Raw genomic sequence first — 271,407 nt, forward strand, 5'->3', positions numbered from 1 at the left:
CTTCCTCCCTAGCTCATGTTGCCAGCTACACAAAAATTCTGACCTGACTAAAAATCTGAGGGAGTCCAGTATATGATACTTCAACCATGGGTCCTATTAAGAAGAGCATGAATAGAGAAAAAGTAAGGAGAAGACTTGATCAAGGCTAGGATCACGGTCGCAGTGTCCAAAAACGCGAGGGATTTATCCTCCTCAGTGGTAAATTCAGTGGTAAATTTTATGTCAGGGTCCAGCGAGTTGAGATGATCTGCAAATTCCTGCGCGTGTTCTTTCTTGAGTTTGTTTGTGTGTCGTCGACGTAACGATACCACAACTCCGGGGGTGGGGTGCTGTGGTAATGGCTATTTGTTCTAAATGTTCCATGTAAAGCTTACACACAATCGGCGAAACGGGTGAGCCCATAGCAGCTCCATGGATTTGCTGGTAATACAGGGTTCAAAAGAAATACCCCCCTAAAATTACAAAACATTTCTTTGCATAACTTGACATACATTTGATTGATTTGAAAAATTTAAAAACCTGTGAATAGAGGAATCTTTGCGCTACCCTCCCAATTTACTTCGTTTTGAAAATCATTTTTTGTTGGTAAAAATTATCACATTTTCCAAAAATCATGCTTGCAGAAAAAGTTGCACTTTTCAACATCCTATACATGTAATGGGCTATTCCAGAAAATAGATGCACACCCCCTATAGAGGAGTTCGGATATCCGGACTTTTTGTCCAGTCGTGACTGTTGGAAATCCAGACTTTTAAAGTGCCCAAAGGCAAAAAAATCCGGCAGAAAAATAGTTTTAAATCAAAAATCCTCAATATGAGAGCTAACTTTCAACATTTCCGTGATTTTTCCTTCATTTGATTGGATTTCCAAGCTTTTTCCAGTAACATTGGCAACTGGAAATCCAGTTGTTTTCAGAAAGCAAATTTGGAAATCCGGACATTTCTTTGATTGAAAATTTACTCCTCTATAGGGGGTGTGCACCTATTTTCTGGAATAGCCCATTATGTACAAAAACGTTCTCGATATCAACGTGATCAATGTAAATTGTTAGTTAAGTTGTCTTAAATTTTATGTATCCGATTACTCAGACACCCATGCAATCATCTTTCAGTATAAAACAATGATTCATTGACATGAATTTTGACATGAATAGGGTTTTCAGTCGGTGTTTCAAAAATGGTAAAATCACTATAGGAGTAGAAATAAGCTTTGCAGTGTAATGCGTATTTCTTCCGTTGGCTAGAAGAGATGAAAAATTTACTTGCAAATTGTAGACTGAAACAGATGCAAAGATCTATAGCAACGGCTCTCTTGAATAATGGCGTACATGACAAAGAAGAAATCGCCAACAAAGATTGGAGGTTGGAAGTCAGCATTCAGCCAATTTAACTGCATGCAGCCAATCTCTTGTGGCCACATCATGAGTGTTACACCTTTATCCAAGAAAGCCATCATTTTAAATCAAAATGCAAGATGCTTCAACTGACCCAATACAGGTAAATGTTCACCCTTTTGGTCAAAATTATGCGTGGAGAGCTCATTTCTCCGTCCTAATGATTTTATCATTTTGAAACAACTGGTGACTGATAAAAACGTCAAAGAAAATCTCATTTTATGCCGAAATTATGTTCAACAAATCTTTGTTTTGCACTGAATGATGGTTGCATGGGTGCCTGAAGGATCGGAGACAGAAAGGTGTGAAGGAAAAACCCAAGAATTAAATCAACCTTAACATTAATATCAAGAATATTTTGTACATAATGTGGTAAAGTTGGAAAATGTGATTATATTTGACCAAAAATATTGTTTTTGCAAATGAAACAACTTTGGGAGGATTGAAAAACGATTCCTCTATTCACAGCTTTTTGAATTTTTCAAATCAACAAAATATATGTCAAGTTATGCAAGAAATGTTTTGTAATTTTAGTGGGGAGTTATTTCTTTTGAACCCTGTAAATGCCATTGTACATGTACACAAAGTACGTACAACGAAGACAAACGTCAAGGAGTTTTACCACATGGGCCGCAGACAACTGTTGTTACATCATACGAACGAAGCTCTTCATCATCCTCAACGCAGGCGGCGGATGACATGATCGAGCCGGCAACTTGTGAAACCGCCCGGCCGTATGGCATTTTCCAATATAGTCGGTTAGTTTTGTGGGGTTCATTATCGAACCCCAACGGTTTTAGCTTGTATTTATATTATTTATCAACATAGGCCTATTTGTTTGTGATATTTCAAGCGTTTTAAAATGTCAAAATAATCCCATTCAACATGTTCAATTACACGGTTGACGATGAAAATTTACTGAATTTAGAGAATGCAATGCGGCCACCACCTGCCTCAACGAGTCCATTTTTAATACAGTCAGCGAAATGTTGCGAATTGGTAAATGTGGTGTTTTGTCTTACAAACCAACGGAGATAAGATAACCACAAAATGTCTGGCACAGTTGTACGTTATCATGGTTATGGTACCAACACTACTAACAATAGGTCTCAGTGGAATGTCAGGTTTGTGTAACTTTGGTAAACCATAAATCTTGGGTGGGGACTCAGTCGTAGGGTAAAGCTTACGATATTCAATCCTATTAATCCCCTTCTCGTTCTCCAAATCACTGATACTAGTTCTTCAAATTTACCACTGAAGGAGAGGAGGACAAATCCCTCGCGTTTTTGGACACTTCGCGATTCGACCGTGGTCCAAGCTGACGGCAGCTTAGAAATCAAAATATACTGTAAGCCAACGCACACGGATCAATATTTGCATTTTTCGTCCAACCACCCATTAGAACATGAGAGCATCTCAGACCTATCGAATTGCATTCTGAATACGAAGCATGTCTTTCTGATATCAAATAATTTTCATTCTTTAAAAATCACAATATAATACAAATTTTATGACAAATTATAAAATTTGATATTTTTCAAATTTTGATATATAACAGTCCTCGAAGTAAATTATATAAATCTAATGATATATTCTTAAAGTGTATGTAGCAGGGAGGAAAAGCCGACAGTCAATTGAAAATTTTGACCTTTCATATTGAAGATATGGATTTTTTCCCAAAAGACCCAATTTTTTGGTGTTTTGGGAAAGAAAATCCATATCTTCAATACGAAAGGTCAAAATTTTCAATTGATCGTCGGCTTTTCATCCCACCTACATACACTTTAAGTATAAATCATCAGATTTATAAAGTTTACTTCAAGTACTGTTAAATATCAAAAATATCAATTTTAATGATTTGCCATAAAATGTGTATTAAATTGCGAATTTCAAAAATCAAAATTATTTGATATCAGAATGACATTCTTCGTATTCAGAATGCAATTCGATATGTTTGATGTGCTCTAATGTCCCAAAATAAATACTGTCCAAACGTTCATACCCCAGCCCTTAAACCAACGCAGACACTTCGCCAATTTTTAGTAGCGCCGAAAGACAAAACTGAGAAAAAGGACGTAACTGGTCCAGTGTACATGATCACATGCTAGGGGCAGACTACAAGAGGCACCTGCAAAGAATCGTACATTGGAGAGACTGAACGTTCTCTCAAGACCAGGTTTCTAGAACACAGACGTCCTAGCACAACTTCGTCTGAGGTTTCCAAACATATCCACATAGAGTCACCGCGACCGGGCCATCACGTCGATCTAGACAAAGTTCAAATCTTGGATAGGGAACCTCGTTGGTTTGAGAGAGGAGTCAAGGAGGCCAGCCACATCAGGGCCAACCAACCATACAAGTTACCAAAGGTCTATGACCCGGTCATTACGTCACACTTTAAGAGTGCACGATCGGGTCATTCTGCTGACGAAGGCTGTAGTAGCAACAGCTGAAAATTATGTTACGGAGGTAAATATATTTGTATTGAGATCAAGAGTTTTCTTTCTATAAACTTGAATTATCTTCAATACATAATACACATAGATGTGATGGAGCACTGTGCTCCTAGGACAATAAATTTATAGTGTTCCTGGAGCATAAACTATTTTAACACCATGGAGCGCATCTCAGGTGCGTGGATTTATGGATGATACTGGAAATACAAGGCTCAGTTAATCATAAAGCTCACGGAGCACTAACCCTATGCTTTAAACATAACCCTAAACATATAATAACCAGTGTCAAATTCTGGAGCACTGGTGCGTAATATTGCTTCTTGAGCACTATTTGTTGACGATAAATCAAATTATCTGAATAACAATGAAGATATTGAATTTTATGGTTTATATAAACGGGTTTTTTCATAGTTCTTCTTCTACTCCATGAGATAACAATAAGAATCATTGAATACTGTTTTTAAGTATACTGCAAAAACTCGAGTATTAAAAGTAGCACCGGTTTGAGTCAATAGAGGACCGCACGCACCAGTGTTATTTTTAACACTTTTGGATGTTATTGTTACACTCTTGGTGTAATATTTAACATCTGGAATGTATAACAATAACACCAGAAGTGTTAAAAAGCAACTCACCTGGGCGTGGTCCTCTATTGACTCCAACCGGTGTTACTTTTAACACCCGAGTTTTTGCAGTGAATAACGGTAGAACCAGCAAACATAAAAATGTTCCAACGTTTTAAAAACATTTATAAATGTCAGGTTATATAAAGGTCATGAATATGTTTTTAAAACGTCAGTGTAAAATATGCTGGGCAAACATTTTTGCAAAATAATTTGTCAATAACAATTAAATAACATTCTGTTAGAATGTTAGAATATTGCATCACCTTTTCAAAAATATTTATGAATGTTATTAATACGTTTGTATACCCTACATATAACCCGACATAAACCTTTTCTGTAAACGGTGTGTGTTTGCTGGGGTGCAATATTGAAATACATCACTTTGATAACTAATTTTACTTAAGTTACAGGCATAAAACAAGAATGAATATGCTGAATCAGTTTTAGTTTTCGCAAAGCTTAAAATATAGTTCAAATTATATATATATTGATATGAAACATGATAATTATGAACATGTCACAAATAATCTGAGATATGGATGCTTGAAAAAACTTTCCAAACTTGTGTTGAGGAGTTTATTTTTTACATAGTTTGAAAAGTATTGATCATTACTACGAGCATAACGTATTTTGTTAACTTCATTACCGAGACAAAAGAGCGTATTTGTTTTCATTTCTGCAAACATTAATTCAGATATTAATTCAGGTACTGGAATTTACTTAACTTTAATACAGACACAAAACAACAATAATTACTGTTCATCAATAATATTGTTTTAACTACTTTTACATAGTTTGAATAAATATTGATCATTACTACGAATATAACGTATTTTGTTAACTTCTTTACCGAGATGAAAGAGGGTGTTACAAGTATTAATTGATATATTAATTAAGGTACAGGACATTAATTAACTTACAGACACAAAACAACAATGCAAATATTTAGTCAATATTGTTACCGTAAAGCGGGGTGACTTTGGACAATGGGGTGACTTTGGACACGCATATAGGACAGGTTTGCTCAATTTAAATCAACATTTTTTTTTTCTAAAAAATCATTGATTTAAATTTAAATTCATGATTTTTTTGAAAAAAATTGTGATTTAAATCAAGCAACCCTGTCATACATGCGTGTCCAAAGTCACCCCGCTTTACGGTACTTACTTTTTATATAGTTTGCAGGCTTTATCAAATGATACCCATCAATTTTGATGTTTATTGAAAAGCCTGCCTCTTCCAAATGCAACATTGGAAACTCTTGAAATGTCCTGAACGCATAGTCTATGACTATGGCAATGTATAGTTTATGACTATTGACTATGACAAATTAAAATAATCCACCTTATTTGGATCTCATGTTGAATATTGATGTGTCAGACTCTTCCATTAACTGATGGGTATTCCAATACCTGTACCATCATTTTGATAAAGCTTTTATAACGTATTTTGGTTAACTTCTATAATTATGTATTACTCCAGATATTTATTAAGGTACATGATATTACTTCAACTACAAATACAAAACAACAATGATAATGTTGAATCTACTTTTTACTTTGAATACAATGTACGTATTGAACATTACTACGAGTATAACGGTACAACTATGGGCATTGAATTTGTATAATATAAACTGGGCTCAAAAAGACACCTATATTTCACAATATTTCACAAGGTCATATCTCAAAATCTCAAAATCCTGTCCATAAAAATGAACCAAAATTACACACAGGATTACTTCAATACTCTACATAAACACATGTCAGTAATTACCAAGCAGTTTTCCAACGGACACCACAGCAAAATGCACTGATACGGAACATCTTTGACCACATTCACAGGCGAAACAATGGCACCCAGCAAAAGAAATATGCGAGAATGCATACAATATCCTTACACAGGTGATAATTTCCAAAGAGTAATTGGAATAGTGTGGGCTGCTTCTGTTTTTCACACATTTTCTTCAAGAAACATTTCTTTTTCCACGCTATTCCACTTACTCAAAGATTTCTTGTGTTGGGTGCTAATTATTGGGCTGTGAATGTGCTCCAGGAAGCTGTTCCATGGCAGTGCAATTTGCTGTCGTGTCAGTTGGACAACTGTTTGGTTACTGACCAGTGTTTAGAGTAGAGTATTGAAGTAATCATGCGTGCAAATTTCGGTTCATTTTTATGGACGGGATTTTAAGATACTTATGACCTTGTGAAAAATTATAAGTTTCTTTTTGAGCCCAGTTTAGTATTAGTGTTTTAAGTTACCTATACAAAACACTTTTAAGTGTGTTTGTCTAGTTTGTTTAGTGTTTTTGTGTTTAAGTGTTTTTGTATAGTGTTTTTTGTAGAATTGTTATTTAGGAAAGTGAGGGCTTTTTCGACAATTATGAGCTCCTGGTTCTTTGTACCAGGGGTATTCCTCATACTAACGGACTATAGATAACTATATAGCATCCTTTTTATATAATAATGACTGTAGAAGAAGTATTGAACATTGCTACGAGTATAACTTTTACAACTTCTACAATGAAAATATTGAATCAATTATAAACTACCTTTTACTTAAGTTACAGACATAAATAAACAACAAATATAATTATTATTGAATCAATTGTTTTTAATATTGATCGAGTATAACGGTACAACAATGAATGCGAGTTTGTGTAAGATAGTAGGGCATTAAGTTACCAAGACCTTCATGTCTACAAGAATTAATCAGATATTAATTAAGGTACGAGAAATTACTTAAGTTAAAAGCTTTAAAGACACAAAACAACAATGACAATATTGAATAAATTTTTACAAAGTAGTCTATTTTGATTAAATATTTTTAAGAAGTTGAAGATAGTTTCAAGTATTTCTACGCTACGAGTATTAATTCAGATATCACTTAAGGTAAAGATAATTACTTAAGTTACACACACAAAACAACCATAAATATTGTGAATCATAATATTGTTTTAACTCCTTTTTACATAATTTGAGTAAGTATTGATCATTTCTACGAATATAGCGTATTTTGTTAATTTCGTTACCGAGACAACAGAGAGGTTTGTTTCTTCACTCTGCCTGTATTAATCCATATTTGATATTAAGTTACAGACACAAAACAACAATGTGAGATATTGAATAAATTGATCATTTCTACGAATATAGCGTATTTTGTTAACTTATCTTACCAAGACAAAAGAGAGGGATTTTCTTCATTTCTGCCTGTATTATTCCATATAATAAAGTTACCAAGACCTTCACGTCTACAAATATTGATCAGATATTAATTAAGGTACAGGAAATTACTTAAAGTTAAAGACACAAAACAACAATGACGATATTGAATCAATTGTTAACTACTTTATTTCCTTATTAATTCATTATTCATTAAATTCACGAGCAGTCCTCTAGATACTTCAACCCAGGCGGCGGATGACATGATAGAGAGAGAGAGAGAGAGAGAGAGAGAGAGAGAGAGAGACGGCAAAACTGCTCAGCCGTATGGCACTTTCCATTCAATCGGAACACGGAAGTAAATCGGCTCTGAATTTCGCAGCTGCTGTGATCACTGGTACGCGCCGTTTAATTTGCACACTGAGTGATCGGAGCCTAACCAACACGGCAAATTTCGGCGACTCTCACCAAGTAATAATCAAATTTTACTGTATTTAATTTCATTATCGAACCCCAACGGTTTAGCTTGTATTAATATTATTTATTAACATAGGCCTACTTGTTTGTGATATTTTAAGCGTTTTAAATATCAAAATAATCCCATTCAATTACACGGCTGACAAAGGAAATTTACTGAATTTAGAGAATGCATTGCGCTCACCACCTGCTTCAGCCATAAAGTTTGTCTTTGTAACAGGCAGGGACATATCACGTGAAACACACATTCTGAGGTGGAAGTGCTGAGGTATCCTGAATCCTTCGAATCCACGAATTGCGCCGTGTTTATATTACTTATAATTCTTTTCATTCCCCTATTCGATGACCTTACGTAGATGGTGAAGGACTGGAGAATTAAGTCTAGTGATGAAAAGCCAAGTAGCAGAGACCGGTAGTTTCCAACATTGTGTCTGGACGAGATCGTCGAGAACTCGAGATGGTACCATCATGGTAGTGCTTGCCCAGAGTGCTTGCTGATCATGCTGATTAGGGACTAGTACTATTTATTTGCCCTTAAGACGCTTGTTGATAATGTCTGCGAGAGTGTACAGGTACGGGTTGATCGCAGAGTTTATAGGTAAAATAATTGTAACAGACCAAGCAAATACTGAAGGAGGAAGTGTCAATCCCCCAACTTGAACTAAAACCCCAAGCACAACAATCGGCGCCCAACAGAAGAAATCTGTCAGAACTATGGCTGCAACTTTAGTGGTCATTCGAATCTGTTTTTCATTTCTAGTGGTTTTCCAGCTCGTTTCGATGACTTGAGAACATTACGGACAATATCTATATAACAGAGCAATATAAGAAAATAACAGATCCCGTTAAGACATAGGAATACCGCTATTGAGTAATACAAACCCGGAACGTTACCAAGAGATTCGGATTTGATATTGTACTCAGCGTAACGATAAAAGCCATTCGGTGAACTAATATACGTTTTTGAGATTTCCTTTATAAACCTTTCAATTTGAGCTAAAGGAAGGCCAATGCAAACGTGAGAATTTTCATAAAATTGATAATTGAACCCAGTCATAGCAGATGGAACAATCCCTAGGGTCAGAGATATCAGCCAAAGTATTGCAACAGCCACAGCTGATGACGTTTTGTTTAACTTGTAACTTAGAGATAATGGGTATCGAATGTTCATGAATCTGTCAAAACTTATCAATGTCACAAAGAAAACAGACGCTTCACTGGATATTATTGACATTGCTCCAGCAATTCTGCAAGTAAGACTAGATCTCCAGGTTTCAGATTGCATAGGAAAATGTGTACCGAAATAGATGTCAGCAGATGCAATAATTAGCATATAAATGCCCATAATTAAATCAGATAATGCTAGGTTTTTAAGCAAGATGGATTGGACTTTGTTATATTCTTTATCCTTTAGCCCTAAAACAAACAGATTTCCAAATACAGCATTCAAACCAATAAGCCACATCATAACCATCAACACTCTATCTGACAATAATCTATCGCATGTTAAATACGGGGAACGCACATCTAAAGCACTACACCGAGTATAGCTTGGTGCATAGCATTCACATACTTCTGTCTGGTTAACAATTATTTCGGTCTGCTTTGGTAGGCCAATAAATGTAGATGTATCTATCATAGTCAATCCGTTATTCATTAAGGAGATTGTGGCAAGTTGCGGTAAATATGTTACATTTGGAATATTATCAAACTTGTTCCCGGACAATTCTAGGAAACGAAAGTTTATCAGGCCTTTAAATATATCAATATCTAATGCATAAAGTTGATTATTTTCCAAATACAAATATTGCAAGTTTTTTAACCCATTAAATATTGTTTTATTTAATGTTGCTAGATAGTTGTCACCCAAATCAAGATCCGTCAATTCTCCAAGTTTCCAAAATAGATCGTAACTTAGTTCCACAAACCGATTTTGATCCAATTTAATTCCGTGTAAGCTAGGTAAGTCTAGAAACAATGATCTGTTCAATGATGTAAATTCATTTCCATGCAGATGTAATTCTCTAAGGTTGTGCAGTCCAAAGAACAATTGCTTTGGAAGAGATTGCAATTTACTGAAATACAATTCCAATGTTATCAAGTTAGTAGTATTTCTGAACAAATCTCCATCTAACATATCAAATTGATTGTCATTGAGGTACAACGTTTGAAGGTTTATCAACCCTCTAAATAAACCTTTCGGCAAAACGGTCAGGCTGTTGTTAGCGAGATTCAGTATACGCAACTTACTAGTGTTAATGAACAGATCCTCATCTAATGTAAAAGTGGTTACTATGGAGAGTCAACCTGTTAAGGTTTGACAATCCTCTAAATATCCCTCTTGGCAAACTTGTCAGCTTGCTTTCAGCCAGATCCAGAAAGGACAACTTACTGGTCTCATTAAACAAATCCCTATTCAATGAGCCTAATTGATTGCCATTAAGATACAAAACGTCAAGGTTCACCATCGATCTGAATAAACCTCTTGGCAAAACTGTCAGACGGTTGCCGTTAAGGGTCAATCGGACCATCTTACTAGTGTGAATGAACAGATCCTCATCTAACGAACTGATCTGGTTGTTAGTGAGGAACAAGCGATATAGATTTAACAAAGCTCTGAACAATTCTCTAGGTAAACCTGTCAAGTTGTTGCCAGACAGATCTAGATCAGTCAGCTTACTGCTCTCATTAAACAAATTTCCATCTAACGAGCCTAACTGATTGCCATGAATGTACAATACTTCCAGGTTTATCAACCGTTTGATTAAACCTCTTGGCAAAACTGTCAGGTTGTTGTTATCAAGGTCCAGGAGAACCATTTTACTAGTCTGGTTGAACATATCCTCATCGAATGAACTTATTTGGTTGCTCGTTAGAATCAACATGCCCAGGTTTGACAACTCTCTGAATAACCCTCTTGGCAAACTGGTCAGGTTGTTGCTAGTCAGATTCAGATAAACCAACTTACTGGTCTCATTAAATAAATCCCCATCCAACGAGCCTAACTGATTGTCACCAAGGTACAAATTCTCCAGGTTTATCAACAATTTGAATAAACCTCTGGGCAAAACTGTAAGGCTGTTATTGGTGAGTTCTAATCGAACCATCTTACTGGTCTTAATATTGAACACATCCGCATCTATTGAACTGATCTGGTTGCTTTTGAGAAACAACTTTTCAAGGTTTGACAATTCTCTGAACAACCCTTTTGTCAAACCTGCCAGGTTGTTGTCAGTCAGATTCAGATAAACCAAATTTCTGGTCTCGTTAAACAAATCCCCATCCAACGAGCCTAACTGATTGTCACCAAGATACAACTCTTCCAGGTTTATCAACAATTTGAATAAACCTCTGGGCAAAACTATAAGGTTGTTATCGGTGAGTTCCAATAGAACCATCTTACTAGTCTGAATATTGAACACATTCTCATCTAATGAACCTATCTGGTTGCTTTTGAGAATCAACTTTTCAAGGTTTATCAACCCTTTGAATAAACCTCCTGGCAAACTTGTAAGATTGTTGTTATAGAGATTCAATTCAATCAACTTACTAGTCTGAATATTGAACACATTCTCATCTATTGAACTGATCTGGCTGCTATTGAGAATCAACTTTTCAAGGTTTGATAACTCTCTGAACAACCCTGCTGGCAAACTGGTCAGGTTATTGCCATCCATTTGCAGATAAACCAACTTTATAGTCTCATTAAACAAATCCCCACCAATTGAACTTAATTTATTGCCTTGAAGATACAACTCTTCTAGCTTTTTCAATCCTTTCAACAACTCATTTGGCAAACTCGTCAATTTATTATAAGCAAGATGTAAGTAACTAAGCCTTACAAGATCATGGAATACGTGTGCATCTAATGTATTTAACTGATTATTATTAAGATCCATCTGTACGAGGTTGTTCAAAGTTGCAAAAGCTTGAGCATGTATAGCAGACAATATGTTACGACTGATATCGAGCTTCACTAAACCAGGAAAACCTTTTGAAATGAGAAAGGCATTTTCCTTTATTTCTACTATGTTCTGGTGTGATATGTCTAGTATGAAAATGTCATCTGGATAGATCATCAGAGCTGTATAGCTAAAATCGTGACAGGTGAACTCTGTATATCTGTTACCAAGAGTAGCATTACAATCAGATGGAAACACCACAGAACAAAAATGACTATAGAAAGCGAAACAGGAAACAGAGCTATTGAATTCATTTGTGGGGCAATTCATTGACTTATCTACAGATAGGTGAATCGGTAAACCACTGATGGCGATATTGATATTACCTTGTAGAGATAGCTGAAGCTTTGTATGCGAAAATACAATAAAACATGGTTCATCTCCTGTTATAACTACATATTCATTTTGCCAATTCAGTAGATCATCTCGCTTTTCTACATAAATGAACATATCAAGAGGCATACGGTCAGGTATTTTCAATAAAATTCCTGTTTCTGGTGATGTTGTTATTTGAATACTGCAAGTTGTAACTTGATGCCCAGTAAAAGTGGTCGTATTTTGTCCGTCTATAACATTGGTAATGAGATGGCAAGGTTGAGAGCTGGTTTCCACACTCCACAGAAGAACAACTTGTACATCTGCACTGACATGAAACTGGCGATTGTAAAGGCCAAGTGAAAATGCCAAAATAATTGTTAGAAGATTGATTTGGCGGCAAATCAATTCCATGTTAAGGACATTTGTGGCCTTGTAACAAATCAATTAAATCATGAGATTCCTTATCTGAAAAGTTAAAAGATTTGCAAAGGGTAGTGTTCTTTTAAGGGCTAATTTCACCAAACTCGTGTCTATGGTTTAAAAGGAATTACACCATTACAAAAAGTATCTATGATTATACAATGTATTTATGATATAATCATCTATGATATACTATTATGTATCTATGATATACTATACTTTGATATACTATCTATGATACATATATCTTTAATACTTTAATACTTGCTACTACAAATAGATTTACTTGAATACGGTTAATCCTCAAGCGTGTTTAAGGCACTCTTTCTTTAAGCGTCCGGCCTTTTCCTTAAACAGTAAGACCCAATGTTTCCGTATAATGTCCGGTATATACATGTAATGTATATTATAGAATTCGATTTCGAAGGTTGAACGGATTATTCTTGGCAAAATGTTATTTACGTATGGGAAAATAGTTTGAAATTACTCTTCGAAGATAGCAGTAGATCGTGCTCTGATGCGGAATAAAATACTCCCCTGCTGGTTGTGTATCAGGATCAGCTGGTTAAGACTCAACTGCTTTCAAAGGCCACCCTGTTGCACAAAAACACAAAATGATAATAGTTCGCTTATGACTCTCATTTAAGTGATCGGCGGGCCTTACAACATCGTGGATTAATATCAATATATTTTATTTCGAGAATTGTCTCGCCAGAAGCATCACGATTTATTAATTAAAGTCCTACACTTTATACAAACACAACACAATAAGAAAGATCTCACTTATGTAACCGTCATAAATTAAAACGAGACGATTTGATTGACACGGTCGTGTGCAGCATCTTTTACCGTATTTGCTACCGAAACCTCTTATTGACAAAAATAAAAATAAAATAAATAAAAGTGATACCAGTACCAGTATAATGTTATTCCAGATATGAAATTTGGTACTTTTGTAAAAGTTGCAAATTAAAAAAGGAGCACGCAGAGCTGTAGATCATGAGATGTGAATTGCAGAGCGTGATCATTGACAAAGCCCGAAACAACCGCTAGGTCATATCAATAGCATCCTGCCCCAACTTTTGCACCAAATTTCACATCCATCTTCATCAATGTAGCGCTTTTGGTAGCAAATCCGGTATCGAATTGGAGCTAACAAGATGCCGCACACGGCCATGCAAATTGCCATAGTAAAAAATGAATATGAAAGAACAAATATCCTCTGATCCATATTATGGTAGACAGATTTGGAAAACCATAATAGACATCTGTACCATAAACTAATCAATGGCTATATAGTTGCAGTAATAATAAAAAGACAAACAGTAAAAGTCCCAAGCTTATATACGTCCAAATAAAGGAGAAATTCTTAATTCCTTACGACGATCAGCGGTCAGTTTGCAATCCATGGTGGCTGCCATATTGATACCCGATGTATTTTCTATTACGCTGTAACGGTACCCCGATTTTTGAGACCAGCGAAATCCGTGCCACAAGCCTCGTCGCTCGTGAACTTTGGTAACACGAAGCGAATACTACCAAAGTTCAGATTCAACATTCGTTCAAACGAAAACGCGACAATTTTTCCCCCATAAAACTACAGAAGAACATAAAAAAATTATTTTATGTAATATTTAAGATCAACAATGTCTTTTGAGAACGAAACGTGTAAAAACAGCACTAAAAACCAAAATTCGCTGTGGGGGTCACGAATGCCACACAGCAACACACGATTGATTTGCCCGCCAACGAACCCCAGGGGGGTGTGAAAGGTTACACTACCGCTTTTGGCAGAAAGGAGTCGCAAGCAGCTATCATGGCGGCTTCCTTGAATTGCAGAAACGAAGGATTACAAGGGATATAACTATATTAGCCATTAATTAGTTTATGGTACAGATTTCCTTTAAGAAAACTACCTTGATGTATACGGTCAATTCCAGCCAAACCGGGACAAAATTCTCTCTGGGGGCCATTTTGAAAATGTTTTCCTTTTCAATTCTAGACTTATCAAATGAGACGATCATATCTAGTGAATCATCAGGTGGAAGTGCCATCGGATTGAAAAATAACGTTTCTTGCCAGACCAAATAAAGTGTTAAATGCGCATATGCATGTTACTCACGAATTCAAGCCTTTTTCACCTGTTGTACGCCATAAAATTTCACTTTCTTTAACCCTAACCCCTAAGGGCTTTTCGGCGACGGAAGGGAAGAAGGAAAGAATAAAGAGAGAAAAGAAGGAAAGAAGTTGTTTGCTCTGGGTGGGATTCGAACCGAGACCCCTCGCATGCCAAGCACTCGGTCGGCGACACTTTGCCACGGGTCTTGGGCTTCACTGGCCAGCGAAACCGTGCCTATATATCACTTAGGGCGATTGCGTCATCACACCACGTGGGATGCATGCACGAACAGCGCATATATCAAGTAGTATTTTGTAGTATTCAGGCGGGTTAGGGTTAATATCTTTCAATGTTTTATGTGTGGCTCATATACACTAGAAATCGATGAAGACTTTGAACGTAAAATAGAATTTTATTACATATATCTACAAAGAAATATTTTGGTTATTACAAATTTTAAGAAAGAACCAGGTGTACAGTTAAGATTGTGTCAATTCTTCGAACTCTTTCCAAAGTGGCTGTCATTTAACATTACTGTATTATTTCGAAAGATTAGAATAAATGCTTCATATAAATATAAAGTTAGATTTTGTATCTCGTCGCAGGATGAGGATCTCGGATGGATTCGTGGGTAACAGCGTCTGAAAATAGCAATTCCTATTAATTTTTTTAATAAAAAAAAAAAAATACTTTTCCGTATGTCAATAATTCAGGCTGCAATGGCACTAAAATGAATTTTAATCAAAATACAAACTACATGGAATATTTAGAATGGATCATTATGGCATTTTGGGTATAAAAATTTTGAGAATAATGAAGTTGCCAAATTCAAATAGACAGAGCAAACAGTTTTATATTATTATTTTAGTAAAATAATTCCATATTTTCATGCAGCAATATTCTATTAACTCGTGTTTGACAGTTCCTATGAACTAAAACACTATCAATACATTGTTAACTATAATTTAAGTAGGGATTCGTGGGTAACCAAAATGTTCGTTGGTAACACATATTTGAAGGTATGTATTGGTAAGCGGCAAAATAGAAAATATTACAGAAGGTTGGAAACCATCATGCAGTTATTCCTCCATTGTGTTTCAATGATTCCCGTTTCTCTAACCAATTGCATTTACCCAAAAATGGTAATTTAGGATAATCAATCAAAACTTCATGATACAGCTTCAGTATACCTTCAAGAGGACGCTATTAAACAGGACTGTTTTGGAACCTATTTCGCATGTTTTCAAAATGTTACGATGCATAAGAAACATATAATTTACGAGTAAATTCTTGGATTCGTGGGTAACGCCGAATTCGTGGGTAAAGCTATAAGTACTGTAGTACCGTTTGGGGTTTGCGTTTCTTAGGTGCATAAACTGTAAGTACTGTAAAAATTATAGCATACCCATATGGCTTGAATATGTGTTGATTTAAACTTAAAATAAACAATCTCCTTGTTTTTCAAGGTTAGCATCTATTCGGGATTCGTGGGTAACAAAAGTTTAAACCGTCGTAGATTCTTTTTAAAGCGGTGAACTTATTTTTACGATTTACAATTTTAAGTGCTGGTCAAACTAAATTCAGTGTCCAAAGTCATTAAATGTTAATTTAAGTTATGACAATTATATTTGCTGGACTCGTGGGTAACAGTTGATACGTGGGTAACGTCAAATTTGATTTTATGGGTAAAACGTATTTGCATAAAATAATCACTTGGACCTCAGAATTATAGAACGAAACTTCGTTTCATGATATAGTCATTTATGGCATATTCACTTAACATTTTTCAGAACGATCATTTTATTTTTGATACGCGGGTAACAAAATTATTAGCCAAATTGACTTAATGGCCTCTAGAGTCCACACACTTTGGTGGAATTCAATCGTTTTACATATAATGAGAGATCATACAAACATCTTTCTAACGGTAATAATTTCATTTTGATTGAAGGACATTCAATAACATATATGGTGCTTTATCTTTGAATTCGTGGGTAACGCCAATTCATTTAAGCCATCACAACTTGTCCCCTGGTATGACTTGCTAGTAAAGGCCTATATGCACAAAGAGAGCACATTGGACGTGACATGATATGCTCCATCAATAACGTGATTTCCTTTATTAATGGCATTTTAAAGTGGAAAGTTAACATAGCGAGAATTTTGTCCCGCTTTCGCTGGAATTTACCATACGTAATGATTATGTTCTATAACATCAAATAATAAGGCAATATTATACAGTTATTCAGTGATAGGACTGGTGTGCTGGGCGGTGGAGCACATCCTCTGCTCCTCACTTGTATTTACCAATATAATTCGTTGCGATCACGTCATATTGCCGAATAGAATCCAAGTATAAATCGTATTCAAGGCAAAAATGGCTTTAGAAACGATACACTCGGCGAATTGCATACGGCACTATATACAATGGTGTAGTGGCACGTGTTAGATATATAGGGACGGTTTATAGTAAACTGTAATTCGTCGCTCTGTAGAATTCATAACGCTATAAAAGCTACGAAATTACTGTCTGTTCAATTAGCTTAGATTCTTGAATTTTTAAGATATTTGAAAAAATAAATAATTGTGGCCAAAGTCATCAAAGAAAAGTGTTAGCACAGCCTTAGACCTAACGTGGTTTATACTTTTCAAATTCCAAAGTTCAATTTAAAACCCCATTTCTTTTCAATTTTGCCTCATTTTAGGCAGTTACTTGGGTCCACCATAAGGGTTCGCGACCTTTTACAAATCGAGTGGGACGGTCCATTCTCAACTTAGGGCATAGACCCTATCCAATTTGGCAAAACAATCTGTCCACCAATCTGTCCTGCCATTCCAATTCTCGCTATTCGCAATAAGGGCGCCGCCAGCGGTTTGCGATGTATCATGGGAAAAATCGTGATGTATCATGGGAAAAGGTCGACATCCAAGTCCGCGCAATACGAATATTACCATGCTATTACATAGGAACACGTGACAATATTTTTTAGTTTGTCAAAATAAAGGTGTTACACGCGAATCGATACTCAATAATACTTATAATAATGTGATTTGAAATGTGCACAATTAATTTTTTCTCTATCGATTTGCGTGTAATACCGTTATATTGACAAACTAAAAAATATTGTCACGTGTTCCTATGTAATAGCATGGTAATATTCGTATTGCGCGGACTTGGATGTCGACCTTTTCCCATGATACATCACGATTTTTCCCATGATACATCGCAAACCGCTGGCGGCGCCCTTATTGCGAATAGCGAGAATTGTTATATCGTTCCGGTTATTGGATAGGTTCTATAGGTGATGATGGTCCACCGGTTTTTGTTACACGAAACTATAATTATGGCGCGATTACGTTTTATGCATAACATTATTCTGAGCATTATTTTTTCCTAAACAATGACATTAAAATTATGGATTTCGTTCTTATTTCAACTGGTTTACAATGTAACTTGAGTTTTGTTTAATACCATCATTCTTTCCCAAGAATATCAGCTTTCGCTTGACAATTTCAGATACAGTGATTTTACAAGAATTGTTTTCTGTAACCTGATTGTTTTAAATAAAATTTTCTGATGCAAAAATTCTTTTGTTTCCAAATGTCCTTCTCATACTAAAAAAAAAAAACCGGAATAACAAATTGAAAATAAATGTGTAATTTTATAGTAGGCCTATAGGCCTATACCTTCTCAGACCAATTCGTAAAAAAAAAATAAATAAATAAATAAATAAATAAATAAATAAATAAATAAATAAATAAATAAATAAATAAATACACAAGGAATGTATTTATATATATAAGCTGGGCATATTTTAGAACAGCTTAGTTCATAAATAATAACGTAATGTTTAACAGTAGGGTTTCAACGCAAATTAGGCATACTGGCTAATATATAGCTATTTTGATGTACAATACTTCCTGATAAGGATGGTCGAATAAATACTATCTCAGCGCATTATGACATTCGTCCCCATTGCTCTAAATGGATTGATTCAAAAAAGTTTATGGTACCCGACGTTCTACGGCTTTTTATAAAAATATCGCGGAAAAGACCAAAATTGAAAAGAAATGAGGTTCTAAACTGAACTTAAGAATTTGAAAAGTAAAAATCATGTTAGGTCTAAGGCTGTGCTAACACTTTTCTTTGATGACTTTGACCACAATTTTCTATTTTTTCAAATATCTTAAAAATTCAAGAATCTAAGCTAATTGAACAGACAGTAGATTTAATCGTGTGCACAAGGCAAAAGTGTCATTTCTATATCTGTAAAAATGGGGGTGGGGATGATAGATTGATTTTGATAATTATAACTCTATTGGGAGGATAACTTTCATCTTCACAATTTCCATTATACAGTCAATTAAATCGTTTGAATATTTTGCTATCCTCTTATCAAGTTAATCAATTTTAGTAATGAGGTATCAAGACAATTTGCTGCTTGATTAACAGCTATCAAATAGTTGAAGTTTGTTAATGAAACCAATATTTTTAGGATCTTTGATGAAACCCTTGGGTTCAATGATCAGTAGTTCAGTTCGACGTGAGAGCGGAGTTGGTGTCTAGATTAAGTGGATCATTACTTGTCTGTAAGGGACGCGCCATTTGCTATTATCGGGGGGCTAGGGAGTTAGAATCAGGCAGATTTTTTCCCCCGAAGGCGGCGGAATTCTTTTTAGCGCTGCCTTTGGTTTGCACAAACAACTAGACACCAACTCCGCTCTCACTTAGACTGCACTGAACTACTGATCATTGAACCCAAGAGTTTCATTAACACTTCGACTCCGGGCTTCGACTGCACAGAACTACTGATCATTGAACCCAAGGGTTTCATTAACACCAAGTTGTACAAACAACTAGACACCAACTCCGCTCTCACTTAGACTGCACTGAACTACTGATCATTGAACCCAAGAGTTTCATTAACACTTCAACTTCGGCGGCGAAGTTGTCTTTTTTTTTTTTTAAATTTTAATGTAATGCATTTATACAATGTTGGGTAGAGAATTTTATTTTACTCATCAGTGAAGCAAAGTTTGTTTTGCCGTCTCACTAGTGGAAGAAGTTTTTTTCTTCAAAAAACTCCCTAGACCCCCCGATAATATCTAATGGTGCGTCCCTAAACAGATAAGCTCTTCCAAAATGAATACCTGAATACAACAATGACCCAGGTAGATATTGGAAATTTGTCTTCGTCATTTGATACGAAACCATAAATCAAACCACTAGGATTACTAGACTCGATCCAGAGGAAGGCCCTTCGAATCATAGGCGTGAGCGAAGAGGAATCAAGTACAGCGCTGAACATCACATCTCTCCATCAAATACGTCAAGTGGCTGCAGCAACAGTCCTCTACAAAATGCACACCAGTTTATGCCCAGATCTGAAGGCACTGCTACCAAAGCCATTTGTAGTCAGAAGAGCTACACGCTCCAGCTTTTCCATGCCTTGCCATGCTCTCACAGTACCAGTTTCTGGAACCATATCTACTGGCAGGACCTTCATTCACACTGCAGTTCACATTTGTAATAGCCTACCCGATGGAGTAGTCGGCGCCATATCTGACAACAACGCACAATCCTTCAAGAGAAGAGTGCATAAGCATCTTATTTCATGTGTCTAATGCTTTACTGTACCCCTCACTCTTGTTGTTCCTAAGCTGCTGTGAACCACTGGTTGGTCCATGTGGTTGTCTTTTATAGTGCCTTTGTGCCTATATAAGTTCTTGACCTGTGTCACTAATCATGGGCTATTGTTCACTCTAGCATTTTATGAAAAAAAATATCATACCCAAATATCTGATTATGATATTCTAGTAGCTTCTTTTAGAAGAAACGTCATCTTCCGTTTCATTTGAGACGACACAGCCAAATGTCTAAAATGGAACAGGACTTGTTCATTGTTGTATACAGGTATTCGATTAAAAGGAGCTACACCATGGAGCTATTTTAAACATACAACATAATACAACATAATACTGAATTCGCTCATTTTGGGAATGTCGTTTCATTTAAAAACAAATATTTTTTGTGCAAAATGTAATGACAAAATTGTGTGTTTTTTTCGTATTATAAGGCGCATTTTCACAAACTGAAAACGTATTTTTGGGTAAAAATATGGGGTAAAAATAGTGTAATTTTATGATTTTGTTCAAGAACTGTAGATTAAAAAAAATATCATATTGGGTTCCTCGACTCATGTATAGTTATATATGGACATAAATAATGAAGTCAAAAAAAGTCCATATTCTCTGCCCTTAAGATCGACTTCGCGTGCGTGTTTTCACGTGTGTTTCAATGGGACGCTATATTGGTGATGTGCCCCCCTTACTCGCAAGATTTGCATCGCGTAACATGGCACAAACCTGCGTGTATGTCCAACGCAGTCAAGTCGTATTCGGGTTGTTGTCAACGCCAGCAATCATGTGTCAACAAATCAACAATGTGATAACATAAAATGTGCAGTATCTTTAAATCAGTATATTATGTAGTCCTACAGGGTGTCCCAGAATGATTTATACCGGGAAAGATTGAATTTTTTAGGTATGAACGGCATTTCTACATGTATTGGTCATATTGTTTTGCATTTTAAGTTTTACATATATTTAGCTTTCTCAGATTTTTTAGATTTTAAAAATTGTTTCTAGTAGAAGTTAGAGAGGATTGCGTAAAAATGGTGAATTCCTAGTTTTGACAAAGCAACCTATTTTGCAAATCTGTAAAATTACTAACCGTTCAGCACAAAGTTATTTGGAAAATGTCATGCAGTATATTTGTTGTGTCCTGTTCTTACTTATAGTCGATATCTATCGTTTATTTATGATGTTACGAAGCAATCCTTGTACGACAGAAAGGATTTGCTACACTTGGGTGACGTTAAACTACTCTTTCTTTGGCGGCAGTTTTGAAGCCAATTATTGCGGTGTGTAGAGTTTCATCATTTATAGAGAGTATAAGGTATAAAGTATAGAGAAGGTTCGTCCTTAGTGCAACAGCATGCATTTATGTCCACACTATATTGGCAAACCCACAGCTACGTGACAAAGAAGATTAACATTTACTGCGGAGGATCCTTAAGGAAGTTATATCCTCTGTAATAATGACATTTTTGGGTAAAAGTTGGGGTAAAAATCACATAAAAAGTATGTTTTTCAACCTAAATATCTGATGTCATATTGACATGTTTCACTTAATCTCATATCAAGAATTATTTAGCATTGTAAGCTCTACAATCTCCATCTGTGCCAAATTTGGTGTATTTCATTTAAAAGAATGTAGGATTTTTCCAATATACGCACAGTGCGGCTGAACGATGGTGATAAAGGATTCATGTGTTAATGGACAATTTTCGTCCATTCTCAGTAATAGCCAATGCCACGCAAAAAAGTTATTTCCATGAAAGTCACAGAATAAGTAGGAGACATATATGGCATTGTATTGCACTTATTAAGATTAGATACACTGTTGACTATATATTTTTGATATTTTGTTCAAACACGGTATAAATCATTCTGGGACACCTTGTATATGCTAAACAAATTTATAACGGTTTTAAATTGTTATTTTTGCCATGTTTGCAGAGTTTGGTGGTCACCCATGGGTCAAAACCGTTAAATCGGCAGTACTTGGAAAAAATCGTGTCACACACATTGAATTATAATTTTCACGAATGCTTTAACTTCCATTGTTAATTTCTTTTGAATAATAAAAAAAAAAGACTACACTCAGAAAAATGGTAATGTTTTTGAATCTTGCATTATTTCTTTTTATAAACCATGTAAACCATGGCGAATGTTTGAGGGATTTATGGTCAAAACACTGTGTCGCAGGTGAAATATTTTTGATATTTAATGTTGCTCATTCTTAAGCAGACGTGCATTCAGTTGAAATGATACAAAGCAGCGAAAATTTAAATGCAATGGCCTACTTTGAGTTTTAAAAATATATATACCATCGAAATACGTCGCAAGGTTTTGTGAAACCTACGTTACCCCAATATGTTAACACGTACCTTAGTCGTTGCAAACACTGAAATTGAACCAAAGTGTCCTTAAATATACGGTTTATCATGCAAGTTAGGGGTGGTGCAATAATTATATGTACCCCGGGGGTGAATTATAGGGGGGGCAAAGATTTTTGGCAGGCCAAAGGGGGGGCAAGCATTTTTGGCAGGTCGAAAGGGGGGTCAAGCGATTTTGGCAGGTCGAAAGGGGGGGCAAGCAATTTTGGCACAGATATTTTGGGCACCGTTTCTATATTACGCCCTAAAAGGCGTAGGAAAACGTTACGAACACGTTCAAATATGCAAAATTTCCTGCTCGCTGCGCTCGCATTATATGTTAAGACAATTTAAGGTTTTAAATTCGGGTTCCCAAAATCTTGCATGTGTAAGGGGGGCAAAGATTTTTGGCACGTCAAAAGGGGGGCAAAGGTTTTTTGGCACGTCAACAGAAGGGGGGTATTTTTTTGGCACGGTCAAAGGGGGGGGGTGAAGCGATTTTTTGCAGACCATTTTGAGAATCACCCCCCCCCCCCGGGGGGACACATAATTATTGCACCACCCCTTATATGATAGTAATGTTTTCAGGTCCACATGATTTATGTATTTGAGAAAGAAATCCTAGGATTCAGACCGTAGTGCAGAATTAAAACAAAAAGTGACTATAAACTGATGGGCAAAGTATAGTCACAGGTGTACGTGTACTTGATCAACTTTATTATAGCCGCAGGTGTACTTCATAAACTTTATTGATATTATTTCATTAACGCATTTCCAAAATACTAGTACTTGTCGGGCATTTTGAAGTTCAAATGTAACCTACGTGACAGAAACATACGTTACCATTAATTTTAACACCCTATTAAAACTCACTAAAACTGCGCCTGAATACCCGTATATTGTTTTCTTATAACGCCACCATGCATTATACGTACTTAGGAAAGGGCATTACAGAAAATAGGCTCAATGAAAAGTATCCTAATTGTAACTAAGTTTCATCTAAATTTCAATTCTCTCTTTTTTTGAGGCAATCAATTCCCATTTAACAAAAATTTCTTTTTGAACTAAAAGGGGGCACTGCATTGTTTTATGCCAAAACAATTAGTGTTTGCATTGTCAACAAAAGAGCTTGCAGTATTCCTTTCAATCTAATGGTAACGTATGTTTCCCTTAGTAACGTAAGATACTCATAGAAAACACATGGGCATTATTGAAATTGATGTAAAAAATAAAAGTTCAAAAGATTTAATCGTCATATTTTCCATAATGAAAGGACTGCCTTTGATTTATGAATAAAAAGGAGTAGTTTAGAGATACTTTATTTTTGCCGATTTTTCGATTCCAAGTACTGCCGATTTATCGGTTTTGACCCCTTGCATACTCTACAGATTGTTAAATGATATCGCCAACCCATGACACCCAATGATGCACTCTCCTCATTCATTTTGATATTCCCGTGTTGGTGTTAATTCTTCCCGCTTTTCAATTTTCATTTTACTATGGCGAAATTAATGCAGACCATCGCGTAAATACGCGCAAAAACCAATGCAACTGGCTGTCATCGCGTAAATACACACGCAAACAACGATGCTTAGATAAACGCGATAGCTTAGCAACCGTACAGTATTTTTTGGACCCTGGATAATGTATTTTAGGCTGTTTTTGGTCATTTCTGGACTTTAATCACTAAAGAGGTATAACTCGGTAAAACTTGATAACGCAGAATATTGGTATGGTGATTCGGTTATCATGTTATTATAAAGCTGATAATAGATAGAAAAACAACTTACCAATACCAACTGACTATTATGAATATGCCATTCTTGGAATACACACGGAAGCTGCGTCTCTTACTCTTTCGTATTTATTCTCTTGTCAGTTGTCACGATCTTTCTCACTTGCTTTGTCCTTGATGCAATTATTTAAGACATTGCAAACATGTAGGTACGACCCAACCCCGTGGACCTAACGCGAGTGTGTAGAGTAGAATTCCTCAAATCACTCCAAATGAGGACACGGTTAACCGACTCCTACGCTATTAAGTGCTATACTTGATACTTAAGTCAAGTATCTGACGTGGATGATGACTTTGGACAACAAGTTATGAGTGGATTGAATGAGATGAGTATATAAAGTCAGTAACCCATAGTCTACAAGTTTGACACTGATCGACACGGTTAGTGCTGAACTTCGAGTGATTTTCAACGATGAAATGGTTCTCTTTACGATAGGAATAAAGTTCATGGAACAATTCAATAGGAGACCATTGAAACACACGCACATAGGTATGGCAGAATTCCCTCGACGATGTATAATACGATAAGCAAATCCAGTCGAGGGCAATTCTTAAGATAAAATCTGTTGGGGCGGTGCAATAAGCAGACGCTTTGATTGGTCAACGCCAATACAAATATTTAAAAAAGAAAATTGGGAACGTATAGGGTGAACGGCTGAACGCAATTGACCTTTTCGGTAAATCCCATAATCCTTTACGGATTGTGATGTCGTCACGCCGATGCGCATCATTACTGCGCACTTCACTGCTTTGAAATGCGCAGTAACGGCGTCCGCTAAAACGATGTTCACATCGGTATGACGTAAAATGACGACATCTTCATTCATTCATTCATTCATTCATATTTTATTTCCATAAAAATCAAAGGCATTACATCTCAGGTCTAGCCGCAATGGCTTATGGGATTTACCGAAAAGGTTCATTATCATGGATGAAAAAGATAACAGACCGCGTACAAGCAGTCAGCATCACCCGATAATGAGGACGCTCTATCGCGCATACAATACACGCCACGATCGAACAATCGACCCTCATGAATATGAGAGAATTCAAAGCATACAATGCACGGGGACTTTTCGTGGCGTCATGGCGTTGCTTGGCGTGATTGCTTTCAACTCCGGTCGTTATTACTTCAGCAGTCAGAGGGCTATCCCATCATGCGCGTTTTCCGTTAAAGGTCAAATTATTAACGTACGCGACCTTTGCAAAATGACCGTCGCCTTAGATTATTAATACACAGATTGGAATTGTCCATGCCTGTGCCCTCTAAGCGTACTCGAATTCAGCTGACGCCGGTACAGCCCCAGACAAACAAGAACCTAGACCTATAACTTTGGTTTGCGTAGTGAAGTCAACACTGCTTAGCAACGATTTTGACAAGGTCGCAACCCGGACGCAAACAAGCAGACATGTTCGCGTCTACAGAACACGTTGCATTTGACGCGGGCGATAACGGCGCAGCAATCACGCAAACGATCGCGTTTTTTCGTTCCAGACATGAACGCTTATTTCTCCGCGTCCGACCACCCGACCAAAATCACCTTGGATACGTGGCTTCACCTACTGCCACGGTTAGGGATGAGCAGTTACAGGTCTAGGTGGTATGTCTATGGGTACAGCCCCAGACAAACAAAGCGATAATGGCGTAACTATCACGCAAACGAGCGCGTCTTTCTCTCCAGACATGAACGCTTATTTCTCCGCGTCCGACCACCCGACCAAAATCACCTTGGATACGTGGCTTCACCTACTGCCACGGTCAGGGATGGGCAGTCATAGGTCTAGGTGGTATGTCTATGGGTACAGCGGACAGACCTGGCGACATCGCTTATCTTACGCGCAAAGTTTCTTTTGTGTACGCTCGCGCTGTTTGCGCTATTTTTGAGTTTGCTCACGCGGTACCTGACTTAGCGTCGATCCCCTGAGGCAACATGTCATGTTTCCACGGTATGACCGTCGCACTCTTGGGTATGCTTTTTTACCTTTCCCGCGGAAAATCTTGATTTGAAATGTATCGTATTGTGTGTAGCCAATCATCTTGGGCAATTTAGAAATAAATAATTATTAGATAGGAAATATCTTTACAATTTTCTATTTGATTTCCATTTTGTCTACTCTTGTTATAATTCATGATTTTTGCGATTTTTTGCTAAGGATTTCTAACCCAGATATTTTATGTCTTTACGCTTTAGTCATTCTAATTTTTAGCCAGACAAGTAATTTTAACCTTCATCTATCGATTAGTCTTTGTCCTAAATAGTGAACTTAAAATTCGAAGTTTTAATAATGGTTTTAAAATGGTTACCCAGATTCGGCCCATCGACGAAAATTAAGTAAACACCTTCATAACAATACCGCGTGACTTGACACCATGAACGAGTACACGCGCGCAACTTTGTTGCGCTCAAGTGCGCCGTTCATCTGCGTTCAGTGCAATACTCGAGGGCAGTTTTACACTGGCTCGCATGAACCTTCTCAATGTTGTTATCGCATGGACTACTGTTTACTGGTGTTTTTCCGTCTTGCAAAATACCCTTTTCACCCCGGCAGGTTTTTGTCTTAACCACAGAATTAGAGGAGAATCGGGACTCGATCGCAATCTTGATATGGAGAAAATTGGGGTTATTCGGTATCCCTCGAAATGCACTCGAGGCATTCGTTATCATCAAACCAAGCAAATTTGAATTTTCGCTGTGTGCGTATTCATAGCGTACAGTTTATATAATAGCGCGTCAAAGTTGAATGGCCCTCCGACTGCTTCTTCACGAAATAACCTCAACATGCTTGCTAATGAGGATGTCTGATTTCTTCACAATTTCCGGCAAAATCAATATAATCGTTTAAGTATTCATCTATTCTTTGTTAAATTTCATCGACTTTCTATTACACCAGTGGTATTCCTATTTGCTGCATGAACAAAGTCGTCGTAAGTTTTGACATTCTTAATCAAATCCCTGGTGTGTAGTGAGTTCAATGGTCATCAGTTCAGAACCATAAAAAGCCAATACAACAAAAAGTAATATTAGTGAATTACTCAGCTTTAATTTCATCATATTTGTTCATATGAAATAGAAGCATACAAAACAAACGAATAGAAAAGAACAAACAACCAATAGACCGTATTGAATACTACGTCACTCGTCCTCATTAGAATAAACTTCTGCCCTCCGTAAGGTGCCACGGTGCAATTCGCATGATAATACAATAAAACAGGTAATAGGTATGAATGGTTGTGGAATCGAACTAGAGATCTGTCCCCCTGTCACTTAGAACTTAGAACCAACATGTCTGCCATTTCATTGAGTTTATTCGATAGGATTTATACAGCTGAAGCCATTTCTGAACATGGCGTGACATGACAGAAACCTGAATCTCGATCTACTCACTTAAATCTTTTATCACAAAATGAATACGGAATAAATCGCAAATATGTAGAGGACTAGCTCGAGATGGAGGCTATTGTCGTGACATGCCATGCAGGCAGACTATCTCACCTTTCACTCTTTTATTATTATTATTATTATTATTATTATTATTATTATTATTATTATTATTATTATTATTATTATTATTATTATTATTATTATTATTATTATTATTATTATTATTATTATTATTATTATTATTTATACATCATAAGCTTTAAAATGGTATATCATTTTTGACTTCAAACGATATCTAGAATGGTTATGGTTTATGGTTTGTTAAACTTTGCTCCTTCAACAAAATGGTAGCTTTTTTCGTTTCTACGTGTGTCTCCTTTTCCACATTGCTGGCAATAAATATCAAACAGTCATAATTGGCGGTCATTTCAAATCATCACCAAGTCAACGAGGTTCAAGAAAGTTCTCTCATTGTTAATTGTTGGTTATACATACCTATACAAAATACAATGCCTGGTAATCCACCACTTGAACAGGATTTAGCCAAAGCAAACAAAGACCAGAGCTAATAAAAATTCTATAGCCATCTAAGGTAGAAGCTTATTATCCACTTCATCAATAGGATTATTGATTGGAGTTTGACTATCAAAATGAGATAGATGTCGCGCCAGCTTGAGTTACCGATGAATACGATCTTCATACACATTTTACACTGTAACTCAGAATACAATTTAGTGAATTTGCGGCTCATTTGTGCTGTACGGTCACATATAGTAAGAGGTTGCGATTGTCAAACGCCGTTTATCGTACGCCCGTCTATCTATCTATTTAAAATCACTTTCCTGTATCGAAGTGAGGTCGCGTATTAAGCCAGATTTGAAGATTTTGCACGTACGAAATGAACGACGTGGATACAACGTTGAAAATGTACAAAATTTGTCCATTTAAGGGGGTACTACACCCCTGGCCAATTTTGTGCCTATTTTTGCATTTTTCTCAAAAATTATAGCGCATTGGTGACAGGTAAGATATGTATATTATAGGGGCAAAAACTACAACTACTGCACTGAAAATTCAGCAACTCAAGGCAAGTAGTTATTGATTTATTGATCAAATATTGGTTTTCCCCCATTTTTGACTGTAACTCCACAACTGTGGTCTGTGCTGAAATAAAATTTCCAGTGCAATAGTTGTAGTCCTTGCCCCTATAATATACATATGCATATCTTACTTGTCCTCAATGCGCTATAATTTTTGAGAAAAATGCAAAAATAGGCACAAAATTTGGCAGGGGTGTAGTACCCCCTTAACAATATATTAAAGACTGTCAAGGACAATCCAGCATGGAACCAAGGGGGTGACACTAACTTCACGGTTGTTCTATTATCAACGCAAACCTATGACAAATCCCGCTGGTTTGCTAGTTAGAAAATGAGGCCAGTTATCGATCGGTTATGAATAATTAATTTCGATCCCTTTTAGGGTTGGCAAATAACGACGCCGTTAGTTTTGCGAACTCTGCCTGTTCAATGCGAGTAGCAAGCTTGAAAGTGCGCCAGCTAGCAGAGCAGGGAGCAATCCGGTGATGGCGCACTAGTATTTCCCATCAGGCACCAGTGATTTGTTTTTACAGAAAGTCTAATAATTTGATAATGGAATAACCTTTCGCAATAGTAATGTCGAAATTAGGAATTGGTGTCAATAATACGACGGTAGTGTATCACTTGAATTTGATACGATATTCAGCCAGCGATTTAGCGATAAAAAAACCTTTGACCACTGACCTGACCTGAAGCACGTGAGGCGCCATATTCGTTTGTTTTTATTTCCTCGTGTGATAATAAAAATCATTCAAACTATAGTTGTCGGCCGTGAACGTAGTTTATTACTGGCCTAAGAAGTTTGTTTTTAAAAACAAGTAAATAATCATCACTCACCGTTTTATTTGATCTTGTGGATTTCCCAACACGTAATAAATTGAAACGCCACTACCGGATTGCTCTCAGGTAGTAAAGCGGGCGCACTTTCAACCTTCGAAGCATGCTACTCACTACCGGTAGTAATATTAATTAAGTGATGTCACTGATGTGCAGCGTTTCTGGAATAGCACTTGCATCGTGCATGTATAATTTGAATGTAGCTTGCTGTATTTAATATGTGCATGCATATTACAGGAGTTTAGGCCCATCGAAAAAACAATTGAATAATTTAGGAGATTATCAGGGGCTGTGAATAATTATGAGTCCTGAGGCGGGTAAAATTGGGGTGAGAGGGGTGCGATTTGGACCTTAAAACGCTTTAAAAGGCTTAGGATAACCAGGGGGCGGGTACTTGGATTATTTTTCGACGGAGATGTGCGGCCCGAGCTTCCGAACCCATAACCATTTCTAAGGGTCACGATTTTACCGAAAATAGGTAGGCCCCCTACCCATATCTAAGGATTGTCAGGAAAGTAAGCACCCATATCTAAGGATTTGAGCTTGAAAATAGTAAAAGACATAGCACGGAAAATCTAAAAGGGAGACCCATGTCTAAGGATTTTTCGTGGAAAACCTTGTACGTGAGTACCCCCCTGGGGGGAGGGAGAGGATAATAGTAAAGGTCCGGAAACGCTTATGATATGGAAATTTTATTTTGAACAAAAATTCTTTAATCACTATTGACGGTTTCGCCTACCATGGTCAATAATGAGTAAAATATCGGTTTAGTTTTTAAAAAAAAAAGTTTTTTAACTGTAGGCCTACATCTACAAATCTGATGTATTTAATCATTATTTGGGATCCCAATAATTTGAATGTCCAACAGGGGGGGGTGGTCACAATATTTTTGGCAGGCTGAGAGGGGAAAGCGATTTATTTATTTATTTATTTATTTATTTATTTATTTATTTATTATAATTATTAAGGCTTGTTCAAGTAACTCACCTCTAACATTTCACGCACTCACTTGCACCGGCTCTACATATCAATCAATCAGTTAATTAATCAATCAATTCACAAACAATGAATATGAATAAATTATATGATATTCAATTTCGATCAATAGACAAACAATGAATAAATGAACTGATCGACCAAGAGCCCTTTTTTCTAAAGAGTGTGAGTGAGTGATTAAACAAAATAAATACATGCATAATTATTTACATAAATAAACAAATAAACAAATAAAAAAATAAAAAAAGAAATAAATAAATAAGAAAAATTTGAACAAATGGTATCGTAGCATTGCATTCACAAAAACAAACATTGCTGACAGGAGGACTCGAACCAACACTCTTTGCATCACCAGTCTGATGCTCTACCACTGTGCTACGACGTCGCCTAGCGGTGAGGATCTAGTTTTTAGCCTATACAGTGTTCGTCTGTGACAATGCCGCCTCGTGAAATGAATTTAAAGTTATTTTGATATCATTCTTTTTTTTTCAATAGAGCCGTAACATTTTGTTTAAAGATCTCAATTTTTATTTTCTTTAGAGCAGAGACAAATATTTCCCCTTTTCTACAATTTGAGCCCAAAATAAGAATGTACTTCTTTTATTACTGATTTAATGTTACACGTCTCACAACAGATATTTAGCTGGCTTAGTGGTTTTGCACTGTGCTTTTAACCGGGAGGTACCGAGATCGATTCCCACCTCTGCCTGTAATTTTTTTTTTTCAAGCCTGGGAAATAATAAGTGTATTTGGCTTCACAACGCTAAATTATTCATGACTTGCCCAACCTGGTGGTGTAAAGTGCTCCCCATAACATATGAATATTAAGCAATAACACAATGGCTAATTTAAATAAGAAAGCGTCACATGCAAATGAGGCATTGCCCTCTCCAGGAATTGCTTCATGATGGAACCGAGACTAGCAATATGTACGCATGTTTTGAACGCTGTATAAACGCAAATGGGGAGTTTGGCAAAGCTGCACTACTACTAGAGATAGTTTGCATCATGTGGTTCACAAAAAAGCATAATAGCAATTGAACCGGACTAGCTTTTGACGGGCAAAGGTCATCACACTTTACACATACCAATGTGTTTCTCTGGTCACAAGGATTCAGAAAATGAAAAGTTTAGAATCTAGAATGTACCGTTCTTGAGTTATTACCGAAAAGGTCAAAGGTCACATTTTGGCTCTATGTGGGTCGAAAATATAAAAAAATGTTCCGATTTTGACAAAAAGAGTTTTAAAAGTGTTCATTTTGGTACAACAATTCAAATAAAGATAGGATTGCACAATCTAGGATGTTTCGTTACCTTGGCAGGGGCTATTTTAACGTGCCTTCTGGCACGTTCGTGCAGTGATGTCAAAAATACGTGCAGTGAGAATTAAAAATCCGTGCTTAAAATATTGTGTCTGTTTGTGTAAGATTTTTGATTTTACAGGCCTGACTGAACTTCACCCGTGAACTTCTTTTGTGTGTGCGTGTGTGTCACTTTTTGTGTGTCACTTGTTCGTACATAAACATTATATAGCCAGAGGTTTCCAGTGGTATAAAAGTGTCAACTTTTTTTGAGAAAAGTGGAAAATGAGGCTGTGCATCACTAAATGCCCCTGTAAGGTTCTGTGTACTTCGGTAAAAGAAAAATAATCATCACTATGCTGAGAATGATGATTTTCTGTGGCTTACAAGCCACAGAAAAAAAAATGGAAAGAGGAAGTGTAAAGTTTTCTTACAGTTACGATAATGCCAACTTACAGACTTGACATTTAGTATGGAATATGTTTCGCAAAATTCCATGACTGGTCTGGAAGGGGTCTGAATAAACCGCATGGGCTAAATATTAATTGGGGTGTGTCGAGAGATGGTGTAAAATATTTATTTGATAGAAAATGTCCTTTCCACGGGTTTATATTATGGTGTGTATATTGTAGCGAATTTACCTAAAATGGTGGATTTAGGGAGGCTGAATTTGAGCTTTGCAAAAAGAGGAACTGAAATATGATAAATTAGAAACCTTCTTAATGATTCTGGTCACTTTTACAAGTGAAGTCCTGAGCGCAAGAAGACCGTAAGTCCACCTGGCCCCTCAACATGTATAACTAAAGGTAAGTATAAAGTTCAAAACCAAAGTGAAAGATAATATTATTCTTAATTACATTTAGTATTTTATCTAATTTCCTTGTACGGCTTAAAGTAATTTAATTGTGTATCGTATTATCTGTAATATAGTTAATGTAGTATTGAATTTATCTCGGTAATTTCTTGCATATTCTTGATCACAAAACAGGCTCTTTTGGTTTTTGTTAGGGTAAATGGGGGGGGGGTGTTTTTGACATTTTGCGGTATATCTTGTTGTTGTCGTTATTTTGAAACTTTTTTGTTGTTGTTAGGACAGGGGGTTCTTAATACAGGCCATCCGGCCTTCCGCGAACCTCCTCATTCAATGTATGTGTTTAATTGTTGTGCTGTTATATTTTATATTTGAATGAAATAAAGATGAATGAATGTATAGTTTCTTAGGGTTTTATAATGTTTAATGCATGTTCCAGGGTGAAAACATCATGCAAAGTTGTGAAAGATTCGTTTTGGCCCCTGAACATGTATAAAACATTACCAAACTATACGAAACTATACGCAACTTGAGTGTATACATGTTGAGGGGCCAAGTGGACTTATACGATCTTCTTGCGCTCATGTCTTCAAGTGAAAACAAAATAATTCTCAGTCACTCTGAGAATAACGGTTTTCTATAAATAGCTTCCATCAACATAAAAGCTCAAAGTTATTTATTGTAGAAAGAGGAACTGAAATATGATAAAATAAAAGAGGAACTGAAATATGATAAAACTAGCGGGATACCCGCGCTTCGCGCGGGTCCCCGCTAGATGAGTAAATGGGAGCGATCACTAAAACAGGAGGAATTACTGAAAAGGTAGAATCATTGAAAAGGTAAATTTTATTTTTCTAAACCTGTTCCTTCTTGCATTTCCATTTAGCTTCTTTCTTTCTTTCTTTTCAGTTTCTTCTACATGGGTCTAGTTTGTTCCCATTAAAAAATTGCTATTTAGCTTGGGATTTTCCGTTTCCATGTTATTTATTTATTTAGGCCTAACCGCATTCCCATTATTTTCTAAATCTGTCCTTTCTTACGTGTCCCTTTTAGCTTCTTTTTTATGCTGCTTAGCTTGTGATTTCCCGTTATTTATGTTAATATATTTAATTCCGTTTTCATTATTTTGGCTGCTTCATTTTTCTTATATTTTCTGATTAGTTTTTAATTTTAGCTTTTTTTTCTTACGTTTCCTGATTAGTTTCTTTCTTTCCTTCTTTATTTTGCTCCCGTTTCATTTAGTAACCTGTATAATACCCGTATCTTTTTTTCTTCCCTTTCTTTTCCTTTTTATTCATTTTATTCTTTCTTTCTTTTCAGTTTCTTCTACATAAATCTATTTTGTTCCAATAGATATATGCTGCTTAGCTTGTGATTTTCCGTTCCCATGTTATTTATTTATTGAACCCCGTTCATATGCATTATTTTATAAATCTACCCTTACTTAGATTTGTCCTTTTTGGTTTAAGTTTTTTTTCTATTATTTTGTTCCCATTTTTCTTATTTCCTGCTTATAAGTTATAGCTTGTGATTTCCCGTTTGTATTTAATTCTGTTCTCATTATTTTAGCTTCCTTTTTTCATGAATTATTTATTTATTTATTTATTTATTCTTTCATTTTTTTTCCTTCCTGCCTCCCGTATCCTTACGATTTTTATCATTTTGGTAATCTCTTAACCAAACCCATTACCCCTTTTTGTCCTACTTTCTTTTCTTTTCTGGCACGGAAAGTTGGCCTATGCATATGCGTCTTCCTTTTATTTATATAGATTTATTTATTTATTTACTCTAATCCACAACCCTGTACCCATAACCCATCCATAGTAGGCCTACCTTTTCAGTTTTGTCCTACTTTCTTTTCTTTTCTATTTCTCTGGCACGGAAAGTTGGCCTATGCATATGCGACCCGTGCGTGCGAGTCACATCCCTTGTACGCCAACGCACTAACACCAACGCGCTGCCAGTTAGTTACGGTACGCGCTACCACTGAGTTTTGACAATAAAAAGGCCCGGGAAAAAAATTCCGGTTTTAACCATATTTGTGCATTTCCCGTATATATTCCTCAATCTCCGGACGATTCATAGGCCTAGAATAAATAATGAAATTGTACACTGACTGTCTGCACCCCGGGTCTCCACGCAGGCACTATCACCACTCTAGACTATACCAGACCACTGTTTCCTACGTTACCTTAGTGATGACGCAAAGACCTGATTCACGCGTCGTAGCCTTAATTTCTTGGCTGCCAACCTTGATGCAGTGGCGGTAAATGGGGCGCGTAGATCTGCGTAGGGACGAAAAGCTCGTAAGATCATTATTAAATTATGCGCTGTTGTGCATCTAGATAGCCTGAATCATTTCTTGGCCACCTCGCAGTTGGCAGAAAACGGGGCAATGTTGCTCTGCGTATGGTTTTTAATGGAAATATTATTACGCGGTTCACACTGTCCTTATTACCCACAATGCCACTGCGATCGATTTTGCATAGCAACACGACAGTTTTTATGTTATTCTCTTAGTTACCACCAATTTTTGCAAAATGAACCTCAGATGGTTTAATGGCAATATGTACCCGATCAATGTACCAATAAATCAGAGCTGAAAGTGAAATCATCTCTGAGTCTATTCGCGCACAAGATTTAGCGACTTCCTTTTATTTATATAGATAAAAGAGGAACTGGAATATGTTAAAATACAAGAGGAACTGAAATATGATAAAATAAAAGAGGAACTGAAATATGATAAAATAAAAGAGGAACTGAAATATGATAAAATAAAAGAGGAACTGAAATATCTATATAAATAAAAGGAAGTCGCTAAATCTTGTGCGCGAATAGACTCAGAGATGATTTCACTTTCAGCTCTGATTTATTCGTACATTGATCGGGTACATATTGCCATTAAACCATCTGAGGTTCATTTTGCAAAAATTGATGGTAACTAAGAGAATAACATAAAAAACTGTCGTGTTGCTATGCAAAATCGCATGCAGTGACATTGTGGGTAATAAGGACAGTGTGAACCGCGTAATAATATTTCCATTAAAAAACCATACGCAGAGCAACATTGCCCTGGCAATATACCGGGAACGCATTGCACTTTATTTGGTTGAAAACTGTCAAGACCAAGAATTGGCCTCAAAATCAGTGAAAATATGGTTAAAACCGGGTTTTTTTTCCCGGGTATTTTTTGTTGTCAAAACTCAGTGGTAGCGCGTACCGTAACTAACTGGCAGCAGCGCGTTGGCGTTAGTACGTCGGCGTACTCATAGACATACCACCTCTCGTTTGTCTGGGGGCGTACTGAGCAATGTGACGCCCACGTACGGGGTGCATAAATTGCACAGACCAACTTTCCGTGCCAGAGAAATAGAAAAGAAAAGAAAGGAAGACAAAACTGAAAAGGTAGGCCTATGGATGGGTCGGGTTGTGGATTATATGCATGGTACTGGATTCGATTAAGAGATTACCCGCCAAGATGATAAAAAAATCGTGAGGATACGAGAGGAAAGATAAATAAATAAATAAATAACTCATGTAAAAAAACTAAAATAATGAGAATAGAATTAAATAGATAAAATTCAAACGGGAAATCACAAGCTAAGCAGGAAATATGAAAAATGGGAATAAAACGTAGAAAAAAGCCAAAACTAAAAGGAGAAATGTAAGAAATTGTAGATTTATAAAATAATGCATGGAAACGGGGCTCAATAAATGAATAACATGGAAACGGAAATCACAAGCTAAGCAGCATGGGAACAAAATAGACCTATGCAAAAGAAACTGAAGAGAAAGAAAGGAGATAAATGAATTAAAAAAAAAGAAAAAAAAGAAGAAGACAAAAAAGATACGGGTAGGCCTATTATACGGGTTATGGTTACAGTAACTAAATGAAACGGGAGCAAACTATTAAGAGGGAAAGAAAGAAACTAATCAGGAAAATTAAGGGGAAAAAAAGAAGCTAAAATTAGAAACCAATCAGGAAAAATAAGAAACATAAATAACAACTGAAGGAAACGGGAAATCACAAGCTAGAAGCAGCTAATAAAAATGAAGCTATAAAGGAAACGTATAAGAAAGGATAGATTTAGAAAATAATGGGAATGGGGTTAGGCCTAGATAGATAAATAACATGGAAACGGAAAATCACAAGCTAAATAGCATTTTGTTTTAATGGAAACAAACTAGGCCCGTGCAGAAGAAACTGAAAAGAAAATGGAAATGCAAGAAGGGAAGGGTTTAGAAAAATAAAATTTACCTTTCAATGATTCTACCTTTTCAGTAATTCCTCCTGTTTTAGTGATCGCTCCCATTTACTCATCTAACGGGGACCCGCGCGAAGCGCGGGTATCCCGCTGGTGATAAAATAAAATATAGTACACGATATCTTTATAGGCGCATAAATAGGCTATATACATAACTATCGCTAATTAAAACTTAAGTGTCAGGTTTGGAAAAGAACATCGCATACGGTACAGGGTGTCCCAGAAATAGCAAACTAGTCGTGTTATTGTATAATCATCACAGGAACAAACAAATCAAAATAAAATTTGAGTCGCAAACTCTTCACAATTCGCAAACCTTAACCTTAAAAGAGTATAAAAATATGCAAATAATGTCATTAAATATGAGAAAATAATAATGAACAAAACTATAGAACAGACAAGGTGATCATATTGTCATCCCAAGTTTGAAGTTCAGCAATTACTGCATATAAGCTATACAGAGTGGGTTAATAGGATTTAAGGCGGTGCATGCAAATACGCTCATTAATGTTCATAAATATGCAAATAACCTGACACAAAACTATACATTACAAGAGGTTGCAGAGTGAATTAAAGGGATTACCGGCAAAATATGCAAATAACCTCATCAATATCCATAAATATGTAAATAACCAGACACAAAACTATACAGCACAAGAGGTGATCATCCTACCAATTTTGATATAAAATTGGACGGATTGAGTGTGATACCTGAATTTATCGGTCTTATCCGTCCAATTTTATCATTATTATGTCTTCAGAATCTTTTTTGGTCAAAAACATGATTTTTGGTCAAAATGCAACTCTTGGTCAAAAATGATTTTTGACGTGATTTTTGGTCAAAATGTGATTTTCGGTCAAAAATGTGACTTTTGGTCAACAATGTGATTTTTGGTCAAAAATGTGATTTTTGGTCAAAAATGTGTTTTTTGGTCAAAAGTGTGTTTTTTGGTCAAAAATGTGATTTTTGGTCATAGCTTGTCACATTTTCAAACAAAAAAATCACACCAAAAGAGACTTTTACACATAAAGTATAAGAACTATGCACTCTATGAAGTGGCTACAGATATGAAAAAACCCTGTAGCTCCAGGTGACCGATACACAAATTTATCGGACAGCCAGGTTATGTACAAAGGTATATGATGCAAGATTCTGAAGACATAATAATGAAGTTAATCGGTTATTGCGTGTAGGAAGCAGATTGGATTAAAATTTCCACCCGGCGAAAGAACCAGCTAACCGGACTGACAGACAAGCAACCTTCTGCACCATACGGCATAACATTTAGGCTATAAGCCCCACACAACAATTGTGTTGTGGGGCTAAAAGATAGAAGTAGTTGTATCTTAGAGCGTCAAACTCCCCAAACGCTTTTTACAAGGTCTGGAAAATATCCCTTTGCCAACGTGCAGTGACAATTTCGTCCTAAAATAGCCGCTGTACCTTGGTAACACAGCAAAGTTGGGGGAGTAGAGGCCTCCACTGCGACAGCTCTTAACTGGCCCGAACAGATCGAGGACCGGACAGAAAGCGATCAAAATCACGGCGTGTATCCCTTTTGACCTGATTAATCTTCAAAATCTACTTTAGTTATGGGCCAAAAACATTGTTGCGAGCAATCGATACAGTATTTTTGCAGCAGGTCAATGTAATGGGAAGATTGTACATGACTTCGCCATAATATACATCATGCAGTTATTGTTGCCTACATGTATGCACACAACACAGGGGCACTCACAATAGGCTATTGACCCCTACTTGTAGCGCTGTGTTGTAGATATAGGAGATGAACTAGTTAGCGTCATATATCAAAAAGTATAAAAGCTATGATTTTAGTACTTGCTCTATGTTTCAATTACCTATTCTTTTCAAAATATCTGAATTTTCAACCCGGTACAAGCTTTAATAAGGGGGGACCATACATTTGTATGAGAAAGAAATCTTACCGTTATATCCAAACTCCCATGTTATTCCAATGCACATTTTGCTTCACCGGGCCGCCCTGGCTTGGTCGTATTTGGAAGAGGGATGTCACGAAACCGTAATCGGGTACAAATTTAGCACTTTCTGTCAATCAATTATGGTTTATTTTCTACATGTCATTCTTTAAATCATTAGCATAGTCCTTATAATAACGGGGGACCGCCTTGATGAGTAAATGACAGCAAACCATTGAAAAATTCCCCCCAAAACTCGGTCAGTGGAGTTCCGCCCGTACATGTCAATAGCGTCATTAATGATTGGATTAGTCGACCGTAGCGGACAATTTGATAGCTCTTTGGATGAATATTATCACGTGGTAATAAATTTGCATTGGACAATCGATTACTGAAATGGTTTAGTACTGCATATCTCGGTTTAATCTTCACTAAGCGGGTTTATGGCTTCAACGGTCACGGTGAATTTGCCGTGGACATAACTGCACTATGACTTAGTATTAATTTTGGTCTGTACATATACGCCACTGCACATATCATTGTCACCATTGCCCCCTCCACCCACAACTGCCCCGGATTCGCCACTCACTGGGCACATCGTCCACGCCAGGTAAAAATTATTTTGTATAGGCATCAAAGCACCTATCTTTATAAACTGCCAGCCGCGCTGAGATTAGCATCTATTACAAAATAAGCTTATACTCCGCGCTCGGTGAGCGATGGTTTAAAGCCAATCATTGGCTAAAAACCAATCGCTAATAGCTCAGCGATGCAGCAGTCAGTCGTGAGCACGCTCAAACGCTGCTCTGTGTGAAAGTAAATATGCATAACAACCAGTGCGCGTAATGCTCCGTGGCCAATTATGCATACTAATTAGCTCATGACATTCCCCTGTTTGAAGAGCTATCATTTCTTTGTTTTAACACGAAAAATTACGAAACTTTCAAATTATCATGCCAACCCAATGAACTTGCAAGTTGCGAAAAAAGAAGTAGATCCAAGTTTATTTGGATGAATAAATAGCGTGAGTTTTGAACTAACACATTTCAGTACAAATGACGGAAAAAACACAGTATTAAATTCCATTTTTCTGCGGTAATTGAAATAACACATTCGTATAATTCAAAAATCTGACCGATACAAAGGTTTTGAATACAAATACCTCGAAAAATCCGTACGAATTGGCGTAAATCGACCAGGAGGTAGACACTTTTTTGGAAATGTAAAATGAGGTACGAGAACAATCAGCCCATGACATATCCCTGTTTGAAGAGCTCTAATTTCTTTATTTTAACACGAAAAATTATCACTCTCTCAAATTAGCATTCCAAACTAGTGAACTTGCCTGTCACAAAAAAAGAAGGAAATCAAAGATTATTTAGTTGAAAAATAAACGTGTGTTTTGAACTAAACAATTTCAGTAAAAAGTTGGGAAAAAAGCATCATACTTAAACGTAATTTTGTATTTGTAATTTAAATAACACAATCGTAAAAATCACAAAATGTTGTACAAATTGACGTAAATCACCCGGGAGGTAGACAGTTATCGGCGAAGATGAAATGAGCTTTGAAAATATTCAGGTTTTTTAAAACTTTTTGTTTACTTATTTATGCTGTGGCGAACTTAAACGCGTATCACACTGTACACCACTTGCATAGCGCGAGCGTCACGCAAAGTTAACCGCGCGCCGGCGCGGTATTTGTGTCAGGGCGCGTACAACCCGAATGTTGATTGATAGGTGACGCAAAAAATACCACGAGAAAGGCCTGCAATTCGGTAAAATTTGCATTTTTCCATCATTTTTGAAGAATAATTTAGACACTTAATCTAAATAACACATAAATATACCAAACGAAGCGGAATTATGTGAACTACGTGAAAATGAAGTCAAAAAAGTTCATGATTAGGTAAATCGGAGGGGAGGTAGACGAATGTCGCCTAAGGTTTTCAATTTGGAAAAATGAACAAAAAGTTAGTGTCATTTAAATGATCAAAAACAACAAAAATAAAGCAAACTTCGTCTCGTTTTTTGTCACAGAATTAAATGTACATGTTTCCTTAGCAATTTGGAAGCAATTTTTAAATGTTTTTCAAAAAACAGATGCCAGTATACACGTTATCTTTCAGGTCAGCCAGTGCTCAGCGTGATTTTATCCAAATTATTGTACACGGATTGCGAGCGAGAAACCATGAGATTCTTCGAGATCCTCATTTCACAACTAGCCGATTCAGCTCATTAGCGACCGTGCTCACGACTGACTGATGCAGCTATGAGTTTTCTTTCAAACATACAGGCTAAACCTATAATATTGTTGTGTCGTGTCTTTAAATGGCCTGTATTCGCCATCGAAGTGACGTAATAAATCGGATTAACTACCATAGCAATGGGGTAAAACAATTTTTGAAATACGGCGCTGCACTGGTACGTTCACGCGGTACCTCTGCATTGAACCATATCAAGCTGATCACTCGCACCTGTAAGATTAGTATATTTGAAAGGAGCGGTATTGCATTCAATCTGTGATTGCAGACATACACAGGTGATGAGTACAACCTGCTTGTAGTGCAGCGCGATACATTCAAAAATTGTTTACCACATTGCTATGGTAGTTAATCCGATTATTACGTCACTTCGACAGCGAATTCGCCGTAATCGGATTCCCTACCATAGCAATAGAGGAATACAATTTTCACTATATCGCCCTGCACTACAACGTTCACGCGGTACCGATGTATTGAACCATAGATGTCAAAGAAAATGTTAATTACTCGCACCTGTAAGATTAGTATCTTTGAAAAGAGTGGTATTGTATTTAACATATGATTGCACACATACAGAGGTGATGAGTGCAACCTGCCTGTAGTGCATGTCGATCTATTCAAAACTTGTATTCCCCTATTGCTATAGTAGTTAATCAGATTATGGCGTCACTTCTACGGCGAATAGAATAGTAAACTCAGGGACAATAAGATCACATTCCTCTGTTGCATATTGAGATGAATTGATTTTATTCCCAGCTATAATAGACTAGACCGGGTGATATGATGGTGTAGATTCTCTTGATATGATTATATTCTCAAACAGTTGAATATATCACATTATTTTTTATAATATTTTATATAATTAAAAACCTATCAGTGGAATTGCAGTTTGATTGTTTAAGCATGGGAGAAATGGGTTACCCTGAAAATAGGGATTCAAAATTTTATGATTTGTCTTATAACTATAGAACTATTAGGTGTACGACCCTCATGTTTTTTTATTGTATTCTCATTTACTTGGCACCATCCTGTGGGTCATATTAGACGCCATTGACCGACCATACAATAATATTATAGCAATAACTGTCAGGAAGGTTTTTGTCCATTTTAAGATGAAGTAAAGGTAAAGGTAAGGAAAAGAACCCTCTCTGGTTCATTTGTCCGTTTAATGTGGAGTTCTATGGCGGACTTTATGGTCTGAATTATGACATTGCTCTGGGTGACTTGACAAACATAACGAAATTGGCTGATTCCATTTAGTTGGGTCAAGTGCAAAACATTACAAATATGCAAAATAAAAATCAGGTTTGATAAATCAAGCAATTTCATATTTGTGACGTGTCATGTCAAAAGGAGACACTTTTGGACAAGTTATGAATTTTGAGGATATTACATATCTTAAATATAGAGATATTTTGCTTCACAACGCCGTTTTCTCCAATGAAAGCGGACATTCCTAAGCGAAGATATTGAGTTAGGTAGTTATGGTATTATAAAATTGGAAATTGAGGTATCGGCCTTTAAAAATAGTATTGACAATGTTGAGAGTAGGAATTAACTTGAAAAATGTCTCAAAAAATACAAGATGCCAGTTATATTCCGATCTGAAACTATCAGAAAATATTTTTAACATTAATAACATCACAAATTTGCAACAAACCCAAATTGTGAAAAAGTCACCCACAGGCAGATTTTTGGCTATTCCTCCATTTTACGATCCTGCCCAAAAGTGTCTCCTTTTGAGATGACACGTCACATTTGAAGATCGTACATTATGGCTTTAAATCGCATTTTGAAAAACAAGTCGGATTATAGGTATCGTCCAAACATAAAACAAGAACCGTTGCAATTATAATTGTTCCTATCAACACACTGGTCAAATCTAATCCAAGCGCCCAATATGCTGATTTGATGGCTCCGTTTATGTCACCGGCATCTTTTCTCTTCTGCATCTGTGGTTTATAGATAAACAATTTTAATACATTACTTTAAAATTAACTAAATATGATGACAAAATCTGATCTCAGCAACGAAAGGAGATGTACACATCATGCAGCAGGGGCACACCAGATCGACAATGGTCAAAAACAGTTGAATTTCGACCGTCATTTTTAACTTTTATTTTTAAATATGGCCCCGTATTCAGGGGCGTGTGTCAATTATTCTGTAATTCGCTAAGAGGGTTGGGAAATAATTGTACTCCTAATTTTGGGGAAAGTTTTCAGGAAGTTGGTGAAAAGAAATTAGAAAAAATTATCAATGAATTGATAATGATTAATTACTAATTTATAGCCAATTGGTGCAACTTGCTTTCATTTCTTGTACCATATTTTTGTGTGTAAAGGTCCTTGACCCGATCGACAGCCTCTTCACCCAAATTAGAGATATTGGTAGCCTATCAGAAGAAAACCCATATTTTCCTCATTTAGTGCCCGAGATATTTTTCGTTTAAACGGTGTGAACAAAAACGTAGTGATTTGTGGTAACCACACCGGAAGTGCATACTATCCCATGGGGCATAATGTGTTATACACTTTTGCATTCGTTGGCAAGGTGGGCTGTCTTAGGTTGTCAACGGTCGTATGTTTAAATATTGTCAAACAAATGGCGTTGTACATAAAAACATTTGGTTTTAGGTTGCTAGCGCCTATTATCCTTTTCTTTTTTCTCTCTTCACTTTTTAAAAAATTGTGGGCAACTTTTCGGGCTGTTGCAGGGGGCGGCAATTTGGAATCCTTGCCCCAGGCGCCACAACTCCTACAGCTATTATGCCACTGCACAAGCAAGCCGAGAGTCGATAACATTCTAAAGCAATTTGTTATCATAATTATTGTCCCCGCCGACGAGGAACGGTCCGGAAGGGGCTTGAAATGACCATCTTCCGTCCGTCTTTCTGTACATCTTTTGATTTCTCCCACATGCTTTGATGTATTTCAGTGAGACTTGGACAAATGACCCTTGGGTACATGTGTGATGTCAATAGATGTGAGCTTAAAGCAGGGAGGTAGATAACAAGACGGACATTTTGCTCACCCAGTAAATTAAACTTGCCCATTGCCCAAAAATATCCACCCAGTAAATTATTGTGTCCACAAAAATTGGGCACTATATTATAAAACAAGTATAATCTGATCATATGAATCAACTTTGGCTAATTCAAAGGTGATATATTTTTTTTCTTAACATTTGCCAACTTATTCAGTTACAATTTCGGAGCAGGAATACATATCACACAGTACACAATGGTATATGAAGCTATAAATTAGTAAAATTATTTTGAGCAAAGATAATTACATTTTCTCATCTTTGAGTGATGTGTATGTGTCTATGATATAAAGAAGTTACACAGAAAATGTTCAAAACATTATTTCACAACCAAATTAAAAACATCCTATGTTTAAAAGAATATAATTATGAATATCAACTGTACATCATATAACGATTTGTGATACTCAATCGAGGCACAATTGTTCTGGTTTAGAAGGCAGACTATAGTCATTTTAAGTTTATGCAGCCCAAATTTGTGGTTGAATTGAGTGAAAATGAAGACTGAAAAGATGATGAAAATTCTATGTAAAAATTACATAGAACCACGCTAAAGATTACTGTTTCGTTTTTATAGGAATCTAATCTTCTCTTGAAACAGATTCATCAGATCGTTCATAGTTCAATAAAGCAGAAAAAGGTTCTTTTTCAGATCTAATTATTCTGGTACTTACTCGGAAATATTTCAATTCCTATCAGGAATCTTGATCACTCTATTGTGGTGTTTTTAGATGTTTGATGAAACGGCAAACTGCATCCCAAGGATAAACGCGGCCCATTGCAGACAGTCGAGGCTATTTATGAAACACCGTGCCAAAACTGTCCCAAAACATACATTGGTGAAACTTGTTGATTGTTCAGTACAAGACTTTCAGAACATAAAACAGAAACTGAGAAAGTGAGTGCAAAAAGCTTTCCCAGGACTCAAAGAAAAGTCTCAATATCAGAAATTCATAAATCAGCAATAGCAGAACATGTAGCAGCAAAATATCACCTAATTGGGTGGGAGGAGGCACAGATCATTGACCAAGAAGCAGACAAAACAACACACGTTGGCTGAAGGAGGCAATCTGGATAAGAAGTAGGGGGCATGGCCGGCATAACACCATGAACAAAGACGAGGAGGCTTACAAACTAGATAAGATCTACGATCAACGCATCAATAAAACGACAACCAGGAAGTTTGGAAACGTCATCAAGACCAAACAGTGTTGCCGTTTCATCAAACATCTAGAAACACCACATCAGAGTGATCAAGATTCCTGATAGGAATTAAAATATTTCTGAGTAAGCACCAGAATAATTGGATCTGAAAAATAACCTTTTCTACTTTACCTAATCTTCTATTTTCTTAAATTAACTTTGTGGTTCTATGCGGATACTTTGTTGCATCTTTCCACATTACTCCTCGACAAAAATCGGAGATCAGACTTTCTCGAAGCACCAATGCGTAGTCTCGCGCCCAGACTGCATTGTCTGTTACGAACGACGAATGTTAGGACCGACAGAAATCGGCTGTGAATGAAACTAGCCAATTCTATCATGTCTATGATAAGTAGTAAACTCTTTTGTAATGACGGTCAAACTGATTTCTATTCAACTAAGTCTCTTATTGTTGAAGGGACAATACGCTATAGAATTATGTAACATACGGAAATGAAAACCGAAACTGCTTTCTACCAGTTTTAAGTTTCTAACAAAAGGTACAGACAAAGGTATCGGTAATGACGTCAGTTAAGAGCTTAGGCAGGATAATAGGAAACCACGTGACCAAAATCAAAATCAATCCTGAAACTCATAACGACCAAATGCTTTTATTGAAGGCCCCTTTTTCCACTTTCATGTTATTACTTTGTCATATGGGAAAACTCATATGTTTCCAAGAATATGAACATGATATGAAGATTTAAAAGTTTGTTGTGTATTATTTGAGGAGTGGGCTGGCAGCTTTTTAAAAGTTATTGGTTTGAATCGACTGAAACTAAATTGATAATTATTACCCTTTAGCGTTCCCTTACAACTTGGAACATTATATATTTTAAAACTCAGTGTAGGCATACTTACCAATGCAACAAATATTTCAGAATAATAATTGCCTATCGAATTTGTTAAGGTGAGTCATAGAGGTACCTGAGCTAACGGTGTTTGCGCACAAATATTGAGAAAAATAAAGCCCACACTCAAAAGGGAAGGTATGGGTTCAATGCGTGAGATCCCTGGGCTCATTGTATCATTGTAATGGATTATTATTTTTCCACATGTGCATGATTTTCACTGGGAGGGGAGAAATTGCGAAAAAAAATTGTTTTAACCTATAATGAAAGACAAAGATAAAGATAATTTATCGCGTCTGACGTCACCTGTCAATCAAACTCGAGCACGGTTTGTTTACAAGTGTTGTGATGATGACTTGCTGAACACGGATTTATAACTGGGCGCCTTATTGTTAATTTTGCACCTTTCGACATGCAAACCATCTCAAAAGTTAGGTCTTTATAGTTGGAAACTTTCTTTGGTGAAGGCACCATGTCCACAATGTCTAGAAAAGCTGCTTTTTGCCTTGTAAAAGTACTAAATGTTTCGCCATTTGCTGCTATTCCTTTTCTCCGATCAGCACCAGATAGATCGGTCTTCCTTTTACGCGCTGATTAACCTGTGTAAACCAATCGAGGATCGTAATTGACAGTGACATCAGACGCGATAAATTCTTTTTATCTCGGTCTTTAATTATATTATTTGTCAATAACTGGATTATGGAAATGTAAATATGACCAGTGGCTTCCTTGACTCATTTCCTATAAGATCAACATACTACTACTCTGCAGAAATGGTTCATCATCTTACTAGTTTTATGATAAGCATGTGGTGCCCATTTTGGGGGCAAAATAATGTACTTGGGTGTGCAATGGGCAAGTTGAATTTACTGTGTGGGCAAAATAATCTGGTGGGCAATGCCCACCCAGTTACCCAGCAAACACAAAACGTTTTACATGTTATATTTTGGTTTTGGTAAAAACGTTTTAATAACATTAAGTGTCGCTCTATATAAAGATCATGGCCCACCCAGTTACCCAGCAAACACAAAACGTTTTACATGTTATATTTTGGTTTTGGTAAAAACGTTTTAATAACATTAAGTGTCGCTCTATATAAAGATCATGAAAACGTTTTCAAAACGTTTGGTATGAAAACATACTATATAACAAAATGTTTAAAATGTTGTAAAAATATTATAATTGTAAAATATTTTTGCAAACATTTTTGCCAAACATTTTGTCAACACTTAAATAACATTATGTTAGAATACTTTGCAAAAAAATGCTTTTGAAGGTTATATGAAAACGTTTTATACCCATTATACCCATATAATCCGACATTTAAACGTTTTGTGTTTGCTAGGTACATGTTATTTACTCTCCTGGGAGACACGTTTTACGCATCATATAATTGACTAATCTACTTCTGATTGATATCGTTGAATAAATTTATTTATGATCATACCTGTTTTAATTTAATGCATGCCAGTATTCCAATAGGGGGAAACAAAATCAGTCCAGCCAACGTTATGTACCAAACTATCCAGTTCTCATAGATCGGCGGGATGGAGCACATCATGTTTTGATTGGAAACCTTGCATAAAGATAAAGATAAATTATAACAATGTTACCATGGTTACTAACATAGAAAAACAGTGCAATGATGATGATCGATGGGATAAAATATAACAATAAACATAATCATTCACTATGCAGGTTAACATTGTGGAAATGTGTAGTGTTACTAACATTTACTATAGCTATATTAAAATACTTGGTACTCATTAGTTTTGATGTTAATTGATATACAAATTTAACATTGATTCCGCTGGAGATTATCACAATTTATAGCTTTGTGATTTAAACAGAACTTACCGGACTCACTGATGTAGGTTTATTCTGACTAGCATCATGTACAGAGGAGTATGGTGGGGGTTTTCCCGATGCACATGTATCGGTATCGCCATCATAATTACAGTTGTCGAATACTTCATAGCCTTTATTTGAAAGAAAAGCACATAGGACAAAAATTAAAATTAAAGCGCCGTATCGTAAGCTTACCAAAGTGGTCAATATTTGCAGCATGTAAATGTTTTAATCTCTATATATTCAATTTTTTTACAATGAGACAAAACTACATTCATTGTTTTATTGTCTAAAATCATTATGATAGAAGATTTTCGTTTCAAAAACAGTCATGGAAACAAACAAACCAATATAAAACACATATTCGTTACCTATTTCCATTGCCATTATCGTAGTAATACTTCAGTATACGTGAAAGCAACATCTAATCATGAAGCTACTAGCTTCATGATCTATTTCATGAGCACTCTCAAATTAGTATTGTAGTATGTAAAATAGCGGTGAATGATTTTAATACCAAACAAGAAGAGGCTTTAAAAAGGACAAGCTTCCATGCAGATTGTATAAGGATGGCCAATAATTGAGGACACGATACAGAAGAACTAATATTATTTAACTCAGAGGTCAAAGGTCATGGGTGCACTTGGGGGCCAAATGTAAATATCTTCTTTTCTGTATATAAAATTCTTTATTGCTTTCGCCTTTTACGACACAATAAATCATTGGCAATAAATAACCCATAATTCGAAAACCATACATGCGAATTAAATATACTTGGCTATGTTCAGAATCTTATTTGGTATTGAATAAAAAACTAATAACACTTGTTCTAATTCTTTATTGCTGTCTTCGTTTCCAACACAATAAATCATAAATAAAACTGAACCCCTATTTTGGGACGCAACATCCCTCTATCTCTAAGGACCCTGCACAAAAGTGAAATCACTTTACGGCAGTTTAATTGACACATCGGCAGTTTGAGTGACAGTTGCTAGGCTTTTTCAGTACACCTAGTAACCCCCTGGTAACGCTCAGGCACCTTAGCCTAAATTTTACGCATATTCGCACAACAACGTTGTGCGTACTTCTGCCACAGTGGAACAGACTTATCCCGTATTAAATTGACAAGTTCGTATAATCGTATTTGATTGACAGTTGCTGGGCATTTTCAGTGCACCAAATTGATCCAAGATGGCGGACGTCGAGTGCTATTTTACGTACTCTTTCCAGGAAAAATACAGCTGATTTAGCCAAAGTCAACATGCGGGTCATCGCAGATAATATTTTCCTAGCATATTGAGCTAACTTCTCAGCTACTTGTTTTTTTAAAATATGATAGTAATGGAAAACAAACAACCAAATGTTCGTCGGGTTTCGCAATTTTTTTTTTTGAAACGATGACGTAAACATGCATCACTTCTTCCACAGATCAACCTCTTACACAGCGCAAGCCATCACATTCATGAACGCGCATTGAAGTGTGTGACTGACTTCTTTTGCGCAAACGTGTGGCTTATCCTATAGTATATTAGTACTCGAGAATCATTGGGACCGCTATCTCTAAGGTTCGCAATCTCTAAGGTTCACTATCACTAATGTGTAAAGCCTTAGAAATACTGAACCTTATTTCAAATTAGTGATATCGAACCTTAGGTATAGTGGACCTTTTTTTGTAATTAGTGATAGCGAATCTTAGAGATAGCGAACCTTAGAGATAGCGGTCCTTAGAGATAGCGGTCCTTAGAGATACATGTAGCGAACCGGCGCCTTTGGGGAAACAAACCATAAGAATCAAATATGCAAGGCTATATGTTCTAAATAGAAAAGTTCTGCTTGAAACAACGTCAAAAATAATAGCATTGGCAAATTATAATAACCAAATTAGAACTTGTATTTGCAACCAATCGTTTTGCATTAACACTTTTCCCAGTGCCATAGATATGCCTTACATTTTACAATCTTTCATTGTTTACTAACATCATATCCAAACGTCCAAAGTTTACCACTTAGAGTGACCCTGTTGTGACATTTTGAACATTTCTTTAAAATCATTTGATTAATTAGTTGAAGTGAAATTAAGGTAAATTAGAGAATAAATTGGTTCTTAGTCCCAATTGGGTTAAAGCCATATTGTAACATTTCCATAAGAAATAGAATAGTATTTTTTTTCACAAAGTTCGCTGATATGTCCCCTTTTAATTTTGACCCAAACAGATGATGCATGGCAATTCAAAGAATGCGAGCCACTCCGTCGAATGCTACTTAGTCGGACCTTTTAATGTGCTATGACCTTCCCGCACGCTAGTGTACGTACAGTGTTATGAACATCGCCTGCGTTTTCGACTAATATTTCGATCGTGATAATTTTACGAAGTACTCCGTCGTTTTTATTCAAAACTACAGCACCTAACTTAATACATCGTTAAAATCGTACTAGAGAATTTTGAAAAATAGGCGTCCTCCTTAGCAAATATTACAATAATGGCTTTGCATTACGCTAAGGGTGTATAAGAATTTTGCCAAACAGTATCCATCTTGATTAAAGAGTTTAACTTCAACACTACACTATTTTTCGTTCACCTGGAACGTTTTCACTAGTTCGACTAGCGTCTTCAGCAGATGGTGATGCTGTGATTATATCTTGTCTACAATCGGGATATCTCTCACTGATGACGTCATATGATTGACAGGATGACGTCATAGGATGTTACGATGTTATATGTCATATGACGTCATCAGTGAGAGATATCCCGATTGTAGACAAGATATCATCACAGCATCACCATCTGCTGAAGACGCTAGTCGAACTAGTGAAAACGTTCCAGGTGAGCGAAAAATAGTGTAGTGTTGAAGTTAAACTCTTTAATCATTTTATCTACCACTACGTATGAATATCCACTCGTATAGTATCCATCTTATTTGGCGATACAAAGTAAAAAGGACAATAGATTCATCATTCAGTGAATAAAATACATTTTAATTTTAGTGCAAACACAGTTTTCACAAGCATGGTAGGCCTATTTTTATGTTTTTGATTGAATAACATGCAAACTTGAATTATCTTCAACACATAATACACATGGAGCACCAGAGATGTTATGGAGCACTGTGCTCCTGGAGCAATGAAGTTATAGTGTTCTTGGAGCACAAACTGTAGAGCACTAACCCTATGCATTAAACATAATCATAACCAAAACCAGTGTCAAATTCTGGAGCGCTAGTGCTTAATTGCTTCTTGAGCACTATTTGTTGACGATAAATCAAATAATCTGAATAACAACGAGGATATGGAATTTACGGTTTATATAAACGGTTTTTTCATAGTTCTTCTACTCCATTAGATAACAATGAGGATATTGAATACTGTTTACATAGTTCTTCGTTTACAAATACACTGCAAAAACTCGTGTGTAAAAAGTAACACCGGTTGGAGTCAATAAAGAATGCACGCACGCTCCCAAGGGTGTTATTTTGTAACACTTTTGGGTATTATTTTTACTCTTGTTGTCATTGTTGACACCTGGAAGGTATTACAATAACACCAGAAGTGTTACCCGAGTTTTTGCAGTGAATAACAGTTGACCCAGCAAACACAAAAGAGTTCTTAAAACGTTTATGCAAAACGTTTATTCAAAACGTTTATTCAAAGCGTTTTAATAACATTTATAAATGTTGGGTTATATAAAGGTCATGAATATGTTTTTAAAACGTCAGTGTAAAATATGTTGGGCAAACATTTTTGCAAAATATTTTGTCAACAGTTAAATAATATTCTGCTAGAATGTTTTGCATCACGTTTTCAAAAATGTTTTATGAATGTTTTTAACACGTTTTTATACCATATAAGCTGTATATATTCCGACATAAACCTTTTATGTAAAACGGTGTGTGTTTGCTGGGGAGCAATATTGAAATACAAGAAATCACTTTGAAGTATAGTTAATGACAAGATACCAATGAATACATATCATTTAGCTTTTTCAATAACTTGAATCTTAAGTATAAAGGCTCAGTAATGTTGTGCAGGATATTACTTTGAACATAGACCATTTATGAAGAATAATTATTGAATTGGTTTATTAGAACCAGAGAAGATGAGAATATTCTCATCTTCTCTGTTAGAACCTATATGGTTATTTCTATAGGTGCGAGCGTTATGGTGGAGCAATTAGGTACGTGAAGTCACTTTGAAGTTAAAGCGAATTAGTCCGAATTTGTATGTGTTTTATATCTTACAATCGGATATTCCAGTTTAAATCCATACATCCCCTATGGGAGACATGACCTAAATCTCCCTATCTCACAAAGAAGACTCACAGGGGTGTATATTATCAATGGAGTCACCCATTCAGGTAACCCCATTTGAAATTCACACTTCCTGTGTGGGAGATTAAGGTCATGTCTTCCACAGGGGGTGTATGTATTTTGACTGGAATAGCCCAATTGGACCCCCCCTATCACCAAAACAATCTGATTTCAAATAAGGAGTTAATTAAAATTACTCCCAGCGGTTTGGAAGTAAAAACGTGTATCACTATTAGTCGGATAGAACTTGTTTATGAGTGTAAAGTTGATATTAATATTGATATCTGAGGTATATTGGGCACCCTTGAGCATTCCGACAAAAATTCAGGTTCAAAGTTTACACAGGGGTCAAAACTCAAAATTGCTCCGATTTTGTTTAAGGATTCAGAAAATATGGTGGGCTGGGGGAGGACACGTCCACATGCCCCCCCCCCCCCCGATTGACGTCATGCTTTTCGCATAGTCTACTTTGATTAAATACTTTTAACAACTTGAAGATAGTCTTAAACATTTCTACAAGTATTAATTCAGATATTAATAAAGGTAAAGGAAATTACTTACGTTATAGACACAAAACAACAATAAATATAATATTGAATCAATAATATTGTTGTAACTACATTTTACATAATTTGAATAAGTATTGACCATTACTATAAGAATATAGCGTATTTTGTTACCGAGACAAAAGAGCGGGTTTTTTTTTTTTTTTTTTTCATTTCTACAAATATTAATACATATAATTATTAAGATCCTGGAAATTACTCAAGTTACAGACACAAAACCACAATGGAAATATTGAATACATTGATTCTAATTTTTACTTAAGTTACAGACATAAAACGGAATGAATATGCTGAATCAATTATACTTTTCGCATAGTTTCAAAAATTTCTGCCATGTATTGATTCAGATATGATATTAATTAAGGTAAAGGACATTACTTAAGTTACAGACACAACACAACAATAAATATATTGATTAAATTATTGATAATTAATTTTTACTTAAGTTACAGACATAACAGGAATGAATGCGCTGAATCAATTTTACTTTTCGAATAGTTTCAAGCAATTCTGCAAAGTATTGATTCAGATATGATATCGATTAAGGTAAAGCACATTACTTAAGTTAGAAACACAAAACAACAATAAATATATTGATTAAATTGATAATTAAGTTACAGACAAAAAACAATAAGTATATTGAATTCAATATTGAATTGTTATCTATATTTTACATATAGTTTGAATAAGTATTGATCATTTTTACAAGTAAAACATATTTTGTTAACTTTGTTACCGAGACAAAAGAGCGTATTAATTCAGATATTAATTAAGGTACTGGACTTTATTTAACAACAATGGAAATACTGAATACATTGATACTACTTAGACATAAAACAACAATGAATATACTGAATCAATTTTATTTTTCGCATAGTTTCAAGCATTTCTGCCATGTATTTCGTGATCCACAGCCTCATCCCCCCTAATTTTCTAAAAAAAGTTGAGATTTTTATACCACTGGAAACCTCTGGCTACATAATGTTTATGTACCAGATTGCAGATTAATTCGTTTAGGAAAAATATCGTCAAATTTGAATTTCGTTCTGGTATACCAGAACGAAATTACAACACATTGTCTATGGAGCAGTGAAAATAGAGAGATTGCGATGTTCCAAACGCAGCACGTGGAACGTATGTTTTCACTTACGTTTTTACGTACGTTAATACGGTGTTAAAAAAGAAAAAAAAAAGACTATAATATTTGATTTAATCTAATCTAGGTCGATAGAGGGCATAGTGATTGACAAAATAACAGTAAGCTGGGTCTCTGCCTAATTCAAACAGGCCGCTTTTGATTTTGACTAAAATTTTGACCTACATGCTGATTAAACTTAATTGTTTTTTGTGCTCCCCAAATATTATAGTTGCCCAAAACATATATTTTGGTAGATTAAAGATCACTACATCCATACATCATGACTTTACTTTCAAAATGAGACTTTTTCGTCCTGAAAATTTGGCGCGTTGCATGGACTTAAATGAGGTAAAATCAGCATATTTCAACGTAGCATCTGCGTTTTATTCTACGTTGGAATCCAAAATGGAAATCGCAATGTCATTTTTTGTACGCAAAGTATCACACACATTTCAATGGGCAATCTCTGCGTATGAATATTGCGTTTCAATTTAGTCCATTTTTAACACATCGCTGTACCTTTATTATAATGATTTGTTACAAACAAAAAGGATCATATTCATAATTAGACTTTTCTTCGTATGTTCATTATCTTTGACTGTCTTAAACATATTGTGAATTGGACACATTTTGTGCATTTTCAACGATGTATCTACATCGATTTCGCACGTGGAATATCTTCAAAAATAGCTAAATACGTTCGATACAGGAGATTGGTTTTGAATAGATCAACGTACGTTCGATATCTACGTTTGGAAATCGCAATGTCTCTAATCATGCATAACTCACAAACGCAAAATCGGAATCAACTGAAATTTTGGGAGTAAGCTTTTTTTGTGGATATCTACTGAAAAATGTCATAAAAAGAGGATGCTAGGATCACGAAATCCTCCTTTACGTTACATACACAAACCAACAGTAAATACTGTTCATCAATAATATTGTTTTAACTACTTTTACATAGTATTGATCATTACTACGAATATTACGTATTTTGTCAACTTCGTTACCGAGACAAAAAAGGTTTTTTTTTCAATTCTACATTTATCATTTAAGATATTAATTAAGGTACAGGACATTACTTAACTTACAGACACAAACTAACAATGCAAATATTGAATCAATATTGTTACTTACTTTTTACATTGTTTGCAGAAGTATTAAACGTTACCATGGTAACTACGAGTATACCTCAGGCTGTATCAAAATGATTAGTACCCATCAATTTTGATGTTTATTGAGAAGCCTGCTTCTTCCAAATGCAACATTGGAAACTCTTGATATATCCAGAATGTATAGTTTATGACTTACTTTGGCAAATAATCCACACATTATTTGGATCTCATGTTGAATTTTGATGTGTCAGACTCTTTCATTAACTGATGGTTACCAATAGATACCAGTACTAATCATTTTGATACATTGTATAACGTATACTTCTACAAGTATTACTCCAGATATTAATTAAGGTACATGATATTACTTTTACAATTACAATTACAATTACAATTACAAATTCAAGACAACAATGATTATTTTGAATCTATTTTTACGTTGAATATGTATTGAACATTACTACAAGTATAACGGTGCAACTATGGGCATTGAATTAGTGTAATATATTAGTAGTGTTTTAGGTTACCGATACAAAAACATTCAATTGTTATTTAGGGAAAGTGAGAGCTTTTTCGGCAATAAGACCTCCTGGTTCTTTGCACCGGGGGTATTCATCATACTAACGAACTATAGATAGATAACTATACCATCCTTATGACTGTAGAAGGCGACGCATTATCGATGTGTCTTTTAGTGATACATCGTTTTTACACAAACCAATTAAAGACACAAAACAATAAAACTATGACTCAATATTGCTAAAACTACTTTTGCATAATTTGAAGAAGTATTGAACATTACTACGAGTATAACGTATTCTTTTAACTTCTACAAGTAATAAGGTACGAGTACATGAAATTACTTGTTACAGACACAGAACAACAATGGAAATATTGAATCAATTGTAAACTACCTTTTACTTAAGTTACAGACATAAAACAACAACAAATATGTGATGCGATCAAGCAAAATCAGTCGGAACTCGAAAATATTGATTTTGAGATACAGTGCCAAACAAAGGAAATATTTCATTTTTGTTTCCTGTTGTTTTGGAAACTTTTTTAATTGCTTATATCTTTGGAACTGGTTTTTCAATTTCAATGGGGTTTTATGCAAAATGCAGCTTTTTAATTGTTTTTTACTATCCTATACGAAACTGAAAATTTAATATTTCCGAGTTCAGACTGATTTTGCTTGATCGCATCACATAAACTGGCCTCAAAAAGAAACTTATAATTTTTCACAAAGGTCATATCTTAAAATCCTCTCCATAAAAAGGAACAAAAATTGCACACAGGATTACTTCAATACTCTACTCTAAACACTGGTCAGAACCAAGCAGTTGTCCAACTGACACAACAGCAAAATGCACTGACACGGAACAGCTTCCGGGACCACATTCACAGGCGAATAATTGGTACCCAGCAAAAAAAATCTGTTGGGCTGTGAATGTGGTCCAGGAAGGTGTTCCATGTCAGTGGCAGTGCATTTTGCTGTTGTGTCAGTTGGAGAACTGCTTGGTTACTGACATGTGTTTAGAGTAGAGCATTAAAGTAATCATGTGTGTAATTTTTGTTCATTTTTATTATAGACAGGATTTTAAGATATGACCTTGTGAAAAATTATAAGTTTCTTTTTGAGGCCAGTTTATATTGAATCATTTGTTTTAGTATTGATCGAGTATATTAACGGTATAACAATGAATGCAACTTTGTGTAGATAATTCAATATATTAGGGCATTAAGTTACCACGACCTTCATGTCTACAAGTATTAATCAGATATTCATTAATATACAGGAAATTACTTAAGTTAAAGACACAAAACAAAAATGACAATATTGAATACATTGTTAACTACTTTTTACAAAGTTTGACCTGAATCTGTTCATCTGGACATTATTACGTCACATCCAAGAAGTATCATCAGGCTGACTGATCAGGCAATAAACTATTTATTGACCTGTGATACAGTTGATTTATACGCACATTCTGAGGTGGAAGTTGCATCTTTTACTAAGGTAGCCTGAATGCTTCGAATCTCCGAATTGCGTCGTTTTATATTACTTAAAATTCTTTTCGTTACCCTATTCGATGACTTTGCGTAAATGTTGAAGGTCTGGATGATTCAGTCTAGTGATGAATTGTCAAGTAGCAGAGACCTGTAATTTCCAACATTGTGCTTGGACAAGTTCGTCGAGATTGTAGCGCTTGCTGATTAAGGGCTGGTACTATTTATTTGCCTTTAAGACGCTTGTTGAAAATGTCTGCGAGAGTGTACAGGTACGGGTTGATCGCAGAATTTATAGGTAAAATAATTGTAACAGACCAAGCAAATACTGAAGGAGGTAGAGTCAACACCCCTACTTGAACTAAAACTCCTAGCACAACAATCGGCGCCCAACAGAAGAAATCTGTCAGAACTATGGCTGCAACTTTGGTGGTCATTCGAATCTGTTTTTTCATTTCTAGTTGTTTTCCCGCTTGTTTCGATGACTTGATAACATTACGGAAAATATCTATATAACAGAGCAATATAAGAAAATAACAGATCCCGTTAAGACATAGGAATACCGCTATTGAGTAATACAAACCCGGAACATTACCGAGAGATTCGGATTTGGTATTGTACTCAGTGTGAAGATAAAAGCCATTCGGTGATCTAATATACGTTGTTGAGATTTCCTTTATAAACCTTTCAATTCGAGCCAAAGGAAGGCCAATGCAAACGTGAGAATTTTCATAAAATTTATAATTGATCCCAGTCATAGCAGATGGAACAATGCCTAACGTCAGAGATATCAGCCAAAGTATTGCAACAGCCACAGCTGATGACGTTTTGTTTAACTTGTTAAAAGTGAACGGGTATCGGATGTTAATGAATCTGTCAATACTGATCAATGTCACAAAGAAAACAGACGCTTCACTGGATATTATTGACATTGCTCCTGCAATTCTGCAAGTAAGACTAGATCTCCAGGTTTCAGATTGCATAGGAAAATGTGTACCGAAATAGATGTCAGCAGATGCAATAATTAGCATATAAATGCCCATAATTAAATCAGATAATGCTAGGTTTTTAAGCAAGAGGGATTGGACTTTGTTATTCTCTGTATCCTTTAGCCCTAAAACAAACAGATTTCCAAATACAGCATTCAAACCAATAATCCACATCATAACCATCAGCACTCTATCGGACAATAATCTATCGCATGTCAAATACGCGGAACGCACATCTGTAGCGCTACACCGAGTATAGTTTGGTGTATAACATTCACATACTTCTGTCTGGTTAACAATTATTTCGGTCTGCTTTGGTAGGCCAGTGAATGTAGACTTATCTATCATAGTCAATCCGTTATTCATTAAGGAGATTGTGGCAAGTTGCGGTAAATATGTTACATTTGGAATATTATCAAACTTGTTCCCAGACAATTCTAGGAAACGCAAGTTTATCAGGCCTTTAAATATGTCAATATCTAATGCATAAAGTTGATTATTTTCCAAATACAAAAATTGCAAGTTTTTTAACCCATTAAATATTGTTTTATTTAATGTGGCTAGATAGTTGTCACCCAAATCAAGATCCGTCAATTCTTCAAGTTTCCAAAACAGATCGTAACTTAGTTCCACAAACCGATTTTGATCCAATTTAATTCCGTGCAAGCTAGGTAAGTCTAGAAACAATGATCTGTTCAACGATGTAAATTCATTGCCATTCAGGTGTAATTCTCTAAGGTTGTGCAGTCCAAAGAACAATTGCTTTGGAAGAGATTGTAATTTACTGAAATACAAATCCAATGTTATCAAGTTAGTAGTATTTTTGAACAAATCTCCATCTAACATACCAAATTGATTGTCATTGAGGTACAACTTTTGAAGGTTTATCAACCCTCTAAATAAACCTTTTGGTAAAACGGTCAGGCTGTTGTTAGCGAGATTCAATATACGCAACTTACTAATATTAATGAACAGATCCTCATCTAATGAAAAAAAGTGGTTACTATGGAGACTCAACCTGTTTAGTTTTGACAAGCCTCTAAATAGCCCTATTGGCAAACTTGTCAGATTGCTGCCACCCAGATGCAGAAAAGACAACTTACTGGTCTCATTAAACAAATCCCTATTCAACGAGCCTAATTGATTGCCACCAAGATACAACACGTCAAGGTTCACCATCCATGTGAATAAATCTCTTGGCAAAACTGTCAGACGGCTGCCTTCAAGGTTCAATAGAACCATCTTACTTTTGTGAATGAACATATTCTCATCTAACGAACTTATCTGGTTGCCTTTGAGGTATAATTGATACAGCTTTGACAAAGCTCTGAACAATTCTCTAGGTAAACCTGTCAAGTTGTTGCCAGACAGATCTAGATCAGTCAGCTTACTGCTCTCATTAAACAAATGTTCATCTAACGAGCCTAACTGATTGCCAAGAATGTACAACACTCTAAGGTTTATCAACCATTTGAATAAACCTCTTGGCAAAATTGTCAGGGCGTTGTTATCAAGTTCCAAGTAAACCATTTTACTAGTCTGGTTGAACACATCCTCATCTAATGAACTTATCTGGTTGCTCTTTAGAATCAACGTGGCCAGATTTGACAACTCTCTTAATAACCCTCTTGGCAAACCTGTCAGGTTGTTGCCAGTCAGATCCAGATAAACCAAATTTCTGGTCTCGCTAAACAAATCCCCATCTAACGAGACTAACTGATTGGCACCAAGATACAGCACTTCTAGGTTCGTCAACCATTTGAATAAACTTCTTGGCAAAACTGTCAGGCTGTTATCGGTGAGTTCCAATCGAACCATCTCACTAGTTTGAATATTGAACACGTCCTCGTCTAATGAACTTATCTGGTTGCTTTTGAGAATCAACTTTTCAAGGTTTGACAATTCTCTGAACAACCCATTTGCCAAACCTGTTAGGTTGTTGCCAGCCAGATGCAGATAAACCAAATTGCTGGTCTCATTAAACAAATCCGCATCTAACGAGACTAACTGATTGTCACCAAGGTACAACACTTCTAGATTCGTCAACCATTTGAATAAACTTCTTGGCAAAACTGTCAGGTTGTTGTCGGTGAGTTCCAATCGAACCATCTTATTAGTCTGATTGAACACATCCTCATCTAATGAACTTATGTGGTTGCTGTTGAGAATCAACTTTTCAAGGTTTAACAACTCTCTGAACAACCCTCTTGGAAAACCGGTCAATGTATTGTCATCCATTTGCAGATAAACCAACTTACTGGTCTCATTAAACAAATCCCCATCAATTGAACGTAAATGATTGCCTTGAAGATACAACATTTCCAATTTGTTCAATCCTTTCAATAACTCATTTGGTAAACTCGTCAATTTATTGTAAGCAAGATGTAATAAACTAAGACTTACAAGATCATCGAATACGTGTGCATCTAATGTATTTAACTGATTATTACTAAGATCCATTTCTTTGAGTTTGTTCAAATTTGCAAAAGCTTGAGCATGTAGAGCAGACAATATGTTATGACTGATATCGAGCTTCAATAAACGTTTTAAAGTGAGAATGGCATTTTCCTTTATTTCTACTATGTTCTGGTTTGATAGGTCTAGTATGAAAATGTCACCTGGATAGATCATCAGAGATGTATAGCTAAAATTGTGACAAGTGAACTCTGTATATCTATTACCAAGAGTAGCATTACAGTCAGATGGAAACTCCACAGAACAAATATGATCAGAGAAAGCGAAACAGGAAGCATTGCGATTGAATTCAATTGTGGGGCAATGCATTGACTTATCTACTGATAGGTGAATCGGTATACCACTGATGGCGATATTGATATTACCTTGTAGAGATAGCTGGAGCTTTGTATGCGAAAATACAATAAAACATGGTTCATCTCCTGTTATAACTACATATTCATTTTGCCAATTCAGTAGATCACCTCGCTTTTCTACATAAATGAACACATCAAGAGGCATACGGTCAGGTATTTTCAATAAAATTCCTGTTTCTGGTGATGTTGTTAATTGTATACTGCAAGTTGTAACTTGATGCCCAGTAAAAGTGGTCGTATTTTGTCCGCCTATAACATTGGTAATGAGATGACAAGGTTGAGTATCTGAGTGAGAGCTGGTTTCAACCCTCCACAGAGGAACAATTTGTACATCTGCACTGACATGAAACTGGCGATTGTAAAGGCCAAGTGAAAATGCCAAAATAATTGTTAGAAGATTGATTTGGCGGCAAATCAATTCCATGTTAAGGAAATTTGAGGCTTTGTAACATGACTTTGAAAACATGAGCTTCTTTATCTGAAAAGTTACAAGATTTGTAAATGGCAGTGTTCTTAAGGGCTTATTTCACCAAACTTGTGTCTGTTGTTTAAAAGGAATTACACCATGTATCTATGATATAATTATCTATGATATACTATATGTATCTATAATATACTATACTATATATATCTATATATATCTATGATACATCTATCTTACTTGCAACTAAAAATGGATTTACTTGAATACGGTTAATCCTCGAGCGTGTTTAAAGCAGTCTTTCTTCAAGCGTCCGGCCTTTTCTTTTGTAATTAGTCATCCTTAAGTAGTAAGACACAATGTTTCGATCGTACTATGATGCGGAATAAATACTCCCTTGCTGGTTGTGTATCAGAATAAGCTGGTTAAGACTCAACTGCTTTCAAAGGCCACCCTGTTGCACAAAAACACAAAATGAAAGTAGTTCGCTTATGACTCTCATTTTATCGCCCGCCGATCACTTAAAAGTGATCGGCGGGCGTGGATTAATATCAATATATTTTATTTCGAGAATTGTCTTGTAACATCTCGCCAGAAGCATCACGATTTATTAATTCAAGTCCTACACTTTATATAAACAAACAATCTCACTAATGTAACCGTTATAAATTAAAACCTGTTTATGTTGAGACGATTTGATTGATACAGTCGCGTGAAATTTGGTCCCTAAGTTTCAAATTAAAGCTGTAGAAGTGAATTGCAGAGCGCGACCATTGACATAGCCCGAAACAACCGCTAGGTCATATCAATCACATCATGCCCAAGGTGGTAATCAGTATTAGCATTGTATTTACACAATTTATCCATGTGTTTTAAATTAACAAATGAATAACCCAGGCATTTGGAATAGTCGACAGCGGCTGGTCGCGGATAAGCGAGCTAGAATTTAAACTGCATGATCATTTTGATTTTCAACTTTTTAAAATGCACCAAATTTCAAATAGGGGTAATAATCTTCATCAAATTAGAGCTTTTGGTAGCATCGAATTGGAGCTAACAAGATGCTGCATACGACCGTGCAAATTGTCACAACAAAAAAATGAACAGGTTTAGATTTCCGACGGATTATTTGTTGGGTAGAACTTTCTTCTTTTTGTGCTGTGTTTGCTTTCTTTAATACGCATTATTGTCAAATACAGTCTGTCTCAAAAATAAATTGTGCAAGTGAAAAGCGCCCTCTTTGGCAATTAGAAAAAACTGTTGTGACATTATGCTTACATTAACGTCAAGGGCGCAGACGGTCTTAGCTCTCAAATGACGTTTGTTCTATTCACTTTGCTTGTTGCAATCTCGAGATATGTTTATTTAACAACGAAAGGGTCAAATCACAATTGTGCCACTTTTACTAGGGAAGAGAGCTGTCTCGAGAGCTGTACATGTAAAATCAATGATATAGCTGATGCGTCTAATGCACTCTCCCTTCGGGGCTCGTGCATTAGACGCATTATTCGCATCAACATCAGCGCGCGTGTATTATTTTGTCTAATTTCTCTCCAAACAAGTAATATAAAATAAGGTCCGTATGAACAAAACAGTTAGACCCGGTCTAAAGTTAGACCTGATCTAAGTGGAATTTAGTACCATGACTGAGAAAGGACATTTTCCCTTTACATTTGCCTAGAACTCTACAAAGTTATTTTGTATTATTTTTGAACGTTGCATTAAAATCTTCAGAATTTGCTAGCTACTCTAGGAAGGAAATAAGAGTAAATTAAGGACCATTCCCGGTGGAACTTAATTCCAGTTAGACCAGGTCTAACTTTAGACCCTCTCTAACTCTTTTGTGCATATGGACCTTAGTGTGCAATATTTGTTTGTGTTTTAACATGTCTTGAGTGACTAAGAGAACTGTATTTACCATGATAAAATCGTATTTAATTGTACAGCAGAATGTGAAATATTTATTTATCTTTTCTGTGGAAAAAGAGAATCATTATTCCTGCATCATGATAAAATAGTAAAAACAGTAAAAAAAAATTGTATTGTGTAATTGACGCATTCTTTTTCACGAAGGAACTCTTGATAAACTTGATGCTATCGCTGATTTACATGCAAAGCTCTCTTCCCTAGTAAAAGTGGCACAATTGTGATTTTACCCTTTCGTCGTTAAATAAACATTTCTCGAGATTAAAACAAGCAAATTGAACAGAACAAACGGTATTTGAGAGCTAAGACTACGCCCATGACGTTGATGTAAGCATCATGTCACAACGGTATTTTCTAATTTCCAAAGAGGGCGCTTTTCACTTGCACAACTTTTTTTGAGACAGGCTGTATATCACGCTTGACATGGGTCTTAGAGCAAATTCTTGGGTGATGTGAAAAAGTGGATCGAGGATTTAGGTTAACATCAATCTAAATTGGAAAGAAGATCATTAGCTTTTTGGTTATACGTTGGTGTAGATTTCACATGAAAATGAGATAACAAAAATTCGTAAATGTAATGATTATGTTCTATAATATCTAATAATAATGTAATATTATACAGTTATTCAGTGATAGGACTGGTGTGCTGGGCGGTGGGGCACGTCCTCTGCTCCCCACTTGTATTTACCTGTATAATTCGTTGCGATCAAGTCATATTGCCGAATAGAATCCAAGTATAAATCGTCTTCAATTGCATGCAGCACTATATGCAATGGTATAGTGGAACGTGCAAGATATATAGGGACGGTTTATAGTAATCTGTAATTCGTCGTTCTGTCGAATTCATAACTCTATAAAAGCTACGAAATTAAGATTTAACAAACGCCTGTCATGTCAATATTGGTAAAAACCGGGGGATAATAAAATATTGATTTTGATAACTACAACCAATTACAAGTTTTATCTTCATAATTTTCACCATAAATCTGAAATCAAATCGTAAAATATTTTGCTATCCTCTTATCAAGAGGTGTCAGGGCAATTTGCTGCTTGATTAACGGCTGTCAAATAGTTCGTAGTTTGTTAATTAAACCCTTGGGTTCAATGATCAATAGTTCAGTGCAGCTGAAGTGAGAGCGGAGTCGGTGTCTAGCACCAAGTGGATCATTACTTCTCTCTAAACAGATAAGCTCTTCCAAATTGAATACCTGAATACAACAATGACCCAGGTTCATTTAGGGAAATTGGTCTTCGTCATTTGAAACGAAATCAAAGATGACGATTCTTTTAAAGCAAACCACTGGTCAGCATATCATAACCAAATATCTGATTATGATATTCTAGTAGTTTTTTTTAGAAGAAACATCATCTTCCGTTTCATTTGAGACGACAACGATTATGTAATGCGATCAAACAAAATCAGTCAGAACTCGGAAATATTAAATTTTCAGTTTCTTACACATGTATAGGATAGTGAAAAGCATTTACAAAGCTGCATTTTACATAAAACCACATTGAAATTGAAAAAGCTGTTCCAAAGATATGAGCAAATAAAGAGTTTCCAAAACAACACTTAACAAAAGGAAATTAGCTTTGTTTGGCTGTATCTCAAAAGTAATTTTGCTTGTTCGCATCACATATGTCCAAAATGTACTTCGGTCATTGTTGTATTCAGGAAATCAATTAAAAGGAGCTTCACCATGGAGCTATTTTGTAAACATACAACATGATCTTATACTGAATTCGCTCTTTTCCAGGCATCCAATGTAAGCCCGGCAACAACTAAAAATTAAACGCGCAGCCTTTTTCCGCAGACCCTGTAAAGGGCAGAGTGAGGGCAGAAACACATTTGTCCGCACCAGACTATGAGATTTATTGATACCTTTAAACACTTGAAACTGATAGAATGAAACATTTGAAAATGTCTCGCCATTTTTTGCTTTTTTCTTTGCTTTTTTCGCATTTTTTTTTATTATTTCGTAAAATGAAGCGAATTTCCACAATAATAATAAAGACCACAATTTAATGTCTCTACTTTATGAAAAACCAACTGAAAGACCTATTTTGTTATGTTGTCGCTATAAATTTGGAGTAAAAAAGTGTAATTTTTTAATTTGGTTCAAAAACTGTAGATTTAAAGAATACATCTCATATTGGATTCCTCGACATAAAGTTCCGTCCCAAAAATATATAGTTTTATATACTTTGGACATAAACTTTAAAGGTGGTACTACAACCCCTGATAAATTTTGTGACTAATTTGGTATCTTTTTCAAAAAATAACCACACGCCGTTGACAAAAGTTATGTATATTATTATTTGGGCAAGGAATCCACTTACTTCACCGAAATTTCAGTGATTCAAGACAAGTGGTTTATTATACATTATTAAGAAACGAGGTACATTCTAGCGGTACCTCTTTTCTTATCATAAATAACGTACCGCATGTCACTGAAATTCAAGTGTAGTAACTTGATTCCTTGCCCCTATAATGTACATAACTTTTGTTACTTTTGAGAAAAATGCAAAAATAATCACAAATTTATCAAGGAGTGTAGTACCACCTTAATGAAGTCAGAACTGCCCTTAAGATCGAATTTACGTACGCACAGCAACAGAGAGTTTGCGTAACCAAAGTACGAGAGGATCCAGAGGATGATTCAAGGAAGCCCTATCATGCACTGCAAACGTGTTATCACTAGAGTTTCAACTGCCACTTTACTTTTCAAATCCCATTGAATTCTGTGCAAAAGATGTTGTTTAAGAATTGTGCGTGTGTCATTATTACTTATAATACGTATGCATAAAGGATAATTCACACCTTCTGTAAGTAACATAAAATGTGAAATCGACTAGCATTTTGAATGCGTTTTTATTGTAAATATATCAGTCCAAATTCAAATTTAACCATGCCCGTCAATGCAATGTGCGAGCAGTGGTGTCATGTTCACAGCTGTGCTAACCGCAAGTCAACACAGTGGCGTGATGGGAAGTGCTTAAATCATCCTCTGGAGAGGACCAGCCCACAGACAGAGTTGTATCACGCACCACGGAAGTGGAACATTACACTAGTGGAACATTACATTTCATACTATTTTAGCACAAAATGAAGGTGAGTTTTGCTATATAAAGGGCTAGTTCGCGCGCAAAACTTTGTCATTTTACCATATTTGGCCCAAAACATGATGTATTTTGATATAAGAAGGAAGATGCACAGAGCAATTTGGGACCCCAAATTTTAGGGGCCCTGGGCGCGGGCCCATTTGGCCCGATGGTAAATCCGGCCCTGCAGATCATGTTAAGATTTTGGTGTGGTGATTCGGTTAGACTAAAATATTAAGCTGATAATAGAAAAGAAAACAACTTACCAACTGACTATTATGACTATGCCATCCTTGGAATACGTACGGAAGTTGCGTCTCTCCCTCTTTCGTATTTATTCTCTTCTCACGATCTTACTCCCTCGCTTTGCCCTTGATGCAATGATTTTATACTTTTTCAAACATGTAGGCATGACCCAACGCGAATGTGTAGAGTAGAATCCCTCAAATGGCTCCAAATGAGGAACACGGTTGACCGACGCATACGAAATTAATAATGCTATATTTGATACTTAAGTCAAGTATCTGTAGTGGATGATGACTTTGGACAACAAGTTATGAGTGGATTGAATGAGATGAGTATAATAAAGTCAATAAGTTGAGGAAATCCGACACGTTTAATGCTGTATCTTCGAGTTATTTTCCATGATGAATTGGTTTTCTTAATGATAGGAATAAAGTTCAAGGAACAATTCAATAGGAGACCATTGACACACGTACACTAAAACACTTAAGAAAGTATAGGTATTCCCTCGATGATGTATAATACGACTAATAAATCCAATCGAGAGCAATTCTTATTATAAAATATACCATTAGCAGGCGCACACAAGGGAGAGGCTGTAGGGGCGGAGCGATAAGCAGACGGTTTGATTGGTCAACGCCAAAATAAATATTAAAACAAATTTTGGGGACGTGTAGGGTGAACGCAATTGACCTTTTCGGATTGTGATGTCGTCCGATGCGCACATTGATACTGCGCACTTCACGGCTTTGAAATGCGCAGTAACGGTGTCCGCTAAAACGATGTGCACATCGGTATGACGTAAAATGACGATATATCAGATCTAGCCACAAAGGCTTATGGATTTACCGAAAAGGTTCATTATCATGGACGAAAAAGATTACAGACCGCGTACAAGCAATCAAAGTTTCCGCATCACCCTATAATGATGAGGGCCGATTGTTCCATGAAATGCGACAGGCAAACCTGCTACGCACTTACGGCGTATTTTTACGGTCTATCGCGTAATCGAGAAGGCACGCAACGCTCTATCGCGTATACAATACATGGCACGATCGAACAATCGGCCCTCATGAATATGCGAGAATTCAAAGCATACAATGCACGGGGACCTTTCGTGGCGTCGTGGCGTTGCTTGGCGTGATCGCTTTAAACACCGGTCGTTGTTACTTCCGTCGGAGGGCCATCATGCGTGTTTTCTGTTGAAGGTCAATTTATTATTAACGTACGCGACCTTTACAAAAATGACCGTCGCACTCTTGGGTATGCTTTTTTACCTTTGCCGCGGAAAGTATTGATTTGAAATGTAGTGTATTATGTGAAGCCAATCATCTTGGGCAATTTACAAATAAATTGGATTGAAAATATCTTTACAATTTTCTATTTTATTTCCATTTTGTCTACTCTTGTCGTTAGAATTCATGATTGTTTTGCGTTTGCTATACCTTCAAATTGCTAAAGATTTCTAACCCGGATATTTTCTGTCTTTTTTAGCCAGACAAGTAATTTACCCCAACCTTTATCTATCGATTAGTCTTTGTCCCAAATAGTAAACTTAAAATTCAAAGTTTTAATAATGGTTTTAAAATGGTTACCCAGATTCGGCCCATCGACGAAAGTAAACACCTTCATAACAATATAGCGTGACTTGACACCATGAACGAGTACACGCGCGTGACTTTGTTGCGCTCAAGCGCGCCGTTCATCTCCGTTTAGTGCAATACTCGCGGGCAGTGTAACACTGGCTCGCATGAACCTTCTCAATGTTGTTGTCGAATGGCCTACTGTTTACTGGTATTTTTTCCGTCTTGTAAAATACCTTTTTAATCCCGGCAGGTTTTTGTCTTAACCACAGAATTAGAGGAGAATCGGCACTCGATCGCCATCTTGATACAGGCATGGAGCAAAAATTGGGGTTATTCGGTTTCCCTCGAAATGCGCTCGAGGCATTCGTTATCATGCAAGCGCGACATGAATGTTAGGCGCATTTGAGAACCGCGCTTGATGCGACCTGCACGAGAGCATCAAGACGCTTCAGATGAGATGCAGAATTGTTTTCGTTCGTATCTGCGCACCGTCGGCAAGGACCCGAATACCCCCAATTTTCTCCCCATAGCTGACGACACGATTAAACGTGGCGGTATAGGGAGTCCCAGTTCTCATTCTCTAATTCTGTGGTCTTAACCAACCTAAAATCTTGAATTTGTAATATGAGGACAATAAACCATGTTTCTAATCATTATGCAAATTCCTGATTCATGACATCGCGCCAGTTTTAAAATTAATATTGTAGTTTTTGTTACTTTTATTTTATCTCAATTCATGACAAAAATTTGTGTTTATGTGCACATATCATATTCCTTGCAAAGTTGCGGAATGTTGAAAGTCTTTCTTGTAGTTATTTATAAAATATATAGCTATTAGGAGTTGTAGAGAGAAATTTGGAAGCCAAACCAAGCAAATTTGAATTTTCGCTGTGCGTATGCATACCGTACAGTTTAATAATAGCGCGTCAAAGTTGCATGGCCCTCCGACTACTTCTTCACGAACTAACCTCAAGATGCTTGCTAATCATAATGGCCTTATGAGGATGCCTGATTTCTTCACAATTTCCGGTAAAATCAATATAATCGTTTAAGTATTCATCTATTCTTTGTTAAATTTCATCGACTTTCTATCAAACCAGTGCTATTCCTATTTGCTGCATGAACAAGGTGGTCGAAAATAAGTTTTGAAATTCTTAATCAAATCCCTGGTGTGTAGTGAGTTCAATGGTCATCAGTTCAGAACCATAAAACGCCAATACAACAAAAAGCAATATTAGTGAATTATTCAGTTTTAATTTCATCATATTTATTCATAAAGTAGATGCATACAAAACAGAAGAATAGAAAAGAACAAACAACCAATAGACCGTATTGAATACTCGTTACTCACTCGCTACGTCACTCGTCCTCATTAAAATAAAATTCTGCCCTCCGTATACAATAAAACAGGTGACAGGTATGAATGGTTGTGGTATCGAACTAGAGACCTGTCCCCCTGTATCTTAGAACTTAGAACCAACATGTCTGCCATTTCAATTGTTATACCGTTCCGGTTAAAGTTTATTCGATAGGGCACAGTGTCGACACCCAGTGTTATAAATACAAACTTAATACTCCGTTGGAAAAGAAAAGGAGGCCTATCTGATTGGCTAGAAATCGATCGCTTGATCGCTCAGTAGTGTAGTACACACTCAAAATGGAGACATGTATTCAATTCGATTGAAATCGATATTCTATTATTGACGCAGATAAAGAAAGTCGATAATATACATTGTATTATAGATACAGCACCTGGATCTTACACGGGTTCCTTTATATAATTCGTTTCTCAAACAGTTGAATATATCACAATTTTAACTTTTGATTTCAAAATCGTTACTTATAAAATGCAGTAAAACATATCAACAGCAAAATACCGGTCCCCGCTAATTAGTATATTTAATTTCCAGTTAGTGTATTAAAAATAAAACTTTTTCTTGTAATAGAAATACCATATGGGATACTGATCATGTACTATATCATACTGAAAACATAGAATAGAAACTGTGTGGCAGGCTCTGTGGAATCTCATATCTGTAAATGGTATGCTTAGCCTGAGTCGCTCGGCCTATCTCGAACAAAATCGCCATGCGTAGCTGTTGAAAAACGAGAGGATTCATGCATCGTACTTTCACGGCAATTTTTTACACGAAGATATCTTAAGATTGCATTTTCTGGACATCTGTAAGAAGTACGGGACTCAAACGCGGTGACAACAAACCTCATGACCAGGGGAACATTTTTGGAACATTTTGCAGGAGTCAGATACCTCTACAACACCAACACGCCCCACCTAGGTTTGTGGTCTATAACCGCCATTTGCCACTAGTTGTAGGGTAGGTGCAGGTATATGGGACAGCAGGTAATATGGGACACCTGTTTTCATTTTAACAAAAGTAGCTTAGAGAAGGTAAACACTTTAAGTTGATTTGTTAAGTGTTTAGAGACATCAATTGTGCTTCTAGAAATGCAGTTTTGGAGTCTGTGTATCAAACTCTTGGAAATCAATGCCCAAAAGAGTGAAATTGCCCAAAAAATTATGTCGTTTTTTTGGCCTGATATAAAATCAATGACGTCACATTTTATGATTGTGTATCCAAAAACTCTGGTACTGAGGGGGCATTTGTCATTTTTTGTGATCTTTAGGTGATGGGTTAAGCTTATCAGCAGGTAAAATTCCACTGACAAGTGGCACTTTCCTTTATAAATGATTATTTTCTCTGATTTTCAACTGAATGGGTGCAGGTAATATGGGACACATAGGAAATTGTGTGCATTGTCAATGCGAAAAGCAAAACTATTTAGAAAATTGAATTTTCTTGTAGTAATTTGCATTTAACATTCAAAATCATGTAACAAAAATGTTTTTAGAACAAAAGAGTGATTTTCTGAACTTTTTGATTTTCACCATAGAGATAACACAGTGTCCCATATTACCTGCACATGCAGGTAATATGGGACACTTGACGATGACGTCATTTTGACGTCATAGCGTCCAAACAAACATAAAAACAAGGTAACATTGCCTGTTTTATTAATCTTAAAGGATAGGTTGTTCATCATAACAATCTCTTGTGGGCATATCTTCTTTAGTTTTTATGCAAATAAGCTAAACGTCCTTAATGGTCCCATATTACCTGCAGGTACCCTATTTTTAATTCGTTATTGATTATTGATTTGATTAAGTTCCCTTGAACCAACTTAGAAAAGGATACAACGATTATAACTTCCAGTGTCCATGTCAATTCACCGTTATGTATCCTTCTACGTTGCCTACTATCCAAGTTATAGCAGAAAATGCAGAAACTTGATGAAAATGGCGGCCATTTTGGAATTCAACATGACAGCAAAACCATACCAGTTAAAACTTCAGTAACAGTCAATTTGGGTTCCTCTGCATCATAAACATGAATATTGCCACCATTTTTAACCTCCTATGCTGTTTAAAATTCAAGTTATTATCAAAAATATGTAGAAAATGACGGCCAATTTGGTTTTTTGAATTTTAAGGGCTAAGACTCCAACACTGAACTGGTTAAACAGCATTTCTCCAGTAAGCACAAATTCTCAAATTGTGACCTGTCTAAATTTGAAAGTGGCATTTTGCTCCTAAATTAAGTTTCTTTGAACAACTTTCACGTAAAGTGCAGACAATTGGGCAATTCCAATGCCAATTTGAAGCTAAAATGATCAAGTATGCATATGAACCGTTGAAGTGAACAACTGCGTCCGATAGTTAGATGGCGACATTATTTCTTTAATCCGTTTGTAGTATATACAATACAAAAAAAGGAGAAAGCAGTTTCTTAGGGTTTTATAGGGGCATCCATGGTACCATGGTACGTGTACGTTTTTGATGTATTTAGGCTAAATTTAGATTTGATATAGAGGGTTTATTTTTTGGATGGATCACAAAAACAATAAGTTCCCTTAATATCCCTAACAATATACTCCCGGATACGCCCCTGACAGGTTGGCTTATCACCTGAAGAATATATTTCATCCCTGTTGCAAGAACTCGTCACATTGTGATATACGCCCGTATATCATGAAAGTTTCGTACTGTAAGATAATTCTCCATGTAACTGTAATTAAAACACAATCGCTACTAGTATCTGGTAATCCCTCATTACATTCCATTTCAAATACTTGAAGCGGCTAGAAAATACAATTCTTATTTCTGTCATCATCCACATTGTAGTTAATTATTGAATCGCTTCGCTTTAATAAATTGCTTAGTATCACAAACATGAACACCAAATGGGTCAGTCCATGTCGAAACAGATTGAGTGTACACCCACCCTCTTGGATTTTGCTCTCCTTTGGCTCAGGGGTACCTTTCATGGATCCCTAGGTGAGGTCACAAAAAAAAATTCAAATTCCATTTCGTTTGCGAATGGCGGGCAATCAAAGTTTGGCGACCTCGACCAAAATTGTGAATTTAAGGGGTCCAAATGACAAAGTGCTCTCTTTGAGGGCACTTTCTTCTTAATGAATCAGTTGTGATCCTCTTTTTGAATGTGGTCACTCACTGGCTGTGTCTGAAATACCTAATGCCACAAAAGATAGATTTCGGAATTTCGTTGGGATTTCAGAGGGGTCAAAATCAGCACTTCGTACTGTTCAATCAAATTATCTTGATTTTGAAGGACCCATGATAATGTCACAGTGCACTTATAGGTCCTAATTATGTTCAGAATGGATTAACCATATGCCAATGTCTATGAGCAATTAAAAAAAAAGAGAAATTTCTAGACCCCTACATAATTTTAGGCCACCCCTAAAGTGGTTCAGCCACAAATGGCACTCAAAGTCAGCAAATTTTGACCCCTAATAACTTTAGGTGTACACCAGATATGAATTTCTAGTCTTTTGCATCTGAAAGAATGTAGTTTAATGTTACTAGGAACATAAGATTTGTTTTGTATTTTTGTGTTTTAGTATTAAGTTGACGCTTTCAAAAATAGTCATTTTGCCTAACATACCATTCTTACAGGATACGGTACAAAATGCCAATTTTAGTATGATATTTTTTATATTTTGATCACTTTATAGCCATTTGTATTATTTATCCTGATATTTCAAGTTGCTCTTGAGTCAAGTAATAAGAAAAAACTACTTTCTAATCCTCTGTATGGATTTTTAAGGGGGTTAAAAATGCACTTCCTGGCAACGATGCACATGCAAAGTACAGGTTATGGGGGTCAAATTTTCAGAATACTCCATTATGTCAAGTAATATATCAAATTACTCGTATGGTCATGAGGATTCCAAAATGTATAGTTTGTTATGTGTCAGACCTTTCAGGAGGGCGCTATGACCAAAAATGTTCATAGGTCAACGACCTTTTTGAAAGTATCAAAACACAAAAAATACAAAACAAATCTTATGTTCCTAGTAACATTAGACTACATTCTTTCAGATGCAAAAGACTAGAAATTCATATCTGGTGTACACCTAAAGTTATTAGGTGTCAAAATTTGCCGATTTTAAGCGCCATTTGTGGCTGAACCACTTTAGGGGGCCTAAAATTCTGTAGGGGGTCTAGAAATGTCTCTTTTTTTGAATTGCTCATAGACATTGGCACATGGTTAATCCATTTTGAACATAATTAGGACCTATAAGTGCACTGTGGCATTATCATGGGTCCTTCAAAATCAAAGATAATTTGATTGAACAGTATGAAGTGCTGATTTTGACCCCTCTGAAATCCCAACGAAATTCCGAAATCAATCTTTTTGGCATTAGGCATTTCAGACACAGCCAGTGAGTGACCACATTCAAAAGAGGGTCACAACTGATTTAATTAAGAAGAAAATGCCTCTCAAAGAGAGCGCTTTGTCATTTGGACACCTTAAATTCCCAATTTTGGTCACGGTCGCCAAACTTAGATGGCCCGCCATTCGGAAACGAAATTGAATTTGAATTTTTTTCTTGTGACCTCACCTAGGGGTCCATGAAAGGTACCCCTGAGCCAAAGGAGAGCATAATCCAAGAGGGTGGGTGTACACTCAGTCTGTTTTGACATGGACTGAGCCAAATAAGAGTCGCTGCAATAATTATACTTGCTCCTATTAACACATTGGCACAACTCAATCCATACGCCCAATATGCTGATTTGGTCGCTCCTCCATGTCTCTGGCAGCTCTTCTATTCTCCATCTGTGGTTAACAGTTTAATGATAAAAACTAGTGATCACATCGCTTTAAGGGATCTAGAATGAGCGTTTATTGCGTTTCGACAGTATTTTTGTGGGACATGAGAGCACCTCAGACCTATCGAATTGCATTCTGAATACGAAGCATGTCTTTCTGATATCAAATAATTTTCATTTTTGAAAATCACAATATAATACAAATTTTATGACAAATTATAAAAATTTGATATTTTTCAAATTTTTGATATATAACAGTCCTCGAAGTAAATTATATAAATCTAATGATATATTCTTAAAGTGTATGTAGCTGGGAGGAAAAGCCGACGGTCAATTGAAAATGTTGACCTTTCATTTTGAAGATATGGTTTTTTCCCCAAAAAGACCTCTTTTTTTTGGTGTTTTTGGAAAAAAAATCCATAATTATATTCAATACGAAAGGTCACAATTTTCAATTGATCGTCGGCTTTTCATCCCACCTACATACACTTTAAGTATAAATCATCAGATTTATAAAGTTTACTTCGAGTACTGTTAAATATCAAAAATATCAATTTTAATGATTTGCCATAAAATGTGTATTAAATTGCGAATTTCAAGAAATCTAAATTATTTGATATCAGAAGGACATTCTTCGTATTCAGAATGCAATTCGATATGTCTGATGTGCTCTAATGTCCCAAAATAAATACTGTCCAAACGTTCATACCCCAGCCCTTAAAGGAATACATTAAACTGAAGTTCAGAACTTGAATTGAACTTGAAGTACAGTAAATGATCATGCAGGGCGGATAATAATATAAAAGCACTGGACAAAAAATTTAATGTTATAAAAAGACATAAAAAAATATATGTTTAACTATTAGAAATAATGCATTGAGCAAATTGTACCAAGACCTTTCATCTGTGGCATTGTAAATGACAAAAGAGGCAATGATGGACAATTTGAAAACTTTGTCGTGGAAATCCTTGAAACCAGTTGGACAGTGACTTAATGAAATGAGGTATTTGAGCCTGTCGCATCATCTAGAGAAATGGGCCGCTCGATACGACTTCTACAGGAATTAAAGTAACATCGAAATCATTTTCTTGAATATCAGAAATACCAGAGGCATACTTTAAAAGAACTGATCACTTTTTATGGGCAGTGATGAGCTTTACGAAGTTGATGAATTCGGACTGCTTGGAGTTACTTTCAGTAAGGACCTTTACTTTGACTCTCATATTAGTAATGTCGCTAATAAGATTTCTAAACTTTCTGGTTTCATAGTTAGATGTACCATAAATATGACTTCTGATGCTTTACTCAATCTTTAAAAATCTCTTATTTTGCCTCATATTGTTTATTGTGTTTGTGTCTGGTCTCCATTTCAAAGGATCCATATTGATAGGTTAGAAAGAATCCAGAGGAAAATCACTCGTAAAATGAGTGAATGTTCTTAGTCATCCAGTAGTTTCAAACAGAGTTTTGGAATTAAATCTAATACTGGAACTTACTTTTTGCAACTATTGCGACGTTGCGTCTGGAACCACCAGACTTCATCAGGCAACTGACCCGTTGGACTGATGCGACTTAAGTTGACAATTTAGTATTTTGGACGCGCAATGATTCTTAAATCAAGAAACAATGGAGAGACATTTTCGATTGTTTCATTTTATCAGTTTCAAGTGAATTAATATATCTCAGTGAAGTGTCAATAAATCACACAGTCGGGTACGGCCGAATGTGTATCTGCCCTCACTCTGCCCTTTAAGCATTTACAGGGTCTGCGGAAAAAGGCTGCGCGTTTAATTTTTAGCTGTGCATCCCTCTGCCGGCTTGTTGCAGGAATTACATTGGATCCCTGGAAAAGCGAATTCAGTATAAGATCATGTTGTATGTTTACAAAATATCTCCATGGTAAAGCTCCTTTTAATTGATTTCCTGAATACAACAATGACAACAAATACAACAATTTGGACATAATCTTTGTCGTCTCAAGTGAAACTGAAGATGATGTTTCTTCTAAAAAAACCTACCTAATCAGATATTTGGTTATGATATACTAGTGGTTTGCTTTTAAAGAATCATCATCTTTGGTTTCGTTTCAAATGACGAAGACCAATTTCCCAAAATGGACTTGGGTCGTTGTTATATTCAGGTATTCATTTTGGAAGAGCTTATCTGTTTACAGAGAAGTAATGGTGCTAGACCAACTCCGCTCTCATTTCGACTGCGCTGAACTACTGATCGTTGAACCCAAGGTTTTTTTTAACAAACTACGAACTATTTGACAGCCGTTAATCAAGCAGCAAATTGCTCTGAAACCTCATTACTAAAATTGATAAACTTGATAAGAGGATAGAAAAAATATTTTACGATTTGATTTCAGATTTATGGTGAAAATTCTGAAGATAAAAGTTGTAATATTGGTTGTAGTTATCAAAATCAATATATTATTAACCCCCAGTTTTTACCAATATTGACATGACAGAAGTTTGTTAAATCTTAATTTCGTAGCTTTTATAGCGTTATGAATTCGACAGAGCGACGAATTACAGTTTACTAAAAATCGTCCCTATAGCGAATAGCGATCAAGCTTTTTGTATCGTTTCTAAAGCCATTATTGCCTTGAAGACAATTTATACCTGGATTTTATTCGGCAATATGCCGTGAACAAATTATATTGGTAAATACAAGGGAGGAGCAGAGGATGTGCCCACCGCCGAGCACTCCAGTCCTATTACCCGGTCCTATCACTGAATAACTGTATAATATTGCATTATTATTATATATTATAGAATATAATCATTACATATACGTCAGGTAATTTTCTAAACTACACTGAGCTCAAAAAGAAACTTATAATTTTTACAACTTAGAATCACAAGGTCATATCTTAAAATACTGTCAATCAAAATGAACCAAAATTACACACAGGATTACCTTAATACTCTACTCAAAACACATGTCAGTAACCAAGCAGTTGTCCAACTGACACAACAGCAAAATGCACTGACATGGAACAGCTTCCTGGACTTCCTCCACTTTCACAGCCCAACATTTGGCACCCAGCACAAAAAATCTGTGAGAATGCACACAAGATCCTTGCACAGATGATAAAACGGTGCTGCTTTCTGCTATTCATACACTTTTTCATGAAACAGGGCTGGGCTGTGAATGTGGTCCAGGAAGCTGTTCCATGTCAGTGCATTTTGCTGTTGTGTCAGTTGGATAACTGCTTGGTTACTGACATGTGTCAAGAGTAGAGTAAACCTTGTGTAATTTTGGTTCAATTTGATGGACGGGATTTCAAGATATGACCTTGTGAAAAATTATAAGTTTCTTTTTGAGCTCAGTTTATTATGGTTTTCCAAATCTATCTGGAAAATACGAATTTTTGTTGGCTCATTTTCATATGAAAATATATACATCAACGTATAACCAAAAAGCAAATGATCTTCTTTCCAATTTAGATTGATGTTAACCTTGTCCTCGATCCACTTTTTCACATTATCCAAGAATTTGCTATAAGACCCATTTCAAGAGTGATATATTTGACAATATTGTGCGTATTAAAAAGAGAGTTCTAACCTACAAATGAAGAGCTTTGTTGCAAAACCCCTTACATCCACTTTTGACTTTTTGAGAAAAACAGCTTTTTTTAATTATGCAAGCATCACTTGTTCGATTTGATTCAATTTTGGACTGGATAAAGTGTTGATGAATAGAAACTAAAAGAATAGGTTTGGGACAATTTTCAAGGCTTCCTATTTATTTTATTATTTCTTTTATATTGCACCTTTTGTGGATGTAAGGGGTTTTGCAACAAAATAAATTTAGCCCTTTTCTAGAAACCACCTTTGCAATCAAATTTGAGCCCATTTGTTTGCACTACATTCTGTAACTTGACTAATGCTTTGAAAATCAAAAGAAAAATTGAAATATCTTATTTACTTTTTTAATTATGAATTTTAATTAAATTCGGGAAAATGGCATTTTGGGGTATTTCCGAAGCTACACCTTTTGTTAATTAAAATGATTTTTTCAAACATAGTGACCCAAAAACAGTCCCTTTTGGTTTTAATAGGTAAAGAACACTCCAGGCTACCATTATACATCAAAAATTTAAAACAAAACAATTCTATATTCATTTTAAGTTCAGATTTCCGGAAATTCCTAAGATTTCCCAAACGGGAAAAATGCGATAACTCCGGAAGGGAAGGTAGTATGAAGGTCAAACAACCACCAAAATGTGTATTTTTACCCACACTATAATGTTATGCCAATAACTCAATTTGGCCAAAAGTGGATGTAAGGGGTTTTGAAACAAAGCTCTTCAAATAATCCGTCAGAAATCTAAACCTATTCATTTTTGTTATGACAATTTGCACGGGGGTACGCAGCATCTTGTTAGCTCTAATTCGATACGTGCTTTACTGGTTACTATCTTGTGCATGATGCGATTGATATGACCTAGCGGTTGTTTGGGGCTATGTCAATGGTCGCGCTCTGCAATTCACCTCTACAGCTTTAATTTGAAACTTTTACAAATTTCACGCGACTGTATCAATCAAATCGTCTCAACATAAACAGGTTTTAATTTATAACGGTTACATTAGTGAGATTGTTTGTTTATATAAAATGTAGGACTTAAATTAAAGGACTTAATAAATACAAGACATTATTCTCGAAATAAAATATATTGATATTAATCCACGCCCGCCGATCACTTAAATGAGAGTCATAAGCGACTTATATTTATGAGATGGGGTGGCTAAATTCATGAGGAAGTTTGTAATATTTCGCTTTGAAGTTTTTTTGTTTTGCTTTGAAGGTGGTAATACCTCTTATAATAATAATAATATTAATAATAAGAATAATAATAATAATAATAATAATAATAATAATAATAATAATAAAAATAATAATAATAATAATAATAATAATAATAATAATAATATAATAATAATAATAACCCGCTTATATAGCGCTTTCAGTCCGAAGACCTCAAAGCGTTTTACAAAACAACAAAATATCAAAAACATATTAAGTACGCACAAAAAGGTGAATAACATCGTACAGGGGGAGGTAAGAGGGCTATGACTTCTCACGGGGCTTCGCAGATGCTCTCTTGCCCAGTGGCGGCGCTACGGGGAGGGAGCAAGGGGGATTTTTTCTTGCCCTCCCAGTTTGTCACCCGACTTATGAGGCAAACCCCCCAAAACTACGTAAATCTCCACTTTTTGCGGCATTTTTACACAAAATATGTCAATTTTGCCCCCCGAAACTCACTTTGTCCCCGTTCCCCAGTGCCCCCCCGAAAAAAAATCCTGGTGTCGCCACTGCTCTTGCCCCCTGGCCGCTGGGACCATGTCAATACCATGCTCAAAGGGAAGGGTCAGTTCAACGATGACAAGTTTCCTTTTGTGCAGCGTCCATCTGTTTTTCTTCTCAATAATATTCAGAAAATAATTTTTATGCTACTTTCATTCCTGTTGAAGTCGGATCTAGAGGCTTCATTTCTTAAGATAATATTAGTTCACTACTGAAATTTGTACAAAATGTATCCAGCACATTTTCAGAGGGTGTGCAAAGGAGGGGTACAATATTCAAGGGGGACGAAATTGGTCAAAACAAAAATGCTTAAAATCTTAAATAATAGGGTGGACAGTATCCCACTTTGGGAGGCAAGGGGAAGACATCTCACAGGCTACGCCAATGGGACCCTGTCAATACCATGCTCGAAGGGAAAGGGTAATTTCAACGATCAGAAGTTTCATGAGATTCTTCCAAAGAAGGTTTGAGGTTGGTTGGAGAACATATTTAGTAGGGATCGATGGTAGTAGCACCGGCAAAACCAGCTTTGTATGGTACACTATTTTCCCGACTATTTTGGCCGGTGATCGATGTGAAAATGGCTTTATTGGGACAATGTGTGCGCGTAGCACGGACAAATGTAGTATTTTGCTCAATTTTAGCCCATGATCGGAATGAACTTTGGCTCCTTGCCTTTTTCCTTTTTTTGCCTTCCCGATTTTCTCTATAGTTTTTTTGCCACTTTGCCCCCTAACCCCACGCCCCACCCAGCTGGCTACGCTACTGCTTAACGATCATACCTGATTTAATTTGATGCATGCAACTATTCCTAGCGGAGGAACATAATCAATCCAATTATTGCGAAGTACCAAAGTCTCCAGCTCTCATATATCGGCGTACCATGGTGGACATGCACGATAGTGACGTTGTCATCAGAAACCTTCGACAAAGATGAATTTAACTACGATTTAGAAAAAAAACTTTTTCAAACTCGCTAAAAATGACAGATGACTAGTCTTTTTTTGGGTTGAAACAGCGTATTTCGTAAACGAATTAGTGCATTTACATCATGTAATGAACGGACTGTTAAAAAGTGTTACAATATAATGTAATAACACTTATTGTATTACGGTAGGCCTACTATACATACTATAAGATAAATAGCCAAATTAAAAAGTCGCCACTAGTTCCATCCCCATTTAATCAGAGTCTGATGAGTTAGCTCAATCGTTACGGCGTTTGACTATGGTGCGAGAGGTTGCAGGATCGAACCCTGGCGGTGCCTAGTATGCTCTTTTGGAAAATTGAGTTAGCTTGAAATTCCCCTGGACAAGGAACTTACTGCGAATTGTCTCGTTGTAACCCGTACGAAACTCGGGGAGCTGATCCTGGTTGCGATGGTTATTTATGGAATGTCTAGGGTGTGCGCTCTTGTAGCAGCAAAGTCCCTGATTTATTGTTAAATGGTTTATGGAATGATGTGGGCCGTAGTGGTCAGCGACAACCTGTAAAGTGTGCTGAGGCTTGTGGATCAACGTCTACATGTAGGCGTTGTGCCTGTGCGTAGCGCACTATAAATCACTGCGCTTTTTTATGAGTTTATGGCAAAATAATTTATATAATAATTTTCTATACAATTTCCTTCGAAGGTTGATACCAAATTTGATATCAAAAGTTTAATCATCGTGAGCATAGGAACCGTTGTTTGGAAATTCATGCAATTTTAATAATGTCAAATTACGAATTGACCACGGACAAGCCAATGCATTTAACCAGCTTATTATGTGGCCCGAAGCAATTACCCGTACAGGGATCATTGTACACTTGCCTGCTCACAATTAAATTTTGACATGCATGTAAACCTTTAATGACAATGAAATGAGCCCTCTCAAATGCGTGTACAACTCCGTATGTCATTTTTTAAATTGCACGAATTTCCAAACAACGGTTCCTATGCTCACGATGATTAAACTTTTGATATCAAATTTGGTATCAACCTTGTGTATAGAAAATTATCATATAAAGTATTTTGCCATAAACTCAGCAGATTCTGATTAAATGGGGATCGAACCAGTGGCGACCTTTTAATTTGGCTGTATTTATTAGCATATTTGGTACCCATTACTTTTGATGTTAATTGAAAATGCCTGCTTTTCCATAGGCAAAATTGGATCCTCTCTAAGGAATTTATAGCTTTGTGATTTAAACGAAACTTACGGGAGGAGGAGGGCTCACTGATGTAGGTTTATCCTGGGTGTCATGTACAGATGAATATGGTGGGGGATTCCCAGATGAATATGTGTCACTGTCATCATATTTACAGTTATCGAATACGTTATCATGGTTATTGCCGTTACCTTTATTGTGAAAGAAAACGCAGGACAAAGGTTACAATTAATTGCATGTAATTGAAATTAAATATCACGTTCGATGTTAGCTTTCTGGAAGTGTTTTATCTCAAAAAAATATTTGTTTACATTTAGACTAATATGCTGCATTGTGTAATACTTTTTGACAGACTTCGTTCTTAATAATGCGATATATTATTAGATAATACTCGGTTTTTTTTAAATCATTTTATGCATTGATGATGCTTTGACAAATATAGTAAAGAATTATAGGACATTATAAACTAATATAAAACACAGGATCGACTCCTTTACCTTTTATAAAACACAAATTATTTACCTATTTCCACAGTCATTATCGCAGTTATTGTTCAGTATTCCTCTCCGAAAGCAACATTTGATCCACGAACACAAAAATGACAAAAAGATACTCTTCGGCAGTAAAAATATGTTGAAATATGATGCAATTTCAATATAAAAAAAGGGGAACAAAATCAAGCAGATGTTGTATGTACCTTGCCCCGGAACCCTGGGCCGGAACTTCTGTATACATAGCTGTTAATTTTGTCTTTCTTTATACTTTATTATAGCTATGTTGCCTGTGTCAATCTAAAATATCAGATAATATACACGCTTATCAACAATATTGACGTATGCCAATCCATAGCAAACATATGGTCGAATCCAACCAAAAGTGTACACGTGCCCTTTTTGAATGTCCATTACTAATCGTGAAAAAAGTAAATCCAGGACGTGCGATAGTTAATGTGACATCATAACCCAATGTTACCTACGAATACTACAAGGATGCTTTCACTACCACCATGACCACAAAACTAATCAATCTAAAACAAATGTTATATTTCTATTAATGCTTTTTTTTCGTGTAGTGGAAGGCCACATGGTGTCAGGAAAAAGCTAGCTCAACCAGAAAATATTTTATTTCAATTTTATAACGCAAACAATATACCCGGGATCGATACACATGTATGTGATATGCAAGATTTGATATTCAGACGATAAATCTTTGGATACCGGGATAGAAAATGATGAAAATCTCCCGTATTTTTTTATTATTCTAAGGAAGCCGATTTCAAGGCTTGCACTTGAATATATGTGTTGAAAGAATACGATAGTCGTTAGCTTGTGTATTGAGAACGAACCGTGCGTTTTGAACTCAAAAACTGACAAAAATTCTGATTTTATATGTGCCGAACAAAAGAAGGGAGCTGCACTCATTCGTAACCACTCGATACACGGTACTATAGGGCAGCGTAGGACACTGGTGGAGGCAGTCTAAAATTAGATGACGTCATGACGTATACCAGGCTCACTGACATCTACAGAGGTCTCGTCACCAGGCTATTGTCAATAGCCTTAGTCGGATGTCCCTCGGCCTATTATGCGTCTCAAAACTATTAATCAGGTCGGAACAAAATGGCCATGCGTGGCTGTGGGTTCAACCTACCATGGCGATTTCTACCATGAAGATATCGGGGCGATGACACTGTACACCGTTGCCCAATATTTATTTTGTTATACATGCCAGGTAGAGTTCAATGGGTAAATATTTTCGACGCAAAAAAAAAAAATAATAACCCCTAGATTTTTTTTAAATATAAAAGCACTAGCACAAAGTTTTGGAGGTGAATGTTTGGAGTGGGTCTCTACAAATCTTTGACTAGATCAGTCACGGTCGATCGACATCAAGAAGAACATGATTTACGCAAATGTCGTACAACTGTTTTGTAATTCTGAATAAGCTGCAAAGAACATAGAACGGAATTACAAATTACAAAAATCAAGGTCCGTTCATACTACGCCGCAATTGCGGTGCGGTGCGTTGCCGATATATCGATTACTTTTTGCCGCAACTCATCGCATTTCCGAATTAAAATGTATTTAACTTTATTGCGATGCCGCAATGCAGTATTTTGCAGTATGACGCAGTGCGGCAACGCACCGCATCGCAGAGCAATTGCAGCGTAGTATGAACGATCGTTTATAGCTTCAGAAAAGATGAGAAAAGACGTTTTTATTGTGACGTCGTCTGCCAACTAAAGGCAGCGTGAATGACGCCATTCTCCAAATGGCCAAGAGTCACCTTTTAGAATGGCCGCGATAAGCTCTTACACAAGGTCCCGAGCTCACACTGTCCTCACTTTTGAGATCGAAGTAGCACCTCTCCTATTTTAGTAATCTCAGAATCAAGTAATATCTAAACAAAAATTAAATCAAACACATGATTCTTACTGATGTTTCAGATGTTTTGCTGGCATCCACTATACGTGCTATTGAATGGTTGGTACTTAATTATAACCGTTAATTTTATTTTAATAGTACTAAGTAAAGCTCTGTAATGCTAATTTTAAGTGATGACTTTCTGGATCATAGGTAATTTTAGCTTACTTTGGATTGTTATGCGTTATGCCTGTGTGTTTCCTTTGTATGTACTTGTATATAATTATGCCTTGTTGACGAACAAAGGCTTTCGACATCTAAAATGTCTTCTTCAGCTCTTATTTGAAGAGGGCTGTGTGTACAAAAGTCTTAATAGTCACTGTTACATCTCATTTATAAAACTCTATATGGTCAATTCCAGCGAAAATTCTCTCTATGTTAACTTTCCACTTTAAAATGTCATTAATAAAGGAAATCACGTTATTGATGGAGCATATCATGTCACGTCCAATGTGCTCTCTTTGTGCATATAGGCCTTTACTAGCAAGTCATACCAGGGGACAAGTTATGATAGCTTAAATGATTTGGCGTTACCCACGAATTCAAAGATAAAGCACCATATATGTCATTGAATGTCCTTCAATCAAAATGAAATTATTACCGTTAGAAAGACGTTTGCATGATCTCTCATCATATGTAAAACGATTGAATTCCACCAAAGTTTGTGGACTCTAGAGGCCATTAAGTCAATTTGGCTAATAATTTTGTTACCCGCGTATCAAAAATAAAATGATCGTTCTGAAAATGTTAAGTGAATATGCCATAAATGACTATATCATGAAACGAAGTTTCGTTCTATAATTCTGAGGTCCAAGTGATTATTTTATGCAAATACGTTTTACCCATAAAATTCCATAAAATCAAATTTGACGTTACCCACGTATCAACTGTTACCCACGAGTCCAGCAAATATAATCGCCATAACTTAAATTAACATTTAATAACTTTGGACACTGAATTTAGTTTGACAAGCGCTTAAAATTGTAAATCGTAAAAATACGTTCACTGCTTTAAAAAAGAATCTACGACGGTTTAAACTTTTGTTACCCACGAATCCCGAATAGATGCTAACCTTGAAAAATAAGGAGATTGTTTAAATCAGCACATATTCAAGCCATGGGTATGCTATAATTTTGACAGTACTTACAGTTTATACACCTAAGAAACGCAAACCCCAAACGGTACTATAGTACTTATAGCTTTACCCACGAATTCGGCGTTACCCACGAATCCAAGGATTTACTCGTAAAATATATGTTTCTTATGCATCTTAACATTTTGAAAACATGCGAAATATGTTCCAAAACAGTCCTGTTTAATAGCGTCCTCTTGAAGGCATACTGAAGCTGCATCATGAAGTTTTGATTGATTATCCTAAATTACCATTTTTTGGGTAAATGCAATTAGTTAGAGAAACAGGAATCATTGAAACACAATGGAGGAATAACCGCATGGTGGTTTCCAACCTTCTGTAATAGTTTCTATTTTGCCGCTTACCAAAACATACCTTCAAATATGTGTTACCCACGAGCATTTTGGTTACCCACGAATCCCTACTTAAATTATAGTTAACAATGTATTGATAGTGTTTTAGTTCATAGGAACTGTCAAACACGAGTTAATAGAATATTGCTGCATGAAATATGAAATGATTTTACTAAAATAATAATATAAAACTGTTTGATCTGTCTATTTGAATTTGGCAACTTCATTATTCTCAAAACTTTTATACCCAAAATGCCATTCTAAATATTCCATGTAGTCTGTATTTTGATTAAAATTCATTTTAGTGCCATTGCAGCCTGAATTATTGACATACGGAAAAGTATTTTTTATTTTTATTTAAAAAAATTAATAGGAATTGCTATTTTCCAGACGCTGTTACCCACGAATCCATCCGATATCCTCATCCTGCGACGAGATACAAAATCTAACTTTATATTTATATGAAGCATTTATTCTAATCTTTCGAAATAATACAGTAATGTTAAATGACAGCCACTTTGGAAAGAGTTCGAAGAATTGACACAATCTTAACTGTACACCTGGTTCTTTCTTAAAATTTGTAATAACCAAAATATTTCTTTGTAGATATATGTAATACAATTCTATTTTACGTTCAAAGTCTTCACCGGTTTCTAGTGTATATGAGTCACACGTAAAATATTGAAAGATATTAAAGAAAGTGAAATTTTATGGCGTACAACAGGTGAAAAATGCTTGAATTCGTGGGTAACATGCATATGCGCATTTAACACTTTATTTGGTCTAGCAAGAAAAGTTATTTTTCAATCCGATGGCACTTCCACCTGATGATTCACTAGACATGATCGTCTCATTTGATAAGTCTAGAATTGAAAAGGAAAACATTTTCAAAACGGCCCACAGAGAGAATTTTGGCCCGCTTTGGCTGGAATTGACCATGTATATACATTTTTATTGATGAGATTCATCAGGATCGTTCAAAGTCAAATTAAATAAATGAGTTCTGGTACAGATCCAATAAAAATGAAAGTACTTACTAGATATATTTCAGTTCCTATCAGGAACCTTGTTCACTCTGCAATGACTGTAGTGTTTCTAGATGTCGGCAGTCCTTGGTGGCAGTGATGGTGTTGCCACATTTGTAGGTTGCCGTTTTGAGATGATCTGGTCATAGATTCTGTCCAAAAAGAAGGAAATAAATCCCCTTTATCGTCGAGCTCTGGTGTTGTGGATTTAAGTGGAAGTCAGCTGAAGCGATGGGTCGTCAATCTATCCAAACACAAGGTAACTAATGCACAAAATAAAGCTCTTAGTCGTGGGCTTAATTTTGCCGTTTCTCCCGACAATGTAAACCAAACATCAATTACTAATGAGTATATCATTGCCTGTGAAAAGGCGTGTTGGAAGCTACCGGCCGGAGAGGCAGCGCAGCTTAGAGCGGAAGTAGTAGGTACTCTCAAATCGGCCAAACCTCCCAAATCTAATGTTGATAAGGATGAGAGAGTCGCCATAAAACAGCTCAAAAAAGAAACATCAATTAAAATATTGGGAGCTGACAAAGGTAGAGCAACAGTTCTCATGGACACCACAGAATACGAGGAGAAGTTGGCCAACATGTTAAACGACACCAACACGTACATGAAGTTGGACAAGGATCCTACGCCCCGGTACAAGAAACAACTTGTCGGAATCCTAAGCCGTTTGGAAAAAGAAGGAAAGATTAGACCAGAGGACAAGACATTTTTGTACCCGACGGCAGAGATCATTCCCCGCATCTATGGCAGCCCACAAATACACAAGAAGGAGAATCGTTGCGCCCTAGTATAGACTATACAGGCTCCATCGGCTACAATGTGTCTCGTTCTCTCGCTGACATTATCAGTCCATTAGTTGGAACCACAAGCCATCACGTGTTGAATTCCAAACAGTTAGCTGAGGATTTACAAGACATAACAATAGAGGATGACGAGTGCCTGATTTCTCACGATGTTGTCTCTCTTTTCACTAATACACCCATAGAGTTAACCCTGGACATAATCCGGAAGAAATTGGAACAAGATCTTAATCTTCATCAAAGAACAAAACTGACAGTTGACGACATCATGGAATTGGTCAAGTTCATCCTAACTACCACTTATTTCACTTCCAAAGGTATCATCTATCAACAAAAGAAAGGCGCAGCCATGGGCAGCCCCCTGAGTCCAATCGCTGTCGACTTGTTTATGGAATGGTTGGAAGTTCAAGCCATAGCCACTGCACCAGCTGGTTGTAAGTCAAAGCTTTGGAAGCGTTACGTAGATGATGTTCTTTAAATTATCAAACGGGGTGAAACAAAGAACTTGACAGACCACCTCAACCAAATAGACCCTACTGGCAGCATCAAGTTCACGTATGAAGAGGAGATTGATGGCAGCATCCCTTTCTTAGACACTCAAATCACCAGGAAACCAGACGGCACTACCAAATTATCTATCTACAGAAAACCCACACACACCAATCAATATTTGCAATTCCAGTCCCACCACCCATTGCACCAGAAGTTGGGAGTTGTAAGAACCCTTTTAGACAGAAAAGATGCTATTGTCACTGAGGAGGCAGATAAAGAAGAGGAGGAAAAGAAGATCAATGAAGCGCTGACGCAATGTGGTTACCCGAGTTGGGCCATCGACAAGGTAAAGGAGCAGACACAAAAACCAAAAACCAGCAAAAATAGGGAGACGAAAGACACGAAAGACAAAACAAAGGGCTCTGTCGTCGTTCCCTATGTCGAGGGTCTCTCTGAGAGGATGTCGAGAGTGTTCAAAAAACATGGTTTCTCGACAGCCATGAAGCCCCACAGCACCCTTCGCAATATGCTCGTGCACCCCAAAGACAAGCGGGACCCCTCCAAACAGCTGAATCAATTTATGAAATACCTTGCAAGAGCTGTCCGAAGACCTACATTGGAGAGACAGGCCGTCTTTTCAAAACTAGACTATCTGAACACAAAACTGAAGCCGAAAAAATAAGTTCCAAAAAATGTTACCAGATCACAAAGAAAGTCATCCACATCCCAAATTCATAAATCGGCAATAACTGAGCACGTCGCAGCCAGCAACCATGTTATCAACTGGGACGAGGCAGCAATCATACATTATGGGGCAGACAAAACCACGCGTTGGCTAAAAGAAGCCATATGGATCAGGAGCAGGGGCAAAAACACTATGAACAAGGACGAGGGGGCATACAAATTGGACAGAATCTATGACCAGATCATCTCAAAACGGCAACCTACGAATGTGACAACACCATCACTGAGACCAAGGACTGCCGACATCTAGAAACACTACAATCATTGCGTAGTGAACAAGGTTCCTGATAGGAACTGAAATATATCTAGTGAGTACTTTCATTTTTATTGGATCTGTACCAGAACTCATTTATTTAATCTATATACATTTGATGCGTCATTGACTATGCAATGTTGTATCCAAGCGTTATGAATTATATTTTCAGAAGTAATCTTCATCTCTTTCAGATAGGTGTAGCCCCACAAGCTTGACGTTGTCTGCCTTTTTCTTCTTCCTGTAAAATTAATAATAATTATATTATTTTATCGGTCATTAGCATTTATTTCAAATATAATGGAACCCGCAGTTAAACCTTTATGTTCGCAGCAGAATTGGTGACCTGAACATTGATTGTGACGCATAAGTTTGGTTTGTTTTATCTTTATATTCATTGCATGAATTGTTGTTTACAATAAAATAAACATTACAGAACAACTCCGGGCGTCAACTTAGAGTATTAACTTCTATTAAGTAATGATACGTAGTATCAAATTAAGTAGTAAATACCTTCAGTATGCAGTAATTTGCATCATATTTAAAACAAAAACAACAACAAAAAAAAACGTAAAAAATTCTCATTTAAATTGCTTTCCTCCAGGTGAACAACCTTATTTGTCTCCTGGTGACAACAATTCAAATAAGATGTAATTCAATTGTGTAAACGTAAAATACCACCCGATCAGTTATAAAATCGCCGTGACCAATTTAGGGATAGTCTGTTACCAAAGTCAAGATGATAGATTAGTGATGTTGTGGCTTTTCTAGATCCTAGATACGCACCTAATGTACAACTGTAGCAATAGTATGCAGATGATTAATATCACAACCGATAGAGACATCACCAAGGCTGCGTAAGACACACCGGACCCTTCATACGTAACTCTCGAATTTATAAATTGCTCCTGATCTCCAACATCTAGTGTATATTCTTTAAGAAAAATAAGAAGAATTATTTTACTATTGTAGCTTTGATTGAAATCGTTTATACTATAAATACTACTCGACAATTTAATTTTTTTAAACTACAGATAGCGCTATACGGAATAAACTGAATAACAACATATGGCGCTATAACTGCACTAATGTTCGCAATTGTAGCACTTTAGTAGAGAGACTGGGTTGAAATAAGAGTTGCTCATAATGCCACGATAAAATCATACAATTTCTTACCATTTTCAATCACAGTTACTGTGAAATTACAAAATTGTTTGTATCCATCCAAATCTTCAAATGTGTACACGACGAGAGTCGAACCAATAGGAAATGATTCGCTTGGTTTATGAGTACTCGATATCTTTGTAGCTGCAGACAGATTGATGGCATAAGGCTCAATCCAAGTTACAGTGGTTGTATCTCTTCCTGGTTCAATTCCTGCCACAATATTTATTGGACAGTTAAAAATCATCGAAGATGATTCAGCAGCTGTAACCGTCACTGAAAAGGAACATTTCGCCATGTTGTTCGCATTGTCACGGAAAATATATGAGACCATTGTTGTTCCAATCGCAAAAAACGTTCCAGGTGCATGAGTCTGTACAAGAAGCATTACATAACCAGAGGTATCTTCTGCCATTGGTGCGTCCCAATTCACGATGGCTCCGAACGATCCTATGTCTATCTTTACTGTTTCGTTATTCGGGCAGGAGATGATGGAAGGTGCACGAGTATCAGCTAAAAAGAATATGATTAGATATTTAAGAACAAATGAGCCACTGCAATATCTTATCCAGCTGTAACGAAACAGCTGTTAGCTACAAGTGTTCCTTTTTCTGCCGTGCCAGAGATATTATATCCTAGAGCTGGAGATGTATGCACGCGTATAGCAGGAAAGGGTGTTCCTTTTTCTGCCGTGCCAGAGATATTATATCCTAGAGCTGGAGATGTATGCACGCGTATAGCAGGAAAGGGTGTTCCTTTTTCTGCCGTGCCAGAGATATTATATCCTAGAGCTGGAGATGTATGCATGCGTATAGCAGGAAAGGGTGTTCCTTTTTCTGCCGTGCCAGAGATATTATATCCTAGAGCTGGAGATGTATGCATGCGTATAGCAGGAAAGGGTGTTCCTTTGATGTTTGTTTTTATTAAAGATCACAAATGATATGTGTTTATGCCAACTAACCATGTTGGGAAACAGGACTGGTGTCATCAAACAGGTGTCACCTTAATATTAAAATCAACATTGATTTTACATTTCTATGTCAAATCCATTTTGATATACTTACATTCAGAAATATGTATTTCAAATTCGCACGTCGCTCTGTTATTCGAACCGTCGGCATAAATGTAAGACACAAGAGTTGAACCCACGTCAAACATTTCATCCGGTGCATGTGTGGCGGTGAGTATCTCAATATGTCCCGACTTGTCACTAGCAATGGGTTCTTTCCAAGAAACATGTACAGGCGATGTGCCAATTTCAACGGTTTTGTAAATGTCCAATGGACAAGAAGCAATTTCAGGTGCCACTGTGTCTTCTGTGTAAAATACATTTTGTAAAAGTTGATTAACAATTAATATTCACACCTTCTATTCCAAAAATAAAAATTCCCGAAAATGTTCGTTCACTGAATTATGGTAAAACAGTACTTGCATGTTTCAAGGCCTTTACATGTATTATGAAAAGATCATGAAATTAGCATACCCTGGTTAACGGTCACTGAAAAGATACAAGATGCCTGGTTATCTGCCTCATCCCCAAATATATATGACACCTGTGTCACATTATTAGCTGCAAACAGTTGTCCAGGTACGTGTGACCTACGAAGAACTGAAGTCCGACCTGCTTCATCGATGCCAAAAGGTTCAATCCAAAATACGGCAACTTGACCAATGCCGACTTCAGCTGAGGCGTTGATACCAGAAGGGCAGTTCAGTATTTTCGGCGGTAATGTGTCAACTGCAATATATCAGACTAGCTATTGAAAGTAATTTCTCGTGAACTTGATGTACACATTGATGTTCTATGATAACCAAACTTTTAATTTCTTATAATAGGTTTCCCGGATTTCTGCTTACAAAGAATTCTTTGCTGCGGCTCTCATATTCAGAGCTTAACTGTACTTCTTATTTGCTTGTAGTTTTTTTCTTTTCTTTTCTCAATTGATCAATTTTCCATTATTTTGATATAGCACTATGATCGTATTATTTTCATTGAAAAGGGGAAACATTGCATCCAATTTACTTACTAAGATCTACTCTGACAGAAAATGTACAATATGCCATATTGTTAGAAGGGTCTGCAAAAATATACATAACATTACTGGTGCCAATCCCAAATTTCTCTCCTGGTTGATGCGTCTTCACTAACAATGTAACATTGCCTGATGCATCCGTAGCTGAAGGATCTTTCCATTGTACAGAAGTCGACATTGATCCTTCAACTTTATCAACCACATCAGATGGGCAGTCTATGACGATAGGTGCTATAGTGTCCTCTGTAGACAGGTTAAAAACGAATTAAAGGTAATTTAAAAACAACGTAATGAGGAAATTCTTCTACCACAAAACGAATGGAATATCCAACGGAGAAATATTCTCTCCAACCTATTGTAGGCAACGTAAGATATAAAGATTAGCATAATTAGGGTAAATAAAAAAAAAGTAAAATGAAATGAAACTAATCGACGAAACATTCATTTCCAAACTTCTTATCTGATCTAACACAATTGGCATGTAAGACGCGCGTAATTTTTGAGAAATGTTATCACATTTCTCGTGTGACTGACTAACAAAACATTCGTTGTCTGTTTGCAAAGTTCCATACGCCATTGATTGACCACAATCTTAGTCTCCTAGCTTACTTTCATATATAAAATACGCAGGAAATACTCTACCGAGTTTGCTTTACAAGTCTCATGAATCCAATGATCCAGTGTGATAAAACAACATCTTATTGTTTCGATAAATATGATAAATGTTCTCACCAGTGTTAACAGCTACACTAAAATTGCACCAGACTGCGTTTTCAGTCGCATCCATGAACAAATAACTGATCCCCGTCATGCCTAGGGGGAAATCATCTCCAGAATGATGACTCTGGCTCGTCAGTGTCACATGTCCAGAATTATCAGAAGCTAATGGTTCCATCCAATACACTGCCTTGCGCGTGTTTCCGAGCTCAATGGTTACGCTGATGTCACTAGGACAAACGTCTATTTTAGGAGGAGTTGTGTCAACTTCAAAATTTCAAAAAGACGTATGGTTAAAAAAAAGAGAGAAACAAATCATGATAAATATGCATGTACCACTTTCATTCAAGGTGCAAAAGTTTCAAAATATGAAACTGTTAGTTACCCCCGTCAGATAGGTTCATATTTAATTTTGACCCGAACATATTAGGCAAAACAAAGAAAACCGCTATTGAATACCAGCGCATTATGTCGCCAATGCGCGTTACTCCATTGTAACTGAGGTCGGTTCTTTTGATGTGTTATGATCTTCCAGCATGCCATGTACGTATAGTGTTATATGAGTACCACGTATGCATTCGACTTATATTTCGATCACAATAATAAACAACGGAATACGACAGTTTATTATTTAAACTCAGATTTTGTCATAAATACAACATATTAAATTTAAATTTTTGAAGGTTCATCAAGTACATTAAAAATTTATATTTTTAGGAAAATTTAGTTCGGGCTCGTGAACATTTTTTTTACAATAATATGGCTTGAATATGTGATTTATTTTAAATAGCCTGGACACAATTCGAAAGGAAAAGCTGCAATATGTTTGAAAAGTAATCGCATCTATTTAATATAATTTTTATTTCAAATGAACTTACCACTTCTAGTCATGATGCGAAAAGTACAAGCTGCAATATTATTGGATGGGTCGACATACAAATATGTAACAGTAGTTGTTCCGACTCCAAACTGCTTACCAGGTAGATGCGTTTGGGTAAGAAGTGTAACGTTTCCCGACTCGTCAGTGACTGAAGGTTCTGTCCATGACACAGAAGCTCCCATTGATCCAACTTCAAGGTCAGTCACAATATCAAAAGGACAGGATTGGATGTTGGGTTTCCTGGTGTCAACTGAAAGTTATGTTACAAAAAATTAATTCTTATCAGATTTCTTAAAGAACAGAAAATAGGCACTTGACATTATTATATTTGTCAAGTTAAAGCATTGAGCATTTTAATTGAGCCATGTAGTATAAAGTGTCATTTTGTAAGTGCTTTTGATTGTTTTGATGTTAATCTAATCTTAGATAGATCCAGAGCTTTCAATATTCCGACCCGAGAACGTTCATTAGAAAATGACTTGTCAAGAATAGTTACTGGATGAAAATAATCATCAACTAAAAAAGGAGAATAATAATTATTGCTTACCCAAATTCAGGTTTATTTCAAAGTTGCATGATGCTGAATTGCCACCCTCGTCCGCGAACGTGTATATGATTTCTGTTTTACCCGGCTTAAAATTATCACCAGAAGAATGGCTTTGAGATAACAAGGATACATTGCCAGAGATGTCAGATGCTCTTGGTTCAACCCACGATATACTTCTATCCTCCTCACCAACCTCGATAGTGTCTCTGATATCATTGGGGCAAAATTCTACTTCTGGCGGAGTGCTATCAACTATCATGAAAAAGAGTATAAAACGGATAACGGAACGACGGCATTATCCGGATATATTACGTATTCTTTTAAAGTGTAGCCTCTGTTACTTTCAACATCAACACTTCACATTCAAAGTTGCGTTCCGTATCATGTTGCCATAATGTTATAACTGTTTTATGGCACAACATCTTATTTGGTCCTATAGCGGCAGTAGCGTAACCAACAGGGGGACGGAGTGGGGGGGGCGGAGGTTAGAGTGCCACCCCTGACAAAAATGAAAGAAAATAGTGCCCCTCTGACAAGAGAAAATCTGGAGGGCAAAGGAAAAGTAAAAAGGGCAAGGAACCCCCTTTTCACCAAAACTCAACCAGATCATGGGCCAAAATAGTGTAAAATCCAAATTTTTGCGCGATGCGCACGCACAATGCCACAGCAAAACCCCTTTCATCCCAATCATGGGCGAAAACAGTGTAAAATACAAACATGTTGTACACATCGTCCCCGTAAAGTCTTTTTGGAAGCTCCAAGACATGTACGTACAGTCTCTAAAAAACAAAACCGGTTATATATGTTGCAATATTTTCCCACCCCTGACCAAGAAAGCTGGCTACGCCCCTGGATATCGGTGCCCTGATAGGTACCGATGGCTCTTTCTATCGTACCCTGAACATTTGCAAATTGCTTTCGTTTTTTATTCAAATGAAAAACCATAACACTATGCAAATGTTAATTATTATGCTTGGTACAATATATTACTTCATTTCCCAGGGTATGATAAAAAGAGTCATCGTTACCTATCCAGACACCGATAGAAATGCAGGATCAAACTGGACGTTGGGCCTTAACATTTGTTCCATATTAAGCACTGTTAAGCGTAAAAATAAACGGGGTTTTCTTTATTTAGATCATACAAACTGACTTCAAACATGTCAAACAAGCCGCCTTCAAACACTAACCACTATTTCCTATGACCTGGAATGTGCAAGTTGCCACATTGTTTGATGAATCCATAAAGAAGTAATTGACAGTAGTTGTTCCAGCACCAACCCGTACACCAGGAGAATGGGTCTTAGCAATCAACGTGACGCTTCCAGATTCATCGTTAGCAGAAGGTTCTATCCAGTCCACAGCTGTCCCGATTGATCCAATTTCAACGTCAGTGACGATATTTGATGGGCAGTTCCCTATTTCGGGCCTCGTGGTATCCACTGGACAGGCAAGGTGATATTATAATATAAGCAATTGTTAATCAAAGTGTTTCAAATAGCCATTATCGAAGTCATACGTCTAAATGTCTTTGGCAACTGTGATCTTAATCAGGTGTGTTCTGTTGACTGCACTTCGCAGTAATTTTAAGAATGGAAATGAAGTTTTATAGATTGATATCTGATCATTGGTATAAATTCGGATAAATCAGTATTATGAATTTTTGACAGACACTGGCCACAAGACAGCCTGTAATTGCAACTGCATCGAGATAGACCAGTATGTGATGCGTCTAAAGTCACGTCACCGTTCGCGAAATCGAAGTAGCCCCCAAGGTAGTCCAGTATGAAATGTACTTTAAATACGATATCGGGAAATTAACTATTTCACATACAGAACTTTAACTTTAGTGTAGTTTTAAGCAATATTACATACGTAAATATAATTCAAGAGTCCACTTAAATAAACCTGTTAAGTATATGCTTTAATTTAAAAATCACTTTCGTGAAAATCCATTATCTAATTAAGTTATAAAAAGGTTAACGTAATACGAAGATTTTCAATTACGATTTATAGAAATACGTGTTTTTTGAGATATGATGCGTCCGACGAATTATATTCTAACTAGCTATCCTAAGCTTACCTATGGTGAGAGTAACATCAAAGCTACACGATACGGAATTCCCATCACTATCAGAGAACACGTATGCTATCCTAGTCTTGCCGGGCTTAAAGAAATCACCAGACAAATATGTTTGCGATGTCAGTAGTACATTGCCTGAGACATCAGATGCGCTCGGTTCACTCCAAGATATACTCTTATTCTTATCACCGATCTGAATCGTCTCGCTGATATCATCGGGACATGAGATTATCTCAGGTGGTGTCGTGTCAACTGAAATAAAGGGAAAACAATAACACCGTTGGTCATGAATGCTATAATATTAAAATGACACTCGCATAAAGGATTTCAGTGTCTTTATAGAATATTTGTATCGCTCTATAAATTCGTACAAAATAGTGATTAAAGATTACACTAAGAATGAAATTTAAACTTAGTATAATATAGGTACTAGTATCACAAGGTAATATTCATGGCAAGCTTAATTGTTATTCCGTCCTCTGGAGTATTACATAGAGACATGGTGACATGTTTCGAAACATGGAATGGTAAAAATCGTTCTATACTATAAAACGCATTAATTGACATTAGTAGACTAAACTTAAAAATAAATAGATATGAATGATGACATGTTGCCGTAAATATCATCACCTTTACCATAAAATTTGTACTACATCCCGAATTTCACAAAAATCAAATTTCTTGAAATCAGAAGCACATTCCTCGAATTCAGAATGCAATTTGATGTATCTGATGTGATCTGTCTCACAAAAATACTGTGCTAACGTTCCCTTAACCTCCTTGGCTTATTATGGGGTAGCGTGGTTGATGAAACTTAGATGTTTGAGGCCTATTCATTTTTGCTTTTACAAAGTATAAAAAGTGATATTCACTTTCGTTTTAGCCCAAAAGATGGTGAATTTAGTGAGGGCGCACTTACATTATGACGTAGAAGCGACATTACTTGTTTTGGTATCACTGGATAGAGGACAGCACATCTACCCATTTGTGCTAAATAGAACAGCATAGGGGTTTTATAGAAAATTCAAGAAGGGGGTTGTATCTCCTCCCTGGTAAAGCGTGCCAAACCACTAAATACATTGGTAAGCACCGGGTAAGCATGGTAAGGCAAAGGTTAATGCAGTAAACAAGTCTTACTTTTACTTAAGAGCGAATAACTATATATACCTGTTGAAACAATAACGGAGAAAATGCAGAATGCCACATTTCCAGATTCATCTTTAAAAACATATGAAACCTCTGTTGACGATTCAGCTGCAAACATCGCACCCGGCCTGTGAGTAGCATTCTGTAATACCGCAGATCCTTTCAGATCCACAGCAGAAGGTTCCAACCAAGACACGACTAATTGTAAGGTGCCCAGCTCGATGGATTCATGGATATCCGAAGGGCAATTAATGATAGTAGGAGGAGTTGTATCCGTGTATATAAATGAACTGTTACCATGGTTACCTAAAAAGACTGATCAAATATAACACATCAACATACAAGCAGATAATTAACATGATTAATACTTTTTTGAAAAATATAAATTCAGATTTTAATGTTATGCTTTGGCCAAATACATGAAATATGAGTGATCTTTAAATACTATCTGAAAGGCAACTTATCATACGATAAATTCAAAATCAATAATACACATGTAAGAGCTGTTTTTGTTTTCCTTGTTCGGACCCTGTAAAGATTTCGCGAGATTCATTTCAGATTTCAATCCCGATTGTACTCTTACAATAATATTACTCATGTGCTTGTACCGCGATCGTATAACAAAGACTGTCTAACACAAACACCCAAATATAAATGTACAATAAACGCAACAGCAATTATTTAAAATGTAGAGTAGATCAAATTGGAATCGACCAATGTGTCACGCGAAATATGGAAAGAAAGAACTCTGACCTTCACTGTACAGCAGTATGTGATACACATTAGCATTGACCTTTTCGGTAAATCCCATAATCCATTGCGGGTTAGACCCCAGATGTCGTCATTTGACTTCATATTCTGAGGCCTTACGTCATTTGGTGACTTAAGTTAATGTTTATTTTGTTGTTTGAACTGAAATCCAATGTACATGGACTGCTGAATCAAATTAACCATGCTGCCAATTTTTCTGAAGGGCTTAAGGGGTTCAAATCCAAGATGGCGGCTTAGTTAAATAAAAAAATCAACATGGTCCGATCACGTTGTAAAATACCTCAAATTCATCAAAACCATAAGGAACAAAAAAGTAAATGGTCGCACACCTCTAGGATGACATAAGAAACAAAAATGTTATAGTGTTTCATATTTAAAATGTATATATGGTTATAAAATTGCAAGTCAAAGGACAAGCTGTACCTTCTCGTAAGTTCACATAAAATGAACAGTGTGCCTCATTGTCGCTCCCATCTGTAAACGTGTATACAACATTGGTTTTCCCAGGTGTAAATGAATCTCCAGGAAGATGACTTTGAGATAGGAGTGAGACGTTGCCTGACACATCAGTCGCCGATGGTGGGATCCAAGAAACAGGTGTGGTTGGTCTGCCAGGTTCAATGTCAAGATTCATGTCGGATGGACAGGATTGGATTGCTGGTGGCGTGGTATCAACTAGCAAGAAATAAAAATGGTATATTATACTTTGTACACTACCGTAAAAATTCGGAAATAAGCATAATGCCTTTTAACGAGTTGTTCGCAAAAGGAACGAAGTTTAAGGTTGCAATACAAACTACCGTTAAAATTCGTCTTGTCCAGGCAACTCGTTGATAGGTACATATGCTTATTTACGGTATAAGATTACGCTACAAGTCCTTCTTAGCTTTCACCAACTGTTCCTGACAGTTTTTGTTTAAAAACATACTTCCCTGTCCCTGACATGACCAGTTTACCAGTTTACCATACAGCCAAGTAATGGCAATATACGGGTTATCATTTTACATCAGATAATCTTGATCAGTCCTGCTTTCCAGAAAGTGACTTCCGACTGAGGCAATTGACCTTTTCGGTAAATCCCATATGCCTATGCGAGTACACATGAGAACACGTCATTTGACGTCACGCCGAAAAGGTCAATTAAGTGTCAGAGTTGAATGAGTTATTACCCCTTTTACCCCTTTTAAAGAATTGAAGGCATGTTAACATGCAAAACCATATACCGATTTAAAAAATATTAGTTCTCATCTATGTGCAGCATGGGTGTCGGAACTGGGGGTTGTCAACAATTTAATTCAATTTAATGATCAATTTGAGCTGAATGCAACATTATTGGTAAATAGTTTTTCACGCAACAATTAATCAATAAAAAAAGCACAAAAACCAAATTCTAAAGTCGCCTCTCAGAAATTAACTTACATAAATATTTGTAAAGAACAAAATTCACTTTAATTTATAATAAACGGTCCATAAGCCGTCAAAATTGTGACCAATTACCTTCCTGTACTACGACTGAAAAGTTACAATATGCCACATTGTAAGAATCATCGGCAAAAAAGTACATCACCGAAGTCGTTCCGACGGGGAATCTATCACCAGAAGTGTGTGTCGCATGGATTAACATTACACGCCCAAAATCGTCGGTACCTGACGGTTGAGCCCAGAATGCTGATTGGTCGGTTTCACCAATTTCACTAAATACTGTTATGTTATCCACACAGTTATTAATCACAGGAGGAGTAGTATCATCTGCAGTAACGAGAATGTATGTGGTGTTTTGGCATATTTTTAATGTTTACACATGTCAGAATTTATACCTAAATGGAATAAGCCATAAATGGAATCAACCATTTTGTTGTGTTTTTCAGGTCAACAGAGCAATAATATTCTGACATTATTGTCTTAATTCACACATTAAGCCTCCCCTCATAGAACTCCATGTTAAATGACAAGTGGGATTTCTTTCATGTATAAAGTTGATATTTTCATATTTTGACTTAAAATGGACAGACACATTTCCTGGTAATTATTACTAATAATATTTCACTATTTTGAGTAAATTATAACAAAATTAAAATTTGATGGAAACCATACATTATGTCTTTAATACGTACAAACGATGTTAATAGTGAAATTGCAGGCGGCTGTATTCCCTGAAGGATCCGTAAATGTGTAGGCTACTTGCTTCTGGTCAGCTACGAATATCCCTGGCCAATGAGATTTGACTATAGTAACATTTTGTGACAGATCAAATACGTCCGGTTCTCTCCACGTGACATGTCTCCCACTTACAGTATCAATATCAGATGGACATCGAGTGACCGTTGGGGGAGTCCTATCAACTGCAATAACAAAGGGATCATGTTTTAATGATTCTTATTTTATATCGCGCAATCAAATATATATCTTCAACAATTTTCAAAACCTGATTTAAGCAACCTCTTTACCCAAAGTCGACTTTTTCTTTTTTTCATTTTTTAAATACGATTTAATATTACTCGAAACTTTGGCAATCGTCAACGTTCGAATCTTTTTACTGAAAACCTTGACAGGGTTGCTATGTTATCGAACTAAAACGTGACGAAATGTGACGATAATGATATTTTTTAATGATATGTAAATAATTATTGTTTCCATTGCTGAGATAGGTAGTTGATAATGTCAATGAATTTAATTGGTTTATTTTAATAACACCATCAGAATTTGTCGTACAACTATGTAATATATTTAGCCCAACTCCGTTATTCAAACATAAACCTACATCAAAATTGTAAATTAAGCTAACCTGTTTCCACCATAACTGAGAAGGAACAATTGGCCGTATTATTAGAGGAATCCATGAACTCGTATGTAACCAACGTTACTCCTACAGGAAATGTCGCATTTGACATATGCGATTGCATTATCTCTGGAGTTCCTGAAATATCTGTAGCATTTGGTTCGTTCCAGAATACTGTTGACCCGTTTGATCCAATCCCCGCTTCTGTCTCTGTTTTGATGTCATCAGGACAATTATAAATTGTAGGGCTAGTTGTATCAGCTGATGAAATAAAACAAAAGCGCTTCATTATCATTAAATATGTTTAAACTAAAACACAACATAAAAAGAAAGACCGCACTGTAACCCGTCCCGCACCAAAACCTGATCTTGTTGTGACAATTTGATTGTTAAGGGCGTGTGCAGAATGTTATTAGCTCCAATTTGATACCAAATTGGCAACCAAACACACCAAAGTGACAAAGATTGATACCAGTATGTGAAATTGGGTGCATTTTCAAAAGTTGCAAATCAAAACGATGCACGCGGTCGAAATTGATAAGAGTCGTGAAGCTTGCGTGCCCGCGATGGGCCCCTGCCAACTATCCCGAGGGGGGACAATGCAACTTTAAAGTGGCATAATATTTACCAAAATTGTCAAAATCGGGCTTAAAATTACATAAAAGAGCTTAAAATCTTAAAATACCAGTGAAGGCAGCATCGGGGGGATAAGGGCAAAGACCTCACACAAACCCCTTGCACACCCACTCCTTGGCTAAGCCACTGGTTATATGTGAAGTTTTATCTAGGCAGTGGATGTTCAATGTGGATGACGTCCTGTTAATCAACAACGGACCTTTCCTGAAGACTATGGCGTATACAATGATAATGGTTATAATTAGGCCCAAAAATAAGCGCAGCAGAAACACGTTATTTAATGTTTCTACATGAATGAGCTTTATCAAAGTATAAAAATCAAAAACGGAATTGAAATCGGTCAATGCTCATAAATGGAATTAAAACCTGCCACAAATGGCTATAATGACAAAATTGGCACATTTCGAGATTTTGAAGGTTTATTTGGACCCTTGCTTGAAAAAGCAGTGTTAATTTAAGTATCACAGGTTAAATGCGTATCTTTCCGTACTTCGTTAAAGAAAACAAAATTTAAAAATCTATCATTGAATAATTATAATAAATTAACCAAATATACTATTTTAGCTATTTCAGCCAATCTGCAGACAAATTAAAGGTGAAAAAATGACTAAGTTCAGATAATTAAAAATTGATGCCAATAGAAAACCGTACATGAAATCAGGGTGCGTTTTTTTGCACACATATTATGTATACAAAGTTATTTCAATTGATAACAAAAAATACACAAAAAGTAATTAATTATGCAAATTAGCTAATTACAGCTTATTATGTATTCATGATATTATTATGTAAATTAGGCATGAGTAATGTTGGGTTTTTTCAATATTTAATGAAAGTCTATTCATTCACCATAAATTTGTCAAGTATGAACCTGTTATGATATTGAATAAAGAAACTGCAGTTAATTACTTAAATATAATACAAAAAATACAAAGTTTGACATTTTGACGATGTCTGGAATAGAATTTTCATTTTTTTCTGTAAACATGGTATGTGTCACCATTGCTCAAAACTAAATCCGAAAAGTAAAAATAATAATTCATTTGCAATAAGACTTTAAATTAACATTTTGTTATCTGGATTAACATGGGAAGACAAATGGTAAAAGGAACAGCCATTCTACTGTATCACGTATACAAAAATAGTATGGCCTTGGACACACACAATGGCTTAGAGCTATTGTGGTTTGGAAAATTACTCCCTAAAAATTTCTTTGATAATGTTTTGTTTTTAATTAGTTTTACTCAAGGCAAGGCAAGTGTTTCATTCGTTGTCGACGGAAATAATTTACATGCTAAGAAAGATTAATATTTCAGCTAAATGGTGTTAGGTCCCTTTATTTCAATAGGCCTATATTTACTGATTTATGAGCGATCTTCAAAAATCCATAAAAACAGGCAGTAGCTCTTTTAATTATCTTTTTTTTTGTTATCTTTTAAAAACAAAACAATATTTAATTTTTGCGGACCCGATGGTAGCCTCGGAAGGCCTTCACACACCATATATTAAAAATTCAAACAATTTGGATAAATGAAGCATTTGAGGAAATTCATTTTTTGACATAGATGTTTTCTAAAATTGGTCAACTTTGAAGCGCGCGCTTTTCAATTCACTGTTATGCTTGCATGCACAGTGTGGCAGAAGTATTGTGCAGCCACTGTGACATACCTATTATAATGAGCTACACAACGTTCAAATGGATCATGTAATCATGCTAATGTTGAAAACAAAACTGTTTTAATTGTGTACGAAGTTAACCAGATTTTACCTACAGTGCCTCTGGTGATTAAACGCTCCGCATGACTTTCCATCTTCCAGTAAAACGAACTACGCCACTTATCGTATTCACCGCATTTGTTTTTCTTCATTATATGAATATATTATATTACTCATCATCAATGAGTTTGCTCGGGAAGTCAGGAAGCCTAGAATTTGCTCACCGATAGCTTCACATTCTATCGTGAGCATTCGAAGCTAGAGTTCTCGAGTAACAATGAGTATCACATTAAAAAACCAGACATCAGACATGAGAGTGCGACAATCAATGCATATTTCTGTACAACAATATTTAGATGCCTTGGGCTTGTAACATATGTGAGTGGACGCGGCGAATCAGCCGTAAACTCGGCAAATTGTATTCTGAGTTAAAGTGTAAAATGTATGTGAAGGTCGTATTCATAGGTGTATCAATTCGTTGCGACAAGTATCTTATCAAACGCTGTTTAAATCAATCAATAATACTACTGCTGAAGAGGATAATAAGCTTCTACCTATTTCTATAGAATAGTTCTTGTCTTTGTTTGCTTTGGCTAAATCCTGTTCAAGTGGTAGATAACAAAACATTGTATTTTGTCTAGGTATATATAATCAACAATGAACAATGAGAGGATATTTCTGAACCTCGTTGACTTGGGGATGATTTGAAATGACCGCCAATTATGACTGTTGGATATTTATTACCAGAAATGTAGAAAAAGAGACACATGTAGAACCGATAAAAAATACAATTTTGTCGAAGGAACAAAGTTCAACAAATCATAACCCCGCTTTTGGATATCGTTTGAAGTCAAATGATATACCATTTTAAAGCTTATTGTATATATTTTCTAAACACGAAATAAAACAAAATTGACCGGGGCCGACTTTACGGCTGATTCGCCGCGTCCAGTCACATATAGGCCTGCATTGTATATTATACAATTATAAATAATCATGTCACTATAACAATAACTTCCGATATATTAAGAACCTTACCTCCTCTGACAGTGACGGAAAAATAACATGTTGCCACGTTGCCACTTCGGTCTCTGAAGATGTAAGCTACACCGGTTTTACCGATAAAGAATGCTTGTGATGGCGGGTGCGAACTGATGACCTCGACATTACTAGTCTCGTCCGTTGCGATGGGTTCGGTCCAATTCACAATAACGCCACCAATATCTCCTAATTCCAGTATTGCGTCAATGTCGGCGGGACACCCGCTTACAACCGGTGCTGTAGTATCTGGTACGGTTGATACTGTAAAAAAACAATTAGAAATAAGTACCCGACTTGAGATCTGTTTATAAGCGACAGACTGTGTATGTCAGTAGTTAAAGCACCGGACGCACTATCCGAAGGTCTGGGGTTCATGTTCCCGCACAGGTATGTGTGATCGGAGTTTTTTCTTTGGCTTATCTGTCTATGCATGTTATTTTTCCATTGTATTTTCATATTAAAATGTACTAGTGTGCAATGCGTGGTTCTTCTTTCGCCTGCATAATTAGAAATACATCGATATTAGTCTTAATGTTTAAATATCAGAGTTCCATCCGTCCATCCATCTGCAGATAGTAGTACATTTCCAAGTAATTGGGGGAGGGAACAAAGGGCAATTGCTTCCCCTGGTCATGTAATGGTAATTGCTTTAACTACAGTAACATTTAAGAGCTTTTATAATATACCCGGGTTGGCACCGATTGAAATATACATAGTGATGGTTGCGTGAATCTATCAGCCTGTTTGGGAGCAGATATACGGTACATTGGCGTATAATTTCTATCCAGTCAAAAATTATCCGCAAACTTGCTCACTATAAACACTAGCCATATTTATGTACCGTACATCGATATCCTTCTCAACCGACGGATAATGGTGCGAAATATTTACTTTTTTACACATATGATGATAAATTGTGTGCTGTATTACCGGAAGTAGCAGCTTCTAAATGATGCGTTGGATGTTCGCCGCAATGATCACACTGTTGAACGGACTGTTTATAGCTCGCGCCACAATATTTACACATCCCCCTTGTGACCTCTGGGTCATTGCAAATGTACGGTAATGTTAATTGGTACATGATTTGTGCGGTACCTGTGTCTCACTATAAACAGCAAGAGTTTCGGTATACTGTTACGAGCCGTAATGACTCATGGCCAAAATCACCTTTTTACCCGAATTCACACGAATGCATAACAAAAATACACTGTTTGATTAAGTTAACAAATGTGTAAGACTTTAATTAAAAGTAAAATATGATTGGTTCATGAATAACAAATGCACATGCAATAAAATCAAACTTTCAAATTATCACTACTTACCCAGCAAACACAAAACGTTTTCGTTTTCGACATTATTCGCAAAAGGTTATAAAAGATTGTCAGAAAACGTTTAAATGTCGGGTTATATAAAGGGTATATTAAGGGTATAAAACGTTTCATAACATTAAAAAACATTTTATGATAATATACTGCCCAGCAAACACAAAATGTTTCACAGAAAACGTTTAAATGTCGGGTTATATAAAGGGTATAAAAACGTTTTCATAACATTCCAAAAACATTTTTGAAAACTTGATACAAAACATTCTAAACAGAATGTTATTTTGGGGTTGAAAAAATGTTTTGCGAAAAATGTTTCACCAAAATATTTGCAATAACGTTTTAAAAATGTTTCCATGACCTTTATATAACCCGACATTTAAATGTTATTAAAACGTTTTGAAAATAACATCTTAAGAACATTTCTGTGTTTGCTGGGTGCAAATATTTTAACATTATGTTATTTAAGTGTTGACAAAATATTAGGCAAAACATGTTTGCAAAAATAGTTTACAATATCATTTTGAAAACATTTAAAAAATATTGTTGTAGTGTGTTTTCATACAAAACGTTTTAAAACGTTATCATGACCTTTATATAACCCGACATTTTAATGTTATTAAAACATTTTTACCTACACCAAAAGCCAAAATATTACTTATTTAAAACGTTTTTAAAACGTTTTTGTGTTTGCTGGGTATCCAGCAGTCTTCTTCTTGGCTGGCTGATGTGTATATCCCTTATTGCTTATCCTGCGAAAATCACTGTTCAGTGAAGTTCATTGTACACTTGCATATATTCTTTGCATATAAATTCCTCGCACAGAAATGGTGCTGCTTTCTCCAAACACTGAACTCCTCGTGAATTTCTCCAAACTCCTTGCGTAGTTCTCCAAACACTTAACTCCTTGGGCAGTTCTCCGAACATTTAACTCCTTGCGCAGATGACAATCCAAAAAATATATTTCTTTCACCACTCACTCTCTTTCTTCAGGAAACAGGCTTCTTTCTGCACTGCTCCACTTCACAGATCTGTTGCTTTATAAACCAGACTCCAGCAAGTCGACAGAAGAACTTTATTCCTTTGGGGAGGAAGAGTATCTTCATATACTTAAAATCTCCTTCGTTACTGTTTTAAAATAGCACACTATTGGCTATGCAAACTGGTTCAAGCTTTTGAAGCACAATGACGACCAACATACATAATTATATAGAGAGTCTTATAATCTCTCTTCATATTCTGCAAAGAGCAAACTAAATTGTTTCACCTTTATACTAACATTCTGTCACATTCAGCTTATTTTAGAAATGGGAATTTCCAACTAGCATTAGGTAATGCACTTAGATAAGCAATCTGGGAATTCGCAATATTAATTTAGTGGCCACTAAAAATATACAAACAAGTAGATCATTACCAAAGATCTTGTGGTTGCATACTAGTAGTATATTCTACATAATATACTGGTGCTTTTAACACAGAGAAACACAAAACCAAATATGATTGCTTACCACAATTAGGAAGACCGATGTCATCTAGAGAAATATCTCCTTCATAGCTAGTTCCACGACCTCCTTCATACACAATCTACAATAAAAACGGAAATAAATTGAAGGGAAGTATAAAGATCTTACCCAATGCTACCCAATCTAACATCATAGCATCACATTGAACCTTCACCACACGGGTGTAGATAGCAGACAACATGTTTCAAATTTCTTTAAAGATTATAAACAATTTAGAATTGTACATTTTTATGACCATATTTAGAATCAGCATAAAAATACATTAAAATGAGTAGGCTACAAACAAGCCTAGTATTTGTTCAGTGGTTTTGAGATTTTGACAGATTGTGTTTTTTTTTATAGAAGCCTACATGTATGGCTAGCATGCAGAGCATTAAGCAGCCGATATCTTTCCCGTTATATGCGGTCAAAACATTTCAATTCCAACCACATGTCCCAGCAACCTTGGCTTTGACAATGTGCTATTCCAGTTGAAATTCATACACCCCTATGGAAGTCATGACCTTAATCTTCCACATACGGGGTGTGGATTTCAAATGGAGTCATTCTTTAAGGTAACCCCATTTGAAATTAACACTCCCTGTGTGTGAGATGAAAGTCATGTTGCCCATAGGGGGTGTATGGATTTTAACTGGAACAGGCCAATACTTGTCTAGCAATAGAGACGTCCTGGATTCAGCTTGTCTCCACAGCAGCCAGTTTATTTCCGAACCCTCCACACAAACAGTCTGCCAATGATAACGTATGCGTTCTTTTTGATTGGCTAACACTTTGCCCATGACGCCATCCACCGCGTGCTGTTCGCCATGCCATCTGATTATTCAGCCAGGAGTTCAACTCACTGGCAATCAAGTTCCCGGATGGATCGTTCCTGATTACATTCTAATAGATTCTGCATTGTCGCCCTCTTAGCCAACCAGAAACGGCATATACGTGGTCATTGGCAGACTGTTTGTGTGGAGGGCACCAAACTGGCTGTGGAGGAGACTAGGGTTCAATCATCTCTTAATTTCACCCACTGATTGGAAGTCATACTTCCGTCACGCCTTCACATAAAAGAATTAATCATACCCGAAAATCTAGACGATTTGTCCACGGAAATTGAATATCCGCCAAGATCCAAGATGTTCCTTGATTTCCACTAATTGACCAAATCACATTTGTACTTCCTGATGCTACTGCCTTAGTGGACACTTCAAGTGTTTCAATGCTAATTCCGTACATATGATACCAAAACTGCAGCGTACATTCGTAATCCTGACTAGGTTGAATGCTAACTATTGGGCTCAATAGACGGGCTTTCGACCAATCACTTTTGCTCGTTACTTCTGTATAAACGTAGTATCCACCTGAATTTAAAAAGATTAAGCAGTTCATAATTCAAAGACGAAATTTAATTTTACAAAAAGGCACTTCCAAATTTTATGGACGAATTCAAAATTAACGGGATATTAAATACAGTAAGCCAAAAATTAAGGTACCAGTGGTGTTCACCCCTGTATATCCTAAATAAAGACAAGTATGTTAAAATTAAAACAAGCAGCCAATACCTGTACTCTTTAGCTCTGATTTAAGACCTTATTTGTTGAAATTGGTTGTTCGCGAATGCTTTGTGTACAAATCAATAGGGCTTGTAATATGACAAACTGCAACTTTTAAATTGGCATCTTCCTGGGATATTTGGATCGTCGTGATTTTATTTCTAGAACAATTTCAACAAATGAGGTCTTAAATTCGAGCTAAAAGATGCAGCTATTGGCTGCTGGTTCCAATAATGATATATCTGTCTTTGTTTAGGATATACAGGGGGCAAACATAACTGGTACCTTAATTGTTTGGCTTACTGTATAACAAAAATGTGTTAAATTAAATGAGAAATCCTATATTAATAACGAATTATTTTGTTCAGACAACGATGCAGCGTTACTTCCGCCACACAATTTCTGGGCATAATCGTAGAACTATAATTTGCGCTCATTTTATAGCGAAACATTCATTTATGCGGTGAGAAACGGATCAGTATCAGATCTTAACATGTTTTGCTATGTCCAAATTTTATTTAATTCTGAATTTGTTTATATGTGTCATTGGAGAATGAATTTGGATAAAACCTTCTGATAATTACAAACACTCGCTGAGCAACAAGACCTTCCCTCTAAGCTTTTAATCCGATAAGCTGATTATCTATTTGTTTTCATGAAAACCCAGCCCAGCCAAATTTGTTCAGTACCCTTCAAGCATGCCAAAAGCACTTTCAAACCTTCGTTCCAAAGATTTGGTCACGTTACATTAGCATTCTTCTCGTACTATGGTGTGGTGGTTGACCTATTAATTCTTTGAACCTTCTAATTAGCATACTTTTGGATACCGCCATATTTGGTATTACCTAATTAATTATTAAAACCGCTACGTTGTTTACATAGTGACGTCATTAGAAATGGTCGTTTTGTCAAAGATCCGACAAACAAACATTTCCACTTTTCATTCCATTCATGTTATATTGTGAAATACCATATACTGACGTGTTAGTCCAATATGTTACGAAAATATTTCTGGCGATGACCCCATGTTCACATTGGCTAAATAAGCTGTATTTTCGCTGGAAAGGGGCCGGGACTTGTCGGCCATTTTGTTTGCAAAAGGCATGTTCTTCCTCCTGCGTTACCCGGAAGTGACAGCACCAGAACAAATGACGTCATTTCTGGATTTCAGCCAAGACGGTTACGTTCAGGGCCATGCATCAGTATACGCATAAACGTATCTAGGTTTTACTAAAGTAAAACATCTTTGTAAATAACTTAACATACATACTCAGTGTCCCAGTCGTATGGTCACCACTCGATGGACCGGTAGAATCTGATGGGGTACCTGCACTTATACGCGTCCAGTCAAAATCGTCATAAGCGTCCTGTTGATATCCACACATGTCGGTTTCAAAAGTACAAACAGAACCTGCTAAATAAAAAGAACGTGTTTAATCCTGTTATTATTATTAATAAATGCACATAAAAAAAGACGATGGCGCTCTTTAGATCCCAGAGTGGTAAATGTGAGAAATATGCATTCACAAAGAAAATGTCATAATAATTATTCTCATCTAGGAATTTGATAGAGTGCCATTTGCAGTGGCGTTAAATGTAATTAAGCTAATTACAGGAAGGGGAAGAGCAAACAGAAGTTTAAAATTTTTGTCAAAAATAGTGGGTTTTCCATGATTTCTGTTTCATGGTGGATCAGAGGATGATTTAAGGAAGCCCCATCATGCACTGCAAAAGTGTTATCACTAGAGTTGCAACTGCCACTTTACTTTTCAAATCCCATTGAACTCTGTGCAAAACATGTTGTTTTAGAATTGTGCGTGTGTCATTATTACTTGGTCGATTTCAGAACAAAAGCGATGTGTGTTTAAAGGATAATTCACACCTTCTGTAGATAACATAAAATGTGAAATCGACTAGCATCTTCACAGCGTTTTTTATGTAAATATAACTGTACACATTCAAATTAAACCATGCACGTGCAGTACGTCTATATGCAGTGGGCGAGTAGTGGTGCCATGTTCGCTCACACAGCTATGCTAACCGCATGTAACATAGTGGAATGTTGGGAAGTGCTTAAATCATCCTCTGATGGTGGATTATTTTGGTGAATGCTGAAGTCGGAACTTATTACTTATCATAGTCATACTGTGACAATACCTAAATCATACAAAATAAGTATGACCGAAACATATCAGCCCCCTCTGGAAGCAAAATCTTCAGAGGTTATTTTAAGCCAAACAAACACATACAAATTGCCTATTCAGAAGTCAGTACATGTATGAATTCCTTAACTGGACTTTAAGATATCTTTTGAATAATCTACTAATTAAAGCCATATTATAACATTTGCTGAGGAAGACGCCCTCACTGAATTTTTAAAATTCCTTCTTTTACACGATTACATTGTACTTTATTAAACCAATATACCCTGCAAAAATCAAGACTCTAGGTGCTGTAGTTTTGTCAAAATCCGAGATTGTTACGATGGAATTATTAGTCGAACGCATACACGATGTTGTTTATAACACACAGTACGTACACGGTGAGCGGGACGGTGATATACACAACAAAGGGTCGTACCACAACATGACCGAAGGAGTGGTACGTATTGGCGACATGTGCGCTGGTAGTAAATTCCAATTTCCTTTGCTCAAAAATAAAAGGGGATATATCTGACAGTAAAAGCTAACATTTTATAGCAAAGAAATGCTAATCTATTTTGTTTGAAAATGTTATAATATGGCTTTAACTTGAAAAAATGTGCTTGGTAATTCGGTATCCTTAAACCAATTTCCTTTCAGAAATGTCGACAACATTATTATTATTAAAACTGAAATATTACGATCGTATTGAATTCTTTATACCCAGCACAAAGAACCAAGGTTGGTCTTTCATGGCATACAAACCGCAGTGTCTACAACTTCTTCATTACCATGACATTAGTAAATATTCTGAAAATGCAAAGCAATATGATATGCGCAGTGGTGGCGGGAGCATTAAAAATTTTATTTTTGGGCCGAGCAGATTTTGTGCCAGCTGTTCTGGGACATGTGAGAAGCGCGCAAAAATTTGACGAATTCAGACAATTTTAGCCCAAAATGAGGGTGAATGTAGGTATGGATATTTCGCGCGAATCGTGTAAAATATTGCAATTAGGTTTACCTTATTTGGCCCAAAACACGGTGCTAATAATGAAGTTCACAGAGCAATATTGTTGATTTATTTTTTCTTCTTTTAGGATATTTAGGGGGACGTCCCCCATATGGGGGTGGGGAGGGGATGGTCTGAGTCCCACGGCACCCCTTCCGCCGCCTATTTGTGGGGAATAGTGCAATTTGGGAATAGCAAATCTCTTTAATGTTAACAAAATACCTTGAGCTTCAATTTGTTTGAAGAAGCAGAACAGAAAAAGTCCAACACAGCAGGTAAAAATGAATGAATCCATTTCGACTGAGCCAATTACGGTACTGTTACCGTGGCTGATATGACGTTATACCAATCTTCCGGATCACTGCGTATAATGTCCCTGGTTTCCGGTTATTCCAACTGCAAGGAATTGTAATGATTTACTACTATTACTGCTTCAATAAGGAACAATTGGTGGTACACAGCGACGACGCCGGGTAAATAATTATATTGTACAGACAGGGAAACTAAATCAATACCCGGAATAAATACAAGTGCTATGCACGATTTGATATTCAGAAGATAAATCTTTGGGTACCGGGGTAGAAACATGTGTATTGATCCTGGGTTCCCTGTCTGTACAATATAATTATTTACCCGGCGTTATCGCTGTGTACCATCAATCCTTATTTATACTCGATCGCTTTTGCAGAAAAGCGATTGTCATGCATGCTCAGTGTTTACCTATATTTCCAGAGCGTCGAGCCGATCAATCGTTTCAATTCGCTGAGGCAAAAACGACGTCGCTTTTACAAGTTGAAGAAATTTCAACTTCCCAGCGGTATCGCCTGACACGTGAATGCGTCAACCAAGCATATACAACCAACTGGATCTATTATTTTGCTAATAATTATTAAGCAATAATTATTGACAGCAACTGATGTTTTAAAAATGTATTTTGTGGCATTTAGAATATTTTAATTGTCGTCTGCAATCGCTATTGCCGTGATAAGTATAAATGCAAAAGCGACGAGCGATGCATCGCAGAATTCGGCGATTGCCCATCGCTTTCCAAAAGCGTTCAATCGCAATCGCTCGGCGATCGAGTATAAATTCAGCTTTAGGGTTAGGGTTAGGTTATGGTTAGGATTAGTGGTATTGCGCCCTAAAACTGAGTGAATTTAGAGTAAAAGTCATTCTTAAAAGTTGTGAACAATAAGTGCATAGCAATTTGCGCTTAGAAGAGTTAAATTTCATTACATTCCTGGGATCGATGTAGGCACTCCATAAAACATGATAAAAGAGTGAATATTTACTCTTTTACATTAGAATGATTAGTGAGTATATAGGTCAGGTTTGGTCACAGCCCTATAGATTTATTTTAAAATACCACTTACCTTTGTAAAAATATGATTATGATCCAAAGATTTGACAAATTGATGCGAAAATTTGTCAATAACATCTAATGATATTTTGATTTTACAATGTTTACATAATATTTCGAAACACATTGAACCCAGCAGACGGAAGATATTCACAAGTTCTTCCTTTCTACTTTTCCGGATTTGCAACACTGGCATAATAACAAAAATAGTTACCGCGACAATGTATTCATCAGGTAAATAGCATGCAAAAAGGAAAAAAATCCCAAGGACGTGCTGATCACGAGGTTGTCATATTGCAGGAAAATGTCATCCCAACTAAGCAAACACAGAAGCGAAAATCAAAACAATTTTTGTTTTCATTTCATTTTTAAATACATTTTGATATTCGTTTATAACATAGGGTCCCACGGTCTGTGTGAGTTGAAACCATATTCCTTTATATGACGTTTCAGCATATTATCAGCTCAGCTGGTTCAATGGCCTTGGCGCGTGACGGTACGAGTTCGAGCCCCCCCCTGTCATATTTCTGTTCTCCTTGATAAATTGAGCTAGCTTGAAATTCCCCTGGGTATGGAACTTATTTATCTACTACCTAGTAAGTGTAGGTAGTAGATAAATACTACTAGGTCCTGATTAACATATCGTGATGGTCTGTCTTAATGAGACATCTGCAATGCTAATTATCCCGGTCTGTCAGTACATGGAAATAGTAGATGAGAAGGAACCACAACTAACCATATCGATTTTCGATCGCCTGTGACTAATCCCTCTTATCTATTCTTCATTACAAAGGAAGAGGACTCAACAAATTCCCTTTTGAGGACACTCATATTGCCGCCATCAGCGTGATTTGGTAGCAGAACTGGAAATTCATAGTGATTAATCTTTGCGAACAAGCAAATTTTGAACCGGATGTTGTGACCTTGGTTGATAAAGCGCACTTTTAACGTTTATTTAGACTGGATTCTATAACATTTGCAACAAGTTTCTGCATTTTCAGATGCAGAGAAGTCAAAACAATACAAATATTGGGAAATTTAATCAAAATACGTTGTATTTTCGACTAAAGGCACTTTTAAAAAAGTTTTACATTTTGTAAGGATAATCGTATTTTTGCTGACCCCAAATTTGATTAAAATGTAAAGGTATAAAACAAGTTGTTCCGGTTGTTTCCGAAAAATGGGAACAGATTCTATCATAAGACAAACGGAAAATCAATTCTATCAAATTGCCTCCATATGATCCCAAGACCTCCCACATAGGTAAATTTGCCCCTAAATGTTTCAAATATATGACTTTCTACTTCCGATTTTGGTAATACATCCTTCCCACAAGGCATTATTTTTGGCTATGTTATCCCATCTGTCCCATAATGCATTCATATTTCCCGCCCTTTCCTCCTCACAAGGCCGCATTTAGTCCATAAGCAATGGTCGCTTGACTGCAGCCATAGAATTGAAAATGTCATGCCATAGAAATGTTACGTCACCGATGACCATCGTTTTGGGATATAATCCCGAGGATTATGATTTAACAATAGCGGTTGAAGTGTATCGAAACGTGTCGGCAATGTGATTGGAACTTTGATGATAGTTAGTTGTGGTTCCTTCTCATCTACTATTTCCATCAGTACAAAACTCAGGGGCTGATCCCCGACCGCCGCAAATAGTTAGTAGTGGGATTAGGGTCCTGCGCCTGTCAAGAGCTGCTCCGCCGGAAATTTGAGGTGGTTTGTCTTTGGGAGCTGACGGCGTATCGTTAAAAGAGTCTTTTGGGGTTGCGAACAGTTAAAATCAAGGGCCTCTGGGCTTTCTGATTGAAAGTTGCCTAGGAAATAAGAGGAATGAGCAATTCAGGGATCTTTTAGAGCTGCAATTAAGTGCCCCCCCCCCCACCTACTGTATCAGATTTCCGATAGTTCCCGACGATTGGCGCATTATGCGCTTGTGTGCTAATATCGTGACGTAGGCAAAATTGCCCCCTCTATTGATTGAAAAGCGCCATGAATTTTTTTCGATCAAGTGAATGGACTGTCGATTGCCAAAAATGTCTTCATTATGTGCATAATTAGACAAGCCCATGTAATAAATTATGCCTACCCCAATATGCATAGACGAAGAATTAAACGTAACTACTATCAGGGAAAATGCATTCTTTTTATTATTGTAACTATTTTACTATTAAATTATTATTTTAACTATTATATACAGTTTAACTATACTTACCAAAGTTAACTTCCTTCTATACACCTATTTCAAACGACAAGTAATTACCTCTCTATGGTTTTCATACCCTGTCACTTTTGGTCAAGAAAAGAACGTTTAATATTATTAACTTGTAAATATGAAGGGCGCACAATAAATTCCCGCAACCATTATGTATCTCCATTCAACTTGGCTTTGATGATATTCCGTAGTACTGCATCTACGAGTACATGTGCCTCTAAACTAGGGGGGTTTTGTTTGACGAAAGAGACAAAAGACAGACACCCTCCACCCTTAGGCGCTCTGTGCTTTGTGGAGCGCCATATAAATGTTTTATAATAATAATAATAATAAATATTCCAATAGATTGTCCTTTTAATAATACATGTTTGTACAATAATATAGTTGCTCAATCTAAAGATGCTTTGTGGAGGGTGTCTGACTTTCGTCTTTTACGTCAAAAAAGATAGCCCTATACACCAATCCGAGAAGTGTTTACTGTATTTGGCCCTCTATTGACGGCAACACAGATGTACCAGAGCGGGAGATTTAATTCGTAATTCAATACTCATGATTGTGTATTGAATATCACTGTTGTGTACAATTCCCGGGTACAATTCTGTATAGCACACAATAAATAATGGATGGAACCCCCGACCTCGGGACACCGCAGTTTTACATCGGGGACACCGCAGTAATGGCGAAGTCGGATAGGTGTATAGTTGTTAGTTTATAAATGTTACCGAAGTCACTCCAAAGTGGAGATACATAATGGTAATGATAAGCGGGGACTTATTGTCCTCCCCTCTTATATATGTATGGTTCTGTGCACTTGTAATATGAGCATGTAGGCCTACTTCTTGCCGCAACGGAAATATCTAGATTGTATCCGGACTTCCTCTGTATACTTCGTACTAGTATTAAAGGGCTCTGATAGATTTTGAAGAAAATAACAAAAATGAGAAAACATTGCCTTGAATATTTTGATAGATTGGATACTCGATCGGAGAGCCTATTTTGCAGTTATGTAGAGACACAAATTTGTAATATTTAAAATAAGAGACATATTGCGAGCGCTGCGTTAAGGGTACTTGCCCATCAATTTCATTCAGGGGCGTGTTTGAAAAACGGCACAGCGCATTAGTAAAAGAATAAAAAATACTAAAATTTTCACCAGGGTTCGAACCACTGCCACCAATGCACTATTGATGCTAAAGATGCCTACCGTGCCACGGTGACTGTGGTTAACATTCGGCGATTTTCAAAGATATACATATCAACACGTTTCTAGTGTATTGAAAATCAGATTTTGGTAGGAATACAGTCATAGAAAGACATATGACTTTACTTGTCTGTTTGTTTTTCATTTAATACAAATTAATTTTGATGAATTGAACTGGTACGACTCTTAAGACTCGTGATAAACGACGATTAATTTTGTAATAATAAAATGAAAACGCTGGGTCATTCACGACGTCATTTGTAATTCATGTCAAAACCTGGGGAGTGACCACACACATCCGTGTACGTGCGCAATCAATACTCAATGATCCAGACAATACCGTTTGAATATACCGCCCTTGTGTATGCACCTGCTTGACACATCTTGCGGGAAGATATACTATAGGCCTATACCCTAATAGCTTACAATAGATACCCCACTGTAAATAGCTCTCTTCATTACCTCTCTGTGCCAGTATATACGCGTAGTGTACGCACTTTTGAACCATATTTTGTTCAAAAATGATAGGAAGGGACTGTTTTCAGCTAAAATGTTGGCTATCAGCTGATGCTCAATGATACCGGGAAGTGTTGCAGAAAGGTAAGCGTACTCTTTATTTATTTAAAATATCACATATCAATGAATTTAAATTGGAAATCCAAAAAGGAAATGTCAGGTCAAAATTCTCACCTTAGAATTATTGTGAAATAAAATCAAACCAAATTTAGGCTCCGCAAACAACGTCCAATTATTCCCATTGGTGTTTGCTACACGTGCATATAATAAATGATAATGATGATATAATAATGATTTGGGGCCAATTTGAGAAGAGTTAATGCCTCGAGTTTCAAAATACACCAAGTGATGTTTTTTGATCAAAAACATAGACAATTCAAGACTCTGTAAAAACAAATCAAGAATTATCTGGGATAATTGCAAAAGTATAATGAAAGTTATGATCTAAGCTACCAGATGCATCATTCATTTCCTGACTATGATATTTAGTTGTGGGAAAAGATTACTTTAATGTTTTGGCGGGATTATTTCCCGCCAAAAATTTCAACCAAAAAGAACATGTAGCCTTAAGCTTATCTGCTTTAAACTGTATTGATGAGATCCGGAAAACATTATTAGTTTTGATACGAAATACGTTCAAATAAGCTCAACTATTTCAGATGCTAATACTAATAGCATATGGACAATAAGCTCGTCCCCCAACTCATGATAGCCAAAATCACACAGACATCAGTTAATACTTTCCCCTAAACTAAAAACACATTATGGGTCCACAACTTAAAAATAGTACCTATTTGACCTTCAACTGTACACAATAAACTTCTGTTTCTGTGAGTGTGGTACCCAGTAGTTTCTCTCCCTATGGGTAATAAAGTTCCATGGTCTGTAGCTTGCTACCTCGTGACTCCATATGTCTAAAATGAATCCACTTTAGGGAGTCATTTCGTCTGCAGAGTGCTAAACTATCGTAAGTGGCATTTTTGGCCAAAATGAGATTTTGACGAATTATGGAAAGCCATATAAAAACACACATTTTAAACCAGGTTTTAAGTTTCAAAATTGCTTAATTATTTTTTAATTAATAAAATAAAATATCGTAAGTGCAATGCAATTTTAATAAATGCATGCAAGACTATCGTATGTGCCACTTACGATAGTCTTGCACGCTAATTTTGTTTTTCATTTGCTGCAAGACCATCGTATGTGCCACATACGCTACTTTATTGAGCCTAAACAACAAAATCACGGAATGCTACACCATCGTAAGTGCAAAACAGTCTCTAACACATCACTGGCTGTAACGCTGACGGCTGTATGCGTTGTCAGCAAGCTGGCTAAGTTCTTAGCTCCCATGACTGGTAATAGAGACGACAAATCCGGTGTTTCTATTCTTAGATTCAGTAATAAATCTTGAGAAATAACATTAGGGCAAAAGGTGTCTTGATATTGTAAATATTATGTGCCGAAATAAATTAATAGTTGTTAATTAACATAAAATGGCATATATTGGAAATTTGAGGCGATATTACGCATATCTAATTTAGCACTTCATGCTACACTATCGTATGTGGCATATACGATAGTGTTGCACTCTACATTCAATTCTAATTTAAAACTTCTGAGATAATTCAAGACACAGCAGAGGTGTCTGAGGGAGATGCGTCCGACCTGAGATGTTGGAAATGTTTTTCGTGAAGCCCCAACTGAAACCATTTGACATGTTTCATGCACTATGTTTTTACACTATTATATCGGTGCCGTTATATTATAAAATGGGTGCCTATTTTTCGTGCGGTTTGAAGGTATTAAACTCCGTAAGTGGGTTCATTTTAGACATAGAGTCACGAGGTGGCAAGCTACAGACCATGTAACTTTATTATCCATTGGGAGAGAAACTACTGGGTACTACACTCACATAGACTGTAGAATGTGTGTTTTTAGTTGAGGGGAAGTGGACTTATGTGGAGAAGGTGTTTATTGATCTTTGTCTTGGTTTTGACTATTATGAGATGAGGGAGGAGTTTATTGTTTTTGCGTAGTTACTTCTGGGATGACGGGACTTGAATCTTCAACCTGTTGAGTGTTGATTACAAGTCTGTGGCTCTAACCACTCCATCACGCAGAAGCCTATATCTGTACATGATAAAATATGTCGTATTTTCCTGAATGTTTGCAATAGCTGCGCTTCGTTGAATGGAAAAGTCAATATTTTACATTATGAAAATATCATTACCATTGTACTCATGAACATTCAATATTTTGACTGCTCAGTGCCTGAAGTGGATAAGTGCAATAGCTGCCCTGTAAACATTTGGCACTCTATACACAGTATATTGTACTTATCTACACATGTATGGCAGCTACACATGGCAGCTAACATTTACCCATTTTTGGTACTAAGCAGTTGATTTGTATATTATACAGCCTGTCTCAAAATAAATTGTGCAAGTGAAAAGCGCCCTCTTCGGCAATTATAAAACACCAAATTGTTGTGTAATAAATACATTCTTTTGATTGCACGAAGGAACTCTTGATAAACTTGATGCTATCATCGATTTACATGTACAGCCCTCTTACCTATAGTAAAAGTGGCACAACCCTTTCGTTGTTACCTAAACATATCTCGAGATTAAAAAAAGCTGAATTGAACAGAACAAACGGTATTTGAGAGCTTGACGTTGGTGTAAGCATCCCAGCAAACACAAAACGTTTTCGACATCATTCGCAAAAGGTTATAAAAGGTTGTCAGAAAACGTTTAAATGTCAGGTTATATAAAGGGTATATTAAGAGTATAAAACGTTTTCATAACCTTAAAAACATTTTTGATAATCTACTGCTCAGCAAACAAAAATGTTTTACAGAAAACGTTTAAATGTCGGGTTATATAAAGGGTATAAAAACGTTTTAATAACATTCCCAAAACATTCTTGAAAACCTGATACAAAACATTCTAAACAAAATGTTATTTTGGGGTTGAAAAAATATTTTGTGAAAAATGTTTGCCCAAAATATTTTCAATAACGTTTTAAAAACGTTTTCATGACATTTATATAACCCGACATTTAAATGTTATTAAAAGGTTTTTAAAAAAACATTTAAAGAACATTTCTGTGTTTGCTGGGTTAAAATATTTTAACATAATGTTATTTAAGTATTGACACAATATTTGGCAAAATGTTTGCAAAAAAAAGTTTACAATAAATTTTTTGAAAACATTTAAAAATATTGTTGTAGTGTGTTTTCATACAAAACGTTTTAAAACGTTATCATGACCTTTATATAACCCGACATTTTAATGTTATTAAAACGTTTTTACCTAAACCAAAAGCCAAAATATAACTTATTTAAAACGTTTTTAAAACGTTTTTGTGTTTGCTGGGATTATGTCACAACTGTATTTTCTAATTGCCAAAGAGTGCGCTTTTCACTTGCACAACTTTTTTGAGACATGTTGTATATTATTTTAGATGAATGCAATCAAGCATGTTTTGAGAGCACTTTGTTTCACTTTTACTCTATACTACCTCGAAACCTAATCATACTAATTGTCTTTTGTCTCATCTTTAATGTATTTACTTAATTAGTTTTCTATTTTGCACAGAACTTGACATGAAGTTTTCGGTAGTTTCTGTAGTAGTTTAACAGAAAGCCCTGCATATAAAAACAAAATGAAATAATATCGTTAATTCATTAAGAGGAATCTGTTTAGCGATGCATGCTTCCGCAGAAATTCCACAATAAAAATGGCTGGAATTCAATCTATCCAATGCGAAGGTGCAATTCCAGACGAGCAGGCCAAACTTACTTAGAAATTCAAACAACCAGAACCAAGATGACGCCAAACACTACATCAGCTACTATTCAGCAACAACTCTCATGTTTTTATTGATAAGTATCGGTATAACTTTAACCATCGCTCCTCTTCTTTCTGTATTCTCAGAACAGGAGGATACCGACTTGATGCCACATTATAGCGATTAAGATGGTATTTATTATTTATTTTACAAATTCGGCTAAAAATACATCAAAAAGCAAAGTAAAATTACGCAATACATACAAAAGGAAACAAAAGTAAAAATAGACCCGATGGGCTAGCCAGGAAGAGTCAGAAGCATCAAGACACTGTCACCAAAAGGTGTGACTCCTCCAACCCATTGGAGGCAATTACATAAAAAGATATACTATTGCACTGTTTTAACACATTGTGTGTACATCCACATCACAAGGATGCACCCGCCAGCCACCACACGTGTCTCCCCCACCCACCAGCCAGGCACAAAAACCAGACCCATGCCACATGGAGGCCACTCCAAATCATCCCAAAGCCACATTGCCTACATGAAGGAATACAGAAAGCATTCCCAAACCAGGCAACCCGGGGACGACCCCAAGCGACCGGGACCCGGGACGCTTAATTTCTTTCTGCAACCATAATGGGCCGCAATATATCACTAACCGCATAGTCCGAGGCAAGGTTCATTATTGTCAGGGTTAGGGGTTAGGGTTAGGGTCTTATGGTTAGGGTTAGGGTTAGGGGTTAGGGTTAGGGGTTAGGGTTAGGGTTAGGGTTAGGGTTTAGGGTTTAGGGTTAGGGTTAGGGTTAGGGTTTAGGGTTAGTGTTAGGGTTAGGGTTAGGGTTAGGGTTAGGGATTAGGGTTAGGGTTAGGATTATATTCGTTTTTATTAGTACTAATATACTAGTAATAGTATATTGTGTGTATGCACTTTATTCCGTAATCAATAAGTATCATAAACAAACAGCTTTCTGGCACAACGAATCATAGCACAGTCGTGTAGGCATTAGACTAAGGATACATAGGTTGTGGGTTCGAACCCCAGGTAAACCTTTGTAGAATTTTAATTCTATCGATTTAATTTTATTTTAGTAAGTAAGAGGAAATAATAATGGTAATAAAACTAGTGTTATATCTAGCCTTATAGGCCTATAATTACATGTATGTACTACGTGTTATCGCATTGCGGCCCATTATGGTTGCAGAAAGAAATAACGCACCCGGGACGAGTCCAGCATCCACCCAAGGCCAACAAATGAAAGCCGACAAGCCCACCCTCCCGATATGGATATGATGTACACATTATTACAAGATGGAAATCTGCTCAGTGACCCCTACCTATCAGACACATGGATTAACCCCCCCTCCTCCTCCTCCCCGGCCCACCTGAACCCAACCAACCCACCCAGCAACACCCCACTTCCACCCACCAGACCAACACAGGCCACGAAGACGGATAAAGTAGATCACTGAGCAGAAAACCGAGACAACAAAATTTAAGAGTCCTGCTTTTCAGTACTATTATTTACTAAATAAGTTTTCAAATGTTTTTTAAAAGACTTTGTGCCCATGTACAAGATAAAATGATCCTTTACAGAATTTGGCAAACCAGCCCACAGGCGAGGGAAATTTACAGCAATGGTAAATTTGAAACTGTCAGTTTTGGGTGTGATATTATGATTAAAAACTAAGTTTTCTAAGTGACGTGTGTTTACAGACCAATTGCTGAAACCAAAAGCGTTACAATTTAATATACAAGTACAGGCAAAACATATAGACAAATATTTCCTTCTGTTGTTAAGATCCATGATGTTGAGTTGTTTCAGACGCTCCCCATATGATTGATCCCCCCGCCGTTGACCCAATATGAACCTGGTGGCACGACGTTGAATAGTTTCCAGGGTGCTAATGTGATTTTTGCCATAAACAAACCAAACTGGGGAACAGAAATCAATAATAGGTAAAACAAGGGAACGATACAGCGTAAGGAGGATATTTTGATTTTGATTTCCAACCACAGTTCTAAGAAAACCTAACAATCTATTGCACTTTTTGGTTACATAAGATACATGTACATTCCATGTGAGGTCAGAAGAGATCTGAACCCCAAGAAGACGAAGGCTGTTAGCTTGAGAAAGCTTTGTATTTGACATAAGATAAATTGGAGAAGGCTTATTTTTACGACGGGTAATACACATAACCTGACACTTTTGGGGATTTAGTTGGACAGCATTATTCTCTGACCACCAGTGAAGCGTAGTAAGATCATTCTGAAGAATTTCAATATCAGAATCATTGGTAATTGTGCGAAATAAAAAGGTATCATCAGCGTATTGAAAAATCTTGGAGCAGAGGTGAAGATGGAGGTCATTGACATAAATATTAAAAAGCAGTGGCCCCAACACCGACCCTTGGGGCACACCTGAGAGGACAGAAACAAAATTGGACATTTAACCACGGAAAACAACCCTCTGCTTGCAGATGGTAATGAAAGAAGAGATCCAGCTTAGGAGTGGACCCCTAAAACCATAAGTGCGATGCAGCTTTGCCAAAAGAACTGCATGCGAGATAGAGTCAAAAGCGCAACTGTAATCAACTGAAACTAAGTCAATACGCGGTGTCGGGGATGTACGACGATCCAAAATTTTGTTCCACTCACAAACGGCTTCATTTAAAGCAGTGGTACACGATTTCCCAGGAGAAAATCCATGCTGGTCAGTGTAAAGAAGACCGTTATACAAAAGATGATTACAGATGTGGTCAGAAATTTGACAATAATTGATGTAAGTGCAATTGGACGATAATTTTTGAAATCACTCCGATCACCTTTTTTATACACCGGAACAATTATTAGCGGTCTTCCAACATGAAGGAAGATTACCAGTTGAAATGGATATGTTGAAAATGCGAGTGAGAACAGGGCAGATGAGGTTTGCACATAATTTGAGCATACGACATGAGATTTCATCAGGACCAACTGCCTTGTCAGGGGAGAGACTCCTGAGTTTTTTTTAAACCATGTCATCAGATATTTTAATATGACTTATGGTGGGGACATCAAGAACAGGAGAAGTTACCTCCCTGACATGACTGGAATTGGTAAAATAACTGGCAAATAAGTGATTGAAACTATTGCAATTTCAGACGGGTTGGATGATTGAATACCATCAATGACAAAAGAACAAGAATCTGGCTCAGCACGTTTAGAGCGAACAAATGACCAGAAACTTTTAAGTTATCATTTTGGCAAACTTGACTTCCCAGTGAGAATTGTAGGCCTGTTTCTTAGCATAGGTAAATTCATTATTCAACTTACGATAAGTTTCCCAATCAGCTTGTCTGTCACTACGTTTAGCTTTATGATAAGCTTTCTGTTTTTAGTACTCATACGCTTCAGATCATGAGAAAACCATGGTTTAAATTTACGTTTTTTAGTAACCTTTTTAATAGGTATACATTTATCTATATAAGAGAAAAAGGTCTCTGTGAAGGAGTCCAAGACCCGACCAATGGGCCAGTCATCTTTGAAAACATTGTACCAGTCAGTATTTGAAACCAGATAATTTAATTGCTCTACATCAGCGCGATCGTATTGATAAAATGTTCTGCGAAGGTTGGGTAAACCCCGTGGTTTCCCTCTAATTTTAAGAGTCACCATATTGATGGTCCGAAGTAGCAAGTTTCTCAGTGACTTAAGGTATGCTTGTTTTATTACACACAAAGAACTGAACAAGTGCACATTTGCAAAGTCCCCTCCATGTCTAATTATTAAATGGAGCGGCACAAATAGCTCAACGCTCATTGCAAATGAGATGGGTGATTTTGGACACCCTTGTTGTAGGCCCTACTCTTCGTCATTATTTGTACTAATAAAATGTATTTTCATGTTTTTCAAAACATATTTTAAAATATGAATTCAAGACAAAACGAAGGGAAATTTGTCTGTTATGCATGACCACTATATTAAAAAACAGTAAATAAACCTCTGAGACCTACTGCCTATCTTACAGTGTTTCTGATTGGTTCATTACATGATACAGTCATCTGAATGACCAATTAAATTCAGCTTTACTTCTAAATGTTAAATGAAATGTTAAGCTTAATCCTAGCTCTTCATTCTAACCATGTCCTTAATTAGCTTTAGTTAATAAATCTTATTCTGTTTGTAGCAGATAGTACATAGTCTTTTTCATGCCTATATTATTCAATTTCTAATTCAAATTATTTCTCCTTCTCACAAATTCAGCAAGTCTTCTGTTATATAAATATAAATGTTATCTCTCTGTCACCGGCGCTTATTATTTATTTATTTATTTATTTATTTATTTATTTATTTATTTATTTATTTATTTATTTATTTATTTATTTATTTATTTATTTATTTATTAACCTGGGGTGACCAATCAATGCACTGGCACTGTTCTCCCTTGGTTCCGAGTTTTCATGTTGACGTATCAAATCAATATGATTAGAAATGTGTATTGAGTAGGCCTTTAAAAAGACCAAAAGTCTTGCATTTAAAAAATCTATGAAATCAATATTTTGAAAATTTTTATTAAAATTTATCAAAAGAGTATTTATCCATGTAAATAATTATTTTGATTTTATGATTTTCATAATGGAAATCAGAGATATTATGACCTTAATATCAAAATGAATTAGCTATGCACTGGTTATTCAACAACAGTTTTATTTTTATTCAAATATTATCAAAATATCCCATTAAATTAACCACTGCAACACACGAATAAATAATTGACCCCATATATTAGATTGCAATTTTCACAAAAGATTTCAAATTATGCCTTTTAGGAATAAAAACAAGACTCTCTCGCAAAAACGCGATGTAATGAATGTTAGTTAGAGCGCCATGGGAAAAATATAGCCTACCAGAAACTTTATAAATCTAATGATATGTACTTAAACACCCAGTCAGATGTATTTTACACCTGTCAAACACAAGTCACCCAATTTCGAAAATTGGACGTCGAATTTACACTCTCATGATTATTAATTGACAACATTTTCCATTATGTCAGCGCTCAAATTGGAAACAATAGATGAATAGAATAGATGCTGCGGCATATTGGTTTCTTAGGCTTGTTTTTAAAATAACAGAGTTGTTCAGTAGCAATAAAAACAGGCAAAATATTTTCAACACATTTTTATGTAGTATTGTATATTAAGTATTAAAATTCAAATATGAAAAAAAAAAACCTAACCCTAGATTTTAGGGTAGGTCCAAAAGGGCAATACAAATCTCTTTTTTAGGCCTCAGAAAATGTCTCCTTTTTGCAGTGTAACGATACTTTGATATACGTGGTCTGAGACTAACCTATACCCGATTATTATATGTTGACTCACATTATTTCTTTTTTTTGTATAGGTAGTTCAGATTTCTTTACAACAAAACACCTGATAGTTACCTAGTCAACAACAAAAGACGAAAGAAATAAAGATTAATATAGATAAACGATTATTGGTATCATTCCCTAATTTCATACGTTATGAATTTTGATCACTCTAGGACTCAGAACCCAGAGAAATGTACTTTTCTCATATTTGTCATTATAATTTACTGTAATTCATTATTCTAATAATATTTTGCTTTGTTTGCTTGTTCATTTGTTTCGTATCTATGATCAGATACCATGAACAATCTTAGTTCGAAAGGTATGCTTGTTTTAGTACAAACAACGAATTGAACAAGAGCACATTTCTGCAGTCCCCTCTATGTCTAATTATTAAATGGAGCGGCACAAGATGCTCGACGCTCATTGCAAATGGGATGGGTGATATTGGACATCCTTGTTGTACTCTTCGTCATTATTTATACTAATAAAATGTATCTTCACAACATATTTTAAAATTTGAATTCAAGATAAGACAAAGGGAAAGTGGTCTGGTTATGCATGACCACTGTATGTAAAACAGTAAATAAATCTCTGAGACCCACTGACTATCTAACAGTGTTTCTGATTGGTTATATCCTAATATCTGACAGTGACCAATTAAAATACTGTTTTACTTCTAAATATTAAATGAAATGTTAAGCTTAATCCAAGTTCTTCAACTGTACAAGTGATTCTAACCATGTCGTTGATTGGCTTAATAAATTTTATTATTTTTGTAGCAGGTAGTACATTTCGGTCTTTTTCATGCATATATTATTCAATTTCTAATTCAAATTGATTCTTCTTCTCACATATTCAGCCGGTCTTCTGTTATTTATATATAAATGGTCAATTCCAGCGAAAGCGGACAAAATTCTCTCTATGTTAACTTTCCACTTTAAAATGTCATTAATAAAGGAAATCACGTTATTGATGGAGCATATCATGTCACGTCCAATGTGCTCTCTTTGTGCATATAGGCCTTTACTAGCAAGTCATTCCAGGGGACAAGTTATGATAGCTTAAATGAATTGGCGTTACCCACGAATTCAAAGATAAAGCACCATATATGTCATTGAATGTCCTTCAATCAAAATGAAATTATTACCGTTAGAAAGACGTTTGCATGATCTCTCATCATATGTAAAACGATTGAATTCCACCAAAGTTTGTGGACTCTAGAGGCCATTAAGTCAATTTGGCTAATAATTTTGTTACCCGCGTATCAAAAATAAAATGATCGTTCTGAAAAATGTTAAGTGAATATGCCATAAATGACTATAATCATGAAACGAAGTTTCGTTCTATAATTCTGAGGTCCAAGTGATTATTTTATGCAAATACGTTTTACCTATAAAATTCCATAAAATCAAATTTGACGTTACCCACGTATCAACTGTTACCCACGAGTCCAGCAAATATAATTGCCATAACTTAAATTAACATTTAATGACTTTGGACACTGAATTTAGTTTGACAAGCGCTTAAAATTGTAAATCGTAAAAATACGTTCACCGCTTTAAAAAGAATCTACGACGGTTTAAACTTTTGTTACCCACGAATCCCGAATAGATGCTAACCTTGAAAAATAAGGAGATTGTTTATTTTAAGTTTAAATCAGCACATATTCAAGCCATGGGTATGCTATAATTTTGACAGTACTTACAGTTTATACACCTAAGAAACGCAAACCCCAAACGGTACTATAGTACTTATAGCTTTACCCACGAATTCGGCGTTACCCACGAATCCAAGGATTTACTCGTAAATTATATGTTTCTTATGCATCTTAACATTTTGAAAACATGCGAAATAGGTTCCAAAACAGTCCTGTTTAATAGCGTCCTCTTGAAGGTATACTGAAGCTGCATCATGAAGTTTTGATTGATTATCCTAAATTACCATTTTTAGGTAAATGCAATTGGTTAGAGAAACGGGAATCATTGAAACACAATGGAGGAATAACCGCATGGTGGTTTCCAACCTTCTGTAATATTTTCTATTTTGCCGCTTACCAATACATACCTTCAAATATGTGTTACCCACGAACATTTTGGTTACCCACGAATCCCTACTTAAATTATAGTTAACAATGTATTGATAGTGTTTTAGTTCATAGGAACTGTCAAACACGAGTTAATAGAATATTGCTGCATGAAAATATGGAATGATTTTACTAAAATAATAATATAAAACTGTTTGCTCTGTCTATTTGAATTTGGCAACTTCATTATTCTCAAAATTTTTATACCCAAAATGCCATAATGATCCATTCTAAATATTCCATGTAGTCTGTATTTTGATTACAATTCATTTTAGTGCCATTGCAGCCTGAATTATTGACATACGGAAAAGTATTTTTTATTTTTATTTAAAAAATTAATAGGAATTGCTATTTTCCAGACGCTGTTACCCACGAATCCATCCGAGATCCTCATCCTGCGACGAGATACAAAATCTAACTTTATATTTATATGAAGCATTTATTCTAATCTTTCGAAATAATACAGTAATGTTAAATGACAGCCACTTTGGAAAGAGTTCGAAGAATTGACACAATCTTAACTGTACACCTGGTTCTTTCTTAAAATTTGTAATAACCAAAATATTTCTTTGCAGATATATGTAATAAAATTCTATTTTACGTTCAAAGTCTTCACCGATTTCTAGTGTATATGAGTCACACATAAAATATTGAAAGATATTAAAGAAAGTGGAATTTTATGGCGTACAACAGGTGAAAAATGCTTGAATTCATGGGTAACATGCATATGCGCATTTAACACTTTATTTGGTCTAGCAAGAAAAGTTATTTTTCAATCCGATGGCACTTCCACCTGATGATTCACTAGACATGATCGTCTCATTTGATAAGTCTAGAATTGAAAAGGAAAACATTTTCAAAATGGCCCCAGAGAGAATTTTGGCCCGCTTTGGCTGGAATTGACCAAATATATTGACCTGAACCGCTTATGGAAGAGAAATGTTAGCTTTCTGTCATCGGCGCTTTTTCACGTTGGCGTAAAATGTGCATTTAGTAGGCCTGAAAAAAGACCAAAAGTCTTGCATTTGAAAATATATAAAATCAATGTTTTGACAATTTTTATCAAAATTTATCAAAACAATATTTGTCCATGTAAATAATGATTTGATATTTGTTATGAGCATTTGTAATTCAATTTCATAATTGAAATCAGAATTGAATTAAACATTTGTATTATTGATTAAAAAGCAAATTAATACATTGGTATAGCAAAAATGCGCCCTAGTGAATGGCACTTTATAATCAAATAATATTATAAGTATTGTTCTTTTAGTTATGCACCAGTTATTCAACAAAAGTTTGATTTTTATTCAAATATTATCAAAATATCCCGTTAAATTAACCGCTGCAAACACAAACGAATGAATAATAATTGACCCCACATATTAGATTGCAATTTTCACAAAAGATTTCAAATTATGCCTTTTAGGAATAAAAACAAGACTCTCTCACAAAAACGCGATATATAATGAATAGTAGAGCGCCATGGGAAAAAATATACCAGAAACTTAGTAGTCTATTAAAAGTTCACCAAAGTGCAATAGAGACAAACAGCGATCGGTCGCACAAGGAGACTATGGCATGCATGCTGTATGAAATTGCTTTTGACCGTGATCGCCAAACTCGCCTTGCGGGCAATATAATATGATATTCGCTAAAATTATTCTTCGCTATATGGAAAATTATCATCTGGTGTCCATACATGAGTTTTGGTTAGTCTTCTTCGTTTTTTATTGGAACTGCTGTGATTTTGCGTTCCTGATTAGCTCTGATTCATGACGATGTAAAACCCATGTGAAGATAGTCATCAGGAGAGAGGACCATTGTTTGTGTATATCTCCATTCATCAATACGACATCCAGTCGACGTACTGCTCGAGAGGTTATCATCATAATTTTAACAGCTTTCTTTCATCTTCATTTTTAATTAATCGAAAGTGAAGTTCCGAATAATTGTGCTGTAATTAATCCACACCAGCTGTACATGGATAGCACCAGTAACCATGGTAACAATGATTAGCTGACGGATTTTATTCGCAGTAACTTTAAAGCTTTTCTAATCCGTTTTCGATACTGCGAAAAACAAACTTTATCAGCCGTTGCTGAAGATGATATTATGGTGATATGATATAAATACATGCAAGCAAGGGCCAGTCTACTGGGCTTTTCTGAATGTGTGTGTGTTTATCACGCACTAAACCTGTAACCACATTGTCTGTACGGAAGCATATAACTACTCTTCAATTTATTAATCACACCATTTAAATGGACCACGTCATCGTGTAAGGCTCCAAAGGCTCCAAATGATCTATGATCAAATTGTTCATGATTAGTTATAATTAATTATTAAAGGCTATTTAACTATCTTGTCAATCATAGCATATCGGCGACTTGTAATTAATAAGGATATTATTCATCCAATGCGTGTTGGAACTCAAACCTATAGGAGATGCATGATTAATGATTAATTTTCCAACCTATATCAGATATGGAAGGTGTTAGATTGCGCAGATAAATCAAAATGATTTCATGAAATTTATGCACAAGAACAATCAACATATCCAAACTACATAGGATGGAATAAAACAGGATTTACTTAGAAGAAGAGGAGTGATTTTTAAAACTGACTATGTCGACGTCCAGTCCATTTGGAAGACGAAAACGCCATGCTACGCAAACAGAAGTACGAATTGCTATTATTGGAATGAATGGTGTGGGTAAAAGTGGTAAGTACATAGCCTATAGGATATGTATTGAAGTTGTTACGCGGGACAGTGTAAATTGTGTATATTAAGGTTATTAACTATTTTAAACTGTTGCGATTTGGTAGTTCACAGCATCTTGCTAATGGTAGTGAGCTTTGGTAAAAACTGCATTGCTAATTTCATAGCGAGCGTGTAGAAGAATTAAAATATCACAGATATACTTTTGTAGGTCCTGTGGTTCTTGAGTTATGTTGTAAAAAGAGCTGAAACAACAACACTTTTGTAAAACGTACATAACTCATTAACAACAATAAATTAAGCAAGTTTGCAAAGTATAGGATTTGTAGAATAAACTTTTGCAAAATATCAAGGTGTTATTTTTCAATAATATATTGATCTAGATAATTCAAATCGATTTTTTGGTTGCTTCGACCAACAATACCACGTCTACCCTTAAGCTAACACTCCTGTAAGTAAATATTGAAAGATTATATCATATTATATTATGTGTATCGTCGTGAGATTGAAGTTGTTTGTGCAATAGCTGTCTTCTGTTCGTTAAATTTAGAAGCACTAGCTGTTAAGGGATTGAGTCTGAGGCTTGCAGGACTTGGAGACACTTTCAGGAGCAACTTTAATCACGTGAGGAGCAAAATCTAATGCCCTAATGCTCATTTTTAAGAATATGACACGATCCCGGGGAGGTAACTCTCACACAAAAGTGCTACACACCCGCGTCCGACCACCTCTGAAATGCACCCTTAATAGCGAATCTTCACATAGCCAAATTGCACCCCTTAATGGCGAAACAGCATATGCAAAATCCTACCCTAAATGGCGTAGCACATGCAAAAAACCATATCCTAAATGGCGTCAACTGAGAAATATCTAATTTATACCCTGAGTGGCGTAAACAGGAAAATGAGCTAATTTAATACCCAAGGTGTCTTTTTGAAGTTGCAGACCTATAGATACTAACGAAAACATGCACAAAGGTAACAAGAATCAATTAAAAATTTGTGATTTTTATCAAATTAATGCAAACTCACTCAAACAATAATATTACTAACCCTAAACGTCTAAAGATTTGGCTGAAAAGGGACCCCCTAAATGGCGATGCCTTCTGAAAAAGTACCCCTTTTTCAAAAAGACGTCGACGACGCTGTGTGGTGAAAAACATTCACCACATTAAACCTAACTCAAGAAGAAGAAGAATAGGTTTTGGTAACTACGGTAACCATGGTAACTCATTAAATGAGCATTTTAGACCCAAATTGGCCAACAAAGTACCAGTTTAAGTAGGAATAGAAGGGCTATCAAATTTAAAGAAATTAATTTTCACAAAACATATCGTTTGATCTCGAAACACCACACTCCGTCAGTTTTAGATGCAGCATTATACTGTTATAAGGGTATATCATAAATGTCACAGATATTTTTCACAGAAATCAAACGAAATCTGAATCTGAATGTTACATTATTTTTGAAATTGAATATCAATGGAAACACTAATCTCCAAACATCGCCTCCCCTTGCATCTACATTTACTGATCTATCTGTAAAATAATCAGAATATTATGCAGTTTTAAAAGACATGAAATTGAGAAGACAATTTGCCGTATTAAATATCAAATGGTCTTTGGAATGCGCCCATGGCTTTGAAATGAAAGTTGCGCTCTGTAGTTGAACTTCCTAAAATAGATCTTGATAAGAGGACCGCCTTCTGTTCCTGGTAGGACGTCATTATATGGTCATGTTGGTAGCCACAAGTTGTTTTCGTGGTTTCAGAGGTACAACTTTGGAACTGAAAACTTGTTGAATGTTGTAACATTCGATTTATAGTTGAATGTCAAATATAAAACAGTTGTTTTGTTCGTTTGTTTGCTTTCATTCGACTCTGCACTTCGAATAACATTCATAATTCATTACGTTGACTCTTGTGTGAACGCACATCACACAAATACCCAAAACCTTAAAACAAAAGCAATATCATAAACTAAACCTCACTTGCCCAATGAAGAAGCCAATTGATGGATAATTTTGTTCTGCGTATTTTGATCATCCCATTCGCCACAAAGCGACTTCATACCAATTTGAATGAAAAAATAGAGCATTTCAGTGACAAAGTGACTCTTGTCTCAAAACACAAGTGAGCGACGCGTTGAAATATCACAATGTACCGGTAATTCAAATTGGTATAAATATAACTTGAGCGGAGCACGCGTCGTCCAGATCAAAATACGCAGAACATAGTTATTCATCTATAAATTACATAATTTAGCTTTAGAGTCTTCAAAATATTGCTTTTGTTTTAAGTGTACGGATACTTTTTGTGATCAGTTTATTTCTTTACGCGTAATAACGTATACATATACGGTATGTTAAAATAAATGCATTTACACTCTTGTTATGTAAGAGTGGTTCCCCTATTTCATCTACGTCATACAGGCAATTAATTATTTTATCAGGTCAATTAAACATTGAAATGTCATCCGCACCAGTGTCCACGTTTGTCGCCCGTTAAGTGTATGCAAACTATTTTAATTTATCCTTTATCATGTTTATAGCATATCCCAAACAAATTATCTGACTCATTCGTTTCGTACTGCTGTGCAGTTTCAAATGTGAGTGATAATAACAACAAACCCCACAATGATGCGGCTTTCTATTTAGCCATGGTGAGATGTAGATTAATATTATTTTGTCAACGTTAAAAAACCAAGAATACATCAGCAGAACATATTTTTAATTCTATCATTGGATTATAACCTTCAAATGACAAAAGGTAACACAGCCAGATAAATACACCTATAGTTTTAGAACTATTAATCATATTCACAATAATTTAACATAGAAAGAACTTCGGTTTATTTACCACGCGCATTTTGATTTTGTAAAATGTCGTTGAATATTAGCAACACCGTAGTATGTTTTTAAAGAAAAATACCCAAATTTAAATGTTGCATTTTACAGCACAGCAATGTTTATTAAGCAAGTATTGTTGTATGCAAAGCCGGGTATTATCTTCCCGCTGAATTCAAATCAATACAATATACTGCAACTTTTAAATTGAGGTATTTTTCTTGCACCACTGTATTGCTAGTTTTGAACCATGTTGCATGGACGTTTTGGATATCAAAATGCGCGTAAATCGTTCTTTTTATGTTAAATTATTGTGAATACGAATAATAGTTCTGAAGCTATAGGCGTATTTGTAACGGCTGTGTTACTTTTTGTGAAGGTTTAGAACATAACCCAGCAAACGCAAAACGTTTTCGACATCATTCGCAAAAAGTTATAAAAGGTTTAAATGTCGGGTTATATAAAGGGTATATTAAGACTATAAAACGTTTTCATAACCTTAAAAAAACATTTTTTGATAATCTACTGCTCAGCAAACAAAAATGTTTTACAGAAAACGTTTAAATTTCGGGTTATATAAAGGGTATAAAAACGTTTTAATAACATTCCAAAAACATTCTTGAAAACGTGATACAAAACATTCTAAACAGAATGTTATTTTGGGGTTGAAAAAATATTTTGCGAAAAATGTTTGCCCAAAATATTTTCAATAACGTTTTAAAAACGTTTTCATGACCTTTATATAACCCGACATTTAAATGTTATTCAAAGGTTTTGAAAAAAAAACATTTTAAGAACATTTCTGTGTTTGCTGGGTTCAAATATTTTAACATAATGTTATTTAAGTATTGACACAATATTTGGCAAAAATGTTTGCAAAAATAGTTTACAATAACATTTTTTGAAAACATTAAAAAATATTGTTATAGTGTGTTTTCGAACAAAACGTTTTAAAACATTATCATGACCTTTATATAACCCGACATTTTAATGTTATTAAAACGTTTTTACCTAAACCAAAATATAACTTATTTAAAACGTTTTTAAAACGTTTTTGTGTTTGCTGGGAACACACCTTAAAAGGTGAAATTTAACAGAAATCAGCAATTTTTATTTGTTCCAACAAACGAAAAAAAACCCCAAAAACAAACTGCACCGTTAAATCCCGGGCGTTATACCTTCTTCATACCTGTTTGGCTTTTGAAAAATCCTTGTCTATAGATTTACTTCGTACAGTTCGTGTTGCAAATGCTATTATCTTTCAACCGGTAATTCCTCATCATCCCAAGAATTTGGCGGGCTGAACACCGGTAGCGACTAATAAAAATTTCACGTGTAGCTAAAAGAATTAATTTGGCAAACATGTCATCAATCTGCGGCTTAAATATCAGTTCAAATACAGTGGTAGTCATTGGCGGTCCTTAACAATAGTTATTTATTAACTTTGGGCTAATGTGTCTGTCTTGTTTAAATGATTCTGAGTGAGTGAATATTACATGATGAATTTAGACTGAAGTTACAAAAGCTGTTGACATTAATCAATCGTTCCCGATTTAGATAGAGGATCTGTTGTTGATGCGACTGTAAAATTCATCGACTTATTCATGGTTGTGTTTTTATTCTTTTTCTTTAATATACAAAGATCGGCCTTAAATTTTTGGTTTCCATTATAAAAAATGTTTACAGTACACAAATCAAGATACGAGAGGCAATTGAATTTAGTTATTTGTAGTTTTACCATACTTTATTTTACATAAAATGTTAGCTTTTACCATAGATTTTCAGATATGTCCCCTTTTAATTTTGAGCCGAACAAGTAAGGTAAAACATAGAAAATTGGAATTTACTACTAGCGCCCATGCATGTTTCTCCCGCGGTTGTAATACAGTACGATCCTCGGGGTGTGTGTGTATGTGTAACCCGCACGCCGTGTACGTACTGTGCATACGTGTTCGACTAATATTTCCATCGTAATAATAAAACGCCGGTTCCATCGTTTTATTCAAAATCTCGGATTTTGACCAAACTATAGCACCTAAAGTCTTGATTTTTGCAGAGTATCTTTATTGACTAAAGTACGTTACAATCGTGTAAAAACCAGAATTTAAAACACTTGTGAGGGCGTTCTCCTCAGCAAATGTTATAATATGGCTTTAAGGGTACTACCCTCGAAATTAAGTAAGATTGCAAGTAAAGTTTGGTACACGAGGCGCAAAATAACTAAGACCGTGTGAAAAACCGTAGCAAATAAGAAGGGATTTTGTGAAAATCTATTGTCTGGGTGAAACATGCTCCGATTTTAATGTGGCATTTCAACACAATAGTACTTTGCATGTTTAAGTTAAAAATATAATTATGTAATCACCAATTTTGTGAAACAGATCTGAAAATTATATTGTCTGTGTGTCTTTATTTGACTTTATGCCAATTATGCAAATGAGCTTAAGTGGCCCATATTACCTGCACCTATCCTGTTATTTTTAACATTTAAAATTGCTTTTTGTATTCCCATTCAATACACGAAAGATAGAAAGGTGTTCAAAACAGATCATATTATAATCATCCTCATGATTTCAAATCAAAAGTAGGTTATCGGATGTCTCCCATGCGTACAGACGTACTCCATATTCCATAAAAATACAGCCCTAATTTTTTGGGATTCAAAAATTATTATCCTGTTTTGCCAAATGAAACATAGCTAAATCCTAATCCTTTAGTTAGTCCTAACTAGCAATAAAAGTCCAATTTTAACATTTGGCCAATTTTGGAAATAATGGCCAAAAATATGCGTTTTTAGGGTGTTTTCCGTATGATGCAACAATCAAGCCCAAAGACTTGAACTAAGACTAATTTCAGTTTATGCATTCTAATTTTTGGAAATGATATATTTCATTCTTATAACCAATCATTTAATTAAAGTTACATAAAAACACAAAATTTCGGCATACTCAAGATTTTGAATGATTTTTGTGACTCGAAAATGCATGTTTTTGGCTCTTTTTTCAAGAAATTAGTAAAATAGTGGACTTTTTCTTTTATTTCCAGTTAGTACTAAATAAATGATCAGGATTGAGCTAAGTTTAATTTGGCAGAACTTGATTTTTTTTAATCCCAAAAAAATCAGTGCTGTATTTTTCTGGAATAGGGAGTAGACATCTAAAAACCCGATGTGACCGATATCTTCCGTCACCAATCTGGCATTCATTTGTAAGTCTGTACATGCTAACATGACAGCGAATGCGTGACGGTACTACATTGTATTTATAATCTTGGTAATGATCTTGAAACATAGCCCCAGGGTAACATCAGTAAATGATATTAGGCGCGAGATTAGAAACGAACTTGTGACGCTGGCAATGACTCGGTGAGAATGCGGGTTGTTGTCTATGATAGATATAAAAAATGTGCATCAACGCGAGTCGATGAGGCGGAAGTCAGTAAATGCAATATTGAGGAAAGCCAAAAAATATGAACAGAAGCGTATTGGGTGTAAAAATAAAATGAGATTGCTTTTATTTTGATTAAGGGAAGGGGTATGAACGTTTGAACAGTATTTATTGTGGGACATTAGAGCACATCAGACATATCGAATTGCATTCTGAATACGAAGAATGTCATTCTGATATCAAATAATTTTGATTTTTTTTTAAATTCGCAATGTAATACACATTTTATGGCAAATCATTAAAAATTAATATTTTGATTACCAGAAAGACATTCTTTGTATTCAGAATGCAATTCGATAGTTCTGATGTACTCTCATGTCCCACAAAAAAATACTATCGAAACGCTCAAAACGCTCATTCCAGTTCCCTTAATTTATTTGTGCAAAACACATACCCTGTCATCTCCTTTTCCATGTTCAAAACATTTGTCTTGGTAAAACTGATATTAAAAGTGTTTTAATAAATTTTGTGTCACCTACTTATTTTGAAATTATTCCAGTCAGCATCATAATGCAACTTTTACTTCTGTTATTTCGGTGTAAAAATATCAAGGTATCTATCCGCAAAATTCGCTGGTACCTTAACCCTACACCTAACTTCAGACTAGCGAATCCTTTTATTTTGTGGACTAGCGAGCATTTTCTTGTCTCATTGACTCGTGTTGACAATGCTTCCTCACGGTGCGTTTGGGGGCCTCCAAATGTTGGCCTGGCCCAGGGCCCCCAACAAGGTAAATCCGGCCCTGGGCGTACAATTTTATAGGCTTGTTTTGAACCTCTTGATCATTCATATGCCAAAAGGCTCAAAATAATTGATCACAATTCGTGATTGGGCATTTGTAATTATTTGATTATATTATATGTGCATTGTGCATTTGTTGTCGCGTATCAAGCATATTTTACTTTTAATTAAAGACTTAGATTTTGTTAACTTAATCAAACAGTGTATTTTTGTTGTGTATTCGTGTGAATTCGGGTAAAAGGTGATTTTGGCCTTGAGTCATTACGGCTCATAACAATAGGTGATCATGACGTGATGCTGCCTCAGCGCGTACAAGAGGATATCACATCGAAACGCATCCCAGGGTCCTATTTCATAAAACTTAGGATTCATCCTAAGTCGGACTTAGGATGAATTGATTCTTCCTAAGTCTTGAACTCTTCCTAACTTTAGGATTAATCCTATCTTCTATATTATAAAGCAACTTAGGAAGAATATCCTTCCTAAGTTTCTTCCTAACTTAGGAAGGGGTCAGGAGGTGTCCTAACTTTAAGGGATTCTTCCTAGAGTCCCTATCTTAGCTAAACGTCAAAAAAACATGATTTTTGCGATTTTGATGAAAATCAAGGGGGAAAAGGGTTTAAATGAGTCTAACTCCGTTATTTTTTGAAACTTTGCAGATATGTCAAGGTTGATATAAACTTACCATCTATAGTAAAATAAAGTGAATCTTCTATTTTCACTATCTTCTGTTGTCATGGTAACGTGTTTAAAATCCACAGATTTGGTCAAAAATGAGTCTAACTCCGTTATTTTTAGGAACTCGAATCCGAAATTTTGCAGGTGTGTCTAGGTTGATCAAAGCTATACATATATAGTCAAAAAAGTGAAACATATATTTTCGCTATCTTCTGTTGCCATGGTAACATGTTTAAAATCCACAGATTTGGTCAAAATTAGTCTAACTCCGGTATTTTTATGAATTCGAACCTGAAAATTTGCAGGTATGTCAAGGTTGATAAAGGATAACCATATATAGTAAAATAAAGTAAAACATAAATTTTTGCTATCTTCTGTTGCCATGGTAACATGTTACAAATCCACAGATTTGGTAAAAAATTAGTCTATCTCCGTTATTTTTAGGAATTCAAATCTGAAACTTTACAGGTATGTCAAGGTTGATAATAGCTAACCATAAACAGTTGAGTAAAGTGAAAGATATGTTTTCGTTATCTTCTGTTGCCATGGTAACGTGTTTAAAATCCACAAATTTGGTCCAAAATGAGTCTAACTCCGTTATTTTTAGGAACTCGAACCTGAAATTTTGCAGGTGTGTCAAGGTTGATCAAAGCTATACATATATAGTCAAAAAAGGATACATATTTTCGCTATCTTCTGTTGCCATGGTAACATGTTTAAAATCCACAGATTTGGTAAAAATTAGTCTAACTCCGTTATTTTTAGGAATTCAAATCTGAAAGTTTACAGGTATGTCAAGGTTGATAATAGCTAACCATAAACAGCAGAGTAAAGTGAAACATATGTTTTCGTTATCTTCTGTTGCCATGGTAACGTTTAAAATCCACAGATTTGGTAAAAAATGAGTCTAACTCCGTTATTTTTAGAAACTCGAACATGAAACTTTGGTGTATCAAGGTTGATAAAAGCTAACCATATATATTAAAATAAAGTTAAACATATATTTTCGCTATTTAGAAGAAAAAATTAAGCAATTATTGCCCTGTGCATCTCCTTTTTAGCACAAAAAAACAAAGTTCCAAGTAGAAATTCTGCTACCGGTACTTAAAAAATCCTAGCAATGCATACTAATTAAATGTGTTCCTGGCCCTATATAGAAGCAAAAGTTATTAAATATACAACTTTATCCAGCTTTGATTTTTTAGTATAACAAGTAATTTTAGTTTAACTTTTTTGCGTTTTTTTTTTGCGTTTTTTTTTTTTTTTTAGGGGGGCCGGATGCCCGCTCGAAAATTCAATCCGGTACCCAAGTACATAATTAGCCGTTAGGTGAGAGCCTTACTTTGTGTATAAGGTTTTTTGGTGTTAACAGATTTGGTTACGATGAGAAAACAGGCATTTTGATGAGAAGCAGGCATTTTGGATGAAAAAAAATTGCTGTTTGTGGAGAGATAAAATTTTCTCATCGTAGAGAACATAATTGACATGGAGGAACTTGAACACAAAAGTGGGATGGCTTCTTTAATAGGCCAATCAAATTAAGGAAAATCAGGGTTTAACCCACCACTAACTGCAACAGAAACCATTTAATCACCATCACCATTCATTTCAGAAAAGTATAGGCCTATTATTATTAAAGAAAATATCAAAAGTCCAAGTAGTGGAACAGTGCCTAATTTGCATAAATCCAAAATGGCCGCTTATGCAGGGGTGAAATTTCAAAGTTGGTCAAATCAAATCTTGTTAGAAACCATACCAATGTTTTGCTCTCATCATAAGGATACAGAAAAAGTATAGTTTTTCCAGTCTCTGACATAAAGTTCTTGAGTTATAGGCAAACAGGTCAAAGGTCACATTTTGGGTCCACAGTCGTTTACAATGGAAATATGCTCCAATTTTAATCCAACTGGTCGAGAGGAATACATTGTGGTTTTTAGCAAGATTTAACCAAATTTGAAATTTCACCCCCCGCATAAACGGCCATTTTGGATTTATGCAAATTAGGCAGTGTTCCACTACTTGGATTTTTTGGGACTTTTGATATGCTTTTGTGTTAGCTTTTGGGAGATGGATGCAATGCATGCAAAATGGATTCTGTTGCAATTAGTGGTGGGTGATTTGGTCTATAACCTTAAGTAGTTTTTATACCAATTATCAAAAACACTAAAACACACAAAACATAATGCAACTTCAAATCATAAGTACATTTTGGAAATCATTTTATTTATTGCATAAACGTTCACTACAAATTTGCTTCACATTTTGAGTGTTATGATAACCTTTAAGAGGAAGTCCCACTAGAGCAGTTCTGGGGTGAACCAAATCTGCAATGTTATCAAATTAATCAGTGACAAGGTTATCTCTGAATTTGACAAGGGCTAATTGATGTTTTAATGTTATTGGCAATTGCATCAATTAGCACCTATCAAATTCAGAGATGACCTTGTCACTGATTAATTTTATAACCAGGCAGGTTTGGTTCACCCCAGAAGAACTGCTCTGGCGGGGGTTCCTCTTTAAAGAAGTCTCCGGCAATCACAACATTATGCCTTATATATAAGAAAAATAATTATCAAGCATGAATCACATGGTTTTATTTAAAACAAACTCATAGTGACCATAAAAACGTCGAGTGCAATGACGTCTCAGTAATACAATGAAGGCGGACGACAATGGAGCACAAGTAACCATTACGTCATTGCACTTAGATAATTTTGGTGTGGGAATTTTGAATATCGCGTGTTGAGAGCCGACTGTTTTTATTCGTTTTTATGGTCAATATGAGTTTGTTTCAAATAAAACCATGTGATTCATGCTTGATAATTATTTTTCTAAAAGGCATAATGTTATGATTGCCGCAGACCCCGTTTAATAGTGAAACGGAGAGCCAAAATGCGATTTCAGATTTTTGGCCTGTTTTTAAGCTTACCTCCTGTGTGTTTGTCCATTGCAGAAATACGAAAATTTAGCTCTTGTCAAATTCATATTTAGAGAAAAGTCACGATGCTCACGTGTTCGTGGTAGTTTTTGATCGTTATTATACATTTAAAAATGATTGCATGGCTCTGCACAAGGTATATTTTTGTAAATATTTGGATTTGTTTACCTGTCGATCGTCAGTTTTTGCCGTGGGTTGAAAATACGGCAGAGAAATTTGTCATGTCGTACGTGCGAAAGTGGCCTCAAATTTCACTATTTCCGCTATATTAGCTTATATTGTACAGAGATCTTATAATATTGTGTAAATAATTTTGTCAGGAAAACAATAAGGTATTACATACCGTCTATGAGTAAATATTCAGGACGAAATTCAGGTTTTTCTTGTTGGTTTACAGAATTTTGGATTTCAACATTTTGAAACTCCCCGGCCATCAGTCGTCTGCGTACGTAGACAAGTTTTTCCTAAAAATTGTAAATTTCCTTAAAAACGACTTTTGTTGATCAAACTTTGGATTATTTAAGATGTAATTGTTTAAGGATGTAGAATTTTAAGATATTTTTGAGTATTTTCACATTTTACATGGTCAAAAGGGGTCATCAGTTTGATTCCTGATTTAAAAACACTAGCAGTTCTAGTTATTAAATTTCGTCATGTTCAAAATCTTTTCGAAAGTGAGCGCCTGACGCGGAGTGACTGCGCGATATCCATAGTAACGGAGCTTACGCTTTGAACGCAGCCGCCAAAAGGTTCCATGAACGCGTTCAGGAGAGTATATAAAGGCCGTGCACGACGCAAATTAATGAGATTGCTTGGTGGACAATAGTCCACCCACGAACCCTGAAAGGGAAACCACAGGGTAAGCACTGCCAACCAAAGCAAATACGCCCTACTCAGGAGCTCAGATTGAGCTAGGGGCAGCTTGGCTACCACAATAGTGGCAACACCAGGGTGGTTATACACTCCGGTGATTTGGCCTAGCGCCTATGCCTAATCTGTGCAAGTGACTTGCCGCACACATGCACAAGTCCAATGGAAAATTATGCACTGTATTTATGTGCATTCATTGTTGCATGGCAAGCACGTATTTGGTGTACAGGCATGGATACTCTGTAGTAGGCCTACTAGGCCTTGGCCTAGCCTATGACTATGTCATGTGATGAGAGATTCTGTTGATTAAATTGTATTTTTATGCTTCTTGATTATTCAAGCAGATAGTAGGCCTATATACTTTTCGGCAGCATTTATTGGTAATTTATTTGGATTTAAAAGAGATAGGCCTAAATAAGGAAATATCGTCATGATCAACAACAGAGATTGTGTATTTACCAGTGTTTACTTGTATTTATGAATTGTGATGTGATAAGACAAATATGAAAGCAAAATAACAATACAAGATATAACAAAAGAAGCAGATATAAAACAGAATTGTCAAGTCTCATTTTTACCTGTTACTTCTCCTTTCATGCATCACTGATTCAACATGTCTTGGGGAGAATTCTAGTCTTTGATACTACGCTACCACTTGTATGTTTAGAAGGCTAGTCTTCTCCATCAGTCGTTTACAAAAGTATTATGGGCACGCTCGGTCCCGTTACAACTGGTGTCTGGCGGTAGGATAATTCAAAATTTTAACAGATTTTGGCTCACGATTTATTATGGCAGCGACTGAAGATAGTGTTGATACTTCTCCAACCGATACCAGCTCAGAAATATTAGCTGGTGATGAATTTAATGTTCATGAAAGTGATGAGTCAGTGAGAAGTAGGCCTAAACTTTCTAGCAATGACACTCAGCCTGGAGTAAAAATAAAGCCTCACACTTACGATGGGACCACTTCCTGGTCAGACTATTTGATACAATTCGAAATTGTTGCTGAATGGAATATATGGAATGATTATACCAAATCCATTTGTTTAGCAACTAGTCTAAGAGGTGTTGCTCAGAGTGTACTGGGATATCTGGATCCGACTGAACGGCATGATTACCACTCACTTGTGGCCTGTTTGAACCTGAGGTTTGGAACCGAAAATCAGGAAGAGCTATTCTGGGTGAAACTCAATAACAGAGTAAGGCACCCAAAAGAGTCATTGCCTGACCTAGCTCACAACATCAGGAAGTTAGTCAAGCTAGCTTTACCAACAATACCAAGTCCTTTCTCACAGGAGATAGCAAAGAAATACTTCATAAGTGCTATCAGAGAAAGCGAGTTGCGGTTAAACATCCTGCGTGCAAAACCTGCTACTTTTGATGATGCAATCAAGTTTGCAGTGGAAACAGAAGCTTTTTACAAAGCTGAAAAGTACAGAAAGCATCAGTACGAAGCATCTGTAGATAGTGCAGATGGAATTGCTGAAGTGCAATTTGTAGATGTGAAAAAGAAGACTGGGAGATCATCGAAAAAGCAGCGGAAGTCTCCCTCATCACAAATGCGAGCCAGGAGAAGGTTATCTTTCTTAAAGATCCAGAAAAAGTTAACCAGGCCGCATGCTCCCTTAATTGGGAAAGACTGTGATGATACATCCTGCCAAATGGCATGCTCAAGCAGTTCAAAGAAGAAAGGGAGGACTCTGAAGTCTCCATCATCTAGAAGACGAGCCAGGAGACGATTAGCTGTAAGGAGACAGTTAACTGGTGGTCAGGACACTCCCTTGATAAATGGGGAAGACTGCCAACCAGCAGGTACCCCAAGTGATCAGACGGTGTTAGTTGACCGTATAGGCGTAGGTGAATGGAATTCACCTGGTCAATACGCCGACACTCTGAGAAAGTTGTCATCTCAGATGAGTCTTTGGAAGAGGTCAGCTATGCTACTTGATGACGGTCATGATGGTATAGGCACACGATCTGGCATGTGCACCAACTCATTTACAACAGGAGACTTGCCATCATCAGAATGAGTCTGGAGGAGTGACCAGTTATTATGCCGATATGCAATGATTGTCTGATTGTATATAATTTGTAAATAGCTTCACGAGGAAGATTCAAGGAGACAAAAGTTATCGTGTTTATGGGATAATGAGATGCGGAAAAGCCCTCGCCGTGTAGTCATTGATCCTTGTGGTGTATGAAGTCCGGAAAAGGGCTCACCGACGTCTTGCACTGCCTGCTCACAGCTCCTTGCCGCTAAAATATGAAATTACTGTTTTATGAAGTTGAAGTCAGGTATAGGCCTTGCCGACATCACCATCATATAAACGTGTTTTATAGCGGATTGTCTACTCTACATGTAGACCCTGTATATAAAAATTGTTTTCATTATTGTTATTATGTAATCATAATAACTCAACTCTGGGAGGAACAGCCTCTAATAAAAAGAACTTCGTGAATGAAATTTTTATTTCTGGCAAAACGTGATTGGAAGTTTGATATGACTTTACTGACTGCAGCGGTATTGACATGACAATCTTTTGATCAAGTTTTGTCTCTGGGAAATTCTTGTTCTTTTAAAAAGAGCAATTCTGGATTTCTTAATTTAGATAAAGTGAAAGACACCTCACTTTATTTCGACACAACTATTCTTACAATCATTTGGAATGATGGATATGGGGACGTCACCATAAAAAAAAATGGACAGTGTTGACTGTTGGGCACTCATGTTGTTTACATGAGAATTCATGCCTTTTGAATTGAATGTCAGATATTGCAGATTACGAAGACAGATGAAGAAAAACAAAACGGAGATAGCTACAGTTAAATAACAGACATCGACTTTAAGCCTACAATAATGGTTGCTTCATTGAATAGCCATTAGGTCTGTACGTGCTATCTACTGAAGATAGCAATAAGTTTTGTCGTACGGCATGTGCTCTTAAGAAGATTAACAAATGAAAATCAACTAGATCATGTGTTTTCTTACTGATACTGTTGATCGAGGCATCACCACGGGCCGGTTATGCAGATCTTATGATTTTGGAACTCTGGTTGGTGCGACGGTGACTCACTGATTGCAGTCATGATGTTTTCAGAGCAATGTCAGGCTGTAGGCACATCGGCAACAGAAAATCAAGTTTCGCTCTTGGGTGGATTACCAACTGAGAAAGTCTTCAAGGACTTTTTAGAACTCAGGTGCAAGAGTGAATGGCAAAAGTGATATTTGACTAGTCAATGGTTATTCTTTACCAGGTCAAATGTTTATTGGATGATGTATGGTTTCTTTACACCTTACATAATTTATGTAAGAGCAGCGCAGTCAACATTTCCTCTCATGATCGACGGTGAACCAATCTGGCAGTTTCTCATGAGAGTTGCGAAAGAGGTATTATAATGTAGATTCTCAGATGTTGAAGATATCGAACTGAAGACAAGATCCATCAGAAAAAAGGATGCTGAGGAATATAGAACTTTTATAATATCTGAACTTAAATATTGATCATTAATTGATGGCAAAAATGTAAAATGTTAAACTGATGTTTTGTGTAACTTGACGCAGAGACAGACTTCTGTTCATTAGCTCGAAAGTCAAGATTAACACTGGTATCGTTCATTTAAAAATGAAATTGATGGAAATGTGCACCAAGGTGAATTAAATGGTTCTTGTAAATTAATATTTTATTGGTGAAGAAGAGTATGCATAAAAACCAGCTACTGAAATGATTAATATGCTAGAGATACTGTGAAAGATTTGTATAAAACTTGTAAACATAATAATAATAATTTGCATGTGAAATAGAGTTGCTTTTATAATGTATAGTTGTAAATCTGTCGAATAGCCAATTAATTTTGGAAACTTTTTTTTAGGTCACGAGGTCACGACAATGTTATTGTCAGCCTGTCACCAAACAATGGTTGAGTGAATTTACTTGTTACCGGTACTGTTAAAGTTTTGTCAAGGAAATGCTCTGATTTTTTATTGTAATTACGTTAAATGAATTATACATGTTACATTTCGGGACGAAATAGTCTCGAAGAGGGGGTAGTGAAACGGAGAGCCAAAATGCGATTTCAGATTTTTGGCCTGTTTTTAAGCTTACCTCCTGTGTGTTTGTCCATTGCAGAAATACGAAAATTTAGCTCTTGTCAAATTCATATTTAGAGAAAAGTCACGATGCTCACGTGTTCGTGGTAGTTTTTGATCGTTATTATACATTTAAAATGATTGCATGGCTCTGCACAAGGTATATTTTTGTAAATATTTGGATTTGTTTACCTGTCGATCGTCAGTTTTTGCCGTGGGTTGAAAATACGGCAGAGAAATTTGTCATGTCGTACGTGCGAAAGTGGCCTCAAATTTCACTATTTCCGCTATATTAGCTTATATTGTACAGAGATCTTATAATATTGTGTAAATAATTTTGTCAGGAAAACAATAAGGTATTACATACCGTCTATGAGTAAATATTCAGGACGAAATTCAGGTTTTTCTTGTTTGTTTACAGAATTTTGGATTTCAACATTTTGAAACTCCCCGGCCATCAGTCGTCTGCGTACGTAGACAAGTTTTTCCTAAAATTGTAAATTTCCTTAAAACGACTTTTGTTGATCAAACTTTGGATTATTTAAGATGTAATTGTTTAAGGATGTAGAATTTTAAGATATTTTTGAGTATTTTCACATTTTACATGGTCAAAAAGGGGGTCATCAGTTTGATTCCTGATTTAAAAACACTAGCAGTTCTAGTTATTAAATTTCGTCATGTTCAAAATCTTTTCGAAAGTGAGCGCCTGACGCGGAGTGACTGCGCGATATCCATAGTAACGGAGCTTACGCTTTGAACGCAGCCGCCAAAAGGTTCCATGAACGCGTTCAGGAGAGTATATAAAGGCCGTGCACGACGCAAATTAATGAGATTGCTTGGTGGACAATAGTCCACCCACGAACCCTGAAAGGGAAACCACAGGGTAAGCACTGCCAACCAAAGCAAATACGCCCTACTCAGGAGCTCAGATTGAGCTAGGGGCAGCTTGGCTACCACAATAGTGGCAACACCAGGGTGGTTATACACTAGACTTGATCCACCAGTCCTTCAACTGCTTACGCACGGTCATCGGGTTGTGCTTGCAGGTGAGGACTGGTAACGATTGCGTTCGAAAATTGGAGCATTTATTAGCTCATGAATAATTAATTAGTTCTTATCACGTGGTCACAGCATTTCCTTTTAAGGATGTTATAATTTATTATGAATGAAATATTTGCATTGTTTACTATAACCATGACATTTGACATGAAATTATAAGTAAATAAACAAATTTGTATTGCCTGAATATTTATTCATTCTAATTTCACACATCATTTTCCAGGCCGTTTTCCATGCATTTTTGAGTTGTCACTCGTCTCCTCATGCTTTAGCTCTTTGCAAAATATGCATTGTTTTTCCTTTTTTCCTTCATCATTTAATACGCACGTGGGAAATTGAAAAAAAAATAAATATATTGATTGTAATACAATAGGCCTATTTCACTTTTGTTACTGTTTATTTTATTAATTGTTCAACTGTCTTGATTCACGTGTATTTTGTTTCTATGATATGACCAGTGTGTTTGTTTATATTAGGGGGCTGTCATTTTCTTCGAAAGGGGGTGGGTCATGAATATACTGGGGATCATAGAATTTTTAGACCAAAAATAGAGGGGGTTATAATTTTTACCCCAAAATAGAATAGAAGGCTGATGACACAAAATTTGCCCAAGCTGCGCGTGCATTCTTTCAATTTACGCTCAAAATGTACGTACAATCTTTAGTTAATTCAAAATAATATATAATTCAAATTTTTTTTTTTTCCGCGCACCTTCTTTACGCTTTTTTAACCCTATGATCAAAATTTTAACATGCTCCACACACTTTCTTCACATTTAAGTTTTGCATGCCTCGCGCCTTACTAGTTGCGGTGATGAATAATTTGTTGTCAGTCTGTGTAGGCGGGAGGGGGGTCATAAAACTTTTCGACTCGAGATAAGGGAGTCGTAAAAAAATTAGCCCGCAATAGGGGGTCATAAAAAATTTACTTAGATTATACTGTTTGTAAGTCATGTATAAATGTGCAGTTGGGAGTGGGCCTAGGACGGTACGGGATTGGTAGTCAGTATAGTGTAACGGTATGGTAGTCACAATGTTACGCAACATACGTCACACAACTTACGTGACGTAACTTGCATTGCGTAACTTAGATTGCGTTGTTAATTTACGCAATGTGACACCCCTTTACGTTGCGTAACTTATGTTGCGTTGCGCAATTTACGTTGCGTTGCGTTGTTAAGTTACGCAACGTAACTTACGTTGAATAACTTACGTTGCGTAACCTAAGTTACGCAACTTACGTCACACAACTTATGTGACGTAACTTACGTTGCGTTGCATTGTTAATTTACGCAACTTACGTTACGCAACGTAACGTAACTTACGTTGCTTTGCGCAACTTACGTTGAGTAACTTACGTTGCATTGCTTTGTTAAGTTATGCAACATAACTTACGTTATGCAACATAACTTACGTTGCGTTGTTAATTTACGCAACATAACTTACGTTGCGCAACGTAACTTACGTTGCGTAACTTACATTGCATTGCATTTTTAAGTTACCCAACGTAACTTACAAACGTAACTTACGCTGCGTAACTTACGTCACAATGTTACGCAACTTACGTTCTAATAACGGTAGGTACACGGCTAGGCTGTAGACTACAGCAAGTCATGCAAGTGTAACACCATGCATACATAACGATACGATGTGTGTATAATAGGTCCAGTCTTAGACTAATGTGTGTATGCATAGACGTAGACTACAGCAAGTATAATGCCCTGATGGTACGATGCATGAGGGCCCAGCCATAGACTACGGTAAGTGTAATGCCTAAATGGAGAAATGCATGCAAGGCCCAGCCGTAGACTTGGAAAAGGTTAGGTAAATAGGATTACATGTACCTTACATAGTCATGGTACTACTACTACTGTTAGGCCTAGCATGACCAGTATTTTGTCCTACATTCATGCAAAACATATCATGACAGGCTAGGCCTATCCTACTCACATTTGAATACTACTTGGTGCTAAGCCTAAGCCATGAAGCCCGAGCCTAGGCATGCTATGCCTAGTCATAATTTTGGGACTCCGTTTTTGGATCGAGTCTCGTCTTGTAAAATTGAGTGAGATCCAACCCATGATTTGGCATGAAGACATGAACTTACCTTTTTAACATGAAGAATACCATCCATTCGATTTCAAGTGCAGTGCAGCGTCTGATGTACATGATGTAGGACTAGGACTCGTGCAGTTGCACAGCAGTTCTCGGTGAGGCAAGTTACCGTGTATTGACAGGTTGGTACTGAACTTTCACATGTTCAGCAGTCAAGTGGCTGTGCCATTTGAGTGCAGCACAGGCCTACTGACATGACCGACAGTCCGGCTTATTTCATTGTACTTCTACTTCTACGGTTCTACTATTGCCAAGCAACCAAGGAGTGTTGGACAGTACCAGTCAGATCATCACAGTGGGCATGGCCGTTGAATTTCTTTGTCTGTCTTGACTTTGAGACCGTGCATGACTGAGTAGCTTTCTGGAATCTGTAGTACTTACATGCTTTAATAGCCCGTGCCTAGGCTGCACTGACAATGAATAACATACAAATCACGGTGTACAATCCATGTAGTTGAATCAGGCTGTTTGTTGAAAGTGCACATCCAATTCATGAACATGGTAGGCCTATGCTGGTGTGAATTGAAATCAAGAAAATGCCGATCGCCGAATACATGGCACAAAAATGCCTCCTATTTTGCTCTAAAACAACCGATGACTTCAAATAAACAGTCTAAAAGATCACCAGCAACGTCACCTTCAACTTCTCCAGCCAAAGTTTCAGCATTGACAACTTGGTTTGAAATTAAACATATTTTGATGTTTTTCCTATGGACGGTTACACAGACAAGCTGATGATCTGTCTCTGCTCTGATTTCTCACAAAAAATGTTATTTCATGAATATTCATCATGTATCAGCTGCCATATATGGCCGTACAACAAGTATTGCGCAGGCGTCAACCATATTGAGCTACTGCGCATGCACGCAGGATCCTGCGTAAAAACAATACAATACAAAAGAATTAATCGCCCCACTTTTTTACACGTTTCGTTCTCAGGCCCCGAAAGAGAAACGGCCATTTTATTCCGCCATTTTGAATTGTTTCGAGATCGGGGCCGAGGGACTCAGGCTAGTTATACACTCCGGTGATTTGGCCTAGCGCCTATGCCTAATCTGTGCAAGTGACTTGCCGCACACATGCACAAGTCCAATGGAAAATTATGCACTGTATTTATGTGCATTCATTGTTGCATGGCAAGCACGTATTTGGTGTACAGGCATGGATACTCTGTAGTAGGCCTACTAGGCCTTGGCCTAGCCTATGACTATGTCATGTGATGAGAGATTCTGTTGATTAAATTGTATTTTTATGCTTCTTGATTATTCAAGCAGATAGTAGGCCTATATACTTTTCGGCAGCATTTATTGGTAATTTATTTGGATTTAAAAGAGATAGGCCTAAATAAGGAAATATCGTCATGATCAACAACAGAGATTGTGTATTTACCAGTGTTTACTTGTATTTATGAATTGTGATGTGATAAGACAAATATGAAAGCAAAATAACAATACAAGATATAACAAAAGAAGCAGATATAAAACAGAATTGTCAAGTCTCATTTTTACCTGTTACTTCTCCTTTCATGCATCACTGATTCAACATGTCTTGGGGAGAATTCTAGTCTTTGATACTACGCTACCACTTGTATGTTTAGAAGGCTAGTCTTCTCCATCAGTCGTTTACAAAAGTATTAGGGGCAAGCTCGGTCCCGTTACAATAGACATGGACCTTCATGTAGTAATTCTGTACGAGGATTGGAGGAAGACATACTAATATTCTAATCTTAGTGGCCTTAGTGTTGGATCAGGGACCTCCTACACCAGTGTCAAAGACCAATGGACCCCCTCTCAATTGACTAAGAATGAGAATAAACTATATGAATTTCTGTTTTACTATCATCAACTGTGTGTAGGAATGTCCAATATTTTGCCTTAATGGATAGGCCTACCGCAAATGTGCCAGCATGATTCAGCCTCCACAACTCAAAATATTGAACCTGCCTTACCTCTATCACACCGTTCACACGGCTAGTAAAAACAACAATTCCTCCATCAAAAAGCTATTCAATTTTCACAATAATACTGAGTGCCATTCTTTTTACTCATAGAAAAGATAGGAGTGAAAATAAAATAGAAATCATGGTGTTGCTGTATAAAGTGGACAAATTTGCATATTTAAGTGTTTCCGTACTGTTTTTAGGGGCTGTGCAATAATTATGAGCCTTGGTGGGTCAGGTGGGAGGGTAAAATGGGAGGGGGCAACACATTTTTGGCCAGCTGAAAGGGAGGGTGCGTGCAAATTTTGACAAGCCGAGTGGGGGGGTAGTAAGATATTTTTGGCATACATTCATGGGGCACCAAAAAAGGAAATGGTTCGGAAATGCTTAAATATGCAAATTTTCCTGCTCGCTGTGCTCGCAACATGTATCTAGACCAATGAAGGTTTGAACAAGGGGGGAGGGGGCAAAGATTTTTTGGCAGGCTGAGAGGGGCAAGCGATTTTTGGCAGGCCGTGAGGGGGGCAAGTGATTTTGTAGAGCCGTTCGGAAATTTCATTGCACATGCACAGCCCCCATGAATGTTAAAATCCCCCCCCCTTGGCTTGCCAGAAATTTTACCCCTGGCTCGCCAAAAATATCTCCCCCCCCCAAAAAAAAAATTACTCTCCCACCAGAGCTCATAATTATTGCACAGCCCCTAATTGCTCTGCCACTTGAGAGAATATCACAACAATTTTTTCATGTAACCATGGACATGAACAGTGTTATTGCACTTACCTCTAGGTGCATTTTGCAATTGTAAATTATATAACATTTGTAACTTCAAGTTCTAGTCCATCTTAAAGATAGTCAGGTAATATGTATTGCCATTTACTTCCAATTTTAGAGATAAATTTATCCAATCCTTATACTAATATTTATAGTGTCATTTAAAAATTTACTTTGTACCAGTCATGTAGCCGGGACATGTAGATTGCATAATCATCAAGAATATGATCAGTCTCTTGAGTCACAAATTGTGTTGTTTCTCCTGCAACCATGGCAGCTGTGATTTTTAAATCATGCCCCTGTAAAATAAGACAAAAATAGTAAGAACATATTAAAAAGTGTGAATTAAATGGAAAACGTTTTGACATGTTTCTAAATAGGTTAGGTCTCTGGGTCTCAGCTAGCTAGCTATTATGCAATTTGCAATGAATTCTGCCAACGTGAATTTCAATTTATCGAATGAAATTAGTTAATTACCATCTAAAATTATTTTCCAACGCCTGATCTGTGAAACGTACTGCTTAAAATATAACCGACCAACTTTCTAAGTAATGACACAGACACATATTATTACATAATTTGTACTGAAGTCTGTTTACCTTTAAAAGATCCCAATTAATTTTATTTTGAATTTCTTTAAATTTTAAAAATAATTTTGATTTAAATCATGGACCTGATACTGAAAAGAAATACACAAGGTAAATTTTTACAAGAGATTTTACCCCAATTCTCCAACATTCTTCATATTGTGGATTTCATCATTTATGTAAATAAAGAGTTCTAAATTCTCTGTTATCTTTTATCTGCATGGGTTTGCTGTTTGCATTCATTATTCTACTTACCATTGACAGATCCACTGACCACTGCGTCTTCACAGACTCTTCATAGAAATCAAACCAATCCACTTAACACATTGATAACCAGCATCAACTGCAAATCAAACACACAATTAAGCATTATGATCAGTTAATTTTAAAAAGAAATCAAACTTTATAAGGGCAGCTTCAAAACTCGACTGCCAGTTGCCCACTGGGTCATTGGGCTCAGCTTCTAATCGCTAGTGTTCACTCATGTGCTGATGTCCACACAAGCACATTTAAAATCAACGGCACATTGAAATCAAGGATTTTTCAAGATTTTAGGCCTAGTAAAGCTTTACGAGGCCTAATATCTCGATAAAATTCTTGATTTTACTGTTCCCGTAAAAGCTACTGCATACTGAAATCAAGAATTTTATCGAGATTTTAGGCCTCCTAAAGCTTTGCGTAAAAGCTACGGAACATTGGAATCAAATAAAATTTTCAATTTCAATTTTATTGAGATTTTAGGCCTAATAAAGCTTTACGGGGCCTAAAATCTCAATAAAATTCTTGATTTTACTGATTTTATCAAGATTTTAGGCCTCGTAAACGTTTGCGTAAAAGCTACGGAACATTGGAATCAATTAAAATTCTCAATTTCAATTTTATCAAGATTTTAGGCCTAATAAAGATTTACGAGGCCTAAAATCTCGATACAATCCTTGATTTTACTGTTCCGGAAAAGCTACGGCACATTGAAATCAAGGATTTTTTATCGAGATTTTAGGCCTCCTAAAGCTTTGCATAAAAGCTACGCAACATTGGAATCAATTAAAACTCTCAATTTCAATTTTATCGAGATTTTAGATCTAATAAACCTTTACGAGGCCTAACATCTCGATAAAATCCTTGATTTTACTGTTCCATAAAAGCTACGGCACATTGAAATCAAGGAATTTAGCAAGATTTTAGGCCTCGTAAAGCTTTGTGCAAAAGCTACGGAACATTGAAATCAATTAAAATTCTTATTTTCAATTTTATCAAGCTTTTAGGCCTCATAAAGGTTTACGAGGCCTAAAATCTCAATAAAATTCTTGATTTTACTGATGATTTTAGGGCTCGTAAAGCTTTGTGCAAAAGCTACGGAACATTGAAATCAATTAAAATTATCAATTTCAATTTTATCAAGATTTTAGGCCTTGTAAACTTTTACGAGTTTAAAATTCTTGATTCTACTGTTGAAAAAATTTAAGTTTAAGAGGCCTAAAATCTTGATAAAATCCTTGATTTCAATGTGCCGTAGCTTTTAATTTATGGAACATTGAAATATAAAATCTTATCAAGATTTTTAGGCCTCTTAAACTTAAAGCTTTACACCCGTTAGCGTTGGGTGTTTTTGACAGCATGAAATAAACCAAACAATTATTATTGCAAAATTTCTCCAAATCTATGCTAAGGCTACGCATGAAATAGAACCGAGAACAATATTGATCACGGGATGAGTACGAAGTAGGAAACCAAATTTATTCCTGTGATTTATTTATCTGGCCAGCTATCCACTGGATCGGGAGAAAATAATAAGAACCCCTTGGCCTTTATTTCAATTTCGCTGACCTTTGTGTGCTAAAACACCCCTATTTTTCCAATTTCACAGACAATTTTGTCCATGGGCAAGCCCCAAAAATGACCCCTTTTTCCTCGATTTTGGTAACGATCGTACGGTCAGTATTGCAAGTTGAGTAACCCCACCGGGCATGCGGGGCTTTACAACGCCTAAACTAAAACTCTCAATAAAATTGAAGTTGACAATTTTAATTGATTTCAATGTTCTGTTGCTTTTACTCAAAGCTAATTACGAGGCCTAAAATCTCGATAACAGTTCTCATTGTACGTGTGAACGCTATCGGTGGAACAATAGTCGGGACATGGCTGATTGGCAGTACATGCATGATTGAAAAAGGAATCGGGACATGGCACTTGGCAGTAGGCCTACATGCATGATTGAAACAACTTACAAGTACAAAATTATGCATTGCGTGCCTAGCCTATTTAAATAATATTTTTAATTACTCCCCCCTATTCCCTATCGCAATTTACTGCCTGAAAACTTCACAATTCCTGACCGTGATGTGTATGGTAAACTGTCTAAGCAAAAATAAAGGCCTATTCAATAAATACGAGTCTGCCGTGAAGACATTAAAAAGTTTAAGTTTACCCCTATACATTTGCATAGGGTTTCGTGTGCCTCCACAGAAGCTCACAGACGCCGATTTACTTCCTTTAAAATTTCACGTTTTCTGACATTTTTATGGCCAGACAAAAGCACATAGGTAAAATAATGTCATTTACTAGCAGAAAAATGAAGAAAAATCCTCAAATCTTACATATAAGCCATGATTTGAGGCAATTTACTCACCATTTTCACTTTTGTGTGCACATTGAAAAAGCAGCCATCTTGGTTTCTTCTCTAGAGGAGCAAACTCATGAATATGCAAATTAGCTTCTTCCACAAATACATGGCATACTGTTGAACTATTTAGGAAGAATCAAAATAGGATTCTTCCTATCCTAGGATCAATCATAAGTCCTGACTTAGGATGAATTGTATTGGAACTCTTCCTAAATAAGTTAGGAAGAGTTACTTAGGATGAATCCTAAGTTGAGCTTTATGAAATAGGACCCTGGTCCATATTTTAATGCAGTTTGTCTGGGTGTCACCAGTGTGGGACCCATCTTATATGCGCGTAGTGAGCCTCTTGCTCTTCCATAAATAGCCGGATCAGATCGGGTTGTTATTTATATTTAAGATGTCTGCATCTTGTGTTCTTTCTATCATCATCATCAGATTAAATTCTTGTTATCATGAAAACAGATACGTGGTGTTATCGAGGCGGTGAGATGCAAATGATGTCCTTAAATTGAACCGTGTGATTATTAGGCTCTCTATTGCTATTTTAAGACATCTTACATCTTATAAAATTATCAGTATCAGCAGACATGATAGTAGATGCACTTTCCAAGTGACGGGAACACCGATGCAAAATTAGGAGACTTTCGGTGAGAGATTTGACGCCAAAAAGGATCATTGCCTCAACAAACGGGTGTCATTGGGTGAGAAACGGTTACCAATTGGATGTGCCAGAATACAGAAATTCTCAAAAAAGGAGTCTAACTGGAGTGAAATTCTGGGTTTTTAGGTAAAAAGGGTAATTCAAGAGATTATCTTGTTAAAATGGGATGGGTGGGGTCATTAGAATACAGCAAAACAATGAAAGGGGTGATTGGTGCGAGGAGGTTGCAAAATTGGGGTCAATGTAGCCGCACATCCCGATCCTTGATATGTTTGTGTCCTCGCCCGTTGGATTCACCATTACCAACTTTTTTCATGCTTCTGCACTCTGTTACGAGTCGCTAATGACTGAGCGCCAAACACCTTTTACCCAAATTCACTTCAGAATTGTATAAGTTAACAAAATCTGAGTCTTTAATGATAAGTAAAGTATGAACATAAATACATAAAATCATTTAGAATCAATAAAATACTCTTTTATAGGACTGTTACTTATCCATGCAGCCTTCTTCTTGTTGTTGATTACAAAGTTCTTTTGCACTTAATGTTCTGTACGACTGATGTATATCCTGATTCATTTCACTTGTCATGCGAAGATCACTGTTCAGCGAAATCCACTGTTGACTTACATTATTTTATCCTTTGCGTATAAAATCCTTGCACAGATGACAATTTCCAAAATGGTGCTGCTTTCACTAATCACTAACTTTCTAAAAGGAAACATGCTTTTTTCTGCACTGATCAACTTTATTGACATATGTGTTGTTTCATAAACCAGACTTCAGCAAGTCGACAGAAGAATACATTACCCTTTTGGGAAGAGAAGAGTACGTTGTTGCACTCAAAATCATATATTTGACTGGCTCGCAAGTACCTGTTTTTGAAGGCACATAAACTATAAATCACATTAGAAAGCCTAAATTTACTTTCTAATTACGATCTGCCGAGAGAAAGTTTCAGGAATATTTTTCTGGTGTCGCCACTGGTTACTGCGCAATTACGTTTATTGCTGCAATTCTTTAATATATCTTTCTTTTCTTCTCTTACTTTTCAGCTGTTACAGTCAGGTACCTTACGAAGAGGTTTATTGGTGAATATCAACGTAACGCAGGTAACGCAGAATTCTGATTTGATATCTGTTAATAATTTGCTTTAAATTTGTCCTATAAAAATAAAATAGAACTCATGAAAGTATTCAACTGGACTCGCGCTTTTGCGAGGTTACGGTATCGCACCTTATCGTACTTAAATTTTGTGCGTGACTTCTAAAAAAAAAATAAGGCAGGCCTGTTTAGTTGACAAGGTGATAGCGTATTTTGTGTCACTTTTTGTGAGCGATTGTCGTTTTATTTAATAGCAGTAGTATCAGCTCCGTTCTACCTGCAATCACTACCAGAAGATCCATTATTTATAGTCATAACGAGCTACTGTAACTCTCGAGATACCGGAACCTATGTATAATGATATCTCCGTTTTTGTGATGCATTTTTTCCAGAGATGAGATACTATCATCAAACTAAAATTGACGGTGATATTGTTTCCATGGAAATACTAGACTTAGGAACCCATGTAAGTATACAGAATGATTCCTCAGACATCATTTGTATTGTCACAGATATTTCATTTAATATTGGTGGCCAAACATCGAAACAAACTTCAATCTAAAAAAAAGGACGGTTCGGGCGCAGTATTTCCGGCGTTACAACCCGTTACGTATGCATGTCGAAGGTTCGCCATGCATATGTCGAAGGTTCGTTATATCGAAAAGAAGGCTCGCTATGTCGAATATGAAAACGGTTCGATATGCATGTCGAATCTAACCCTATCCCTAACCATATTTCTTACATTACCTTACATACAGTGACATACCAGTCCCTAAAACTAACCTTAAACCTAACCCTAAATCCTAGTTAGGCACAACATCTAATTTGGTCCTATAGCACTATCGGTGGTCCGATAGCTAACCATGGCGATTTCTATCGTACCATAAACATTTACATAGTCATAGTGTTTTTTGTTTTGTTTTTGCTTTTTATTTAAATGAAAAAAGATAACACTATGTAAATGTTAATTATTTAGCTTGATACAATCTATCACCAGGGTACGATAAAGAGAGTCATCGGTACCTTACCGGGCAGATATAGCGTTATAGGACCAAATAAGATGTGGGGCCTTATAAACCTTGTTTCATTCAGTATGGCGAATATTATTTTTTATTCCACATAGTGAACCTTATACTCGACACAAAGAACCTCCGGCAAAGCGAACCTTTGATTCGACATTTGGACACCAAACAACTCCGATATCCTGGGTGCCACTTTGGGGAAGCCCGAGTCAAGAACAGTATGCAAATAAGACGGTATTCTCTATAGCATGTTGGCTTCTGCAAAGTGTCTCTATGTACTAAGATTATAAGATATTTGCATCTGGCAGTAAAAAGTTGTCAAAGTCCCCCAACAGATTTTGTACATAAGACATTTAGGATGTTATTTGCCTTCCAGATCTTTTTTACCATGCAATGGGGTGTAGAGAGCATATCTTCTGCAAACCTCATCTTCCTGTATCCTCAGGATATGTCCCATGAATCGTAGTTGTCATGATTTGACAGAGTTGATAAGAGGCTCGGTGTTGGTGATGGTATAGAATCTATAGATCATTTCACTTCTGACATGGTCAGTGCGCTTGATGTTCAGCAAAAGTTCTGTAATATGATGTACCAAAAGCGTGGATCTTATTTTCCATGTCAGTATCTATCATCCAGGACTCACATTCATAGAGCCATAGACTGTTGTTGTAATGGTGATTCTTAGACTTCACCATCGGTGTAGGCATATAGTTATAACGCCTGTTGTACTTTTCCGCCCCCTCTTTTTTCCTGGTTACAAGTTACAATGTGCCGCCCTTTATTGACGAATGACAAAAGTTTTTCTCTCCTCCCTCCCTCTTCTTTTGTCCTGGTTACAAACCGCCCTCGTGTGATCGTATGTGCCGCACGACACAAGCCCCCTCCTTGTATAGGTCACCCTGTATACGCCTGTTGTACTTGAAGTTACCATTGTGCCGCCCCTTATGGGTGACTGACACTGGCATTTTTTCACAAGCCAGCCTCCTTATACCGCCCTCCTTGTACGGTTTCGCCCCACAAGCCGCCCTCCTTGCCACCCTGTAGGCATAATGGGACTCTCTCTCTCTCCCCTTACTTAAATGTATCGCACATTATAGGTGATAAGCGTAATTTTCTTTCTTTTTTCTCTTTCCTTCTTTTTCTCTTCTTTTTTCTCTTTCCTTCTTTTTTTCTTCCCCAAAGGCCCCCCCCCCCAAAAAAAACGCGCATGCATCCCGTTCACTATACTATTTAATACTATATTATCCTTATCATTTAATCTACAGAAAATATTAACGGAATCAGTGCTGCATTGGGCGGACGGTGTGTTTTTAATGTATTCCATCACTGATAGACGGAGCATTGATGTTATCAGACACATAAGATTTCAAGTTGAAGAAGCACGTAATGCTAAACCAATTCCACTTGCCTTTATGTTAGTCGCTAACAAAGCAGACTTAGTACATCAACGGAGAGTGCCTTATAGTGAAGGTAGGTAGTGCATTACAATACATAAACTAATAGTCTATCACGATTTGGTAGTGAAAATGTTGTTGTCAAAAAGTTGTGGGTTCGATCCCCGGCAACGCCATCACGTTGTTCCCTCGAGTAAGGCACTTTATCTCAATTACTCTTCTCCACCCAGGTGTATAAATGGGTACCGGTATTCTTAAATGCTGGGAAGGTAACAGACTCGCTGTGGAGGAGGTGTAGCGATCCCCTATAGCAACATTACATGGAGGAGTCTGTCCCAATCGCCAATGAAAGAGAGATGTGCACTCCGATCACTGTTTTTACAGGATCGTCTCCTTTACCTTTACCTTTACTTACCTTCCCATTTATACAATAGAGGTTAAGGGTCTTTTCTATTAAGGGCACAACAGGATAGTAACACAGCCGGGGTTCGAACCCGCAACATTCCGATTGTGAGTCAGAACCCGTACCGCTAAGCCACTGTGCCCACAATCCCGGGCCCACAATCTGACTTAATTTTACCCAATGACGATATTAATCAACCACTCTGGAGAAATTATAATTATTTCAAGAACGGCGGGGTCAATTGTCAAATTTCAAAAAGTATGTGAGAACTGTTTATTCCACAACCACATCAACTATTATAGTTTTGATAGGTTCTGGGCAATAAAATACCCACATATTAATGTTTCCGACCATACAGTTTTTTCAACATCTTCAGGGTGTATTAGTAAATCGGTTAAGTAATGAAAATGGTACTGCATTTTTTGGACTTTTTCATTGTTCGTTTTGGTTTTTCTAATTGGTTTCTTTTTCTTTTCTTTTTCTATATTTTAGGTGAGAATCTTGCCAAGGACATGGGTTGTACATTTGGGGAAATATCCGCATCTGAGAACTATGAAAATATATTAGACGTTTTCCTTGAACTTTACCGGGAAATAAGAATGTACAAATTTGGTAGCAGATCATCTATATTTGGAAGGATGTTTGGACATAGTCGCGAGAAGAAGATGTTAACTTTGTAACAATAGTTTACCATGATCAGAAAAACTGATCTATGACAGAACGACACAACCATGCCTTGTTTGCAAACCGGTGCCTTGATAATTTAAAATTATGAGATGATGACGTTATCCCCCAAATCGGCCATGCATCCTGCAGAAATCATACCAAGGATTCCGGCCATCCCAAATCCAGTATGTCCATTGTTGGTAGTATGCCTATCATCCGCGAGCAGCCGACAATGAGGAAGGGGAGCGAAGTCAATTTTCAAAATCCTTGGTGTATCGTTGTTAGTATCAGTTCCACGTGCTGGGACCCAGACTAGCCTATCACATGAAAATAACTCATTGGATACTGGGTTCAATGGATACTGGCTATTCTGTCATCTGGAGTACAGTACCACATGTTGACAGTTTTGCTTATTTTTGAAAGAGAATGTGAACAGATCAAATGTGTTTCATAAGATGATTGACGGACAGCATGGTGACAGGGAAATTAAATTTTAAGGGTGAACTAAATCGCTTGACTTTCTTTACCATCTTGATTTACCCAATAACCAAAAAAAAAAAAAAAAAAGTTTTAAAGATGTTATATTAAAGTTTTGGTTTTGATAAAAAACACAACACAGCAATATTTTTCAAATGTTATTGTAAAATATTTTTGAAACATTTTTTGCCAAATATTTTGTCAATTTGCAGTATAGGTTATCAACAAATATTTTTGAATGTTATGAAAACGTTTTATACCCTTTATAAGTCCTTTATATAACCCGACATTTAAACGTTTTCTGGCAACCTTTTGTAACTGATGTAGAAAAGACGAAAACGTTTTGTATTAATTTTGCTGGGTATCTTGATATGCGTCAAAACATGCAGCAGGTGACTGCAGCTTCCTCAGCTATCCATATCTTTAAAAAGTTGCAACTTATTTATAACATAGTCCACCACAAAATAAAGCATCCAAAAGTTCTAAGTTCCCTCTAATACTTTTTTTTTTATAATAAATCGAAAAGTTTTTTACCAAAAATAAAAAAATAAAATGATAAAGTTATCATGGTTAATCCTATTGGTAGCCTTTTTTGTTTTATTATGCAAACTGTTACGTTCGGTCACAATCATTGGCATATCGAAAATGGCTTATGCCCCTCCAAATCAGGTCACACTGGTCATGTAAAGAAAAGATGCAATTTTAAGAGTTGCACTTTGTGCCATTAAACATGTTCAACTGCAACTCTCACAAAACATGAAGAATTAAGATGACTTTCTGCATCAGACCAAAGTGCAACCTTCAAATCGGCATCTGAAGCAATGAACCTAAATAATGTCTCAATTTTCATATGATAATCCCAATCAGAGTCCTGATTTTGATCAGGCATCAGAGTTCTGATGTTGACCGTCCTTTGATATTAAAACGTGTATAACAATTTTCATGTGATTCTGTACATATACATTTTTGACTCCGGATTGCCAGTGCTGACTCTGTTGACGAAAATTACGGTTATCGTTAGAGCGCCACCCCACGTATACATGAGCATAAGAAAACGATTTATGATTAACACTAGGCCTATACACCGATCCGAGAAGCGTTTACTGTATTTGGCCCTCTATTGACGGAACCACAGGTGTACCAGTGCGGGAGATTTAATTTGTTCAATCAATTCATGATCGTGTATTGAAAATCACTGTTGTGTACAATTCTGTATAGCATACTAAAAAGTAATGGATGGAACCCCCGACCTTGGTACACCGCAGTTTTACGTCGGGGACACCGCAGTAATGGCCTAGTCGGATTGGTGTATACATTGTGAATGCTATGCATGTGCTGTAACATTCGGACATTTCTTTGGAGAAAAGTTGCAATTTAACAGTTAACAGTTCGAATAACTTGACCATGCCGGAAATATCCGAAAAATTACGGCATACAAATGAGATGCCAAATGATTAGAAACTCAACATCACTGACCTAAGACTTTTTCTTGTTTTAACGCACTGAATCGTCATACCTTAAAATGGCAGTGCGCTCTCGAAGCGGAAAGTTACAAATAGGTCATGTAGGTAGGGCGCATATTTACTAAAACCCGATGCCGCGAGGATGAATTTTGGTCATATTTCAACAAAAATGTCATTTGACAGAAAATAAACTATTTTGAAGCATCAAACCCTAAAATGTAGGTCTATATACTTATCGTTGCTATTATATAACTTGGTCAATTTTAGTGATTGTAAAGCAGCATTTTCAGATGCCACATATTCGTCGCAAACAAATAGTTCCTCGTCGTACTTTTATTCATCGCCCAGGGCTATTTAATTGTGGTATATAACTTTAAATTGCTTGAATTTCTTACCATCTTGAGCTATCTTGATTTGCGACAAAACACATAGCAAGTGACTGAAAATAGGTTCAATATCATCTACCTATATCTTTAAAGACTTGCATGTCCCACCACAAAATAAAGGGTCCACTAGTTCTAAATTCCCCCGCTACTTTTTTTTATAATAAATCGAAACGTTTTTTTACGAAATGAAAAAAAATTAAATGTTATTGGTAGCCTTTTTTGTTTTATTATGCACACCTGGTACATTCGGTCACAATCATTGGCATAGGGGCACGGGGGATGTGTCCCAATCGATTTTAAAATTTAGAAAATCCCATACACTCTCAGAAAAAAAGGTGCTATTTAGAACCTTTTTTTGTCCTCTATGTAGAACCCTAAGCAGTAATAAGGTTCTAAAAAGAACCTTAAAAGGTTCTATAAAGAACCTTAAATTTTTAAATAGGCCTGGGGACATTCTAATTCATTCATTCAGGGACTCAGCACAAAGTTACGAAAAGTAAAATGTAGTGTTAACCCATTTTGGTACTAAAAAATCATTTTCTTGGATAAAAAAACATTTTTTCTGTTCTACTAAGAACCCTTTGACGGTTCTTTCTTTAAGATTCCTAAAGGTTCTTCAAGCTTAAGGTTCTACAAAGAACCTTTTTCTTGGCTACAGAACCTTTTTTGGTTCTACAAAGAACCCCATTGGGTTTTACTTTTCTTAACTTTGTGATGAGTCCCTGAATGAATGAATTAGAATGTCCCCAGGCCTATTTAAATCTTTAATGTTCTTTATAGAACCTTTTAAGGTTCTTTTTAGAACCTTATTACTGCTTAGGGTTCTAAATACAGGACAAAAAAAGGTTCTAAGTAGCACCTTTTTTTCTGAGAGTGTAGGATTGCCGAAATGGCTTATGCCTCTCCCAATCTTATAATTGCGATGTCTGAGCTGAATAGGCCTTGCCTTCTAACCGACGCGAAGTCAGGTACCGCGTATTTCACGATGAAATTGACAAAATAAAAATCATGGCGGACGATTACCAATACTATAGACCAAAAAGGTTCTATATATTATTATTGACATGAGGTCTTTGCAAAGAAAGTTTCAATTGCTTAAACATAATAAACCTAACATTTTTATACGTTTTATAGACCTGTACATAACTAATACCGGCATTCGCTCCAGAAAAGCATAAAACTAAAAACGTAGAAATAATTTCTTACTTTTACACTTGCCTCAACAAATATCACGTGTGCTTCAGCAATTGAATATTGTTATTAAGTTGATGATTTTACGATGATCTACATTACGGGCTCAGTGTATGTTTATATTAATAGCCTACAACATATAAATTATTGCAAAGACCACAAGTGTTGGTAACCATCAGTTCACGTGATTTACGAGGTATAATGTGCTGCCCTCTACAAAAGTGCATGATGGGAAGTTGGAAAAAGTGTCTTTTAACTATCCTCTAGATTAGCCTAATGCATGTCTGCAAATTCTGCTTATGGTACGTCCAGCTGCAGCCATTTCACCTGTTTTGGAGTCTGCACTATTACATGTTAAAATTTTAACCAACACGATTACCAGGTGAACCGCACAATTGTTAATCTTAACCAAAAAGTTTGAACTTTTGAACACATGTTACCAAAAGTTAGAATTGCTGGTTAAAACTTTTAACCAACAATTAAGTGGTTCACCTGGTCATCCATCATGTCCATGTTAGCTCATGTTGATTAAAATTTTAACATGTGTGCTAATAGCATTTAAATAATCAAGAAACCGTTGTATTCAAAATAAACCCATAAACACCTTGACTAATTTTTGATCATACTTGTTTTATTCACTTATATGAGTACAAGATACAAAAATTCATACACAATAAATAAGGCAAGTCTACTCGTGTTCCTAATTGTCACATTATGACTTCAACCCCCAGGTTATTGGCCCTATATATCATGTATATTCAGACCAAAATAATAATATCACTAGGCCTATACATAATTTCTAGACAATTCATTGGTTAAATTTCATTTGGTATTTTTATGAAACGGCAAAACTAAGTCTTTTGTTGCATGACAAACGAGTAGAAAATGGAAAGCAAATTACACTTCTACGCTACTCAAATTTGGAACACTCACCGGAGCGATTTCACCGGGTCAACCGGCGTCTTAGCGGATGTTATTATTCTGAAGATTTGTTGTTGCTAATGATGTTATTGAGACACCTCCGATGACGATCAAGGAACATATTGACAGGAGCAAAGGGCGCCAGATTGACTGCATGGACTGGGAGAACGTAAAAGTGTTAGAGAGGAAGGACTTCCCTCGTAAGGTCTTGGAAGCAATCCATATCAGAACTAAAAGACCAGACAAAGGGTTAATTGACCCTGTTTGGGACAACCTTCTGACCCCCCCGAACCATGGGGGCGCCAAAACATCGTCATCTACATCTGTGCCGTCATCGGAGGTGTCTCAATAACATCACTAACAACATGAACAACAACAAATCTTAAGCAATAACATGAAGACGCCGGTCGACCCGGTGAAAGCGCTCCGGTGAGTGTACCAAATTTGAGCAGCGTAGAAGTGTAATTTTGAAGTGTAATTACGTTTACCGCTACGTATGAATATACATCACGAGTATAAAATGTTTTTTGAAAAGTTATAGAATTTAGGTATGAGCGATATAAACAAATAAGCATTTCTGAAATTTGTGTAATGGTATAGAAAATTATAATCATCCGGTGAACGATCGACTGTCCCATTTCACTCGTCGTACATGTAACGGCTCGTAAAATGGCATCCATGTTCATAGGCTTAGAAACCGGGGGGCTTGGAGGGCTGAGCCCCCTCAATAATATTGGTGCGGGCTGGAATACCTTGCAGCCCCCTCCCCAATAATCCTAGGTGAAGTTTAAAAAATTGTGATAAAATAAATAAACTGTGATAAATTTTCTAAATCCGAGATGGGGAAACCCCCCTCGGGCACCACTAGGGTGGCCCACCAAACATTTTCACATTTCCACCCCCCCCTCCATGTTGAAAATCTTCCTAAGCCTATGATGTTTCACATTCCAACCATTATAATGATCATGTACAGTTAGCTTTGAGCAAAAATGTTAATAAAGCCCAATCGCCATTATAACTTCCGGTTTTTGAGAGCAATTTTGGGACACTTTGACCTCTGGGGAAATTGCTCTAATTATTTTAAATTTATTTATATATTATTGTCATAATATTTATATCATTAAGAATATATGAATAATTAATTTATTAAATAATAATGTTTTTTGGGTTTGTTTTCATTCTTGTAAAACATTAGATTGTATTTTGTACGCACAACAAACACCAATGTTTCTCAATTTTCCTGATAGGTCCAGAGGGCAAAGTGTCCCAAAACTGCAAAAACAATGCATTGCAATCTTCCAATGCCGATTTGGCTTATTAATATCTGTAAAATCATAGACTTTACCAGTTCCTTCATCATGTTCAGGGTCAAAGGTTTTTCAAAGTACCAGAATGAAAATAGAGTTGTGTTTAGTGAAAATTTCGCAACAACGATGCATCAAATAATAACAGATTTGACAATTTTATTCAACAGCAATATTCAATAATGATTTAGTGAGTTGATACAGAAACGCACAAAGAGCAAGTTAGAATTGACATTGCTGGCAACTAGTTCACTTTCATTTGCTATATCATGAAGGCATTGTAAACAAAACTGGATCTTAGTAGGCCCTAACTGTACTAATAAGCAACATTGAAATTTATTCATTAATAGTGTTAGGCAATGTTCAGCAGTTTCATTTTGCCCACGCATTATATCATTATGGTCTACATCATTAGTTATGAGTAATTCTAATATCAAAATAAGGCATTTGCCATAATAGAGGGCACTCTGAAAAGGCGATGTTGCTTATATTTGTCATTCTTTTTGTCACGAAATGAATAAACCTTCGGAAACTTTGTAGTCTATAGCGAAAATGGTGGCTTCCCATGCACCTGAATCCCTAGTACACAAATGTTGTTGTTCCCACAAAATATTGTCCCCTGGGTGGGGAAAGGTCATTAAACTTTACCAATAAGGCCAAAGGTCAATGTTGACCTCTAAAGGGTCAACATTTTAAACTTGCTCCGATTTTGATGAAAATGTTGTCAAAAGCTTCGTTTTGATAAATGATCTTAAATAATGCTAATTAGCAATATGTAGGATCATTCATTACATATATGTATGTACATGTCAAAACATTTCAAGTTCAATGGGTTTCTATGGTCATTGACCTATTTTGATGCCAAATCTAAGTTACAAAACATATTGCTAACTAGCATTGTTTAAGATCATTTATCAAAACGAAGATTTTGACACCATTTTCATCAAAATCGGAGCAAGTTTAATATTTTGACCCTTTAGAGGTCACGTAATTTAAACGTTGGTACCTCTGGATGCGGCATCCAGAGTAGGCCTAATACATTTCAAGAGGGAGTTGCAATCAAATATAATAATTTCATATTTGTACCACATGGTATCATTTTGTTGTTATTGTAACAATATTGACATTTTTTTTTCTTACAAATACCTAACATGTATAACATTATTACAAACATTGTAGAAGTATTGTAGTATACTGGTCTTCAACAGGTGCTGTTTCACAGATATCAGCTCTGCATGCGCACTATAGGCCTACAATAAATTCGACGGTGCCGCCCTCTACGTTCACTTTGATACAAAGTGAGGATTTACATAATTATTTTCTGTTTTCCCTTGATAGAGTAGGAAATCCCCAAGGAAGAAAATTCATGACCAGGATTTGAACCTGAGACCCCTCGGTAACCATGGTAACTATAGTCAGTCTCGTCTCATGTTGAGAATAACGCCTTGCTAGATTTCACAATGCAACCCAGTCTCCTCCTTACTTCGTGAATGTATCACATGAATATATCACAAGTACTTGTAAGAGGGCCCTCTATCGCAGTGTTGGACTAGCACCCGTAGCTAAAGTAGTGTTTTTGTAGTATTTTCACAAACAAGAACCACCGTAACCGCGAAATATGGATAGCCAACAAGCTTAAACTATAAATTAGCCCCGATAGAGGGCATGGGTTTGCAGAATGAGGGAAATTAAGGGTAAGAGTTTAAAACATTAATAAAAAAAAGTAGAATATACTTTGATGTCAAATTACAGAAAGGTTACTCATTAATGTTATTCTTGCATTCTTGCCCTGCGGGGCCCTTAAATTGAGGTCCCAGTTGGAGCGTTTAGTCGTCGTATGGGAGCCGTCGGCCATACTGTCTTAATGGGTTTTTTAAGCAAGATTAAGAGTAACTTTAATGTAAACAGTAACCATGGTAACCGTAATGTAAATTGACACAATTGAGCAGCATTTATCTGCATTCAAAAGAGGGCACTTTACTAAATTGTGATACGATTGTGATAGACTGGAGACCAGGTTGCATGGAGCATCTAGATCGAGCTTGTTTTACATGTTATCAGCCTACTACGATAATTGCCTAAGTCATTTATTGTAATCTTGAAAACTAAGTACAAATGGTATCATGCATTAAACATAATTATTCACCAATCTTTGCACAAGAAAAAATGACAATGATACAAATAAATGGTCATAATCCAAAATGATTAGGGTGATTACGAACTGATGCATGCTTTGAACCACATTTTGTACGTTGTTCTCAAAATTACAAAAAGTGACATCGTAGTAGGGTGACGAATGTAGGGGTAATAATATGTATCTCTATGCACGATGAATATTTGCCATTTTTTCGCGATAGTGAAGTTACCCAACTTACTGTAGGCCTATAGGGTTTTTGATTTATGGTAATGAAACATTGAACTGACCAGTGAAAAACCTATGGGAACGAACTTAGTCGCGGACGAATTCCGTGGACCGGAAGGCACCGTATTCCACAATGCTTAGGGGAGACGCAACCCCTCAAAGGCACAAAACTTGTCTTAAAGTTAATGTTTTATTTCTTCCATGGTCCAGGTGCGCGCTGGTAATCGGCGATCGCGTAGAAGTGACGAGGTCTCCTCCCCTTCTACGCGTCGACGACCAATAGGTTAAGACCGTTGATCAGCCAATCAGCGTGATGGTGATTGTTTTATCCCCTGTGGTTACTCACGTGTACGCGATAAGCACATCCCAGACCACGGAAGAAATATAAAAATAACTTTTGGCATAAATCAGGCTTAAAACCTTTGATAATACCACAAATTATTCTGTGATTATTTTGGTTCAATCTGTTGATCCGAGTCGATTTCGTACGATCCAGTTACGGCGCCAAATCTGAGTTGATCATTACATTATACAGCAAAATTTATACAGTCCAATCACGTGAGACGAGCGATGGGATTTTAACCAATAAAGTGGCTGGTTTTTTTTCTATAAGCCTGCAACGAGCATTCCTGATTACTGATTAGGTTTCAGTAGCTCATCATCTCTAATGACGACATAAGTATACATTAAACCTACTGAGCCTCATGTCTTTTGCACATGTCATTATGTCTTGTTCAAATTTATAACGAATCTGCTTCGTCCGTCGAGTCAGTCCCCTCTCCATCATCAACTGAAGCCGACGTTGATTTTGTTCTTCTAGGCGCACTGTTAGGATAGAACATCACCGCTGTATTGGCATAACTAGCCCCTCTTTCTCTTGGTTTGGGCGGATTAGCATCCAAGTCAAACTTCTCTCTACTAGTCCTCTTGCGAAACGATCTCCTCCGACTCTGAATCCAATCTGATAACGCCCTCTTGTGATTCTTATGTTCATTATAAAGTTTATCAAACGCATGGACAACGTCATCGTAAGATTCTTTTACAGATATTTCCACAAAACTACAGCTTAAGTTTCGAGCTAATGTTGTGCCTTCTTCGGTTGATACCAGTCTATCATACACCATGTCGTTTTTGTTTGCTATGATGAGAACAGCTGGATCCGCTGACTTCTTTGTGTGTGTGATCAGAAATTTCAATCTTGGTACTTCTTCGAAGCTACACCTGTCCATGATGGAGTATACAATGATAAAGGCATCTGCCCATTTGAGTTTGTCCTCAGTCAACTCCTCCTGTAAGACATGAAATAAAATAATAAGAAAAAAATTATAACATAGGTTTTAAAAAAATCTGCATAAGTAGAGATGATAATCAATTCTTAAACACTTGAGAAAGTTCCTGCAATCTTATTGGTTCTTAGCCGTGTTATATGACACGATATAACCCGGTTCATTCAGCGGGTACAGGTTGACGCGATACGCGTCACGTGCTATTTGAACCAATCGGAGTCGCATAGCAACAACAGGACTGATCGATTCTAAGCCCAAGGTAATTTCTTGTAATATGTAGGATTTGATAGATTAAAATTGGTTATATAATTAATATTTATATTGAACTGAGTGTTTAAGAATGAAAATAAAAGTATCGTTTTTAACCGCTGTCGTGCATCTATCATCTCATATAACACGGGCGACATCATTATTTTGGCATAACAGCTCGGCTTCGACTCGTTGTTTTACTTAAAATTAAGACTCGTTGTTTTACTTAAAATAATGATATCGCCCGTGTTATCATGAGACAATAGCTGCACGACAGTGGCTAAAAATTAACTAAATACAAATCATTGAAAAGATATGAGGACAGAATTGAAAAAATTAATTATAAAATATATTTCATTCTCAGAATTTTGTATCACATAATGTATAAAAATTCCCTTTAAAGGGAAAGCCAGCCTCAATGTAGAAGAGGTCTTGTAATTAGTTTTGGTCAATGTGAAAGGCATTTTTAGGATCACGCTTACATCTACATGACAGTCCACCAAACCATCAACGATGAGAACATGCACACTGAAACAGCAGAAAACATTAATTCCTAATCTCATGTCAACTCTTTTAATTCATTACATGTACTCCAAATTGTTCTGGTCTGTTTGTTTTGTTGTTGTTGTTGTTGTCGTTGGTTTTTTTTGTCTTTTCAGCTTTTTACCCACGATATCTCAATTTCCAATTTTGTAATACCAGAACTTACGAACTCAATATCTTCGCTTAGGAATGTCCGATTTCACTGCTTTCGATATATACACTGCCGGTTTGAGTTCACTTACATGTACATTTTATTTTAAAATAACTTAATTAATTCGCAATGTATAGTTTAAGCCTACTATATTATAATAGATAGTGGCCAGCACATTTATAAAGGACTGGTTACTCACTACAATCTTCACTCTTAAACTGTGTTTTTCTGAATGTGCTGATCATGTTGATTGCTAGTCGGAAACTCCTGCGAAGCTATGGACATGGCATCTTACATACTCCATTCTATAACAGTCTGCCTAGTGCCTTGTGTGTTTTCTCTTCAATCATTTTGTTGAATGTAATTTTATGAATCAAATAGTTATGTGTCATTTTATTTATAATAAAGAAGTTATTAAATTAATAAAGTAAGACAATTTATTTATCTATAAGTGCATGTCAAATGGGGTACATTGTTCAATACTATATGCATAAATTATGCCCATATTATAGCTAGGCCCTAAAAACTTTATTTTGCATCGGATTTTTCCTGTTGAAAAGACAAAACTGATGTTTATGATAGCAACCATTTCATCAATAACATTTTGAGTCATTTTTATCCATAAAACGACACAGGATATGATAGATAACTACTTTCACATCAATATGGTCCATATGATCACAGATTGTTGAGAATCTGTGATATGATCCGGGATATGATGAAGATTTTGATTCTATAGATCTGTTATCAACATGATATCACGCTGTTCAGTGGTCAAGGAGTAAGGACCCCGGTCAAGGACACTGATATGACATCATAGGTGATGTCAGATTTTCTTCTGCTGACCATATGATGCTATATATATTACCTATTATTGTTACATTTAGGCCTTTAAACTTTTAAAGTCATAATTAATTAGTTCAAACATAACTTTGGTAATACTCACTCGTTTTCGTTCGTTGAAACGGCAAAACATACTTACTTTTCCTAACAAATCGAATTAAAATATTTTAAAAAAATTTAACCACAAAAAGTAAAAAAAAAAAATCATTCCAATACCACTAAAATATAATCTCTTGAGTAAACTGACCCCAAACCTGAAACAGGTACCAGCCCCGAATGGGCTGGCGAAAAGAAAGATGTAGTGTTACCTCTACTGACAATCCGAGATTTGTAAGTCTAACGCGTCCGCTTTCCCATGTTTACCAGTTTATTTAATTAATGCGTGGATATAAGGTTAGGAAGAGCTGCTAGTGATAATCCCTAGACCTACGTGTATAATACATTTATCCCAGCCATGATCATCTAACCTCTTTTCACCCGGAAGGCTTGAAGAAGATTTTATCTAGGAAATTATTCCTAGATTTATTTTTAAATGCTTAAGATTTTACAGCAAGAAGTAGTTCACATTGGCCCCTGGATAACTCACAACTATTATTAAGCAAGCAAGTTCAAGTAAATTTACGTAGGTATGTTTTAAAATTCAACGCCTACTACTAATTTACGTTTATAGCCTTATTTTCCATCTCACAATCCCACACACCTGCTGCGGGGAATTTATGCAAGATTAAAATTAATCACAATCAACGGCAGGTTTTTTTTTACTGTCTTCTGTGATCTTCTCTCATAAGGCCGTATAAAATTAATGTTTTGGTTCTCGTCCAGAGGATTTTCATGAATTGATATGAGGAGGAAGGTTTTCTCCTTCTTCTTGTGTAAAATTAGCATTGTTTTTAAATTAGCATTGTTAGTAGTTTTCGATCTTTTACAACAGTGCTCGAGGAAAGGACAAGGACCCTTTTCTTTTTTTTCACATGTGAGATTCCGAGGGATGAACTCCCTGAGTAGAGATGGTAGAGTATCAAAAAAGACTTAGAAGTAATCATGGTGATGCTTGACTTGCAAGTAATCATGGTAATGGTTGTTCTCTAATATTCGTAGGTATGTAGTTTTCCGAAAGCATTTTAAAGTCTTTTTTGAAAAATCTAAAAAACAAACAAAAACAAAAAACCTAAAAAACCTGACCAATCCCAAAAATCGAAGAGGGGGGGGGGGGCCAGAACCCAAACATTATTTTTTTTCGGCTTAACGAGCCCTCGAAATTATATTTTTTGACACTGAACATGCTGAATCATGATTATTATCTTTGAAGTACGACACGAAATATAATATCTATAATCATTGTATAGTTGAAATGTTGAGGAGATGATCTTTATGAATAATTTGAGGAACGTTAATTGCAGCTTTAATTGTGAGAAATAAACTCTGCGCGCCGCACAGTGTCATCGCCCCGATATCTTCATGGCAGAAATCGCCATGGTAGGTTGAATCCACCGCCACGCATGGCCATTTTGTATCGACCTGTTGAATAGTTTTGAGTCGCATAATGGGCCGAAGGACATCTGACTAAGGCTACTGACAATAGCCCCGATTAGCTCGGTGACTGACCTTGCTAGTGTGTGAGTCGAGCATTGACGCCATAGGTCATATGCCTTTAGACTACCTTCACGATTGGCCTATACACTGCGCTATATAATTCGGCACATATTAATCAGAATTATAGTCAGTTTTTGACTCAAGACGCAAGCTACTCTCTCAAGACGCAAGCTAACGACTATCATATCTGTTAAAAATATATATTCAAGTGCAAGGAACCACATCTGGTTTCTTTATACGAAATCATTTACGGGAGATATTCATCATTTTCTACCCCGGTATCCAAAGATTTTCTTCTCATATCAAACTCGTGCATAGCAAATTCACGTGTATCGATCCCGGGTATTTATTTTAGTGTCTCTGCTGATATAGCCAGGCGATGTCGGTGTGCGCCGTACAAAAATTACAAATCATGGTTTCATTTCGATCGCAAAGCATCATGCATCATGCATACTTGACTTCCTTTTGAATAGTTTTTACAACATTGTCAGTCTGATTTTAAAATAAGGTTCACCCAGCTATTATTAATTAATTCCAAGAGGATGATAATTGCGGTTCGTGACTTGTTGACTCATCCGGGGACTCATCATGATATGAACATAATTGGCTATTCCAGTTGCAATCCATACACCCCCTATGGAAGACATGAACTTAATATTCCACACAGTGGGTGTAGATTTCAAATGGAGTCACCCATTGAGGTAACCCCATTTGAAATACGTACACTCCCTGTATGGGAGCTTCCATAGGGGGTGTATGGATTGCAACTGGAGTAGCCCAAGAGAACATGCTACTAAGAAAGTCCAGGTATACATCGTAATCAATATGCGTTCACATTTACGTCAAAACACAGTGTTTTAAGTGAATAACATAGCGTCTACTTGAGAGACAGGTGATTTGAATCTGTCTGTATTAAGGGGGTACTACACCCCTGGCCAATTTTGTGCGTATTTTTGCATTTTTCCCAAAAATTATAACGCATTGGTGACAAGTAAGATATGTATATTATAGGGGCAAGGACTACAACTATTGCACTGAAAATTCAGCAACTCAAGGCAAGTAGTTATTGATTTATTGATAAAATACTGGGTTTCCCTCTTTTTTGACTGTAACTCCACAACTGTTGTCTGTGCTGAAATAAAATTTCCAGTGCAGTAGTTGTAGTCCTTGCCCCTACAATGTACATATCTTACTTGTCACCAATGCGCTATAATTTTTGAGAAAAATGCAAAAATAGGCACAAAATTGGGCAGGGGTGTAGTACCCCCTTAAAGTACAAAATGCTGTATCTAGTACAAGTAAATAAAATATCAGATACTGTGTTTTGCAGACAGAATATTTTAAATGTTTTTCTGCGTGCTAGCCATAGGCTTCAACCATTATGACCATGATTCAACATAAAAAGTCCAGAGCTATCTCAACCTGCTCAAGAACCGCTGAACCAGTACAAGGCTTCTTTTAATGCATATTTCATGCTGCTTTCAAAAACAGGCAATAAAAGTTAAAATGTCATATTCAATCCGTAATCAATCAATATTTCGATAAAGGGACCATGAGTCATGCATTTTATAGGGGGGGGCACAGACAAACATTTGCACAGTGAGCATTATTTCAGCCTTTTTGCGGGTGATGGTAAACCGGGAACCCCAAAATCTGGTCTGGTATGCATAGAAAATCATTCAAATGGGATCCTCGAGGTCCTCGGTGCCGGGGCCCTCGAAGTTTTCAAGGTCTTCGGTTAACCGGACAATCTCATTTTTACCGTGATAACTTTCTTTAAATTGATTTTGTGCTGAATTGGTCAATTTGCCCGGGTCAATTTGGCGCCCCCCTAATATGTGGCGCCCGGGGCACGTTGCCCCCCTCTAGTTACGAGTTACGCCACTTGCACCCCCCCGTACGCCCTGATCCTGATGTTTTAGTATGCGTGAACAATCAACACCAAAGACTTGCACAAAGACTACGGTATTTCAATCTATGGATTCTAATTTGTTGCAAAGGTGGTTCATATTCTCGCTGATTATCAATTATTTAAAGCCATATTATAACATTTGCTGAGGAGAACGCCCTCAAAAACAAATTCTGGTTTTTACACGATTGTAATGGACTTTAGTCAATAAAGATACTCTGCAAAAATCAAGACTTTAGGTGCTGTATAGTTTTGTCAAAATCCGAGATTTTGAATAAAACGATGGAACCGGCGTTTTATTATTACGATGGAAATTAGTCGAACACGTATGCACAGTGCGTACACGGCGTGCGGGATACACATACACACACACCCCGAGGATTGTACCGAATTACAACCGCGGGAGTAACATGCATGGGCGCTAGTAGTAAATTAATACTAATCTATTTTTACAGAAATGTTATAATATGGCTTTAACAACGACAGAAGAGTACAATTAAGAGTGACATTTCAGCCTACACATGTGATTTTGAATGAATACTTTTTTAATTCTAACAAAATCGGTATTGCCGAAGCCCTATACATTCCATGGTCGAGGGTAGGCCTATCGAACAACAACAACAACCCCATATGAAGAATTCCATGGAACATTGTGCATATATTCTTTTATTAGTTTCTCATGGTGATTTTGTATGGTTTCATTTTCAGATTCTGCGAAATTAAACCTTGAATGGATACAATTATGATAAAGCAGAAAAAAAATAATTTTGAGAACAAGGCAAGATCGATCATTTTCCGCAGTTTAGAAAGATTTTTTTTTATTCTTTATCATTTTTCCAACGTGATGCTATACAAGTCAAGACGTGAATAAAAATAAATAAAGATTGATTGATGCAGCATCCGTAATTTCAAAGATCCTTCTTCACAGAATAATATTTGTAATTCCCGAAAATCAATTAATGTCAAATATTTCTCCCTGTTTAAAAGTATATATTTCCATGGGTGCGGTCTACTGTTTTCTTGATATTGATAGATATGAAAGTCATGCTGTTTTTCTTTTATATTAATAATACTTGGAAACAAAGAGAAGTTAGCTTCCTTTTTATATTTCGTTTTGAGCTGTAATTTATCACAATTCTTTTTCAACTGAGAAATCAAGAACAATTTCATGCAAAAAAGTCCAATTGAAAGTTCCATTCAGTGATCCCAACGCAAGTGTAAATAAATTAAAATTGTTTGTAAATTTCTTAAAATTAAGGATAAGTCATTCAAATTGACATTTGGTATTTTTTAAATGAAAAACTTGGCAAAAAAGAAGAAAACAGCAGTATTGACGAAGTTGAAGCCCCATTCAATTTTACATGTAGCTAATACAATTTCCATATAATTGTCTTATTTTGTCTTAGACACACGGCTGTCGGCTGAACCACTAACAGGCTATGTTAGTACATCTATGACAATGACAAAGGTGCCAAAATCAGAATTTTTATGATTTTTATGATCGTCCGGATGAGCAAATCACTGAATGTGCCTTTTAATTAAGTGAAATGAAATAAAAGTTATTAAATAATGCTAACTTTTCCAAAAGCCAATGTCATGTAACCTATGCTATGCAAATAATTTGACCACAAATATTTTGGATTTAGGGTCTGACATAAATTAAAAATTAAAAGCAACATTCCGTATCTTGGTAACTTTGTGATCTTAATTATATACGGTATACAGTTACAGTGGCATATAAAGGGCTTAATCACAGGGGAGGGGTGGCCAAAAGGGGTAACGTAGCTTTCAAAGAAGCAAATTGTGACAAAAGTTGTCAAAAATGCTGAAAAGCACAAAGGCCTGGTCCGCTCCGCTAATTGCTTTGTTAAAATTGTGGTGCGTTAATCATTATTCTCATTTAATAGGGGAGAGTGGGGTAAGTTGAGCCAAGGGGTAAGTTGAGCCACCCCCTCTAGAAAGAAAATTAAAAACTTATCTTACTTTGCAGTTCCACTTATTTGTATATGACATAACAGAGGCTTCTCAAGTGTAATATGGAATCACTTGCTCATAGGGTAAGAAAGCTGCATTAGAATGTTCATTTTTCGCACTTTTGTTGAACTTTTGGCAAAAACCAATTTTTTTCATGTTTCACCCAGAAAGAAAAAGGCTAAAATGATAACATTCTGGGTATTGAGGATGTGATATATGAACACTATTTTAGGAAACTATTTACAACTGTAACAAGTTTTAGTCAGGCGGGAGGCTTGGTTGTTGACAAAAAGGGCCACATGGGGTAAGTTGAGCCACAGGCCATGGGGCAAGTTGAGCATAGGAAAAACCTGCAGAAATTTCCCCAATTTTTTTATAAAAGTAAAATCTTGTCAGAAATTACTTGTTTGCAATATTTAGATCAAACTACTTCTATATCAAACTATTTTTCGAAATAAATACCTGAAAACAACAATTAAAAAAAAGGCCAAATTGAATTTCACAGCTATGGCATATACTGTGCATTTCTATGGTGGCTGAACTTGCCCCTGCGACTGGCTCAACTTACCCCACCGTTGGGGTAAGTTGAGCCAATTTGCAAATGATTTTTGAAGTCTCACTGTGAGAAAGTGCAAAATATTGATTACAATTTTGTGGCATCATAACCAAGTAAACATACATATGTTTCATTTGTAACACTGCATTTGGGTCCTGCTTTATTTACTTGAGCGTAGGGAAAGTAAATGTCAAAAGTGGCTCAACTTACCCCACTCTCCCCTACATACCTGTCCTGCCGTATCCAGAATTTCAAACTCTATCGGCGATACTTCTCCATGGTAGAAGCAGTGTTTCCGGTATATCATCTCTGAAAATAACAACAATAAAATAATATTGATATTAATGTCAATTATAACTTGAACGACTTCATGTTGAACATTGTTAAATGTCATTAAATTTCCAAATTTCTCGATCACATCCCGATCTTCAAGTTTGCAATTGGGAACAACATACCGAAATAGACGGAGCAATCAGTGGCGGCGCCGGTATATTTTGGGGGGGGGGGCGTTGTAATGGGGAAAGTGAATTTCAGGGGGGAGGAATCAACAAATTGCCCAAAATTACAGCAAAAAGTGGAAATTTCCCAATTTTAGGCTTTTACTGGGGGCAACTGGGGGCATTTGCCAACTGGCGCCGCCACTGAGAGCAATCAGTGTAATTTAAAAGAGCATCATGAGATCCAAGACATCAAAATCGCATTATCGACAAATTCAACTCATATGAGTTGCCTGCCAATTTGCAAGGCCAATTTTATAGATCAATTAAAGTTGTCTTTATTTTGCTATCGATCGATATTTTAACAGGTGATTAAAACAAGCACCACCCTTCGTGGAATTGATATTCTTTAAAAATACCTACGAAGGCCGTAAGTTGACCTATTATTAAAAATAGATTGCTGATCTTGATCATACCATGCCTTACTTATATGTCTAAAATATAATATAAAGTGGATAAATAAAAACACGTTTTGTGGGAAAGGGACTAATCGCTGTGCCAAATCCACAAGTTATCCGTATAATTTCGGTTTGTATCTCGATGGTCCAACGTGTGTACTTCACTCCTAAATCAAGTCTACCAGTCTTCAGCAACTTGTAGCTAAGAAGCGCACATCCTAGACGCTCTATCATGAACTACCGCAGCCAGGATCAGCTCCACAAGTTGCTTTTAGGTACATCTTTATCTAAGAAAATTACAATAAACTCAACTTTTCACGAGAGCAATTATTTGAGAGCACTCGGGAGACTCGAACTTTTTTTACAGTTAAGTTAGGGGAAAAATCGAAGAATGACCACATTAGTAAATCACATGCGTTTTTGATACATCCCAAAAGACATTGCGATTGGCACCCACAATACGTCACGTCCATCACACAGTACATCTTTTCTGAGCACGTCCGGGAGAGTGCGCAGTGACGATGTGCACATCGACGATGACGTAGATGTCGGTGCCAATCACCAAGACTTTCGGGAATGCTGTTCTTGGCCGTACTATATATAATATTTATTGCGATAACTCACCTAGAGTAGGATCATAATCCCAGATAAATCGTCTCGTCACAAATCGAACCGCAAGAGCTGCAAAATGTAAAAAGAAAACATGTATATTTAGCGAGATTTACATAAAATGTACTCATGTATGCATAAAGAAAATTCAATACTTATAGTATACGGCTTCATTGAAAAAAAAGCGTAATTATGCTATCCAAAGAAGCACCACAAACTCCGGAAGCATACACAAAAATAGTTAGAATAATTAATGGCATTTATTTAATTATTCGGTGTATCCGTTATGACCGATTCATACTCTATATCTATAGTCAACGTCGACTATTCGATGCAACAAGTATACGTTATTCAATCTATTTCAATTAATTTTTATCTTCTAACGAATGCTTCCTGACAAAAAAAATACATATTTGACGTCGAATATCTGGTGGACATTACCGATTTTATGTCAACAAATAGGCCTATTCGTTTTAAGTTAAAAATGACAGGAAATAGAGTGGGAATAGAATCGAATATAGTCGACGTCGAATAAAAAGTACGAGCCGGGACTAAAGCAATGTTTGACAAGTTAGTCATAAATGTGTGGCCTGGGACTAATACAAAATATCAAATTTTAAAAGGTTATGGGGATTTTTTGTAAAAGGAACAGACCAGTATTGGACAATCAAAGGATATACACATCAAGAAATCATGGACGTTGAAACTGCCATTTGCGAATATCGGAGAAAAAAATACTTTTATTCCTCCAAAATCTACGATAGTTGGCGATTCAAGGAAGCTTTTAGTGACGTCACTGCCACTATCGTTATTTTGAGTGTGTTGCTAGAACTTGGTATGCAATATTTTAAAAAAAATCTTAGTTTATTCTTTTCTGACAAAGACAGGCAGAATAAATTGATAAGCAATGGCATAAAAGCAAAATAATTACAATAGAAGTGGAAAATGTTACAATGATCTTCATTTATTATCAAATATATCTATCAATTTACGAAATAGAACGGCGCCGATGAATAATTGATCGGCACTATATCTTTTACAATTCTCGTTGAGTACGTTGTTCCAAAAGACCCCCTTTTACTGGTACGCTGTCAGCTCCCAAAGATCCACCACCTCAAAATTTCGGGGTAGCATACCCATCAAAATGTATGACCCCCCCCCGGCTCATGTCCTGATTGTAATTTCTTTGTCATGGTATATGGTATACTTGTTTGCTGCATGTGCACAGCACGTTGTTGAACATGTTCATGATTCAGCCAAATACCATGAATACATCAATTTGTTTCCGTTCTGCCTTCCTATAGGAATGTTTTACATATTTAAATTGATGAGGTTCTGCTGCATTTTAACGTCTGGGAGTATATATCTAAACAACTTTACTTTTGTCATTTATCAAAATATTTTTTGTTATTGTTAATCATTATTTTTATTTGTTTAAAGATGAAGGCTCTATCTGTAACTTTTGTTCATTTATCTAGAAGAAGACTTCGTGCAGGAGATCGATTTTTAATATTTTGTTCAATATTTCAGTCACTGCTAGCTCATACGCATGGTGCTTTCACTAGTACAAATAAAGTTGGAGTCGGAAGCTGGCTAAAGTAATGGCAAATGACAGAACATGTTTTAAATAAATGGGCGTTGTTCAAATAGTATATTTTTCTTGCAAAGAAGATCACACAGACAAAAGTATCTCAATTCCTTATGTTAATATCTAGCAAGCATCTTTTGATAAACATCATTCAAGGGAAAATAAATTGTAAAATATATAAATATTATGGGTTTTTTTTAAAATGTTATTTGCAAACAATACATTAAGGGGGTACTACACCCCTGTGGTAAATTTGTGACTATTTTTGCATTTTTCTCAACAAAAAAATAACACACTGGTAACATAAGTTATGTATATTATTGGGGCAAGGGATCCAATTACTACACTGAAATTTCAGTAACTCAAGACAAGCGGTTCAGCATATATGATAGGAAATGAGGTACATCCTAGCAGTACCTTATTTCTTATCATAAATAACGAACTGCTTGTCTTGGGTCACTGAAATTCCAGTGTAGTAATTGGATTCCTTGCCCCTATAATACACATATCTTTTGTTACCAGTGTGTTATTAGTTTTTGAGAAAAATGCAAAAATAGACACAAATTTATCGAGGGGTGTAGTACCCGCGTAAGGGACATTCAAAGAGCAAATACGTATTTGCTTTTTTGCCATAATCATGATAATTGTTTCTATCATTACTCATTTTGCACGCTATTGCAAAATAATTTTGGCAAACATTTTTGCACAATAATTTTGGCAAACATTTTTGCACAATATTTTGTCAACCTTAAAGTCCCATTCAGTGATCCCTGCGCAATAGTAAAAAAAATAAATTGTTTATAAATTGCTTAAAAATGAAGGATACTTTATTCAAATGGACATCTGGTCTTTTAGAAATGCAAAATTTGGCAAAAAACAAAGAAATCAGCAGTATTGACGAAGTTGAAACTAATTTAGCTAATTTATATGCTGTCAGTATATAAAATTACAGATTCACGTACTTGTCTTAAACACACAGCTTTCGGCTGAACTACTATAGCAGGCTATGTTAGCACATCTAAGTATGACAAAATGACAATCTGAATTTTGATAATTTTTACGATCGTCCGGATGAGCAAATCACTAAATGGGACTTTAAATAGCATTCTCAATCTCAATGTGGTTTCGTCGGTAACGGTGAGCTGCTGCAACACATCTAAACCAACGTTTTCAGTATTGTTGTTCTTGTCTAGACTTAGTTGTTCTTGTGCAAATAATACACTTGTTGCAGAGATTACCCAGTAATGACGATCAAGATATTTAATTTCCAACTGATACCAGTTATCATATAATAGCCTTGGACACGGACATATTTTGCACAGGGAAACAGTTACATAAAGGCACACTAACTAAAATAATTGACAAATATGTGTGAAAACTTAACTTGTTGACCCTATTCGAAGAAATTCTATAAATATTGCATAATATTGATTCAAATGTGACAATCCACGATAATTTGAAAAAGAATGTTTATGGCACAACTATACTTATAAAGGGCCAATTTGATGTTTTTTACACAATGGAAATAAAATAAATATCACCTCAGCGGTAGGTACCTTCATTATAAAAAGAGCAATAAAAATAATAAACGGCAATTCTCTCAATATATTATATTGTATAGTATCGGAATGCAAATTCCAAAAAAATGTTATAAGTATTGATCACATTTTAAAGTATTGAATTTTATCGAGATATTTGTTGAAATCGAAACGGGTAACTAAATAACTTATTCTTTTATGAAAAGATCATTCTGAAGATGGGACAATATTAATGGGGTCAGGTAATTTGCTTGTTTTTGTATTCGCAAGCAGTAAATCATTTGATTCCATTCACATAAGTGTCACAATATTGACAGGTTCTTTTTGATATTTTTTCATTAGTTGCTTGGGCTATTGATTTGAGTTAGTTAAAAGGCAGAAACCAATTATATCAAGCCGACTGCCACGAAGGATATCCGTGATAAAAGAATGACCGTCCTACATAGCGATGTTATTTTTGTGCAATTAAGTTCTTTAATATTCTTTATGTTCTTTGAGCTGAAATTAACATTGGCCTTGCTTTTTACGCCTATGTTTGATTTAGTATCGTGAAGCGTAAAAAATCACATAATTATGTGGAAGGACATTATATTGAAATGTTACTTACTTACTTTTACACAATAATGAAGAATTACCTGCTTAAATGAAGGAGCTCACCTTTACCATATAGCTGACATATAACTATAACATGTATAATTATACAATGCACAATTTGCACATCTCTTGTTGCATTTAATTACACTGTTTAGAGTCCTATTATATTATTATTATAGCAAATCATGTATAATTATTATAATAGTAGAACATGAAATAATAAATGAATGCGTGTTGGCGCAACAGTACGAGCTCAACTCACAACCGGAGGAATGCAGGTTCGAACCCCGGCGCGCCGGGGTTCGGCGGTGCCATCGTGTTGTGCACTTGGGCAAGGCGCTTAACTTCATTTACCTCACCCACCTAGGTGTAATGGGAATCTGCTAGGGAATAATTACAATCAAATAGTGCTGAGATGAGCACCACTACAGTTGCGCCATTGTAGAAGTGAAATGATTCTAATGTACCTCAGGCAGCCGGGAATAAATTACTACTACTAGTATTGTACAGCACTTTGACAAGTTAGAAAGGCGCTAACAATGCTGACATTATATCATGTATTTATTTATATGCCAATGCAAAGATCAAAAAATTATATATTTTTGCCTGTTCATCTGTTCATATTCATATCGTTGTGACCACGCATACTGACGAAACGCAATTCAAAACACCGCCTTGTATTATTCTGAGGGTCTTTGTGTCACTTGATTTTTATAATAAGCATGGGTAAAAAGCAGTAAAGACAAAAATACAGAACAATTTGGAGTAATGAATTAAAGAGTTGACAGGAGTTATAGGAGTTAATGTGTTTTGCTGTTTCAGTGTGCATGTTCTCACCATTGATGGTTTGGTGAACTGTCATGTAACATGGATGTAAGCGTGATCCTAAAAATGCCTTTCACGGTGACCCAAACTATTTACAAGACCTCTTCTGCATTGACGCTGGCCTTCCCTTTTAAAGGGAATTTTTATTATTTTGGTTGCTACTCGCGCAAATTGCGTTAGGTACGAAGGACGATTGATAAGTTCGTGGCCTAGGTAGAAGGAGATGAGCTATACAATTTTGACTAATATTCAAAATTATTCCCCGTGTCTTCAGTGTAGATTAGGACGACTTATTATTATAGTAATAATCTGTTATTTGCTATTAATACGGATTTGTTTTCAAGGTAACCTCATTTTGCCAGAAAATCCGTTTGCACGCCTTAGACTGTTCAAACCATTTACCAATTTTTGAATATTTTAATATTTACAATGTTGAAATATCACATGTTGACAATGTTCAAATTGACAGTGGTTTATACCAGGGATAGAATTACCCCTAGTTATCTGTCGTTTGTACTATAATACAAAAAATAAAAAGTGTCTGAGATTAAAAACTTGAAACCAGGGATAAGGACATGTTTTGAAGCTATAACTCCCAGCCAACACAAAACGTTTTTAAAATGCTTTAAACAGGCTCTATTAGGGTTTTGGTTTTGGTGAAAACGTTTTAATAACATTGCCGGGTGTTAATGTTATAAAAGTCATAAAAACGTTTTCAAACGTTTTGTGTGAAAACACACTGTAACAATATTTTAACGTTGACAAAATGTTATTGCCATATAATTTTGTCAACACTTAAATAACATAATGTTAGAATATTTCGCAGTAAGTTTTCACAAAATGTTTTTGAATGTTTTGAAAAAGTTTTACACTCTTGTGCCCATACCCCGAAATTTAAACGTTTTCTGGCAACGTTTTTCTAACCATTTGCGAAGAATGTCGAAAACATTATTTGTTTGCTGGATTTTAACTGCAGATATATCTCTGTAGAATCTACAGAAGATAATGCATCGAATTTTACATACATGTACGTGTCAAAATATCGGGTTTTCACAGCTTTCGATAGACATGATAGACCAACGGCGCGGTGTACAAATTGGACCTGACCTAAAATGTATCATTGTAATCATAATAGTCATATGATAGCCTGTAATTCTGTATTTCACGCGATAACTCAAAACGTGAATTCAAATTGTATTGCGAGATTATATGAGTTTCTGCACTATTAAAGCTTATTATTAAGGTGGTACTACACCCCCTGATAAATTTTGTGACTAATTTTGCATTTTTTCTCAAAAAATAACAACACACTGGTAACAAAAGTTATGTATATTATAGGGGCAAGGAATCCAATTACTTCACTGAAATTTCAGTGATTCAAGACAAGTGGTTCATTATATGTTAAGAAATGAGGTACATTCTAGCGGTACCTCTTGTCTTATCATAAATAATGTACCGCTTTTCTTGAGTCACTGAAATTCCAGTGTAGTAACTGGATTCCTTGCCCCCATAATATACATAACCTGTGTTACCAGTGTGCAAAAATAGTCACAAATTTATCAAGGGGTGTAGTACCACCTTAAGCACTTTCAAAGATCATTTAAAAGGGTTGTATGGGGCTGTCCTTTCAGGTTAGCGCTTTCTTCACTTGACCATGTTGACTTAAGCTCAATTTATACTAGATCGCTAAGCGCCGAGCAACCGATTTTTACCAATCCTAGACAGTAAAACGCGCGTTTTCTAATTGATTAAAATCAATCGCTCGTTGTTCGGCGATTGGGTATAAATACAGCTTACGAACGGTTTTTAGGGAAAACTATAATAAAGACGTAACAATTCTAAGTATAAAAGCTAATTGTACAATGGCGTTTCAACCGAGCCTGAATAATTACAATTCCCAGAGTGAAAACAGCGTACGAAACCATATCCTACACAATATATAGCACAATAATACGGCTCTAATATTTTCTTTTTCTAACAAAACTGTTACGCCTCTCCTACGGGATAAATGTATTTGGAGAGGTAAATTTATATATACGAATTTGGCGAATTGGGGTGAGTTCACGTATAGAAGTGTCTAACTTAAAAGCGTTATGCATTTTTTTAAATGGTTATTTTTTCTTCTTTGCTGTTTTTTAATCATTATCAGTATCATGATCTTGAACTAAGTGATTAAAAGGTAACCATGGTAACCCTTGATCAAAATGGGAGAAAGCGAGACATTTTTAATGCATCAACTGCTGTATCTCCCAAAAGGAACTAAACTTCTCAGTCAGTGACTGTGGATGCTTTCTATCACGCGATGCTAGGTCATTTTAGAATAAAAATCCCTTTAAAAAGGGCAAAGGATGGATTACAACGAGAGAAACATCAGATTTAAAAAAATAAATATATGGTTAAAATATTTTTTGAAGTGTAAAGATTATGGTTGTTTGAACATTTTGAGTCAACTCCATTTGCTGCGATTCTCTCAAGTTTCCACATACTCAATTCTGATGACTTTGTTGGATTTCTTATGTCATCTGAATTCCACATAATTATTATATTTGTATGTTCTTTACGTTGTTACTTAAATTTGAAATAAGATGAATATAAATTCATTCCAAACATTTGTTACCAAATGTGAACCCTCCTGCATCTTTTCTGCATAATTTGGAAGGAAATTCATTAGCATTTAAAAATGGGAGTTTCCATGACGGTATAACGTATTACTTAAACCCCGCAAAATTCATATCACTTATTCTAATATAGTCTATATACAACAACACGTATAATAAACAACTAAAAATGGCACTTTGTATGTTCTGTTATTTTCTTTGTCACCTTTTTAAATACAACAACTTTTGGGTGTCCCAAAGAGACCAGTATTTAAGGTAAGGATTTAAACCATTGTGAATGAGACTTTGGTTGTGAAAGTGGAATGAACTGGATTGGTAGAAAGAATAGGTAAGAGCATTTCGTGGCATAAAAGGGGAATTCACCATACTTTAGTGCTAGTGTTTATATAGCAGCAGCACTTTTACTTGGGGGTGTCACGTAGAAACTAAAAGTTTGAAGGCCTATGGCCACGTGTCACAAGATTAGACCCTCGTCTTTTGTATTTTCATAAAGTGACAACATCATTTTTCAGATTTGGTTATAACTTTTTATGTACCAATTGCAGGTATGTAAAAGTATACATTGCTGGAAAGCATAAGAATACATATTACAATGATCTAAACTCTTTAATGAAACTGAAAATGTTGTATATAATTTTGAATTGCCGGTTTTTCAGGAGCATTTTCACAATCTAAGGAGCTAAGTCAAAATCAACCAGGGCTTGAAAAAGACCACCAGAAAATATATAGTTTAAGGGGTGCGATGCTTACTTATATGTATACAAAGTTCCTTCATTGTTATACCTATATAATTAATATTAATCATTTAAAATGCTAGTTAATTAATGCTAATTTGCTGCTTAAAATACTTTCAGTAACTGGTTTAAATTAAGGGGGTACTACACCCATTGATAAATATTATTAGTGACTATTTTTCTCAAAAAATAATAACACACTGGTAACAAAAAGGTATGTATATTGTAGGGGCAAGGAATCCAGTTACTACACTGGAATTTCAGTGAATCAAGACAAGCGGTACGTTATTTATGATAAGAAAAGAGGTACCGCTAGCATGGCTAGAATGTACCTCATTTCTTAACATATATAATGAACAACTTGTCTTGAATCACTGATATTTCAGTGAAGTAATTGGATTCCTTACATAACTTTTGTTACCAGTGTCTAGTTATTTTTTGAGAAAAATGCAAAATAAGTCACAAAATTAATCAGGGGGTGTAGTACCACCTTAAGTCACAAATAATCATAACAACCGAGAAAGAGTAGGCCTACAAATTATCTCTTCATTTGACACTTTCGGACTAGCTGTTTTACATATCTATGGAAAAAGACTTGGGAGTTACCCACAAACCATCTCCTTTGTCATTCATTCATTCGTCTTTATTTTATTCAATAATAAAATATAACAGCACAACAACTCACATTGAATGAGGAGGCCAGATGGCAAGTTTCAAAACAACAACAAATAAAAATTCCTTTAAAAAAGGAATGTGGCGCCCAATGTGAACTTGGACGTGATATGGTGAATTCCATGGTGTGTAGATTTGGTATTATAATGATTTTTCTAGGGAAGAGTAGAAGATGATCAAATGCAAGAGAAATGTGTTTGATTGGGGAAGGTGTTCTGACAATCCAAATATAAACTTAGTCCACCTCAAATGACCTGTAACAATTTGTGATTGACATTACTTAATTCACCTCGGATGACTTTGATCTGACATTCAACATTTTCGCGCTTACACCAATCATATCCATAACAATTTAACTCTTACAACTTCCTGTCAACTCTCTAATTTAAAACTCTAAATTTCTGTCTGTTTGCCTTTTCTGTCTTATTTAGTACACTACAGTTTGTTACAATTATTAAGATAAGCAAACATTGGTGGGTAGATAACAGGATTTAGTTATTTACTTAATCCAATCATGGAGGTAGTAGCTAGATTCTATGGTAATTAGCAAACAAAAGCCATCGGTTTAAGAGACCTCGTTAATTGATCTTATCACTCTGGACCACAAGAGTCTCATCCCAATGGCATAGTCCAATAACCTCAATTACATAATCATAGTGCAAAATTTGACCTCAAGTTGCAGAGTATGAGTTTATGTACAAAGGATGAATGTACAAATGTATTAGGGTTTAAGAACTGTTCCCATGATAGATGAGCATGTTGTGGATCCTAGTGTATGGTCAAATGTCACCGTCTATCGGGTTCTAAGGCACACGGTAAACTGGTTGAACGCATAGAAAGGTCAGGATTTATTTGGTGTTTTTATAAATCCTAATTTTGTATTTTAAACAAAGAATATACGCTCACCATTTTATCCCGTGCATATCAGAAAACAATAATAAAATAAAATCCAAGCAAATTGTAGTATTATTTATGAGCTGGGCATAATTTTAGCAAAACAATTGCGAAGTCAATCTAGCAAGAGTGAAATTAGAAGCTTTTCACAAAGTCATGCCTATATTGTGGCGCGCCTCCGTAGAGGGCGCCACAAATATACCGCAACATGTCTAATTAATGAATTGAAATTACACAGACTATAATTATTACATATGACTGCTATCAACCTTGTATGGTACTAAATAATCATGGATTGTAGTTATAAAAGGGAAAACAAAATTGTCATCAAACTGTGCTGGATCCTTGCCATATAGGCCTACAGTTTGTATGGCTGTGTGGCCACACTTCTGTCCACATCTCCAACCAATTAAGGACTCCGTTAGCTTAATTAACCATTACAGTAATTAGCAACAATGTATTATAGACCTTAATTAGGTACCAAATTAAAGAGAAAAAAACCACACCTTTCATTAAGACCAAAACAATGAAGAAGGAGGCGGCCTTAAGACCAAAACAATTGTAGGCCTATCGTCTTCCTAAACAAACAAACAAACAAACAAAACAGAACATGTTATTTTCTTAAGTAAAATGTCACGTATAATACTTTTTTTCTATTCACCATAATTAATGACATGCGAGATTTCGTGAATCTCTACAAAAAAAAACAGAAACATTGAAAATGCAGTCGCTTTTTGAGCCTTTAAACGTAAAAAATGGGAATTATAAAGCTCAATTTACGAAATAGACAAGGCACATCAATATATCAAAATCAGATCACCTCTGCAGATCATTAATTAACTGTACAAATAACACCGGGACAACCAGGGGGTCAACACCATACTCTTTTTGAAACTGAATGCGAGCTATACGTGTACAGCTACGGGACGCCCTTCGAATAACGGAGTACTCGCGTGGTTCACTCAACTCTAATGCGGCACCGTGCATGGGAGAGCGGATGGTAGTCTGAATCGAATCTTCAGATGTTTGAACAAAATTGAATCATGCACAAAATATGTCAATTGATTCAAATGACCTCATAAGTAGTCTGTAACATCAACTGGAGATATCGATTGTTGTGTCCATCCGATATCTCACTTGAACTGATCACATTTATTCTAAAATTTAAAACAATGCAATTTGAATGATTGTTGTGATTAAAATCTTAATCAAGATCATGAAGATTATTAATATGTTATACATTCACAAGCAATTGACCTCGGTTTTATTAATATTATCTGTTTAAATATAATGCCGATTATATATACCCGTCTTAATTATAAACCAATTGAAAAAAGATTTAAAAAAAAAGAAAAAAAGAGGGGGTGAGAAAGGAGAGAGAGAGAGATGACATCATGACAGTAAGGAAAATCAAATTATGGACATTAGGCTACGGCTACAAGTCAGCACACATGACGAAGTTGAAGTCCTGGGGTTGAAGCGAATCGATGTTTCAAATGAAATTCACTGAACATGCTGAATGTTTGCAAAAGTAACTGATTTTATATCATGAATAGATTAAAATGCTTATGTAAACAGCTATGTCATTGAGAGAATAGCAAATATTGCAGTAAAATTTGAAAGGAAAACATTGAGTTAAGACATCCTCCCATGTCCTTGCCTCTATTTCCACACTCGTTTCTTTATGTGTGCATTATCAACATCGCATTGAAAAGAGATGGGACACTTGAGTCCCACTCAAAATCGTATTTCTCGGCGAGCAGTCGCCAACCGTCCCAATATTTAACTTGTGTATCGTGTTTCGTCTTTTCCCGAATGTAGGAAGGCGTTGGTCGACAGGAAATGTTATTTGAATTTTAATGCCTTGACGATGACCGGCCATCTTATCATCGGAGCATTCATTTTGAAATATATGGTAACATAATGAAAAGCAAAATAAACCTATATTGTGAAGCTTTCGAAGAAGAAACAAGAAAATCAAATATACCGATGATAAAGAATCGAAGATGATGATAACGACAACAACATGATACCGATGATGATAACAATGATGATGATGATGACCCTGCAAGGTTAAGATTATAACACGATCTGTCGACGCCAGGGTATAGATGAGTTGACCTCAATGTTTATCAACAAAGGCAAGGGATGGGTATATCGATATGCTTGAGCAAACTGCATACAACCATACACTGTTCCATACCTTTATTGTGATGTGGCGGGAGGTTTAAAAGCACGGGACCTGAACAAAATATGATGCGCGGGTGCCAGTCAAAAAAACAACAGTAATTGTGATGATGCGTGCGCATACTGTGAGGCAATGACGTCAGAAGTCAACTCATCTATAAACTATATTTCAAATGCGTTTTGAAATTGGTATGAGCTATAATTGTGGTCAGATTGACCTATTTGTGGTTGTTGATCATTTGAAGCAGAAGTTAGATTCAATTTGTACAAAAATATTGGTTTCCGTTTAAACAGGGTGTGAAGATTATTGGTTTAAGATGGCCAAGATAGGTTTATGGTGTTTTATAAGCGTAACGGTCAAGGAAGCAACAAGTAGATTGCAAACGGACTGTCTATTGACGGTGCACTATTTGGGTAGATATCCATGCCCACACACAAAATTCGAGCCATCTTCAATTATATTTTCAATATCATTTTGCTGTATATGAGTACCATCCTCAATCCCCCGCCTCAAACACGCTAAGCAATAAGCAAAATAATGATGAGTCACTGAAAATAATGATTAGGGTTTCATAAATATTTGTATATCTTTTAGAAGATTTTTGCCTCTTCCACATATATCCGGTTGCCAAGCGTAAGTTTTCCACAGAAGATTATAGGTGTAGTTCTTGATGGATTTTGCTTCTCAAGACTATAAATTTCAAAAACATTTGTTCGAACTTTGACACTACATATATCTCAAAATGCTTAATCTGACCAAGTCCAGTAAACATATTTTTTGAAAGTATGTGGCAGTAAAATCCATCAAAAAGTAAAATATGGACATGGAAATAATGCAAAGCAACTTGATTTGATTTGATTTATTCGGTACTCAGAAATTACAATATTTACATATAAATAAGCAAGTTGCAGCATATTTCTTGTCTGGCAGTCTTGTGTGTCTTGTATGCAGTCAGTTTCGAACAGAGCAGGGTGATAACCCACCAGTCCGTCCGTTCTGTTTGGATAGAAGCATATTCACGATCTTGAGTGCAGACCTAACGTAAACCTAATTCTGATATATCACACTTTAAATACTTTTAAGTACTTAAAATACTTAAAAGTAATGCAGGTTACTCAAATCAATGTTGCCATGGTAAATCATATAAAGTCCGCACAAAAAGTAACTCAGCTGTTATAAATACGCCTATAGCTTCAAAACTAATCATTGTTTCCACAATATTTCTACATAGAAAGAAGGACGATTTATTTACGCGCATTTTGATACCACATTTGTCAAATATCGTTCAATATTAACAACACAGTAGTGCTTTTAAAGAAAAATACCCGAATTTAAAAGTTGCAGTTTACAGCGATCAATGGTTATTAGTATTACGCAGGCATTGTGGCAAACCCTCCATTTATCTTCGCGCTGACTTCAAATCAATACAAATAGCTGCAACTTTTTGATTCGGGTAATGTTCTTTAAAAACACTGCTGTGTTGTTAATATTGAACGAAATTTAACAAATGGGGTATCAAAATGCGCGTAAATAAATTGTCCTTCTTTCTATGTAGAAATATTGTGGAAACAATTATTAGTTCTGAAGCTATAGGCGTATTTATAACAGCTGAGTTACTTTTTGTGCAGACTTTAGTTTAAATCTTGTATGGTGCGTGTAGCAGGTCACGTATGAAGGAAAGAAAAAGGGAAACGTAAAAAATAAAAAAATAAAAAGAGAGCAAGAAAAATGAAGAGATTTTGTTTCATAATTATTTTGATACGAATTACGATGTAGGTCAGTAAAAGAGTTTTCACACGCTGTAAATACATTGTTCAATTTGATACATGTTATTTGCCCCCAAAACATACATGCACATTATGTTATACTTTCAAACAAAGTATAACAGCATTTGCCATTCATGAGTTCAAATTGAGTTAAAGTCATGGCTAGCCTTTAATATAGGCCTGTAGGCCCTAATCGGAACAACAAAAAAAAGTTCGATATGTGCTACACATTAGGGAACAAACCCCATGTTTGACGACGTCCTTATAAATGAACGTCCTTTCGTTGGCGGGGGAGGTAACCAATAGTTCTATTGCGTTTGTAAAAAAACCTATATAAAAATATCGGTCATATTTGATCTTTCGGCTTGGAATTTTTAACATATCACACTTACGTTTCTGGTATAGATGGAGGGTTCAACCTCCCATACGAAAGGGCTTTCGTTTATATAGCACTTTTGGTTTGTTACCTGACTTCCATGGATTTTCCTTAAATCTGTCGACAATTTTCTTTTAGGCCTAACTTTCACCTCGTCATTTTTAAAACTGCTTATTTTAAACTCTTTCATGAACCAGGAGTATAAACACCTCAATAAAGAAAGTTTGCACATATCAATCATGCTTATGTAACCCACCCTACACCAAAACCTGATCTTGTTAGGCCTATGACAATTTGATAGATCGTGTGCAGAATCTTGTATAGCTCCAATTTGATACCAATGCACTTTAAATTGATAAAGATGGATACCCGGTATGAAAGTTGGTGCATTTTCAAAAGTTGCAAATCAAAACGATGTGCGGTCGCATACTGAACGTGATGGTCAAGCCTGTCGACTATCCCAAGTGCCGGTACGATGCGCGGTTTATTCAATTGTTAATTTGAAACGCATGTATTCCGAGGGTGCACGACAGACCCTTCTTCCAACTAAAACTACTTATCTTCCTGCGAATCTTGTTTAAAACAGCCCAATATTTGTCTCAACCAAGGTTATGATATGTCTGAGCGTTGTGTTATATTTATACAACCAGCATATCCTCGTTGATTACCCGGGATGATTATCGTCAAGAGTCATACCAGATGAAGTGTGAGATCTTACACATCTTAACATTACATAAATGACAGAAAACACTTCAGTATACTTGACAAAGTAAATTGAACCTGTAACTAAGAAAAGCAATTTGATAAGATTGCTTAAGTATTTGCAATATGCGTATATCGACACTAGTCGCTATCTAAATCAGTCACTATAACACTGTATACGAGATAACACTTCTTTTTTCTCACCTATTGCATGCAGTGGTGACATTTCTAGCTATTTCTGTGGGGCGGGGGGGGGGGGGCTGTATAGAGAAGCCACTGCACTCTCTAACTCCCATAAATTTACACCGGGATCGACAAATACGCACGAAACTCGGACATTTTACAATTAAGGGTATTCGATGTATTGTTGGTCGAAGCAGCAAAAAACGTAGTTCACAGCATCTTGCGAATGGTAGTGAGCTTTATCAAAATTGCATTGGTCAATTCATAGCGAGCGTGCAGAAGAATTCAAATATATAGTTATACTTTTGTAGGTCCTGTGGTTCTTGAGTTATGTTGTATATAAAGATGGCTGAAACAACAACACTTTTGTAAAACGTACATAACTCATTAACAACAATAAATTAAGTAAATTTTTCAAAGTACATAATTTGTAGAATGAACTTTTGCAAAACACCATTTTACTTTTCAATAATATGTTGATTCAGATAATGAAAATCGATTTTTTTTTTGGCTGCTTCGACCAACAATACCTCGTATAACCTTAATGCTGAAATGCTAGTGTCACAAAATATATAGGCCTATATATTTTTTTGATAAGCATGTTTTGAAAACGGGATGACATGAACAAAAAATCCGGCGCATCAGTTATACTTATTTTGAATAGTCCATCTGACTGCCTAGACCAAAATTCGTCATGCCCATTTGTATTCTGTTCAATTATTCAAACACATTAGGCCGTGTAAAATTAATATTTTGGTTCTCGTCCCCTCCCTCCTCAATTTCTGGGATTTGTCAGATTTTTTTTCTTTTTAGATTTTTCCTTTTTTAAGACTTTGGAATGATTTATGAAATCTTCATACATATAAATAAGTTTATTAGAGAACAAGCATCGCTTCCAAGTCTTTTTGTGGTACTCTAGGGGGTTTATCCCTCAGAATCTCACATTTGAAAAAAAAAAAGTCCTCATCGTTTCCTCGAGCCCTGTTGGAGAAGACCGAAAACTACTGACAATGCTAATTTTACATTGAAAAACAAAACAAAAAAAAAAAAAACACCTCCCTCCCTCATCAATTCATGAAAATCCTCTGGACGAGAACCAAAACATTAATTTTATACGGCCTTAGACGAGCGACGTTAAAATGGCATGCAGGGGTGTTACTGTGGCAAAATCAATTTCATAAAAGATATTATGGTGTCACCATGGTCACGGTGTCTAAATTGGCACAATTATAATCGAAGGATGAAATTTCCTTTAATCATGTTAATTACGGTTGATTGCGCTTCATTTTGTAGTAACATATTAAAATTTAAATGATATATGCCACAAAACATTTTTGTCAAAATATCGGATCAATATTAATACACACTTAATAAGGGATCGGATAGCAACGTTTGCACGGTTAGTATTATTTGTGGGACCTGAGAGCACATCAGACACACCAAATTGCTTTCTGAATACGAGAAATGTCCTTCTGATAACAAAAACATTTTTAAAAAAGACCTACCATTTTTAGGGGGTTTTTTTTGGGGGACGTATAACTTCAATACGAAAGGTTACAATTTTAAAACAATGGACGGTTTTTCCTGCCAGCTACATACACTTAAAGTACATATCATTATAGTTTGATAAAGTTTACTTTATTAAACTATTAAATTTTAAAAAAATCCCATTTTTCATAATATGCCAATAATTTGTATCATATCGCGAATTTCAAAAAATCCAAACTATTTGCAGAATGCGATTTGGTGTGTCTGATGTGCTCTCAGCAAATGTTGCTATCCGATCCCTTAACTGGCATTTAACTGGCAAAAACGTACAGTAATACTTTGTTGTTCAAGGATTTCGTCAATTATTATGTTAGTTCCAAATGATCAAGTCTGGTCACAATTTGAATAAATGACCAGAATTGATATTTAATAACAGAAATGTATTACATTAACAAATGAATTCAAATAAAACATTTCAGGTCGGACTCCTGAAGAGGATTAGCCCGTCACAATTGCGTAATGTCGAATTTGTGATTTTTACATTGATATGTGCATTAGTTTCAACATTATACAAAGCCATGATCAGGCCCGTACGCAGGATTTTTTTTGGGGGGGTGCTGATTTTGAAAAAGTGGACTTTTTTCCAAAGGGGGGGGGCGATTTTGTAAAAAGTGGACTTTTCCCCAAAATTTGGACCTTTTTTCAAAAAAAAAACCGTAAAAAACCTGATTTTTTTGCTCGCTACGCTCGCAAATTCTAAAATTTTGGGACTTTTTGTATACTTTTGCAAATTTGGGGAGGTGCGGTCGCACCCCCCGCACCCCCCCTGCGTACGGGCCTGGCCATGATTAATAGACAGAAAAAAGATTAAAATTATAAAACTAATCTATAATTATGATAATTATCATGCATATAAGATGGTGATGCATAGCCTATGTAATATGAGATATTATTCTATCTATAGGCCTATTCCCAACACGGTTGCCAATTTAAGTATCTTAATCAGTACAATTAGCATACTTTTAATTAGGGTCACCAGAGCATACCTTTTGGCTGCGAAATTTAAATTTAGAACACATTTCGCTAATGATCATCGTCCGTGCTCAAACTACATGGAATAGTTGGAAACCCAATAAAAATACGTGGCTTGATAAAATCATTCTCTAATTGATTTTGTTTCTTATCGACCCGACATGACATAATATAAACTATAGGCCTACACATATATTTTATGCATTTTATCACACATACAAATGTTCATTGATAATCGCGATCCAGACATTTAATTTTTATATTAATATATTAATATGCACATAGCATATCAAAATCGATAAGAACGTAACATGTAGCCAAGCATGCAAAACGTAAAGTTGTTTTCGTGTCAGATTTTCATAATTTATTGAACATTCATCGTTATTGTTCCGCAACATTATTTCATAACAAAGTTCCAAATTTACATGGAAAAGTACACATGCATAATTAACAATATTTTAAGTTTCGGCTTCTTTATATTGGCTATTTATTATTTTTAGGGCAAATCTTTGATTTGATTTAAATAACTTTAAAGCTGACACCATGTTCGATATTCAATATCAATCCTCGTTTCGATATCCAATATTTTTACTTTTTCATGCAACAAAATCGTTGAGGTTATTGACACTAATCATATGTCTCACCTCCAAGTCAGTTATCACAAGGCCTTAACAAAAGGGCCATACTCAGGATATTAATCCCTTGAATATGGATAATGGTATTAATTCATTTGGAATTAATGGTATTTTCTCCTTCGCATGATAGAGATGAATAGCAATTATTGTAGGATATTTTGTGACTGATAAATAGAGAATTGGTAAAATAATATTTACCAGATCCAAGGTGCTTAAACATATAGCTTAAATTATTATGTATATCGCTATAATTGATCATGTTGATGGACAGCAAAAATAATCGATTAAATTATTAGGCTTTTGTCCATTATTGTGAACTTTTACCCAACATGTGGGGTTTTCGTGATATTTTGTTCTTAATTCATGCCCGGGTGGAGTATAGCAGTTGACGGACAGGAGGTGAACATGGTGAAGAACCTTGCGTCACCCCAACTTTGTGATGATCGGGGTCAAAATCGGTCACATTCCCCCATGTTTAAGACAATGTGCTTTTTTTTAAGGAAACTGATATGTATAGCCTATGGAATGTACTGGTAATGGTATGAACTAATTTCATGCACATTTCATCTATTCTAATACGCGTGAAAATTATTGAATGGATTATATTCCTATGAAATTACAGATTGACATTTACGTCCAAAAGCTTCCAAAGGTGTTTAATCTCTTGTAGTATGGATTTAAACTAATTTTGACGATTTTATGTTGAAATCTGAGCTAAAGGTAAATCAACCAATACGTTTTTAATAGCCTTGTATTTACTTCCGGAATCACTGTTGATTAATTTCATATTCTTATCACGCTCACATTTATGCCTATTCAAAAAAGTACTCAGTATACTCGTATAAGGTATGCATGTACAAAACCGTTTTGGCTAATTCCAGTAATTAATAAATAAATAAATAAATAAATAAATAAATAAATAAATAAATAAATAAATAAATAAATAAATAAATAAATAAATAAATAAATAAATAAATAAATAAATAAATAAATAAATAAATAAATAAATAAATAAATAAATAAATAAATAAAAACCTTCAAAATAAGTGAGGTATTATAAAGTGATACATTTCAACTTAACTATCAAAAAATTTAGGTTAATTATAGATTTTGTTATGGCGTCAGCAAAGTGAAGTACTTTTTTTTTTTTTAATATTTACTACAACTTGTAACTACATGTACATCGAACTGAAACAATTTATGCATCAACTTGAGAAAGCAAATAATCCTTGAACCCTATATATTCTTACCCATACTAGGAAGTATTATTTTATCTGTAACTGTAGTATTTTATCAGTGTATGTTTATACGTATTAATCAACAAATAAACAAACCAATATTTACAAGCATCGTTTGTATTATGATACATTGTTTTTGGCTACAAAACTTTATAATTCATGTCTTTCTTCCTTTTTATTTATTTTAGTTTTCCTCTTTATTTCTTATATATTCTTTCTTTCTTTCTTTCTTGTTTTCTTTTTCTTTATTTATTTATATCTAGTCTCTCTTTTTTATTTCTTTCTTTCTTTCTTTCTTTAATCTTTCTTTCTTGTTTGTTTCTCTCTTTATTTTTTATTCCTCAATTTATAAATCAAAAGCATATTTGAAGGTGTATCTTCGTATACTGTGATATATAGCTTATTAATCATTAATTATTAATATAATTTATAATGTATTGCTTGTGTCGAATGTTGGACGAAGTAATACGAAACAATTAAAATTTCTTCCACGTGGGGTAACCGTGGGGTTAATTGTTAAAACAGACACCAGACCCGCCAAATACGGAAAGGGGAAAAGGTAAAGTTGTGGTTTCAATGTTTTTAGAACCATACGTATCCATGGTATCATATCACATTCACAATGACTTTTAAAGTAACGCTGCCCGTTCCATTGTTCTACCAGTCGATATTTCCTCCTCACACTAGAGACCGAATAATGAATTACAAAAGCAACATAATGATCTAAAGTTTCGATGGGTCTGAAGATTTGGATTAATTTTTGCTATAAAAAACTTCACATTTGACCGCCACTTATATCAACTTATGTTAGATAGGAAATAAAGAAATAAAGTATAGACTACAAACAAAGGTGAGAATAGACCTATTGTCACATTTTGATTGAAATCCTTTCAACAGGCTAGAAATAGCATCACCATAATAATAATATATTAAGGGGGTACTACTATACCCCTCTATGAATTTGTGTCTATTTTTGCATTTTTCTCAAAAACTAATATAACACAGTGGTAACAAAAGTTATAGGCCTATATTAATTATTGTAGGGGCAAGGAATCCAATTACTATACTGGAATTTCAGTGACCCAAGACAAGTGGGTCGTTATTTATGATAAGAAAAGAGGTACCGCTAGGATGTACCGGTACCTCACTTCCTATCATAATACTGAACCGTTTGTCTTGAGTCACAGAAATTTCAGTGTAGTAATTGGATTCCTTGCCCCAATAATATGCATAACTTTTGTTACCAGTATGTTATTATTTTTTGAGAAAAATGCAAAACTAGTCACCCCTTAATAATCAATAAAATTGACGATTTTTGTGCGGTACCGTGTGAAATATGAAATTCGTAGGACTAAAATAAATATCTATTGTAATATCGTTAGTAATAGTATTTAATAATTGGTAGTAGAAATAATTCGAAATAATTTCAAGGTTTGCATATTTTGCTTTCTTTTGCTTTAAATTAAAAATGTATTTATAAACATGTTAACAGGCGTGCATGCATACCACTACAACTGTAGCGAACTGGCACAATTCATTCATAAAACTTTAAAAGACAAATAAACCTTGAACTTCGATATATTGTTTATGTATAAATCAATACAAACAATGGCATACATTTACAGAAGTGATCGATCTGCCAAAACAATATTTACCAGCTTTGTTTGTTTTAGATCGAATAAATATTTTAGTTTGATAAAAATAATTATTTCATTATCTATTTATTTCTTTCTTTCTTTAGCATAGAATCATTAAGCATCTATAGGTAGGCCTAAATGTAATCATGGTAATAGCTTAGCTGATAAAGTCTTCTAAGGGCCCAACCGACCCAGAATTGCAGGTTTTTTAGCTGTATGGAATTCAAAACAATCGTTCATGGCCGAAGTGAACTGATTTTGACAGAATTTGTTTGACAAATTCAGAAAATGTAAAAACATTGTTAGCCAAATTTGTTTTCAGGTTTTCAAGCTTTCGATGATTTTTTAGGGTCATTATCCCGGGGGCAAAATAAAAATAAACATTCCGTTCGACCGATCGACCCTATACATCATACATGTGTACTTAAAAAGTCCGTTCGCCCATGAAAATAAGAGAATAAGAGAACATGTTAAGGGTGTTTTTTCGTCGCCTTTCAAATTCGGGAGAAAAAAGACGAACCGTTCTTACATCACGTGGTAGCCATACAGAATGCTTATTAACAGAAAGGAAAAGGGTAAAGTTAAACAAAGTAAAGTTTTGGTTTTATGTTTTTTTAGAATCAATTTACATATCACATCACGTTCGCAACCGGGGTTCACAAAACCTCTTTAGGGTATACGAGGTATTGTTGGTCGAAACAGCCAAACCAAAAAAATCGATTTTCATTATCTGAATCAATATATTATTGAAAAATAACACTTTGGTGTATTGTAAAAGTCCATTCTACAAATCATATACTTTGAAAACTTGCTTAATTTATTGTAGTTAATGAGTTATGTACGTTTTACAAAAGTGTTGTTGTTTCAGCCCTCTTTACAACATAACTCAAGAACCACGGGACCTACAAAAGTACATCTGTGATATTTGAATTCTTCTACACGCTCGCTACGAATTGAGCAATGCAATTGTTTGCTAAAGCTCACCATAGAGCTCACTACCATTCGCAAGATGCTGTGAACTATACCGGTATTTTTTTTGCTGCTTCGACCAACAATACATCGTATAACCTTAAGTTACAGCAGGAAAGTTATTCAATATAAAGAAGTAATAGACAATATTTTTGTGTGATGATATAGAGACTGATTAATGCGATTACCAAAGAACCACAATAAGCAGAACAGGATCGGCGCGTCAGATGCTTTTTGTTATCTTTGTTAAAAGGCTTCATTTTTGACCGTCACTTCAGATCCATTTACGTTATAGATAGGATATATAAAGTCAAGTAGATTAGACAACAAAGGTGACAATAGGCCTATTGTCACATTCTTGAAAGTCAATTTTGAATAAAATCCTTTCAAAGACTAAAAATAGATCTGTACACTTAAAACTTGTGTCGGCAGCACATTTAAGACATTATTGGCAACTTGAGACACGTACGTCTTCAATAGAATGGAAGAAAATTGAAACAATGAAAACGAAGACACAAACACATGTCCAGAGAGGACATATCTCAAAAGCAATTTTTATCAAAAAATAACTACACACTGGTAACCAAAGTTATGTATATTATACATGTAGGGTCAATGAATCCCAATTACTTCACTGAAATTTCAGTGATTCAAGACAAGTGGTTCATTATATTTAATGAGGTACATTCTAGCGATAACTCTTTTCTTATATGTATCATAAATAACGTACCGCTTGTCTTGAGTAACTAAAATTCGAATGTAGTAACTGGATTCCTCGCCCCTATAATATACATAACTTTTGTTACCAGTGTTTTTTTTATTTTTTAGGAAAAATGCAAAAATAGTCACAAAGTGGTGTATCAAGGGTTATAGTACATGTCTTACGAAATTGAAGTACCCCCTTAAAGAAAACCATGATACATGGTGTCCCATAATGATTTATACCGAGACAGTTGATTTTTTTTTATGCATGAATAGCATTACGTGCCATTGTCTTAAATTATAAGCTCTACATATATTTTGCTTTTTTAAGAATTTTAAATTTTAAAAATTGGACGTTTTTAATAGAAGAGGATATAGCGTAAAATGGCGAATTCAAGAATTCCAAAATAAAACAGCCTATTTTGTACGACTACGAGTATATCTGTAAAATTATTAACCGTTCAGCACAAAGTTATTTTGAAAAATATGCAGGTAATCAGCTTGCTCTGTGGGGATAAGGGCTCTAAATAGCAGAAGAGGAGGAATCTTATGAATATTTTCCTTGTGAAAAGACCGGGAACATTCTTAGTAAATCTTTCTCTCATTTTTCAGAGTTTCATCGGCTAAGTGACAGCACTCCCCACACCGTTTATCGATGTCTCAAACCAAAGCAAACAATTTACAAAAGAAAACGTGAGCGGAAACCGGACCACCTTACCATTTCAACGCTAACCATAACATTATGCTACTACTATTACACATCTAAACAACCTATTCTGCATGCTCATATCAACTGTGAACGCATTTAAGAAATAAAAGTAAAAACACGTTGATATTCGGTGTTTTAAATTAATTATAATACATGTATGAGTGTTTTGCAAACCACCATCAGCTGATTATAGTTTCTCTTAGGTCTTATTGGTGGGTTGCGTCCATATGGAAGCTCCTTGTCGTGTTGAGTATATTCATGTCATTTAATGCTAATTTTCCCTGCACTAAAAGTATATTTCTATAAACAGGCACCTTAACAGGCACTGTTGGAACATTATCAATAACCAATAGTTATTCTTTACCATCGGCATCAACAGACATGACAAACTCGTGTTTTATCGGTTCATCTTCTTTCCATTTTTCGTTATTCCTCTTCCTTTTTCTTGTCCCAAATTGTTATATCACAATTTAATGTAAAATTGTTATGTATTTATTTAGTCTGTATACATGTATGTATAACAATACACGTATAACATTAATAATTTAAATGTTTTCTGCAAATGTAGCAGGGTAGTCCATCATTGGTGACATTTTCTTTTTATGTACGAAAATACATATCATTTTTTGCTTTGCATTTGGTACTTTCGCATTTGGTACTTGTTTGTCTACTTGTTCTTATTGAATGTATCTTTGTTTTTATGTAGATAAAGAAAGCGCTTTCCTTCTGTGTTTTTGCACAATACCACATTTTAAGTATCTGTGACAATACACATGCACTTTCTTTTATTAACAAATGAACGCTGATTGTAATCCCATTTGCAATATCCTCTTGAACCACAAAACGGCGACTCACACGTTGAATCTCATTCAAACTTAAGTGTTTTTATTTGCACTAATCCACTTTAAATTCTTTCATTCATCTCTTAACTTTAAGCTTTCTTCCAATATTCATTCATCATTGTGTTCATGACTTACTAAAATGTATTCACCACAGCAAAATGACATAATAAATATATTTTCCGGGACATTATTATGTACCAAGGTATACATAATAAATAAATACAGACTATATCAAAATGACCCATCAATTTTGCAAACATTGGATACATTTGAAATGTCCAGAATGTACTATAGTTTATGACGTTTTATGACATTAATTTACACATTATGATCTCATGCTTGATGTGCGAGACTCATCCATGAAAAGTGATGGATACCAATCATTTTGATACAAGCAAAAACACTCGATCATATTGATGATGGATGGCACAACCATGGACATGATGGAGGTACATAAATAACAGCATGTATACCACCAGGTATACCACAGAGGTAACAAAAGGGGAAGCGTTCGATACCCGGGTTCGATCTCTGCCAAAAAAGCGAAACCCACACACCCCCAGCTTGAGACAGATTTGAGTAAAAAACAAATTAACAAAGTACACCAGGTATTGCTGTTTAAACTACAAAATCCCCTAACATGTTCTTCCCAGATATGAATAGGTATATATTGAATGAAAGCTATGGATTTTAAGAATACGTACCTGTTTTGCCAACTGCTGCCTGGCCCAGGACCACAACTCTGAATGGTTTACCAAATCCTGGCATCTGATGAGGAGCGTGGGCTAGCTTCTTAACCGAAGGTTTCCTTTGCATTAGTCTTGGAGACGATGATGACGACGTCGATGACGACGACATTGTGCAATGGGATCTCAAACCAACGCCGAAAAAAACCTTTGATGTTCACACAAATTGTACAATGTTAATATGTATTGGAATAGCAACAATACAGATGAATATATTTATTATATTCACTTAGAATTCTTTCACACAATTATCCTCATTCATTCAGACATGATTCTTCGTGTTGGTCCTATATAGTATTATAGTAGCCACTGCGACGTAAATGAACAATCAAACCAAAAGGAGCGCCATCTCATTGATGTCAACTTGTATTTCACTCACCGATTCGATTTTCCTGTTATTACTGCAGATAATTAATCAAGAATTAATTGATCGTTGATTGTCGATTGATTTCTACTGGAAAGCCAATGGTGATCGATCAGATCCTCCTACAACTTGTCACCTCACACATTGGTCATAATTATTGTATTGGTGTAAAACAATCCATTATTTCTCGACGCGGCTTCAATACAAATGTCACGATGAAATTAAAGTTTTTGAAGAGAAAGAACCACAGGGCAGCAGTTTTCTTACACTGTCACAGTGTCACACTTCTCCTGAACAGTGGTGGTGTGTGTGAGCGGTGACAGCACACAGAGGCTGATGATTCGCGATACGCGTTTTCAATCCGTACACAAAAGACGGCTTTAAAAGTACCGGTGTTTCTAGAATCAAACGGCGAAGTCCGGACCATCAACCATTTAATAAAATAAAAACAGGGACCTTATAAAATCAAAATACTAAGTAAAAATGAATTGATTCAAGAATTAAATTAATCAAAAGAAAAAAATTGAAAGTTAATTTTTTCTTAATGTCAATTTCAAATAAGATCAAGAGATTTGTGCGCTTTTATAGCAAGCAAGAAATGGCCAGTTCTCATAATTGTAGACCTGACATGATTACAAATCATTAGTGACCATTTTGTTTGAAATTTACAGGACAAACGAATTGAGCATCACAAGTCACTACTCTAACTACTGTATTAACCCTCATGCATGATTTCATATCAATAAGGACCTGCATGCAATAAAAGGTGTAATAATGAGTATAATAAACATAGGTATGTGACCAACAATAACAAGATAAATATGCATTAAAGTATTGGAAGACCTTTTAAGTTTATAAAAATGCCTTTTCATGACATTTTTCACATTTCAAGGATGCTGATGTATGTTTGTTTTTTATGTAGACCTACAGGCCTATGGCAACTAGGTAACCGATGTGCTAATTGTCAAAAGAAACATAATTTATCTCAAAATTATTATTTAATAAGTATGTAATAATTATAGTTTTATAGTCATGCTTGGTTTTCAATGAATATATCACATATGTTGTTACTGTGTCATCGGTGAGGTATATCACATGATCTACGAAGAAAGCATGAAGTATATTCCTCGGCCCATGGAAACAGTATTCTACTTCACCGCTGCTTCACGTTCTGTATTGACGTAGTAGGTCTACTATTACCAGTTCGATTTTAAAGAAAGTCAAACTTTCTTCAAAGCTTCACATAATGTATATTATAAACATTACAATAATATGTACGCTGATTATTTTTTCCCAACCGTGATAAAGGCATATTATTATGATAGGCACACTTGTATGATACCACTCATTTACATTTATAGAACTAGATAAAATAATGTTTTTGTTTTTAATCTATTCATTTAATTGCAATATATCTTGACTTGATATAATGTCAAGGTGTTATTTAAATGAGACCTTCAAATTATTTGCATGCGCAAACATAACACTTTCCCAGTGGTAACCGCACAAAATGTAATTTGAAGCAAAAATGAAGGAGAAACGGAAAAGATATTTCGTGATTTTTTTTAAATCAATTATCATATCACATCACGCCAGGGTTCACAATAACTTTTTTTAAAGTAACGCTGTACTAAAGTTGTTATAAACAAATTTGCAATCAAAATGGACTTTTTTTTGTCTATTTATGTCTTCTTTTTAATTGCTGGCCAAACAAACGAGGTAAAACAGAGAAAATCACTGTCATTCCAGCGCCTATATCGCCAATTGTGTGTAATGCGTTTACGAACAAAACCGGGATTCCGGTTTTATTATAGGCCTAAAAACTTTATTAATTTTACAGTAATTAAAAAAAATCTTAGTCTAATTGAAGTACGCCATTGGGCATGTTGGGTACTATTACAATGCAAAAGGTATAAATTCTAGCAACATTGAGGGCGTCACTATACGAGCAAATCGCGCATTCAGCATCACGGTTCAGACTGGCTCATCATTATGCTATTAAGGGCCATCTTTAATTTAATAGTTCGTCTCAAAGCCTGTCTCGAGTTAAAAACCAAATGCGGAATGCGGTTTTTAACAATTTTTTAACTTTTATTTTATTTTTTAAATCTCTGTGGGACGAACTTTTTGACAACAATAGACTACCTTTTCATCTCTCAAGGAGGTTTCACTGTGGTCAAGACGAAGAATTTTATTGACATAACAATTTAGGCTATTTTGTCGTCTCTGGTGATGTCAGACGTCAGATTTGTATGTGGTGTATTTGAAAAAAAGAATAAAGAGTGCATAATGAGGACCACAAGCAGATCAACAGGTTGGGCGTATATATCTGAAGCTTAAAATTTGAATTAAAATCATATTGTCTTAGGCTAACCTTTACCATCACTTAAAGATCCACTTAAATTATGAATCTATAGAAGAATGAAGCCAATTAGACTAGTTTAGGTTGGACTAGGACTAATTGTCACATTACTAAAAGTCAATAAAAATACTTTCAAACGCTAAATAGAAAGTAGCCTACCACCTTAATATTCGAGCACAACTTGACGATTAGATTCCTTTTGAAGAATTTGACCCGATAAGTTAAAATTATACGATGACGTTCTTAAACTTACAAACAACTCAGTTCCACTATTTATTCACATACATACAAATCGAAAACTCCTTCAGAACTCTTCAGCATATTGTTTAAATGCATTATAATGCTGACCAAAAAAGAAAAAAAATTAGAAGAAAACAAAATAGAGGCTAGTAACAAAATATGAAAAGGACAAGGAATTTTTTTTCAGATAAGATATATTTTGCCAAAGTTGGAGTAGCTGGAACTTAAGAATAACACTGATGAACTTCGAAGAGGTTGCTCTTAAAATTCTAAAATGATTTATTTTAAAACATTTTTTCCATGTTCATACACGTGCCTATACTCGATGGTGAGATATCGGGCTTTTAAAATTCTATATAAATGATTTATTTTAAAACATTTTTCCATGTTCATACACGTGCCTATACTCGATGATGAGATATCGGGCTTTTCCATAAAATAAGCGCACAAGGGGGGATTTTCAATAAAAGAAATGTCTGGACTGATTTACACAGCCTTGCTACTGAAAACGACTGGAATTACAGTTGCCAATGTTACTGAAAACAAAAAAATGTGTACAAAATCACAGAATTTGTCCTAAATGAGTCTCTTAAATTTAGGATTTTTGATTGTGAATTATTTTTTGCTGGAAATCTGAAACAATATGACACATGTCGGCTAAGTCTGATCATTGAAGTACCAGATATGATTCCTATATTTATATAGGCCTATTTATTTATTTATTTATTTATTTATTTATTTATTTATTTATTTATTTATCTATTTATTTATTTATTTATTTATTTATTTATTTATTTATTTATTTATTTATTTATTTATTTATTTATTTATTTATTTATTTATTTATTTATTTATTTATCAAATCGACAAAACGACGTTCTTTATGACAACTTGCATGTTGCAAAATAATAATTAAAAAATAAAAAAATTTCCCAGGTGGGTATTCAAATTGGCACTATGTTTTTACAAGCCATACTTTGACCTAAAACTTAACTTCAGACATTTCATTTACAGGTGTTTTTTAATTACCACTGTTTATCATTGTCAGCTAGATCTACATGGTTCGCCACCGTCATCATGTTATTTCAAATGATAGTTACATGTTACGCTACATTCAGACAGGACGACATGGCATGACACCATCTTCAGCACTTTGGTGTTAAAAGTCTTGATCTGTGTCATAATAAAAGCCCAGGCTATTGCTGACCTACTCCCTCCCCCCCAAAAAAAGATTTTTGTATAATATGTACTATTATCTGTTCAAAGTGATAGGAAGCTTCCGAAATCACATAAAGATATCCACCCCATTACATTCATTATTATGTTTTGATGAATCCAAGTTTGGATTTTGATGATTGGATCTAAAACATAATAATATGATAAAATTGGATGCTTTACGTCCAATATTTATTGGTCTCACTATCTCGTCAAATATTTTTTAAATTCATAGCTCGACCAATAAATGGGCGCAATCGATCCAATTTTATATCGAATACCTGAATTGAATATACTGCCCATGATATGAAATTGATTCGGAGCCCATTTTATTGGTTGAGCTATGCGTTTTAAAATATTGGACGAGACGTAGTCGGACCACTATCTTCAAACTGATAGCGAAAGGGTTCGATTTTTCAGTATTATGTTTTGGATCCATATTTTCACACACTTGGATTCATCAAAACGTTAATAATGAAAAATATTGAATGTCCGCTTCGACTTCAAATGACAAGATTCAAGAATTTATCCCATTGCATGCAAAACATGGCATGATTTTCCCTCACATGCGACCACCAAAGGAAAACATCAAAGAGGTTCAGCTTACAATTATTGAATACTGCGCCAATTAACTCGGATTTTCTTTCACATTAAATTATACGAGTATGTTTAAGCTTATTAAGATATAATACCAGGAACTATAATTGACTATTATGAAAAAAAAATCCGATGTACAAGAGATGATCTCTAATTTTTGAATTAGTATACAAATCGTAAACAAGGAAATAATCACAGTTGAATGACTCAGTACAGTGACCCTTTCTTTACATTGAAAAATTGGGTCAAAAGGTAGTTTGTGCCAAAATTATGAATAAGGAGATAATGTCAATACGCACTATGTATACTTATGATATCAGATCACACATAAATACTGTTGATAGCAGGAGCATATGTACCTATACTTTATCAGGTATCTACTACTGATAGCAGAATTCACCCACAATTAATTTATCAGCTATCTACTGCTGATAGCAGAATTCACATGTAATTACTTTATCAGCTATCTACTGCTGATAGCAGAATTCACCTGTAATTACTTTATCAGCTATCTACTGTTGATAGCAGAATTCACATGTAATTCCTTTATCAGCTATCTACTGCTGATAGCAGAATTCACCTGTAATTACGTTATCAGCTATCTACTGCTGATAGCAGAATTCACATGTAATTACGTTATCAGCTATCTACTGCTGATAGCAGAATTCACATGTAATTCCTTTATCAGCTATCTACTGCTGATAGCAGAATTCACCTGTAATTACTTTATCAGCTATCTACTGCTGATAGCAGAATTCATCTGTAAGTACTTTATCAGCTATTTACTGCTGATAGCAGAATTCACATGTAATTCCTTTATCAGCTATCTACTGCTAATAGCAGAATTCACCTGTAATTACTTTATCAGCTATCTACTGCTGATAGCAGAATTCACCTGTAATTACTTTATCAGCTATCTACTGCTGATAGCAGAATTCACATGTAATTCCTTTATCAGCTATCTACTGCTGATAGCAGAATTAATCTGTAATTACTTTATCAGCTATCTACTGCTGATAGCAGAATTCACCTGTAATTACTTTATCAGCTATCTACTGCTGATAGCAAAATTCATCTGTAAGTACTTTATCAGCTATCTACTGCTGATAGCAGAATTCACCTGTAATTACTTTATCAGCTATCTACTGCTGATAGCAGAATTCACCTGTAATTACTTTATCAGCTATCTACTGCTGATAGCAAAATTCATCTGTAAGTACTTTATCAGCTATCTACTGCTGATAGCAGAATTCACATGTAATTACTTTATCAGCTATCTACTACTGATAGCAAAATTCATCTGTAAGTACTTTATCAGCTATCTACTGCTGATAGCAGAATTCACCTGTAATTACTTTATCAGCTATCTACTGCTGATAGCAAAATTCATCTGTAAGTACTTTATCAGCTATCTACTGCTGATAGCAGAATTCACCTGTAATTACTTTATCAGCTATCTACTGCTGATAGCAGAATTCACATGTAATTACTTTATCAGCTATCTACTGCTGATAGCAGAATTCACATGTAATTCCTTTATCAGCTATCTACTACTGATAGCAGAATTCACCTGTAATTACTTTATCAGCTATCTACTGCTGATAGCAGAATTCACCTGTAATTACTTTATCAGCTATCTACTGCTGATAGCAAAATTCATCTGTAAGTACTTTGTCAGCTATCTATTCTGAGCGGATAGCAGAAATTGTAGCAAAAATCATATATTTACTGCTGATGGTAGCAGAATTTATGTACCTACATTATCAGCTATAAACTGCTGAAAGCCTGAAAATCACCTGCAGCTATTCTTAATTAGCTATCTACTACTGATTTGTAGAATCACTCGTAAATTACGCATATGCTATTGCTGATATCAGAATCACCTGTACACTCTCAGAAATAAAGTTTTTAAAACTTAAAGCCCTTGAAGAACCTTTTTTGTCCTCTACATGCATCCGTACATGAACCCTCTAGAATTAGGGTTCTTTAAAGCCTTAATATATTATATGATTTCGGTCAAATTTTATTTGGTTATTCTTTACTAAATATTATAAAATATTATTAGTAGCACTGTCAGGAAAGTTTTCGGATCATTTTAAGCCAAACTAATGAGATAAAACTCACTTATCTTGATTGGGCAAGCGCGACGCGGCCATTTTTTAAGTTTTATAATTTTTTTCTCAAATTGCCTCCCCCCCCCCGAGTGCTCTAGATCCGTCACTGTTCACGCCCTTTACATAACTCGACATTTAAATGTTATTAAAATGTGTTTTTTTCCAAAACCAAAACATGCTTAGATTGGAACCTTTATATAACGTTTCAAAAATTAATTAATTTTATTAGCTATCTATATCTGCTGATAGTAGAATCGCCTGTAACCATGGGCGTCAATCCTGGGGGACTGACGGGGGACGCGTACCCCACCTTTCGGCATAATGACACATTTCTTGTTCTTGTCAGCCACATTTTGATAATTATTCAGGCCGATTGTCCCCCACGTTTCAAGACGAATTGACGGTAATGCCTGTAACCACACTTTATTGACTATCTACTGCTGATAACAGATCACCCGTAACTCATCGACTATCTACTACAAGCTATATCAAAATGATTGCTATACCCATCAGTTTTCATTAATAATTGTCTGACACATCAAAATTCGACATAAGATCCAGATAACTTGTAGGTTAATTGTCTAACAAGTCATAAACTGTACATGCTAGACTATTCTATAGTATCCGATGTTGCATTTGGAAGAGACAAGGTTTTCAATAAACATCAAAATAGATCGGTACCAGTCATTTTGATAAATCCTGTACTGATGATAGCAGAATCCCACTTTATCAGCTATCAACTGCTGATAGCAAAATCACCGTTAACTTATAAGCTATCTACTGCTGATAGCAGAATCACCGTTAACTTATAAGCTATCTACTGCTGATAGCAGAATCATCGTTAACTTATCAGCTATCTACTAAAGTACTATGATAGAAGAATCTCCTGTACCATCTACTGCTGATAACAGAATCATCTGCAGTTATATCATCTGTCTACTGCTGATATTAGAAGCATGTACTTGTAACTATCCGCTGCACGCTTATTGCATTATTACATGTGACAACTATTTTTAATTATCTACCCACTGAGATGATTTTTTTCGTTTCGGAAGGGACAATTGTGACCTAACGGTTTTAATGTTTGACATGCAGCGTCTAGTCTATGTCTAATGTGATTTTACTGTTAAAGCCATACTTTGAAAAACAGATGTGGAAATGAGAGTCTATTTACTGACCAGTAGATACTATACTTGTGGTGTAAATACAAGACTATCCATGCCTTCAAGATGAAAAACTCGTGTTACCGTCTGCATGGTCTGCTGTTTTTCTGGGAAATGATGATTCCCAATATGGGGCTTTTTAAACAATAATTATTAGGGAGTTTTAAGCAATCATGAAACATTGATTGATAATATCCGTTCCCAACGTGCTATGCCACTGTAATGTTTTCTGTCTTCAGATTGTGCCTCCAAAACATTTATTAATGTACCTTGTAATTTCTAAATATAACCTTTATAGCTCTGCCGCAGCTGGGCAACACTAGGCACTTCCGTCACTTTGATTGATTGATATTCATTCAAGTCGGGTGATTTCCAGGCATTCTATATTTACTAGACACGTTGGTAAGTCTTTTAGACAAATTATGAAAAACTAGCAAGTTTAAGCCCAATCGGACAAATTGTAAAATTTGACCTTTGACCTTTGAACTGCAATTTCTTTCTTTCTTTCTCTCTTTCTTTCTTTCTTTTTTTCTTTCTTTCTCTTTTTTTTCTTTCTTTCTTTTTTTCTTTCTTTCTTTCTTTCTTTCGTTCGTTCGTTCGTTCGTTCGTTCGTTCGTTCTTTCTTTCTTTCTTTCTTTCTTTCTTTCTTTCTTTCTTTCTTTCTTTCTTTCTTTCTTTCTTTCTTTCTTTCTTTCTTTCTTTTTTCTTTCTTTCTTTCTTTCTTTCTTTCTTTCTTTCTTTCTTTCTTTCTTTCTTTCTTTCTTTCTTTCTTTCTTTCTTTCTTTCTTTCTTTCTTTCTTTCTTTCTCTCTCTCTCTCTCTCTCTCTCTCTCTCTCTCTCTCTCTTTCGTTCGTTCGTTCGTTCGTTTGTTCGTTTGTTCGTTCGTTCTTTCTTTCTTTCTTTCTTTCTTTCTTTTTTACTCTTTAGACAATTGACATCGACTTTGTTTTCAGTGATCACATGCATCACTGCTACCTAGTGTAAAGCCAACGCTTCATTTGAAGCCAAACGAGTAACCTAATCAAAATCTGTTCAGTAAACGTGACTTTCTCTATTATTGAGCATGGCAACTTATTCCCTAAAATGATTGTACGGTATTTTCAATTTACAATAAAATTTCTTTCAATAGACTTGAAAATTGCAAAAGCTTTTAATATTCTATAAAAAGGCTTCCTCGCCTTGTTCATGGTGTTATATTTCTTTATCATTTACAAGCAAAATAAAACAGCTAGGGCTCATAAAGCGATGCAGTTCACACATTATATGCCTATATATCATGTGTTAACTTCTTTGTTGCCTGGTGTAAATGGAAGCCACGTCTAGGATGTTTGGTTCATTTATCAGATGGTCCCAAAGAGCTTTTAATAAACATAGAGTAGCAATAGATTACGTAACGCATTGTTACTTTGTGCCGATTTGATTTACCGAAACGCTATTCATCGAGAGGCACCTTTTGTTCGGGACAAAGGGCTTCCGCTATTAAATCGGTAACTGACCTGACAGCGTATTAAGGCTATAATAGACAGGCTACTGTCAATAAGTGATCAAACGAAAGTCACGTGAAATCGCCTACACGATAGAGAGGTACCTTTTGTTCCCATACATCCCAAGGGTGTAATTGAGTAGCCGTATAAGCACAAAAGGCACACATTAGCCGTGGGTGTACAGTTCGTTAAGACCCACTGACTTTAGGTGCTTCATTTAAATCAATTGAATGCGCTTGCTGATCGATTGCACATCAGAATGCATTAAGGCTGCCACTAGTGTCCACATCCATGTAATATGTAATAAATAAAATAATAATAATAACAATAAAAGTTGTTTCACAAATTGACATTTTATTTTATTTTTAGAAGGAGATTGGCATAAACAGTGGCGTACCCAAAGGGGGATGGGCAGCTCTTCTGTGAGAGGTCTTGGGAGGGGATGAGGGAGGAAGAGGTGGAGGAGGGGATATGGAGAATGAGAGGGGGACTGGAGGAAGAGAGAAATAGGAAGAAATGAAGAGAAATAAATAAATAGAAGTAAATAAATAGAAAGATAAGGAAAATGATAGAAATGAGAGGGGACTAAAAGTAAGAGGGGTGGAGAAGGGAAGGGAGAAAAGGAGAGGGAGTGATATTTTAGCAATTAAAGAATAAGTACAGAGAAAGGAAAAAGAAATGTTGGCCTAATAATAATTATAATAGAGACTAAGCACAGTCCCCCCCCCCTACATAGGCCTAACACTAACAGCACTTTATGCAGCCATTCGATGATGTCAGTGCCTTTATGCGTTACGTAATTAAAACGCCCAGTCAGATGTACTTCACACCTACCAAGCACAAGTCACCCAATTTCGAAAATTGGACGTTGAATGTACACTCTCGTGAATATTGATTGGCAACATTTTCCAATATGTCAGCGCTCAAATCGGACACAATATACCCGTTGGAAGTACGTTGGATGGTCTTCTCTTTTGTCAAATTTACACATCTTAGACACTACTAAATATATTTCAGACCCGGTTTCATGTTATGTTTCTACCAAATATAACTCATTTTTCGTCAACAAACATTCATTAGAAAATAAAAATGAATTGAAACAGATCAAGTAACGAGCACTCGTTGCATCAAATATTTGATGTCCAATTATGTGCAGTATGAATCGACCTTTACCTTTTTTAACATCATCATGAATGATGTAGTCTTCTTTTAAACACTTTCTTATTATTTATCATACAAATTTGAGACAAAATTATATGTAAATATGAGGCGACTTAATAAAATGAGTTTATTTGACCACTACATCAATTTGAAATTATTCGTTCGCTTATCATGCTTATGCAACAGGTATTTGATCACATCTCAAACAATTCAAACGGCCAATAGAAATACATGGAAATATGAAATTGAAAAGTCGACTTAGTTTTTTCGATGTCATGTAAACGTCATGCATAAAGAACCGAGTACTTTAAAAATCAGCGACAACCCTTCAAAATTACCGAGTTTGTTGAGTGGGCAGCTGTTGCAGTTTCTTGTCAAGAGAAAAGGATCTCTTGACCATGTTAAGTGACTGTTTTAAGTGTTTTCATACATCTTCAACATCCTTTCGACATCTTGTTACAGACCTGTTGAGGTAAGTTGGTTCAACTTCGGAGGCAAAAATAACCGTATCCCACAATTCATTGTGTTTTATAAACGTCGGTGTTGATAATATTTATTAGGCTATTCCAGAAAATAAGTGCACAGCGCCTATATACAATGATAAAGGAGTAATTTTTTAATAAAAGAAATGTCTTGATTTCCAAGTTTGCCTTGTGAAAATGGCTAGAATTCCAGCTTGCCAATGTTACTTGAAAAAGCTTGGAAATGCAATTAAATGAATGAAATATCACGGAAATGTCCAAAATGAGGTCTCAATTTGCGGATTTCGGATTTTGAACTGTTTTTCTGTTGGATTTTTTTGCCTTAGGACACTTTAAAAGTCTGGAATTCCAACAATTATGACTGAACAAAAAGTCCGGAAATCCGAATTCCTCTTTTCTGGAATAGAAAAAAATCTCGCCTCCCTCCCCCTTTGCACATGTAAGCGAGCGGAGAGAGCATCAAAGTTTGTAGCCTACATTTGAACGTCAAGTTCTGCACTGTTTTCGCATTTTTAGAGCGTTTCAGGTTCATGTTGTTTAGCGCTATGAAACGACACTATGATATCTATAACTGTGATTAAGATTGTTTTCTAGTGTTTGATTCTAGAGGGTTTTTGTATATAACACAAAGAACTCAGATCGCACAAAGAAAAAAAAAGTACTTAGAAGGAGCTGGGATTCGAACCAGAGACCTTTGAATCTTGAAACGTAAGCCTATACAAAACGACGCACCTACATGTATGATCTGGAAAATGTGTTATTTTAATCCTTGATATCTTTGGAAAAACATTCATGAAGTACAAGCAATCCAAACAGGTTATATATTGGCTTTAGGTTTTAGTAAAAACGTTTTAATAACATTAAAATGTCGGGTTATAAGGTCATGAAAACGTTTTACACAAAAGCACCATTTTTAAAAAGTTGTCCAAATGTTATTGTAAAATATTTTTTTGCAAACATATTTTACCAAATATTTTGTCAACACTTAAATAACATTATGTTAGAATATTTGCAGTGAATTATCAAAAAATATTTTTAAATGTTATGAAAACGTTTTATACCCTTTATAAACCCTTTCTATAACCCGACATTTAAACATTTTCTGGCAACCTTTTCCAACCTTTTGCGAACAATGTCGAAAACGTCTTGTGTTTTCTGGGTCATTAGTTTAAAAACATGTACTAGTATACAACAATTGATACGAGAGCACTATGATACTGGAGATAATGGACAACACAAGGGCTCCATATAAAAAAATGCATAAGCCTTTAAATTTAAATTGAAGTGCAAGAACAATAATTATTTTAAGGAACATAACAGAGGCCAATGTTCATAATCGTGCCATCAGTTCGACTGCCACTGATAATGAAACAACACTGTCACATCAGGATACAACACAAGATGAAGATCCACCTTATTTATAAAACGTCATAAACATGGGAACTAAAAGTTTGGTAATTTCATACCCAAATGTTAATTGTATTTTAAATAAACATCAAAACTGACCACAGATACAAATCACTTGATACAGCCGGTATGCCTGTAGAGATTTTATATATGATTATTATTTTGTTTTTCTGTGACTTTTTGTTATTTTTGGGGCTGCGCGAAAATGTTGAATGTCATATCAAAGTTATCCGAGGTGTATTAAGTAATGTCGATCCCAATTCTGCGCCAAAATTGTTACAGGTCATCTGAGGTGGACTAAGTATATATTTGGATTGTCAGAACACCTTCCCCAATCAAACACATTTCTCTTGCATTTGATCATTTTCTACTCTTCCCTAGAAAAATCATAATACCAAATCTACACGCAATGGAATTCACCAAGAAATTGTTATTTAAACCTAATTCTGATTATTCACGGGAAAGGTTAAAAGATATAAGATAAGCCGCTACTTACAAGATTAAGGCATATTTAGGAGATCAGATGTCGTCGTATTGACGGCAAATGATCAAATCATCCCAATCATCTTAATTGTCCTTTTAAGATTGCTTAGTATCAGTATTATATCCTATTATCCTATGTAATGCAAGAATGATATAGATTTGATGAGGAAAGAAAGAATGATTATGTCAACGATTTGACAAGATTGACAGTTGATACAAGAATAATGAAAAATCAAACATATTATCCTTCTTTTATATCAAAATATTACAGGTTGTTATTATTTCGAATTATTTGCACTTCAGTTCAGTTATCTTTCAGTTATTAACATTTTTGTAAATCACAAGGCAGTTGTTGCAACTCAAACATAAAACATTTACTCAACTTAACCTGTTTTGAATTTGTCAAAATATATAACCGGCTAGCTCCCCCACAAAATTCAGCTTAATAATTTTTATTTTTGTAATCAGCGCAAAAACTCAATGTTGTGTGAATTAAAAATTTATGTCAGTAAATTTAACAGGCAACAGAATGAAGATGAAGATGAAGATGAAGATGAAGATGAAGATGAAGATGATGATGAAGATGTAGGTGAAGATGAAGATGAAGATGAAGATGATGATGATGATGATGATGATGATGATGATGATGATGATGATGATGATGATGATGATGATGATGATGATGATGATGATGAAGATGAAGGTGAAGGTGAAAGTGTAGGTGAAAGTGAAGATGAAGATGAAGATGAAGATGAAGATGAAGATGAAGATGCAGATGAAGATGAAGATGAAGATGAGGATGAAGATGAAGATGAAGATGGAGATGACGACGACGATGATGATGATGATGACGATGACGATGATGGTGATGATGATTTTGATGCGATACAAGCAACTACTGCTCTTGTGGTTTTTAATCTATTATTCCATTAATTTTATGGATAGTTTTAAACAGAGCAATCCATAGCAAAAGAAACATGATTCAATCACGAAAAAAAGGGGGGGGGGTCTTTTAAAAAGGGGACACGGCCTAAAAGGGACCCTGTATTGATATGTCAGAAAAAATAGTTACTAAGATAATTTAATAAAACGATGTCGTAAATGACAAATTTTATACAAAATTTTTTTTTTTTTTTTGGGGGGCGTGTGAAAAAAAGTACAAAAGGCATTTCGCAGCAGTTGGTTAAAACAATTTCGCGGCACTTCCTAAGTTATAGAACTTCACAAACCACAGCATGCTAATGCTCATTTCTTCTCCATACTGATTTTAAATGTTTTAGGGAGTTTTTTGTTTCTTTTTTTTTAACACGGTCATGGTAAGAAGATAAAAAATATTCTTTCGTTCACTTTAGTCCACGACTTTAGTCACTATGGACCACAATGGCCTCATTCCAATGGCATAGTTCAATATCCTCAATAAACCAACCATAGTTAGTCATGAGCGGTCTTTCATTCCATCTACAGCCCGCACATGGAATGCACTCCCGCCTCACATTCCTGGAATTGCGAAACGGAACAGCTTCAAAATGGAGGTTAATAGCTGGCGCCAACCCGTCAGCTTTATCGCAGCTGTTAATGCCTTGATATGTCTTGACATAAAAAAAAATAGTGCAAATTGCAGAGTGTGAGGTTTTGTACCCAAATTTTCAAAGGTCATTCAATGAATGTAGGCCTACAATTGTATTGGGATTGGGAACTGTGGCCTGGGCCTGGTAGATGAGCATGTTGTGGATCCTATACCTACTTGCTGCTGTTTTTGCTACACATAGTATACCAATTAAAAAAAACCCAAAAAATTACCCAAATTTGTCCCAATGGGCTCCTTTGCCAAAATGCGGCACATTAGTTTTCACTGAAAACCCAGTCATCGATACACCAAAATCGGTGAAACGGTACCCACAAACCACTGTTGTCATGTGTCCTCTTTCCACCGATGATATTGTTATTTCCTTCTCAATATTTGAATAATGATACCCTTGATCAATTTTGTTTCATTCATTTTACTTTGTGTACTGTATCAGCTTCCTATACGGTACATAAATTCACACTTTATTTAGGGCCTAACTATCTTCCAATTTTTTCGTAATGTCTTCGAGCCCATCCACAAGTCCCTGTAGACCAAGGCCTACGGCCTGGAGGAGAATTTGCTTGGCTTGGTCAACCTTTTTTGGCTGCGCTTCCTGAAGAAATTCGTGAATCTCCTCATGATCATTCTCATTAGCTAGATCAATCGGCGTCTTGTCGTTCTGTGTTAAAATAAAATAATAATGTAAAGAAGATATCATTTAGCGACGTATTGTATAAAAGGTTCTAAGTTTCTCAGAAACCTATAATCTGCAGCTTGAGCTGAAAGTCAATCAAACGAGGATTTGCGCCATCTATGCAGGTCATAATTAATTACTTTGTGTTTTGTTGCTTTCCATATAGTTGTTGAAATTTAACAGCATGTACTCGTGACTACATACGAGGGCGTTTGATACTATATGCTACATACGAGGGCGTTTGATACTAAACTGCTCAAATAAAGAAAGTCCGCAGTCATGTAACCCGTCCTACACCAAAACTTGATCGTGTTATGAACATTGAAATGATAAAGTCGTGTGCAGAATCTTGTTAGCTCCAACTTGATACCAAATATGCCACCAAAAACTCTAAATTCAGAGAGATTGAGACCAGTATATGAAATTTGGTGCATTTTCAAAAGTTGCAAATAAAAAATGGACCACGCGGAGCTGTAGAGGTGAATGGCACAGCGCGACCATTGACATAGCCCGAAACAACCGCTAGGTTATATCGATCGCATCGTGCCCTAGTATTCATCAGTAAAGCACTGTAGCAATCCATGCGTTTTAAATTAACAATTGAATAAAGCGCGCACTTGGGATAGTCGACATGGGTTCATCGTGGGCAAGCAAGCTTGACCACATGCCACGCTAAGCAATTTCGACCGCGTTATCGTTTTGATTTGCAACTTTTGAAAATGCACCAAATGCCATAAACTGGTATCAGTCTTTGTCACTTTTGAGTGTTTGGTATCAAATTTGGTATCAAATTAGAGCTAACAAGATTCTGCACACAACCGTATCAATCAAGTTTTCATAACAAGATCAGATCTTGGTGTAGGACGGGTTACATGGCTGCGGACTTTCTTTATTTGAGCAGTTTATATGCTACTGCACCAGGCGGTGATGGAAGCGATATCGCCAATTTTGAGGTCGCCATTGGATTAACACATAATCATGAAATCTTCATAAACAATTCTAAATTTGTTATCATACTGCAGTTACTGTCCGTTTTCCTATACACAATACACAGTGCTCTTTCCCATTGACGCGTGACCTTTACAAATAGCCCTACGTTAACAGTATGGGGATATGACTAGTTAACGTCGCTGTGTGAAAAATAACCGGCCAATATTAAAAGTACTCTTCTAAAGTTCTAGAAAATATAGTTTTTAACATGTCCTAAATTTTTAGCTAATTTAGATGTTTGGAAATATTCGTACTTTGGTGTTTTAGTTAATGTTATAGGTAATAGTACATTGCCTAGTTAACTTCGCTGTGTGAAAAATAACTGGCCAATATTAAAAGTACTCTTCTAAAATTCTAGACAATATAGTTTTGTAACATGTCCTAAATTTTTAGCTAATTTAGGTGTTTGGAGAGGGTCGTACTTTTGTGTTTTAGGAAGGACATGTAAACGACAGATAACACCAAAAATATGAAGAAATTATTTCCAAACCGTGTTAAGTCAAAAATCATTATGTTGCTCATTTTCAAGAATGCTGGTTTACAAAAAGCACGACATTGTCTGATTTCGTGAACAAAGCCACACATAACATTGTTTCCTTTCGTTTCCTTTATAATCGGTTACTCAACTGAAGCTATGAATACCAGCTTTATTGCGATATCGCACATGAAAACAGTCACTTGTGCACAACCAGAGAAGATCCGATTTAATCAGTTGAGCTGTTTCAATGAGTGTTATCTTGGTTTAATAGCTTTTAATGGGGTTAAGTCCTGCAAAGGTCGAGATGAATTCTACTGCAGACATGACTGCATCATGTGTGGTGTCAAAGCAAAATTATCTTACTCTAAAACCGTCGGGGTACGACCGTGTACCACACTGCAAGTATGTTAATTTTCCATTTGTAATTGCTATATCTTTTAAAGTAAAGGAGTTACAAGTTTTCTGATGCCAGATTTGAATTCTACACAAAGTAGGCCTATCCCAGGATACATACTTTTCAAAGTTGTAAAGTGTTCCCTTTATACATTTATGGACCTCCAAACGTCGTCTTTCGCGTTACGACACATTTTTTATGCTGACCCCCTTAAATTTCAAATTGATGCCACGGGAAAACGAAATAGAGTATGAAGCTCAAATTTTCGGGATTTTACTTTCTCATCAAGATCTACCACCACACAGAAAAAGAAAAATATTGAAGAGGTGCTGCGGTGCACATCCCTGGAGTTGACATGGAAGTACAGTCCTGTAAACACCGAACTATTTTGGATTGATGCCTTGAATCTTGAAGACGATATTGAATGGAATAAAATTCATGATAACAACTTTACTTGCAGTATTGAAACTCAGATGAGAGCATTTTACTTTAAAGTTTTTCATAGAGCTGTTTGTACCAATAAATTTCTTCATAAGATTGGTAGAACTGATTCTCCATTTTGTTGTTTTTGTAAAAAAAATGATGAGACCCTGGTACATTTGTTTTGTGAATGTGAAAAAATTACTTGTTTGTGGGATAGCTTGAGTGCCTTGATTGAAAGTAAAACCGGTGAGTGTTTTGGATTCTCAAATTTTCAGAAAATGTTTGGTTTGGATGTTGAAGAATCTGAGCACAAAAATGCCATCAACTTTCTTGTTTTATGTTTGAAATATTATATTCATAGATGCAAATTTCAAGATGTCAACCCTAGTTTTCAAGCTTACAAGAACATGGTGAAAGTTAAATTTGGCACAGAATATAAAATTGCGGAAAGCAAGGGAAAACTGGGTAACCATTTTAAGAAATTTTCCTTTGATCTTGGTTTTTAATGGGATGCAATTTTCATTTATCATGGTGTGTTTTATATATTTTTACCCCTTTTTTCAATTTTCTTTTTCTTTTTCTTGCCATGGTGGACCATGTTATTTGCACTGTGATATGGGAAAGTTTTCAGTGTTTTGTCTTGTCACTTGTCCTGCATGTTTGTGTGTGGGGGAATTGTGTTTTGTGTAGAAAATCCCTGGTCTAATTTTTTGATTCACTCGTAACCAACATGAGTTGCTTGATCTTATTTTGCATGTTGTATGGTGCTGATTCTGCCCACCCATGGCAGGGGGACCCAACAGTTGCCTTTGTGTTTTCATGCTTTTGCTGGGCTACCACTTCTTTTTCTGCTTGCCTTTTTCATCACTCTTGGTAGCGTAGCATTTGCTCTTTTTTTAAATAATTTTTTAACAGAGGTATTGGTTGGGTCCTGTTGTCGTGGTGGGGCAGTATTATTTAAATCTCATTGTCATAATCTGATTGTATCTTTGCATCTATCTTGGTTACCGTAATTAAGTTGGGGTCTGGTGGACCATGTCTGTATGTTCTTTTTTCCCTTCCACCAGGCCCAAGTACAGGTGAATAAAAATGGAAAAACAAAAACAAAAAAACCGTGTATTTTGAAGGGGTGTTGTCAGCCCTGTATCTTCGCCAGCCTCGTACGTCACGTGTTGTGCTTCCTATGCCGCCTGCACTGCACCACCACGACCAGGCGGTATAGGACACGCGACATGTGAGTGTACGAGGCTGTCGAAGCCCGTTCAACATAGCCGGTTTAGTTATAGTACATTAGGGAGGCCACTTTGTAGCAACATAGGTCCCTTGCAAGTTGCAACAGTTTTGGACAAGGTGCCAGACGGGTTAGAATTAATCGTCAGAGTCTCCTCTATCTGTTTAACTGGCTGGCAATTCTGAAAAGTGACGTGGACTGAGATATTTTAGTTCAAAAAATGACTGTTTGTGACTTCCCCCCAATTTTTACCCAAATATGCCAAATATTAAAGTATAAGTAGCCATAACTGTCAAAAAATTGACTGCAACTTTAGTTTTTGCTCTGAATAATAGAGGGCATAATGAATATTTTAAAGGAGGATTTCGTGATCCTAGCATCCTCTTTTTATGACATTTTTCAGTAGATAGGCCTATCCACGAAAAAAGCTGATTTCCAAAATTGCAGTTGATTCCGATTTTGCGTTTGCGAGTTATGCATGATTATGTGTATTACACAGCTCCATAGACAATGCGTTGTAATTTCGTTCTGGTGCACCAGAACGAAATTCAAATTTGGCGATATTTTTGCTGAACGAATTAAGGGGGTACTACACCCCTGTGGTAAATTTGTGACTATTTTTGCATTTTTCTCGAAAAATAATTACACACTGGTAATAAAAGTTATGTATATTATTGGGGCAAGGAATCCAATTACTACACTAAAATTTCAGTGACTCAAGACAAGTGGTTCAGTATATATGATAGGAAACGAGGTACATCCTAGCGGTACCTTATTTCTTATCATAAATAACAAACCGCTTGTCTTGGGTCACTGAAATTCCAGTGTAGTAATTGGATTCCTTGTTTATACATCACTTTTGTTACCACTGTGTTATTAGTTTTTGTGAAAAATTCAAAAATATACACAAATTTATTGAAGGGTGTAGTACCCCCTTAAGTGCAAGAAATATTTGGTACATAAACATTATGTAGCCAGAGGTATCCAGTGATGTAAAAGTGGGGGGATGCCCTTTAAATCTGTGGACAAATATTCCATCATACCATATTGAGGCAAATTTGGGGTAAAACATGCTTTTTTCAAGATTTTTATATCATTTTTTAAAACCAAAAATGCCCATTTTACGCTATTTTTTAGTGTAAAAAATTATTTATTTGATAAGAAATATATATCAACGTATGGATGTTTAAAATTAACACTCATCAGTGACATATTTCTGTGACCCATAATTTTTGACCTATGACTTGTGGAAAACCATAGGCCATTTCTACATGAAATACGAATTATTTGGATTTTTCCACTTGTAAATACGCATAGTATAGCAGGAAGGCCACAATAACAACATTTAACACTACATATCTCAGAAAACAGTACAATACCGTAAAACCCCGTCTACAAGGATATACCTAAGAAACGCCCTCAATAAAATTGGTTGCTTGTTGTATTTGGAGTTTGAGCAAATATATACTGGCACTGGGTGGCTATGCATTCCATCTAAGTATGTTGTAACACCAATCAATTGTATTGACATAATAACGACTGTTTCGTATATCAGGATCGTGTAGCTCAATTGATAGAGCGTCAGACTTTGGAACTGAAGACATGCTGAAGAGAGCATGGTCCGGGCACCGGTTCCGTTTTTTCATTCTCGTTTAATTTTAACTTTTTGACATGTTCTTTTTATCTTTCTTCAAATCTACCTTTCTACTTTTAATTTTAGGTGCGTTTTTTTGTTTTTTTGTTTTTTTTAGTTTTTTTTATAGTTTTTTTTAGTAATTTTGTGGTTTTATAGAAACTAGTAAAAGCATTTATTCTAAATAATAGCGAAACCCACGGTTAGACAGATGTGTTGTAACTACTTGTCTGTCCTCGTCTTTGCAATAAAAACCTATGTTGCACCTTTGTGCCATCCCAATTCTTGAGGTAAGGTGCGTTTTTGGCTTAAGCACGATTTTGTTTCTACTTGAAATGAAATCAAAATAAATATTGTTCTGTTGCCACAATTGCAGTTTTTCAAAAAAAAAAAAATAGATGAGGAATAATAATTATTCCATATTTGAATCTATTGTCCCATCAAGAATAGAGTGTCTTCAAAAACTTCAATCAATTCATCTGACAAAGGAAACTATTCTGGTCATTCAATTTTGTTTCGCTTGCACCTGTTATATCATAGGCGTTGGTAGAGAAGGCACACTTCTCTTGTCTTCACCGAAGTAGTGATGTAAACACTAACATGATTAATTACCATAGCTAGCAATGGACATACACTATTTTTTGTTCCACTTGAACCCATACTATAGGCTGTTCGCTGTCGATGTGACGTAATTAATCGGATTAACTACCATAGCAATTGATGAATACAATTTCGAATATATAGCCCTGCACTTCATCGTTCACGTGGCACCTATGCATTAAACCATAGTTGTCAAAGAAATGCTAATCACTCGCCATGTAAGATTAGTATTTATGAAAAGAGTGGTATTCAATCTATGTTTGGTGACATACGCGGGTGATTAGTGCAATCTGCTTGATGGTAGTTATTGCGATTATTACGTCACTTCGACAGCGAATTGTAGTATAGACGAATCCAACAAGCCAAGTGATGGTCAGAATTTATTCGGCCATTATACGCTGGTGAAGTTGCGTAATTAATCGGATTAATTACCATAGCAATAGGTGAAAACAATTTTGAACATATCGCGCTGCGCTACAAGCAGGTTACACTCATCACCTGTACTGTGTATGTCTGCAATCATAGATTGAATACAATACTGGTCTTTTCAAAGATCTTACAGGTGCAGCATGATATGGTTCAATGAAGAGGTACCGCCTGAACGTATCAGTGTATAACGCGGTATATTCAAAAATTGTTTTCACCTATTGCTATGGTAGTTAATCCGATTATTACGTAACTTCGCCAGCGTATTGGAACATGATTGGAATAAAACAGGAGGATGTGAGTTCATAAGGGCAATGTCGGGGATAGGTCACAATCGATGTGGAGAGATGAGAGGTCCGACCAACAGCCATAGCGATTCAACTAATTCCAGCGGACGGTCTGTGGCTAGTAAGGAATCGTCTTTGACCACATGCGCAGATCTGTCTCGTCAGGAAGATATTTAATATCCCGAATTTATAATAGGCCTATGCCTACCAGTTCCATCGTATAACCGATCTGCTAGAGAATATTTGTTACCATGTTTAATAAATTCGTATTTATCGTATAATAAAATGTAGCCAAATGTATATTATGTGTCACACGGTTTTCTGCTGAACCACTAGCAGGCTATGTTACCACATCTATGACAATGACAAAGGTGAATTTTGATGATTTTACGATCGTCCGGATGAGCAAATCACTGAATGGGTCTTTAGTTCCCTCCTCTCCTTATCCTGCCAATATTATATGAATCAAAGAAAAATAAAGAAAAAATAAAATTAAACAAGAAAAAAAGACAAAGAAAAGAAACAATAAAAGAAAATCAATAGAATAAATTAAACTAAATATGAAAAAAAAAATGATCACAAAAGGAGTCTTTAGAAAATGCAAGAAAATATAAATGAAAAGTTTGAACAATATTTTGTTTATAAATGTTTGTGTGACCGTGATGAGGCTCGAACTCACCATCTTCCGATCTAAAGAACCAAAGTCTTATGCCTTGCCAAGTGAGCTATGCTCGTGAGATGCGAAATAAAGATAAAATAATACATTGTATACCTGCTTGTGTCGGTAAATGATTTGCTCAAATTCCATAATGATATAATATTGTGGAGGGCGCTAGCGTGAAATATGCTATCATCACATCGCTACTATTCCTTGTAGACGGGTTTCTACGGTATAGCAAAATCTAGGAAAAGAGGGGTCAGCATTTTTTACTCATATTTTGAAGTTTCATTAGGTTCCCTAAAGTATTCATGAAAATGGTGATGAAAAATTCTCATATCCCCCCTGAGCAAGATACCAGACCCCCTAAAACCGCCCTAAAATTGGCTTCTGCTAACCCCTGACAAATTTGAAAATATTGAATTTTGCACACATTCCAGATGACATGTTTGAATATAACACAATGGTTTATCACTTTACTTTTTCTGTCATGTAATATTACATATTTTTACAATATAAAATGCACAGCAAGCTTTAAAAATGTTTGGAATGTTCCATTTTCAGCATGAGGGGTGAGACTATATTCTTGTATTTTTAAAATGTTGAAAATGCCTAATTTTCCCCAATCTTTGAGGGAAAAATAAAAACCTTCATACCTTTTTTTATTTTTTTTTTTTTTTCATAAATTACCCCACTCTTGATGTTTACAAAAATGCATTCTAAATCATGGAGACTTCTTTAGTATTGTACTTACATATCCACCAATTCAGGGCGCTTTTAACAATTAGTCAAATGAGGCATTTTTGTTACTTACACTTCTACTTCCATATCACTGCATATAGTGATGACTTCAATTCAAAACTGCAACATTTTGTTTATCTCTCTATACCACATGACTACGCTGACACAAACATGTGATATTAGCCAGGGTTAGTCCATTATTTCAAAGGGGTGTTTGTAGAAAACTGGGGTGTCATGGTTTTTGCTATATGCCACTGTGTAAAATGGCTGATATTGAGCAGATAATAGCTGTACGGTATGCTAAATGCTCATATCTATACAATATGATGATAATTAGGAGAGTTGCATTAACTTGGTCAAACATGACAAATATTGTTATAACAATAAGCAACGAAAGACTTAAAATGGTTTTTTAATATCCAGTCTCCATGTTCAAAATGCCTTAGTTCCTAATTTTAGGAACTGCATATGGAAATGACTTCAATTCAAAACTGCAATATTTTGTTTATCACTCCATACCACATGACTACGGTGACACAAACATGTGATATTAGCCAGGGTTAGTCCATTTTTTCAAAGGGGTGTTTGTAGAAAACTGAGTTTATCATGCTTTTTGCTATATTCCACTGTTTAAAATGGCTGATATTGAGCAGATAATAGATGTGTGGTATGCTAAATGCTCATATCGCTACAATATGATGCTAATTAGGAGAGTTGCATTAACTTGGTCAAACTTAATATGGTTATTTATATATAATAATAAGCAACAAAAGGCTTAAAAAAATGGGTTTTTTTTAATATCCAGGTCTCCATGTTCAAAATGTTCAAAATGCCTTATTTCCTTATTTTAATTTGTGTGTTTTTATAGGAAAATATTTTATTTTTTTGTAAACATTATTCCACTATTGCTGTTTGCACAAATATGCAGTCATATCATTGAGACATTAATTACATATACACATTAAAAACCCATATCTTAAAAACATCTGCATTCTAGCATTTCAAAAAAATAGTCCACTTCTGGCATGTGTACCTCGTAAACTAAAATATCCTCCATGACTTGTATTTCTTTATTTATTAGTCTGAAATTAAGGGTGCGGATAGCGGCGTTTCATATGTTTTGTATGTGACCTGAGAGCACATCAGGCATATCGAATTACATTCTGAATACGAGGAATGTGCTTCCGATATCAACTAATTTTGATTTTTGAAATTCACGATATAATACAACTTTGATGGCAAACGATGTGTACTTCAAGTATAGGCATATATGTAGCTGGGATGAAAAGCCGACGCCGACGATCAATTAAAAATTTTGACCTTTCATATAGAGATATTAAAGATATACATATTTTCCCAAAAAGATCAAAATGTTTTTGGTATATTTGAAAAAAAAACCCATTATATCACACATTTCAAAAAAGCAAAACTATTTGATATCAGAAGGTTCATGTGCTCTCAATTCCGACAAAGAAATCTGTGAAAACATTGCTATCCGAGCCCTTAAACTAGTTCACCTGTGAAAATTAAAAAATTAAAATATATGGAGGTTTTTGGTTTTTGCATCAAAATATTGGTTACAAATCACATTATTCACTGTTTCTCAAAAGGTGAAAAGTAGGAAAACACCCTCCCAAAATGGAACAAACCATTCGGATTTTTTTACCTTTTCTCTTATATTCGTAGTCTTATTAAGAGTAATTATAACTTAACACATGCAGATTATATTTTTGATTGAGAAGGGTTTTCTATATCTTTGTTCATCATGAAAATACCAATTTTCTACCTTTGTTGATGTTATTGGGCCATTATAAGCTAACTTTCTTGAGAAACACCTCTGTATTATAATGGAATACCCCACACATCAAAATACCCTTGAGTGTAATATTAGACAATATAAAGGAGAAACAAAGACTTTAAATAACCATTTAAATTCAATATATTTACAACATCTGCATTCTAGTGGGTAAAAACACATTTTCCTTTTTTTCAAAAAAGTGAAAAATAGAAAAACACCCTCCTAAAAATGGAACAAACCAATTAGATTTTTTATGTTTTCTTTCATATCTGTTAATGGTAATTCATCAACTTAATACTTACCGAGTATATTTTGTTATTGTGAATGGTTTTCTATATCTTTGATCATCGTGAAAATACTCATTATCTAGCTTTTTAGATGTTATTGACCCATTATAGCAAATTTGAGATGTTCAAGGGTGATACCCCTGTATTATAATGGAATAGCCCGGGCTTCAAAATACCTTTGATTGTCACCTTAGACATTATAAAGGAAAAACAATTTCTTTTTATTAACAATACACAATCAAGGCTTCAAAAAACCAATTAAACTCAATATCTTTAGAACATCTGCATGCTAGAATATGGAAAAAGTAGTCCACTTCCGGGGCTTTTATCTCGTAAATTAAAATACTCTCCATGATTTTTATTGCTTTATTTAATTACTCTTGTATGAAACTAGTTTACATGTGAAAATTAAAAAAATTTAAAGGTATGAAGGTTTTTATTTTTTCCGTCAAAAAGTGGGTAAAAAACGCATTTTTCACTTTTTCTCAAAAAGTGAAAAATAGGAAAACACCCCTCCTAAAAATGGAACAACCCAATTAGATTTTTTACTTTTTCTTTCATATTCGTTAAGATTAATATGTCAACTTAAAACCTGCAGAGTATATTTTTGATTGTGAATGGTTTTCTATATATTTGATCATCGTGAAAATACTAATTTTCTAGCTTTTTAGGCCCTATTATAAGCAAACTTGAGATGTTCTAGGGTGATACCTCTGTATTATAATGGAATAGCCCGGGCTTCAAAATACCTTTGATTGTCATCTTAGACATTATAAAGGAAAAACAATTTCTGTTTATATACACAATGAAGACTTCAAAAAACCATTTAAACTCAATATCTTTACAACATCTGCATGCTAGAATATGGAAAAAGTAGTCCACTTCCGGGGCTTCTATCTCGTAAATTGAAATACTCTCCATGATTTTTATTTCTTTATTTAATTAGTCTTGTATGAAACTAGTTTACATGTGAAAATAAAAAAAATTAAAAGGTATGAAGGTTTTTTTTTTTGCGTCAAAAGTGGGTAAAAACGAATTTTTCACTTTTTCTCAAAAAGTGAAAAATAGGAAAACACCCCTCCTAAAAAATGGAACAACCCAATTAGATTTTTACTTTTTCTTTCATATCCGTTAAGATTAATATGTCAACTTAATACCTACAGAGTATATTTTTGATTGTGAATAGTTTTCTATATATTTGATCATCTTGAAAATACCCATTTTCTAGCTTTTTTGTTTGTTGGAAAGGGGGAGGCAGGGGGTCATTTTAGGGGGCCTTGTATCTCGTACCAGAGGGGTCGTGAGATTTTTCAATGTCACCAGTGTGCATAACTTGGGACACTTGCTCAACCATCAAAGCATGAAAGAAATCTGCCTACCCTCGTTTTCCCCGGTCTGTCTGCTTCTACCAGACATTCCGTGTTAAGGGGGTAGCCTACTATACCCCTTGCCAACTTTGTGCCTATTTTTGCATTTTTCTCAAAAATTATAGCGCATTGGTGACAAGTAAGATATATTATAGGGGCAAGGACTACAACTACTGTACTGAAAATTCAGCAACTCAAGGCAAGTAGTTATTGATTTATTGATCAAATATTGGTTTTCCCTCGTTTTTGACTGTAACTCCACAACTATTGTCTGTGTTGAAAGAAAATTTTCAGTGCAGTAGTTGTAGTCCTTGTCCCTATAATATACATATCTTACTTTTCACCAATGCGCTATAATTTTTGAGAAAAATGCAAAAATATGCACAAAATTGAGCAGGGGTGTAGTATAAGAAATAGTGAGCATGGTACGCCAAAGGTCACCTGTTTTTAGACTACCTCCACGATTGGCCTATACACTGCGCTATATAGTTCGGCACATATAAAATCAGAATTATTGTCAGTTTTTGATTTCAAGACGCAAGCTTCTTTCTCAAGACGCAAGCTAACGACTATCATATCTGTTCAATACATATATTCAAATAGACAAAATCAATTACACGAGATATTCATCATTTTCTACCCCGGTATCCAAAGATTTTCGTCTGAATATCAAAATCGTGCATAGCACATTCACGTGTATCGATCCCGGGTATTGATTTTAGTATCTCTGCTGCACCAAGTAATTATTAGCCAGGCGATGTCGGTGTGTGCCATGCACCCACGCGAATCACCCCGTCCGCACACCACACACACACACCAACAACCCCTAACAACACACACCCCGCCCCCTCCAACACCCATTCACCATGCACATATAGGCTAATTGAATTTCAACTTATTGACATAAGCTAAAATAATGCAACAAGAATAAACAACACATAGAAATGGAACAACATGCTGGGGCTATAAGGGGAACACACCACTAAATAATCGCCACATTGAAATACGTGTAAAAATGCCGCTTTTCTTAGCTCGTTTTTAAGCCTTTTGGACGCTTAAGATATTTTATGATAACCAGTCGATGCAAATCGCTGAAAGTTTAACATAGCCTATGTCTCAACGTATGGGTTTTCCAGGTACGAGGCCGTAAACAGCGCCCTCATTGTTTTTGACATGCTCTCGAAACTGCAAACCTGTTTCTGCTCACCTTTTAATTTTTGTCGATAACTTATAAAAATGCGATTTTTATGTGACGTGTCATGTCAAAAGGAGACACTTTTGGGCAGGTTATCAATTTTAAAGTTTTTACATGTGTTAAATATAGAGATATTTTGCTCCACAACGCCATTTCTCCCAATGAAATCGGACATTCCTAAGCGAAGATATCGAGTTCGTAAGTTAAGGTATTGGAAATTGAGATATCGGCTTTTAAAAATATTATTGACAATGTTGAGAGTAGGAATTACCTTGAAAAATGTCTTTAAAAATACAAGATGCCAGTTATATTCCGGTCTGAAACTATCAGACAATATTTTTTAACATTAATAATATCACAAATTCGCAACAAACCCAAATTGTGAAAAAAATCACCCCGGGCAGATTTTTGGCTATTTCTCCATTTTTACGATCCTGACCAAAAGTGTCTCCTTTTGACATGACCAGTCACATATGCTTTACACTTTAATTTAAGCTATAATTCACTGCGCTATCTGACTATTAGTCTAAAGAGCAGCCTAAAATACTTCAAAAAGGGTTTTGTTTTTACCATACCTCATTTGGGTTATGAAAATGCTGCATTGATTTATAGTTTGATCAGCTTGTAATCGGCGGGAATTGTTAGGCTTTTACCACTACGCCAAAAAGTAGACCCACGTTAAGAGTGATATTGTTGACCTGTCTGGTCTATATTATTTGTGTTAAATAAAGTAGATAAAGTAGTGGACTTGCATTAATAATTCGTGATATATCTGGTGACATGTCACAAGACAATTCTCGAAATAAAATATATTGATATTAATCCGCGATGTTATAAAGCCCGCCTATTACGAGCTGATCAAAGTATAGTGGTGTGCCCCATAATGCCCAAATGCGCTTATAAGCTCTTATAGAATGTCAGTAACGGTAGAAGATGGCGCACACACTATTCAGTGCATTAGCCCGACATTGCTGGTGTCATGCGACATGTCATGACAGTGGAACCTCTTGAGAGGAAGTTTTATGCCTAGAACGGATAATTAAAATTAAATTCTGGTGTTGAGCCCGGTGTTGAGATAGAAAACAGTACATCAACGACGATGATAATGACAATCACGACGACGACGACGACGATGGCGAAGACGACGACGACGACGACGTAGGCTTATACATGGTGAGTCAAAAAGTGCAGCAGAGCAAAGAATCGATATTGATGTAAGAACCAAGTTGAACTTTTCCATTATTGAAAGTTTCTATAAATGCCACACTCAATATAGACACCTTCTGTGAAAAAATGAAGTGAATCGCAACTATCGTTTAATTTTTATGAGTCATTTTGCTGCGATACCTAATTTCATTATTTGTCCACGAGGTACCATGTATTTTGAATGAGAACACATAATGCACGATAAAGACACCAGCTCTGAAACTGACTTTAACTTAAATAAGGTTGATTTTGCGTTATTTTAATTTCTTTTTTTTTTATGTTCAAACAAACTTTCTAACATTACTTTAAGTCCTTCATACCTCACTTGACTTCAACTCCAGTTTTTTAATCCCAATGTCCAACTTATTGGATATTTTGTAAATCACTCCACTTTGCGCCCATTTCATTTCGACATTTGAAAACCCCGCCTACAATAATAATGTATGTTTTTGATAGAGAATAAACATCTTTAAAGTAAAGGGAAAATGAAAATAGCAACAAATAATGTTTCTTCTTCTTTAACAACACCAAGGGCAGTAACACTTTAGGTGTTCCATATTTATTCCAATGCTAATGAGGTTACGAAGGTTGAGTTGGCAGTTGTTCCAAATCTACCGTACCTTACACAGAGTGGGCTGACAAATTTGAGATGTCTCTTGGACAAACATTAAAATTTGGTATCGCTATGAAATATGTCATAAAAACAAAACGGTAAATGCTAATTCCTTGATTTTTTTTCACACATGGATATACCATTCATAAAATATTTTAAAACATAAAAGTTTCAACTCGGTTCTTAAATAAAAATGGATTATTTTCTCTATTGCACTTTTTTTTTACTCACCCAGTAAAATATACTTCAAACTTCTCTGTAGGCCTATTATAAAGTTACAATAATATATAGGTCTACTTGTAGGAATTAAAATTTTACTTTATACATTATATAAATGTAGTTTTTAATCGATTATACACTGTTAAAATCATTTCTGTAAATTTTCGGAATTTTCTGGCAGCAAAATTTCCAGAATATTTCTTTTGTTTCCGTTAACATTTTATTTCCATAATTATAAGACATTTTCTGTAATGTAACAGACACTTTACGTATATTTTACGAAAATTCGTTTTGAATTACAGAAAATGTATGTATTTCTACGGAAAAAAAAAATACAGTGGAAAACGGAACTTGTGGAAATTTTGCTGTCAGAAAAATTGTAAAATTTCCGTAAAATAACGGTAATTTTTCCGTCAACAAAAGTCATTGAAGCACAAAATGTTTAACACTAAGTATGAAATGTATGTTGGAAAATAAGAATACTTTAATCATAATCTCAGGTCAGTTGATATTTCTTTCATTGAAATGATTTACACTAAAACAGTTTCCGTAAATTTAAAGATTTCTGTTAGTTTACGGAAATTGTTTTTACGGACATTTTTAACAGTGTACGTAGCTTGTAAAATAATCCAGAAAATGTTGCAGCCTATTTCTAATCACAGAAATGGCTTGACATTTGTAATTTTGGATGGTGATCTCACTATAGGAAAGAAACTTGATATGATTTATGATCATATCAGAACTTTTGTCGTGTCTCCTTTGCCGCCTCTTTTGTTCTTCTTTCTCAATATTTAAATATCTTTCATAAAATGCTATCAACTGCCTTTCATAATATGTATACTAGGCCTAGATCCGGGGCCCTAAATTTTAACGTTATTTAAATATCTTCCAGTTTTTTCGTAAGGTAGTCGAACCCATGCTCGAGTCCTTGTCGACTAAGCCCCGCGGCCTGGCGGAGAAGATGCATGGCTTGGTCAACCTTTTTTGGCTGCGCTTCCTGAAGAAATTTGTGAATCTCTTCATGACCATTCTCATTTGCTAGATCAATTGGCATCTTGTCGTTCTGTAATAAGTCAATAAAACAATGATGGTGCAATAAAGAAGATCTACAATTTGTTTACATGGTTTAATAAATTACATAATGTTATAGATGCTAATTTTCAACTTTTATTTTTGGGAAGATGGAGAAGACGGCAATATGATAATTTCAATCCTTTCTTCAGAGGTCAATAGATCAAAGAAAGACATTCAATCACACAGGTGGTGGTTGTAGATAATATTTTATCAAAGCTGCTGGCATAGGAAACTTTATGGAGGCGGCGCTTATCATTTCTTGTAAACACAATCTAATGTGGTACCCACTACGTGTAGAAGGCCGGGTCTGCAAATGTTCTTCAGTACATGAAGCTACAATCTACGAAAAAAGTCCTTGGAACGCTTGGTACACTCTGTCGAAATTCCGTGCAGAATTTCATATGATCATGGAAATGACGTATATTTTGCCTGGGAACAAGCATGACATCTACAACAATGATTAACCCTTCCCTCTCCCCATCAATCAATGTTGGAACACATTGGGAAACCGCTGAAGACTTTGGTATTTCTCAACATTGCACGGGGAGAGGGGTGACAGTTTTCCGTTATTTAACCGCAAGCGTTCCAAGACTTTTTTCGTTGATTGTCTCTACCGAATGCAAAATATTTCATCTAAATTTCGTTTTTGGCTCATAACTCAAAAACGGAATGTCGTATGAGCTTCATATTGCACACGATTTGAGAGTGGATTATATGCTTTGGAATCATAACAAAATTGTTGATAAAGAAATTGGTTTATTTAGGGAGTGGTCACTGAAACCATCCCCTATGCTAAACAACACACGTTTCGTAATTATGGCTCTAAACTGCTCTAAAATGTCATTTTTGTCCCATAACTTAAAAACAAAATGTTGTATGAGCTTCATATTGCACACGATTTGGGAGTATATAATATCCCTTTGAATCATAATAAAATTGTTGATAAAGATGTTGGATTATTTAGGGAATGGTAACTGAAAACACCTCCTATGCTAAATTACACACATTTCGTAATTATGACTAAAATCTCGTTTTGTCTCATAATTCAAAAACACTACAAATATAGTTTTTAAAAAATATTACAATGTTTTGCAGCATGTTTTCCAAAATGTTTTTGAATTTTATTAAAACATTCTGTTCCCTTTATAATATAACCCAACATGTAAATGTTTTCTGTAAAACTTGTGTTTGCTGAGTATAGGCTTATCCGAACGAATCAGAAAGATTATGATGTAACAATTTGAAACAACTCATTTCTGAATATTATTTATAATAAAATACGCTTTTGCGGTGAGAAAAAAAAAAAAAAAAAAAAAGAAAACAACAACTGAATACACTTAAAGAAAAAAAATCGAACACCACGGGGATTCGAACCATTCGCATCAATCAATAGTCAAAAGATTACCAGTCGAAGGACTAAGCCGTTGCGCCACGCTGCCATTTCGCAATCGAAGTAACCAGTTTTGGTCTTTTATAGTAGTCAGGTATCGGGGAAAGTGTAAAGCTGTATAGTGCAAACGGCAAAGTGCATCAGTTTACCATAATGACAAAATGGTCCAAAAGCGACCTTTTATGGTTTTTAGGCCGCATCTCATGAAGCGTGATGTTCGTTTACATTGGCTATACCAATTGAGAATGTTTGAATACAAAAGTAATGACACATTGATCGCATTTATGAAATTTGTTAGCAGTTTGCCATTTTGAATTGAAACATGATGCAGTCATGTCTACAGTAGAATTCATCTCGACCTTTGCAGGACTTAACCCCATTAAAAGCTATTAACCCAAGATAACACTCATTGAAACAGCTCAACTGATTAAATCGGATCTTCTCTGGTTGTGCACAAGTGACTGTTTTCATGTGCGATATCGCAATAAAGCTGGTATTCATAGCTTCAGTTGGGTAACCGATTATAAAGGAAACGAAAGGAAACAATGTCATGTGTGGCTTTGTTCACGAAATCAGACAATGGCGTGCTTTTTGTAAACCAGCATTCTTGAAAATGAGCAACATAATGATTTTTGACTTAACACGGTTTGGAAATAATTTCTTCATATTTTTGGTGTTATCTGTCGTTTACATGTCCTTCCTAAAACACAAAAGTACGACCCTCTCCAAACACCTAAATTAGCTAAAAATTTAGGACATGTTACAAAACTATATTGTCTAGAATTTTAGAAGAGTACTTTTAATATTGGCCGGTTATTTTTCACACAGCGACGTTAACTAGGCAATGTACTATTACCTATAACATTAACTAAAACACCAAAGTACGAATATTTCCAAACATCTAAATTAGCTAAAAATTTAGGACATGTTAAAAACTATATTTTCTAGAACTTTAGAAGAGTACTTTTAATATTGGCCGGTTATTTTTCACACAGCGACGTTAACTAGTCATATCCCCATACTGTTAACGTAGGGCTATTTGTAAAGGTCACGCGTCAATGGGAAAGAGCACTGTGTATTGTGTATAGGAAAACGGACAGTATTAACTGCAGTATGATAGATATCTATACGTATATATTAATATCAATGCAGGGCAAACTGCTCAGTATGCACGTTGTTCAATGCAGCAGTTTACCATTACAGATTACCATTATGGGTTTACACTTTACACCATTTGACTATTCGTGTTTTAATTGCGTGAATCATTGCTAAATTATGAATTCATTATTTCTATGCTTTTTTTCTTTCTTTGTATTAAAAGAAAGAAAGAAAGAAAGAAAGAAAGAAAGAAAGAAAGAAAGAAAGAAAGAAAGAAAGAAAGAAAGAAAGAAAGAAAGAAAGAAAGAAAGAAAGAAAGAAAGAAAGAAAGAAAAGAAAGAAGGAAAGAAAGATCAATTAATGAATCAATGACAGAATGAACGAAAGTCATTTTAAATAAAATACTTAGTTTCAATCAATGAAAGAATGAACGAAAGACATTTTAAATAAATAAAAACATGAACGTGGAAAAAAAGTTGAAGTGACCGCATATTGGTTCAAATTACAAGCGTCTTAATCACGAAGCTCTCGTGGCGAAGTGGTTAAGGCAGAGGTCTTGTAAACCTGAGGGTCTGGGTTCGATTCCCAGGCGGTATCACTTTTTCTGTCTCATTTATTATTTGCGACGGTGAACCCGGTGAAAATTTTTGTTTATTATAAATACATGAAGTATACATTTTGGCTTTATTTTTTCTGTCTTTTTTTCTTCCTTTCTTTCTCTATGTTTGATTTTAATTTATTTAATCATTTCTTTATTTCTTTCCCAAAAGCTCCCAAATGAAATACTTTCCGATTTAAATGTGATCTTATAATAGTCCTACAAACCCCTCCGCCCTACCCCACATACATCCCACGCCCTACACCATGCACGCACACACCCCACACATTATACATACACAAATTTGTGAAGCACACATCTGCTGAAGATAGTTGTTACATGATGTCAAAAACAAGTTAATGCTATCTACTGAAGATAGTCGTAGTTTATTATTTACTTCATTACAAATCGTAACGTACATGCGGTTTTAGTATTAAATTAAAACTCAATTTTCTTTTTCTAACGTTAATTCACCTATCTGACAAGTGCTATGAAGGTGAACTTTAATATTAATTTTAAAAATAAATTAGGCAACTCGGAATCATGCAGCTTAGAGCCGTAATTACGAGATATGTGTTTGAAACGATTTCTCGGTTTTGAGATATAGCATAAAAATTTCATTAAATGCGTGTAAGTTGGGGTATGGGGTGTTTCAGTGCCCACTCCCTGAACCAACCAATTTCTTTATCAGCAATTGTATAATGATTCCTAAGTACATGGTCTACTTCCAAATCCTGTGAAATATGAAGCTCATACAACATTCTGTTTTTGAGTTATGGGACAAAAACGACATTTTAGAGCAGTTTGGAGCTATAATTGCAAAATGCGTGTATTTTAGCATAGGGGGTGATTGCAGTGACCACTTCCTAAAGAAACCAATTTCTTTATCAACAATTTTGTTATGGTTCCAAAGCATATAATCCACTCTCAAATCGTGTGCAATGAGAAGCTCATACGACATTCCGTTTTTGAGTTATGAGCCAAAAACGAAATTTAGATGAAATATTTTGCATTCGGCAGAGACAATCTACGAAAAAAGGCCTTGGAACGCTTGGTACACTCTGTCGAAATTCCGTGCAGAATTTCATATGATCATGGAAATGACGTATATTTTGCCTGGGAACAAGCATGACATCTACAACAATGATTAACCCTTCCCTCTCCCCATCAATCAATGTTGGAACACATTGGGAAACCGCTGAAGACTTTGGTATTTCTCAACATTGCACGGGGGAGAGGGGGTGACAGTTTTCCGTTATTTAACCGCAAGCGTTCCAAGACTTTTTTCGTTGATTGTAGAGATATAGCTTCATGTTCAGTGTAATCAATCCATTCATTCATTCATATTTATTCGGCAAAATCGACAAGAACAATAAATATAATCAATCACAAATTATCACAAATTTAGCATAATATATGAAATACATGAATACAAGCAAAGACACCAAAAAGTCGAAATGCCAGGATAACCCATAAAGTCTAGCTGCAAATGTGTAAACTTATTTCCAATGGGGTCCTACATAAAGACAAGACGGTGCCTGGGACGGAGGACAAGACAAGCAAAAGGACAGAAAGGAACAGGTTGCACAAACGCAGCTGACTCTTGGGTTAACGCACTTCTGGCAAGGTGTTTTTTATGGCATATTTAAAAGTATTTTTGTCAATAATAGCTTTGATTTGGGATCCATTCCCTTCTCAATTGATTAGGCTCCGGGATTAGGCTTTCTTTTCGAAAATTAAATCATAGGGCCTAGAGGTGACGATATAGGCCTAACCTGAACCCATATACGGTATGCGGAAACCTTCACAGTCCGGGCGGCTCTTGCACTCGCATTAAACAGGCAAAGTTCGCTAACTGACGCCTGCTTCATATTGCCAACCTTTATCGAGGGGCAAGTTTGAGGTTCCATAGTCATCTGTTACCTATGCCATTTTTCACCCCAGGTGGTGCCCGCATTGCATTCTCTAAATTCAGTAAATTTTCATCGTCAACCGTGTTATTGAATGGGATTATTTTGAAATTTTAAAACGCTTGAAATATCACAAACAAATGGGCCTATGTTAATAAATAATATAAATACAAGCTAAAACCGTTGGGGTTCGATAATGAACCCCACAAAACTAACCAAGTATATTGAAAATGCCATACGGCCGGGTGCTTTCACAAGTTGCCGGCTCGATCATGTCAGCCACCACCTGTTTCACCCCGATGTGGCAGTGACGTCAACGCGTTGAAGCAGCTGTTTCGCTCGGGCATCTACGCGGCGCGTGCGTATGTACACCAGCGCTTTGACCGAACGCTAGCGAGTGAGGCTGCGCCTAATGAAATTCGCACAGCACTGACGCGACGTCACTGCCACATCAGGGTGAAAATGGTATTGAACATCGCAAACCAGTCAAATTGGTCATAGGTTTGAATAGCTAGTAGAAAAACCGTGAATATAGTGTCAGAAAGTCTCACACATCTTAGTATAACCTTGTCGTTAATGTGACACCGAATGCAGCGCTATTTTTGGAATATATTCGGACATTGTGTGGGCAAATATTTGGTCAAATGCAGGCTAAGTAGGCCTAAATCATGAAAATCGCTTAATCGGAATAATACCAACCAACAACGGACATTGAGACAACACTACGTGTGAAGTTTGGGGTAAGTAAAACTTTTCCTTGTTATAAAAAGAAGGAAAACAAAGCAGTCCTTTTATCACAACGCGATATATTAAAAAAGTACATTTTGAGAGGGCCTACGCTGGTTCTATTGATTCTAGTTTAAAATCTGTTCATCACCTGCAGTCCGATTTGGTATCTATGATTTCATCAAAGTCTTGAGAACTAATGTGGATGGTATTTTGGTTAACAAAAACGATACTGTTAAAAATATCGGTATTTATGCAAGCGACATTTCTAGTGTGTGAAATGCATTGAAAATTGTCGGCTAAAGAGTGCATAAAATAAAATCGCAAAGAGTAATAGCAACAATAACTATCTACATTCCAAGCGGAAACGCTTTTCAAAAACATACCACCTTTTTTCGGGCAATCGCTGAAACCGAAATATGAAATTCCAGGCCATCTGTAAAAAAATGCGTGAGCAAATATGACCACGAACTTGGGTCACCGAAACAAATGTTTATATTGGTGTCAGGCCTTTCATAGTGAAATTAGCCCCCAATAATGGCTTTCATTTGAACCATTATTTGTTAATCTGCAATTTTTACTTTTTGAGAAATTAATGAACGTATCAAAAAAACTTCGCAAATCGATTTAAAATTGCCCAACCCGTTAACTGTTTAAAACTATATGATGTTAAACCGCGCAGTGCATCTCATAATCGAAACCTCGTTTTACGTTTTGAATTTTATGTGTGGAAGAAGCAAAGCCTGAATTAAGAAATCAAAACAGAATTGCCTTTATCGAGATAGCTGCTGGTGGTATTGCAAATGTATGAACATAGTAACATAATTTTAATGGAATGCTAAGATTGAATATTATAACATCATATTCCCTTAAGAAACATGAATGATTTGAACAAAACTTATTCATGTGTATGATTGCGAATTAAATATCCTCAATACCTCATCCTTAGATCTCGCTTTAGCCCCAGCTTCGACTAAGATCTGGCATGTACTCATATGACCATTTGCAGCCGCTACATGTAGTGGTGTAGATTGATCCTGGAAAGAGAAGATAACAGTAATTGATTCATAGAAAACATATCATAAATTTTGTCTTGTGATTGGTCAATACAGGATGTCCCCAAAATCCCCTTTTTTCATATCTCTAGTATTCAATAACCGACAGCAAAGGTATCTTTAAATAGAGAAAACGCTTATATTTAATTTTAAACAAAATTTGACAAACCTAGAGAAATAATAAATAAACCCCGGCGAAAAATATGGGCATAAATACAAACAATAGGTTTATCCCACACGTGTCCAGAAAATTTTCCCGTGAAAATTTACCTATTAATTCTGCCTGAAAATGATTAGATACTTGATACTTTTGAATTGACACACTAAACCTAATCTGCAAACAAACCTGCAAAATACTCTTGTTTACTTTTATTTTGTTACTTTTTCCACACAGAAAAAAAAATTCACCCACGAAATTAGTACAAACAATCTTCCACTTTCAATAAAAATCACCATAACATTGAATTTCAAAAAGCGAATTGGCCGAAGGGGGGAGGCTTTAATGATTTTAGGATACTGCAGTCCAACGCTTTGCTCACTTGTACATGTGCGGATTATAGGACTACTTTTAGTGCCCCTAATTATCTTTGTGAGCTTCTCTCAGCCTATGCTCCCGGAAGAGAAGGATTGAGATCTTCTTCCGATAAGACTCTGCTTAGTCAGCCTATTAGGGCACATAGAGCATCTGGTTTAAATACATTCTCTGTCTCTGGCCCGAGGGAATGGAACAAACAACCGTACCTAAAGCCATCAGGGAGTCTCCATCAATTCCAGTTTTCCGAAACAAACTGAAAACTGACCTTTTCAGTTAGCTTTTTTTCTTGTTCCTTCTGTGTTTTCTTTTCTTCCACCCTTTCTCTCCTTGTAGTTCAGCGCTTTGATAAATTTTAAAGGCGTTTTATAAATATCTTTATGTCTGTATCATATCATATCATTTTATTTGCCAGCAAAAAGACACATAATACATATAAAGTATTGCACAATATCAAAATTACACATAAATATATAAATTACACATGCAAAGATATAAAAATGTAAGCCATGGAAGGTCATAAAGCAAGAAATTGAAATTGAATTGACCCATGTTGGAGAAAATAGAGAGATGGCATGCCTTAACCAGGAACAATTTAAACAAAAGGACAAGAGAACCCCTGGCAGGGATAGCCAGATAGTGACAAAGTCACTTTCAAAGTGGCTAAACCTAATTGATTCCCACAAGAACACAGACAATCAGCACAGGGGAACAGGGCAAAGGATGAATCTACCTACATTCTCCAACATAAGATGAGGCGTGATAATACAATGTAAGCACAACCTTTAGATAAAAAATAAGCCTAAGCCCAACTGAAAACTATTTTGAATTCCAGCTAATTGTTTTGAAATGTTTTTTGAGATTGTCCAGGAAATTAAATATACTAAACAAGAATTGGTCTTTGAGAGATGGAGGATTGGGGAGGAAGTTGATCAAAATAAACTGGAAAACGATTGAAGACAGTGTATTTAAAACTATCGGTTCTAGCATAAGAATGGGAGAACTTAAGGTTGGTCTGAACCCTGGAATTATGGAAACTTTCGGGCCTCATAACTTCTAAATTGTTGGTCCAAAGTATATAAAAGTATACATATTTAGAATAGCAAAGACTTGATAAGTTCATCTGTGAGGTCAAATTTGGGCCAAAATGGCACTTTTGGCCCAAAATCCCAAAAATAACGGTTTTTGGCCCACTTCTTTTTGTGCATCATAACAAAAAAATTCTTTGGCCAAATTTTTTTTTATTAATTTTTAAAAACTAGATCAAAATATCTAGGACCCGTTTTTTCATTTTTTTGAATTTCGACCAACTTTGAGAAATTTGCGCCAAAAATGGTCAAAAAATGCTGATTTTTCAAAAAAATCATAAAAAAGCCCGATTTTGGCCCAAATTTCAAATATTTTATATTTTTTATATTTGGTACTAAATAGCTATGAGTTTCCTCTATACAGTGATACCTGTATAAGTACAAACATTCTCCACATAATCTCGCTATGACGACATAATGTGAGGGCGTCCATGCAAATTTGGGAAATTCTGGCCATGTACAAAAGTATATAGGCAAAATTGATTTTCGGCTAACAATTCTACAAAATATGCGATTTTCACCAAATTTTCTCCTAAATATAAAAGGAAATGACTATTTTCACCTAACAAACAAGTACATTTTCAGTACCTCTTGTTGGAATAATTTCACAAGAGCGAAATGAAAGCGGGTAAATTGCTGGCGTAAAAATATTATCACTAAAATGAGCGCAAAGGATGGATCTACGATTAGCTTAGGTCGTTCGGGCGTAAACGGGTGCGTTTTCTTATGACGGATAAAAAATCTTAGGGGGTAGTTCTAGGGTTAAAATATAGACCTGGTTACAGTAAGCCTCTAGAGATCTTGTGCTAATACTACTACTAGTACTATTATCTTTGCGCTTACATGCATTGCAGCATTGGCACCGGCGCCTTCAAGGATCAAAGCATTGCAGATCAGATCGTGACCATTCTGAGACGCTACAAACAGCGGTGTCTTTTGCTCCTGGAACAAAAATTGAAAAATGCAAATATTAACTGTCTATGAGTGTGTTGGTCGAAATAACAAGGTGAAAGATGGTTTGTTCCATTGCACGAGACGTGAACAACGAGTGCTAATGGAACGATACATCTTTCACCGAGTAATTGTTTTTCAAGTTAATATTTGTTTTATATACGCCTATATTATATCACTCATACAGAACAAAGAAATAGAGAAAATGTGTTGATTTATGGGATGATTTGATTTGATTTTATTCAGCATGTTAAAATGGATACACATTACAAACATTATATTGCACTTACAGGTAAAATACATATTATAAACATACAAATTATTTTACATACAGAATCCATAACACCATGCCAAGGATAGCCCTTTAAGCTTAAAAACTAATTTCCAAAGGGGTCCTTATATTACAGAAAAAAGATAATAAAAGTTAAGACTGGTAAAAAACACCAACAATCAAAAACAAAGCATTGGAGCAAAAGACATCAAACTAGACATTCATTTGATTTAAAAGGTGAGCTTTGACATCTGTTTTAAACTTGTATTCAGTGAGACAGATTTAATATCTTCCGGCAAGCTATTCCAGTTTTTGATAGCATTAAAATAAAAAGAACCAGAACTAAAAGACTTGATCCGTGGAACTTGAAAATTAAAGTCCCTTCCCCTTGTGCTGTATGATGCACACTTGATAGTCTAGTAAAATTCTCATTCATGTAGTCAGGACAAGTATTGTGAAAAATATTGAAAACATGATTTAAACGGAGCTGCTCAGCTCTGTTATTTATATTTAAAATGCCAAGATTTTGAAAGTCAGAGTGACTGATGTGATACCGAAAATCTTTATTCAGGATGAAACGAATGATTTTGTTTTGAGCACATTGAAGCCTTTGCGCGTGATATTTGGAGATGCCTGCATACCATGAAGAGATTGAATAGTCAAAAAGGCAAAGAACAAGAGCTGAGCAGATCGTTTTTTTGATGCTATGATAAAAAAAGTTAGCTTGCCTATAAAGGAATTTTAGGCGAGAGTTTACTTTCCCAATTATATTAAAAACAATTTGTTCACCATCAAGATATTGATTTAGTTCGAGCCCAAGATAAACTACCAGACTGTTTTGCATTGATAATTTGACCGTCACATGTGATGGAAAAATCAGGATATTTGTTTAGTTTACGCTTAGAACCAAAGAGAATTAGTTCAGTTTTGCCCATATGAAGCGACAATTTGTTTTCAATTAACCATTTATTACAACTTTGCAGAGTAGTGCTAAGATTCTTGGCAATTTTTTCTGGGTCTTTATCAGAGTACATTAGGGCACTATCATCAGCATATTGTAATAGTAAACAATCAGCAGAGTTTGGCATATCATTCACATAACAAAGAAATAAAAGAGACCCTAAGATACTGCCCTGAGGTACCCCGCATGCTATGGTAAGGAGAACAGACTCAACCCTATTGATGTTCACAATCTGCTTTCTATCAGAAAGATAAGAATAAAACCAAGGTGTTGATTTCACACCCATAGCCGACACCTTATTGCACAGAATTTGGTGGTCTACACTGTCGAACGCCTTCTGGATGTCCAGTAAGATCATCCCGGTGTAGTAACCGGAGGCTGTTTGCTTCCTAATGTGATCTTGCAAATGAATGAGGCAGGTGTCAGTTGAGTATGATCCCCTAAAACCAGATTGAAATTGATAAAGAAGCTTGTTTTCAACTAAGTAATTGTTCAATTGAGTAAAACTGCTTTCTCTAAGTCAAACAGACCTTGTTTCTAGCATGAACATTTGCTTTTGCCTGAATCAGGTTGAAGCAGATTCCCTCGTGTCCATGTTCCGCTGCTACATACAGAGGTGTGTTGTGCTCCTAAATTCCAAAATGAATGATAAACATATGATTTCATGACAATATATATGATGTTAGTTTTTTAAATGCAAGTAAGGTAAACCAACTGGACCAATGCGAAAGTGACATGATGTCAAAGTATTTTAGAAGGGACGCTTCAATTCAGTGATTGTACCCCAGCTTAGTCCGACTAGTAGGAATTTTTTTCTAAGTTACCTGACTATACTCAGTTAAGACTATCATCGCTATCTTACATGGCGCAAGAACATGAAGAAGGAAAAATCGCGTAATTCCAGTGAACGCCCTGCCGAAAAAACCTTTTTGGGGGTCATCGCACTTTCGCGGTTAATTATTTTTGAGCGATCAGAGTATAGTTGGTAAACTAAGAAAAAAACAGGTCCTACACGTTGGACTACCCCAGCCTTGCAGAAACGCTGACCTCCTCCTTCAAATTTAAGGATGATGATTTGATATACATTTTGAATATCGTCAGCCTGCTACAGTGGCGTAAATAGGGTTGGTAGCACCCGGGGCAAGAAACAAAATTGGCTCCCCTACCCCCCCACCCGAGAATATCGTAGACGCCCCCATCCATGAAACAGTTGAGCTTGGAGCACGCGAAATAATTGTGGACAAATAAGGCCTACCACTAATCAATTTTGGTTTCTAGAAGTTGAATACTGATTAACTGATAAATGTTCTTTCAATTTTAAATGTTCTTTCAATTGATTTTGTGCTGAAATGCGGGCGAAAATTTTGAATTTCATCGCTTGGAGGGGCGCAAAATCAATGCTGAATTGGTCACTTTGGCGCCCCCCTAAGGGTGGCCCCCACGGCACGAATAAGCTTTTTCGTGGATATCTACTGAAAATGTCATAAAAGGAGGATGCTAGGTTCACGAAATCCCCCTTTCAGATGATGGCATTCGTACGGATATTTCAGAAATCGTTAATGATATACCTATATTTCAAAATGTATTTACTGAGTGCTTGCCTCGTTTGTTGCTACATTGACTTCCGCATGAGCCTCTAGCAAAACCTCGCATACTTTGTCATATCCACATTGGGCGGCCTCGTGTAGGGATGTCCAGCCCTGTGGATGCAAAATTTATAATCGTGTAATAAGAATCTATAATAAATTACTGAACTTGGCGAATTGGTGAGGCTAAAAACTTTTACGGTTTACATTATTTCGGATACGGATTTTTGCGATGTGAAGAACAAGGTCGTGCGCACTTCAATAAAATGTCGAATTTTGTTTTAATTTTTGTTTACGTTAAGGGGTCAAATTAAGTTAATTAGTTTCAAAAGCACTGAAAGCTCCCTCCGAGCTAAGCACTGAGTAAACACTGAGTAATCAGTCACAATACACTACAATACAGTCATGCTGTTTAACATGAACACCCGCAAATCCTCTGTCTGGTCTGATATTGGGTCACTCATACCATTACATAAGAGAATCTCACTTGAGTAAAACATGTATTGTTTATTCAACTAATTTGTCAACATTATCTCTGCTTTTTATGTAGAACCTATTGTCAGCAGTAAAGTGTTTGTTTATTGAATTAGGTCAAGTGTTGGATGCTTTTGTGTATAACCAATTTCACTATTTTGAAATTTCCAAAATCACCCACATTAATCAGGGTTGCCAAACTGCGATTTAGTAGCCCAAATGGGTGACTTTTGAAGATTTTCCCCGCAATTTTTGACAATTTCCTGTCCCATAAAGACAAATGTTTTTAAAAGAAAAAAATCAGTGTCTGTGCAAAATATTTTAGCCCATGTTGAGAGTAGGTGTTCAACAGAATTGTAACTTTATTTTGATTATTCTGAGACTGCACTTCAAATTGTGCTGCACCAGGTGAAATTACATCATAACTTTCAAAATGTGGTGTAAAAACACTGAACATGAACATGGACAGTCCATTTCATTGGATTTGAAACTAAAACCTAGATAGTAAGCCAAGTATCTTGCTTGATGTATAAATAGGTCACGGTGCCTTCAATCATATGTCATGGTTTTAGGACTTTTATTTCTGATGAACCAGTGAATCTTGTTTCATCTGAATTTTTGCATTTTACTGACCAAAATCTGGAACCGCAAACATAAATCCCAATCTGAACCAAAACCACCTATTCCAAAACCCTAAGCTGCTGAACCTAATCCTTAATTCTAACCCTTAAAGATTTCTCCCATAGTGATCCCCATTAATATCTGTTGCCGAATTTACTCCTCGCCTCTAAACCCCAGTACCATTTAATCGCTGTGTAGAGCTCTTGGGCGTATGAACCCAAAAAATTGTGCACAATCATGGAAAAACGATGGCGGGAAATTTAACATTGTACCTCATCGTGCTCATCGTCTGCTGAATTGACGTCTGCTCCTACATCAAGTAATAATTTGCATACTTTCTCGTGGCCACGGTATGAAGCTGCGTGAAATGACGTCTGCAGGTCACTGCATGGAGAAATAAATAATATTTTTATTGTTAGCTTATTTGATTGTGTACTTTTATTTATCTTTCTCATTTTTATACGTCGATTTATCTTTAGTGCGTTTGTTTGTGTTATTATTTGGCTTACTTGTATGGTAAATTTGTTTATTACCATAAACGTTAACCTAATGGCGCACCTGGGCTCCTTTGCTTGGTGTAAATTGAACAAATATATGGATCCCTCCTCTAAAAATCCCACAAAGAATTAAGGGTATGTGCCCTTATTTGTTCGTGGAATTTTTTTTTATGGAAGGGCACTTTTAGTTTGTGTCTGAAACTCCAGTTATGTCAAGGGAGCCCATAGCGGTCATTAGGCGATCGCTTACGGTATTTGGTAGCCTTACATTGTTCCTTCTTCGTCATCGCTTATGCCGTGTTGCAAAATCAACTTGCATATCTCTGCATGACCACGTTTAGCAGCATGGCGGAGCGTAGAGATGTCGCCCTGAGTGGTTCAAAAGGAAGGATCATTTTGAAAGAGGCTGGGTTGGCTTCCTTTTAAAGTTGACTACAAAAATATACTATTGGCTGAAAAAGATTCCTTGGTTTGGCAGTTTTATAAACTTCCGTCGGCGATATTCTCAAATCTATTGATGACCAAGACCATTAAAATAAACCTAAGAGTATATAAATATTTAACACTGGACGCATCTTGGACGTCCAATATTGCATGGCGTACGTAAGCGAGTTGTGATGCTCTAGTTGACATTCATACAACACGTTCAAGTCTGCTTCCGAACGTCTAATTGTATGCTTCATATCGAAATTCGTGCTCGTAGACGAAATTACACCACTCCTGCCCACACTTTCACACATTTCCATCAGCTTTACAATCCTGTGCATGACCTACATAAATATCTTCATAAACTTTTAGAACAAAATAATGCTATAAGTCACATCGATATCATTGATAAGAATTGGTTGCTTTTCATAAAGGCTGCAGTATTATAATAGTTCGACGTTTTACTGAGCGTTTTGCGGTTCTGGTCTCCACGCAGATTTGATAAGGCCGTTAGTTTATTCTTCTTAGACGTTGTTGCTGTGGAAAACCTACGTAAGACGTCGAACTATATCGCAGCTTTAACGTTTTTAAGTGTTACCTCAGTTTTTATGCTGGCGTCTGCCTTGTCGTTGAGAAGTACCTCACAAACTTTGACGTGATTGTAGATGGCAGCTAGGTGTAAGGGAGTGGCCTTTTCCTGACGACAAAAATATGGAATTAGCTTGAGAACTAATCTTAAGAATGCATTTGACACGAGTAGAGTTTCCTGGACCATGACTCAAAACTGTTGATGTTTACCGATGTTGTTATCTATTTCATTATATTTTATTTGTTTTTTCGTTTTTCGACTTTTTATTATCTATTATAACTGGTACTTAAAGGCCTTGTCGTTCTTTTGTGTTACTTCTGTCTCAACAGGACTTTGACGGTTTTTTCTGCACGGAACAAAAACACAATGAAGAATAAAATCTCACTTGATTCTGTGCGTTGACATTTGAATTCCAAGCAAGCAGCCGCGTGCATGTCTTTTCGTGGCCATTGCGTGAGGCAAGGTGAAGCGGTGTATTTAGCCAGTTTTTCTAGACAGAAAGAGAAACTAGTTCATTGCAAGTTATTTCAAATATAGAAAGTATTAGTGAACAAATGTGAACGCGGTGCGTAAATGTGACCTGCTACCAAACAATGAGCATAAAGTTGGTAGTTTCGAAACGCCCTGGCTACTGCATTGGCGTTCTTTGTTTCTTACGCACCTGCCAGTAGAATATGTCTGTATGTCCTTTGTGAATGGGGCACAATGGGTCATTCTCGACATACTACTGGCTTGTAGGGGTGCGTTTCAAACAAATAACAAAAACTCAGTCAGTCAGGATGTCTCGAAAATAGACCACTTGACATCACTGTTTATCAACAAAGGAGAGGGTCTCGTCTGTTGATATGCTTGAACGAGCCGCTACACTGTTCAATGGCTTTCTTGTACTATATCAGTTCGGGGGCACTGCTAATTCAAAGACGTCTCTGATATCAAAGACTCTTCAGTGCCGAGTCACCTGACAGTATCATAATTCAAAGACGTCTCATAAATCACATACTCCCTAGTCTCAAAACCCAGCCGCAAACGATATTGTGAACGTGAACTGGCGCAACGGGAATAATTTTGCGAGTAGGCCTAATCAGCATGATCAGGGTTGAAGCTAGCCCAAGTGCCTGCTAGCTCCTGCTAATTTTACTATCCAATTTATGAATTAAATCGCGGGCTCGGGATACACTCTTTCTAGTGAACGTGAGAAATCGGAGAATGCTAAAAAAATGTTGCTCTTTTTTATAATTGAGCTTAAATGCTGCAGAATAACTTTGCTCCCTCGACGGACATTTTGCAGACTTTCAATTGTCCGGACACATCAAAACTGTTTATTGGTTATTTTCGGAGCATATATTTTTTACAGATTTCCAACTGAGCCGCGAATTTTAGTTTTAGGCTTAGGGGAAACTGGGGTAATTGTGGCCCCCTTTGCATTTTTACCATGTAATTCTTTAAGTATGAACTGGAGAAGTAAAATTTCTGCATGAGTGGATAGAGGCAATGGGTACCTATAAGATGTGATAAATATAATTGGAAAATATATTGCAATTTGCATAATAATTAACATAATGTTTTAGAGGCCACAATTACCCCAAGCAGGGGTAATTGTGGCCCTGAACAAAATAAAGAATTTAAAGAGTATTGTGAATCCAGTTCTTCCTGATAACTATTAATAACATGTTTTATAGTCATTGCGATAATTCTAGGCCATTTGGACCATAGGCCTTCAGTGTTTGAAGGCATATGTTTGGACTGGTTTATTTACCAGAAAAAGGCATTTTAAGGCATTTGGTAAAATACTTGTTATTATGCTAATTTTTGCATGCCGAAACTGCGGCCGGATCTGACTGTTCATTATACTTCCTTGTTTTGACTTGAAAACATACTAAATATGTCTTTTTGTTTCAATAATGACCCCAAATGGCTAATTTGATTAACATAAATAACAGATTAATGACCAAAATAGCTTTTTAGGGGGTCAGATGCAAGTAATTTGCTTAAGACATGAACAGGGGCCACATTTACCCCAAGCCGGGTATTACATAATATGCAAATTTAGCTCATTAAATAAACAATTTTTTTATAAAATTGTTATATCAATGGGAACTGTTATGATTACCTTTCATGTCAAACACATACAAAATAGTCAGTGATACAACCAATAAGTACCACCCCTATGAATAAAAAGTGGACTTTTTTAGAGCCATTTGCGATGTCGCTCCGCTAATTCAAATTTCACTACTTCAGATGACCCTGACCTTTTGGATACTTGGTGTGAGGGTCATCAAGGTTCTTCTTTTTTGACCAATGTTTCCACTAATTCACATGAGATTTTTAAACTTATCCGGTCTTTAAAAAATGGCAAAGCACCTGGGCCTGATGGTATAACATCCACCATGCTTAAGCATACTGCAGCCCAGGTTGCATTTCCTCTTTCATTGCTTTTTAATATTTCCCTCTGTGAGGGTAAAATCCCTGATGACTGGAAAAGAGCAAATGTCGTCCCAATTCACAAATCTGGTAACATTAGTAGCATTGAAAACTATAGACCGATATCTTTGTGCTCCGTGGTTGGCAAGCTGTTGGAAAGGGTTGTTACAAGGAATTATGTTGTTGAGTATATGTACACGAGCGGGCTCATCTCTCCTCAACAACACGGTTTTATATCCGGTCGCTCTTGTACCACTCTCCTGACTACGGTTTGCCATCACTGGTCCCAAATTCTTGATAAACGATCTCCCCCTGATGTTGACGTCATCTTTCTTGACTGGAGTAAGGCCTTTGACAAGGTCAGTCATTCTATTCTTTTAAGGAAGCTTCATCTGTATGGCATTTGTGGTCCGCTTTGGCACTGGATCGCCTCCTTTCTTTTAAATCGTTACCAATGTGTTCAGTTCAGAGGGGCATTCTCTGAGTGGGTCCCTGTTAAATCAGGGGTCCCACAAGGGTCTGTGCTGGGTCCTCTTTTGTTTAATCTTTTGTTTTAGATCTTCCAAATTTTGTTCAGTCTCCTCTTCCACAATATGCAGATGACACGCTCCTTTATAGGCCTCTATACTCGGAAGATGACGTCAATATCATTCAAAATGATTTAAATGAAATTGTTAGCTGGTGCAATATTAATAAGATGGCTTTAAACCCAGACAAATGTAAGGTCATGAGGTTATCCAGGACAGCAAAACAGAGATCACACCGAAGGAGACAGGATTTCTCCCCATGAACTAGAGTGGGGTAAATAAATAAACTAAACATATTACATAAGAAACACTCTATAAAAATCAATTCCAGCTGAGATTTTTGAAGTGCTCTTTGGAATTTGTTAAAACCCATTTAAACTGAAAAGAAGTTGATTACGGAGATCTTGAGGAAGTTGATCAAAAAAAGCAGGAAATCTGTTGAAAACAGTGAATTTAAAACCATCTGTGCGAGCATAGGTGTGACTAAATTTTAAATTCTCGTTGTGGCGGGGATTCACTGAGATAAACTTAAAGGGATTGATATCATACTTCCCATACAAACATTTTGAAACAAAAGACAAAGCAAGGTAAATATATCTGTTACGCATTGAAGATAAACCAAGCACTTCTAATCTGAAATTGTAACTAAGCTCCCCCAGGGAGCAGGAACACAAACACGAAACAGAAGTTTTTGAGTTTTTTCAAGTGATTTTAAATGACCAATTTGGTAAGGAGCCACCCTGGTATTCCGTATTCCAAGATGGGTCTACATAAGGTGGATAATAATCAGAGGCTCTGTGTCTTGTTCTCCTGTTTTTGCACACCGAGGGAGTCTTGGATTCCTCATCATGGACTGGAGTCTTGCCTTTTAATAACTCCTATATGAAAATAACTCATGTTAATTGCTGGTCAATTGAAAATGTTATATACTTTTAATATTGTGCAATCATTGTCTGTGTTTTACTGTATGTTTAATGTTTTTTATCTGGCAAATAAAATGAAATGAAATGAAATGAAATTAGACCCCCTCATAAAAATGTTAATGCTATTTGAATATTTTTTCACCAAACAGTAACATAAAGACCACTCTTTCATACAATACAAAGTTAAGTCACCTAGACTAATGCTTAGTATAAAGACACCCTGATAAAGACAAAGGGGCCACAATTACCCCGTGGCCACAATTACCCCAGTCTCCGCCTATATTTAACACTCGTGCTCAATAATTCCTTCAATTCAGCCTAAGTTTAGGCTTTTCTGTTTTGCTTGAGGGGGATGTGCTATAAAAGGCCTATAGTCATTATATCTATGAAAGATAGGCCTATAATTCCTAACAAATTTCCTGCGGACCTGACTTCTGCATGGGTATGAACCTGCTCAATTAGGCCTATGTGGATAAATGCAAGTTAGCCTTTTCTTTTTTGACGGAGAAGGGTGCCTGAGGGGGATGTGCTCCCTCAGAAGTTGGAGAATTATTTTCAAAAAGTTATGAAAGGCACAATAAAGTCATTTGGTGTAAAAGTTTACACTTATTATTCGTATTATTTTGAGCATAACAGATTTCAACGGACCCGACTTGTGAGGGGAATATTATCCTCAAACTAAAAGCCAATTGGTGCATCATTTTGCATTAGGCCCCTATTATTAACTTATTTTTCCGACCATCATGATAGCCTATAGGCCATATAACCATGTCATGATAATGCATAATATGTATTTTAGAATGGATTTCCAGTGGATGCGACTTCCCGTCACAAATTTCAAGCATGAACATAATTATGATGCGCAATGACTCAGAACGTAGGCCTACTCTTCCTCGTTTCTTCTTGTTTTCTTCCTTGTTTTCTTCCACTTTTCCCCCTTTTGTTTGCCTAAAAATCCCCGGATATTGAAATGAGCCTGGGTGGCTGTGGCAAAACAAAATTTTCAACCCAGTTTTGCTAATATTTTGTCCTGATTTTTGTAACATTTTCGTTCCGGTATTGGCAGTTATTTTATATATGTTTTCAGTTGTCGGGTTATTTCTTTCAATTTTTGGGAAATCAGACCGAAAATGTTGACCTTTTTCTTTTCTCCCTTTTCCGCCCTTCAATTTTTGTAGGGGGCACTATACTGCCCCACTGGCTATGCCCAGGCCCGTACGCAGAGTGGGGCCGTGCGGTGGGGCAAAAGTCCTCAAAAAAATCCTAATTTACGACCGTAGTGAGAAAAAAAATATGTTTTTTATGCTTTTTAGTCAAAAAAGGTCCAAAGTTTGTGAAGAAGGTCCACTTTTTACAAAATCGCCCCCTGGAAAAAAAAGAAACACTTTTTCAAAATCAGCACCCCGCAAAAAAACGGGCCTGGCTATGCCACTGCTCTATCACTCCCCTTCCTCTCCCTTCTCTCTTTCTCTCTGTCTCCCTCATTTTTTTAAGACCCGGGCTGCAGGCCCCAAAGCCCCACTCCCTGGGCAGTGGGCACGCGCCTGGTTTACCGTAATTTGTTGATCCATTTTGAGCCACCTAATCATAACATAACCCTACCCCTATCAATACAAATACAAGTGTCCATATTTCTCCGAATTCATCCCATGCACGTGTGCAAGAGTCAGGCCACGAGGTTAGGCCTGAACGTTTCCGTAAAGGGGCCTACCATTTTCAAGTCATTTTTGAATATATTTTTGAAAAGTTACCGCCACAATGCGTGCCAAAAATCGCTCCCTCCCCCTCGTTGACTGGCCAAAATTCATTGTTCCTCCTTTTTTGCCTTGCCAAAATATTCACTCCCGCCATGACTTGGGATTTTTTGTTACTTCAAAACGTTGGATATGGCTCGATTTTGCCAATCTAAGTGTTTTCTGGGACCATTTGTCAGAATTTGCACAGATAGATATGATGTTTGCACAGGCAGATATTTGCTAAACATAGGAAAGCATATTCCGATACAGTCACCTTCTTTCCGATATGCTGCATCTAGCCCCAAACTGTAAAAAAAGCACGACGTATGTGATATCACAGACCCCCGTATGTGAAATCACTGACCCGTCTTTGATATCAGAGACGTCTTTGAATTAGCAGTGCCCCCGAACTGATATGAAATGTGGCGGGCGATTTAAAATGCATGTGCCCTTAGCAAACTACGATGCGTACGCACACTGCAGGGCAAAGAACAATGGAAACTGCCATAATGCGCGCGCATACTGCCGGGCAATGACATCACAGGCCAAGTGGTCTATACTCTTGAATGATAGACATTACGCGTTCACGTACCGCAACAAAAACATTAGTAGCATTACGACAAAATCAATGTATTGCTTGCGAAGTAGAATCCTGTACCTTTATCCAGGTAACCACAGGTGGTAGTGCGAACATTATTATTATATTATTGCCGCTCTGATAGTTCAGTGAAATTAGTATAACTATGTTTGATTAGAAGCTTCTCCTTTCCCCTTCCCTCCCTATTCTCCCTCAATCAATCAATGTTGGGGAGACTGGGGAGCCCAATGAAAAAGTGCTCTCATCAACATTGAACTGAGAGGAAAGGAGTGGCGATTTACATTTAGTATGCCAGAGTGTGCTAACATTAATTTCATTGATTGTAGATCATGTAATTGCGTATCTAATGATACACTTACCTTTCCACAAGCTGTAACATCTGCCCCGTCATCTATCAGTATCTGACAAATATCTGTGTGACCATTTTGGGCAGCAAAATGTAAGGCTTGTGATCCAGTGTCCTAGATGTGAATCATGTATGCAAAGAACAGGTTAAAAATAACAGGTAACAAAATAATAGTTTTAATTTTATCATGGTGTTGCATGGTGTCTCTCTGTTTCTTCTGGATGTGTGCATGCCATTGATCATTTTTACCGTTTCGTGCATAAGGCGGCCCTGATTTGGTAAAACGATCTAACTTGAAATTTGGACATTTTGAGATAAATCCAAAGCATGGGTAATGTGAGGGCGCTCTTTCCATTGGTGACATCCTAAAATCACCACCATGCCACCAAATAATGAGATTTTATATTTTCTAAGACATTAGATCTGTTTAATAATTTATTTTATTCAAAAAGAAAAACGTCAAGTGTTCAAACTTTAAAGCTCTTTTTCTCGAAACAGTGATTTTAATTTCAAGTTAGATCATTTTACCAAATCAGGGCCGAAGGGCCTTATATACCCGACAGGTTTCATAAGCAATGAATAAGAATATGTGGTCGTAAATAAAATGTTGGTCACCCCATACCGTAAAACCTCGTCTACAAGCATATATAGTGCTTTTGATTAAAGCCAAATTAATCCAGGTGCCATTATGGAGTTTGAGCAAATAAATTCCCGATAAGAGGGTATACAATCAAGTACTATTGTATGACCAATCTATTGTATTGTCATATTTACAGCTGTTTCATACTAATTTATCTTTCATCGAAAACACTCTATATGCTTGTAGGCGAGGTTTTACGGTATTGTACAATATTGGGCAAATGATCCATGAGGGTACATTCTCTTTCAGATCTGAAAAAGCAGTCATAGCGCAGTTTAAATTCTGCACAGCAAACATGATTCGACCTTTGCAGTACTTAAACCTGGTTAACAGGAAATTACTCCAGTAAAATCAATCGATAAAGTCTAGCCCATCCTCCACATCGAATGGTGGATTGTACTTAGGCCCAAATATGGCACTTGGCAATCAATAATCACCCACTTGAAATCCCTGGCTCGCTCCACTGACCAAAGTTATGGACAGATATGGGAGTTGCTTTTTGCTGTTATTTGTCACTTACATATCAGTGTAATATATACATTATTCTTGATTGACATCAAGTACAAAAAATATCCGTCAAGTGGTTTAGCTTTAATGCCCTTCGGAAGAGGGCGGTCCACAAGTGAGTGATAGTCACTGAAAGTTGCATTCGATTTACACAGGGAATTTTGCAGGCCATGCGCGCCCTTCCTTACTAAATCAACAAAGTGCGAATATTTCCAAACATCTAAACAAGCTAAAAATTTAGGACATGTTACAAAACTATATTTTCTAGAATTTCAGAGAGTACATAACATATTGGCCGGTTATTTTTCACACATTGACGTTAACTAGGCAATGCCCTATAACTATAACATACACTGTTTGTAGAGGTCACGCGTCAATGGTGAGAGCACTGTGTATTGTGTATAGGAAAATGAACAGTAACTGCAGTATGTTCTAACAGCTAGAAGAGCAGGCTGTTTCTCCTACTTGCATACTGTCATAGGATCCCAGGCATGGGATCAACTTCATAGATTTCATAAACATAAAGGAAGTGATCAACATAATCATGGTGTTCGGATGAGCATTATTAGATCATTTTATTTACTTCGTGTGCGACGACGTAGTGATACTATTTCTCGTATACAAATTATTATAGCGGTCTCTTTAACACAATCTACATAACTATTTAACCCTGTTTAAGTCCAAACACTTACCCGTATCCCGGGATACATGTGAACATTAGAATTTGCATGATATTGTTTTAATACGAATAATCCAATACCTCTGTTTCAGCACTGTGGTCTGCGTTCAGACCAAGTAGGAACTGACATATCACGAAGTTGCCACTCTCTGCCGCGTTCATCAGTGGTGTTTTGCCAAGCTTAATATAATTAAAGGAATGCATGTAGTGAAACACAAAAACCATGTAATACATTCATTATAATCCTCCTCTTCATCATCATCATCATCATCATCATCATCATCATCATCATCATCATCATCATCATCATCATCATCATCATCATTACTGATCATCATCATCATCATTATTTCACCATCTTCTTCTTCCTCTTCTTCTTTCAATACTACTTCGTATCTTATTCTTCTAAAAAAAGTGAAGCATTCATTATAACTATACCTATAGCTTAGCCTATAGCGTATTCACAATATTTAAACATTTTCAATTTATAACAGCTGCGTTACTTTTTGTGCAGACTTAAGATACCCTATTCGTCCAAGTTGATGTTGTTGATGTTTTTAAAGAAAACCCCGAATTTAAAAGCTACAGTTTACAGCAATCAATGGTTATTATGAAAGCATATTGTGGCATGTAAAATCTGCCTTTATCTTCGCGCTGAATTCAAATCAACTTTTATGGGGTAGGCCTATCACGATGTTCGTAGATAAACCACCCTTCTTTCTATGTTTTACATTGTGAATACTATTTAATAGTAATGAAGATATATGCGGATTTATAACGGCTGCGTTACTGTTTGTGAAGTTTTTACTTCTACTTCTCTTCTTGTTCGTATGTTAATTATTACATTATCGTCCCTCTTTTATTCTCCTGTCCCTGATTCGGGCCCTGTTTCTTCTGATCATTTCCCCCTTTTTTCTTCATGTTTGTATCTTCTATATTTTCCCTCCATTCATTCATTTCAAACCTTGGCAGTAGCATTCACGTCTGCTTTCCCATCCATAAGAGCCATGGCAGCATCAGTATGTCCAAAAGTACATGCGATGTGAAGTGACGTCGTACCAATCTGCAAAAATACGTATTTGAATTTTTATGAAGTTGTATTAGAAGAGGCAATATTTAAAAAAGATTCAGCATTTTCTCCAGATTTATTTTATGGTATTTCCCTTTTTTTCAAATCTTACTACATTTTTAAAATGAATTTTTATTTCATATGAATCGTTTTAAAAATGTTTTCATGATCTTTATATAACCCTACATTTAATGTTATTAAAATGTTTCTATCAAAACCCAAACCCAAAATATAACCTGTTTAAAATAAAATATAAAATCGTTTTGTGTTTGCTGTGTGGCTATCCTTGCGAAAACTAGTATAATCATATTTATTACAGTTACTATCAGGCAAGGGGCACATCGTCCGCGCTAGGTAATAATTATTTTGTATAGCCATCAAAGCACATGTCTTTATAAACTGCCCGCCGGCCGCTGAGAGTAGCTTCTATTTCAATATAAGCTTATACTTGTACTCCGCGTTCAGTCCCTCATTTCAAATATATAGTTTTGGTTTCTCTATTGTTCAGAAACCAAAAATCAAGGGATTAAAATGTGGAGATGAACTGGTATGCAATCATAACACTATTGTGCTGGGAGGACACAAGAGGGTATATATAATCAAAAGTATAATGGCCTATAACCATACGTATATAATAGCCTATTGTGCTAACATTTTCATTATCGATATCTATCAACGCGGACGACTTTTGATGCTCTCTGCCGTATGTGGCACACTTCCATGACACCATAAAATTACACCCGAGTTCCGAGATTCGTTTGATAAGTTATGCATAGACATCATGTGCATATATTGAGGGGTGGGGGTGGGGTGTTTTGTTTATTTGTCTGAAATATAAACGATGCATGATGATGTAGATGATTTGATTATGAATTAGATTATTCCCCGGAAAGCACAACCCATACCTCTTACCTATGTTCCCTCCGCCACCTATATATAACCTCCTCCCTCCCCCCTCCCCACACTCGATATCGACTCTTCCCTATTATTCCACTCCACTCTTGAGCCCCCCTCTCCCCCTCCTTCCCTTCCCACTTCCAATGCTCTCTCCCCTCTGTTTCTCTTTCTCCCTTACCCTTACCCCCCCCCCCCCCCCCCCCCACACACACACACACATACCCTCTTTCCCTGGCGATCTCTTCTATCTCTCTCTCTCTCTCTATTCTCCAATAAATAAATTGAATAAAAGTTAGTTTAAACCAGCTTTCTATGATATTGATCTTCCGTCATGCGACATGCACATAAATATAGTTGTGTATAATAGTGTTTATAACACTGAAGTCATAATCTGTCAAGTGCCTATTGTAATGTCTGTGGAAATATTTCGATGGTCTATATATTTTCACAGTGAAATCAGCTTAGGCTAATTCGTAGTCTCAAGTCAATGCTTTCAAACTAAATCAATGCTTTCAAATGTAGACTTCTTTGTTCGACTTCTCTGCTCGTGAATATTGCACTGCGAAATTTAAACATTTCTTTTGTATACTTAGAGTAGGTAACTTCGAATCAAATAATTTTACGATCCACACCACTTATAAGAAACTGAAACCAAAACCGAAACTGACTGACACAAATGTTCGGTTTTAAACAAAAGGTAGAAACAATGAGTTCGATATCTTATGATTCAAGTGGTAGGCAGGACAATAGGAAACCACGTGACCAAAACCAAAACCAAAACTAAAACTATATATTTTAATCAGGCAGTGAACGATTAGTCATGTTGGTTAAAACCCAATCATTGGCTGAAAACTAATCGCTAATACATTAGCGATGCAGCTATGAATATATACAAGTTAAACATATTATGTTGTCACTGTATTGTTGAAGGTCGAGCGGTGGTCGAGTCTTTCAATGGTCTGTAAAATCAGGGACAAAATAAGATCACATTCCTATGTTTCTTTATTTGAGATGGATTGATTTTATTCCTAGTTATAATGAAAATAGACCGATGGTGTAGATTATTTTGATTATATTCTCAAACAGTTGAATATATGAATACAAAACCCACCCAAGTCCATACGTTGGCCAAATTGAGTTAAGCATGGGAAATTGTTGCTATACATATGCCTGTCATATGTATGAAAGAACAACTCAAATTAATCCTCTGTGTCTATTGAGCATGTTAGAAATAGCATGTATGAAAGAACCACCCAATTCCGTGATTTGAGTCTTGTAACACATTGATTGAAATCCAGTATGTATAAAAGTCCACTTGTAACACATTCATTGCTGGAGAGTGGCTTTTGAAAAAAAAAATGGGTTTAATAAAGGAACGTGTGTGGTTTATATTACATGGCAGAATGGCTTATCAACATTATACATACATGTGTGCTTTATTTTGTATTATCTTACTAGTGGTAATTTCATTCCAACGTTGTTGTCTTTGTATATGATTTTAAAAAACCACCCAAGTCCAAAATTTAAAATGAACCCTACAAAGTCCCTGAAATGCTAATCGTCATACTTTATACAGTTTAATCCACTCATTTGCACGTAAAACTTACCATATTGACCAGGTAAATCTAACTTAAGGAATTAAAATGATACACATTCTCTCAAAATCACTTCCCATGGACTTGGGTGGGTTTTGTATTCATGTATTCAGTTGAATACAGCACATTATTTTCGGTCAATTTGAAAACCTTTCGGTAGAATTGCAGTTAAATATATGTGTTGAAAGAATATGATAATCGTATCTTAGTGGATTGAACTTCCATTGAGTGTATTGAAAACAAAAACGTGTCATTTCAGCTATTGAATGGAAACGCTGTGGTATCTCATATCGTTCAGGTGATGTGCTTAGCCTGAGTCGCTCGGCATATCTCATCCAAAATCGCCATGCATAGCTGTTGAAGAACTAGTGGATTCGCCCTACTATCACGGCAATATTTGATACGAAGATATAGGGATGATGACGCTGTGAGGGGAACATGACGGTTAGACGTGTAACTAGCAATACAATCGCGGTCTTTGAGGACTTCGTCGCAGTTGGAGGAAGAAACCCCATTGTTTTTCCTCATGATTTGACCACAAAACATTTTTCCAAGAAGATAATCTGAGACCACGTCCGTTATAGAAGGTTTGGAAAGCACAGTACCTTGTCTTTTCAAGGACGTTTGCTCCTCTTTCTAACAGCAGTCGACAAGTTTGGTCGTGTCCATAGGAAGAAGCTACCCACAAAGGGGTGAACTGGTCCTGCGATATTCAAAGATATTCAAGATATTTTCATATCAGAACTTAAATTCAGGCTTTCACTACCTATACGGATTATTTTCAAATACTAGTGTAAAATAATTGATTGATATCTATGATATTCAAATACATGTCTTTGTAGATAACAGCTTTAGCAATCCTAATGTATGGCTGAAGATTACGAGTCACTGTTTATATAAAAGATGCACGTCCAACAAAATAAGGCGTTTTCAAACCGATTCATTCCGATGAAACCCGCACTCAGTACGCCACTGACCAGCTTCTATTGTTAAGCATAGTCGCACTAAATGTTGATCGATACATGTTGAAATCAGCACAGTTCAGAGATACACCTTTTTGCTATGAAATTCATTTTCTCGGTCAAATATAAAGCACTTTTTTTTCAGTAATATCAGTTAAAAACAAAGTGCTTGGATATACTTTAAAAAAATCTTGGTGCTAAAATTAGGCATGAAGGCATGAAATTGTGTCTTTCAGTGTAAGATTTTTCGGAATTATGTTTTTTATTGGAATTTCAAACTAATATTGCTCACTAAAATGTCCAACCAGTACTTCATTTCAAATTGTGCTTATTTCAACACCGAATTTGATCTTTTCAAGCGCCTAATTAAGTAACTGAGTGGGTCTTGTTTAACAATAGCGATCGACTGATTAGCGTTCTGCGTGCCCGAAGCATGAAATCATTTTCCCGATCGTGTTCGCATAAAAAGTACCTCTTCAGCATCATAATTATACAGTGTGAAATTCAATCATAACCACGATGAACGTTCGCAAGGTCAATTATGAATAAGAGAGGTACTTTTGCAAAGGATACACAATGTTCCCAATGCTAGTATTACGAAATCTTAAGTGCCAAAAGGTTAAGAACATTTGCGCTTTTCTCTCCATTACTATATATTGTGAAGTACCAAATAGCAAAACTTTTAATTAAATACCTTTGGAAAATATTTCTCGCGATGACCCATGTTGATTTTGGCAGGGTAAGTTGTATATTCACTCAAAAGGGTGCCGTGATTCGTGAAGTTTTTCACATTTCTTGTCCGCTAATTTGACCCCCTAGCTTACTGAATAAATACCGCGGTTTTCCGAACTTTTCCTATATTGATTTGAAATGGTCTATTGGGAATAAGATTAAGTACATATGTAGTGCCGACTTCAGCGTTCTCAAACCCCATACTGAATATACATTGCAATATCATGATCAGAAACGATGGGGATCTAAATTATAAGAACATTATTTTTACCTGGAACCTTTGTTCTATATTTGCCCCAGCATTGATCAATACCTTACAAGCATTCACATGACCATATTGTGCTGCTAGGTACAACGGTGACATGTGTTCCTGTGGTTAAAAAGGTGCAGGCAATAAAATAAAATGGCATTTTTAAATACGTTACAAATGTTAATGATATGCATTATCTCCACATTACGTGACAATACGTGATACACCGATTACATGAATAATAATGTATATTATTACGGCCCGAATAATCCACACCGAAAAAAACCACGGACAGGGTAGGGTTATGGGTTATGGGTCTTTCTAGACGTTGTAATACAACGCTTCCGATTGTGACGTAATTTCACCAATACACGAAAAATCTAGATCCCGATTTAATGAGAAAAGTGGTGACGCTGGTCAAATAAATAATATCAAAAAGGTTTTTTTTAAGGATTTCTAGGATCCTTACCGAGTATTCGGAACGTAGGAATTAGTGGTAATAGAAATGAAAATGAAAACGTCTTTTTGGGTATATAGTTTCACTAAATAGAAAGCAGGCACATAATTAAACCTACAGCTGTCAAAGGATTCACGTTGGCCCCAGCGTTGAGTAGCAGCTCACAGATCTTGTCTTGTCCTGTTCTTGCTGCCGTAAAGAGCGGGGTCCAGTTGTCCTTGTAATGAAAGAACAATAAAGAAGAATATGAAATATGGATCTACATTATGTTAGACCAACATTTTCAGGAAACGTCATTTGTCTTATCATTTGTCTTTTATGAGAATTCAAAATATTGTTCAAGCATTACAATTCATGAGAGGGGCAGGGATGGTTGGGATATGGCAGAAGAATGACAAATTGACTGCTCTGAAAATATTTTGGGTGAAATCGTTAATCGGGATGGAAATATTCACCCATTATTGCTCAAATTAGCCCTTTTCCTGTTTCTCACATGCTTACCGGGCTTTTGCCGCCACGGAAATAGGACTAGGACAAGGACTAGGCTGCATGTTGCGCGCCTGAGAGAAATTGGAAAATCATTTTTAGTATCAAGAAGTGGGGCTACAAGGAAGAAGAATGGCGGAAGAAAAATCTCAGCAAAAACGTGCCGAACGTGTTGACGGTAGATCAATTATACGATCCTGGTCGATCTATATTAAAGATCAATACCTTGTCAGTATTGTTTCAGGGAAATAAACTCAGGGTAGGCCTACTCACTTCGTCTTTGGCTTCAATCATTTCTATGTTGCTACCAGCTTCTATCAAGTATTGACACATTCCTACTTGCTGGCTCACTACCGCAGAATGTAACGGGGTGGTTTGGTACTGTGAAAAAACATTGAACAGCAGATATATGGTGTGTTCTGGGATCACATTACAGAGTGTTTAACATTAATAAATGTTCAATTTGTCCCGAAAAGCCGCCCAACAACAATATTTTGTGAACACTTATGGTCATGCAATGTGTCTTTGTTCCTAATTACCAACTGAATTGACCGGGAAATGTTTCAGATAGTAGACAGTAAAATTGGTACTATGTTGGTGATACAGTATATATATCTGGGAAAAGTATTTTTTCAATTACGTTTACCTATGTTCGGAAATTAACCATCTATCTTCAAGACACTCATTTGAGAGAAATCATCAACATAATGTGGCAGCCACTTCCTGGCCCAGCAAATTACGAATACCAATCACAACACTATTAATTTACTATGCCCATGAACCCTTTTGTTCCAGGGATGAACGTTAAATAATTATGTTACACGGTTTTGGATTCTTTGACCACAAACCATTAGCCTAAATCCGTCTTAAAATGGGTGGGGTGTGTTGTGGAGGGGGGACATTCGGCCTCAATTGTCAAAAAGTGGCTAAAAATAACAAAAATGGGTTATTTTGCCAAAAGGTGGGGGATACGCATCCCCTACCCCCCCAGGATTGACCCCCATGCCACGAACAATTAAACATAATACATATGGCATAATAGATAAAAAAATGTATATAAAAATGAAACCTGTCCTCTGGATTCAACCTGAGCACCAGCGATGAGCAGACATTGACTGCTTTCTCTGTCATCGGCTAGGACGGCTGTATGAAGTTGCATGTCCTTAAAAATAAACATTTAAAACAGCAATATCAAAATACTCAATTAACATGTTATTATAAATTATCGATTCATTTTTGGTGAACGACTTTCTCCCCTATATTTCATTCTTATTTTAATTCCTTACTTGGAAAGCAGCAGTATGTTCTCGTGATCTTTTATCATACTATTTGTCTATAAACACGGACCATTAGTAAAACTTTAAAAGACTCATTTTACGTCTCAACAGCAATGCTTTTAAGGGATCTGGAATGAGCGTTTTGACAGTATTTTTGTGGGAAATGAGAGCACATGAGACATATCGAATTGCATTCTGAATACGAAGAATGTCTTTCTGATATCAAATAATTTTCATTTTTGAAATTCACGATATAATACAAATTTTATGACAAATTATTAAAATTTGATATTTTTCACATTTTTGATATACGACAGTCCTCGAAGTATATTTTATAAATCTAATGACATATTCTTAAAGTGTATGTAGCTGGGAGGAAAAGAGACGATCAATTGAACATTTTGACCTTTTCATATTGAAGATATGTATTTTTTCCCAAAAAGACCAAATTTTTTTTGGTGTTTTGGAAAAAAAAAAAATCCATATCTTCAATACGAAAGGTCAAAATTTTCAATTGATCGTCGGCTTTTCATCCGACCTACATACAATTTAAGTATAAATCATCAGATTTATAAAGTTTATTTCGAGTACTGTTAAATATCAAAAATATAAATTTTTAATCATTTGCCATAAAATGTGTATTACATTGCGAAATTCAAAAAATCAAAATTATTTGATATCAGAAGGACATTCTTCGTATTCATAATGCAATTCGATATGTCTGATGTGCTCTAATGTCCCACAATAAATACTGTCCAAACGTTCATACCCCACCCCTTAAGTACGAGCGTGCTTTAATTTTTAAAATATACCGTACCAAGGTAGCTTCACCGCCCATATAGGGAGTGGGCTCTTGTTGTTGTCTTCGAAGCGAGCCTGTAAAATTATGAAACAACATTGTTTGTCAGATATGCCGTCACACTTGTTGATTATTATTCTCGCTATATGACTATCTACCAAAAAACGTTTCAAAACGTAAAAAGGGGCCAAGTTTAAAAAATCTTTCCTGTGTGGCTTTTCACCCTTTTTAAAACTTGGTCCCATTCAGTAAAGTAGTACCGTAATAACATGAAGAATGAGTTCTAATTTCTACATGCAACAATTAGGTTTAAGACTGTTCGAAAGCGGTGCAATATGACGTAGGCTATGTATTATCAAAAACATTTGAAGGTTTATGTTTCATTATATTGCGTGTTCATAAAGAGTAGTAGAGTATTATATATACTTAGCAAATTGACTGTCTGTCAACCTGTTACATATTATAGGCCCTACATCTGCACATAAGGCGCAGAATCGCACAAGACGATGAAGAATTTAACAAAGTGAGTATTTGCTACTTTTGCCTTAATTCGAAATACATCCTAACGTCTTTACGGAAAACTTCAATCAAGCACGAACATTAATTAATTTACTCTATAAAATGAACACTGACAACTAAGAAAACAAACATGTAGCCTAAAGATTCCTTCGTATGGGTCTTTAGTAACTTTCATAAATGGGACCAAGTTTAAAAAAGGGTGAAAAGCCACACAGGAAAGATTTTTTAAACCTGGCCCCTATTTACGTTTTGAAACGTTTTTTGGTTGATATTAATTCTTTTTTTTGAGGTAAAAGATATTGCGCGGTAAGTAGCTTTTTGAAGCTTCGAGGGGCAAACTAGTTGGATATCCATATTTCGCGGTTAGCATTTCTTTGTAGCCCTGCGGGGCAAACTTGTTGGATATCCATATTTCGCGGTTTGTGGTTCTTTGTAGCCCTGCGGGCAAACTAGTTGGATATCCATATTTCGCGATGAGTGGTTTTTACAGCTTCGAGTGGCAAACTAGTTGGATATCCATATTTCGCGGTTAGCAGTTTTTTGTAGCCCTGCGGGGGCCTATGTTCGATATCCTCGGTTAGTGATTTTAACGACCCGTAACCACCCCAATCAGCTGCATGGGGTAAAAGAATTATTAAAAAATAATAGGTGAACCCAATAGTTCAGCCAGGGACTGGAAACGCCATATTGATGACTATATGTGACCCGGCAGCACAAATGAGCCGTAAATTCCCTAAATTGTATTCTGAGTTACGGTATAAAATGTGTACGAAGGTCGTATTCATCGGTAACTTAAGCTGCCGCGACATCTGACTCATTTTGATAGTCACAACACCAATCAATAATCCTATTATTGAAGTGGATAATAAGCTTCTACCTCAGATGGCTATAGAACTTTTAATAGCTCTGGTCTTTGTTTGCTTTTGCTAAATCCTTTTCAAGTGGTGGGTTACCAGGCATTGTATTTTGTATAGGCATGCATAACCAACAATTAACAATGAGAGAACCTTCTTAAACCTCGTTGACTTGGGGATGATTTGAAATGACCGCCAATTATGACTGTTTGATATTTATTGCCAGCAATGTGGAAAAAGAGACGCATGTATAAATGAAAAATACTATATTTTTGTTGAAGGAGCAAAGTTTAACAAACCATAACCCCGCTTCTGGATATCGTTTGAAGTCAAATGATATACCATTTTTAAGTTTATTATATTAATTTTTTAAACACGAAATAAAACAAAATTGACCGGGGGAGGAATTTACGACTCATTCGCCGTGGACGGTCACATATATAGAGTGTATTCAATAAACCCAAGCGGAACGAGAGCTGCTAAGTAACCGCTATCCGAACCATAAACACATACATGATCAGACAACGAGTGTTCAATTTCCTCATAGCTTCTCACGTTGTACACACGTCAGTCGAATTTGGCGGTGTTGGTTTGTTAGCCCTCCAAGTTATAACATCGTTCACTTTGTGTTGAACATTGTATGTGGGCCGCACGCTTAATTTCTTTCTGCAACCATAAGGCTGAGTTCACATAGAAGTATACGGTATACGGTATTCGCTATACGAAATACGCTCATTCGATCAGGCTGAGTTCATATAGGAGTATACTATGTGAACTCAGCCTGGTCAAATGAGCGTATTTCGTATAGCTACTAGCGAGTATACTTTTGTAGGTCAGTTTACCAATTTTCTTCGTCTAATCAAATGCTTGTAACTTTACTTCTGGAGGTCACATTGCATTGAATGAGGTGTCATAATGTGCAGAATTAGATAGTGCATCTATTACAAAAAAATGAATTTACCCACATATGGTTTAGTTTTAAAATTAGGTTGGTATACGCTGCACTAAAATCGAGCACGCACGATTCCCACTATTAGAGTCACGCGGTAGCTTGACCAGCAAGTTTTAAAAAAAAACGACTGATAAAGAAGAATAAACAGATGCACCGCGGGACTATATTTACACGAAACAAAACGCTATTGTTCTATGATATTTTCGCTGGGTACAAAATATATCTAAAACCATGCTAAATCTTATTTACTGTCCAAAGTGTAATATTTTAATAACTCATTAATTCAAAATGTTACACCAATCTTACAGTCAATCCGATTGTTTGATAATAAACAAACATTCTTGCTTCATTTCACGCGGTATTTTATAGCCAAAATTAGTGGCAAATCATAGCTAATCATACTGATATCCAGAATCTTTCGACACTGCTACAGCCATACATGGCTGTCACTGTCGCACTACCTTTTGAGATTCACTTCCAAAATATACCCTAGCATTTTCCTGGATACCCTCCATACAAATTCTGGATCCCATTCGCCAAAAAATCAAGTTTTTCACAATTCTTTTATTCTTTCCGGACCACAGCATACATTCATATTAATAAATACTCCACTTTTACACGTCGTTATATCGAGACGTCCCCGTGGTGAAGCGGTTAAGGCCATGGACTTCTAATCCATTTCTGACATTTTGCTCAAGTTCGAAACTTCCCACCACCTTTTTTTTTTCAATGTTTTATTAACCAATTTATTGTCATAAATCAAGAATAACACCATTTTGAACACCCATTGGTATGGTGATATTATTTTTTCATCAAACAAACAATTTATCAGTGGCTCTGTTCACAGCTCAGACTGAAATTATATTTGGAATAAATATTATAAATTGTCACAAATTAAAATCACAAACCGCGAAAGATCACCAATAACTGCCGCTAGATATTGATATCCAACTACAAACCACAAACCGCGAATTTGGATATCCAACTACATTGCCCCGCAGGGCTACAAACAATCACACACCACGAAATATGGATATATCCAACAAGTTTAGGCCTGCATTATAAATTAGCTCCCGATTGAGGGCTGGGCTTGATAAGATAAATTCAAATCACAAAACGCGAAAGATCGCCGCCTTTTAATAGGGATATCCAACTAGATTGCCCCG

At 35.9% G+C, this 271,407-nt stretch overlaps 5 protein-coding genes and 2 long non-coding RNA genes across 8 annotated transcripts; 2 read left to right on the forward strand and 5 right to left on the reverse strand.

The window, feature by feature from the left end:
• Nucleotides 1-42,344: 42,344 nt before the first annotated feature.
• On the reverse strand, nucleotides 42,345-49,037 carry LOC140165448 (uncharacterized). The gene is made up of 4 exons (XM_072188742.1): nucleotides 48,940-49,037; nucleotides 48,578-48,699; nucleotides 48,168-48,296; nucleotides 42,345-43,573 (listed from the first exon to the last, which is right to left on the reverse strand). Exons 1-4 carry the CDS (start codon nucleotides 48,953-48,955, stop codon nucleotides 43,394-43,396), a joined length of 447 nt encoding a protein of 148 aa, XP_072044843.1. The 5' UTR covers nucleotides 48,956-49,037; the 3' UTR covers nucleotides 42,345-43,393.
• Nucleotides 49,038-84,193: 35,156 nt separating this feature from the next.
• Nucleotides 84,194-108,821, reverse strand: LOC140166955 (hyalin-like). The gene is made up of 20 exons (XM_072190438.1): nucleotides 108,777-108,821; nucleotides 107,994-108,069; nucleotides 105,161-105,424; nucleotides 101,777-102,031; nucleotides 101,106-101,333; nucleotides 100,489-100,740; nucleotides 99,415-99,666; nucleotides 98,242-98,535; nucleotides 97,075-97,326; nucleotides 96,182-96,433; nucleotides 94,992-95,243; nucleotides 94,443-94,694; nucleotides 93,580-93,831; nucleotides 92,842-93,090; nucleotides 92,298-92,552; nucleotides 91,879-92,130; nucleotides 90,827-91,327; nucleotides 90,437-90,584; nucleotides 89,759-89,891; nucleotides 84,194-85,186 (listed from the first exon to the last, which is right to left on the reverse strand). Exons 1-19 carry the CDS (start codon nucleotides 108,819-108,821, stop codon nucleotides 89,819-89,821), a joined length of 4,404 nt encoding a protein of 1,467 aa, XP_072046539.1. The 3' UTR covers nucleotides 84,194-85,186; nucleotides 89,759-89,818.
• LOC140166954 (uncharacterized) lies at nucleotides 88,430-89,335 on the forward strand. The gene is made up of 2 exons (XM_072190437.1): nucleotides 88,430-88,595; nucleotides 88,692-89,335. The coding sequence occupies exons 1-2, from the start codon at nucleotides 88,430-88,432 to the stop codon at nucleotides 89,333-89,335; spliced, it is 810 nt and encodes a 269-aa protein (XP_072046538.1).
• Nucleotides 108,822-109,103: 282 nt separating the features above from the next.
• On the reverse strand, nucleotides 109,104-116,390 carry LOC140165449 (uncharacterized). Of its 2 annotated transcripts, none has more exons than XR_011860726.1 (4): nucleotides 116,286-116,390; nucleotides 112,922-113,095; nucleotides 110,820-110,960; nucleotides 109,104-109,357 (listed from the first exon to the last, which is right to left on the reverse strand). It is a non-coding gene; the product is annotated as an uncharacterized lncRNA (long non-coding RNA). The 2 variants fall into 2 exon arrangements; XR_011860727.1 differs by having other exon boundaries at nucleotides 110,820-110,963.
• Nucleotides 116,391-130,782: 14,392 nt separating this feature from the next.
• LOC140166499 (ras-related and estrogen-regulated growth inhibitor-like) lies at nucleotides 130,783-162,456 on the forward strand. The gene is made up of 5 exons (XM_072189978.1): nucleotides 130,783-131,959; nucleotides 158,368-158,424; nucleotides 158,809-158,882; nucleotides 160,704-160,908; nucleotides 161,728-162,456. Exons 1-5 carry the CDS (start codon nucleotides 131,863-131,865, stop codon nucleotides 161,913-161,915), a joined length of 621 nt encoding a protein of 206 aa, XP_072046079.1. The 5' UTR covers nucleotides 130,783-131,862; the 3' UTR covers nucleotides 161,916-162,456.
• On the reverse strand, nucleotides 153,724-156,701 carry LOC140166498 (uncharacterized). Its single transcript, XR_011860874.1, has 3 exons — nucleotides 156,660-156,701; nucleotides 154,286-154,373; nucleotides 153,724-153,742 (listed from the first exon to the last, which is right to left on the reverse strand). It is a non-coding gene; the product is annotated as an uncharacterized lncRNA (long non-coding RNA).
• A 5,622-nt stretch (nucleotides 162,457-168,078) lies between the features above and the next one.
• Nucleotides 168,079-205,575, reverse strand: LOC140166500 (ras-related and estrogen-regulated growth inhibitor-like). Its single transcript, XM_072189979.1, has 4 exons — nucleotides 205,248-205,575; nucleotides 180,629-180,685; nucleotides 179,339-179,418; nucleotides 168,079-171,294 (listed from the first exon to the last, which is right to left on the reverse strand). Exons 1-4 carry the CDS (start codon nucleotides 205,399-205,401, stop codon nucleotides 170,746-170,748), a joined length of 840 nt encoding a protein of 279 aa, XP_072046080.1. The 5' UTR covers nucleotides 205,402-205,575; the 3' UTR covers nucleotides 168,079-170,745.
• Between the last annotated feature and the right edge of the window lie 65,832 nt (nucleotides 205,576-271,407).

This window comes from Amphiura filiformis, chromosome 12 (genome assembly GCF_039555335.1).
Source record: "Amphiura filiformis chromosome 12, Afil_fr2py, whole genome shotgun sequence".
Taxonomy (NCBI): domain Eukaryota; kingdom Metazoa; phylum Echinodermata; class Ophiuroidea; order Amphilepidida; family Amphiuridae; genus Amphiura; species Amphiura filiformis.

Excerpts from the sequence above, each read along its gene's own strand:
- LOC140165448 (XM_072188742.1), bottom strand. Across the intron at positions 48,297-48,577 it reads AACCTACATCAGTGAGTCCG|GTTTCCAATCAAAACATGAT; the intron begins GTAAGTTCTGTT and ends TCTTTATGCAAG. Across the intron at positions 43,574-48,167 it reads CATGCATTAAATTAAAACAG|ATGCAGAAGAGAAAAGATGC; the intron begins GTATGATCATAA and ends TATAAACCACAG.
- LOC140166954 (XM_072190437.1), top strand. The coding sequence starts at position 88,430 with ATGGAATTGGTCAAGTTCATCCTAACTACCACTTATTTCACTTCCAAA. Across the intron at positions 88,596-88,691 it reads AGCCACTGCACCAGCTGGTT|ACCCTACTGGCAGCATCAAG; the intron begins GTAAGTCAAAGC and ends TCAACCAAATAG.
- LOC140166955 (XM_072190438.1), bottom strand. The coding sequence starts at position 108,821 with ATGGCATGGCGAACAGCACGCGGTGGATGGCGTCATGGGCAAAGT. Across the intron at positions 101,334-101,776 it reads CTCAGTTATGGTGGAAACAG|TTGATAGGACTCCCCCAACG; the intron begins GTTAGCTTAATT and ends TTGTTATTGCAG. Across the intron at positions 99,667-100,488 it reads TTCAGTCGTAGTACAGGAAG|TTGATACCACGCCACCAGCA; the intron begins GTAATTGGTCAC and ends ATTTCTTGCTAG.
- LOC140166499 (XM_072189978.1), top strand. The coding sequence starts at position 131,863 with ATGTCGACGTCCAGTCCATTTGGAAGACGAAAACGCCATGCTACGCAA. Across the intron at positions 131,960-158,367 it reads GAATGGTGTGGGTAAAAGTG|CTGTTACAGTCAGGTACCTT; the intron begins GTAAGTACATAG and ends CTTACTTTTCAG. Across the intron at positions 160,909-161,727 it reads GAGAGTGCCTTATAGTGAAG|GTGAGAATCTTGCCAAGGAC; the intron begins GTAGGTAGTGCA and ends TCTATATTTTAG.
- LOC140166500 (XM_072189979.1), bottom strand. The coding sequence starts at position 205,401 with ATGTCGTCGTCATCGACGTCGTCATCATCGTCTCCAAGACTAATGCAA. Across the intron at positions 179,419-180,628 it reads GGATTATGATCCTACTCTAG|AGATGATATACCGGAAACAC; the intron begins GTGAGTTATCGC and ends TGTTATTTTCAG. Across the intron at positions 171,295-179,338 it reads TTCTGGATACGGCAGGACAG|GAGGAGTTGACTGAGGACAA; the intron begins GTATGTAGGGGA and ends CATGTCTTACAG.